Here is a 217,088-nt window from a genome sequence, read left to right as displayed (position 1 = left end):
ATGACCGTTTACTTTTTTTGCTATTTTTAAAAACCTAAGGCCACTAGTACTTTTAGGTCTTTTACGGTGCAGTGAATACAAAATTTAAAAAAATTCTCAAAAATTCATTTTCATCTGTATGTAAAATTATTTCATATTTTTCTACACCTGATTCATCCCTCAGTTTGGGAAAGTATGTTCAGTTGATACTGTAATTTTTGTCCAATCACACTGTTTAGATACATTTACCTAAGTAAGGTACACAAAAGAGCAACCTAAATTCTGGAATGCAAATACTACCGTGCCACCTAGTGGTGGGCTGCATTTTGTAAAATGATGCATCAACCTTTTGTTTACAATGGATTGATTTATATTAGTTGATACTAGTTTTCGTGGATTGTGGAAAAATGTAATTTGTTAGATATCTGATTTCCTTGATTTGCCAAAGGATCCACCCAACCCTTTATTAAAGATTACACTTTGTTGATCATTCAAAATTGTAATTCACATATACCCACAATATCCAGGAAAATTGGTACCCAATGAATATTAAGGAGTCCAGAGTAGTTTGTAAAGCTTTATTGACTTTGAAGACTTTAGTGAATAAAAGAAGATTTGGGGTATATATCTTGACACAGCATCCCAACAACACAAGAAGACATCTAGACGTATATACATGGTCTTCAACAAATAGACACATGCCTATGAAGATTTATATCACCCCATATCTAGAATAGTAAAATTTAATAAAAAAAATTGGCCATCAACATCAAATAATGATACAAAATTAATTTCTGAATTGAAACTTTGCTAAAAGAATATGCATGCACAATAATAGAAATATGGTGTCAGTAACTGTACAAGAAAACTGCTAGAGTTTCTGTAAGTTATTTCACAAAAAGACAAAATGATACAGATAATATAAGCAAAGATAAACCTAAAGATAAATGATTCAATATAACTTTTCCCGATGAGAGGAGACTTATCGATCAGATGTTGTTTTTGTGATTTATAATCACATTTTACTTGGAGGGATAAATGATTGGACACTGATTAGAGAACGTGACCACAGATTTGCTCACAATTTGAGTAATGGACATGATTTAGAGATGTGTCAATTTAAGTCTAACATATAATTAGAAGGTTGCTTATGTCAAGGAAAAGTCATAAGAGAAGATAGACATTAACACTTACCCTCACCAAACTTATATTATAGGTTCATAACAGCAATGTCTTGGAGGAGTTTGAAAATCAGTGTCAATAAATTACTTTTGAAAGAGTTATTATAACTTATACCCCTTGGATTATTGCATAGGTGACGCCCTCATATGTATAATTTTGGCAGAATTATATAAAACTTGAAGATGGGTTTATATCAGCAATGTCTCTGACGAGTTTAAACATCAGTGCTGATATAAAAAAAAATGATAGAGTAAAATAATAATGGAAATCATATTGCATTGCTCAGAAGCCTTCAATTCTCTACAATATAAACCCTTATAGAACAAAAAAAAATGCCAGTTTTAGTTATTGCCATAGTACATTTGAAAGATGAAATTTGTGCAACACGGAGACATTGAAATGCGGTTTATTTTGAAAATTTTTTGGCAATAATACCAAGAAAATATTCTTATTTCTATAATGTTCAGTTAATCAAGATCTTCAGATAAGTAAATACGGCATAAATTTTAATAAAGTTTCCATATGTCAAATGTCCATTGTCCTTGACCTAATTTTCTTGGTTCAGTGACTACTTGAAAAAAGTGAAGATTTTTTGTTATATTAGTTTTTCGCTTATAAGTATTATATAACTTTGTTAGTATGTGTGTGCCTTGCAAGGTACTCCTGCCTGTCAGACAGTATTCAATTGGACTCGACCTCATTTCATGGATCAGTGAACAATGATAAGTTTCCAAGCTCAAGTCTACATCTCAGATACATTAAGCAATAGGTCTACTATATTTGGTGTATGGAATGATTATAAATTGTACATGTCATCTGACCTTGACCTCATTTTCATGGTTCAGTGCTTAATGTTCTGTTTTTTGTGTATTGGTCGATTTTTCTAATACTGTTTGCAATAATTAAACTATATTTGGTGTGCAGAAATATTGTCAGTTTGGCAGGTTTCATTTAACCTTCAACTCTTTTTCAAATTTAATTGCTCAAAGTTAAGTTGAAGTGTTTTGTATGGCAAGCCGTTTTACTATTTATTCGAATTTCAAGATATCTCCTATTAGATATAAGATATCTTATATAATTTCATTTTTATAAGATATTTCATATATTATATAAGACATCTTTAATGTTATATAAGACATCTCATAAAGTTTATATGATATCTTATATACTTTATAAGATATCTTCTAAAGTTTATAAGATATCTTCTAAAGTTTATAAGATATCTTCTAAAGTTTATAAGATATCTTATAAAGTATATGAGATATCTTATAATCAATTTTTATATAAGATATCTTGTAATCAATTTTTATATAAGATATATAATATAATTTATAAGATATCTTATATAGTTTATAAGATATCTCATATAGTTTATAAGATATCTTATATAGTTTATGAGATATCTTATAAAGACAATTATATAAGATATCTGATAAACTATATAAGATATCTTATAAACTTATACAATATATAAGATATCTCCTAAAATTTATAAGACATCTTAGAAAGTATATGAGATATCTTATAAACAATTTTTATATAAGATATCTTATATAATTTATAAGATATCTTATATAGTTTATAAAATATCTTATATATTTTGCCTACACTCAGTAATGACACTTATATTATACATATTATATTGTTCCTCATTAATGTTTCAGTTAGTCATAAAATTCTCTGTGAACAGACTTTTGATAAGTTTTCATTTAGGTACTTACTCCTAACCCTACTAACATCCTCAAAATGCAATACGGAATTTGCCACTGGACCTTAAGCTAGTAACAATCAATCAGTATTTTGGAAACCTACTGCATCATATCAATGATATTTCATGGATAAGTCAGTCATAAATATACTGCAGTCGATCAATGATATTTCATAAATAAATCGATAGTCAGAAACCTTCCGCAGTATATCAATTATATTTAACAGATAAGTCAGACACTTGTTAAGTCTGTGGTATATCTATGATATGTCATATAAGAAAGTCAGAAACTTATTATAGCATATTAAAGATATTGCACAGATAAGTTGTTACTCAGAAAAGAACATTTACTGTAACAGTAGTAAATCAAAGATATTTCACAAATTAGGCGTTATATACAAATTGGCTGCAGTATATCAACGATTTTTCACAAATTGGATGTTATTAAAAAAATAACTGCAGTATATCTACGATATTTCACAATATGGGCGATATTCAGAAATAGACTGCCGTATATCAACGATATTTCTCAAACTGGGCGTTAGTCAGAAATTGATTGCAGTATATCAACAATATTTCACAAATTGGGTGTTATTTAAAAGATAACTGCAGTATATCAACGATATTTCACAAAATCGGCGTTAGTCAGAAATTGACTGAACTATTTTAACGATATTTCACAAATTGGGTGTTAGCCAGAATTGACTGCAGTATATCAACGATATTACACAAATTGGGCGTTATTCAGAAATTGATTGCAGTATATCAACGATATTTCTCAAATTGGGCGTTAGTCAGAAATTGATTGCAGTATATCAACGATATTTCTCAAATTGGGCGTTAGTCAGAAATTGATTGCAGTATATCAACGATATTTCACAAATTGGGCGTTAGTCAGAAATTGACTGCAGTATATAAATGATACTTCACACATCGTGTCGTTAGCAAGGAACCTATTGCAGTATTATAAATTCAATGATTTCACAGATAAGTCTTCAACCGATAACATATAATTATTGCAGTATCAACAATGCTTCTCTGATGAGTCGTTAGTCAGAAACATGCTGCGGTATATCTACGATATTGTACACATGAGTCGTTAGTTAGGAACTTATTACAACTAATCAACGATAGTTTTCAGATAATTCAAAAGTCAGAAACCTATTGCAGTTTATTAATGGTACTTATATTACACAGGTTAATCGTAACTTCGTCAGGACGTTAGCTATTGCAGTAATTCAATGATTTCACAGATAAGTCTTAAACGCGACTACTTAGTATATATCCATACAAACATCGATAAATAGACACCCCATACCATACCCCTCTCAGCAAAAACTGTTGTGATGCTTATTCTTGTCCAATTTTAATTGTAAAATTGTGATTTATCGCTACAACTTTTATGACCGTTTCATTTATTCAGAAAATCGGTCTCCGTTCTAGGTTTGATGGTTGAAAAACCCGTTGTGCATTAAATCATATTTTAGCCTAATAGGCACCACTTAAAATTTTATCAACATTTAACATGTAAAATATAATATATGATGATGGATAAGGGGACAATTAACGAATATAAAATTGATATATAGTACTTTTGTTTTACATTCAATTGCTCTGAATCATTGTCATTCATTGCTATCACGTCAAGTTTGGACTACATTGTTCATATGCCTTCAACCCCTCGGGATATAAATGTGCATTTCTTATTTAATAAATAAAAATTAAATATGCGGAAGCTTTAAAGAAACACTTCTCGTAATTGATCAAATACTTGGTAAAAATTCTGTCAAAATTCAAAAACTTAAAGACTTCAGATTGCATTGCATAATTAGGTCTTTTATGACTCACGACAGACAGCGTCATATACTAGTTGATACAATTTCCTGGTGCTATGTTAATGGAAGGAACATATGTTATGCATATTAGGAATAACAGAAATACATTTGTACAAGAACATTTTTGACAGTACAACAAACTTTAAACCACACTTAACATCAACAACGGACTCCTTTGAAAACATATACGTAATGCACACAAAGATGAATAGCAGCAAACAACGCATATCACAGATAGTCCGAATCCAAGAAAAAAATGAAATTTAAAAATGTTTCATAACTCATTTAGGACATCCTGGAACATTTCAGGACCCCCACAATTCGATTTTAGGATTGCCTCTAATACAATAACTTTGAATATATCCTCGTCTCATATTTCAGTGAATCATATAAAAGGATATTGTATGAAACCATTCATGCTTAATACTGATGATAGCATAAGAACTCGTAACATAAAAAAGAAAAGTGAACAGATAGTCGTTACTTTGTTTCCGTTGACAGCAAAACGACAATTTGGAAAATTTACAACTTTGCAACATGCTGCCTTGATTAAATTTCGGGCCTTACAAAACATTAGATATTTTCACAGAGTAAGTGCAATATTGATGATAAATATTTTTCTCACGTCGATCAAGAAATATAAAAATACCACAAACAATACAGAAGTTACATAATTGCACAGAATTGAAAATTTTGTGACGGAATTGTTTTTTGTTGTTGTACACGTGTATTCATAAACAGACGTAAGCGAATTTGTTACCGAATAGTACTTCTTTAGCTCAGTAGGTTATAGCGCTGACATCAAACACAGAGGACCCGAGTTCGAGTCCCAGAGGTGACAAGGTGATTTTCGATTAAGAATCATGCTCGCCATTTACACTTTTAGAAGAGTGAAGTTCACTTGTAGACCAGGTTAACTTTGGTGTCTTATATAGTATTTAAGGATTGCTCAATATCAAATTATGAATACAAATAAGACAAAACGATATTTTATTCCCTTTATACCAATTGTTCAGTAGAGTAAATAATAAATTATGTCTGTGCCCATGTACATTTGACACCTTGAGGTAACATAAATACGGATTCATCTAGTGGTCCACTTTCAACAGACAAAAACTCAAACAATTCGGTTTCGACATACATCCTGCAAAAAAAAGAAGATAATAAATTGTATTCTCTGAGAGGATACATTGAGGCACGGAAGTGTATACATATCAAAAACAACTCAATTCCATTTAGTTTTAAGACCCAGAACTCGAGACAATGGTGAGACATCATTAATTTCTCGACATTTTTTAACAACCCTTAAGAATGTTTATAAATCCTAATTTGAAAAGAAATATTATCACTTACTTATACGGCAGACCTGACTCAGTGTGGAAGAAATAGTCCAATGTAAAGAGGAAGTATTCTGCTTTCCAATGGTCAAATGTTGTAACGTTATCACGTGCCTGTCTTACAAACTGTATTCCTGGTAACAGAGGATTTGGAGGAAATATTTTAGGAATCTTCCTGTTAACAAAAGATATATGACCATCAAATCATTTTCATAAATACGAGTTAATGTGGATGACTGGAATGTGTGTTTAAAGGGAAATAGCACATGTGTTATACATACGTTTATGTAAAAATTAAAAAAGTATCATTTATTAAAAAAAACTATTATTACAATAGGCCGAGTGTAGATCTTTATTTCAAAAGTTCCGACAAACAAACTAATGAACAAAACAAAACAACATGCATATCAAAACGTCCAAGCTTCTATGCATTTTATGTTGAATGAAATCACAATCGGAAGTATCTTTGCCGATACTTGAATGTATAAAGGCGTAATTTCTTTCAGCAGTAGATTAAATACTCTGAGCATGGTTTAAGCAACTGTAAGTTCCCTTTATATGTCATAATTTGGATAGTTGAAATTGTAACAAGCGTTATTATGTAAAAGTTTGGGTCTGAGTATATTAAATGATCTACATGTATAGATTAGACCGTTTGTTATCCCGTTCAAATGTTTTTACACTAGTAATTTTGGGGCACTTTATAGCTTGTTGTTCGGTGTGAGCCAATGCTCTGTGTTGAAGGCCGTACCTTGACCTATAATGGTTTACTTTTATAAATTGTTATTTGGATGGAGAGTTGTCTCATTGGCACTCATAACACATCTTCCTACATCTATGTACTCAGTTATTGTATAGTACATATGGTGGTTGTATTATATAACATTATCAGTACATACATAGCTGTACACTGGACATATGGAGGGTCTGGAGCAGGAAATATATTAAACTGAAGTCCTTGGCTATAGTGGTACAGATACATGTACAATGGTTCACCAAGTTTATCACAGGCATAATCGTCATCTGTGTCCAGAAGATAGGTCGTATTTGATTCTGGAAGATGGATTACAATAATACAAAGTTTATCTCCGTAAAAGAACAGATAAAAAATCTGTTGAAGTTTTTTTTAAAGTGCTTCGTTTGTCTTCAACTTATCTAAATCTTTATTTATCTATATAATTATGTTTTTATCTTGCAAAGCTGTCGCCTGAATGGAAAACGCTTATACACATATGAAAAAAAAATGTATGAAGAACTACGACATCAGAAAGGAAACACATTATCATATATATCTAAACTCAATATCAATAAATATTCGGATATGATATATCTGCGCGTTGCGTTTGTACGAGTTTTTGTTACGATTGCACGACAAAACGTTTTACGTTTTTATCGGTTAACCGCTTTTTAGTGGTTAGCCCAATATTTAATGTTGGTTAGTCGCTTTTTTCTTTATCGATTAACCTTTTGATTTTTATGCGTTATTAAAAAGTTACGGTTAACCGATAGAAAAAGTGTTTAACCGCTAAAAAATACCAATTGATCACAATTTTAAGGTGAATAACCGATAAAAATACCCCTTAAACCACACTTTACACCATAATCAGCAGCCTAATGAAGGAATGGAAACAATCATGACATCGCAAGAATGGAATGAAATATTTTTTATATGCATTTGAAAATTATTCTTTCTTTAATGTTTCCTTTCTGTTTGATAGATTTTGAACGAAAAACGTGTATTATTTTTTTATTTTGATAAATTACCAGAAGGGACACCATAACTGTCAAGCCTCATCCATTCGTTGTGACTATCAACATACCATCCAGTGGTTAGAAACTCACGTGTTGACTCGAAACGTACGCATGCCTGAAATAAGGAAAACACATATTGCTAAAAATAAGAATAAGAAAAAAGTTGCAATGCGTCAAAACAAAAACCAGTGAAAAGGAAAACAGATGAACAGTTAATAAGAAAACCTCACAAAAATGGGGATAAATAAGAAAAGGCAATTTAATAATGTTTCCTCTTTTTGAGACCCCCTTTTATATTTCTTGATTTCACAATGAATTTGATACCTTGTAGACCTCCGGCCATTCTGGAACGTTCGGAGACCAATAGTCAGAAGCTGTGCATACGTGTAATATCAATACACAACTTATCCATCGAATGTCCATAATTGTTTATGTTTATATTTACTTTATCTTGTCTGTACTTTGTACAATACTCATCATACAATTCATTACGTATCTATATAAAATATTTTTGTCGTTACCAATACATACTACCTTGATTTTAGGATTTTTATTTTTATTTTTGCAACAAAAATTAACCTTTTGTATTTAGAAAACTGAAATTAAGACCCTCCATGCGAAGTTGACCTTAGAGGAATAAGGCTATTTTCGGTCCTTTGTTTACCATATTCAATTGATCCTAAAGTTTCTACGTATTTACCCAACTCTGATTTTCAAATGTTCCTAGGGTTGAGATTTTCAGGTAATTTTAAACCTAGAAAAGCGTTTATGACGCACGAAATTTGTCGTGTTGCAAATTCTTTTAACATTATCATACAAATGAAGCAGAAGGATATGGTATGCCAGTAATCTTCTCTTTGAAATTAAAGGCCACAGAGATATATAAAAGAGTATCAACTACACTACTGAAACTGTCGGCTTACTCTTCAGACGCATGTGAGTTCACCATCGCATTTTTTTTTTGTAGGATTCATGTTGCTCAACCATATATTTTCATGGTCTGTTTTGTAAACCTTTGAATGCCGTTAAGTATAATGACTTTGTTTTTTTCTGTGACTTGCAGTTTGATTTTCCCTCAAAGTATATTCGCCCTTTTAAAGTTAAAAAAGGGTTTCTTGGGTTTTGCGTGTCCACAGGTGGGATCACCTTAGTTTCTTTGAGTGTTTGATATATTTTTCACTATTTCATACGAATTTGTCTCTAGCAAATCAATCTAAAAACTCTTTTCCCGTTAAATATATATAAAAAAATGATTCATTCGGAAACATATAAAATGTTGATAAATAGAGATGTGGGATAAATGTAAATGAAACATCAACCAAACAACGAAAACAAAACCAAAAGGAACCATAGTATTAAACAATGGATTGGTGTTTGTACATAATGAAAAATTCTAAATCGTACCAAATATATAAAAAAAAATGTGTATGAATTAAACAGAAACAAGCAAAAACTGACTTCGGGACAGGCACTTGGACATGCGTTCGGTGAAACTAGTCTTAGTAGACTCCCAATCTCGATAAGTTGTTTAGAAAAAGGACCATAAAAAAACATACAATAAAATCAGTATACGAAAAGCACTTACTGATCTTTTGCTTCAATATATTGTATATTTAGGCGTTGATGTACTAATAGTAAAGTCAGTCAGACGAATTTATCATTGATAAAATGTAGTTGTTCTTGTTAACAGAGTTACTGTTTATTGTCTACATTGCATGTGTAGGCTCACAATTTCCTGTTTACTGCTTGCATTGCTTGTACAAGTAACAATTCGGAAACTAGCACTACGCCTGCTGAACATTAATCCGTATCACGTAAATAATTTATAATTAATGAATTTGTGTACATTCATTGAAAAGTTATGTACCAGGTACAGACTAAAATGACAAATAAAGAGATAGGTCTACACCATTCATGACACGTTTCAGGGAAAAAAGGCCAACAAATTAATGTTCGTCTTGTTAACATAAATGTTACGAACATACACACTTAGATATGTAAGGATGCGTGGGTTTTTCTGATTACTTCAGAATGTGTAATAAATAGTAAAAAAAAAAGTAGGAAATTGTCTAATTTTAGTAATTTCACACATGACCTTTTTATTGACATCGATGATGAGTATGCATGTCTGAAATTTGTTTACGGAATTCAAAAAGTATATAAACAATGGTTCGACTTTCTTAGGACATAACTTCAACAGCATTCAAGCTACACTTCTACTATAGAACCAAAACTTGTGTCTATATCTACCGTAAAGATGAAAGTAGCATTTGTTGTATGTTGTCTCTTTGCTGTTGTTTACTATTGCAATGGATCCTGTTGGGTGATACCTCCTACTTCAGGTAAGGATATTTATCATAAATGATTATTTTACAATCCGGTATTAAAGTCGCCTCATTGAATAAGACAAAATAACAACGAGTGATAATCTGCCTATATCACTCTTTACTAAGATATTGTACTAAAACTGGATTATTTGAACAAAATGCATGCTATCTAAACATTCATATTTTCTGTAAATGTTTACACAGTACAATTTGACTCGTTGCTAAAAGGTTACCTCTGGTTTTGTTTTCCAAATGAAACAAAAAATATAATAAAACTTGATACCTTATCAAAATACTATATGTTGATTAAAAAGAAGAGACAGTAGTTACTATTGACAACGATGATACTGACCAGTATTTCATGTTAAATTAGGATTTTATGTCGACAGAAATATCTATTGATCTGTTTCCAAAATTTATAAATTTTGTATTTCAGGTCAGAATAACATTTATGACACATGTTTCTTTGCTGGCGAAATAATATATCCCGGTTCTACAATTACAAGGAACTGTATGAGTTGTTTCTGTGGACATTCCAGTGGTGGATATCTCAAATGTTGCACGTAAGTAAAATCTAATCCATGAAATGTTCAATTTAAAATCGCCTGGTCTGGTACATTTTACCATAAGGACTTTTCAATATAAATCATAACTAATTTCGGTCCTTTAATTGCAAGAAATCTATAGGTTGCTGCTTTGTATATCCTAGATTCCTTTATGTCACCTCCGTCACTAAACGTATATATATGAATTGTTAGAACCTGATCACTCACTGATCTCTCTGTTCTTTTTAATAAGACTTAATTTTAAAAGTTATTGAAATAAGTTACACATTTAATATAATTGTTTTCTTGCCACTTATAATAGAAATATCAACATTTCTTAATTTCCAGCTTTCATACGAGAATCTAATGTAGAAATCATGACATTTTATTATAAGAAAGTATTCTTTTTTTCTTCAGGTTTATAACCAGGGTCTTGTGATTCGTAAATTTAATTTGCTCATTTTTTTACATACTAAGACTTAAAAAGAATATGTAGGTCATGTAGGTGAATACTTCAACTGAAAAAAAAAAAAAAACCCCACTTCCCAACGTGGTCTTTTTAATTATCGCCTCACAATGTTCTAATATGTACACCATTTAATTTCAGAGTTGGGAATAAAGTTAAAAAAATCCCTGATGACTGTAAAAAGATAGTGTCTCCCGATGGTTGTTATGAACACGTTGTTAAAGCATCAGACGAGAGCAGCAGTTGTGAATATGGAGTTTCTATGGTAGGACGATGATAAAGATCTATGATGATGAAATCCAAACTTCTCAGGGATAACATTGGAAACAAGTAGCCGAGCCGAGATATCGGTCACGTGAATGTCACCAGTGACGTTACCAGTGGTGCCGTTTCCAGTTAGTCTTTTTTTCTACAAATATATTTATTCGTACATATTTATGTTGTTCTCTTTATATTTATATAGATAGATAGAATGTGTGGTATGTATGTACACCAACAAGACAGCACCCTCTCAAAAAATATAACCAAAATGCAGCAAACGGTCCACGTCAGTAGACAGACATCTGTATATGTCAATATCAAAATTACAAAAAAAAGTCTTGTTGAAATAATTTCAACAGACTATTAAAGAATTGTCATTAACACAAAATCATTCAAAAAAAGAAAAAAAAAACTATTTAGAATATGGCAACAGATAACTACTGACGAGAAAACCCTCACTTGGAACAGTCAGTGGGGACTGGAAAATAAACACGTTGTAGGGTTCGACATACTCTTTTGAGAACTAAAAAGAGAATAGTGTACCAGGGGGATAAAAATTCCTATTCAGAAGAAAAACGGACAACACAATGGTAAAACGAACAAAAATAAAATGAACGGACAAAAGAGTTCATAAAAATAGCTAAGGAATTAGTAACTCGATACCCAGTGGCGGATCCAGAAATTTTCGTTATGGTAGGGGGGCACTGACTGCCAAAGAGGGGGCCCGCTCCAGTCATGCTTCAATGATTCTCTATATAATCAATCAATGAAAAAAACTCCACCTCTGATACCAGGGTTAAACTCTGAAGATTAAGGAAATCTTCATAATGGCAAGTAAAAATCATTTCATAATGGGAATGGTGTGGGAAAGATGATACTAATTTGTCGACGATAACAGGAACATACCTTTCTGTTCAGCAACAATCCTCTCGCAGCAAACGCTTTGGAATGTCATATTAACTCGGAGAGGAATTAACAATCAATCAATCAATCAATCAATCAATCATTCAATCAATCAATCAATCAATCAACCAATCAACCAATCAACCTGCACTGTCAATTTCTAAATCAAGATATGTGAAGCAAATTTAACTCTATCTGTGATATCCGTTTTCAATGTCAACAGGGTAGTTACATTTAATGTAACAAAGTCAACACATTTTGAATAATTCAGTTAGAGGACACCATATACATGGCGGCACATGCTGTTAAAGGACAATGATAGCTTCTTTTGAAACGTCTTGAGAAGGCCCTGTGTCAACAGCAAGCGAGTAAAGTAACAAGTCAGATAGCCGGTCGATTCTCATCTAATTACCAGTTTTCTGTAGTCCTCTTCATCAAACAAATTTCATTGGTTGCTCTGTTTTATTTGTTCTTCGGTTGTTGTTTTAAGCACAAATTATACGGGTTTTTTTTTCTTTTGAATTGTTCCGTGCACATTTAGTTACCGCGTATGTCGAGGCCTTTGATATATTACAATTCGTTGTAGGTTTGGGTTGGATTTTGTTCATTGTTGAAGGACGTATAGTGACCTATAGTTGTTGAAATCATCGTCCTTTGGTCTCTAATAGATAGTTATCTCATCAGCAATCATATTATCATATCTCATTTTCTTTTATAAAAGTAAGTGTGTTACTTGTTGGCAATCCAACCACAATCATCTTATGGTATCAGTTTCGGAGATTCGTTTGTTTGAATCGGGTTGCTTCCTCAAAATATGACTTGTCCGTATTAAAAGAAGACATTTTTATATAGATAAGACCGTTTGTTTTCCCGTTTGAATGGTTTTACACTAGTAATTTTTGGTGTCCTGTATAACTTGCTGTTCGGTGTGAGCCAAAGTTCCGTGTTGAAGGCCGAACTTTGACCTATAATGGTTAATTTTAAAAATTGTCGACATGGATGGAAAGTTGTCTCATTGGCACTCATACCACATCTTCTTATATCTATATCTGTACCTACGTACGTCGGTCCATTTTGTTCACGAAACAAACTTGCTAGATTAATTCTTTCAAGTTGTCTTTCAGTTTTGAATGAGGAAAATCTGTGTAAAGAGTAGAGCAGCGAACTTTTTTTTATAGTATTGTTGAACTCCCCCTTTTAAGCAGCAGGACAAAAATAGGCACATAAAATAATACTCTATAAAAATCAGAAAAATAAAGTACTAGTACTTGAATCCTTCATGCTCGAATGGTCATTAGCCTGTAGTTTTTTGTTGTTGTTTTTTAAATCTCTTTAAGCATTAATTTTAAAGGACATGCATACGCATTCTGATAAAATGAAGTTTAAGTATATAAAATGTATGACTTGGATCTAAACCATGGAGTTAAATACTGCTTAAGCAACTTTTCAATCTTTGTTCTCGGCTTATGTTTCATTGAGATATCGAAATAACTGTCCAGATAGACAGCAGCAACTTAAATAATTAAATCAATTCTGCCAACAGAGAGAAAGAGAGAGAAAAGTTCAAAAGACCAAATTTTCTTCTTTGGTTGGTCCTAATATTTGACGTCTTCAAAAAAAATATTTAAGAAGAGCTATCAACTATAACAACATACTTTGTAACCATTCATGGGGCTGAAGGGAAAACAATTTTTTTTAAGATATAACATGGTTAGGTAAATACATACTATATAAAAAAAACCCACTTAACAATTAAAACTTTTAAAAAGTTTTCAAGTTTTAGTTTTTTAATTTTTCATCAAAGTTCGATTTATTTTTTCTTATTGAAGTTTCTATAAATTTATCTATAAATTTTATTTAAATGTTAGGCAAAAATGTCACCAAAGGGCAATAACTCTAATAAACAGTCTACTGACGATTTCAACCATGCAGACTTATTTGTAGAACTTGACTTACTATCTTTTTTGCATTTTAAAGTTATCTCTATCTATTATAGTTTTCAAGATAATAGGAAAGAAAAAAAATGGCAAAATTTGTCATTTAAGGGCAATAACTCTTATAAGAAGTCGTTTGACAGTTTTGAGGTATTTGGATAATTGGTAAAGCTCAACATTTTGTCGGACCCCAAATTTAGTACATTCGATATGAATCTTTCTATCATATGCCTCAACAGAGAAGAAAAGCATTTTAATATGGAAGAATCAACACTCTGAAGATTTTTGCTTTATTCGATTTTCCATATTTATAACGGTTTTCAAAATAATAAACAAAACTTGCGTTTTATCCTTTTGTTCTTTTTTTTTCGCCTTGTTGGACATCTTGGTTTGCAGGTGGGGACACATTTTAGACTTCAAATTCGAACATCGACATTTAGAGTATTTTTAGTAATCTTCCATCTGCATTTAGGACTTTACTGTCTTCACTCCGTAATGAATAAATAATTGCTCATTGCCATTTTTTGGCAAATTTTCTCCTTCCTTTGAATATTTTAAAAACGACCATTATTTTTTGTATCTTATGCTGAGAGATGGGTAAACTGCGTGATCATAGAAAGGTAAATTCATAACCAAAAGGATGTTTGAACTCTATAAATTATTGTAAAATGAAAGCAGAGTTCAAGACCTATTGTTATTTTTCCTGTTTTTTGTTTAAAACTTAGACCTTATTAATGATATTCAAAATCCTGATTGCACATTGGTCATGTTTAGAGTCGGGGCAGATATAAGTATCAATATGAAAGATTCATTCTATCGACAAAGTTTATTTAACAGACATGACAGATAGACGGACGCCAAATTGGCCGCCAATTTGGCGTCCGTCTATCTGTCATGTCTGTTAAATAAACTTTGTCGAGGCTATAACAAATAATACTAAATTATGAGGAGTAAAACAGGTATATCAGGGAGAACGCATATTAATTGAAAGTTGTTAGAGCTACAATTTTTGGAATATAATTCATCAAAGGGGGCTAAGATGTAACGGCCTACTTTCATCAATAGTGTAGTGATTTGAAAAAAAATAATTAAGTAAAGGGAGTTCCAAACCATGGGAGCACCCCCCTTTAAACGTCTTGATACATCAATTAATGCTTTCGATTTATTAATACGTTTTGTGCTTATTATACGTACGGTCCCTTATTTTGTAATTATTATCATTATAAATAAATAAATTAGTGCATAAATAAATAATCTTTATTTCAAGAGGATGATCCCATTAGTTAAAACTAATCTTTCTGAGAGTCCTCAAAATAATAATAACATATTTATAAGTACATACAGTTTTATAATGATATATTACACCAGAGACATATAATACAATTATATGTTTCTGATTACACACAATATACAATTGTTTCCCAATAACAGAGACATATATGTGTATATATGTCTCTGCCAATAATAATGAAAAAGCATATTAATTTGCACAATATTATTATTATTATTATTATTATTATTATTATTATTATTATTATTATTATTATTATTATTATTATTATTATTATTATTATTATTATTATTATTATTTATTATTATTATTATTATTATTATTATTATTTACAATATTATTATCAGAGACATATAATACAATTGTATTATATGTCTCTGTTATTATTATTGACACGTGTTTTGCTTGATAAACATTAATTTGTTATAATATAAGAATTTTTAATGAATCCAAAATATTTATTACATGGAACTTTTTAACCCGGAACAAAAGTCGTTTACACGTTGTACCGGGGAAAATGTGACACGCCTATTTTTTTACACCAAAGTCACGTGACGTCGCCATTTTGTGTTTACGATAGCAAGTTCCATGTTTCGATAAAGAAACAAAATCTTGTATTTAAAAACCCGAAGGCAAATTAGAGCCATTTCCCAAATAAAGAGAGACATATGCTTTTAAACAAAATGTGGAAGATACGAGAACTCACAGATAAAGTGTAAGTTATGCGCTAAACACGAAAAGCCGGTTTGTACTGTAGTCTACAGTGTCAGTGTAGATGTTGACACTGTTGACAAAACGATTCAAGTTTACAAACATTTTAAAGTTTTATCCCTTAAATTTTCCCGAAAAAAATAGGCATTTCGTTTCCTCGTTCTCTCAGCAAATTATACTGAAACCTACACACTCTAGTCTTGTTTGTTTATTTGAAGAGAATCTCAGTAAGTGAGTAATTCTTGTCAAACCTCTGAAACATATTGAAGATGCAATTCTGGACATAATTCCACATTCTAATATGACATACTTCTTTCACTTTGTAAACAAATTTATACCATTACCTTGATAACATTCTCGTTATATCTATAACTAGCGCAGACTCAGAAATATACATTATAATGGATGTTACAAAATGCCTCCCAAATACACATGTAAACTACTGTAGTCTGACATCGTAGTCTAACACCGGCAGTGTTCTAGGATTCCCATTACCCGTTACCCGGGGTAAGTGGATTAGGACAACGGGTAAGTCATTTTTTAGCCTTTGTCACCCGGTGGTAAGTCAATTATCAAGTTCGGGGAAGCCGAAAAACTCTTGAAATTTCCCGGTCCTCTTCAATTTTCCCATATCTGCTTTTTATTTTTATTAAATCACGAGAAAAAACTTTGATAAAAGATCGAAGATTTTGTCGATGTCTATCGGCGCTTTTATTCAAGCACTCGTTTACTAGGTGTAATCAAGCGCAAAAGAGACCACATTCTTCTCCTATCATTCTAAAAGTCGGTCACGGTGTCGGTAAAATCGGAAAATCCGGATTGATAACTGGTGCTTAAATCGGGACATAAACGATTTTTTTTCTTGTCATCGGAGGAAAATAAACTTACAGTTGCATTTATTATAGCTCTTAATAAATGACATAGTAATAACTATAACATATTTGTCAAATTTAGTAAGAAATCGTTTTTTTTGCGCCGTCCGCATTGGTTGGCGGATTTAACTTTTAGATGTGGGTAAGTAATTTTTTTATTGATCTTACCCGTGGTAAGTCAAGGTGCCAAAAAAATCCTAGAACACTGACCGGTCATCTTGTTGATTCGTTCAGTATTTGTGTTCGGACTAATCACACTGGGAAACTACACATTGACATCACTATGCTACTACATGAGCGTCCAAAATTAATGCAGAATACATTTTTTTACTCTTATGAATAAAAAAATATTTCTAAAGATATGTTTTCATTGTAATTCTAAATTATTGCTAAAAAATGCCAATTTTCTAATGGCCGTTTCAAACCTGACTTTCAAATGCCAAAAAACATTTCAGAACTTCACAAAACTGCACTTCCAACCTCCATTGCTTTTTGTACATTCCATTCAGCGTCATCAATCTTGTGGCAGACAACACAGGTCAAGCAAATTGAATTATTGTAAATTTCAAAATGACAACGTCTTACTGTACGTCTTACACAATTTTCCTTGACAAAAACCCATCCAAAAAAAAAAAAATGAGGTTTCCTGTTGAATAAACCCCCAAATTATTGCAAACTATTTCAAAGCAATATCACCATGATCACACAAACAAATAATATAATTGCCTTAGACTGAAAAAAATCACCTATTGGACAATACATGTAGAGCAATTTGATTGGGTAGAACAATTTAATACATCACATGATTTTGACGCCATTGGAATTTGAATGTAAACAGACAAGGTCACCAGGTTCCGTATGGAACAGCATCATACATTGAGTGACTGAGAAACAATTATGAGTAACCAAGCTTGACAATACATGGTAATAAAAAATCAAACCTAAGTCTACAGAAAAAGTAAGAAAAAAATGTCCATAGGTGAATGACTTACCAACATAGCTGGATACTGGAACCTATTTGCCAAAACACTATGCCAATTTTATGTTTGGAAAATTGCAATTATAAAAAGACAACAGAACTTTTATTCTTATTCCGTTGCATAACAAATAGAATTAATGCACAGGGAAATCTACAAATTCCAAATAAAATAAAATTCTGCAAAAGTCCATTACTGTTTTCGGCGCATTAAAATCGTTTCAAAACATGACGTCATACAAATGAAAACCCTAAAGCTGACGGTTTTTCCATTTTATGGACCATTGAAATTCGTAAAATATTGCGTTAAACATATTAAATGCATTTTTGTGGTAGGTTTTGTTTTGCTTTCTATTCTATTGCATTTTCTTATACATGTTATATGAACTGATTTCAGCTAGTCAACAGGTCGTTTCTAGTTACAGAATGTCTACTTTAGATTTGACGGTAGCTTACGAGAAAAACATGTGAATTAAAAATGGCAATTGTTTGGTTTGAAAATTTAAAGAATTAAAACCATTTTTCTAGTTATTAACGAAATAATTTATGTAAGCTACATATTTATTAGGATCTAACAGGGAGTACAAATGGACAGCCCTACGCATGGGGCATACAAACTCTCGCTTCAGTTTTTCAATGACTGATCTTTGAGTGTTAGCAAGAGATATAATTAACGAATATTACAGCCCAGGCCATGTGTTAATTTATAACAACAACAATACTTTATTTTAAGAGGGTTACACAGACTGACAGTTAGCTATATAAGTAATCTTCCCTGAGGCCCTCATCATGAAAAATCAAACAAAATGCAAACATATACATTGCATACATTAGTATAAAAAGTCAACTATGATAATAATGTTCAATACAACTTAATAAAATGTGATGAAAAAATAAAAATGATGACATAATCAGTTTTTAATATTATTTATACAGCTAGGTTGATTTCAATAAATAATCTGTTATTTTGTATTTGAAAGAATTAACATTTGTAATATTTCTTAACGGTATTGGAAATTATTCCACAAGAATGGTCCAGAATACATAAAAGATTTTTTGAACAATTCTGTTTTTGGTTTAGGGAGTATGAGGTTTCCTTGAACAGCATTTCTCAAGGGGTATGGATTTCTGTCTGAAACATAATGAAACTTGTTAGTAAGATATGATGGGGCATCATTTTTAATACACTTAAAAGTCATTACAAGCTTGTGATATTTTATTCTCTGTTCAACTGTCATCCAGTTTAAGTGTTTGAATAAGGGCGCAGAAATCTATGGCTTCCATGAATTATTTCGTAATCGGATAATGACAGGTAAATAAGTCCTTGGTTAAAAATTAGTTCAACAAAACTATTTGTTGACTTTGAATTGCTAAACTTGTACTATTTAACAATTAAAAAAGCAGACATGAAAACGGTTTAAGACATGGGCTTTCACATTGCAACGGTCTCACTATTGTTTATTTAATATTTTCAAAAAATAAATCTAAACACATGATAGAAAATCATCTGAGTATACTAAGCCTGCTAAGGGTCCATAAGAAATATAGTAAAATGGCAATTGAAAATTATAAATTATAAAAAAAAACATTTTAAGCCCAACCTAGGGGCATTATGTTTTTCTGTCTGCGTCTCTCGTCAATCTGTCTGGTTTTAGGTTAAAATTTTTTTGGTCAAGGTAGTTTTGATGAAGTTATAGTTCAATCAACTTGAAATTTAGTACACATGTTCCCCTATGATATGAGTCTCTCAGAAAAATGTATGTCATGTACAATGTATTTTTATATTGACCTTTTTAGTCTGGTGAAAAAACGAGATAATGTCATCTTTTAATTTGGTTTTGAATCTTTGATATATGAATCGTGTCGACTGTACATAAATATTGATTAATTTTTCTATAAACTATGTTCTATTACCATTGAAATCTACATTTATGACAGCAGTACTAGTCTGTGCCAAACTCACAATTTGCTGTAAATTCAGAAATTATTGTGTGCATTTTTTATTGCCATTTAAATTGTCACTTTAGTCTAAAATGGATTGTAATTTTGTGACATTGAGAAAAATCCTGTTTAATAATATTCCTGTTCATATTAAACATGTTTCAAAATGTGAGTTTAAATTATTGCAATTGTAAATCTGTCCCATTTTTGGCAATATTAAAAACATCCCAATTATTTATGAATTTACAGTAAATAGAGTTGACAAAACAACAAAAAATGTATCGAAAGGTCATATCATGCCCTTCATTAATAAGAATAACTACACGTACATTTGTACTACTGTATTAGCTGTAACCCGATTCAATCTCCTTTTCCATAGATACATTTGTACATTATAAAGACTTGTGATTTCATGTATTAAATTTGAATATACAATAGAACTATATGTACATTAAATCAAAGCCTCGAATCAAGAAGACCTTATCAACCAATTTATGAATCGAATCAATTTCAGAGTATAAATAATTTATCGATTCAAGCCTCCAGTTTTGAAGAAGCCAGCATCTTTTTTGTAAGGATCATTAAAACTCTTTTCATTGTCATTTCAAATAAAGATAATAGAAACCATTCTGTTCTGACATCCCATCAACGTTCTTATGAGTTCTGTGACCCTTGCTAAACAGCACCAGTGTGAACTTGTATGTTTAATATTCTGGTTTATTTTTTTACAGCACAAATGTTGTGATGAACTACTCTGAAGTTGAGACCAAAGTTAGAGAAGCCACAAATGATGATGCCTGGGGTCCACACGGCTCACTGATGAATGAAATAGCCAGATTCACATTTACATATGAACATTTTCCTGAAGTGGTGGGAATGTTATGGAAAAGAATGTTACAAGATAACAAAAAGAACTGGAGAAGGACATATAAAGTAATTTTACAGTTTGTTTTAAAATTTAAATATTTTATTGAATATTATCAGTTCTCATATAAGAAAATCTGAAACCAAAGTGATTAAATAAATGAAAGACTTTTTTTAGTTGTGTAAATGTACAAATGTATATCCATGCAACTTCTTACATTCAATGTGAAAAAAGTCACCATTATTTATTTAAATGCATAAAAATCAATAAATACAACTAAAAAAAGTTAATTAAAACAATTTAAAAAAAACAATTTAAGAGGACTTCTTAGATAGATTGATTGCTGACTGTTTAATGTCAAGTGGTAAATATTTATGCATATTCTTTACAACAAATGACTTACCGCAAATACACTACAAGTTACAAAAGCAGACCATAATAAAGCTGCGACAAAATTTCAAATTGTGAAGCATTTTGAGGGTGACGAAATATTCTATGGTCGTCTCAACTTGATTGCTTTTCTCACTTTTGTCGTACAGGCTCAAGCGAGAAAATCAATCTCGTTGAGATGACCAACGATAATCTATAATTACATATATGTTGATATACCAATATAGATGGGTCATGTGTTAGACACATAAATGTTTACTGTACATTTTTTTTGTACATGTATTAAAATAATAATTATATAAACACAGTATTCCTGATATTAATTTGATTATCTCCCCTGTATGTATTCCTGATATTAATTTGATTATCTCCCCTGTATGTATTCCTGATATTAATTTGATTATCTCCCTTTCAGTCATTGTTGTTGTTAAATTACTTGATAAGAAATGGATCTGAAAGAGTAGTAACAAGTTCACGAGAACATTTATATGATCTGAGAGGATTGGAAAACTACACATTTACAGATGAACATGGCAAAGATCAAGGCATTAATGGTATATTTACTCAATGATTGAAATATATTGAGGGGGGGATTGTTGTATGTGTTTTAATAGGTGAGATTATCAAGTGTAGTATAAATTGACTGATGAGCATTTCAAGGATCTGAGCAAATATTTTTCCAGTTGGTGAAGCATTAAGGTTTATTGAAATTATTCCTTGAATGCCAACAACCTTTGATCCACCGGCAATTTACCTGTAAAATTATGTTGGCATTGGAGGAATAGGTGTAAGTAGTTATCACAACAAAAGTGCATGCTTATCAAAACAATCCTACTAATTAAAACAGATAGGTAAATTACAGTAGCTAAATCTAGTTCATATATAAAAAAGAAGATGTGGTATGATTGCCAATGAGACAACTATCCACAAAAGACCAAAATGACACAGTTATTAACAACTATAGGTCACCGTACGGCCTTCAACAATGAGCAAAGCCCATACCGCATAGTCAGCTTTAAAAGGCCCCGATAAGACAATGTAAAACAATTCAAAAGACAAAACTTACGGCCTTATTTATGTAAAAAAATGAATGAAAAACAAATATGTAACACATGAACAAACAACAACCACTGAATTACAGGCTCCTGACTTGGGACAGGCACATACATAAATAATGTGGCAGGGTTAAACATGTTAGCGGGATCCCAACCCTCCCCCTAACCTGGGACAGTGGTACAACAGTACAACATAAGAACGAACTATAAAAATCAGTTAAAAAAGTCTTAACTCATCAGATGGACAAAAATACAAGTGAACGTGGGCGGGTACTTATACATCCCGACACAAAAAGACACAATGAACAGATCTGAGAGTACTCGCAGTTATCTGACAGCTACTTCAAAGCCACTAACAACTAATAAAAAAATCATGCATCTAAGACTAAACATGTTTGTCACGATGTTGATAGTCATTTTTTGCTGTTTATACTGCTTGAACAAATATGGCATGATTCTCTCAAATGAATGAACGAAACTTTGAAAAGTGTCGCATCAAACAGTCAACATGTAAATATTGTCAGGAATTTCAGTTTGCACAAGTTCTACTATAGACTCTTTGGACTTTGATGTTTCTTTTCAATACTTCTATAGTTGAGTGAGCTGTAATATGCTCCCATATATGACTTGAAGGAATTTCTTGAAACTTTGTATCTCGTGTTAGATTACTGTTTTATTATGTGAAGTTGTTTTTTAATACTTTGAAGAGTTGTGGAAGATATTTTCATACTTCCATAAAATTGAATTAATTCTTTAATAAAATGTTTCCTTTAGTTCATATTAACTGATAAGATATTCAAACAGATATGGAATATTATTAATCTGTAATATATTTTCTTTGTAGCTTGAAATAATTGTATTTAACTAAAATGTTTTTAATATTTCTAATGTGTCTCAAGTTTATAAACATTTCCATTCCAAAAATATCATTTTTTTAAATAGAAAGAATTAGAAATGTTTGGATTTTTTTTAACTCTTTAAAACTAATAACAATTTGAACCACAAAAATCTACTAGTTTTCTATAAAAAAAAAGTGATAAAATGTCGCAGTTTCCATCAAGTAAGCTAATTATCTTTAACAGTTAAATATTTATAAAAACATTTAAATAGTTCTAAAAACACCTATTGTTATTATATAAACATCTATTGAAATATTTTTGTTGGCATTCAAGGAATGGTGTCTTCCCGATTGTCCCACTTTTTGAAATTACAGGTAAAAAGGTAATGAAATTTTGTGATGTCCCAAACCAGGAGCCTGTAAGTCAGTGGTTGTCGTTTGTTGCCGTGTAACATATTTGTTTTTCGTTCAATATTTTGTACATGAATTATGCCATTAGTTTTCTCGTTTAACATTAGTCTTTTTGGGGCCTTTTGTAGCTATGTGGTATGGGAGATGCTCGTTGTTGAAGGCCGTATGGTGACCTATAGTTGTTAATTTCTGTGTCATTTGCTTTCTTTGGGAGAGATGTCTCATTGACAATCATACCACATCTTCTTATTTCTTATGGAAGTCTGGCTCTTCTTTATAATTGGTGAAGAGTCCTGTTAACTGCAAAAACAATGGGAAAATTGGAAAAAGAATCTTTAATAGTGATTCTTGGAAAGGCTGATCTGGAAAAATTCTAGACAGCAGCAAATTTAGAGAAAATAGATATGGGTACAAGAAATGATTTTACCAGAAGCATGTGCATCCCATATAAAAAAAATCTTTCAAATTTCTCAAATATGTATTTTTTCAATCCATTATAACAAAGAAGTTGAAATAATAAGATTAGTGTTCTAAAAAAAGAGAAAATTCCAAAATTGACAAATTGACAAATTGACAGAATGGTCAATTTGACACAAAACAGCAATAAAATTTTAGAAAACTTTCTTATATTAACACCTACTTCTATTTTTTTTTTTAAAGTTAGATCTATTCAGATTGGTCCATTCTATCTTTATTGAAAGTATGAAAAAAAATGAAGTTTAATTGTGAAACTGTGATTTTTTTCATGATAATAGCCCAAAAATGGATAACATTTGATGAAAACTGAGAAAATCATCAGAATTGGGTACTTTCAAATGGCTGTAGCAAAAATAAGTGCACCACCATATGATTTTTGTCACCAATTATTTTTCTAGAGTCATATATAAACCCAAAAATCAGGTTCAGAAAAAAAGTTTAATTCAAGACCTTAAAAGATATTATTTGATAAATCAGAAATATTATATTTTTTTAATCAAAAGTGTATCAATCTAATGATTTAAAAAACATTTTTTTATACTTTTATAAAATTAATATTAAATGTGCAATAATTAATTCTTGTTTATTTAGCAAAACAAACAACAGTTACCTTGTTTATCTAAGAACATTTTACTACATAAAATTATGTGGGACAATCAGAACTTTTCATGTGGGACAATCAGAACTCTAAAATTTTAAAAAGTGGGACAATCGGGAATAAACCCAAGGAATAGGTAACATATAAAATGTTGGCATTCGAGGAAGACACCAGCATTAGATATTTGATTCATGACCAGTTTGGTTTTAATCAATTAGTGAATATCATATGAATATTTTATAAAGTTCAGGTTTATTTCTGAGTGGTGAATCAAATCAGGAATTGAAATGAAATGAGCCTATGGGTCATGTGCATTTTAGGAAAGGAATCATTTGACAATTTTTGAACGTGTAGTGGTTTGTAGAAACAATTACTCTATCTTGTTTATTCACATTTAAACATTTTGTATTGCATACAAATTTCTAGTTTTGAAAACAGTTCTATGAAATTCTTCACTTGATATTAACGTAGACATTACAGTGTTCCAGCTAGGATTTGAAAGTAGAGGGGCGCGTTTTTAAAAAGGGCACTTTAGCGCGTTCTCACTGAAAAAAATCAAATACTTTATGTTACCACATAAAGACATAGTTTTAGCAAGCATGTAGCTAAGTTAAATAGCTATTATATACAAGTTTAAAAATCATTTATTTAGAACATATAACATGTATAAGTTAAAATCAAACTGATAGCAATAATAGACATTACTATATTCATTTCTCTTTCAGAACAATATATTTTTTCAAAGAAGAGTTCAAATTCAAATAAATAAACTTTTCTTTTTGAAGAAGGTTGTCACACATTGATCAAGATTTTGTTCAAATTTAGTTTCCTCACAGTTTAATTTTACCGTTAATATTTTTGTTAATGTCTCTGTTTTCAAGTTTGCCCTAGCTACCTGTGACTTGTCTTTATCAATTTGACCTGAGAGAATATTATCTCCACCTCTGCTGTACTGAGTGGTTGTACATTGTACATGTCATATTGCAACACTGAATAGTTTTGCAACAAGAGGGTACATAGATAATAGGTTTTTATCCTAATGACAAGGTGAATGAAATAGCTCTAGCAGACTAGATAAGGAACGATCTGTAAGTTCTGCTGATGACACAAGAGCTATAAAGTCCTGTTATTGAATGGGGAGAGTTTCAGGGTCCATGTCAAATGTATTTGCCAGAGCTTCTATCTCTGTATAACCATACATTGTTTCACTGTTGTCTGTTCAATTTAACAAGCATCTCCGTATATTTCATGTTGAGCGTATCTAATAAAATCAATAAGTTTGTCAAAACGGATTTCAATCACAGGCACTTGTTCATTGGAAGACCCCTATCAACGTATATTTACGGAAATATACATTGATAGGGGGTCTTCAATGAATAGAAACAAGTGCCTGTGATTTCAATAAGAAAATTGATACAAAAATCGGACTTTCGAGAGCTCCGTAATCGGCACAATAATAAATTGATTCAATTTTGTAAGTTTATTATCAATTCAACAAGCATCTCCGTTTACTTCATGTTGAGCGTATTTAATAATATCAATATTAAAGTTAGTCAAAACGGATTTCAATTTAAGAAAAAATGATATAAAAATCGGACTTTTGAGTGCTCCGTAATCGGCGGAATTTACAACAGAAGAACAATTGCGATATCTGATAGAAACCTTTCTTCTTCTCGATTTTTCATAAAGGTAAAGAATTAAATATTTGTTTTACTGTTGATGGTCATTATTCTTGAAAAAAAGATGTAATAGACTGGCAAGTCTTTGATATTTTCTTCTTGTCATTTCCGAGTTGGTCAATTTTTCTTTTTTTCGTCGGCATTTTGCGTGTTGACCTATTGGAATGATTCTTTTTAAATGAACGTTATTTTACAAATAACAAATACAATAGAAATGAACACCGTTCTGCCGTTCACATTTATTTTATAAATTCTATTTTGCATCGTCAGGTGTTAAGATAATCAATTCATTTAACTTCGATGTTTGGTGCTTCAGGGCATAGGGATTAGACAGGGTCGTAAATTTCACCTGATTAAGTAATTGACTCTAATCAAATAGGTGATTATATACAGGTAACAAGTGTCAACAATTTTAATCTGTTGTCTTAATGAAGTGTGTGTATAAAGACCTCAGCAAAATGGCGACGATATGAGGAAAAAAGATCGTTTTTTAAACTTTTTTTCAAAAAGGCACAGAGGGGCGCAGGGGCGCTTAAAAAAGGCAGAGGGGCGCAAAATTTCGGGGGCGGGGCGCGGCGCCCCGCCATTTCATGCTAGCTGGAACACTGCATTAGCATGATTAACTGTTTGATATACACTTTTATACAACAGCTCATACAGATTAACACTTTGCTGATGACTTTCCTGATAATGAAGGCATAATAAACACTGCATGTACATGTACTAATTATTTCTTAATTTTTAAAACTACATGTTAATAATTTTCATATTTAAAAAATTTCAGTGAGACAAAAAGTAAAAGATCTGATAGATTTCATCCAGGATGATGAAAGATTGAGAGAAGAGAGACGAAAAGCAAAGAAAAATAAAGATAAATTTGTTGGATTGTCTGGTGAAAGTAGTGGAGACTTTAGATATAGTAAGTTTTAACAGCAGAAAGATTGTACCAGTCAGGGCTAACCCTGGTCCTCTAGTCCTGGGCTCATACAAATATTTCTGGACTCATTATTTACAAAACTGGCGAGTCCAGAGATACGCCAAGATTGTTAAATGTTGTATCAACTAAGCACATTTATGTGTATCAAAAGAGACTGAAATAATATATTATGTAGCAAATTCAAAACAACATATGATAGAAATTTCATTTGTTCTCTTTAAAATTACATCTATAAATTCGCCAAACCAAAATGAAAGATGAAACATTAAACAAGTCACAAGAATTACAACACTGGCAAATTTGGCTACAAGAAAAAACTATTATATAATAAAGGATATTAGAAAAATATTTAGGATGTTAGAACATGTTAGATTTTTATGCCCCACCTACACTAGTAGACGGGCATTATGTTTTCTGGTCTGTTCGTTCCGCTTCAGATAAAAGTTTTTGGACAAGGTAGTTTTTGATGAAGTTCAAGTCCAATCAACTTGAAAATTAGTACACATATTTCCTATGATATGATCTTTCGAAATTTAATGCCAAATTAGAGTTTTGACCCCAATTTCATGGTCCATTGAGTGTAATACTATTAGTCTATGTTAAATTGATATTTTTTTTAAAAATTGTACAGTATTTACCTTTATTTCAACCAAAGAAATACTTTGCATAAATAAAGTTTAATCGTTTCCAAAGCTACAGTGAAAATTTCACACTACATTTCATTGCATATAAGAAAGTAACCATCACCTAATGTAAACAATTCAATTTTTTACACTGTTATTTACTGGTTACCTGCTTTGGTAACTATGTAACGTAACCTAAACTTTCCAAAATATTTTATAAGACCATCAAATAAAAAAAGAATGATGCTTTCAGACACCCAACATACATGTTTGTGACTCAGAAAAATTGAAGTGCATTGAAATGCAGGGTTAATTTTCTACAACTGTCAAATTCAAGGGAATATTTTTTTATACCCCCGCTTTAAAAAAGGGGGGGTATACTGTTTTACCTCTGTCTGTCAGTCCGTCCGTCAGTCAGTCCGTCCCATGAAACTTTCGTCACATTTTTCTCAGGAACTACACATCCACCCTTTCTGTAATTTGGTATCAACATTTATATATGTCAGCCATACCGTGTGATGCGTTTTCAGATTCATCACTTGACAACTTCCTGTTTACCGAACACTTGTCTGATTTTACACATGATAGCCAAGTTGAAAATTTTCGTCACATTTTTCTCAGGAACTACAATACAAGGATTTCTGAAATTTGGTTTCAGGATTTATATAAGTCAGCTATACCGTGTGATGCGTTTTCAGATTCATCACTCGACAACTTCCTGTTTACCGAACACTTACATATTTTTACACTATTAATATTATCCACTTGCGGCGGGGGTATCATCAGTGAGCAGTAGCTCGCAGTTTCACTTGTTTAGACCTACTTTCGTATACAACATGATGTCACTTACCATGATTTGGTGGTGTTACACCTAAACTTGATCACAGAAAATGATAGTGCAAATTTCAGGTTTAAAGTTCTTGGTTAAAGTTTTTGGTCAAGGTAGTTTTTGATGAAGTTGAAGTCCAATCAACTTGAATCTTAGTATACATGTTCCCTATGATATGATCTTTCTTATTTTAATGCCAAATTAGAGTTTTTTCCCAAATTTCATGGTCCACTAAACATAGAAAATGATAGTGCGAGTGGGGCATCGGTGTACTATGGACACATTCTTGTTTAAATCAGACATTATGAAGCATGAAATTAAACAAGTTGTACATTGTAAAGTTTTAAAAAAAAAAATGGATATTGTCTTTATCTGTGTTATCTCCTTTTACTTTCCTAAGGTGACAGATATGAAGAAAAACCAAAAAGGAAAGATCAAGATGGTAGTATGGATGAAATAGATGACTTTGATACAGGACGTAAGAGTATAACAGAGGAAGCTGTAGATAAAGTCAAAGGCCTGTGGAATAAAGTTCAAGGCAGACATGGGCCAGATGATATCGTAGATTATAGGTATAGTTACACTGTATTTTTTTTTCTTCTATTTCCAGGTACTTTCTCTCTTTCTATCAGTATAATAATAGCTTTTGATGTGACAAATTCTTCACCAGTTATTATGGACTTTTGTATTAGGTACCTGTAAATATAGCTCTGACTGAGTGTTTTTCAACAAGATAGTCTTCCATGTGGCTAAAAAAGTCAGGTCAAATGTATTATCATACCATGTATTAAGACCAGGTTAAGACAGAAATCATTAAACCTCATATCATTTCTCATTTCAATTGCAAAGAAGTTCTAATCTTTATCTCATAGCAGTTATTCATTTTTTTGCTTGTAAATTCAAATAATGTAATATAAGCACATATATATATATATATATGGCACAATTTGGAACTGTTTTATAGATCATTGATCATTTTCATAATCCAGGTTTGATTCTGTAACAAATGTTCTAGTGATAGACAGAAACTATATAAGGGAAACAACATTCCCTAGAGACTGATACTATATAAGGGAAACATCATCCCCTAGCCCTAAAAAAAAGGAAGAACATAAGACATTAGAAAGTGCATGAGATGGTTTCAAGTTCAGACAGTTCAAAAATCAATATGTAAACTCTATATATTTTTATGCCCCACCTATGATAGTAGAGGGGCATTATGTTTTCTGGTCTGTGGCTCTGTTCGTCCGTTCGTCCGTCTGTTCATTCGTTCGTCCCACTTCAGGTTAAAGTTTTTGGTCAAGGTAGTTTTTGATGAAGCTGAAGTCCAACCAATTTTAAACATAGTACACTTGTTGCTTATGATATGATCTTTCTAATTTTAAAGCCAAATTAGACTTTTGACCCCAATTTCACGGTCCACTGAACATAGAAAATGAAAGTGGGATTTTCAGGTTAAAGTTTTTGGTCAAGGTAGTTTTTGATGAAATTGAAGTCCAATCAACTTGAAACTTAGTACATATGTGTTCTATAGTATAATCTTTCTAATTTTAATTCCAAATTAGATAATTACCCAATTTCGAGGTCCATGGAACATTGAAAAGGATAGTGCGAGTGGGACATCCGTGTACTTTGGACACACTCTTGTTTATGTATATTTTTTTAATTTTTTTTCTACATATTTGAGAATTAAAAGAATCAAAATGTAAAGGCTCTCCACTTATTTATTATTGATTAAAGTAAAGGAAAAAAATCTCAATAAATCCATTTAATTATCGTACTTTTTAAAATGATCATTAAGGAGATGTTACACTTTCATCATTTGTGACTAACACCATAGGCATGCTTCTAAGACTCATGATACTAACCCCATTATTATCATGCCATGTATATTCTTTAAAACAATAGACCTATATTTTAGTGCAAGCAGGTCACAAGATAGTAAAAACAGCCAACCTGATTTTAGGTGAGGAAATATTTGTATATTTTGAATGCAGAAAATTTGGCATGTCCTAAATGGAAGAAGTTTGCATATTCAGTAGTTTTAAAATTAATAAATAGAATTATATATTTTTTTGTTTGAGTTTGTGTTGATAATGTTGTTTTGTTTTGAAAATTGAATTGTTTTTGCAGATTTTGAGATTGGCACTTTTGAGTTGGTTATTTTAATTATAAAATTATATAAATCTTATTTTCTAAAATCATGGAATGTTTTTTTTAAAGATTTTTGGTTTCTAGATATTACAGAATGAGTATATTTTGTTTCTTTATGATTTTTTTGGTCATGAAATAAGTTTGAACATAGAAATATATATTTCCTGTATAGTCCCATTTGTTATCTCCCTTTGACAGAAAAAAATGTGCATATTATTTCAGTTGGTGTTCAAATATAGTTTACCAGCCTGCAGGGGAAGATGTCAAGGCGTAAATATCACATTCTGCATGTTGTCATTTTTATTTTCACATCAATATTTTGTATTTTGCCTGATTATTTAAAACAAGCAAATTATTTTTATTATATACCTGCTTTTGTAATTGCTTTTCAGTCTATCATCATTCGATTTTTTTTTTTATCATTATCCATAGAAATAAAAACTTTTAATCTAAAAAGTTGCTTTTATCAGATAGTTCTAATTTTCATTTTTTATTCAAATAGTGCAAAATCAGTTTTCCCTCTCTAATTTTTCCTCCATTACCCTAGGTAAGGAAATACCCCCAAGCATTAAGTAAAGAGATATTTGCTCTAATATTCAAAGTCTGTCATACTGCCTTCACATTTCTTGTCCTAGGCTTATCCTACATTGATGGAATTTTCTTATTTCTTTACTGGTATTGTGAATGCTTTTATTTAAATATGAATTTTTAACTAGATCTTTTTAGGTAAAAATCAGCTATTAATTTGGGGATGTTATTTACATGTAGCGAAATTTAAAATCAATTGAAATTTCTAATTGTTTGTATAAATAGGTTCTGTGTTATGTCTTGTTGTTGCTTTTGTTGTTGTAAAATGATAATTTTTTCTGCAGAGTTTTCTTTCTTATTCTCCGCTTAAATCTCTCAATCATTCATCTCAAATTTTGTATATATGTTTTGGTATTTTTTTTACATTTTTCAAAAGCTATGTCATTTCTTCATATTACATACAAGATTTGTAAAAGTTGTATAAGAATTATAAACATTTTCTGGTGTTAGTTTACAAATTTTTTTTTATCTATGCCAAATATAAACACAAATATACATACATTTTTATATAGTGAAATCTGTTATACACTTTATATATATTATGTATACTTTTGTTTTGGCCCATAAAGTATGGCTTATGTTGTGTGTTGCATTTATTACAGAGCATGCCGCAAACTGTTATATTTTAATGATAAAAATATTTTGAGATAAAAGGAAGAATTTGATAATTACCATTATCAAGCCAGAATTTACTTACAGGTTTCAATATGAGTTATAATTTGATACCCCTTGATATCATCCAAGTTATTTAATTTCAATAGTAATAATAAAGTACAATGGTATAGATGTATAGCATCACCTGTGTCAACTTTGAAAAGTAATTTCTCTGTACCAATAAACTATCTGAAATAATTCCTCAGGGGCATAAAAGTTGAAATTCTCCCTTAATTTTAAACAAAATTTTCTTAACAATTTTTTTTTCTTAAAAAGTATTAGATAGATTTTTATAAAAAAGTAGACCTAAGAGTAAGAATTTTTATAAAAAAGTAGACCTAGCGTAAGAATTTTTATAAAAAAGTAGACCTAGCGTAAGAATTTTTATAAAAAAGTAGACCTAGCGTAAGAATTTTATAAAAAAGTAGACCAAGGGTAAGAATTTTTATAAAAAAAGTAGACCTAGCGTAAGAATTTTTACAAAAAAGGAGACCTAGCATAAGAATTTTTATAAAAAAGTAGACCTAGCGTAAGAATTTTTATAAAAAAAGTAGACCTAGCATAAGAATTTTTATAAAAAAGGAAACCTAGCGTTTGAATTTTTATAAAAAAAGTAGACCTAGCATAAGAATTTTTATAAAAAAGGAGACCTAGCGTTAGAATTTTTATAAAAAAGTAGACCTAGGATAAGAAAGTAGACCTAGCATAAGAATTTTTATAAAAAAAAAAAGACCTAGCGTTATAGACATGGATTACTTAATAAAATTTCTAAGATGATTAATGATCAAATATAGAAATGGTAATATTGTCTGGTATTCGAAAAACACTTCCTCTGAAATAACTTGAACAATAGACCTTACCTTGATAAGAATCTGTAGCAATACATACTTTAAAGAAATAAATGAAACAATTTTATAAAAAAAAAAAAAATACAGCAATATTCATTAAAAAAATTACGATAAGTTTCTAGACACAGTTATATTCATTAAAAATGATTGGAGTCTCTAAGGCCAAAAAAAATATATATGTCTGTTTACAGTTACCCGACCGACCCTAATTTTAGCCCTGACCCTAAGCCATTTTATTTCTGTAAAGTGAAAAATTAATAGAACTTGTGTCAAAAGCGAAGTAAGGGTTACCAATGAATTGAATCAATTGCCTGATACATCCCGATGTTCACAATCAGCGAATATAACAGCTGTTTGAAGGAAACTCGCAACTCGTGTTATGAAATAAAAACTTTGCCACCATTTTTTCCAACCAATAACCAAGGAAAATAATCCAATCATTAAAAATACAGGTAAACTCTGGACAACTCGGACCACGGCAAGACTAACAGCACAACTCAAAATCATGGTGCAAAAATAAAATGGAAATACTGACCTACCTACCCTATTTTTTTTGATGATGTAACCTTAAACAAACATATATTTTTATACGACCGCAAAATTTGAAAAATTTTTCGTCGTATATTGCTATCACGTTGGCGTCATCGTCTGCGTCGTCGTCGTCGTCGTCGTCGTCGTCGCCCGAATACTTTTAGTTTTCGCACTCTAACTTTAGTAAAAGTGAATGGAAATCTATGAAATTTTAACACAAGGTTTATGACCACAAAAGGAAGGTTGGTATTGATTTTGGGAGTTTTGGTCCCAACAGTTTAGGAATTAGGGGCCAAAAAGGGACCCACATAAGCATTTTTCTTGGTTTTCGCACCATAACGTTAGTATAAGTAAATAGAAATCTATGAAATTTAAACACAAGGTTTATGACCATAAAAGGAAGGTTGGTATTGATTTTGGGAGTTTTGGTCCCAACAGAATAAGGGGCCCAAAGGGTCCAAAATTAAACTTTGTTTGATTTCATCAAAATTGAATAATTGGGGTTCTTTGATATGCGGAATCTAACTGTCATGACTGTGTATGTAGATTCTTAACTTTTGGTCCCGTTTTCAAATTGGTCTACATTAAGGTCCAAAGGGTCCAAAATTAAACTTAGTTTGATTTTGACAAAAAATGAATCAGTTAGGTTCTTTGATATGCTGAATCTAAAAATGTACTTAGATTCTTGATTATTGGCCCAGTTTTCAAGTTGGTCCAAATCGGGGTCCAAAATTAAACTTTGTTTGATTTCATCAAAAATTGAATAAATGGGGTTCTTTGATATACCAAATCTAACTGTGTATGCAGATTCTTCATTTTTGGTCCTGTTTTCAAATTGGTCTACACTAAAGTCCAAAGGGTCCAAAATTAAACTTAGTCTGATTTTAACAAAAATTGAAATCTTGGGGTTCTTTGATATGCTGAATCCAAAAATGTACTTAGATTTTTTATTATGGGCCCAGTTTTCAAGTTGGTCCAAATCAGGATCTAAAATTATTATATTAAGTACATGTATTGTGCAATAGCAAGTCTTTTCAATTGCACAGTATTGCGCAATGGCAAGAAATATCTAATTGCACAATATTGTGAAATAGCAAATTTGTTTTTAATTAGAGTTATCTTTCTTTGTCCAGAATAGTAAGCAAGAAATATCTAATTGCAAAATATTGTGCAATAGCAAGATTTTTTATACGACCGCAAAATTTGAAAAATTTTTCGTCGTATATTGCTATCACGTTGGCGTCTGCGTCGTCGTCGTCATCCGGCGTCCGAATACTTTTAGTTTTCGCACTCTAACTTTAGTAAAAGTGAATGGAAATCTATGAAATTTTAACACAAGGTTTATGACCACAAAAGGAAGGTTGGTATTGATTTTGGGAGTTTTGGTCCCAACATTTTAGGAATTAGGGGCCAAAAAGGGCCCAAATAAGCATTTTCTTGGTTTTCGCACTATAACTTTAGTTTAAGTTAATAGAAATCTATGAAATTTTGACACAAGGTTTATGACCACAAAAGAACGGTTGGGATTGATTTTGGGAGTTTAGGTTTCAACAGTTTAGGAATTAGGGGCCAAAAAAGGGCCCAAATAAGCATTATTCTTGGTTTTTGCACAATAACTTTAGTTTAAGTAAATAGAAATCAATGAAATTTAAACACAATGTTAATGACTACAAAAGGAAGGTTGGTATTGATTTTGGGAGTTTAGGTCCCAACAGTTTAGGAATTAGGGGCCAAAAAGGGACCCAAATAAGCATTTTTCTTGGTTTTCGCACCATAACGTTAGTATAAGTAAATAGAAATCTATGAAATTTAAACACAAGGTTTATGACCATAAAAGGAAGGTTGGTATTGATTTTGGGAGTTTTGGTCCCAACAGAATAAGGGGCCCAAAGGGTCCAAAATTAAACTTTGTTTGATTTCATCAAAATTGAATAATTGGGGTTTTTTGATATGTCGAATCTAACTGTCATGACTGTGTATGTAGATTCTTAACTTTTGGTCCCGTTTTCAAATTGGTCTACATTAAGGTCCAAAGGGTCCAAAATTAAACTTAGTTTGATTTTGACAAAAAATGAATCAGTTAGGTTCTTTGATATGCTGAATCTAAAAATGTACTTAGATTCTTGATTATTGGCCCAGTTTTCAAGTTGGTCCAAATCGGGGTCCAAAATTAAACTTTGTTTGATTTCATCAAAAATTGAATAAATGGGGTTCTTTGATATACCAAATCTAACTGTGTATGTAGATTCTTCATTTTTGGTCCTGTTTTCAAATTGGTCTACACTAAAGTCCAAAGGGTCCAAAATTAAACTTAGTCTGATTTCAACAAAAATTGAAATCTTGGGGTTCTTTGATATGCTGAATCCAAAAATGTACTTAGATTTTTTATTATGGGCCCAGTTTTCAAGTTGGTCCAAATCAGGATCTAAAATTATTATATTAAGTGTTGTGCAATAGCAAGTCTTTTCAATTGCACAGTATTGCGCAATGGCAAGAAATATCTAATTGCACAATATTGTGAAATAGCAAATTTTTTTTTAATTAGAGTTATCTTTCTTTGTCCAGAATAGTAAGCAAGAAATATCTAATTGCAAAATATTGTGCAATAGCAAGATTTTTTTTTAATTGGAGTTATCTTTCTTTGTCCAGAATCAACTTAAATCTTTGTTATATACAATATACAATGTATATTCACTTTTTACTACCAACTGATAAATTATAATAAATAACATTCAGTGATAACAAGCAGTTTTTTTTACATCTTAATATTTTATGATGTATTTAAATGAGTAGTTATTGTTGCAAACTCCATTAGAAATTTTAATTGAGATTAGTTTTGGAATAAGGGAAAGGGGGATGTGATTAAAAAAATTGGGTTCAATTTTTCTCATTTGAAATTTCATAAATAAAAAAGAAAATTTCTTCAAACATTTTTATGCCCCACCTACGATAGTAGAGGGGCATTATGTTTTCTGGTCTGTGCGTCCGTCCGTCCGTCTGTCCGTTCGTTCGTCCGTCCGTCTGTCCCGCTTCAGGTTAAAGTTTTTGGTCAAGGTAGTTTTTGATGAAGTTTAAGTCCAATCGACTTCAAACTTAGTACACATGTCCCCTATGATATGATCTTTCTAATTTTAATGCCAAATTAGAGTTTTTACCCCAATTTTACGGTCCACTGAACATGGAAAATGATAGTGCGAGTGGGGCATTCGTGTACTGAGGACACATTCTTGTTTTGAGAGGATTAATATTCAACAGCATAGTGAATTGCTCTAAGAGAAAACAAAAATTTTAAGTTCATTAGAACACATTCATTCTGTGTCAGAAACCTATGCTGTGTCAACTATTTAATCACAATCCAAATTTAGAGCTGAATCCAGCTTGAATGTTGTGTCCATACTTGCCCCAACCGTTCAGGGTTCAACCTCTGCGGTCGTATAAAGCTACGCCCTGCGGAGCATCTGGTTTTTAATTGGAGTTATCTTTCTTTGTCCAGAATCAACTTAAATCTTTGTTATATACAATATACAATGTATATTCACTTTTTACTACCAACTGATAAATTAAAATAATCTTTACCATTCAGTGATAACAAGCAGTTTTTTTACATCTTAATATTTTATGATGTATTTAAATGAGTAGTTATTGTTGCAAACTCCATTAGAAATTTTAATTGAGATTAGTTTTGGAATAAGGGAAAGGGGGATGTGATTAAAAAAATTGGGTTCAATTTTTCTCATTTGAAATTTCATAAATAAAGAAGAAAATTTCTTCAAACATTTTTTTGAGAGGATTAATATTCAACAGCATAGTGAATTGCTCTAAGAGAAAACAAAAATTTTAAGTTCATTAGAACACATTCATTCTGTGTCAGAAACCTATGCTGTGTCAACTATTTAATCACAATCCAAATTTAGAGCTGAATCCAGCTTGAATGTTGTGTCCATACTTGCCCCAACCGTTCAGGGTTCAACCTCTGCGGTCGTATAAAGCTACGCCCTGCGGAGCATCTGGTTTTGGCTTATATTAAGATTGAATCAGTATTGTTGATACCAGGTGAGCAAAAAGTCTTGTTGAGACTGCTTAAAAAAAGTATTCCAAAATATCAAACGTACAGTTTTACTGATGATATTTTCATTTCTTATCCCAAGTTGAATTCAGTGTTCTCCCATGGGCTTTTAAGCATCATGGTAATGGGATGCTATATTTCTGAATGTGATGCTATCTGAATTGGTTTTCTTTTAATTGATGTTATGGGTGAGAGACTATAATTTTTAAAGACAAAATGGTATTTCAAATTTCTCTGTGTACCATGATGATAAATCAAATATAGTTTATGCAAGTCTACCTCAGAGCATGATACTGTGGAATCAATTATTCGTTAGATACCAATTTTCAATGGTTTCATGGGTACAGATGAACCACGAATGTAAATGTTTTACAAAATACAAATTTCTATTAGGTTAAATGCAGACTTTGTCACAACCACGAAATCACAAATCCACGAACTGGCAAGTTTTCCGCAATTCACGAAAATTGGTACCAACGAAAATAAGTGAATCCATAGAACCAGTGGCACCAATGTGTATAAATTAATGATACTGAATGAAATAATTTGTTTGTCTTTACAGTGATGACATGGATAATAGATATGATGATGGTAATAAATCAGATAGATTAGACTTCAAAGACGAGGAGGAGTACACATCTATAGAAAGATCACACACAACACATACAGAAAAAATTGTAAGACGATCACAATCTGCTAAAAAATTAGATCTAGGAGCTGCAGCTTCATATGGGAAAAATAAAAATCCTGATACAATTGTAAGTAATGTATAATTCTTTCATGATTGCTTATACATGTATCTGTTTTGATACAAAATTAGATGTGTCAGAAGAGAAAAGTTCATCTTTTCTATTTAAACAGAGTCTAAACAACAATATCACAGCCCTAATATGCTTCAGTTTAATTTGCTTTTTCTGATATACTGCATGGTCAGTATAAACTTTCTAAAAAAAAAAAGAACTAGCAAATACAATGATTTTTAGGCAGTTAAGCTGCCTTATGCGAGCAAGCACCCTAGATTTGTGGTCTTCCCAATAAATGCTGATATACGTGCCATTGTTATTATCTAGCTGGATGTTATGTTATTTATAACTAATTGGACAGTTTATTCATACTTTTAACTCAGGATTACAAAAAATATGACCAGAAAACCTTAAATGATCGTTGAATCACCCAAAAGTTTTGAAGTTGCACATAAGAAGTAGAGAACATTAGGAATCCTTATGTAGTTTATTATCCCCCAAGCTTTTGGCTAAGATGTCAAAGAACAAATGTATGAAATATTTAATCGCTGAAAATCTCTGAAGACAAGTAGTTTAGATTTCCCAAATGGCAAAAGTCATAGGAATATTGTTTGTCTTCAATACGTAGTCAACTACGTCAGTAGTCTATTAAAATAAGTTCAACTGTTCATGCTGTTGGCGGCAATTTTAAATTAGAAGACGAAATTTTGGTATCTTTACAATTTGGAGGCAGGGGACCTGGGTTCAAATAAGCGGTGAACCTTCCACTTTTGCAGTCAGACTTTTGACTTGGTTACTAGCTACGCCCGACATGCCCGACGGACTTTCCACTTGAAAGAAAATAAACAAATAACTTTGCAAACCTTGTTTCCAAAGTCTCCTAATAAACAATCTCAAAACTTATTTTCATCATCATTATTCATGACAGTGATGTTCATTTTGTTCAACCGCTAGCTTTATACAGAAAATCCTCGACAAATAATGTGTATATTCGAGTAAAATCGTATCTGACAAAAAACAACATTGAAAACAAAATGGTAGCCACGAGAAGACAATTACAATATCCGATCTGATTCCGGAAGCGGATGCATGATATATGTAAAAGAAAGAAAAAGCAAAAAAAATATTTTGTACAGAAACTAAAAATTACTTTTTGACAAATTTTCAAAATTCAATACAGTGTGACAGCTGGGAACAGTATATCTAACAATATATATGTTCCTTGTGACAGTATTAATTTTCTTTATCAGTGATAAATGTTGTAAATGCATGTTAGATGCTTTTAAAGTGTATATATATTACTGCAGTTTCAATTGGTATTTTTTTCTTAATTTTGATGGGTCAGTTCGAAGTTTTTACTTTATTTTCACAAATAGTGCAACTAGATTATATGATACCTGAATGTAAGAAAATCATATGATATATAGGTGGAGTCCTTTGGGCCACTCTACCCCTCCTGTTTGATAACTTTGAAACGGATTAGATCCCCAACCCTCAACCATATACATTCATGTATGGGACTATATAACTAACCAATGAAATATAGGGGGAGTCCCTAGGGTCACCCCACCCCATTATGTTTTAGAACTTTGAGACAGTCGAGATCCCAACCCCTAAACCATATATATTCATGTATGGGACAATATAATAAATCAGATGAAATATAGGGGGAGTCCCTGGTGATCACCTGACCCCTGTTGTTTGAGAACTTGTAAACTTCGAGACCCCCACCCCTAAACCATATATATTCATGTATGGGACAATATAACAAATCATATGAAATATAGGCAGAGTTCGTGGGGCCACTCAAATCAAATGAATTATAGGGGGAGTCAGTAGGGTCACTGTACACCCTCCTGTTTGAGAACTTGGAAACAGTTGAGATCCTAACCCCTTAACCATATATACTCATGTATGGGACTATATAACAAATCAAATGAAACATGGGGGGGGGGGGGGGGGGGAGAGTCCCTGCGGTCACCCCATCCCTCCTGTTTGCGAACTTGGAAACAGTTGAGATTCCCACCTCTAAATTAAATGAAATATAGGGGAGTCCCTGCGGTCACCCTACCCCTCCTGTTTGAGAACTTGGAAACAGTCGAGATCCCCACCTTTAAATTAAACCTTATATATTCATTTATGGGACAAAAGAAGTAATCAAATGAAATGTAGGGAGAGTCCTTAGGGTCACCCTACCCCCGCGCATTTGAAAACTTGATAACATTAGAGATCCCCACCCCTACACCGTATATATTCATGTATGGGACAATATAAAAAATTATGACACAGGAAGGGGTAGAGTGGCCCCACGAACTCTGCCTATATTTCATATGATTTGTTATATTGTCCCATACATGATTTACAAATTAAATATAGGGGTAGTCCCTAGGATCACCCCACCCCCTCATGTATGTGTTTCGAGAACTTGTAAAAGACTGAGATACCAACTCCTAAAGTAAACCATATTCATTCCTGTTTGTCATTTCAAAAAGATTGAATGACATACAAGGTCAATCTCATAGGCGTCACTGGTGTCACATATGCATATCACTTTGCTAGACCTAACCAATGTGTACTAGACTTTGCCCAATGTCAGGCGACCATGGGAATGAATAATCATAGGAGTTTTGTTTGGGAGACTTTGTAACAGCATTATGTTACAATTATTTCTTGTTTATTATAACATTTTATTGTTGGAAAAAAATGAGTAGGTTTAAAGAATTTACCTTAATTATATTTTGAATTATTTCTGGTCCTATAAAAAATTTTCATCTTAATATGGCTCATTTCAAAGAAAACTTTTTTCAAGCCCAAGAATGTTTGACCAACTGTTTTATAATTACCTAGATATAGGAAGATGTGGTGTGAGTGCCAATGAAACAACTCTCCATCCAAATAACAATTTATACAAGTAAACCATTATAGGTCTTCAACACGGAGCCTTGGCTCACACCGAACAACAAGCTATAAAGGGCCCCAAAATTTTATTCCAAACTTAGACATCATGGACTTGGGGTGAAGGTTGGGATAATTTACATTTACTATGGGCAGGTCAGTCAGACCTCACCAATGATCCCTGTAGTAGTAAACATTTGTCTGATTTGTGTCTCATAACTTTTGTACGGTAGGCTTTGTTACAGGCGTACTACAAAATTAAATGATCAACCAATAACAAATTTTCTATAGGCTTGTATACAGACTTTGGCAAAAAAACACAAAATTAAATAACCACAAAAATGTAATTTTTCCTTGATCCATGAAAATAAATGAATCCACAGTATGTTTTTTGTGATGAATTATTCACCACATATTTTATATTTTCAGTCACAGTCCAGTAGTAATGCACCAGATTTAATATCAGGATTTGATGAATTTAAAAGTGCCAATGATTTTGATCCCAGAGCCACAAATACAACAGCAGGTATGAGGACAATATCTATATTGATGATGGCAATGTGACATTTATTTTAATATAGCTCGATCAAAATGTTATGTAGGATAGCTATACCACAGTTAGTAACATTGTTTTTGATTGGATGACAAACAGGGCTATCAGTTAAACCACAGTTAGTATCATTGCTTTTGATTGGATGACAAAAATCAGTTTCAACTATAGTTTTTTTTCAGAATGATTGAAATTTTTAAGATCTGTTTTTTTTCATAACTGCTAAATCAGTTAAATATAATAATACTGCAAGTTGTATGTATGGTTTTTACAGTTTTATTCTACTTTGTAAAACTAGTTATGATATGCTATGTATGTGTTTTACCTTTTATTTACATACAACTATTTTTTATTTACAGTTTCATCAACATCAAATGGTTTTGCTGATTTCTCACAGTTTCAAGGTGCCACATCACCTAAAAGGTAAAATTGAAGAAATTAATACACTTGTTAACACTAATTTATTTGTTGAATTTGTTTTTAATTATTTTTTGAAAATAAGGTAGAATAGTAATAGCTTGTGCTGAACTCTGAATTAAGGGTTCTACCTGACCAAAAAAATTGATTTATGGTACAAGTATATTGGTGCATTACATTTGTTAAAATTTTCCAAAAGATTAGATTCACCAGTAGTACAAAATTAAACTGTCTCTCTAAAAAAAAAAACCAATACACTCCTGTAAAATTGGACTGAAAAGAATGTTAAAGTTGATTTGAATTGGTAGTCACAAGTCAATTTTGTCAATGAGGACACCAAACTGATGGCATTTTGAACAGACTGAGGAAAAAAAAGATAGAAATGAAATCAAAATAAGGGTAAATAAATTAACAAGAGTGAGCTTGCTGCAATACTGATTATGTGAATGTTTTGATAGTCAGCATCCTTTCTAAAACTTAGTCTTTTTGTTTCAGTTCTGAAGGTTTTGCAGATTTCCAACAGTTTAGCGCTGCATCATCTGGTCCAACCCAAGCAGCACCAAATTCTGAATTGTTTGATGTATTCTCTAGTAGTGGCACATCATCGCCTGCTATGCAACCGTCCAATAATCCCATCCAACCAATGAACAATATGGCCCCCATGATGTCAATGTCATCTCAGCCAATGATGTCATCTCAGCCTATGATGTCATCACAGCCAGTGGGAATGATGAATCAGCCAGGAATGGGACAAATGTCTCAACCAATGGGAATGAACCAGCCAATCATGTCAACACAGGCACCCATGGGAAACATGAACCAGCCAATGCCAAACATGGGTCAACAACCAATGAACAATCCAAACATGGTATTGTATAGTTTAATTTGTTTTTCTTAACATGAACTATGTTTATCAAAGATACAAAATTATAGGAGTGACATACTCTTTGGAAGTAGGGTCTATGATGGTTTTAAAAATTTATGAAACTTGAAGTACAGCACAATTTTACCCTTGTCTGTCTGTACGTCCATACGTCTCAATTTTTTTTTCATTCTCTAAATTTATTTTGCCTGAACCAAATGTTATGAAACAATGCTTATTACTACAAAACACAGATCGATTTTGGTTCCGTCACTTTTAACATTCTAGAGTTATTCGCTTTTACAAAGGAACTTTTTTCCATTCTCTTACTTTAGTTTGTCTCAATGTTATGAAAGTGTTATGAAATATATACACAATGCTTATTTCCACAAAATTCAGATTAAGTTACTATCTTGGTGGTGTCACTTGAACAGCTTTATCCCATTATAATGTTATATGCAATGATCACATTTCCCATTTATTTATATACAGTGAAACCTGGGTAAACTGAACCCTGATAACTGTATTTCAGATTAAACCGAACAATTTTCAAAGTCCCACAAAATTTCCCTATCAATTAACGTTAATCTAACCTGAAAAAAAAAACAAAACCCTATCAACCAATTCCAAACGCTTTTTGAAGGCTATTAGTAAATAGTATCTAAAAATTACCTGTCAAAATTGATCGATAGCAATCAAAACAAAAATGTTTTTAAAATTATTTGCATGATTTAATTGAAAACAAACACAGGATGACAGAGTATCCCCGAGGGTATTTGAGGTTTGATAAACTAGTGATTTGTTTCTACAAACTAATTAGCATGTGTGTGTGTATGTATTCAGTGATCAAATGATTTGTTTGTAAAGAAACGTTAAACTGGTCAGCTGCCCTATCGACGAAAAGGACAAGAATGGCATTTTCCCTTTGATCAATTAAATGCACGTTACTGAAATATATATGGTCACAAATTCGTAACTGCCATTTAGTTGCTAAACTGATTAATTAGATAATAGTTTTAAAGCGTGTCACTTGATTACAAAATTCTTGCCACACAAGGTAAATGACTTTCAATTATATTTACGGGATGCCGGATTCCCTTTAGAGGCCCTATACATATATGTATATATATATTCTGATGCTCCTGCAGACTTCCGCTAGCTATTTGTCAACGATTAAGGCTGAGAATAAACTGGACCCCTCAGTGTTCTCTCCATGCCGTTTAAGCGTCGCGGTACCGCGACGCTATATTTTTTCACCGTGATGCTATAATAATTCCCGCGATGCTATAATTATTCCCGCGACGCTATAATTTTTTTGAAGATGCTATTTTACTTGTCCTCAATTTTGAACTTTCATCTATTATCGATTATGATCATAAAAATTATATCACCTTTAATTGTAATCCCTTTAAGTCGGACACTAAAGGCAATTAAGAGATTAAATAGCCAGGTTTTGATTGCCCTCAGGGTGATAACTGTTTGGATGCGAATATGCCAAGCTGACACTTGTGACATGACTAATACCACGTGTCTGCATTCACCAATTTCGACATGAAAATTGCAATTACAAAAACAATTCGAAATCTGTTTTGTATTACGAAATTTCGAAGATTAAAACGATTTTTTTTTAAAAGTTCGTTTATTTGTACAACTCTCCAAAAAATACTTTCTTTCTCTTCCGGTAATACGAGAGCGAGAATTTTTGTTTTGAGCTAAAATAAATTTTATACTTCTGTAAAAAGTGATCATAATTGGCTTAAGTTTATGTTTAATTCATTTAATACATTAAAAGCGTCTTATTTTATTCACAATCTCTTGTCAAACAATGTTTATTCTCGGACTCATTTTCGTAAATTTTCTACGGCTACCATTGCACATTTTTGTGTAAACTACGGATCGGAACCGGACCAGATATGACAAAAATCTGCATTTTCACGATATTGACAACAGACAGACGGTAGACAGAAAAAATATACCAATAGAGAAAACTACGCATTAATAGACTATTTGTTAGATAACTTTGTTGAAAATACGTATCATTTTGATGTAAAGATAAGAAACAACAGGGGCTAATTCATTCAGTGCCATGAAACAATGAATTTCATAAACATGATAAAAAAAAGTTTTTAAATTGATATTTTTTTTTGCTACTTTTGCTACTTTATCTTTACTTAATATAATATAAAAAAATAGTTAATTTTGTGTACTAGATATTTAGTTTTGTATATATACAGGTTGCACTATAACGAACCATTCATTCATTTGACTTATTGTTGGGTAACTGAAAGCACATATTTATTTTTATTTGGCACAAGAGGAAAAAAATAATTCTGTAACTATAAATGAATAAAGAAAACATAAACTGAAACAACTGTTTTTGTTGTTATAGTTTAATTGTATTCTCAGTTATGAATTGAACAATATAAACTAAAACATATAAAGGAAATAGAGCATCAACGCGACGCGACAAATGACATTAAAAAAAAAAAAAACATTTTTTTTTACGCAAAAAATTTCTGGGGAGAACACTGCCCCTGCACTTGTTTCGCTCTAATCTTGTGAGAACTCACATGTTCAGATAATTGAAAATGACGATCTCCATTCAACGACAGAATCGTCTTTTGACATTGACTGATAATCTGAATTGGTCAGTGAATTAACAGATTAGAAAATAATCATAAAAAGCAAAATCGCTCCACGTCGGACATCATTGACTGATTAATACCTTTACACAACGAGGAGCGTGATTGACGGAGCAGCGTTTGAGTTATAAGAAAAAAGGAACAAAAAGTTTATCTTTATCTACCTAGATTTTACATTTACATCTAATTATCATGAAATAAATTGTCGTCTGTTGTGTCACCTATTGCCCTTTTCAGTAAGTGCCAAAATTATTTTGGTGTCGACTTCCATTTACCTCTTCAATCTGAACACCTGTGAAAACCGAACTAAACGGAAAGACCTGTGGTGTTGGGTTTGGACAGGTTTCACTGTATATGATTGACACATAAATTAAATTGTATAATGTATTTGTTGCTATAAATGGTATTAATTTTGTTCTTAATACATTAACCATTTGACTAATTGCTTACAGATTGTATGAATGTCAATACATATATACTTTGTATGAAATGTATAGAACTTTTTAATCATTCAATATTTTGTGTTTTATTTTTTAGATGGGAATGATGAGTCCAGGTATGATGGGCATGAACCAAATGGGAATGAACCAACAGGTTAGTTTGACCATAGGTCACATTGTGCACTGAGTGTTCTCTGTGACATGTGCTTTTTGTATTGGTGTTCATGTACTGTACCGGTAATTTGATTTTTTGTATACAGTGTTCTTTGTGAGATGAGTTTCATGTTTTGTATTTTAAATGTACTGTCATTTTGATCTGTATTTGATCTCAATAGCTCATTAAAGGTCATTTATGAAATTGAAACAAATTCTGGGTTTATTTTCTTTCGAATTGAGATCTGAATTACACCAAATTGAATGCAAGGTAAAAGTCTGAGTCAGTGTTTTCCCACCATATTTTAAAAACGAAATAGCTATAAAAGGAGATCCATAACCTATCAATATTCTTAGCTTATTTTGTTTCTTACCTTTTGCCCTTCTCACTTATAGTATCAATTTTAAATTCTTGTTTTTATGCCCCACCTACGATAGTAGAGGTGCATTATGTTTTCTGGTCTGTGCCTCCGTTCGTCCGTCCGTCCGTCCGTCCGTCTGTGCCTCTGTTCGTCCGTCTGCTTCAGGTTAAAGTTTTTGGTCAAGGTAGTTTTTGAAGAAGTTGAAGTCCAATCAACTTGAAACTTAGTACACTTGTTCCCCATGATATGATCTTTCTAATTTTAATGCCAAATTATAGTTTTGACCCCAATTTCATGGTCCACTGAACATAGAAAATGATAGTGCGAAGTTCAGGTTAAAGTTTTTGGTCAAGGTAGTTTTTGATGAAGTTAAAGTTACATCAACTTGAAACTTAGTACACATGTTCCCCATGATATGATCTTTCTAATTTTAATTCCAAATTAAAGTTTTGACCCCAATTTCACGGTCCACTGAACATAGAAAATGATAGTGCGAGTGGGGCATTCATGTACTATGGACACATTCTTGTTTTTCTTTCCATTTTCACCAAAATACATCCTTAAGATATGACATACAACAACTACTTTTGTATGGTTGCAGGGAATGTTTCCACAGCAAGGCATGATGGGACAGAATGTTGGCATGAGTTATACCCCTTTGCAACCAGGACAATCTAATATGGTAAGTTATACATCAATTCCTACTGGTTGATTTTGTACTCAGATCAGTTAGTTTGAAAAAAAGTTATTATTAATCTTCCATTATCTCCCCTGTGGTCAATCTAACTGTTGTTGTACAACTGGTATCACTTCACTCATTTCTTTATAAAATGTTCAAGAGGCTTATTTTTACGCTCTTATTTCATCTTAGTTAGTTTATTTCTTATTATTCTTAAAAAACACATAGTTTACATGGCTATTTTTGAAGTATTTGTGTTGGAAGGCACCTATTATTAATAATAAAGGTGTAGAACTTCAACTTTCTCCTATCAGAAAAGATAATAATGAATTAGATTTTGAATAAAATTTATATGGGTAGTTGTCAGTCTTAGGTAAAACATGTTTTCCAACCCACCTCACATTAAATTGAAGAATAAGTTTTGGTGGTATATATAATGTAGGATAAGAAAATAAATGAATAAATATAATTCAGAAGAAGCCAGATGAACCAATTAAGGTAGGCATGACACCAGTTATTACATGATTAAGAAACATATACAGCAAAAATATAAAATGCATACCCTCTGTCTCGTGTACATGGCTACCATTGTAATGTCTTGTCGCTGTACCAATCAAGAAACAAAATATGTATTCTGCTAGCATACAGAACCTGGTCTTATATATGTATATAACATGATCATGTGAGAGAGCTTTAGTAATGTTAACTGGAAAATGTACTTTCTGATAAGAAGATTGTAGTTTAGTTGGCTTGCACAAGAAGTTGTGAAATTAGCTTTGTGTAACTTATGTTGCTTTGTATCCATGTTAACACTTTCTGTTCCTCTAGTTTGTCAAAATCCCTGTAGATATATCTGTATTGTCAGTTATTGCATGTTGTTTTACATAATGTATATATACAATCTTATACTATAGAGATATGGTTACAATACTTATATTTTTATCAGTTTCCTGAAATGATGTTACTTAAAAATAGTTGAATATTATGAAATTTTATTATTCACCTTTAATTTGAACTATATCAAATTTCATAGTATTATCTGTCAAATTTTTAACTGATATTTACAGATCAAGTTCAAGGTCAATTTTTCTAACCTGGAAGTTTACCAGTTAATTACCTCTATTTGGTAAATTCTTAGTTGAACTCTAAGACATAATTAAGTCATGAACCAACTTTGAAACACAGTTGTCTTTCTTACTTTGTGATATAATTTTAGCTGAAAAAACAGCATAGAAAAAATGTTAAGCTTTTTTTTTTTGACTCTCTGCACTCGCCAAACAATTTATTGGCTTGTCCCTCATATCAAAATCCTCCCTTGGTGCTTAAAATCCTCTTTGATAAAATAGCTCCTTTTTGAGTGGAGGTCTTTTGCACTTCTGCTGTTTTGTTATTGTATATGTACTAGGAAACAGTGAACTCTGTAAATATTTTGGGAGAAATTCTTGAATATTTTAATATAAATAAAAAAGTAATGAAAAACTTGTCAGACCATTTTTATCGAGCCTTCAACTTAAGTTGAAAAAGCGAGACATAGCAATCCTACATTCTGTCGTCGTCGGTGTCGTAGGCGGCGGTGTCCACAAATATTCACTCTGGTTAAAGTTTTTGAAATTTTAGTAACTTTCTTAAACTATTCTGGATTTCTACCAAACTTACACAGAAGCTTGTTTATGATCATAAGATAGTATCCAGAAGTAAATTTTGTAAAAATAAAATTCCACTTTTTCCTTATTTTACTTATAAATGGATTTAGTTTTTCTGCCGGGTAACATTACATTCACTCTGGGGTTAAAGTTTTTAAAATTTAAATAACTTTCTTAAACTATCCTGGGTTTGTACCAAACTTGGACAGAAGCTTGTTTATGATCATAAGATAGTATCCAGAAGTAAATTTTGTAAAAAAAGAATTTATTTTTTCCGTATTTTAATTTTAAATGGACTTAGATTTTCTGCCAGGAAACAACATATTCACTCGTGGTTGAGTTTTTAAAATTTAATAACTTTCTTATACTATTTTGGATTTGTACCAAACTTCGACAGAAGCTTGTTGATGACCAAAAGCTAATGAAGTATTCAGAAGTAAATTTTGTTAAAATTTCGTACCTGTGTATCTGTATTGTACTTATAAAAAGACTTAATTTTTCTTCCAGTTAACATTACATACAGTCTGCAGTTAAAGTTTTTATACGACCGCAAATTTTGAAAAAATTTTCGTCGTATATTGCTATCACGTTGGCGTCGGCGTCGGCGTCGTCGTCGTCCGGCGTCCGAATACTTTTAGTTTTCGCACTCTAACTTTAGTAAAAGTGAATGGAAATCTATGAAATTTTAACACAAGGTTTATGACCACAAAAGGAAGGTTGGTATTGATTTTGGGAGTTTTGGTCCCAACATTTTAGGAATTAGGGGCCAAAAAGGGCCCAAATAAGCATTTTCTTGGTTTTCGCACTATAACTTTAGTTTAAGTTAATAGAAATCTATGAAATTTTGACACAAGGTTTATGACCACAAAAGAACAGCTGGGATTGATTTTGGGAGTTTTGGTCTCAACAGTTTAGGAATTAGGGGCCAAAAAAGGGCCCAAATAAGCATTATTCTTGGTTTTCGCACAATAACATTAGTTTAAGTAAATAGAAATCAATGAAATTTAAACACAATGTTAATGACTACAAAAGGAAGGTTGGTATTGATTTTGGGAGTTTAGGTCCCAACAGTTTAGGAATTAGGGGCCAAAAAGGGACCCAAATAAGCATTTTTCTTGGTTTTCGCACCATAACGTTAGTATAAGTAAATAGAAATCTATGAAATTTAAACACAAGGTTTATGACCATAAAAGAAAGGTTGGGTTTGATTTTGGGAGTTTTGGTCCCAACATAATAAGGGGCCCAAAGGGTCCAAAATTAAACTTTTGTTTGATTTCATCAAAATTGAATAATTGGGGTTCTTTGATATGCTGAATCTAACTGTCATGACTGTGTATGTAGATTCTTAACTTTTGGTCCCGTTTTCAAATTGGTCTACATTAAGGTCCAAAGGGTCCAAAATTAAACTTAGTTTGATTTTGACAAAAAATGAATCAGTTAGGTTCTTTGATATGCTGAATCTAAAAATGTACTTAGATTCTTGATTATTGGCCCAGTTTTCAAGTTGGTCCAAATCGGGGTCCAAAATTAAACTTTGTTTGATTTCATCAAAAATTGAATAAATGGGGTTCTTTGATATACCAAATCTAACTGTGTATGTAGATTCTTCATTTTTGGTCCTGTTTTCAAATTGGTCTACACTAAAGTCCAAAGGGTCCAAAATTAAACTTAGTCTGATTTTAACAAAAATTGAAATCTTGAAGTTCTTTGATATGCTGAATCCAAAAATGTACTTAGATTTTTTATTATGGGCCCAGTTTTCAAGTTGGTCCAAATCAGGATCTAAAATTATTATATTAAGTATTGTGCAATAGCAAGTCTTTTCAATTGCACAGTATTGCGCAATGGCAAGAAATATCTAATTGCACAATATTGTGAAATATCAAATTTTTTTTTAATTAGAGTTATCTTTCTTTGTCCAGAATCAACTTAAATCTTTGTTATATACAATATACAATGTATATTCACTTTTTACTACCAACTGATAAATTAAAATAATCTTTACCATTCAGTGATAACAAGCAGTTTTTTTACATCTTAATATTTTATGATGTATTTAAATGAGTAGTTATTGTTGCAAACTCCATTAGAAATTTTAATTGAGATTAGTTTTGGAATAAGGGAAAGGGGGATGTGATTAAAAAAATTGGGTTCAATTTTTCTCATTTGAAATTTCATAGATAAAAAAGAAAATTTCTTCAAACATTTTTTTGAGAGGATTAATATTCAACAGCATAGTGAATTGCTCTAAGAGAAACAAAAATTTTAAGTTCATTAGAACACATTCATTCTGTGTCAGAAACCTATGCTGTGTCAACTATTTAATCACAATCCAAATTTAGAGCTGAATCCAGCTTGAATGTTGTGTCCATACTTGCCCTAACCGTTCAGGGTTCAACCTCTGCGGTCGTATAAAGCTACGCCCTGCGGAGCATCTGGTTAAAACATTTATTAGATTCCAAAACTATCCTGAATTTTTACCAAACTTGGACAGAAGCTAGCTTTTTACAATCAAAAGGTAGTATAAAGAAGAATATTTTTATTGATTTTTTCCTTATTTTTGTTGACCCTGCGATTAACAGCAAAAGTAGGCGGGACATTGGGTTCCGTGGAACCCTTAAGAATTTTTTCTGCATGAAATTTTTAAATTTGTAAAATTATTTGTTAAACAACAAGAAACAGTAACTATTACTGTAAATTCTGAAATTATTACGATTTTTTAATTATTGCGAAAATGCAACAGTGTTATAATTGCAATAATTTAGATTCAGATTTTGAAATTTTTTGTATGAATTTAACAGGATTTTTCGCAATATCTCAAAAATTAAAATTGCATTTAAGTCAAAATCGCAATGATAAGTGCACACAATAATTTCGGAATTTACAGTAAAAAACATCAAAAGGCTCTATAAATCATACAGAATTCACTGTATAAATTATATGTTATTATGCTTCTGCTTTAGTTATCTACCTCTTGATATGTATATACCTATATCATTACTGGTTACCTATTGATATTTATATACCTATAGCAATACTGATTACCTGGTTACCTCTCTTGATATTTATATACCTATAGCATTACTGGTTACCTATTGATATTTATATACCTATAGCAATACTGGTTACCTGGTTACCTCTCTATTGATATTTATATACCTATAGCATTACTGGTTACCTATTGATATTTATATACCTATAGCAATACTGGTTACCTTCACAGGTAGTATATATATTGATTTCAAATATTAACTTAGATCTCACAGCTTTTTTAAAAAAAGTTATGTTTTCTTTCTGTTTGAATTTTTGTTATGCTGACTTGAAATCAAAATTGTAAAACTTTCTACCTGTTGCATGTGTTTGCTTAAATTTCAACATGATTATTTCTTAAAGAGAATGATATTGTATTGTTCTAGAATTTAAAAAAATGTTATTATAATTTTTCTGAAAAAGTTATAGATGATTTCTGAATTTTTCTTCATACAAATGTTCAGAGATATAAAAGATGAAGATTCGGTCAAAATCAAAAAGTTCCAAATAAATTTAGAGACTATTATCTTCACATCATGTGTTATTTTGATTTCAATACACAGGCTTTCACTTTCAGTGTGTTTTAGTTTTTTACAAATTATTCCTAGTTAACTTTGATGTTGTTTTAGCAGACGACAGTTTCTAAGGAAGAAACTGTAACTAGCACTGAGGTCAAGGTTTGTTACTGTTTTTCTCTCTAAGCATGGTGAAGGACAGTTTTTCATCGCTCATCACAAAACTTCCGAACAGTATTCTATACAAAATTCATATAAGTTCATAAGGAAATATTGAAAGATATTTCATTCATACAAAATTTTTAAAAATTAATTATATTTAAAAAGATGATGAGCGATGAAAGAAAATAATTTAAAGGTTCAGTGGCAAAGTTTTTGCTGACCAGTATTTGTTTCTTGTCTCGCTTGACAGAGTTTCCTTCAAATTTGTCTAGCTGTATTTGTGTTCAACTTTGGAAATTCCATTATCATATATAGATACCCTTGAATGCAAATACTTTGCCAAACTGTACAATGGGATAAGAATTAAGTTATGTGTTAAAGAGAAAAATATGTTCCATTATATTCAGTTGATTATTAGCTTAGCTTTTCCACCTCTTTCCATAATTTTACCTTTAATATATGCATGGATTCCTCCCTGTCATGTGATAAATGAGAAAAGGAGTAGAATATGTCTTATAACCAAAGTCATACTTACATTTTCAATTTTGTGTAAGTCAGTTGTAAAAATATATAATGGTGATTAAGTGTAAAAATTTGGAGTAAATCTCTGTACTAAATAGACTCAGGTAAATCTAATATTATTTTGAGACCTATATGTTTTTTTAATAGTGGAAAAAATGAGAGAAGTTTATGCATAAATAGAAATGACTCAGTTTATGGTATAGCAGAAAGTGTTGACTATGATGTTTTACTCATGTTTACAAGATTTTTGATAGTTCTACAAATGCTTAAACCAGGAGGTCACTAAAATATACCATCTATTTCTTTCTTTGTAAACAAAGATATTTTCAAACAGTTATTCTTTCGTATTCTTGAGTAGTAAACAATCTAAGTGATAAAGGTTTACTTTTCTGAGCCAGATTCCTTAAATGTATGCATTACTTTTCAAGTACACTATGTTTATGAATCTTGTAGAATTAGAAAGCACATGTTATTATGATGTTGAAAAGTCATGAGAATTGTTTCTTTTCTCAATTTGACCAAGCTTTTGTTTTTGAAAACAGAATTCAAGAGAGTGAATTGACGCTTGAGTAAATACCTTATATATCCTAAAGAACCCTTGCAGCTAACACTGCATATTTATATATGTAAAGTAAACAAACATAATTTCAGGCAAGCATGAAAAATAGGCGATGTTTCAGAAACTAACAACAGGTTCTTGCATGGACAAAAATGGAATGAAGGGATTACTGATAAAACATTAAATATTTCGAACATGCAAATTATGTTTAGATTGTTGTGTAATGGATAAATGTCTATTTTAATTCAGATAATGAAAAAATCTTTTTTCAATAAAAATTGAAATACAGATATGGGATGTAATGGAGCAAAAAAAATCAAATCAGTCTAATACATTTCAATTAGCCAGAAAATCACATCTTGCACTGTGAATGGTGCTCAACACGTATTGATGATTTTAATATTTGACATTTTATTTATTTTAGAAGAACTTGAATACTTGGTCTGGTGAAGGTAGTAAGGTGAATATTGACTTAGATGCCCTGAGTCCTGCTAGTAAATATCAAAGCAAACAACATCAACCATCAATGAACCAACTACAGACTGGGCAACCCCAACCTGGTAAGTCAATATACTACAGACTGGGCAACCCCAACCTGGTAAGTCAATATACTACAGACTCACTGGGCAACCCCAACCTGGTAAGTCAATATACTATAGACTGGGCAACCCCAACCTGGTAAGTCAATATACTACAGACTGGGCAACCCCAACCTGGTAAGTCAATATACTATAGACTGGGCAACCCCAACCTGGTAAGTCAATATACTACAGACTGGGCAACCCCAACCTGGTAAGTCAATATACTACAGACTGGGCAACCCCAACCTGGTAAGTCAATATACTACAGGCTGGGCAACCCCAACCTGGTAAGTCAATATACTACAGACTCGCTGGGCAACCCCAACCTGGTAAGTCAATATACTATAGACTGGGCAACCCCAACCTGGTAAGCCAATATACTACAGACTGGGCAACCCCAACCTGGTAAGTCAATATACTACAGACTGGGCAACCCCAACCTGGTAAGTCAATATACTACAGACTGGGCAACCCCAACCTGGTAAGTCAATATAATCCATCCATTAGGTATCAGTTACAACAATAGATGGAACAACAATAACCTTTTTAACCCTGTATGCACCACCATCATGAAGCAAATACAATATGAACAAGTCATCAACAAAAAGTAAAAATCACAAAAATACTGAACTCTGAGAAAAATTCAAAACGGAAAGTCCCTAATCAAATGGCAAAATCAAATGATAAAACACATCAAACAAATGGACCTCAACCTTCTATTTAGTTTACATTCACACTCTTCCAATGACTAATTACTTCCACAATGCATAGTATAACCTCAAACTTGACAACAGGAGGAAACATATACAATCAACCACTAAACTAAGCACAACATAGAACAAAAACAACCAAGAACCTATAATATTTTGTTTTAGGTGTCAATCTAGTTTTTGCCACCAATTTATTAATCAATCTAATGAGTGCATTCCAACTCTTCCCTCCGAAACAACTTGTTTCTTAAATATCTCTTGCAGCAATGGAAGATAGGACAACTAGGAAACACCTTCAGTAAACTAAATTACAGTAACAACACAGCAATAAATCATGTTTCAATAGTGATTACAACAAGAACTAATTGATTACAACTGGAATAACAATAAAACATGATTCATTAGTGATAACAACAAGAACAATAAATAATAAAAAAGGAGTTCCGCAGAAAGTAATATACTAATAAATTCCATCAAGGAGTCAGTTACATCACTAAGAATTATCAAGATTATCTTGTTGTCTTTTATAGGAATGGGTATGATGGGAAATCAAGGAATGGTAGGAAATCAAGGCATGATGGGAATTAATCAAGGAATGGCTGGTATGTCTATGAACCAACAGCCACAAGGAAATATGATGGGACAACCAAGACCTATGATGACTGGAAATATGGGTAGGTGTAAACAAACATATTTTTGTTCTTCATTATGAATTACATAAATTGGTTGTTGAACTGTTACAAAGACTGTTTAACAGCAAATTTGAAAATAATCACTTTAAGAGATATTTAGTTATCAATTATAAAGCTAATTTGATAATGCTTGTAAATTTCAATGTGATATAAATAATGTCCTAACTGTCATTCAAATGTTAAAGACTATTATATTATCTATGGGTACCCCTCTTATTAAAAACACTTAACAGTCTTTCAAAAGTGAATGCAGTATACATGATATCTACTGACAAACAAAATATGGCAAGTGTTTTACCATGGATGGCTTTATGGATTTGTTTCATGCATATGTATGCAACATTATGAAAACTTTACAATACACTAGATTCCAATTTAATTTTTTTTGCTTGAACTGCCAAGGTTGACTTCGGGTCATTTGTGGAAAAGTCGTTGAACATTGTGACTTAAAGACAATTGCTTTGTGACATTTTTTTAGGGTAAAAGCACCAATTGGAAGATCATGTTTTGAAACTCTTTTTACAAATTTTTTTATGAGTACTGGTATATTTTGGTGTGGACTTTTATAGATACTTTTTGCATGTAATTAGAATAGAATTTAATAACTTTGTTATTTTTACAGGCATAAGGTAAAAGATACAACTCAGAAAATTTTGACCCAGCCAAGCTTTTTAAAACATTCATTTAGGTGTTTCAGTGTGCTTTTCTTAAACTTCCTTTCTCAAGCTAGAAAACTTTTTTTGCATTTTCATTACTAGTGTTTTTTTGCTAGATTCAAGTTTTGTTTTTAAGTGTTGTTTGGTGGCTGTTACATGGACATTTACAACGTTCATGTTCTATTTATAGGTATGATGTAACAGAATTCATAATTACTGGCTAGGAGGACTATAGCAAGTTTACTGTCTCCCAATACACCAATTGTTTCCTAACTTGAGGCGGAGGGGAATAGTCTCAGTGGTGGGGGACAGAAAACTTGCCTTTGTCTGAAAAGCCAGTAAAAGTTCAAACTTGGAAATGAAAGTTTACACAAAAAATACATTATTAAATATAGATATATAGCATGTAAATTTGCATGACCATATAGGATATAAATACACTTCTTAGTATTTTGGCGCATGTACAGTGGATCTTTGGGGTTAGGACTAGGAATAGGGTTATAAAAAGAAGTTCCATCAGCAGTCCTTTTCCATGCACAAATTAAATGATTAAATGTCATCAGTTTGTTACTTTTTAATTTCCATCATAGGAATTTTATTATTGTGAAATTTAGTGCAATGTTAACTTTTGAAATAGCTATTATCAATGAATAATTTTAGTACTTCTAGGAAAATAGAGACATTGATGGCTATATTAGGTACATAATTTACAAACAGACAGGCTACTTGTAGTATCTTGTTGGTTTAAAAAAATTATGGGCAAAAGAAATGGCTTTTCCCAGTAGTAGTAAATTTGACTAAAATCTAGTAGTTAAATTTGAGTATGTTAAAATGATTACATGGATTTGTTTGCCAATGATTCAAACCACCCAAGTGGAATTCATTATTGAATCATTTGATGTTTATATAATCTTAGATATTTATGATGCAGACTCCACTATGTACCAGTAAGATGAACAATACTGGACTTAGTTTCTTGTTTTGTGTGGCATACTTAAGCTTAATTCCAATGTGACAGCAAAACAAATGATTGATCTGTAGTTGCTATTAAGACTAAATGTTGTACAAACCCTGCTGAAATAAGACAAAAGATATCATACCCAAAAGTCATTCATAATCAAAATGTAATGGTTACCTAATTACCTGAAGAGAGTTATTGAATAAATTTTTTTTTTTTTTTTAAATATTTGTAGTTTAGCTACTTCTCTATTTTTTATGACTTTGGTTTATTTAAAGACATAAGATTATATAGATTAATTTAAAAAAATACAAATCTGGTATATAGTGTAGAACATTACAGATTTCAGTGAAAAAAAATACTTTATACATGTATGCCTTATCACTGTATATTCATAAACGCAGCAGTAGTGAGTGCCATGATTTATAGTATACTAATCTTTTACAGGTATGATGCCTAACATGGGAATGATGGGTAATATGTCAACAACAACGATGGGTAGAATGAACATGACGGCTAACGTGTCAGCAAACGCTGCATTCCAAAAGAAGACGGATCAAGCTTTTAGTGCATTCGGAAGCTTTAAATAAACTTAATGTGAAAATTGAATCCTATCCTAACTGTTATATCTAACTGTTTTCAGTGACCTACACTCAGGTGTCAATCAAATTGGTTCTTTTATCTCATTGGACTGGTTCCAACATTATGATTTTTAATTGTCCATGAAAATTTCATTGTCCATCTACTAAATGTTTTTGTAAACTTCTGAATATTGTTAGTGACAATTTGGGCATTATAGATCATTATGGACCATTTCTAGATTGTAACTTGGTTGTTGTCACATATTTTTGTTTAATGTTGAAACTGGCTGAATTGTTTTCTGTTATGATCAGCTGATTTCTCCTACTGTGGAATTATTAATATTTTTGTGTTACCAATTTTCATGGAATTCATTGGTTTTGGTAAATAAAAAAATTCAACTGATCAACAAAGTTTAAATATTTTACAGTTATTTAACAAAAATTGGCAACACTGGTGATTATCCTCCAAAGTAATTTTTTTCCTCCATCCTCAAAAATTGGTAGCCATGGAAATAATTTAATCCACAGCATCTATTTGTGTTATTAAGTATAGCTTTTAGTTGTTGAATAGAAAGAAAAAAAGAATATGTAAAAGGCCAGGATAATGGATAATAATCAAACACACTTCAAGAAGCTTTAACCTTCAGTAAAAGTACCAAGAATTACAGATTTACTTTAAACAAGTTATGAATTATGCAAATTAAATTTTAGTTCTTAAAAACTTGGTTTCCTGAAAGTAGTGTTAACTCTATTCCTTCCCATTGATTTACATAAAAACTTGTCATGAAATCTGAAGATGCAGAAGCAAATTTGTGAAACAGATCTTAAAGTCAATTAAATTTATGTCATCGCTAATCATTATTTTGTATTATCGTGATTTTAAATCTGTTAACTCTATGGTTTCATGCCTCATTATGAATTTTAATGAATTTTATTTTGACTAAAATGAAATGAAATTATTTTTTTTCAGCTATGTAGTAATTTTGATTACGTAACATTCCTATATCTTTGATTTAATTACTTTTTCACATGTAATGAGATTTGCAATGTTAGAATTATATTGTTAAATCAACATTTGAAATTTCTTAAAACAGATATAAATATTCATTTAAAGAACAGTTCCTGGGTTAAGAAATATAATTTCATATTTTTTTGCAAGAGTTTTGGTTTCAGCTGTACATTAGATAATTTTATGCTTTTCTATAAAAGTGCTATATTTATTGTTGATTTCTGCAACAGTTTGGGATCTTCTGATAGCAGTTAGAGATGTATTCATGTAATGCTTTTCACGTAGAAGTACTGAGTTTGTTTTAGGGAAATTTCAGATTTGAACTTAGAAAAATGGTTTCATTTGTTCATTTGATTAGAAATCCTGCTTCTTTATAGAATTTATAGGAAATATTAGCTGAAGGGTTTCAGAAATAAAATTTGCAGAACTTTTATTTTGCGAAATGCAATATTGTTACTAATCGATTGGACTGATGACTTTTGTCATTTTACTTTCGTGGTACCAATTATAGCAGACTCTGGTCAGCAGTTTTCAAACCTTACATTCCATCTTAAAATCGCCAATTTTTAACAGATTTTTGAATCAATATGTTCAATCAATTTGTTGTTCAATTGCCTAAAGTTTAAGAGAAATCATTAGAAAACACATCAAATGGGCATAATAGTTACTAATCTACATTTATTCACATCACTTCTGGAAAACGGAAACAAATTTTACATAAGTACATTGGCATTGTCTTTATAATTTGTATCATGTGTATTTCGATTAAAAATTGCACCTTATAAGAGCACCAACTGCATCTTTGAACATTCTTGTCATTAAGGAATTTGTTTTTAGTATAAATTCTATAGTTTTCACAGTTCCATTATTTATATACTACTTAAATTTGACTGTGATAAAATGAATTTATTTTGGAATTTGAATAGGCCTGAACACTGAAAGTGTGTAGGGTGCAATGGCATGGTCTTTCTGTCACAAAAATAGGTGAAAATATAGGAATTTGTTACATGTGAAATTACACTTATTTTGTGTAAACCTTGTTAAGAATTCCTCAGTATTAAGCCTAACTATGTTGGTGGAGGATAATTCATATTAAGTTCAGTATTTGGTTGAATAAGTGCTGTTTATGTATAGAATAAATTATTTTTGAAATTTTTAAGTTTATTTAAATTATATTTGATGCATGTATTTATTGTTGGTGGATATAAAACAGATTGAACAAACTTTTCTGTGAAAGGTTTAAGATAAATAACCTGACCTTATCTGCATTCAGATGGCTTTGTATATCAGTATTCAGTAACACATGTGAAGTGAGCTGTTATTGAATTTTTACTACACCGGTTGAAAAGAAATAACATTCCAATATAAAGGGAAACAATCCATTCATTATCTGTGTATCATTTATAATGTCTCTCAGTAAAACAGAACTTTGCCATCAATATTGTTCATCTAAGAAGAAGAATATAATGTTTTATTAGGAAATTTAAAGATTAATGCTATCTGAATCTTTTGGAAACTGCATATATTCTTAATTTCCCTGTTCTTTTATTATATAAATGTTTTCCTTGCTCATAATTTATATTATATATCCTGCAATATTATTTGTCGTGCCCTCTTTAAACTGATTTAATTTCTCATGAATTTCAGCAAATTCAGTTTATATTTGTATTCAGTAGATTTTCAGTTAATTGAACATTTTCCGTTTATTAATCTCCATCAAAATTAAAGCTATCAAGGAATCTTTTTATGATTATTTTAAAAAAATCATTATTTGTTATTCTTTCTTTATCATCTAAGAAGTTATTGTATATTATAGGAAAAATATTTGTTATTTTTATGAAGAAAATTGAAAAGTATATATAGAGGTTTTGTTTTTGTTTTATGTAATTTTTAACACCTCCATAAATTATGGCTTTGAATTTTTCTGCAGTATTCTGAACAAAGAAATAAATTAAAAAAATATTAGCGTGTGAAACTAATCTGATAATATATATATATTTCAAATGAGGGTTTTTTTCTTGAATATTCTCTTACTGATATGAATACAAAAAATGTTTGTTCTACTCAGCTACTATTCAGTTTGTAAGGATTTCAATTTTAGTATGTGCTTGGTTAAAGACCAAAAAAAATCTAAAAGGAGTAATATATTCTTTGTAAAACATCATATTAAATCTGTGATTAGGTGTAGTTGTTATATTTTGTATATATCTGTTTAAATGGAATTGTTGTGTAAAAGGTACGAGTGAATGATCAACGAAAAAATAAATAAAAGTTGAATATTGTATTCAAATGTGTGTTTTAATTAAGATAACTATCATTTCTCTGTATCCAACTGAATTTTAATGAAACAAGCACATTACAAATGATTAAAGAAGGATCACAAGAAACCACAGGATGAAAATGTAAATGACTTTATGTCACAGTATGACCTTCAACAATGAGCAAATCACAAATTATATAATAAATGATAGAAGGCACCAGCCATTATGACAAAATTTGGTACAATTCAATTGGAAAACCAATGCTAAAACAAATAAAGCAGCCAGTCTTGAATGATCACCACTCTTGTTACTGCTCAATCCTCAACAAGCTTATCATGCTTATGACAGGTTAAACCACACATCAATGAAATAATTTGTAAAAGTCAGTGGTAGATAGCTTGACTCATCAGAGCAACAATTAGATGATAAAAACAAAAATCCCCCCCCCCCCCAAAAAAAAAAAAAAACCCCACAAAGTACTGATCTTTAACTAGTACTCACTGTTATGAAAGCTATTTCAAACCCCAATTTTATTCACCAGTCCAAGATAAACCCTGGTTTTCCCAGACTTAAATTGCAAAAGGTACAGAACTGATAGATTTTTTGTAAAGACATCAGAAACAGTCTGGAAAAAGTATGACCTGGTGCATGTGCAAAAATATAGATATCGAGAGAATGAAGGACTATTAGTGTTCATTACTAAATTTGTATAGTATACAGAAATACTTATTTGATAATGTTTTTATTTATTAAAAACAAAATCACTTTTAGTACTTATTAAGACAATGTTCCAAGTATTAATAAGAAAAAGTTCATTCGAAAGTATATTCAGCTGTTAATATTACACTCACACACAGGATACATGTATCAGATGTTAATTTACCTTGCTTTGTACTAGACTGAAGTCCTATATCACAAGGTTATAGTCAACAAGGAGACATGTCACTCAAAGAATATCAGTCTTTTTTCTAAATGACATAGCTTAATAGTCAAGTAGCAAAGACCTATTTATATGACTCAACTGGCCATTAATAGACTTTGCCTAGCATTGACATATCTCTTTATGTTTTTCAATTATACTAAAAATGTGTGACCCATTTTGGATATTCCCCTGTTAAAATATAGAAATTATTCAAAAAATTGTGATGAATAACTTTTGCAACAACAGTTTGTCAACCATTGGTTCCAGTAGGTATTGTAACTGCAACAAAAAATATCAAATATTGTTGATAAACCTTGTTATTAAAAAAAAAAAAAAAAAAAAAAAAAAAGACGCTTCCAGCCTTTGTTTTAATTTGTCTGCCAGTCTGCCATACTGATGGACAAACGGTCATTTGAAACATTTCTTTAAACACATTGTCGCATGACCAATTACACAAATATCCAGTGTGTGGCCACAACAAAAAAAATATTAAAAATGAAAAAACTTCAGTGCAAATGAACTGTAATATATACATTGTGTACTTTAGAAAATGTATTTGTTAAATCGAAAAATAGCACTGTGTAAATCAAGAGCATGTAACTAGTAAGGACCTGGCAGAGTGTTGCCAATTTAGTGCGTATTAGCCACTCAGGGGACAATTTACACCGAAATCAAGCAATATAAAGTGAAGTTAGATGCTAAGTAGTTATCAAGTTATCAGGTCAATTGATATTAACGAGAACCTGGGACTATCATTCTACCTTCCATTCTTTATTCCAGAAACAGTATTTGTCTCTGTTTCACTTCATGTCAATCGAACTTGTTTGCTGCAATGTGAGGGATATGTTCAGTTGTGCATTTGAACCTGTTTACTATTGTATTTTAGTAGTCTTAAGTTTGAGTTAACCATTTAAACGATTTATATTATATCATCATGTAGGAGAGAACATTTATAACGCTAAATAGACAACAAAACATAGACTAGTTTTTCAGTAAATCTTTTCTTGAAAAGGTCCTCTTAAAAATCTCATTTTCTTGTCTATTACGTAAGTCTTAAAACAGAGAATTTGGAGTCATTGGTAATGCAAGTGAATCATTTCATTGATTGATTGAGTGTTACCAAATTGTTTTTTTTTTGTCGAGCCTGCGACTTCTGTCGGCGGGGATCAGGCGTCAGTGGACACGTCGGCATTAACTAACTTCTTTAAAGCTTTATATTTTAGGAGGTGGACGACTTGGATGCTTTATACTTTGTTTATAAATGTCTTATGTTATGTTATATGTCCATTGTCCTTGACTTCATTTACATAGTTTATGCGCATAACTTGCAATGTCTTTGTGCCTGTCAGACAATTTTCATCCGACCTCGACCACATTTCATGAATTAGTGAACAAGGTTAAGTTTTCGTTGTCAATTCCATATCTCAGATACTGTAATTCTACAATTTTTTGGTGTATGGAATGATTGTACGTTGTATATGTCATGGTGGTAGGTGTCATCCGACCTAGACATGATTTTCATGTTTCATTGATTTAAGATAATTTTTTGTGTTTTTTCGTCTTTTCTAATACTATATGCATTAGTTCAACTTTATTTGGTATATGGAAATATTTCACGGTGTACATGTCAGTCTGGCAAGTTTTATTTGACATTGACCTCATTTCCACGGTTTATTACTCAGTGTTAATTTTTTTTTGTCTGTTTAAACTATGAGTAGTTAGTCAACTATATTTGGTGTTTGGAATGACTGTAAGGTGCATATGTCTGTTAGGTACATGTAGGTGTCATTTAACCTTGACCTCTCTTTCATGGTTCATTGGTCAATGGAGAGTTTTCATGGTTTATTTGTTTCTTATAAGCAATTGGTCAACTAATTATTATGTATATGTCGTGTACAAGTTGCGATTTTGTACAGGTTATAACATGTACAAAAATATTGTACATGTTATAACTTGTATAATGCAAAAACACAAGTTATAACATGTACAAAAGTACCTCGTACATGTTATTGCTTAAAAATGGTTTTAACTTGTACAAAACCGTAAAATAAGGATATGTTTATATTATCGCAACAGATGTTATTGACCTCAATAACATTTTCATAAAGTTTTTATTATTCCTTCATGTTAGTGTGTTTTGTCCTTTTTTGATACAGTTAATGTCCAGGGGTCTGTATTACGAAGCATTCCTAAGACTTGTCATAAGATATATCTTAGGACATGTCTTATGATCCTCTTAGGCAGCAACCATTTGATTTTCTGGGGGGGCTATGGTTTTTTTTGGAAAAAAAAGTTTGTTTCCAGTTTTTGGAGAAAAAAATAATTTTTGATTCTGAGAAAAAAAAATTGTTTGTTTCACCCTCAGCTGCCACTATATGTAATGCTAAAATTGAAAGAAAAAAATTGTTTTCGACTTGTCGCGAAAAAAATAGATTGTTTTTCGCCGCAGGCGAAAAAAAAAGTTTGCACAGAAAAAAAAACCATAGCCCCCCCCAGAAAATCAAATGGTTGCTGCCTTATGACTATCTATGGACATATCTTTATTTGATGAATTATAATTGTGAGTTTCCAATTTGAGGGCAATAGTAAAATACTTTCATTCTAGTTAATTGACACTAAAAGACATAAGAGGATAGCCATGACAGATGTGTCTACAAATAAAATTGGGAATGGAAATGGGGTATATGTCTAAACGACAACAACCAGCCCATGGAGCAGACGACATCCAAAGGACACAAATACATGCTTTCAAAGTAGAGGATATATATTTAAAACATGAAAATGACATCTGCCTCATGCAATGATCTTATTATTACTATACTATATATAAAAATATTAATTTTCGCGAACCATTTAGGTCACGGAAATTCCAAAATATGGCATCAGTAAGGAGAGTTGTGCAAATAATGTGAATACACAGAACCCCCATCCAAATTATCTTTAGCTAAAAGTATTCATCATTTTCTATTTTATATGTACTAACAACATTCCATTTTTCTATAATTTCGATTAAAATATTCCAAAATCTGAGTTAAAAAAAGTCAAATGCCCAAAATAAACATTGTCTGATTGGTTGAAGTACTGTGGCGTCAATGATAAGCATAGCAAGCCTCGATGTAAAGCACACGCTTCACATGAATAAGGAGAGTTTTACAAATAATGTGAATACACAGATCCTCCATCCTATTTATATTTTGCTGAAAATGTTGCAATGTTCATCATTTCTGTTTTGATTCTGCTAACAACATTCCATTTTTTCTTTAATTCCGATTTATATATGTGGAACCCGCAATAAAAATAGATGGCCTCAATGATTTAAACGCAACGCAAAAAATTCCGTTGACCCTGAATTCAACGGATCGATAATAGCATCATCACCATCAACAAAATGTTTACCGTTATCTTTGTGAAATTTCAGTTATATAGTTCTTTAATTAGAGAAATTTTGGTAAGTATTACTTATTAATGTTAAGGTTCTACTGATGTGCTCCTCTAGACCTTTTTGACGGTCCGTTTTATCCCATTTATCTCAATATTATCTCCGATGACAGTAATGTCAACCCGACCTATTCGTGTCAAAAGTGAAAATCGCATCGATTTATTGAACTAATTTCTTCTTAAACTGTGCATGCATTGTTTCTGTATTATATGATAACCAATCACATTCACGTTGCATGTTTGCATGAAAATGGTCATGTATTAGTGAATTGTAAGGGCGATGCAACTTGAGGTCAGTGCGCGATCACGTGACATTATTATTTGTAAACAAATTTAAAACATGCTCCCCGCGTAACACGTGTCTGAATTATCCTTTCAAAGTGTTATGAATCTTTCAATCACTATTTTATGAAATATTTCTAGGTTTGCATATCAGTAGTCAAAGTGAATTAAACGTAGTTCTTAGTTGTGTTTTTTTTATATAGAATTAGAAGGTAAATCTACATAACATGCATATTAAGGGGGTCTCATTGGGATGGGGGGGGGGGGGGAGGGGGTGGTGTTCTGATCCCAGATCCCACTTACTGTTTTGTCAGATTCCCATATCCCGCTTACACTATGTACATGAGCAATTTTCATTTTTTTGTCATTTCCGGGGTCCTGCAGAACCCCATTTCCCGTTTTCACGACAGACCTCATTTCCCGTTTTCATGACACAATAATTTGACTTTCACGTTTCACGCTTGCGAAAAATTGTCAATATTGGTCACGCTTAGACCCAATGAGAACCACACACTAGTCAGTATTTAACTTCACCCAAAAAGATGACTCAACTTCCCTCTATATTTAAAACCTGCATACTAATTTAAATAGCATTTGCTCCCCTTGAACACTATTTGGCCCCTTCCGTGTCATTTCCCTTTAAATTTGCTGAAAAGTCATACTTTAATAAGTCCATTTACAGTAACGGCTAATATTTGATTTTACCATCTTAATTTCAATTTTCATATTGAACACATTTGACCATTCAATATGAGTTCCCATGTATTTTTGTCATATATGAAGGAGGTTTTAGGTCATGTTTTCCTAAACACCTTATTGCTATTTGTCTGTCTGGATTGTTAAAACCACAAAATCAAATATTGATGAATATGCAAGTTTTCAACAATCCCGGAACATTAACAAAGATGTGTGTGAGAGGGTGAAAATTACCCTTCTGATGTACTGATATTTTTAGCACCCCAAGTGAGAATCTAACTCAGGACTTTCAGCACTGTAGCCATCGGTCTTAACCACAAGATCACGAACTCACATTTGATGAACTAATTTCTTCTATATTAACTGTACGTGCATAAATTCTGTATTATTTGATAACCAATCACATTCACGTTGCATGTTTGCATGATAATGGGTTCTGTATGAGTGAACTGTAGTGTATTGCAAAATTAATGCAAATTGTGACGTCAGTGCGCCTTCACGTGACATAATTATTTGTAACCAAACCGGCTTCTCATGTAATGTAACGGTTTATTTCGTCCTCTGTGATATTTTATCCTGAGGATAATTTGTCCCGGTAATTTTTTTCCAGGCATGGTATTTCATTTCACAGGTTGATTTTTCCCAGAGGAGTGAAAATCTATCAGATTTCTGTGTTATGCGGATAGTATGTACGGGTATATATTTGCCGTATTATATTTCACAGAACCGTGTGAAAAAGAGTCCCATTAACTACTATGTAAGTTACTCTTAATCAATATATACTTGACTATAATTATAAAATGTTTACAAAGGTAAGCAACTGTCTAGGGCCAGGTAAGGGAGGGGAAAAATTAGTATTAGTACTATTTCGCAGAACGATAAACAGATGCATAGACAGACCAAGGGGGTGGGGGAAATTTAGCTTATGACATATATGTAAGAAATCATTGAAGCTTGATGGGAGTGGGCAACCCTCTGGTCCATCAGAGCCCCCACACCTTTTTGAAAAGTTCTGGATCTGCCACTGAGATTTGCAGGTTTTCTTAGTAAAGATACCTTAAAATATCACAAACTGTGTGCTTTCCAGACCATAGTTTACATTTTTTTTCATATTTTGCCGTGTCAAAATAACCTAAATTTAAAGGACAGTATATAGACCCAAAAATGGTATATCACATTCTACACATCAAGATTTTAGCAGGAAAGACTGCCATTGGAGTTTTTAACCATTGTGACTTTTTAATTTGATCTACTCCACTAATTAAAGTCATTGAAGTAGAATATTTAATGTAGGTTTGTCCACATTTTGGTATATATTAATACATGTTTAGAAATAATGTTGAGCCTGTTCCTAGATGCCTGTTATAGACTTCAATATTTATTGTTTATTGAAAATAAATGGAATCAATTCTTTCAGAAAAGTTTAATTCTATGGAAATGTATCCCCCCTTTTATAAGTTGAAAAGGCTACATAGAGGTCAATATACAGTCTCCAACAGAAAACCAAAAAAGGAAAAATAAAGTGAATTTTGGAGAATTATTAAATGTACATGCATTTGAAATATTTAAGATATATTGTTTCAATTTTTTTAGTTCTAGGTTCCACATAACTACCATTTTAGAAAACGATTTCAATGCTAAGTCTATTAGAGGGATATTTGATTTTCATTGGTTGTAAATATGGAATCTTATTCAGTGGCAAAGGAAATAGACACTGACAAGTCTTAGATAACATTTTATATAGTTTTGAATTTTTCTTCGTCAGTTGACTAAAATTAGATGGAGGTGTGTTCTAATTTCCAACAGAGGAGCAATCAACCTATATCAATATGTGCATGAAGCAAATTGATAGTTGCTAGATACTGAATGATTATATCCACAATAAAGGTTTAACCTGTGCATATATACTTAAAACAAGATAAAAAAAGTCATGTCTTTTTCAGGACTTCTGAATCCAATCATGTAGTATGGAATGTTATTGAGATATGGTTTGGGTGGATGGATGATCATGAAGGACCTGTAGTACAAAGTATATCACTGGATTTAGCTCTTTGTCTAAGTGTATTATTAAAGTACTTTGCTTTGAGCTCAGTTCATTGTTATGCAATTCATTCTTTGTGAAATTAAGATTTGACAGACAACTCTAATGGACAAGGATTTGTCAAAGTAGTATCATCTCTATGTACAATGTAAGTATTCAGGAGATAAAAGCATTCTATTTTGATTTGAACCATACATTTTATAAAAAAAAGTGGGAACAAATTTACCGGACAATGCTACTCCCACTACTAGCAATATGATGCTAGGTTGTTTTAATACATCTGTATTGCCTGCTGATGACTCGGCCCTGAGTGTAAACGGTCCTTCAATTAGGAGGGGAAAAAATTATAAGGCCTATCCAGTCTAAGGGAGCTACCATTTGATTTTTATGGGGGAGCTAGGATGAAATTTGAAAAAAAAGGCAGGACAGGATTTTGAGTAAAAAAAAAAAGCAGGATGAGTAACTTGGCAAAAAAAAAAAAGGCAGGATGACAATTGTTGTAAAAAAGTCAGGATAAGCTAAGAAAAAAAGAGGCAGGACCGAATAGACTGAAAAATAAAAAGGCAGGACAGAGATTACAACTAAAAAAAAAGGCAGGACAAAATTTTTCATCCTAGCCCCCCCCCCCCCCCCCCCCCCATAAAAATCAAATGGTAGCTCCCTAATCGATTTCTAAAACTATACTTCATTGCACATGTTCAACATTTTTATACAACCACAAAAAATTTGGGGTCGTAAATTGGTATCCTGTCCGAAAGATGGTTTCTGGATAATAACTTTATTATAAGTCAACAGAAATCAACAAAATTATAACACAACGTTTATAACCACAAAAGGAAGCTTGGGATTGATTTTGGGGGTTATGGTCCCTAAGGTTTAGGAATAAGGGGTACAAAGGTGCCCAAAACAAGCTTTAATCTAGTGTCGGCTTAAAAAGTTGTGTATAAGTATTTCAATTGTTCTGAAATTGTACCACAATGTTTAATACCAAAAGTAGAAGATTTGGATATATTGTGTGGGTTATGGGACAAACAGTCTAATAATTACGGACCAAAAACAAACATTTTTGTAAATTCAAGACCCTTAATTGGAGTTTGTCCAGAATGGTTCTTGAATTACCTAATACCAATGCTTTATGAAATCTTCTTTGAAAATTGGAGTTATCCTTCTTTGTTCAGTCAACTTAAATCAATTATACAATATACAATGCAATATTCACTTTATTACCAACTGATAAATTAAAGCAGTCATTAATAACCATTCAGTGATTGCAAGCACTTTCTAGGGTATGCCCTTTTACAAATGGAAAAATTATACATTTTTTTAGTTTCTGATCTCTTAACTGAAGTTTGTCTCCTCTAAATGTTTCTCATTTCAGAAATTATAAAGAAAATTTCTTTAGATATTTTTGTTTGAAAGGATTAATATTCAGCAGCATAGTGAATTGCTCCTAACACAAAAGCAAAACAAATATTTAAGTTCATTAGACCACATTCATTCTGTGTCAGAAACCTAAGCTGTGTCATCTATTTAATCACAATTCATACTCAGAGCTGTTTCCAGCTTGAATGTTGTGTCAATACCAACCCCAACTGTTCAGGCTTCGACCTCTGCAGTCGTATAAAGCTGGGCTCTGCGGAGCATCTGGTCCATTCATTTGTTTATTTTTCAATTTGTGTGAATTAACATAGTTACAGTAAATGCTAATTACTGCACTTTCATACCACAACAAATATTGTATTGGTACATGTATCACTCAAATGTGTATCCATATAACAAAAAAAATGAAAAGGAATAATTTTGCATTACCTTTTGAATACTATGACTTTTTAGATATGTAGACATATTAAGACTCATTAGTAGATGTTGATAATATTGGCTTAAAATGCTTGAAATTCTATCAGATTACTTTTGGAGCAGTTATGAGTTTTGAAATTAGAAAGATCATATCATATGCAACAAGTGTAGTAAGTTTCAAGTTGATTGGAATTCAGCTTCATCAAAAACTACTTTGACCAAAAACTTCAACCTGAAACTCCCACTTCCATTTTCTATGTTCAATGGACCGTGAAATTGGGGTCAAAAGTCTAATTTGGCTTTAAAATTAGAAAGATCATATCATAATGAACATGTGTACTAAGTTTCGAGTTGATTGGACTTCAGCTTCATCAAAAACTACCTTGACCAAAAACTTTAACCTAAAGCGGGACAAACGAACGAACGGACCCACAGACCAGAAAACATAATGCCTATCTACTATTGTAGGTGGGGGCATAAAACATTTAATAAATAACACTCATAATGCTCAGATTGGTTGTCATCGTGCAACATAGTTAATAACACCATATAGAAAAAACATAGAACTCATTTTGTCATAAGACACTGTCAAACATCCATACATACTATCCACACTCATCTGTGTCCACACTTGTAGTTTATATAAAAAAAATAATTATAAATTTACATAAGTCATGCTGAAGGCCAAAAATGTTAAAGAGTAGATCCAAAGATATTGATAATGAAGCGTGGTCCAATGAAAACTATTTCAGTTCTCTCTTGCTTTTACAGAGTAAGCATATAAGACATTGTTGAAGTCTTTGCATGCTATAAAACGAGAGGGAGGAGTATTATTCAAAATTTTTAGGCATCGTTCTTAAAATTTTTGGAAGAATTTAGTTACTAGTATCTAATGTAATTGTCATTGAGAAAATGCAAGCTTTTAGTAAATAGTGTCACACTTATTTAAGCCATGATGGACTATATGAAACATACAATTACATGAAAACACATTTTGCCAACATAAGGTATGAAACATATATTTCTGAAACTTTGTGAGCATTGTCCTCTACAGAAAAAAGACACGTTCTGGCCTATTTATTTTTGTTCTTTATGCATTGGTGAATTTTTTACATTTTACTTCATTAAGATTTATCTTAAATTTTGTACAAGTTAAAACCTTTTTTTAAGCAATATTTTGTACAGGTTATAACCTGTATGAGGTACTTTTGTACATGTTATAACTTGTATTTTTGCATTATACAAGTTATAACATGTACAATATTTTTGTACATGTTATAACCTGTACAAAATCACAACTTGTACACGACATATACATTGATTGTAAGGTTAACATAACTCTTATTATTCCGTAGCTTTGTCTCAGCTGATTTTTTAAGATTTTGAACAAACCTATTCCTGGCAAAAAAAGTTTAAGCGTTTGATTGATATCCAATTCATTGACTCACGATATCTATGTACACATGCAAGTTGTTCTGAAGTCAAGTCATCATATCAGTAAGCAGTCTATCCGAATACTGTAAGGATTTGCGTTCCGTCGATAAATTTAGTTCTACAATAAAAATCAAATGTTCAAACTTGTCACACTATCCAATTGAATTGAAATAAATTATATTACATATACTTTACTGCAAAATTGTATCTTCTTACATCTACGCAGGAATTCCATAATACGTATACACAAAAAAAAAAGTCTAAACGCAACAGAATTAGTTCTGACAAGCTGGATTTATTTACAACACAATTCTGATTTTCCAGTTTATTTTTTAGTTTCCTTTGCAACTTGTTACAAAGTGATAATTCTCATTCGAAAAAAAAATGGTTTAGTTGCATTAACAATTGGGCAAGGTCATTTTAAATCAGGCGAAGTGTCTGAATATTGCAAGCTATCTTTGAAAAATTAAATTCTACACCAGTGCTATCAAGAACTTATTTGACAAAAACTGAAGACCTCGTGTTTCATCGGTAGTGATTGAGGGTTGCTTCATGTCTCTTTTCTCATATTATTTGACCAATTTGCTATTTTCATGTTATATTTTGTTCGTTTTGTTGCACACATTGAGTGTTTAAGTGTAACAGCAATACACAATGCAATAATGTAATGAAATGGCATTCAAAACAAGAGAGTGTGTTGCATTCAGGTTATTTTTTTCAATTTATACATTAAATATTTTTTTAAGTTACAATTCCTTTCAAAGTGGTATGAGAATTATATTAAACTGAAACTGTAACATATCGTTTGTGCCTTTAAAAAAGAAAAGAAAAAACTAGAAAAAAAAACTCCCAAGAATTGAAATGAGCTGAGTTTTTATACTGTGTAATGCATATAAAGATTATCCATACATACCGTTTAAAACGAAGTTCTTACAGACGAACAATATTAGAATATGAAATATTTTGTTCAAACATAATAGCAAAAAAATTCTGAGTATTATAGAATATATTCCCAAAATAATATAATTGTTGAATATGTTTTTAAAAGACAAATACCTTTTCAATAGGCCACTAAGTATTTCTTATTCTAAATCGAAATTAATTGCAATCATAGTTTTGCCTAACACGATGTTTGTTGTTTTTACAACGAACGAGGTGAGAATGACTTCCTACTCAAGCTTAAAATGCTTCAAGCCGAGTTCTGAATCGCAGAGTACAATATTTAATTACTACTAATTATAGACTATGACATTTTAGACTTTCTATATATATATAACCAAAAATTACAAAACAAAATATTCATATTTCTATTTTAGTTTCACGAAGTATCTACAAAGGTAATTTATGTTTTTTTTTTCTAACTTTAATCTGTTTTTTTCCCCATTTTTTAATGGTTTTAAAATTCTGATTTTGAGTTTTTCACTTTTCCTGTAAAACGTAATACACATCCCTTGAGTTTACAACTTTTTGTTAACTGCGTTCTATATCTGTCCCCCCCCCCCCATCTTTTCCATTGAAAGTTAGTAAACAATCGTTCTTTTGACGAAATATAATGAATTTACAAAATTTAAAAATCCTTAGAATTACATTTTTTCTTTAAAAAAGCATGACTTATACTGTTATACAATGTTGATTTAGACTAATATTCCGGTTGGGCAATTAGACCTATAGGGTTATAATTAATCATGAACCAAGCTAGTAAGCATTCGTACGCTTACATTGAAACTCGAAAAGGAAATTACTGTAACAAAGTTATACAAAACGTTTTATTTTTATTTTTAAAGAAACTGAGGTTTTAAATTCCTCAGAAAAAGTTGACCTTAGCTGAATTTTGCTATTTTTCTTTTAGGTATATATATCAAACTAGGATGACAAAAATAAAAATATTAAAGAACATGTAAAGTGTTGGAGTTTTCTTTCTGTCGAAATAATTTTAGTGATGAAAAGAACCAGACAAACAACATAATCATATTTAAAAAGAAGAAAAAAAAATTGTGGAACTTTTGATTGTAGATAAAAACATGTACATACAATTATTTTACTAGATAAATTCAAAATAAGACTATCAGTGTCAAAATTAAGAAAGAAACTGGCATTCCCACAAGACTTCTTTTTAAAACATTTTTATGACATGTAAATTTACTTGTAGAAATGATAAAACGGGTAAAAACATGTATTTTATGGCACGGGTACACTCTTATTGTTGCAAAACACGAATCCCTGATAAAATCGTCACTTAATTTGGTGTAAAACACAAAAACATATTGCTTCCAGAAACTGTCAAAACATGTCAGTATCCAATACATAGATTAACTTGTTCTGATCTTTATCTTTCCGGACATGATATATCTAAAAGAAATAATCAAAAGTTTTCATTATATTATTTGAACTTACAGATTAAACAATGTCTAGAAAATCACTATTTGGAAGAAAGAAATCTTTAGATTTTACAAGTACGTGTTTGCAGGATTCTGTAATCCAGGAGACAGCACTGAAAAGTTCTGTCGTACTGTGTGACGAAGATTCCGGACTGGGTATGGAAGAAACAATGCAGGTATGTATCTTTGTGTATGCTTTGTCTGGCTAAATATACGGGTATTTAAGGGATATGAAAGATCATAAAAAAGGTTTACACAGGGACTTCTAGCTTACTGCCAATTTTATTTAAAAGGAATATCTAAACCATTGCTTATATATTAGAAAGACAATTACTTTTAAAAGAATTGATTGAATGTTGATAAAAAGCGTTTTATTTAATTAATTAAAAACATACGAGAGCAACACGAACAAATAAAATTCATCATGAAAACTATGTACCATACATTATTTTTTTGATCTTATAATCCTGCTGAGAACTGTTTTTATTTGCGACAAAATTCCACAAAACATGATTTATTTCAAAACAAAATGTATATCAAATGCACCGGACCGAATGTTTTTAACTTTACATTCACAAATCGGTAGATCGTGAAAAACTTTATTGTAACTTGAGACAAGATGGCCAAATCCTGTAATATTATTTTGTGTTTCCTTTTCAGTCAACTGAGAGTCCATTTCTGTGCAGTAGTTTTGGAGGATTACTTACAATTTTTGACGAAGAAACACACGACACAAGCTTATCCGAGGTATGCATGTTTTGCCTTATTTCTCTTTAATTATGGATTTGTTTTTAAGGGATAACCGAACATTTCATACCAGAGAATAGCTTCTGTATGTGTTAATTTTAGCCAAATGAATGAATGGTTTAGTCAATAGTCTTAGTTGGTTTAAATGTATCAGGTTAAATTTAACAATTTCATTTCGACTGCATTTTCTTAAACGATGCAATTTCAAATATTTATCCCTGGTTCCGTATCATCGCTCAGTGGCTTCGAGGATGAACAGAGTGATGATAGTGTGCGAAATTTACTCGATAGTTCGATGGATTGATTGTTGGTTGCTCAACGTCAAGTTTATTCAAGTCCGACATTGAAAAGATATGAATTAACTATTATTAAGACGATGATGCTTACATATATAATATATTTTTTAATTAGTTACAAGGTAAACTGACGAAATTTAAAAGTGGAGAATCAAAACTAGCCAAGAGATCGTTATTTCACCAGAAACGCCTTCTCGACACAGACACTCCCAAACTGCCAAGCAAAAGACCATGTAGACCTAGACCTCAAAGAATTTTGAAGAAATCTTTATCGTTCGGGGTAAGAATCTGTTTCTATAACATTCTATTTTGAATGTATATAAAGTAGGAGAAGTATCAAAATAATGAAAGAATTTTAAATGTTTTCTGTTACTGTCATATGTCGATTTATTGAAAAGTTAATTAACCGGGATTAAAATAATTTCTTTTAGTGCAAGTGCTCTTAAAGTATTTGAGACTTCAATATTGCAAATAGTTTTCGAGACAAATATTTTACATGTGCTTATCGGAGACTGAATCAAAGTAGACTAACTATTGTATATGACCAGTGTTTCAACTTGTTTGTTCATCCTTTTTAATTTTTTAATTTGTAATAATTTTATTGAAGGACTCTCCCAAGAATAATGCCAATATATCAACTGAGGTTGTGAATAAATTGTTTGAAGTAGATCATCTTGTTGCTGACGGCAGCCGACCATATTGTTTACCCACAATCCACGGCAAAAACAAAGATTTGAAAAGTATTACACCCGAAACAGTGAGTAATTTGTATTCTAAATATATTTGGCTTGAGGGAATTGATTAAAAACAATAGCAAGTAATGTATCTTGAAACACAACATGGAAATAGACCAAGACAGTACAATTTAAAGCGTTCATTGATATCTTGAACAGTTTATCTATGCGAACATTGCTAGCTTATTCGCCACGATTTGGAGCCCTTGTAATTTCTAAGTTTTCACCTCTTCCTTATTTGTCTGTTTATTCCTGAACTAAGGATACTAAACATAACCCTAGAATACTACCTCGATCTTACGGTAGCTTATAGTTTAAAAACAAGTTGGCCAATAGATCTCACTTTAACTAAAAAAAAACCAAGTGAACCACAACTTAGGTCAAATGAAATAACAGATAAAAGACAAAAAATGAGGTCTATCTTCATTTTTTTTAGAGTTATCAATTTATTACTTTTCAAAATTTGTGTTAGTAACGGTAACTAGTTTTTATTTAATCTTATTCCTATAACCACTTTGGTATCGATACTATTTTATTTTTAAATTTGTTTATACCTTATATTTTCATCAAATATACTTTTATACAATTACACTTCATTATGTTAAATTTCCTATTTAGGTTGCCGATTTAGTATCAGGAAAGTTTGACGACAAAATTAGTAGCTACAAAATCATCGACTGCAGATATCCATTTGAATATGATGGCGGACATATTAAGGTATGGTGTAAACTCTTATCATTTCAAAGGCAAAAGTGAGAAACGTATAAACAGTTTTTGAAAACATAAATTATTAACATGAAAACATAAATTATTAACATGAAAACATTAAATATTAACCTGAAAGAGTCATAGCAACATGATATTTACCATTTCATTTCACGCTCTTACATTTTTGCGAACGACTGTAACTAGTCTCAGACCAACGCCGTTCGCCCTTCAGTAGACTTATAGTTCACATGTATTCTGTAGACTTTGTAATACTACTAGTTCGGATGTATTGTTCACAGATTAATATCAAACAACTATATATCTATGTTAAAAATAAAACATCCATCTCCCTTTTATATACCTAAAATAGAAACATGCAACTAAAATTATAAACGTGATTGCCATGATGTCTGAGCATACTCACTGAAAGACGGATTTATAAAAGTTTAAACTTGTTTCCGAATCCCATATTTGAATTTCATGTAATATTTTACTACTTTATTGTTGTCATTTTTCAAAATAAATACTGTCTTAAATAAGCATACAAGTGAAACGTAATTATCATTATAGGGCGCAGAAAATTTGTACACACAAGAAGCCGTTACAGCGCTATTGGAACAGAGAAATGTAGCAACGGACAGTTCTGAGGAAAAATCAAATGTTTTGATCTTTCACTGCGAATTCTCATCAGAGAGAGGACCAAAACTGTAAGTTTTATTTTACGTACCACAATATGTTTTATTTTTTAATTTCTTAAAATTACTAAATCTTCACAATTCCAAACTGAACGAGGAGTATATCGTTCTTATCATTTTGTAGACAGTTTGTTCATAATTTATTTTGCCGTTTTCAACATATTTATCCTTTTTTTTTTATAAATCATTGCATATTGACAAGAATCGTGAATTTTGTAGACCATATTCCTTTAAAAAAAAACTATATTAATCAGGCAAATTCCCTTTATCCCATTTATCATTTTGGCTTAAAAAGCTTATATTTTCTCATGTGTATTGCTAGACTATCTTGAACCAAATTAATGTAACTCTTTGGATAATGGCATAACAAAAACTACACATTTCAAAATAAATTGCAGGGGTAATGTTACAGGGAAGGATAAGAATTATTCCTCACTGGAGAATTGCTAATGACTAAATGAACTTTGAGACCAACATTTATCATTCCAAATAAACACATTTTTATTTAATTATGTTAGATGCTTAATGGTTTTATGTCTTATGTTACTGATGAAATACCTTGAAATATTATCAGAGACGGACCTTGTAAAGTAAATAAATGAGGAAACATAACCCGGAAGTCGGGGTGCGCCTCGTATTGAAAATAAAATATAGGTTTTTAAAGCCCAAATGATTCCAAATATACACAGCCGTAAAATTATTTTTGTCAGACGTGAAATCAAACCAGATGCGAATATTCTGCTCATTAGGCTATAAAATATAGATATATCTTTGGTGTAAAAATAAAACAGAGATAAAAAGGAATGAAGAGGGTGGGGAGGTAAAGTCGTCCACAGGTACTCTGTTATATACAATATAAACATAAGGAGATGTGGTATAATTGTCAATAAGACAACTATCCACCAAAAAGCTTATCAAATAAAAAACTATTATAAAGTATATTAACAACAAATTTACTCGAACGAACCTTCACAAGTTTTAAAAAATCCCTTTAAGAGAAATCTTGATAAGATCAAAGGAAAATTTGTGAAAATGTAGTTGGATTATAATTACTAGAAAACCAACCATCTTCGCCGAATACTAGTAATTGGCTCTTTATAAACTTTAGAAACATCTAGATTGTCTTCTTGTTGAAGCCGTACACAATGTATAACTATATATACAGGGTCGTATAAGTTCCTTTAATTACATAGAAAAAGTTTAAGTATCAAAACCAAATTAAATCAGTGTTCGTAAAGATATCATAAAACATTAAACCTTTGCTAAAAACAGAACCCACATTTCTTGAACTTACACAACGCATAACCAGCAAAAGGAACTGGTTTTGTCCCTTTTATCAAGGACTATACATTAGTTCTCAATTAACCTAAATAAGAATGACACAGTGACATGATTAAATTTCAAAGTAAAACTTAAAATACAGAACATGAAAGATTATGCACGAACATCTATTACACAACAAAACAACAACTTCATTTGTCAGAAACGATCTTTGGGCGATTTTCATGAAAACAGTATAATAAAAAAAGATTATACAAGCAAGTTGTAAGCTCAGATGAAATCATTTTCAGTGCAGTCTAAGTTTGATCAAATCACATACTTTTATGGAAGTATCACTTTAACTATACAAATAGCAATGCATTGAAACCCGGTCCAGATTTGCCCATAGAAGATTATCCCTATATGTACATGTTAAGTGTGAACCAAGGCTCCGTGTTGAAGACCGTACTTTGACCTATAATGGTCTACTTTTACAAATTGTAACTTGAATTGAGAGTTGTCTTATTTGCGCTAATGCCACATCTTCTTATATCTATGCATTTGAATTTTATTACTAGTCTTATCTACTTTTCAGATGCAGGTTTTTAAGAAATAAAGACCGAGAAATAAATGCTGAGAACTATCCACATTTGACGTATCCAGAAGTATATCTTCTTGAAGGTGGTTACAAAGCTTTCTATCCAGATCACATGGTAAGATCACTTAAACAGTTTTACTTCTTAGTATTGATATAGGTCAATAATAATATGAAATAAAATTAAGGATAGAAACGAGAAATGTGTCAAAGAGACAAAAAGAGCAGAAAATAGCCGAAAGCTACCATAAACTAGACCCCTGTTGTGTTCACTTATCGCTACACTAACTTTAGATTGAATGGCGGACCAGTTTACAGGACACCATGGGTAATCAACATAGCAAGATAATCCTGCTTTAGCTGGCCCCTAAACAAAATGTGTTCTGCTATAATAAAAAAAAAAAAAATGAACTAAAATTTAAAATCAAACAAGACTAACCAAAGCCAGAGGCTGTTTACTGGGGACAGTCGCAAAAATGCAGCGGGGTTAATTTTTTTTGTGAGAGTTAAACCCTCCCCTTATATCTCTAGCCAATGTAGAAAAAACAAACACGCAGCAAAGTACATAATCTTTTTCGAATCTGCTTTTTGAACTTGTGCAGATGACTTATATCTTAAAATATCTAATTACTGCCTTCCAGACACCCACAAGGAAGTAAAGATGATGACCAATCTATTATTTATCTACATCTATTACAGAATATGCGTAGAGAGTACTTTATAACATTGTAATATCTGGAATTTCTATTTACTTTTTATCTTTAACTGTGCTCAGTGTGTAATTGTCTTGACACATATTCCTCCCTTGGGTACTAATTCTATTCTAGAGCAATAACGTATACGAGTTTCTTTAATATAACGTGGAATAATGTCACTGTCCTATTGTAAAGGAAACGTTAATTAGTCCAACGATTTGGAGAAAGAAGCTTTAATTTTTCTGATTTTTCTACTGACAAGGGAAAGAATTGAACAACTCATTTTGAAACTGTAATTTTTGTCAGTTGGTAAATACATTTTCACTTTGAAAGTAAAAAGTGTCTACAAACATTTTCCAAAACAAATATCTTTTTCCAACATGTAAATTATGGTGCTGTTTGAAACAATGACACACCGTAGACGATGTCACCACACCAATTAAGAATAAGACGCAAAAAGTAAATTAAAGGACTCTGAACACAAAATTAGACGCATGCTATTTACATATTATGTTTACTTTGAGTAAAATACCTGCTAGAAATAAAAGTGTTACAGTGTTCAACATGCTAGAATTCTAAGTTACGTGATTCAAGAGCTTTATGTTCAAAATTTAAATACTTTACTGGATGTAACTTTTTCGAATGAGCATGATTGCATGTATTCTCGAACTCATGTGTTGTGGTTATCGCACAAAATTATGCTATATGTTGGAGTCGAGTGTATTTATGATTCAAAAACCATTTCACTGTATTTTTTCAACGAATGAATAAGCTCAGTTGTTCATTTAAGCACCTTTTATTTGAGCCGGTTCTTTAATCTTCACCTTTTTTTTTTACAGATTTTGTGCGAACCAATGAGCTACAAATCAATGTTTCACAAAGATCACACTGAAGATGTACGTCACTTCCGGTCTAAGTCCAAATCCTGGACAGCTGGTGAAAAGAAGAAACATTTGAACAGAATACTATTCTGATCTCAAAGTTCATCTGATACAACAAGATAGTGCTTAATATAAACTGAAATCCATTTAATTTATTTGTAATGTATTTTTCTTGTAGGATTAATTTGTCTGAAGTTGAATATTTATTATTTTGTGTTTGTATGTAATTTATTATGTATTGTTCAAATACTGTAATGTAGCTTTCTTCAATAAAGTTTGATTAATAAGACGTTAGTTTTTAAGACAGATTAGGTTGGTGCTTAGAATCATTTTAATTAGTAACCTCTTAGCAGACTGTGGTTTATTATAAAATACTCAATCTTAAAGCTTAATTAGATTTTGTAAGGCAAATCACTCAAAGGAAATTCCCAGGAAAATGTAAAGAATCGCTAAAATAGAGTAGATTAATTGCATGTCAAATCATTATGGATTCAAGATCAGAGCTCTTCATAATCTGGTGCTTCGAGATGTTAATGACATTACAGAAGGGTAAAACACTAATCTTACAACAAACCTGAAACAGCTTTGTTATGAAAATGCTCTGTTCAAAATAGATTTATATAAAGACATTGCACTGTTACTTAACAAAAAGAAGGTCATTAGATCTGACATACGAGATTAAAAATCAAAAATAGACTTTTAAATTTATTCTACGTGCCTCCTCATTACTTGATGTAAATTAATTAACTTAATTTGTCAGAATAACACGAAAGACCTATAATGGTTTACTTTTACAAATTGTGACTTAAATGGAGAGTTGTCTCCTTGGCACTCATACCACATCTTCCTATATCCATTCACATGTAGGGGAGGATCTGCTTTGACTTCCGGATAACCTGTGATCTCCCCATTCATGTTGCTCAATTTTTTTTTATGTTGTGCTGCTTGTATACTGTTGGTTGTCTGTTGGTCGTTTTGGTTTTTGGCCAGAGTGTTGTCTGATTGTTGGCAAATTATGGTTTTGAATATCCCTTTGGTATTTTCAGTCTCTCTGTTTAAACGATATTGCACTATTGATGCTTTTGCGTGTACAACAATGATTCCTGTCTTATTATATGCCAATGGACCGTTCAAAGGGTGTTGCTGATTAAAGAATCATCAAAACTAGCCTTGACGACGTATGAATAATTAAACTATGAACAAATTGAGAAAAGTTTAATACTTTAAGATTTCCCATGCAAGTGTAGATTGAGATTTTATTACGGTTAATTGGCACAAATGTAACATGGGTTTTCAAAGAACCAATTGACGCATAACATTGTCTTTCTTCCAACTGAAAAAGCACACAAAATCTTCCTGTTTTTCTTTTTGTTCATAGCAAGGCTTAGCAACAAGACCGTTTGCATGTAGGAATTAATATTGAAAATTCACATTGCACATATGCAAGACGTTCGGATCTTCAGGGTATAGCTTGCATTCAGTTCATCTCACTTTAGTGTTATCGCAGGAAGTCGTATTTGTAAAATCTGTTCTTATGATGTAATCATCTTCATTTGACCTTGGAACTTAGGACATCGAGCTTACCTGTAAAACTTAATATTCCAGAAACACTAGTTGTACAAATCTCACAAAACGTAGAATGGTAAAATTTCTTAGTTTACTATAGAATTAAACATCAAAAAGAAATTTATTGGTTTATAAACGTGACCAATTAACTCACAAACAAATTAAAGTCTTGACAACACAACTGAACTGAATGAAGACCGAACTATGAGCATTCTAGACAAAATACAAAGATAAAGAAGGCCAGAAAAAAAACCATAGAAACATACAACACCATAACCAACAGAAAGTACAAATATACAAGTAACAGTCAACAATAAACATAAAGAAAGTCTTTAACTGAGCAACACAAAACCCAAAACAAATTTGGGGTGTATTCAGGTGTTCCGGAATAATCAGAAGTTCCTTCTAAACTAGTAAAGCACATTTTGTTAACCGTGTTGAAATGCATACATGCCAATCATATATGCTGATGAGGTTTCGAGTAATAGAAATATACTATAAATTGTATCGTATAGTCATTGTTGTTGTAGGTCTTATTCCTGATTGAAACAGTTTGACAGTGTAGATTCGCATGGTAGGTGACGCATGCATACTAGCAGGATACGCCGGTCTTGTTTCTTCTGAGTTCATGCGATTCCCTCATTTTGTGTTTGTCATACATTGATGTGTATCTTATTGATATGTTTTACTAAATTTGAAAATCGGTAAACTACTATTGCCTAAGTTCATCATAATTGGAATAAGAATTATCGATATCTAGTTAAAATTGTCTTTGCCAAAAAAAGATCTAAACACACTTCGTGCAGAATTAACAAGAATGTGTCCATAGTACACGGATGCCCCACTCCCACTATCATTTTCTATGTTCAGTGGACCGTGAAATTGGGGTAAAAACTTTAATTTGGAATTAAAATTAGAAAGATCATATCATAGGGAACATGAGTACTAAGATTCAAGTTGATGTAACTTTAACTTCATCAAAAACTACCTTGACCAAAAACTTTAACCTGAACTTTGCACTATCATTTTCTATGTTCAGTGGACCATGAAATTGGGGTCAAAACTATAATTTGGCATTAAAATTAGAAAGATCATATCATGGGGAACATGTGTATTAAGTTTCAAGTTGATTGGACTTCAGCTCCATCAAATACTACCTCGACCAAAAACTTTAACCGGACGGACGAACGGAGGCACAGACCAGAAAACATAATGCCCCTCTACTATCGTAGGTGGGGTATAAAAATCTTTGGGGGACTTTCAAAAATGCAAAATCCTTGTAAAAATGAATTGTAGTGAAGAGAATGACAACATTAATCAATAGTTCTTATGATAATACCATTCAAAATTTCATGAAGGGTGCAACACAAAGAACAGGATACGCCTACCTTCCAAAGCACCTGATTTTACCCCTGACTTTTTTGGGAAATTTTGCTCTTTATTTAAAATACTATGTGTTTTTTCATAGAATGTTGTTTGTCAGTTCTTTTTTGCCATAGTGTTGTCAGTTTCTTCTCTTCTTTTTAACGAGTTTTGAAATCCCTTTCGATACGTTCAGACTTCGTTTATGGGAAGATAACAGTCACAAGTGCACGTTGTTGAGCTAATAATCCCACATTCACCTATCCTACTCATACAAACTGCTTGATAATTGGTTATTTTTCGAACTTTTTATCGGTCATATACAGGAAGACATTTGATTACAAAGGCTTTAAGCCACGTTAATGCCACCTACATTATTATGATCTTTTTCAGCGAATGTCAGTCTGTCCTCCTAGGACTGAGACACCTCGACGTGATCCCGGTCTTGAATTGTCAACATCTTTAACTGGCACACTACTTCCCCTGTTTTATAAAGATTGTGATTGCTTCATCAATTAATAATTTTATCCAGCATCGTATAATCATTGCGTTGTCCCATTCCAGCTGGTTGAAACAGTTTGACTGAGTAAAGATCCATGTAAAGATGAAATAAATGATAAAATATAGTGAGTAGAAAGACTGTATTAATCAGAAGTCATGATAAAACTCATCATTAAAATTTCACGAAGGGTGCCACACGGAAACAGGATATACCTACCTTCTGGAGCACCTGATGTTATCCCAGGTTTTTGTTGGGGTACATTTTGTACATTATATAAAGTTCTGTATGTAGTATTTTGTAGACTGTTGTTTGTCATGTTTTTTTTAACATAGTGTTGTCAGTTTCTTTTCTGCTCAATAGTTTTGAAATCCCTTTCGGTACGTACAGACTTCGTTTATGCAAAGATAACACGTTTAGATATTTGGATGATATTTTAGCTCTCAATAATGACGACTTCAGTATGTATACTAAAGACATTTATCCTGTTGAACTTACTTTAAATAAAGCTAATACTAACAATGACCACTGCCCTTTCCTCGATCTTGATATATATATCATTAACGGAAAGCTTAATACTAAAATTTATGATAAAAGAGATGATTTCTCATTTCCTATCGTTAATTATCCATTTTTAGATGGTGACGTTCCCTTGTCACCATCTTACGGTGTTTATATATCTCAACTTGTACGATTCGCTCGTATATGTACCAATGTTTCAGATTTTAACGAGATTTTATGTATTACTGAAAAATCATTACACCAGGGTTTTCGATATCACAAACTAGTCAAAACATTTACTAAATTTTATCATCGGTATAAGGACATAATTCGTAAATATAGCTCAACATGCAGACTTCTTATACGTTCAGGTATTTCTCATCCAATATTTTATGGAAATATTCTTTATAGAGCACAAAAATGTCAGTATTCATCTCAGAAGCTAACAAAACCTTTAAATAGACTTATTAAGAAGGGATATAGTTACGATACTGTTGTCAAGTCATTAAAGATTGCATATTTTGGCGTTAATATTGATTCACTTATAGGGTCTTTGCATCGGAACTAAACACATTTATTATTAATAAACCAGTTGTTGGCATGACACGGGTTATGTTCTTCTCATATATGTTATGATGGTATGATACTAAACCCCTCACGGGGAGGATTGTGCCTGATATTCATATGATGAAGACATAATTTTTCAATCAGTTTAATTGAAGTCCGGAGCTGACATGTCAGTTAACTGCTAGTAGTCTGATGTTATTTATGTATTATTGTCATTTTGTTTATTTTCTTTGGTTACATCTTCTGACATCAGACTCGGACTTCTCTTGAGCTGAATTTTAATGTGCGTATTGTTATGCGTTTACTTTTCTGCATTGGCTAGAGGTATAGGGGAGGGTTGAGATCTCACAAACATGTTTAACCCCGCCGCATTTTTGCGCCTGTCCCAAGTCAGGAGCCTCTGGCCTTTGTTAGTCTTGTATTATTTTAACTTTTAGTTTCTTGTGTACAATTTGGAGTTTAGTATGGTGTTCATTATCACTGAACCAGTATATATTTGTTTAGGGGCCAGCTGAAGGACGGCTCCGGGTGCGATAATTTCTCGATGCATTGGAGACCTGTTGGTGACCTTCTGCTGTTGTCTGTTCTATGGTTGGGTTGTTGTCTCTTTGGCAAATTCCCCATTTCCATTCTCAATTTTATAACAGCAACAAGTGCACGTTATAATGCTAATTACCCCACATTCGGCCATCCTACTCATGAAAACTGCTAAATAAATGGTTACTTCTTGTACTTTTTTATCGGTCATGTACGGGAAGACATTTTATTACAAAGGCTTTAAGCTACGCTAATGCCACCTACATGTTTTGTTTTTGTTTTTTTTTCATCTTTTTCAGCGAATGTCAGTCTGTCCTCCTAGGGCTGAGACACCTCGACGTGATGTCGGTCTTGAATTGTCAACATCTTTAACTGGCATACTACTTCCCCTGATTTATAAAGATTGTGATTATATTCCACTATCTGGTCCATCAATTATTCATTTTATCCAGGGAATGAAAACGACGATGATTATAGGAGATAATATGTTGTATACTAAATCAAGTCCATGGTCAGCTCTAACGACATAACTTGTCAATAATATGTGATTGTATGATTTTGCTTCATCCTCATTTCCAATCACAGAAGAATCAGCATTGCAATCAAGTTCAATAAACGTCCACGGTAAAGTTAAATCAAATCATAATTAGATATATACTCTCCAATTTGAGTCCTCATAGTAAAATTAAAGATCTTAACGTGACAATATCGTTTTGTTTTTTCCAACATGTATCTAATTACTGTAAAACTGATTTGAGTGTAATTACAGTGATCCTATCATATATCAATTTACTACTGAGAGGACAGAAAATTGTAAGGCTTTTATTGATGTCTTGAAATTCTATAGCCCCTTGAGGATTGTTCCGTCTCGTTACATCATGCAAAACGTATAAAGGAAGAAGGACTGAAACAATTGTTGTGATTTAAAGATCAATATCAGAAGAGTTTTTTTTCGAAAGTACTTTTTGTTTGGACATGTTGTTTGGAGACATCTTACTTTAATCGTTCTGCACTGATATCACATAACATGTAAGTAATTTGAACTTGTAGGCATTTTTGTATGTTTTCATTTCTAGGAACCCTGTTCAGTGTTGACTATAGTGTTTGACTTATCTTTATTTTATTTTAGAAAGATTTTGTAATGTTATTTATTGAGTGGGTCAAGTGATTAATACTTGACCTGGTGACTTTGATGAATTTGTATTACACCCTATTCAAAACCACTGCTATTTGATGTTTCATTATTTAGGCATCGCTACATATAACTTACCATCCATTTGCTGACATGGTATACAATTTTGCTGTAAATTTACTGTTTATTGAATATTATCAATCGAAACACTGAGGTTTTCCTCACCAAGCATTAACAGTCACATTCTAGTGGTTTAACCTTTGGTTTTGGATGCTCTCATAAAACGCAAATTACACTTGATAAATCTTATTTGTTTGAAGCGCTGTTCTGGTTGTACCTTCAACGGGAAATCTCAAAACCAAATACTTGCATTGGTTTTAAATGAAGTGGTTTATTGTTTTCTATTTTGAATTGTTTTTCATTTGCATGTCGGCGCCTTTATAGTCGACTATAAAGCATGAGTTTTTTCTCATTGTTAATAGCCATAAGGTGATCTACAATGGCATGCTTACATTCACGTCAATTGAAGTCTTGTTGACAGTTGTCTCATTGTCTCACTATTCCACATACTAAACTTAAAGCTCGACTGAAATAACTCGTCAGCTTATGTTTCTTTAACAAAACGGGCACTGGACGTTTTAAATATCTAGTTTTGGGCTGGAATTCAGCTTACTTTGTGAAAAATCATACGTCATAAGTCAAGGAAATATATACCGACGAAGATATCTCTGCCATGCTGGACTTTTTAATTGACAACATATTTGTTGAATTTGGAGGTTTGGTCTTCCAACAGACTATTGGAATCCCAATGGGTACCAATTGCGCTCCTCTACTTGCAGATTTGTTTTTATATTCCTATGAAGCAAAATTTATCCAAGGGCTTGTACAGAAAGGAGAATAGAAATAAGCCCAGTCTTTTAATTTCACCTTTCGGTATATTGATGATGTACTGTCTCTTAATAATAATAGATTCAGTGATCACTTAAATTTAAATTAAAGATACTACCGACACAGATAAATCTGCTTCATATTTAGACTTTTTTCTCGAAATAACTACTGATGGTAGGTTGAATACCAAAATTTATGACAAACGCGATGATTTTAATTTTCCTATAGTCAACTTTCCATTTTCTGTGTAGCAACATCCCAGCGGCACCAGCATATGGAGTATATGTGTCTCAATTGATACGTTACTCTACAGCTAGCTCAAAGTACGATAAATTTGTTGGACGAGGAATGCTGCTTTCTCAAAAGTTGCTAAGACAGGGCTATGAATCAATCAAATTAAGGTCATCACTTAAGAAATTTTACGGTCGCCATCATGAGCTGATTGGCCATTATGACAAAAGTGTGTCAGAAATCATATCTGATATTCTTCCTCATAATAACCTTCCATCATTACCGAACTGAACAAGTGAAACTGCGAGCTACTGCTCACTGATGATACCCCCGCCGCAAGTGGATAATATTAATAGTGTAAAAATATGCAAGTGTTCGGTAAACAGGAAGTTGTCGAGTGATGAATCTGAAAACGCATCACACGGTATAGCTGAATTATAAAAATCCTGAAACCAAATTTCAGAAATCCTTGTATTGAAGTTCCTGAGAAAAATATGACGAAAATTTTTAACTTGGTTATCATGTGTAAAATCATACAAGTGTTCGGTAAACAGGAAGTAGTCGAGTGATGAATCTGAAAACGCATCACACAGTATAGCTGACTTATATAAATCCTGAAACCAAATTTCAGAAATCCTTGTATTGTAGTTCCTGAGAAAAATGTGACGAAAATTTTCAACTTGGCTATCATGTGTAAAATCAGACAAGTGTTCGGTAAACAGGAAGTTGTCAAGTGATGAATCTGAAAACGCATCACACGGTATGGCTGACATATATAAATGTTGATACCAAATTACAGAAAGGGTGGATGTGTAGTTCCTGAGAAAAATGTGACGAAAGTTTCATGGGACGGACTGATGGACGGACGGACTGATGGACGGACTGACAGACAGAGGTAAAACAGTATACCCCCCCTTTTTTAAAGCGGGGGTATAACAAAGAAATAACGCGACGGGTGCCGTATACGGTGCAGGAAATGCTTACCCTTCCGGAGTACCTGATTTCACTCCCGGTTTTTAGTGGAGTTCGTGTTGTTTCTTAATCATTATTTATAACTGTTAATGTATATGTCCTTTGGTTTAGTGAGCCTTTGTTTACTCCTTGGTTTTCATTGTTATTGTCTTGGAATCATAACACAACACATGCCCGTATTTTTAGACTATGTATACTTTTGTTTACTGTCTTTTTTAACAATATTTAATCAATGTAATTTAAACATATGGTAACAATTACTCCAATTACTTCTACTTCTTTGCTGGAAACGATTTCCGTCAACCCCTGGAACATTGTTTAATTGGATTTGTCTTTTAATAATTTCCTTTAGGAAAATTGATTTGTTTTAAATTTTCGTGTAAAGTTTAATTATTCATAACTTTTCAATTCTTAGTCATTTAAATTATTTGTACACATTGATTTTTACAAATCTATATATGTACATATATGTAATATTTACACTGACATCAGAAATGTGTTTCATGCAGAGGTGAAAATGTTTTAAAGAGCAATTCATATATGATTGTTGTAATTTGATTTCGGGTGTTTCTGCTATGAGATTGTTCCAATCTCTGAATCGCCTCCGAAAGAATGAAAATTTAAAACCATCTTTCTTGCATTGTATTTGTCTGCAAGTTTTGTGTAGTTTCAACTGGCCTTAATTATATTGCGTTCCAATGAAATAGGAAAAAATATGCAGATATGATTGCCAATGAGACAACTATCCAACAGAGACCAAATTACGTGGTCTGTATCTGTCATCATTTGCAAAGGTGTATGCAGTTGAATGATTAAAATTGACATATCCCATTTCCATGGAGATATTTTGGTGTCGTCTGGTCATTTACGGTCTATTGTCTTCGAAACTTATCAATAGTTTAAACGTTACAATTTATGTTCTATTTAGGTCAGTTTATTTTGAACCACTTAATATCTGTATTGTAGCTGTATAATAATCGGACCATCTCTTTTCTATGGAGATAGGCACCATCAGTCATGATCCATTACCTTTGAAACTTTTGCTGGTGGACGTTTCGTCCCCGAGGGTATCACCAGCCCAGTAGTCAGCACTTCGGTGTTGACATGAATATCAATTATTTGATCATTTTTATAAATTTTCTGTTACAAAACTTTGAATTTTTTGACAAACTAAGGATTTTCTTACCCCAGGAATAGATTACTTTAGCCGTATTTGGCACAACTTTTGGGACTTTTGGGTCCTCAATGCTCTTCAACTTTGTACTTGTTTGGCTTTACAACTAGTTTGATCTGAGCGTCACTGATGAGGGTTATGTAGACGAAGCGCGCGTCTGGCGTAATAAATTATAATCCTGGTACCTTTGATAACTATTAACATGTTTGAATTTGTTATTAAGTCAATTTTTGAACTAATATAGCGTAAATATGAGGACGGGGTATGATTATTATACAGCGTCGCCATCGGCCGGAGTGCATGAGTAAGTATTTGGATGGCAATAGTCTTTAACTATATCAACGGTACCTAATTTTCTGTATCCGATGCGCATTTCGACAATACATTCAGGGATGCTCGTAACCAAAATATGTTTATAAAAAAAATATGAATAGTTTTTAATCAAAAATGACAAAATAGTGTAGCTTAAGTCGGGCAAGGAATCACAGCTTTGCGTGAGGCAAATATAATTCCTTGATTTAATATAATTTCCTAAATTTTGTGACAGCAATATTCGAAGTACTGACTACAAGGCTGACGATACCATCGGGGACTAATAGTCCACCAGCAGAGGTATCGACCAATCAGTGGTAATACCATTAAAATTGATCTAGACAAGCTAGATAAAAGTAACCTTGATCAGTAGTGTCGCAGTTTTTTCACCTTGTTTTGTTTAATTGATGTTTGAAATCGGTGTTGAAAAACAATTCTTTCTGTAACGCACAAATCTTAAACTGCTTTAACATTATTTCATGTATTCTATGTTATAGAAAACTACAATTCCCCAGAACATGTCTCTCTATTAATATTATTCTTGTCAAAGTAAGACAACTAGCTTATCTCTTTCGTGAATATTTATTATAACCAATTATATTGAGTGAAATGAGGCAAGAATGAAAAAAAAGAAAGAAAAATGGAATCATAAATTCAATTACGAGCTGATATAATAACTCATTGTATTCGTATCTTGATAAGATTTCTTGATACTGAATGCCAAAATTATCTTGTTCTCACTGATATTGTAATCGGAAAATAGCGAAACAAGTTAACTTGTCCTCAAGGAATTCTTCAGTTTCATTCTTATTAAGCTCAGAAAAGAGTTGAAAAATGTTGCATCAAGTTATGTGTTTTCTGCAGTAATGCAATTACTTTGATATTTGAATAAACTTGATTAATTTGATTTGCTCGTGTTCATTCTAAACAAATTACCACAAAAGACAGTATACGATGGCGTCCTAAGAAAATACAATGTTAGAACAAAATCATTAATTTGCACTCTTCTTGCAGTATTCAATGTAATATTTTCACAAACATTTTGCACTTCAACAAATTATGCAAATGTCAACCAGGATGTTAGTAAGCGTAAATAAGTACAGATTTAAACTTGTTTTCTAAAAAATATCGGTAGTTCTTAATTAGCTCCAACATCGACGGTTGTACAAGATTGTGTCACCTCATACACACGTGAGCCGGTAAACAGTCTTTACGGTATATGGGTGCTGCTGAACGGTGACATATAACTACTGATTTTTTTAAATGCGAAAAATCACTGTGTGGGATGTATGAATACGCAGCAACCACCGTTCGGAAGGCATCATTAATGTATGCATAAAGAGTTCGCCGCTCCCTGTAAGTTTAAGAACCGGTGCTACAGTTTTTAGACGAGTCTGTAGGTTTTCCATTTCAGGTCATCATTTCTGTCCCTACATAATCATCCTCGAACAATCCTATTCTTTATTCCCGTCGCTCTATCTAGCAGAATGTGCATATAAGATATGCGAAACAATTCCCCATGTTTATTGCTAAACAATAGAGCAATTTTGATATTCAATATGGATGACATCTAGCTATTTTGATTTTGAAAGACGGTTTGTTATTTTTGTAATTAAGTCTATTGACATATATTTCGTACATATATATGACGAAAGGAAATAAAAAATCCATTAAGGAGTTTTTAAAGACTCGGTCGAATATGACAAGGGCGTTAAATTCATACTACTACAAGGAAATGATGGCATGGTAGACAGAGGAAGACATTCTCTTTATACTGAAGTCACCGATGCGACCGGACGTGGCTGCGTATTTATACATCCAGAACAATAGAATGGACGACCCTTTTAAAAGGGAGTTAACAGCTGAAGATGATAACGTTTAAATGGCCATACCGAGTCAAGCATTCGGTTCCTGTTGATTGTATGACATCTAAATATATATTTTCTTTTCTTTTTCACTTGAGTCACCGCCTCACCTTTGGTTCCTGTTGATTGCATGACATCTAAATGCATTTGTTCCTTTGAGGGTTTGATTTAGAAATACTGCATTGTTTACCCTACCTTATGTCATCATTGTTAATGGAAACTATTTGCATCGAAACTTTAAGAAAGAAAGTTCTAGTAAAACATGTTTATAACACCATTAATTTAACCCCATAGTAAGAAAATAAATGCAAGATGTCGATGTGGGTGCGATGTAAACGTATTCATTTATAGTAATTTTGATCACTCATGCCTAAAAATAAACTGATTTTATAGATTCAAATCGGTTTTTTGTGAATTATTGTGACCATATGCGTGTTGCATTTCCTTAATACGCCTGTAAATTCAATTGTATATTTAATAGACGCAAATAATTTGAACCCAGTGTGAATTAAAGATCGTCAGCTGTAGCAACCAAATTAATTCTTTCGTGTCCCAGAGTGCAAAATTAGCACTTAATAAATGTCAGACCCAGCAGGTCATCTGATTTCGTAATCGTATCAAGTTATACAACGTAACTCATTTTCCCGACCGCTGTATAATGTTGTGTTGACTGTTTGAAATAGTTCACCGCTTCTGAATGTTATATTTTGGGCATCAATGCTTACACAAGATTTGCTAGAAAGGTAACTGTTGTAAATGCACTGTTGACTGTTTGAAATAGTTCGCTGTTGCAGAATTTTATGCATTCTAAGCACTCAAGCGTACATTAAAATATCGTGATATGCTAACAAAGTCACTCACATTGGGAAATCAACCAATGAAGTGACGTAATTTTTAAATTCAGGTACGATCAATGAGATCAGCTATATATTGCTTTAGATTCTAAAACGCCAAATGAATGTCCATCAATCAAAATCAGGACCATTGCCATTGATATTCTGCAATGACTTGTTTTTGCATATATATTTATAAATGCTATAGCTGATAGAAATTCTGTTATGAAAAGATTTGTGAAATCTATGTTGTAATTAATAGATGTATGTAAACCATTTTATCTTTTGCCATTCAAAATTTTACTTTCGAAAACGGATGTTACAGCATTTTAAGTGCCCCAAACAAAATCTGAACATATCATAAGCATCTATACTATTAAATAAAGGCAACAGTAGTATACCGCTGTTCGAAATTCATAAATCGATAGAGAAAATCTGTAATGGCAATGTTAATTAAAACATTAAAATGAAAACATTACATGACAGGACTACAATACAAATAAATGGGAGAACAAATATGACAGAGAAACAAACGATTAATAGCCAACAAAAGGTACTTTGTTAAAATTTTAATACGCCAGACGTGTGTCACGTCCACACAAGACTAATCAGCGACAGAACAAGTACAAAGCTGAAAGGCATCGAGGACCAAAAGTTTAAAAAGTCTCGACCAACACGGCCAAGGTTATTCACATGGGACAACAACATCCTTTAATATTTTTTAGAATTTAGAATAAAACATACCTTTGCAAAGAGTAAATTTTATAAAATGACTATACAATGGATAAACATGATAAAACTGAAGTGGTGACTAGCCACAGAACAAAAACGGATAAAATAAAAGTGACGTCACATTTGAATTAAAAAACGAGTTCCCAAAAGTTAAGAAAGAATTTAGATGAAGTTCAAGATTAGATTTGTATGACTTATCTAATGCTTATTATTAACAGTGAAAATTACAATACTAATATTATCAAATTGTAGTAGCAGTAAGACAACCAATTGTATTATCTAGCTATGTCGGTGTTCCTCTGAATCAAACTGTAAACCAAGTATATAGTGTAAATTTCGTTGATCCAGACTAAAATCTATCAAAAGAACTGGATGATCAATTATCTTTACCATAACTCACGAATACAACAGAAAAAAATAATAAGACGTATAACTTTAAACGTTAAGACATTCGACAAAATCCGATGACAATAACAAATATAACATCAAAACTAAATAAATGAATTTGCCAATTCGGATGGAAAAGTACCATGCCACGTCTAATATCAAAGCGAATTCACACTCAGCAAAACAGTCACAATCGGGAAAAAGTCACATTCGGTAATAAGAAGATGAGACGACCTCATTTTGTGTGTCGCGTCTCTTGGGTCCACAATAAATTAATCATCCTGCCTCTGTGTCCTATAAGTACCATGCATAGTCGAATTTGTCGTCCACTTTTATGATCATTTAGTTTGGGTTATTTTTGTAGAAAAACGAAAATATGTCTCCGATACTACGATTATACTACTATACTATATAGAGACTCTATATAATATAGCAGTGATCGCCATGGAACAGAAAACGTAGAATTAATAGTTACTGTAATAGCAAATACACTTTATTTATAATATATATACGTATGTTCATAGAATACAGAAACGCGAAAATAATGGAATATAACAGAAAAAAAAAAAAAAAAAACGGAATTCCAGACATAATATATTTTACTAAAATTAATCCTACAACAGTTGTATCTATGATGAGTTAATTTACATACTCCAAACAAAGCTTAAAATGCCCGCGATTTCGCGGTTGTGTTCTAGTATTGTTTTATACAAAAATCCTCGGAGGACGATTGGTATAAGTAGTCCAACAATTGTATAACTAGCCTGTCAAAACTGAAGTTGATAGTTCGAATCTTAATTTATCTGCCAAACAATGTTCGGTAAAAAAATGCGATCACCATAAGTGAACAGGAATGAGAAATTCAGACGACAACAAGAGAGTTTAACGACAAAATTGAATTTTTATCAATAAAGAACTATGATCAAGCGAAATACACGTTGATCAGTAGATAAAAATCCCAGGGTGGAAGTAAATTGACAGGGGAAAAATCAATCCAATGGGGGAAATTAATAGACAGGGGTGAAACCAGTCGACAGAAGGAAATCAATCGACAGTGGGAAACAAATCGACAGGGGGCAATCAATCGACGGGGAAAACATCAATCGACATAGGAAAAAAATCAATTGACAGGGAGAAAATAAATCGACAGGGGAAACAATCAATCGACAGGGGAAACATAAATCGACAGGGATAATATCAACCGACTGGAGAAAAAATCAATATCGACAGGTAAAAATATAAAACAGATTAGAATTTGCAATTTATTATTTGTACTTCAGGTTAGTGAAAAGCTAAATTGATATTACATAAGAATGGTCAAATACGAAAGCATTGCCAAACTAGAAAACAGAATATACAAGCTAAATAGAATAACATATAAAAAGTCACAAAGCCTTCAGGAAGATAGAATAAAGTGAAATTATACTTATTGTCTCTCTACTTAAACAAATATAACTCTCCCTGTTCTCTCCAAAATAAAGCTTAATTTTCGTATTTATGTCAAAATTTTGTTGCATAAAATTACGCTTTCTTCATTAAAACTGTTTACCAATTGATAACTGTCATTTGCTATCCACGAGGACAAAAGACTCAAATACTACATTTACAAAACTTTTTGAGATACATGTATATATGTAACAGTGAATTTGAAAAAAAAAAATGAGATTTTTTGTAAAATCTCTGAAAGTATGGCTAACCGTTATCAAAGGTACCAGGATTATAATTTAATACGCCAGACGCGCGTTTCGTCTACATAAGACTCATCAGTGACGCTCATATTAAAACAGTTAAAAAGCCAAACATATACAAACTTGAAGAGCATTGAGGACCCAAAATTCCAAAACGTTGTGCCAAATACGGCTAAGGTCATCTACTCCTGGGGGTAAGAAAATCCTTAGTTTTTCGATAAATTCAAAGTTTTTTAAAACAGGAAATTTATAAAAATGACCATATAATATTGATATTCATGTCAACACCGAAGTGCTGACTACTGGGCTGGTGATACCCTCGGGGACGAAACGTCCACCAGCAGTGGCATCGACCCAGTGGTGTAAATAGTTATCAAAGGTACCAGGATTATAATTTAATACGCCAGACGCGCGTTTCGTCTACATAAGACTCATCAGTAGTGACGCTCATATTAAAACAGCTAAAAAGCCAAACATATTCAAAATTGAAGAGCATTGAGGACCCAAAATTCCAAAACGTTGTGCCAATACGCCTAAGGTCATCTACTCCTGGGGGTAAGAAAATCCTTAGTTTTTTTAAACCATTTTTCGAAAAATTTACACACTGAGAATTAAAAAAAACTAAAATAACACACTGAGAATTGAGAATTACACTCTGAGATTTCATACAAACGCATTGAGATTACAAAAAAATAGAATTACACACTGAGAATTGCAAATTACATAATGAGATTTCAAAAAGACACACTGAGATGAAATAAACTAAAAAACAACCAGTGAGAATTTGAAATTCCACACTGAGAATTTAAAATAACACACTGAGATTTGTGCGAACTTTTTATGCGCACAAATTTAATTAGCATACTTAATCTTAATCTATTACAAGCTTAGAACAACTAGGGGACATAACTTGTTAGTCCTTCAATTTGGCGCTAAATGTTTAATAACATTAAAAATACAACATATAGAAAAAATACGTTATTAATGACCAATAAAACAAGAAAAATACCCACTTACTCTCATTACAAAATGTAAAAAACTTTATTAAAATTTTAAGAAAACATTGGAACAAGCTGCAAAAATACAAACAATGCAGTGAAATTTCCCCCAAAGTGCCTATTACAGCATATGTAAGTAACAAATTATAAAAGATTACCTTGCGAAATCATGGTAACAGTTGAAAGACTTTTGAAAATGGACCATGCTTAAACATTTTTAAGCAAAAAATCCAGATATATGGTTAGTATTAACTGAATTATAGGCAATAATCTTATGAATATGAGTTAGCAAAAAAAGTTGTTAAATTTATTACGAATGTTGGTTGTAGGAACCGCATTCATTATAATGACAAGAGTTCGGGAGACCAAGATATTTATCTGTTGAATTATTCATCTCATGCATATTCTTTAGTAATATGCATATTAATCTCAGTGTGTATTTTTGAAATCTCAAACTTTGTACTTTTTTGGCTTTTTAACTATTTTGATCTGAGCGTCACTGATGAGTCTTTTAAAGTAGACGAAACGCACGTCTGGCGTAGTAAATTATAATCTTGGTACCTTTGATAACTATAAGTGATTTTTACAACAATCATTTAATATTCCAGGGATTTTACAAAATCCCTTCTTTTACAAATTCTCTATACCATATATATTCAAGTGATATATATTTAATTGAGACAACTGTCTGTTTAACCAACTGTCCTGTCAACAATTGCAATCACCTGCACCTCGGCTAAAGCTAAGTTTGTCATGTCTTTCTTCTGTATCCTGACGTAACGGCCATTTATTATCGGATTGCATTCAAAGGCCAGGTGGTATCCTATCTTGGCAGGTCCAATATAAAATTTACAACGCGTCATTAGATTATGTGATGGACCTGCAGTTATATCCATCTGACGGATTAGTTCACCTGCAACATAAATCCATGAACTTATTGTTGATTAAAAAATAAATTTGAGATTAACAAATCTCCAAATTGATCTTTTAGGTGTCCAAACTTAAGCTTTTTAATATCAAATGCAATTGACTTTATAATGTTTAGAAAGGATAAAATTGAGAATGGAAATGGGGAATGTGTCAAAGAGACAACAACCCGCCCAAATAAAAAACAACAGCAGAGGGTCACCAACAGGTCTTCAATGTAGCGAGAAATTCCCGCACCCGGAGGCGTCCTTCAGCTGGCCCCTAAACAAATATATACTAGTCCAGTGATAATGAATATATAATAAAGGAGCAAAGATTGGCGTCCAGGAATATATTCTGGACGGAAATGCGCAACATAAGAAAAAATGGTCTGCTTTTAAGCTTCAATAAGTGTTTCGGTTTTTGTACATCTTTGGCTTTCAAATAATTGGCTTTGAGCATCCCTGATGAAAGTAAATCCAGAAAAATGCTTTGAACGCACAACTTTATAAAATACATAACGTATTGTTTTCATTTTTTTACAAGATATCTTATTTTTTGAATAACACAATACTATTCCAAAATCTTCCTTTGTTATATTATTACATCTGATTAATGACAAGTCAATGAATACATTTATGTTGAAATTATTTTTACTTCCTTTTTAGCTTTATGCATTATGAATCATTAATATTCATATGTGTCAAAGCTCGGTCTCAACACTGGCAATTATTGCACATAAAAATTATACTTTATAAACGCATATAAGGAAGTGTACTTTCTTAATCAATCAAACAGCTTACCACAACAATCTCTCCTTGCAAATATTTCTATCTGCCTAATGTTGTAATCACGACCAAGGTCAACCATCCAGTATGGCGACTGTTCTGTAGTGGTGTGCGAAAACGTGCTTATGTTTCCGTCATTAGCATATCTAGCCCAATGATTTCCATGTAGCGAACTTTGAGTGGCTGCCTTTCCTTCTGCCACCTCTTGCAACATTTGTACATCAGAAGTGTCTGGAAGGAGTAAAATATGTGTAATGTAATTGGCTAATGACCTTGACAATTAAAATTCATTTTAATGCATCAACAATAATATGCAGATAAATCGTACACCATTCGATAGCATATCTTCTGCAATACGTTATTATACTAAATATACATTCACATCTACATTGTGATGTTTATTGCAGTAATTATCAATTAGGTCAATCATTGTAACTGATTATATGCTCTTTAGTTTATTGGCCCATATAATTTTGAAATACAAATTATCTAATATTCTATTGTCTTCTACTCTGTTCTAGAAGGAAACAGAGCAAGACTGTACGCATTAACAACTTCTGAGATGGAAGTTAGAGCACTTGTATAAGCCCCTTCCATTCTTTGCAATTCAAACGAGTTGCGGTCAACGGCGGGATAACAGAGTGCTAAACCGTTAACACATCATTCAGATAGCGCACTCCTCTAAACATAGCCAAAGTTGACTCACTTGGAGATTAAATAAACAATTACCATTCATTTTACAATATTATACAAATATAGCCTTTGTATGAAGTCGATGCAAGGATATATTGACCTGAAAGAAATATATTGACTGAGGACGAAGTCCGAGGTCGATATACTTCTTTGGGTCGATATATCCTGTATTGACCTCTTACAAAGGCTATGTTTGTTATATTATTAATTTCCGACCATATTTGTATCATAATCGTCATTTGATTTTGTTGGAATTTTATAGGTATTATATTGTCTACTTGACAATAACAAAATATTAGTTGTTATTTCAATTGCTTTTTTTTGGTTTGTTTGTCATCTTATGTATTTGAAGATTTTTTTCGTCAAATAATCGATCACTTATATCATTTGTTTCAAAACGTTTAAGATCGTTTAACAATATCCTGAAATTCATTACATGACGTCACAAATATATCGGTTTTTAGATACATATTCTAAAAAGAACCGTGCAGTATGCTTTTTTGCTGTGCAATATACTTTTTGCTATGCAATATGCTTTTGCTGTCCGCCATTATCTCTCTACCTTCGAAAATATAGTTTAACATGTGAATATCCCTAAACGAATCAAATTTGTTAAAATATACGAATTAATAATATTAAATATTACAAGAGGGATTCCTACTTTGGCTGGGAATATATCCATAGGGGTCAATACTTTGATGATTGAAAATAATACGACTGACACAAAATCCGTAGAAAGAAATAGAACATCCTATTATAGAAGATAAGACATTGTGATTTAAAAGTTTTCTTTTTTTCTAGAAGGAGAAAAATGTTTACGAATAAAACTTTGACTTCTATTGCAATCTTCAAAATTAACATCTAAAATTTCTACGACATAACTGTGGTATATGCATCCCGATTTTTACTAATGTTTTGACCCAAATGAAGGTAAAATCTCAATGATGATAATTTAAAATGAAACAAATGTGGATTTCTATAATTACCTCTATCTAAATTTGCCAAAATTTGCTGCAAAATGGCAGTATTTGTGTTTATCTGTTGCTTCAAGATGGCTGTATTCGTGTTTATTAGCGTCGTCAGGTTTTCACATGTAATTGGTCCTATGGCATTTGCATCCAGTGTAAAAATGCGTGAAAGAAAAACTAAGAACATCAAGATACTCATTTTGTGTTGCATTTCAAAAGTGAATGATTCTCCCGACTTTAAAAATGTCCTTCAGACCTTAGCGCCTATGTTCATCACGTGTTAATTGTTAAGTATCACAGGTTAAAACTTGATGGACACATAGTGAAAAAAATATATAAAAACAATTTTCAAGTTCCGAATCATGTTTTGATTTTCGATTACTAAATTTGTGCACAAAGCAAAACATACAAAATGCGCAATATAATCGAAATTAAGTTAAAAGTTTTACCACAAAAAATCCTGATAACACGTGACGAAACCAAAAACAACGAAACAATATTTAAATTGGTTTTAGGTCACCCTGAGACCATCAACCTCAAAAAAGAGATCCGACATCAATCCCAAAATCCCTTAATATTTGATAATTGGTGGTAATTAAATTTACAATATTCTTAATGCCTCAGTCGATTTTGTATTTGACATAGTATATTACAGTACTCTAAAGTACAGATCTTAAAGTACTGGCAGTTACTGAAAAAGAAAAAAAAAAAGAAAAAAATACTGAACTAGAAAGGTTGATAATCCATCAAAGACAAATTTCAGTGATGAAGCACTAGCTTCTTGGTTGAGAACACAGTTCATCAGCAGTGCTTACTTGCCAGTGCTAGAAAATAAAAAGTATTTCGCCATTTAAACGCTTTTCTAAATTTACCTTCATCAGGAACGAGAAAAACGATGAATGCCAAGGATGTAAAAAAAATGAATGACCACACTATTTAATATGCGGATAAGAAAACCAGAAAGCAATTTCAGCACTTGTAATTAACTGTCAACAGCACATGGCTATTTTGGTATTTTTGTCATGTGATACAGTTATATCTATGATCATTGCCAGATACAAAGCGCCAAGAGGTAAGCAAACATAAATTTACCCTTAAATTACTTTTAAAATGGTGTTATTTTTCTATAAAATTTTTCGTACGCTTTTTACAAAAAATAAACATGCTTAATTGTATTGAGTGTAGATGACAGACCAAAATTGTTTGTTTGTAAAAATTAGATGGAAAATGTGTGTAAATAAAAGTGTTGTATTCTATATGTTTATAGTTCAAATTTCCAATTTAACTAACTGGTGGTGTTTAACAACCTTGACTGACTGGTAAGCCCTCGCACAGTCGGGTTCCAATAATAACGTTCTGACAGCAACCACCATACTTTTTCCTCAAGTATATATACTTGGACAAATAGCCTTATCATGTTTCGCATTGGTTGCGTGATCTCAGAGCAATTTCAAGTAAAGACCTTTGATACTTTTAGAGATGTTTCTACTGCTGACAAGAGAATGGTTTTAACACTTAACATAAACTTTTACATTCATTTGGATGATATTTTTTTCTAATTCAAAAGCGGAAATGAAAGTCCCATTATTCAATGCAATAATGTACGTCTGTTCAAATAAACAGCGACCTTTTCAAAGACGACCGCAGTAATATTTTTTTTTTCTAAGTAAAGTTTAATTCCGTCACCGAAAAAAAAACAATTTGCGAAGAAATGATTTTAGTGATATAATTTGTATTATCGTTAGAACTTTGTAGAATAGATGTCATTCAAACAGTTTGAAAAGATATACAAATTTTTTAACGATTAATTCAATTCTTAACCGTATCGGTAGAAGCAATTTTATTTTCTACTTAGTAGTCCACAATCCTGTTAAATTCTAAAGGTTATTGTCGCTTTGGATATATAACTAAAGGGATGAAGGGATGTGACATGCTGAATTAAATACTAAAACAATTCAAATAATAAAGAGACCCCTGTTTTATTTCTGATGCTTGAAAGTGGACTTCAAATAAGGATAGTTATGATGAATAACAAATATACAGAGCTATTTGACCATAAAAGAAATATTTTTAACAAGGGATAACTTACCATCTTGCATGCATGTATAATGATTAAACCCTGAAATAAAAACACAATTTATTGTATATACTAGCAATAATTCAAATTTGTTTCATAACCTTAAACGGTTTACATGATATTTTATCAAGTACCAAGTCAATAATATGACATTTGTTAATTCGTTTGATGTGTTTGAGCTTTTGATTTTGCCATTTGATTACCTGCTTTCCGTTTTGAATTTTCATTTTATTCAGCTACTTCTTGAAGATTCATTTTAAATACATCAATGTTCCTAAATGAGATTGTGAATAATTAAAAGGTATGTTAATTTGGCATTTAATCATACATTTATCTCTTTCTTCTTGAAAATAAAACAATGGACATTTTTTCGCTTTCTACATTACGCACTTTTTCTTGGTTTTATTTCAAGAGAATCGGCTGCAATTAAGAAAAATCAGTAGGTTGTTGATTTTCAGTTCTCGAATAATTTCATTTTCAATGCATAATACAACTGAAAACACCCCCAGAAAATTACACACTACAAAAAGGAGAGAAACTACGTGCGTCGAAAGGGGAAACATCTCTCCCATACAATTATCAACCGTCATGCGAATCGAGAATAACATGTAGCGATATGATTGGACTTTCTAATTTTATACAGTATCATTTTCATTTACCGATAATGGTTCGCTGCCACTGTTGGTGCATTTTAGTTTAAACAACATTTTATTTTTCAAAAGTGCACGAAATACAATTATACAATAAAAATACTGGGGTTTGGAAACAAGAAAAACTCATATAAATCCGTCTCCCTTTAAAAAATATGACAAAATTAGGAACATAGTATAAGAAACTCGTATAGTATAATTTTCAATTCACATAACATGTTTACTCTGTGGTTTGCCTGTTACTCAGAAGTCAGTTTGATCGAAAAAAGTGATCAACTCATTTTTTTTTATAATTCTTACATGAAGCTGAGAAATATGTAAATGTTTCGAAAATAACGTAATATTAAATAAAAGTTTCAACATTTAAATCGACATAAAAAAATTGTTTATGGACCAAATCTCCCTGTTCTAAAATAAATCTTTGTACAACTTTAAACATATTTTCGTTTTCCTCAAATTGTTAGTCCTAGAGGGTATCATCAGGTCAGTTGTCAGTGCTTCGGTAGGGACAACATTCACATGTAATTTTTGGGCCCTTTATAGGTTGCTGTTCGGTGAGAGCAAAGGCTCTGTTTTGAAGATAGTACTTTGACCAATTATGGTTTATTTTTACAAATTGTAAATTGGACGAGAGCGTTGTCTCTTTTGCACTCATACCACATTTTCTTATATCTATAATATATTTATCTAACATTCCTGGTTTATATAAATTTAGTAAACCCTCAAGTAAACCTTATAAAGTGTCTTCTTGAATTTAGAAATTACAAAGAAACCAAGGTTCCAACTACCTCCACCAAAGTTAACTTCAGATGGAAAGTTGTAATTCATTTTTAGGTTCTTTTACATCCCTGGCATTGGAATGCTTTGGTTTCAGTTTCGATGGGAACGCATTGAATTTTGAAGTTTTATTTTCATGACTATTTTTAATTTGATATGTAAGACTGCAAGCCATCTTGTATGCTGTATGAATAAAACCGTTGTTAACCACACGTTTATAAGAAAAGTAGCTGTAGAATGTAATCTACATTGTGTATATAAGATACAAAATTATTATAAATGTAGAAACTGTTCACCACCAAAATTAGACCTAAAATGTATTCGTTCTGTAAATATCGACTCTAAAGGTGTCAGACAAATATAAAATGTAAGACCTGCACGGAGATTGCATTTGTAGTATGTGAAGGTCTTAGAGACATACATGTTCTAAGTCTGGAACTTACAGTTGTAGTTTTGAACACCATTCCCTGATCGGGGTTATTTATGTTTTTACATGTTATTATCTAAAAGTGGGACAAAAGATACCAGAGGGATAGTCAAACTCATAGCGAGTATCCTATTAGATCTTCTTAAATTCATGCAAAACTGCAAAAGTTTTTTATACTTTAAATTTTACAACTGTGTGTTACAACTGTGTTTTTTTCAGATGTGTGTTTTCTCAAAAGACTTATCAATTAATCTCTTATCTTCAATTTCAGCAAACAAAATAGTTACATCTAATCTATATTTTAATCCCGCATTTTCCCTTTTTAGGCAATGCACTCAGTTAGTCAAAAACTTTTTATTGCATCTTTCACACATACATTTTTGGATTTTTTATGTTGCCAGATATCTCAAGAACCACAATCCGCTCTTTTTTTGCAAATAAAAGTGCCTTTGTTGGTGTACTGTATTTGGTATTGTCATAAAGATCACAGTTGCTTTTTTTCAACTAATAAAAAAAAATCAGGACCCAAAAGAGAAAAAATAAAAAGGCAGGACAATGACTACAACATTTTTTTTTGATATCCTAGCCCTAACACCCTCCTCCCATAATAAAATTAATGGTACCAATTTTTTTGCACCAGATGCGCATTTCGACAATACATGTCTCTTCAGTGATGCTCGTGGCCAAAATATTTGAAATCCAAAGCGTATATAAAAGATGAAGAGCTATAATCCAAAAGGTCCAAAAAGTGAAGCCAAATCCGTGAAAACATATGGTAGCTTCATTGAGAGAGGATTAAGATATAATTAATGTTGAACTGCAATTATTTGATACACTAAACACAAAATGGATACATGTCTAAACCTAAGCTTTATGCTTTTAGAACACGTTTACTATCTGTTGGTATCTCTTACTTATTTTGAACAGACAGTGATGTTGATATATTCTAACGTTTTATATTTATATTGGACTAGCCACCTCTGAGTTTACCTTTGAGTTCAGTATTTTTGCTTATAATTTTTTCAGTATTCAAAACCACATAATTTGGAGTGTTTCCTCCCGCCTTCCTCACACACATTTCAACTTTCATTCAAGGTTACAATTCAACCTGTTCAAAAGAGGGACGAAAGATACCAAAGGGACAGTCAAACTCACAAATCTATAACAAACTGACAACGCCATGGCTAAAAATGAAAAAGACAAACAAACAACAGCACACACGACACAACATAGAAATAAAGAATAAACAACACGAACCCCACCAAAAAACTAGGGGTGATCTCAGGTGCTCCGGAAGGGTAAGCAGATCCTGCTCCACATGTGGCACCCGTCGTGTTGTTTATGTGATATCAAATCCGGTAAATAGTCTAATTCGGTAGGTCACATTCATGAAAGGGAAGGGGATTGTAGTTACGACGTAAGGAACATATCCGATATCATTTGTGAAACGGTTATTCCATAACGGTCAACCAACTCGTGATGGCGTCCGTAAAATTTACGAAGGGATGATTTCAACTTCACCATTTGGAACTCTTGGTTTAATAGCTTTCTTGTGAGCAGCAACCCTCTGTCAAGAAAATAATGATAGGAAATGCAAGCACGGGAATATCGAAACAACCTTCTGAGTTTTTATTCATGTTTTCGATATAAAAGCATTTAAATTTTCTGCGAGAAAGTTTCGATATAACATTTGTTCTGTATCGAAACTCCAAATTTGAAAGTAGTATTTCAATGCTACTTCTCCTTCTCAAGGGCGGCCAACAAGTTTTAATCAGTGTTTGTGTAGAAACAATTTTTGAAGAGAAAAAAAACCCTGAGTTTGTATACCTACAATTAAAAAATATCCAAATGGCAATATTCTGTCCCCCACTTGATGTGAATGCTGAGTTTCCTTAAAAATATTACTAAATTCTGTCTACAACATCACTTCTATTATTTACTCTTTTTTTCGGATATGAGACTGATCGACCACCAAACTTCAAATACAAAACAAAAAGTCAATTCTCATTTAAAAATACGGAAATAAAACACCAAAATTTTTAATGACACAAGCAAGCCGATAATACCTTACATAATTGCTAAACAGTCTTTTAGACTTCAAACATGTCAAAACAAACTCTCTCTCTTTCTGTCCCTCTTTGTATCTGTCTCTCTTAAATTTGATTCTCTTGTATAATGTTTAAAGTGAATATAACTTTACGTCGTATACTGTATCACATTTTTAATTTTGTACTTGTTTTGGCTTTCAAAATGTTTGATCTGAGCGTCACTGATGAGTCTTATGTAGACTAAACGCGCGTCTGGCGTATAAGATTATAAGCCTGGTACCTTTGGTAACTATTTTAATGTTAAAAAAATTACATACAAATTTCTTATTAATATGATCATCTATGTTTTTAAGTATTAGTCTCAGGAGTATGAGATCTAATGAGGTATTAATAGCATGTTCGAACGTTATTAAGGAAATTTTAATAGTGTTAAGTAAAGACTTATTTTAGTTAGGATTTAGAATCGTGTTAACTTTGTAATAATAGTATACTGCTCTCTAAACAGTAATTTGATTTGTAATATAGGACACAGCATACCTTTTCTTGTGTTCTTAAAACAAGAATATAAAAATCTTAATGGTTTGGCTTCCAGCTGATACTTTACGATGGTGATATAGAGAAAACCTAATAATCTACAGTCATTTTCACTAGATCAATATAACTCGTGATGGACTCTAAGTTCCCCAAGGTATCAAGTAATTGGTGTTTTGGCGCTGACATAACTCAAGGATTCATAAAGGTAATTAAGGATCGATAACCTTTAGTTCTGTTTTGTTTTCATGCATCAAAATCATGTGTTTCCCGCTCTCAAAATCAGTCGAAAATTATAAAACATATGCCTTCCATTTGCATTACCCAGTTTGGGATGATAAAGTCTTTGATTTAAATACAATTCAACACCACATGTGTTAATCCCGGTTTTGGTGAAGATTATGGTTTCAAATCTTCATTTTTCTGTTTTTGTCTTCTTGTCTGTTTTCTTTTGGTCATTATATTGTATGTCTTTATTAAGCATGATATCGGACTGAACATTGTTTAGTTTATTCAAATTTTGTGCAGAATGAGCACAACGCACATCGGTGCAACGGAATTATGATAAATGCAATATTGTTTTTTTGAAATCTGAGCTAAATGAAGCACTTGATAAATGGAGTAGTTTTATAATTCCACCATTCTTGTTTTGTCTTGCTTCCTGCTGTATTTATTTACCAAAAATAGAAACAAAGTGATATTTCGTGCAATGTCGATTTCATATCACGTCAATCATTCTTAAGGCCACACAAATTTGATTCCTTGTTCGACGGACCCGCCCGCACCTATTTTTTTTTTAAACAGATTTTTTTTAATTTTTTTATATTGTCGCTTCCCGCATCCGGAAATGTAATCATGTCCATTTCCCGCACCGTTTTTTTTGTAAATATTATAAAAAGATCTCATTTTTTGTTTTTAAAATCACAGTCTAACCTGTATATAACGATTTTAAACATAAAAGCACCCCATCACACTGTGTAAATATATGTGAGAATATTTGTTTCATCATGAAACCTGTTTATCCAAAGTGAGAGTGCTCTGATATAAATTTATAACAGCGGAAATACCTGTAAAGAACAAAAAATTGGTTTCTTTCCCCCTTACTTATATTCCCTATCAAACAATTTCGTTATTAGAATAAAGTACAAAGAACTTCTGAAGGATTTGCCTTCAACTGCAATTATATTGTATGCTGGCGAAACAAAACTATCCATAGCCGCTTCATGTTTATGCACCTGTCCTGATTGATTCGGGGGCCTGTCGTTCAGCAGTTATCGTTTGTTGATGTTGTTCATTGGTATTTTCCCGTTTGGATATATAGATTAGATCGTTGGTTTTCCTGTTCGAATTGTGTACGCTAATAATTTTGGGGTCCTTTATAGCTTGCTGTTTGGTCTGTATCAAAGCCCTGTGTAAAAGGCCGTACTTTGACCTGTGTTTGTTATTATCAGGTTGAGAACAACCCTCCCTCAGACAAGGGGTCATTTTACTGATGTAGAAAAGAAAATATAATTACCAAGGATCTGTACAGTTCTTATATACAAAACCTTTGAAAACTTAGAATTTTGTACTCAAAAAGAGGAGAATTACTTTTTCTAAAAAAGGGGTTCACTTATTTTTAATAATATTAAACTATTAAAGTAAATGTGTTATAAACATGGTTAAAGTCCAGGTTTATTACAAAATTTTTGGACATGTTTTGACCATTTAATACCAGATAGATATATAGTTCTTTGAGAAAATATGAGCCCTTTTGTACAAACAAATATATTATAACTTATATTGATCCCTCATAAAACATGTAAAAGGGATATTTATAACATTAAGGGGTTGCCCCAAAACTGATAATGACTTGGATGGAGAATTGTCTCATTGTTAGTCACACATACATAGACCAGATTTAATTATTTCTTGGTGAACAGGGAAAAATACTTCAGAAATTAAAGAAATGTCAAAGTAGAAGTGATAAATCAAGTTTTAATATTGTCAAAACCTACTATTTTATGTTTACAAAAAAAAATTATAATCGCTCGCCTTTACTTTTCAAGCTTCGCCTCAAAAATTTTCAAATTAAATATTTTTTTATTAAAATTTTCAAATCGCTCGCTCGCCCCAAATTTTGGAGTCCAAAAATCCGTAGAACAAGAAATTAAAATGGTGTGGCCTAACAATCTGTGGTTCGTTTTGTTAGGGAAGTAAGCTTTTCTTTTTGTGTTTATACATTTTTATAACGTTATAACTATAAATGTAGTAAATTTTAGCTGATGTTTATTAACAAGGTTACATCAAGTGTCAGAAATATTTCAATATTTTTGTATTCGACACGAAAACTATTAAAGGCTAAAATACTAAAAAGTAAAGTCACAAAAATACTGAACTCCGAGGAAAATTGAAAACGTTCCTGATCTAATGACAAAATCAGATGACAAAACACATCAAACGAATGGCCAACAACTGTCAATCAAATTTCCATCCTGGTATCTATGATGAGTTTATAGAAAACGTCGCCTTTCACCAGTTTATATCTACAGATAGTTGATATTTTTCTGACATTGACCTAATATTGTATATGTACGCATTTGACAATCAAACAGGAAAACAAATATAATGAACAAGAAACGTACATTACGAACGAAGGAAACAAAGATGACAGCTAAATGGAAAAGTCAATATGTAAGAGAAAACAAAGCATTTGTCTTGATTTTCACGTCAGAAAGCAGTCAATAACTGTTCCTTCTAAATTCATACACTTGAAAGGTCACTGGCAATTAGCTAAATGGTTTGGACTGTTACATAACTTTGATTTATGTTCCAATACATCAGCCTGTAATGTATTTGATTTTTTGTGGTTTCATTATTCCTAATGATATGGTTAAATATAAAGCCTGATTTTAAGAATAACGTTGTCCCAAACCAGCCAATTATTTAAAGTATCAGAAAAATGACGATTATTTGAAGATTTGTATTTATTTTTTTTTATTGAATGAAATTATAATGCTCTTCAACTTCGTACTTTCTTTGGCCCCTTTTTAACTTTTTTTTATTCGTAGACAAAACGGCAAATACAAAACTGCAATCCTGGCATCTACGATGAGTTAATTGACTCATTGTTGATGACCGTATGATTACATCTACAGGGTTTTTCGGGCTATACATGATCTGATTGCGGTATTATTGATAGAATGAAATTCAAAACAGTGTAGCTGTGGCCATTGATTGACACATTAAAATCATTCATTGACTGGGACAATTTAGGTGAACGTTTGTATGTAACGACCAATGCTCACTATGTTCTTTTTAAAGACACTTAAACTATGGGGTCACCAAAGGTTCTCAACACCTAAATAAAGTAATTTGAAAAATTAATCAGAAATAAAACGATATTTTGATTTATATCAATTATATAAATCAAAACACAAAGGTTATTCCTGATTAATTTTTCGAATTATTTTATCATTAAAGGCGTTAATAAACCTTTGGTGACCCCACAGTTTAAATGTCTATCGTAGGTACGTCGTGAACAGTGGTCGTTACAGACAAACGTTCACGTAAATTGTCCCAGTCAATGGATGATTTTAATGTGTCAATCAATGGCCACAGCTACACTGTTTTGGATTTCATTCTAATTTGCTAAAATATCATGTACTCATATTAAAGAAAAAAATATTTAAATGTTTAAAGATATTCCCAAAACTATGCACAACAGTATTTTCGAGTCCTTTCCAATAGCATTATTTATCCAATCAATAGCCAGCTCAAGTACCAACTACTTTTAACGATAAACCCAGCAAACATATCTTTGTTTAAGAAAAAAACCTGATAAGTGATGATGCACTTATTCTAATTCTCATATATATTCTAAAAATGCAATTATTGTTTTCTTGCAGAATGCATGTTTAAATGAATATTATAAGTAAGTCTATACCCATAGTTATCATATCTATATTTTATTGAGATACAAATCCAATATATCATGAAAAACCCCTTAATATTTTGCCGTCATCAAGCATTAATGACAAATATATTTTCCAATTGTCTACAAATTTATCAAAGAGAAAATAGGATGCATAAAGCCAATCTGATGAGAAAATACGATGGAAGTCAATTCTCCTTAGACAGCTTAGCTATACTCGCCACAATGACCCATGATCAAACTGTCGGGTTAATTCATGTTGTCTCTCATCAGCTGAAGACCTTAATGTATAATTTGTTTGTTTTATCACGATTCCTCACAACTAATAAGAGAAATATGAATTTGAATTGTGTATTTATGAAATGTCCAGGGTATTTAATGCTAAAGTATTTTTTTACCACGTGACAAACTGTTTGTCTGTTGAGCAAAGAGATAGGCAAATGTTTATTGTATTTCTGTATACATTTTGTTTTGTCTAGAAGAATGGATAAGAAGTTATTATATTTAAAGTTAAATAATTTCCTATAGCTGCAATACGATTTTTCTATATTTTAGAATCAGCTGCTGCAATACGATTTTTCTATATTTTAGAATTAGCTATCAAATAAATATTTTACCAAAATTCAAAAAAAGGAAAAGGAAATGTCATACATAAATGTTTTTTTAAAAGAAATTTAAAGGTCAGAATAAACCATTTAAAAAGTTATAAAAGTACCAGGATTATAATTTAATACGCCAGACGCGCGTTTCGTCTAAATAAGACTCATCAGTGACGCTCAGATCAAAATGGTTATAAAGCCAAACAAGTACAATGTTGAAGAGCTATTTGGGTTTACTATCAACCAAATATACGATTCATGTTTTTGTAAGAAGTAAGTTACAAGAAAATGGCGTCGATGTTCTCAAACGGCCTAAAGCTGCTTTTTTACGTTTATCACTGATAGTGTTATTGTCAAAACTGTTCGAAATTTAGGGTCCTCAATGCTCGTCAACTTATTACTTTATTTGTTGTTTTTTTTTTTTTATTTTCTGATTTGATTCTTTTGTAGACGAAACGCGAGTCCGGCGTATGCAATTTTAAGAATAATGTTTTAGAGTTATTTAAAACACCACTGGGTCGGTTCTTATGCTGTTGAAGTTTCTTCCGAGCGGGTATCTCGAGCCCAGTAGTCAGATTTCAGTGTTGTGAAGAATTATCTTGGATTTGTACAGAACTTTAATTTTTTCGTACTACTAAGAACTTCTACCAATGAATAAATTAACTCAGCTGTATTTTGCAAACCTTTTAGAATTTTGGGTTCTCAATGCAATTCAATTTTTTCTTTTTATAACCGTTTTGATTTTTTTGATTCGAGCGTCACTATTGAGTCTTTTATAAACGATACGGTTGTCTTGCGTACAAAATATTTAGCATACTAATACCACTACTTTTACTACTACTTTTTACATGTATTATTTTGTGTACAAGAATTTACAATCTATAGTTACTAGTATTATGTTTGTGTTTGTTGTGCAAATGATCAAAAACTTAAAAAATATATTGATAAATAAAATGAGGAGCGGGGATATGGCGCCAAGATTGGCATGTACATATCCCAAGGAGCTGTTTTATTATCTTTATGTTCAAATGTCATTTAGACAATTTGGTATCCCCATCTTAGTAGTTGCATCACACGATCAATTGGAAGATACATATGTTTCAAATTAGATATATTTCAATTATGTATTGAAATTTGTTCATATCACTACCAAACAGACAATTGATATTTCTTTGAAATGTTTAATTAATGTTTACAACTAATTTAAAACAGATTTTTGCTAAACAGATCATGTTTTCTTAACCAATATCGAATATCAGCCTCTGTCATCTATAAAAATAGAAGCAGAGCATGACTCATCATTTGTCATCTTTATCATTTGACAAGAAAACAGTTTTTTAGCATGACGCCATGGTTAAATCATGGTGTCATATTAGTTGAAAAACGTAATAACACTTATACAAATTAATTTGAAAACTGAAAATAAACTCATCATAAATACCAGGATTGTACGCCAAAAGCGAGTTTTGTCTGCAAATGACCTATCAGATAAGCGCGAATCAAGAAAGCAAATAAGGCCAACCTAAGTTGGAGAGTATGGAGGACCAAAAAAATCACTAAATGTTTGGTCAAATAATAAGATAACATATTTGTGGGGTTGAAATCCCTGAATATTTATAATCATGACCATATCAATGATAATTCATGTCAACACAGAAGTGCTTACTACTGGGCGGGTGATACGATTTATAACTTACATAATTAGGAACATTTTTGTGACAACTGAACTTTTCTCTTCACTTGGCGTCCTTCGTCGACTGTCGTCTGTTAACTTTTACAAAAATCTTCTCCTCTGAAACTACTGGACCAATTTGAAATTTAAAACTTCTTCCTTATTGGTTTTCACTTTTTTCTTTCATTTACGTCACCACGTAAAAATCTAATTCCCAGCGTCAGTAAAATTTTAACTAAATAAAGGAATAATTAGTTTATAGTCTGAAATCTTGCAGAAAATGTCTTTTTCGTGACTATAATAATTAGTTCCTGTCGGTATATGTTGCTGATATACTAAATAAATTTTATTTCCATATATCAAACTTTAGTGCCAAAGGCCTTAATGTTATTAACACTGTTTCGTCTGACAGAGAACAACAATTTGTAATTAGCTGGTAAATTAATTGGAAATATCACTTTTAAATTACTGGTCGAGAAAACAAGTGTTTTCCTTCCAATTAATGCATACCAAATAACAAGACCACGCGAAAAGCAATCTTAGTTCGGGTAAAAAGATGCAATGACCAAAAACAGAACATTAATGTCATCATAACCATTTCATAGGATTCAGACTGTATAATCAATGTTTTTACAACATACATATGTTTTCGTTTTTTATTTATTAATTTTCCCTCTGCAAGCGCTTCCGACGTTTATTAATTAATAAAGTGTTATTTTCATTTTCTAGCTCTAAGTTAATACCACTTCTGGTAGGCTGCTAGTCCCAGATATAAGTAGTACGATACTGACATGGTTTATAACATACTTTTCACCTAATTTTTTAAGTTCTTATGGAATTCCCATTTTTTTAATGAAATAATCATAGAGTTCTGTATGTTTGTTATACTTTGTTCAGCAGTATAAGAAGCTGAGGTTTTGACTAATTTACACAAAGCCGACCTCAGAGGGAGAATGATGGTTCTTTAAGTCTCATGTTCGCATAACTCTTTCTGCAACATGCAGAAAGTATTTATTGAAACTCTTTCCTATTCTTAGTTTAAAAGTAGACACAATATTTTAAAATTGTCGCATATTTGATACACGATAATAGTCAACATCCGTTGCTGTTACAAAAGGGTTATTATCAAGGAAGAAGTTCTTTAACGTGTATAGCCTGTAAAATCATGGAACACATAATTACCAGCAACATCATGGCTCACTTGGACAAACATAATATCCTAAATTCTATGCAGCATGGGTTCCGCAAAAAATTATCATGCGAAACTCAACTCATCGAGTTAATAGATGATATCACACAAAACCTGGACGAAGGAAAGCAAACTGATTGCTTAATAATGGACTTCTCCAAGGCTTTTGACAAAGTAAGCCATTCACTACTGATCCATAAACTAAGGCAATACGGGATTGATGGAAAAACCAATAGATGGATCCAGAGTTTCCAAAGTGGTAGACAACAGTCAGTAGTGGTTGAAGTTGTAAGCTCTGGCTTCATTGATGTAGAATCAGGTGTAACACAAGGTTCAGTCCTTGGACCAGCACTCTTCCTCTACTACATTAATGATATGCCAGAGTGGGTTCGATCTAGAACACGATTGTTTGCCGACGACACAATCATTTATCTTACAATAACATCAGATTCAGATACCACAACACTGCAAGAGGACCTGAACAAATTATCAGACTGGGATGAATGAAGTTCAACGCTGAAAAATGCAATTTCATGACCATCAGCAAGAAAAGAAATCCAACTTGAATAAAAAAAAGATTATATCCTTCATGGCCATGTTCTGGAGAGAGTATCGGATGCAAAATATCTTGGAGTTACCATCAGCTCAGATTTAAATTGGAGTACCCATGTACATAACATCTGCCAAAAAGCAAATAAAACTATTTTAAAAAGAAATCTAAACATCAACAACACACGTGACAACTGAAAGAAAATGCATACAAGTCATTAGTAAGACCAACACTAGAATATGCAAGCGCAGTCTGGTGCCCCCATCAACAAAATAACAAGAACAAAATTGAGATGGTACAACGCAGAGGGCTAGGTATGTTACCAACAAATACCGTAACAAATCATCAGTAGACGCCATGATAAAGCAACTCGAGTGGCAACAATAAGAAGAGAGGAGATCAACAACAAGGATGTGCATGATGTACAAAATTACTAATTGCCTAGTTAATATAGATGCAACATCTAGGCTTATTCCAACAAGCCGAGCATGAAGAACAACTCGGACTGGATGTTTTCAGGTTCCTCTTTGTAGAACTGATATAAGAAAAATGTCATTCTATCCAAAATCAAAACGGGAATGGAATGCCTTACCACTTTTCACTACCACCGCCCCGAGTCTTGAATGCTCCAAGGCTCGGTTAACAAAATAGACAAAAAACACTTGTTTTTAAAGAGCACCTGTATATAGGATTTTAACAGTTATAAAATTCAAATATAATTAGATTTTCTTTGGACTTTCATACATAGTGAAAAATAACTATTAGAATCCTGACTTGTTAGGCATTAAGAAAATTGTGAACTAAACCTGGTTTTGAGTGATAAAGAAAACTGAACCGGAATCATTAAGAAGATGAAATAAACGCTATCGACCGTGAAACGTTAAACAAAATCCATTCAAGAATGGGATAAAAAACATAGAGACACAGTTTTCATTCGGAATCGTTTTTTATTCTTTGGTTTGGTTTCTAAGGGAATAGATCCTAATGGTACTATGCACTGAAGGAACCTCATTACTTTTTGATAAGACACAGCATTAGATCACATCCATCAATCTGCCTAATGACTCGTGAATTGGAAAGTTGGACACTGACCACAAAAGGAAAATTGAACAGAAGGGTGTTATTACGTAAAATTAGTTAATCATGTATGGAATTCTTCCTTAGGATAAGTTCAATACACGCAAAATGTAAACAATCATGTCAGTCAAGACTCATATTGTTTGTCAACTAGTCAGATGAAAATCTGAAGTGACAAGATATTGCCCTGGTCTTCTTTACATTTAATTATTTGATAGAAAAGCATACATTTAAGATTTGAAGCGTGCTACAGTAAAGGTTTTAGGTATAAAGTGTAACATTTATTTAGGTTTAAAAAATTAACCACTACACACAAGCGATTAAAAAATCATTACTAAATTTAAAGTAAAACATTTACGTTACAACATTGCCGAACATTTTCATTACCAAGATAACCTTTGAAAGCCATATATCTTGATTTGTCAATCGACCTCTTTACAAGTACCGGCATTGAGCGGGTATTCATAGATTACCTTAACTGTATTTGGCAAAACTTTTAGGAATTTTGGTCCTCAGTGCTCTTCAATTTCGTACTTTATTTAGACTTTTTAACATTTTTTTGATTCGAGCGTCACTGATGAGTCTTTTGTAGACGAAACGCGCGTCTGGCGTATATACTAAATTTAGTCCTGGTATCTATGATGAGTTTATTCAAAGGTCAAAATCAAATACAAACAAGATAGTGATATTTCTTAAATTTAGGGAATAGTAAAGCAAAGAATAGTAGTAATTTTGTTGAAATGTTTGATAAAGAAGTCAAATCAATCGTTTTATATATAAAGGTTTCAAGTTGAACAGAGATCAAATTAAAGCCAATGATTTTGAAAATTTAACGAACAACAGCTATTTTTGTCCATCTTCGATTTGAGGTCAGTTGTATTTCCATTGTTATAAGTAACATTGGTTTGTATGCAATTAGTTGAAGTAATTATTTCAATCATTGTGTAACAATAAAAAGACGATTTGGCATTGAGCCCTTATAAATAAAGGCGACTTTGCTCGCTGACGTCACGAAAAAAAAAAGGATTTGTTTAAAAATAAAACCCAGAAAAAAAAGGTTTTGAATAAATGTTTTATTCATTAATTTGATGTAAGCATAAACTTATTTCAGAAGAGAGACTTCCTCTCTCTCCATGAACAATGATTACTGTGTCCTTTTGACTTTCTCTACCGCCATAATAAAGTAAAAAAGCCCCAATACAAAATGTATGTACTGGTTTTACCCAAAAAATAAGTTCATGAGAAATTTGATTCAGAAAATAAAGATGATTTTACTTACTAAACTTGACGGATCTTGACTTCTGATCGGACTTGATTATATCTGATAGGATATTAAATATGATTGATAAACTATATCAATGCATTTTGAACTTAACCAGAAGTTAGATCTTCTGACTAACAGATATCTTGTCGGTATTCAGGCTTTCTTTACCGCCATAATAAAGTAAAAAGGTCACTGCAATTGTCATTAAACAGACAAAGCAAACAAATGACTATGCGATATGGGCTTTGCTCATTGTTGAAGGCCGTACGGTGACCTATAGTTGTTAATGTCTGTTTCATTTTGGTCTTTTGTGGATAGTTGTCTCATTGGAAATTATACCACATCTTCTTTTTTATATTGAAATAATAAAAAAATGTACAAAAGTATAAACATATCTATGAATCATATATGAATAGTTGTATAAAAAATAATTGTACTTGACAGCACATCTTAATATAACGTGTCATTATGGAGTTTTATACGATTTCAAGAAAGTAACAGAAGTGCAGCTAATTTGTACTTTAAGGCTATTAAAACGCACCAAGTTAATCTTGCATGATTGTAAATAGATATATATCGTCACATTCCACTGGGATAACCTATAAACATTTGTCACGTATCTCCGCATTTTGTTGTACGGCTTGTATCTAACCAGCAAGGGAGAAGAAATACATACTATGTTATACATATATATTAACTTATAAACTACAATATTTGACAAGACTATTGATAAGTGAGGTAAATACGGAACCCAAAGGAATGTATAAAAATAAAATACTTCTATTAAGCTTCACCACCTATCTTCATATAATCTATTTTCCACATACTTGTAAATTATTTCTGACGCCGTGGAAACATTGTTTTGTGTTGTATTAATCGCGTTATTACCCATCTATTGAAACCACTAGCACACGAGATCAACATCGTGCTTAAAATTTCAAAATAACAGATGGAAATACAGTCATTTAACTGTTTCAACACAATTTTTGTATGATGTTCCAATGTTAGTTGATTTACAATACAATTTATATACTTACTAAACAGAATAAATATTAACTAAGCTAAGATGAATAATCAAATGGTTTTTGTTTATATCGTTTTTTCCCTTTTATTATTATAAATTGTTTCTGCTAAAACAATTTTCTACAAATTACCAAGCTTCCTAGTAGATGACCAATAACATCTCCAACTACTAACAAATATGTATTGATACTTTTGTTTGATTATTGTATCTTTCTATTATCTTTTTGTCCAGACAATTGTAATTCTAGGCAGGAATTTATTGTAGGTTATTTATTAGACATCATTATTTGACGGACATTTCAGAAAGGAAGCAGACAAATATAGTTTGGTTAATGGCAAAGTATATCCTTCCGTCTGATATTGCTCCAATTCAGACGCTGACTGACTTGTTTTTGTCTCTGGCTTATGAATTAAGACACTCATTTTGGTTCCTTTTAAGTCTATTGGTAGGTTAGGGTCGTGTACATTGTTTTCATTGCATTTTTATTCTTGTATCTGTAAATAATATAGAAATCGTTTGTTAACTAAGTAACATTTATGACTGTTTTCCATATAGATATATTCATAATAATATAAACACTGGAATATATGAATGTAAATTTATCAAGAAAATAGGTAATTGATTCATTTAAGACACGTTAATCCAAGGCAGTTGAATAATTCTATGCAAAAAGATAGCAGGCAAAAAGAACAAAATATTAATGCAGGCTTTCAAATATTGATATCACTTTAATTCAGGCCAAGATAAAAAATATTTGTGAATACAGTGCTGAATATTGAAAATGAAATTTAAGGTCCTTAATGCTCTTCAACTTTGTTCATTTATTTTGTCTTTCCAAATGATTAGATTCCACAGTTACTGATTGGTCTTTGATGACGAAACGCGCATTTAGCATACACTGTTGAAATCCTCCAAGTTTTCAAGTTGTGTCCATATATATACATTTTGTGCATACCAGAAAAAATTATACATTTTAATCTAATCTAATGCGAAAATAGTGTCAAGGACATTAAATCAGATTTGCGTATAATGTGTTTAATTTGAAATAACAATTTTTTTTATATATATAATGAACATAACGTGATCATTTGAATCCTAAACTTGAAATCGGAATCATACTAGTAATACTGAATACTGAACATGGCATTAAATTAAATTTTTACTGCGAGATATCTAAAAGAATACAGATGTATGTACTGGTTTAACTTGAAATAAAGATCAAGAGGAATTGTATTTAGAAAATAAAAATGACTTTTTACATACTAAACTTGACGTCTTATCGGACTTGATTATATCTGATAGGATATTAAATATGATTAATGAACTAAATCGATGCATATTGAACTTAACCAGAAGTTTGATCGTTTGAAGAAATAAAAGATAACTTAATTTAAAATCAAGTAGGACGTTTGCTTTCTCCGGTGAATAAAAAATCCGAATTAGTGTTCGTTGACCGAAATTTAATCACAAAGCCACAACTTAATTTGAAGGAAATGGGATACTAAACTGATGAAACATCGAATTTCAGTCAATGTGAAGGCATGAGTTTTAAAACAATTATGCATGATACATACCGAAAAAAAATTAAGATTTTGAACATAAATAGATATCTTTTGACTCGGTATCTGAGTTGTGCTAACTAGATTGTCAAGTTGTTAAATTTTTGTATATTGGACATGATGAATTCAAGAATACATACATAATTTACCATCTGAAATTGAAAATCCACCAGAAGAATGCTGGAAAGCTGTTACGGCCAATGAAATATATATTTTATCCAATAAAAAAAACCCTGAGAAATGATAAAAGAATGTACTAAAATATCAAAGACTGCACTCGAATCCATTAGAAGCGCACCAACCAAGAAAGATGTTTAGTTGTAAAGAAAACTTATTAAGAGAATTTGTTTTAAAATAAATATAACGTTTATAGATCTTCTATATTTGTGTTTCCTTGATAAATGATAAGCTATTTTAAAATATATTCATAAAAATTTAATAAATAAAAAAAATGGGAACATTTATAGGAGTTTCCTAAATAGAAGTAAATATGGATAGCGCATAAACGTTTGTTCTTCGATTGGACAGTTTCTGAAAGAGTCTTTAATCTCAGGTTTAAAGTTGATATCTGTTACTTAAATGTCTGTAATATTTGCTTAATATTAGGTGTAGTTTTACGTGGTATTGAAATATACGAACCTTCTACGAGAGATTTTACGGACATCAATTATGAACTATTATGCATTCAAATCCTTGACAATACAGCAAGGCAGAAATCATTCGATTTTTAAAAGAACAAGGTATTTGTTCAAACTGAGACCATTCAAAGGCTATGAACGACGAAAAGTATTAAAAATCTACATTTCAGTTATGTTGGAGAAGAAGTTGGCAATATCAGTATTTAGTTCAAATATAATCTTAAATCAATCCTAATTCTATCTTATTCATTCAAATGTGACGTCATTGTTCATTTTTTGATGATCTGTTTTACAAATTCAAATGACGTCATGTTTTTGTCTTTTTTTACAATTTCAAATATGACGTCACTTGGCGTTCAGGTTTAAACCTATTCGGATTTGTCTACATTTTGTGTTACAAATGTCTGGTTATGTAATGTATTTCAGTTGTTTCCTGTAATTAGTTAATACTTCAGTCTTATCATGTACATCTTTTGTATATAATTTTATAAATTTACTGTTTCCAAAAGTATAAATTATTCTAAATAATAGGGATGTTCTGGTAACTAACAGAAAACCCTGGCCGTTTTTGGCACAACTTTTTTGATCTTTTGGTCCTCGATGATGTTCGACTTTGTGCTTGTTTCGGCTTTCAAACTTTTGTATCTGGGCGTCACTAGTAGATCTTGTGTAGACAAAATGCACTTCTGGCGTATTAAAATTTTGAACTTATTGACTTTTGTTGGCTGTTGTTTGTGTGTTTCTTTGTCGATTGGTCTCCAATTTATTTATATTGTAGTCCTGTGGTGTTGAGTTGTCATTTTAATGTTATATTTCAAATGGCTATAAAAGAGGGAGGTTTGGCATGCCACAAAACCAGGTTAACCCCACCATTTTTTCCTGTTAAAAATGTCCTGTTCCAAGTCAGGAATATGGCCATTGTTATATTATAGTTCGTTTCTGTGTGTGTTACATTTTAACGTTGCGTCGTTTGTTTTCTCTTATTTTTGAGTGTAAATTCACATTGCGATAAGACGTGTCACGGTACTTGTCTATCCCAAATTCACGTATTTGGTTTTGATGTTATATTTGTTATTCTCGGGGATTTTTTTCTGATGCTTGGTCCGTTTCTGTGTGTGTTACATTGTAGTGTTGTGTCGTTGTTCTCTTATATTTAATACGTTTTCCTCAGTTTTAGTTTCTTACCCCGATTTTGTTTTTTGTCCATGGATTTATGAGTTTGAACAGTGGTATACTACTGTTGCCTTTATTTATTCGACATCAACAACATTATAGACTATCTTAAAAAAATATAACCATCAAACTTTTAACTTTGAATCTAATTTTTTTCAACTAAGAATACTACTCCCGGGCTTTCGAAAATTTGACCATACACATTTAAAATTAAACTAGAAATACGCATACTGGAAGTCATCATACAAATTATTATGAAATTGGATTTATGACTACCTCTTTTTTATACACGAAAATGCATTAGGATTGATTGTAATGTTCAAACAGTTGGTTTGCCTACTTTTTTATGCTAAATTGTCGTTATGTATGTTTTCAGTGGCATTCCAGTTTGTAGGAATTGTTTTTCTATCTTTATGTTCAAAGTGTCATGACGAACAAGTAAATACAAGCAGAAATGTTAATGGTTTGTTCAATTTACCGAAAAGATGCAATCATATACAGATAGGAGACCAGTTGAACATAGAGAAACACATAAAGATAATAAAAGGTTTGAATTTACTGAGCTATTAAATTGGTAGCACCTATATCATTCTAAAATTCTTTCTATAAATAAGTATGTTATATTGGTAAAAAAGTGTTATTCTTTAACCTCAAACAAATAAGTCTTGATAAATTTCAAAACAATAATCGTGGGATGTTAGAGTTATATAAATGTCAAAAATGCCATTTAAGGGACCTAAAATTTAATTTTCATGAAGCAATTTTATTCTATGCATGTATAAGCAGCATTACAGTTGCATTCCTGATTTGAGTTTGAATGTTAAAATCCTATTTCTCCTTTTTTAATAAATTTAATATGATTTGTTTTCTTCGAATGGGTATTGGTTATTTCCACTCTTATATAGTTTTCTGATTGACAATTACATAAAACGGAACATAGTAAAATTAGAGCAATTACTTTGTTAAGAGTGAATAGTACAAATGAGAAAATTTTATGAAGATATTAACGGTCTTACATCTTAAGTAGACTTGGAATTGCCCATAAAAATGGTAATTGTATAGTAATCTGTTCTTATGCAAATGTTTTGAGGATAGAGATCGAGACAAAACCGAATGTCTAATGTGATAAATATGACAATGAACTTGCTTTTTACACAAGATCACATGATCAGAAGATACCGCTGACAACTCTCGTGCTATAAGAAGATTTAAATAAACGAGATAGTAGTTGTTATGCCGAATATGTACTGGTAATAAAAGCTGAAGAGTTCTTATTAAGAAATCGGAATCTTAATTGCTTTTTGTTTAATTAATTAAAACAAGACTGTATTTGCATTACATTGTAATTGCACTGTTGAATTAGTAGAAGATTCAGTATAATGAAGAGTACCAGAGGGACTGAAGAAAGTCAGCAGACCAGTTAAATGAAATTGAGCAAATTATAATGAAAGAAAATTAAACAATTTGAGTGCATTTCTAAATTAAATACTGAAACAAGTGTTGAGGCAATGAATACAAAAATGATATATTGAAGAACAATAACTATAGAGAGAATTTATTACCTTAAAATAGATTTTCATGGAATTTTTACATCTCATTAAGAGAGCCATAGTTCAAGCTAAGAGTATTCAAGAACTATTCCTTTTAACTTAAACTGTAAAAGCGGTCTTTTCGAATCTTCAACAGAGCAATAAAAGTCGGCTAAATGTTAAGTATGACTATTGTTGGTTCGTTTTTGGTAAAACATTTACTCGTTTATGGAGATAAAGTATATTATTATACTATTTCAGATGTATTCATGTTCAGCCATAAATCACAATTTATGGTTATCCTTTTAAATTCTTACAGTCTTACATTTTTTTCGATACGTAAGGCACATTGTTTTATCGTCTTCAATTAATTCTTTTGGATGTGTACAGAGTAGTATTGTAGTCTCGAAAATATAATTTATTTGTAACTTTAAATTGGATTTGATCTAGCTGTCAATAATTGCGATTATTATTAGATCGTTACTAGTCTATTTTGTTTGTTTTGTTCATCGTTGCAATATAATGAATCAAGACCTTTTCAACCGATGTTATTACAGGTTGCTCTTATTTTTTGCTGTTACAGTGCTATCACAACTAAGAAGAGCTTTGAACACTTCTTAATATGTTAAACACCGTGTATTAAGAAAGCAATATCTCTTGCACGTACGTAAAACACCCTTGTAGATTTCATAAAAGAGCAGGATAATGCCACTACAAGACAGCAAGGGAAATGGATTTATATAAGTTGCAATAGCTTGTTCTGTAATCCACTAGAATTAAAAATGTTTAAGTAAAAAAAAACAAAAAAAAACAAAAAAACACTGCGTTAATATTCGTTTGCCTGTCCCAAATCCGAAGCATATAATTCAGTGGTTGTATAGGTTACTGTGTTATTTTTGTTTTATTTACTTAATACTTTGAGCATAAATATAGCCGCCGGTTTTATCTTTAAACCTGGGAATGTTAATTTTGCCAATAACGATCTTTCTCACAATATATGAAAACGAGTTATTAGGGTTTTAAGAGCAACAGCCTGACAAACAAAATATGTGCAGTTGCAAAGCTAATTAATTCAAATATTGATTGAAATTTTTAAGATTTATGATAATTGTATAATTGTGATAAACGTCCATCATAATGTTTTGTTGGAAAAAATGAAATTCGTACTGTATCTAATAGTCTTCCGACTGTAAAGTCTTATATAGGTTTTTAAAATGACATTTAAAATATAATAAAAAAATGCTTCAATGAATATTGTACACAATCGTAAAGCAGAGGTGACAAATGCAATAAAGTATTCGTCTCGTCGTGTCTTGTCGTGTTAAAAAAAAAATGATAAACAACTGTGCCTCGTGTGTTCAAATTATCATCACAGACTTTTTGTTTTCTGACATAAACTTGCATTAGAAGACACAATTTCCACTCAAAGAAATTAAAAAAAGAAGAATGATGGCAATGAAAATAAATTTATCGCTTAATAAGAGTTTTTGAACTTTGTATTTTCTCACGTTTACACAGTTTATTCATTTGGCTGTCAAATTTTCTTTTATTTAAAAAAAACCTGGTATCGCGTACACTAAAATCTATATCACATATTATTTTATTTCTAACAGAATTGTTGTGCCCTCTGTTTGATATTCGAGACTTTATTATGTATTATTTTTTCGCATTTTCATCTACTTGAATTGATAGTCAAACATAACACATCATAGCCCTACACAAACATACTCAATGGGACCCTGAGGGTTTTATTAGACATAATGTTGAAACAGTTTATGTTTTAGACTTTTGAAACTATTTGTCTGAAGTGTACTTGGATGAAGTATTTTTAAATAAGGAAAAAGGAATCCACAGTTTAATTTCTAGGGCGAATTATATTATTTCATTTTATTTTAATTCTCCTGTGTTTGATATTCGGTAATTTTTATAATATATTTTCTTTCATTATTTAAGCTACTTGGATATATCTAAAACATCTCATCATAGACCTACAAATAATCCTACTTATGTTTTATCTGAGGTAGTTTATCTTTTTTTTTTTTTTTATATAAAAACCAACTAATATAATGCGATTTTAAGGATCGTTGATAAGAATCGTTGTTTTCCTCTTATAGTTGATGTGTTTACCTCAGTTTAAATTTGTAACCCGGAGTTGTTTTCTCTCAAATGATTTATGAATTTTGAACAGTGGTATACTACTGTTGCATTTATTCAAGAATCAAAGCTTAGATAACATAATTCTAAAATGATCACGTAGAATTTCAGAATTTTCCAAATACTATTGTTTTCTATTATGATTAGATTCTGTTTATACATTTACACTGAGGGGTTTTCAGTGTGTTGTTTCATTGTCAGATGTTAGTTTAATGAATAAAGCCGAGGGCTTGCAATTATTAACAACATTTTTAACCGAGACATATCTGTCTTTTTCACAAACAAGTTGTTCATTACTCCATACTAGATGGTGCTGTATAATAATATGATTATTTCCATTTTTTCTTTGCTAAAAAATCTTGGCTAACAAAGTTATCATCATAAAAAAATAACCATGAACTAAATAAGCCGTAACATAAACTATTTACATTGAAGACGATGAAGGTCCTAATAATGATTACGGAAAGTCATTTAAGGATACAATAACATCATGTAAATGTGAACGGACACTCTTCACATCAGTGTGAATATAAATCACAGGGAACAGGCAATAATTCAGATTTGATAAAACTCACTATTGATTGTCAGAACGGTCAGGAACATTACATCCTTTGACATTGCATCAAATTATTGTTTTCAGATGATTTTTTTTGTCTTTGTATCTGATAAGGCAAACGAATCCCGTCACTTTTGATTAAGAGTATGAGCTTTTCTTAGGAAATTGCTGTACAGTGATATTATACAACGAGTATGTTTGAGTGAAGTCTTCTTGGTAATAAAGAAGATGGAGATGGAAAAACAAATCAATTATAGTTATGTTGTTTGTGTTGTTTCTGTATTGTGTTTATGCAATGCAATCAAATTTGTAGTTCAAAAGACTATTTCAGTTTAAATTATATAACTTTTAGATGAAAACGGTCGATTGAATAAACGACTACTCACGAATATATAATTATGTTAAGATAGAGAGTTTTACAACAGTTCATCTATTGCAAACAAACAAATTTAATAATAATAACAACATGTTTCATATAAAATTCATATACCATCACGAATATGACAGCTATTTCCAAATGACTGCATCTATTGATAAGTTACAGTTTTCCCGATGAGTAAGCTATTGAAATAGAATGATCCTTATATTTCATTAGAAATAAGCTTTTCTGAATTTTTATCATTTGATAATAAAAAATATACTCATCTGTAGAGACAGCTATAAACAAAATCGTTCGCTCACTGATTGAATGTACATAAATAAAATATAATGTTACAACGAACTCTACTGATAACAACAAAGTAAGACAGTTTTTTCCAAAAATTCCTAATATAATTTAGACTGAAGACATTAAGCAGAATATCGTACGATTAAAACAATTCGAAATAACGATATAAAACGAAGCGAGTGCAAAAGTTGCATTCATTAGCAATACATGTTTATAGTTACGGAGAGCATTAAAATAATATTGATATATCAAACATTCTTTAGTATGAAATCAAAGTAGAGGTGGTATTATTATAAATAAGACACAATTCACCATAGATAAAAGTGTAGAAAAAGCATGAAACAACATCGTTGCACCAATGCTTATGCTGGTTCATATTCTGGACGCCAATCTTTGCTCCTTTATTGTATTATTTTAATTTTAGTTTCTTGTGTACAATTTGGAAATTAGTATGGTGTTCATTATCACTGGACTAGTATATATTTGTTTAGGGGCCAGCTGAAGGACGCCTCCGGGTGCGGGTATTTCTCGCTATATTGAAGACCTGTTGGTGACCCTCTGCTGTTGTTTTTTATTTGGGCGGGTTGTTGTCTCTTTGACACATTCCCCATTTCCATTCTCAATTTTATTACAAGAATTTATCACCAGTGAATCAACACAGGCAAAATCCCAGAGGACTGGTAAAATGCTAACATTGTACAAATGTTAAAAAAAGTTTTTCGTTCAATACCATCTAACTACAGGCCAGTGTTATTACCATCTATGGCACCAAAAGGACTTGAACACATTATATTATCACAAATTATGGACAATTTATTTGGACGATCAATATATCCTCAATGAAAATCAACATGGTCTAGAGCAAAAAATGCGCAAACATCTGATGACATACGACGACATCACCAAGTGACTGAACAACAATAGTTTATTCGACGTACTAATGATAGACGTTGCAAAAAATTTCGACACAGTTGCTCACACAAGGCTATTAGAGAAGTTACAATATAATTGCATTGGTAGAACAGAACAACCAGAACATGGATTGACACATTCCTCAGCAACAGGATACAAAAAGTAGTTATAGGAATATTCCATGTATTTCTTTGAAAGGGTTCTCAATGGATCTGTACTTTGACACACATTATTCCATATGTTCATCAATGACATCGCAGACAATCTTCATTTCAAGAACAATCATCATATCAGGTATATGGAACCAAATACCACCACCTGTGATAGCCATCCCTGGTTTGGACGCATTTAAGGTGGCAGTCAAGGGAGTATACTGTACTTCCACATAATTGTACAGTGTAAATACGTGTATTTTGTGACGTTTTTAGGCTCTGTTACGTGCGTGTGTAGGTTGTCCTTAGTGATGTGTCTGTTTTTAGATGTTACTAAATAACCAAATCGAAATTGAAGTTGAAGACGAGGATCTAAATAACAATAAGACCATGATCATCATTCATCAATTAGCAAAACATATAGAGTAAACTATAAAAGGATCCGAAATGTAGAGTCTGAAGAATATATCCATCATTGGTAAACATATCACATCTCCTTATCTAAACTTTCAAGAACCTTAAACGTTTGACACTGCAAGTGAATCAAATACAATGAACATTGATCCTATCCCTGTCTACTTTAATTGAACATTTGATGACACAAACTTTTGTCTTGAAACATTTTACACAGGACAATAGGAAACATAATGGAATTGGTAATCCGTAGTGTTAGTTTTTACGACGTTTAAAAGTTTCCCTTTAAAGTATCAAACCTTTGATAACTTGTCATAATGTACATAATAAACACTTATTTGACCTTTAAATATCTTTACCGATGAAAAACACCGTCATAAAACTTTTCATAACATTTTTAATTGATAGCCATTCATTACTGTTTTATTCAAGAAATCTTTCTGTAAAACTCTGTTACCAATATAAAATATGAGGACAACGAACTGGTTGGAACTGGTTGAGACAAGTCATTATGATGTTTAAACATATTCAATTATAGTGGATTGGGAAACAAGTTTTGCAACCCTTTCCACTTTGCGGGTGCGAGTGCTGCCTTGTAGCGGCATTAGCCTGCTCTTTTTCGAAATCTACAAGGGTGTTTTTAATGTGCAAGAGATATGACTCTCTCTTAACACGGGTCAGCCATTTAGCCGACGGACTATCATCGTTTCCTCAAGACCATACTCGCAAATGGTGTCAAGGGAGCGTAGAAAATTCAGTCCCTGAAATTTTCATCGCAGACGGGAATCGAACCAGGAACCTTTGTGTTAGTAGTCTGATGCACTAACCACTACACCACGGCGGCTCATTATCAAGTTGCTTAATTTGCTATAAGAATTTGGAAAATGGGGATTAATATCAATCAAATAATCTAAGTACACCATATCAAGTGAGTGTTAATTTCAAATTAGATATCATTTTACGTTTTTCCATGTTAACCACTTATATTTCATCTAACAGAGCACATTGTTTTTAGGAATAACAACTATTTGATATATTCGAGGCTAAATCAAACGATAACATGACACACCGATGGTTGTAACTAAAATCAATTAGACATCAAATGGTCTCCGAAATATCAGAAACCATTGCATTCCTATACATCATTACAACACCAGTGTATCTAAACATTCACTGTGACGTCTATACCGTTCCCATGACAACAATGTCTCGTATATCCTTTCTTGTAGACATCATATTTCATTTTAATTTTGGTACATGCCTATTTTTAGTTCTTTTACTCGAATTATGAAACATCTAGAAAACCAATGCTTAATAAAACGATCTATATACATAACGACGTATTTTGAAAGTCTAGTTACTTTGCATCACTTTTAACATGCATGTCTGTTTCTATGGACATTAATAAAGAGAAAATAAAATTATTACTTTCTCGGGCTTTTTGAAGATGAATTCCAAAATATACACGATTTGCATAAATGGACCGCAAAATTGAAATTAAAACGAGTTGATATATTTGGTATAAATTGAAGAAAGCTTAGCGTTTGTTTAATATACTTGATAAATTTATTGACTGATATATAAAGTTCTTCCTTTGAATAACCGAAATATAGTTTTTGCTTCATTGATCACTTATGTTCTTCCTAATGTAAAAGTCAGTTCAATTTGCTTCAACATTTTGTGTTTATTATGTTTGACAAATGGTTAAACCTATGTTGAGTTTATCCAAATAATGAGGGGGTTTCATTGTAATCATATGGCCAAACGACTTGTACCGCCATCATAATCAATCTTCAGAAGACGTACAAGGCCAGCTCGACTGCTAATGATCTTATTAAGGTTAATGAAGTTGACAAGACCCTATATTGAATACTGATGTTCATATCAAGCTTGGTATAAAATAATAATCAGACGAAATGAGACATTGCGATGCTATTACAACCTGTTAAACTCCTGTAAAACTATTGATCTTAGTCTTTGATTAATGCAAAGATTGTTGCATGTTATAATATTATTAATGGACTGGTTGCATGAGTACTTTACACAAGACACAGGTCAATTTTCCATCTTCGACATGTCCATTATTACCTTCGCAAAACCTAACTTTACAATTAACAGAGTTATCATGCTCACACAGTGGTAAAGTATATAAGATATAAACATGCAAAGACGGCACTAAATCTAGACAAATTTTGCTTTATTGTAGGGGAAGGATATTAACCTCAAGGTAGAACAGTTGTTTATAGATATAGATATAATCAGTGAAGGTAAGTACAAGATTAAAGCCGATTATGTATCATAGATACCAGGATCAAAATTTTATATTTACGCCAGACGCGCGTTTCGTCTAAAAAAGACTCATCAGTGACACTAAAATGTTTAAAAGGCTAAATAAATTTCTATTATATTTGTTTTTTTTTTGTTTTATAGTCAATCATGTTTTATTGATAGTTTTCACATTTCTTAGTGGATACATCAAATACCAGTACCTTATCCCGGCCTCATTAACCGTTAGTAGTATATAATAAATTTTGTGAGTACTTGTTAGTTTATATATTTTTTCTATTTTATCAATTTCCTATTTATAAGCTCATTGAGTTAATTAATTTGACCGACTTAATCTTGTTATAAAATGTGATGTTCCATAATTTATCAGCTTTTTAAATGTTTAAGATTTTTGTTTTGTTTTATAAGGTCTCCTTCGTTTTAAAAAGCTTTGAATTTTCAATGCTGATATTGCGGCCTCAAGTAGTTTTATTGTCGAAATGCCCATCTTGTGCCAAAAATTGGTACCATTAATGTAATCATAAGATCAAACATACAGTTTGATGAAGACATACTCTTTCAATCGGTTTAATTGATGTTTTGAGCTGGTATGTTAGTAACGGCTAGAAGTCCTTTGATAATTTATGCACCATTGTCGTTTTGCATAGTGTTTTCTGTGACCTATTCTGACATCGAACTTGGACTTCTTTTGAACTTAGTTTGAATGTGAGTATTGATGTGTGATTGTTTATTCTACATTAACTAGCGGTACAGAGGGGGTTGAGATTTCACTTAACATGTAAAGCCTTAATAAGCACCACTTTTTTTTTAATTTATGGTCCTGGATACTTTTCAAATTTATACCTGTTTGATTTCTAAATATTTTAATCTGAGCTTCACTGATGAGTCTTATGAAGACGAAACGCGCGTCTGGCGTATCAAATTACACTACTGGATCGATGTTGGGTCAATGCCACTGCTAGTGGACGTTTTGTACCTGAGGGTTTTACCAGCCCCGAAGTCAGCACTTCGTTTTGACATGAATATCAATTATAAGGTCATTTTTATAAAATTACTGTTTGCCAAAGAATGAATTAATATGAAATTCTAAGGACTTTTTTTTACCTAGCATAGATTATCTTGACTTTCTAACTTATTTGATCTGAGCGTCACATATGAGTCTTATGGTAGACGAAACGCGCGTCTGGCGTATCAAATTATAAGCCTGGTACCTTTAAGAATTATTAACCCCGCCGCATGTTTGTGCCTGCCCTCAGGGAGGAGTCTCTGGCCTTTGTTATACTATGTTTTTTTTTACATTTCTATTTTAGTTCTTTATATAAATTCTCATTCTTAATTTTATAGTTTTTTTACAGTTTAAAAAAACGTTATCATCATGACGGAGATCATGACAAACTTTAAAGAGTTTCATTTGAAATGAAGAAATTTTGCCACTAATGTCCCTATATGAATACATGAAGCACTGAAATATGTTTCACAAAAACAGAAAAAACTTCTACAGTTAGAAGCCAAGCTAATAAAGACGTAAAGGAAAATTCTCCATAAAATTGTACGAATTGTAATACTTTGTATGAAAAGAGGATATTAGTGAAGATTTAAAATTTTGGCATTGAAAGTTAAATGGAAGATTGTTGACCTTTGACCTTCACAAGTGAATCAAAGACAGGAACGGTAAAACATCGACAAGAACTAAATATAGATAATTATATAAGTAACTGTAGATGTTTCTGTTATTGTTACATGTTCAACGAAAACCTACAAGTACGGATTATTTCATTTCAATATTTCCCTTTATTTCAAAGACTGCACTAGAGAACTACACGCATATTTTGTAAATAAGAGTATCTTCGTAACTTCATTTTGGTACAGATGTCCGAACTTGTAAATGTTAGGTATTGAAAAATTTGAATACAAATCGACTAACTTATTTACCTAATACGAATCTAAATATTACTAAAAAAAAGTTAAATATCTTAGATTTACAACCCCAAACAAATATTACACTGATATATATTTAACTTAATGTATTTCAAAGTAAAATTTCCACATATGTTGTTGTTGTATGTTTTTTTCTTTCAATTTAGAAAAGAGTGAAGCAATAATACGTTTTTCGAAAGCTGTTTAATCAATCAGCTGTGATTTTTAAAATAACCGAAGTTCTTGTTTCCGATTGACCTCTCGTGTTTCTGTTGATTCATTTCTATTCGTGGGATATCATTTTTCCTTAAGATGTTCTTGTATCGATTACACAAGAATTTAAATGTACAATGAATTTGTAATGTCCTACAGATTTCTCAGAAAATTTGTAAAAACCACGTTATTAAATATCTACAAATATACAATCGCATTTCAATTCAGATTTTTTTTACCCACGTGTGACAATAAATTCACGAGAGATTTCGGAAGCAAATTGTTGAATTTTGAGATAAAGGAAGCCATAGAATTATATATAAATAATCTACCGGTCGAGAATGTTAATCTTAATTCTCCTTATTGACAAGTCAACTGAAGTTCAAGAAACAAACAATAGAAATAAAGGTGAATAGGCCCAACAACACCAATTCACAAAGTCTTTATAAATAATGTCTATAGCTAGTTATATACACATTATATAAGAAAGTGCTAAGATAATACAATATAACAAGACACACGAAAAAGTGATTGTGTAAAGTTATTTACCTTCCCAATAGACATTTTCAATAACTGTATCTATGACTTACACCCATAACACAATTTAAATATAAGGGATCGTCATGAATAGAGACATGATCAGAAAGTATATGAATATTTCCAGTGGCATACTTAACACATCTTGTACTCGCAACGATGTTTTTCTTGTTTTCTTCGCAAATCTTTTTTAATTAGATTTACTTTTAAATTTAAATCGATTAGGAAGAAATGAAAGATTTTTAGTTATTTATCCTTTTAAATGACGAGCTTCTAGCTTTCTTTGTGAAATCAGGAAATGAAACAACGTAATTTCAGTAGCTAAGGTTTCTTTGAATAATGTTTTACGTCTATTGACGAGGACGGTAAATTTATACAATTTCTTTTAATTTGACCTTAAATATTCCTCAATAACATATCAATTGCTTAATATCTTAATTTTGTATTTGGCGAAATAACAGCTCTATTTTCTAAAACGTTGCTTCAAATTGTTTATCCAGATATCGGTGAGCTGAGGTTTTCTAAATGATATGGGTACATTGTGTATCTCATAACACAGTTTTCTAAAAAACAATTGGGTGGGTCATTTAAAATTATCGGATCAAAGTGAATGAAAGGGAAAAGCTCGGAACACCTCAATAAGCGATACTATACGTAGCAAATATACCAAACATTATCTTCAACCAGCTTTGGTTTTCTCGTTTGAAATTGAATATGAATGTGTAAAACCCCTGAATGGTTTTATCTTTCATACAACCCCTCTAATCTACAGATAAACCGTAAATCCAATCAATTGGTGTTGACAGTTATTATTAAAAAAACGTTTCTTTTTTGTTATTAGGAATTTTCAAGAGCTATCATCACCAACTAAATATACAAATACAAATATACCTATTGAGTTTTTATCAACTTGTGTTATTTTGTGTCCAAAACAGAGTTATCAGATAGATAGATACTTTATTCTCTAAAAACTAGATACAAGTTAACAGAGAAACATACAATATAAATACATTTTGTTTATCAGAACATAACAGGGAAACCTAACTCTGTTGATAATCCCGGTCTCGCTCCTTTTGGAGATCAAGCAATGCATTTAAATCTTTTTTCTTAATTAGTATTTTTTCAATTGATTTATTAGACTTAAACGTCGGTAAACTATTGTTGCATCTTATTAAATCTTATCAGATGAAAGGGAGAAGGCATTTCAAGCTTAAAAATATTAAAAAATACCATTAACACATGCATGTCGATTAAACTTCAATAGACCATTCTAAAAAAAAAATAAAAAAAAAAAGATATCGAGCAGTACGTATTTTCGAATTTTCTTATTCTTCCTTCTCAAATAATACATGAATTTATAAAACAGTTCACATTGAATTGTTTCATCCATCTAGTAAATTAATGCTATATTAAATTCACATGCGGATTCCTGTTTCACGATTCCAGAAATCAGCAGTTTTGTGTTGACATGACATGCTATTGACATTTCACTACTGTTTTAGAAAATGTTGAATTATATGAAACTCTTTGGCTTTGCTTTTCCAAGGAACAGATTGCTGTATTTTGGCACATCTTGTCGGAACGTTTTGCTTTTAAGCTAATCAACTTCGTATAATAGTTCGCCTTTTAACTGGTTAGATTTGAACACAATGAGTTTTTAGACTTTGCGCGCGTCTAGGTAACAATATTATAAGCCTGGTACCTTTGATCGTTCACAACCACTGCTGCTGTTCTCTTCGTAGCCAAGAGTATCATTGATATGTTCATGTTCTCTAAATTAACTGTTTATCTTCAATTATATGATTTTAAATATTAAGATGTGCGAGACAATCGTCTGTTCGTAACACAAATGTTGACACCCTTCTACTGATGTTTACAGCATTAAACATTAAGGGGAACCGTGGGTTATTTATATGGGTTAAAACTATTGACTTCAACATCTATGAGACATGCTATTCTTTATATAAAATATTTCTTTTGATCGTCAATTTCTAAAAAAATTATTTTCGAAGATTAGTGATTATTTAAAAAATTGTCAAACATGTTCAGTAAACAAATTATCTTTAATATTTTTTATAAGTTGAATATTATGGATTATTTTGAAGGAAAAAATATAACTTTCACAAAAATTGAATGACCGTTGCTCATTAGTATTGTTGTGAATTTAAAAAATAAATAAATAAAGTACTGGGTATATTATAAAAATATTCGTGATCAAAATTAACAGACATCGCAGAAACGTATAACGCCCTTGTAAATAGAAGACAAGGCATGCAAACATTTTTCAAGGACTCTGCTAGTTATTTATAAAAACAATCGCTATTTATTTGAGACGACAACGTACATTTAACATAAATCGTATCGTTTTTAGCCATAGATGCAGACAGCTATTGTATATGTCTATTATTAAATGCTTGACACGTTTCTAGAAGGACGCTATATACTGATTATAAGTTCACAAGAAAAACGGCCTTATCAATGACGAAAACAAAAAAAGAAGTTATATACTGAATGCATGGTATATATTATAATGTCCTTCAATGTGTTAAAAGTAGTTTATATGTTAGTGTTGTGTAAAATCAGATTAAAGGTCAGAATGACAAACCAAGTCTATAGTACCAACCTCTTTGTAATTCTTTTTTGGCTGGCTGTCTATGTGTTTTTACCGTATATGTAAGAAGCCGCAATAGAAAAAAAAAAATAATCCAACTAAAATCGAATGATATGCAGCAAACCTTATATTAACTCATAAATACTTACGAAAATAGTTATCATGTTTTGAAGAAACTGGTTTTGTTTTGATGAAAACAGTTTTGGTTGAATCCTTCATCTTTGGTTTACCATCTTACAGTTACTGAAATCACGATTTTTGTTCGTAGCTTAATATAGTGTTTTGTAAGTTCAATGATATTAAATCTAACTTTCCTGTTAACAAAACTTTGAATTTTCGAAAAACTAAGGATTTTCTTATTCCAGGCATTGATTACCTTAGCCGTATTTGGCACAACTTTTTGGAATTTTGGATCCTCAATGCTCTTCAACTTTGTACATGTTTGGCTTTATCAATATTTCGATTTGAGCGTCACTGATGAGTCTTATGTAGACGAAACGCGCGTCTGGCGTACTAAATTATAATCCTGGTACCTTTGATAACTATATATTATAATGTCCTTCTATGTGTTAAAAGTAGGTTATATGTTAGTGTTGTGTAAAATCCGATTAAAGGCCAGAATGACAAACCAAGTCTATAGTACCAACCTCTTTTTAATTCTTTTTTTGGCTGGCTGTCTATGTGATTTGACCGTATATGTAAGAAGCCGCAATAGAAAAAAAAATAATCCAACTAAAATCGAATGATATGCAGCAAACCTTACATTAACTCATAAATGTTTACGAAAAAAGTTTTGAAGAAAACTGGTTTTGTTTTGATGAAAACAGTTTTGGTTGAATCCTTCATCTTTGGTTTACCATCTTACAGTTACTAAAATCATGATTTTTGTTCGTAGCTTAATATAGTGTTTTATAAGTTCAATGGTATTAAATCTAACTTTCCTGTTTACAAAACTTTGAATTTTTCGAAAAACTAAGGATTTTCTTATTCCAGGCATTGATTACCTTAGCCGTATTTGGCACAACTTTTTGGATTTTTGGATCCTCAATGCTCTTCAACTTTGTACATGTTTGGCTTTATCAGTATTTCGATTTGAGCGTCACTGATGAGTCTTATGTAGACGAAACGCGCGTCTGGCGTACTAAATTATAATCCTGGTACCTTTGATAACTATATATTATAATGTCCTTCTATGTGTTAAAAGTAGGTTATATGTTAGTGTTGTGTAAAATCCGATTAAAGGCCAGAATGACAAACCAAGTCTATAGTATCAACCTCTTTTTAATTCTTTTTTGGCTGGCTGTCTATGTGATTTGACCGTATATATAAGAAGCCGCAATAGAAAAAAAAATAATCAAACTAAAATCGAATGATATGCAGCAAACCTTACATTACCTCATAAATGTTTACGAAAATAGTTATCCTGTTTTGAAGAAAACTGGTTTTGTTTTGATGAAAACAGTTTTGGTTGAGTCCTTCATCTTTGGTTTACCATCTTACAGTTACTGAAAACATGATTTTAGTTCGTAGCTTAATATAGTGTTTTGTAAGTTCAGTGATATTAAATCTAACTTTCCTGTTTACAAAACTTTGAATTGTTCGAAAAACTAAGGATTTTCTTATTCCAGGCATTAATTACCTTAGCCGTATTTGGCACAACTTTTTGGAATTTAGGATCCTCAATGCTCTTCAACTTTGTACATCTTTGGCTTTATCAATATTTCGATTTGAGCGTCACTGATGAGTCTTATGTGGACGAGACGCGCGTCTGGCGTACTAGATTATAATCCTGGTACTTCTGATAACTATTTGCAACCTATTCAGGCATCAGAGAACAAAGCCATACCAAAATAAATAAAAAAACATCAGAGGAAAACATATGGGTTTCAATATTAGATTAATGTCAATACAATATGACAAGCTCTGAATCGTCCGAGTCAAGGATAGCTGTATATGTTTAACAGAAACTTCATTAATACCATATTGGCCACAGAATAATATAAACAGTTGGATAAAACTTATATCATTAGAAGCATAACTATACTAGCATGACCATTTAACAAAACAAAACTAAAAGATACGAAGGACAAGTCATTTACATTAAGAGTTTGACTAAATGATATCAATATTACAAAATGTATACGAGACGTTACTGTCAACACGTGCATACTGGAGACAAAAGGGTCAACGGATCACCCAGTGATTATTTGATTTATTGATATTTTTGCTCAACGCCGACTCATAACAGAAGGTTATATCGCGACTATCAACGGGTCACCAAGAAGAGCTACCATCAATTGGGATGGGATTAAACATAGCAGTATTTTGTGAAATTCTTTTAAATTTTTCCGTTGATTATTTCAGAAAATATTTGGAAACTTAAGTGCAATCTCCCTAAGATAGATATAACCGTATTGAATAATCTTGGGTAGGCATTGTCTTTAAGTTCCTTTTGGTCATATAACTCCCAACATTTCTTCGTATTTACACATGTTTTGCTTTCACTGGTTGGGTCGTCCTGATGAAGGTAAATCCAGGCATTCACACATACGAAATGTATAAAGGGTTTTCTCCCTTCAATTTCTTAACATAATATAGCACACTTGTGTAGGTATACAAGTAGTGTATCACTGACATGTTTGCATGATCACATGCTGTAGTCGTTTAAAAAACATCGATGAAAGTTTTTATAAGTGCATTAAACGACATAATAGAAAGAATTTAACTCAATCTGTTTTCATCATTTGCTTCTTATTGACATAGAGATTACGTTGAAGAATAAACTTGTGAGTAAAACATCAAGCTGGTCAATTATTGATGACTATTTGTATTAGTTGTTGAAAAAAAAATGATGGAGTAAAAATATTTAAAATACTTTATACAAAATAAAATTTACAAAACTAAATCCTGTACACAACATAAATTATATAAACATAATATTCGTTACCAATATTGGTGATAGTTCAGAGATACGATATAAAATTCAATATTAAATCTGAAAAAAAAGTTGACCGAGATCTTTTTAAATTATGAATTAAGTGTTTGGTAAATAATCCTGATCATCAACGAGTTTTAATAAATAAGCCTTCCATGCTATCAATAAAAGTTCGTTTATACCATGCAAAGTCATGATAATAATGGATACTTTAATTTATGAATGCAACATTGTCTTTACCTTGACGTTATTGATAAATCGGAAGCACCTTAACATTAAAAGTAATTATTCTTTGCAAAAGTTTTGTTGTGCAATCAATTTATTACATGACGTTAAATCACTTTTTGTCGTTAATTGTTCTTTACCGGAAGTCCATTACCGGCCATTTGCAAAGGGGCAAAGCCAAAAGATTGGAATACTTTAAAGTTGTCTCCATTATAGTTGTTTATTAATTAGTGGAGCGTGATGAAGTCCAATTTTCTGTTGAGTGTGGAAAATATAAAAGAAGAAATCTATAATGAAAACGCTGACAATAACTTGTGTCAAAAAGAAAAAAAATCATGTGACGTGTAAAAATATGTTGTGGGTGGTAAATTGAAATCTGACGACTAAAAAATAGAAATTAAAGTGATTAATTGAAAAACGTACTCATTATCTGTATGAAATTTGTCTAGCCATTATATTTGACCATACAAGCGTAATAACCATCGATAGAAAATAAAATATGTAGAGAAATTATTGATAAAGGATGACATAAGTCTTTTATTTGAATCGGTACCATATTGTAGTGTCTTGTCATGTATTTATTTAATTTTGAACTAGGAGTTGTACATATGAATAGGTATGTAACTCGACATCATTCACGATCTTTTATTGTACCCCTATTTGTTTACATTTTTATCTCTTAAGTCTGTTTGTTTTGTTCATGCATCATTGTCAATATAATGGAATTTGATGTGACTGTCATACAAGTGAGATGTTTATCTAGCTTTAAAACCTGGTTCATTCCACCATTTTCTACATGAGAAAATGCCTGTACCAAGCCAGGACTGTAACAGTTGTTATTCATTCGATTGATGTGTTTGAGCGGAGTTCAGTATTTTTGTGATTTAACTTTTTACACTCAATAAAATTATAAGAAGTCACTCAATTCTTGAATATTGAACACGGAACTTGTGTTCAATTAAATTAGGACATGCAACTATATAGCAAAAAGAAATTAAGTATAATATATTGTCCATTAAACACATTACACTGTTATTAGTCAACATGAACACACCACCAACCTGACATAACTAGGTTGCGAGTGGGAGTAAGCAGTTCATAGCTCGACATACGACACTCAACTGTTTACTCCTGGACTTTAAAAACCAAGAATGCCATGAACAAGAACCCGTGCGAGACCATCATATGTAGCCAATGTCGTTTAACAACCCATTCTATTAGTTTAAATGAGATAAAAGGAGGGGGATTGTAACACAAGAAACGAAACTCATTCAGTGGACAAACGATGAAATAGCGTTTCCTTAGTGTCAACATAACATGTTATATTGTGACACAACCCTATATCATTTCCGCGATTATAATATCACAGGCTGTTTACTTGTCATTTGTAGGAAGCTATATGTTTTGAATTTACCTCATAGTTCGGTATTTTTGTGGTTTTTCCTTTTTGCTAGTGAAGCACGAACAGCATAATGACCCAGATAAGAGCACATAATTTTACCACACCCTCATTTATTAAACGTGTTGTTTTCAATTTTTTACATCACTGGGTCGATACCTCTGTTTGTGGACTATCAGTCCCCGAGGGTATCTTCAGCTCAGTAGTCAGTACTTCGGTGCTGACATGATTTAACAAACTTTACTAAAATTGTCCATTTATAAATTTTGAAATTATAAAGAAAACAAAGGTTTTTTTAACTCCCTTAGGCAAAGTTGGCTTTAGATGACTTTGGCTATTTATTTTATGTATTTTTGACATATAGCTCTTCAACGGTTTCTGTACTTATACATCTTCGGATTTCAAATGTTTGGCTTTGAACGTTCCTGATTAAGGTAAATCAAGAAAAGCGCCTCGGACGCAAGAAATTATTACACGTGTTGTTTTCAATTTTTTATGATCGGCTCGTTGTGTTCATATTTTCGTTTTTTGTTTAGTCTTTTGGAAATCAGTTAATGTTTTTTCTTAAAATGTCCTGTACCAAGTCATGAATATAACAGTTGTTATACAAAAGTCCGTTGTAATGCATGTTTGTGCTCGTTTTTGAAGCAGTTTCCGTTGATTTCGTTTTATAGTACGTGTTTCCCTCAGATTTGGTTTGTGGCCCGGATTTTTATCAGACAAACTGATTTAAGACTATTGAAAAGCGTTTACTACTGTTGCCTTTATTTTCCAACTACTGTTGTCTCGTCTCTTCTTATATGTGTGAATGTTTTAACAACGGATATAACTTCTGGGTTAGTTTTTTTATCCCTTTTTTTAATTTCATTTTTTTTTATCACAGAAAGATGCTGTTTACTCATTTCATTCAATCATAACACATCCTTCTGCCTTTATCATTATATGCAAGTTTTAATTTCATAGATCCTTCCGCTTGTCGTAATAATACGTGGCGCTTTGTTGTAATTCCCTGTTTTATTTGTAACCTTGTATATTCTTGTACAAGTGCCCTGGTTTTGACAGTCTTAATCAACACCGGAAAAATCTTTATTTCCGTTAATTTCTCCATAGAATTTTCTCCTGAAACAATTTAATTATTTAGAATTCAAAATTAGACAGTCTTTCAAATCTCACAGTATTAGCTTTAAGACATTTATAGAAATTTACAATTGAGGATACGATTATAAAATCCGATTCCTTTCTCAGTGATTTTAATGTTTTGTCTTCAAAATTCAAGGTTTAGAATAAGTCATTTCAAAATGTCACATATCAAAGTGTTTTAATCGACGACTTTTGTCTTGGCCAAATTAAAAAATACGAGCTTAGAAGCTTAGACAACTTCAGTGTAAACACCAATTATAAATGACTTCTTCTTTAAAAATTTATTCATTCAGAATTTATTGCAGTTGAATAAATGAATTAAGAGAAAGAAAATTCAAGTAAAATTGAATTTACTGCTCAGTAAATGACGCTTTATCTTCCAGAGCGACGTTAAGACAAAATTACTTTAAATTACATCAAATTGTAACAATAAGGAATTAAGTCTTAGATTGATTGACAGTCCGACTTCAGATGATGTATTATTATGCAAAGTAGAATTTTATTGCTTTTGAAAGTTTTATGGTGCGTTGGAGACTGGAATCCTATTTACTACACAGTACGTTCATTGTGTAGGAGTTAGTGTGCAATGATAGTCCAAATATATATTGTAGACTGAGTTTTTTCCATGTTTTCGCGTCTCTACATCGAAAATTAAACAAAAGTGAGGTTACTACTGGTTTATCCTGAAGTAAACTTACTATTGTACAAATATCAGGTATAATTAATAAAATAATATTATGTACAAATAGTTATCAAAAGTACCAGGATTATAATTCAGTACGCCAGACGCGCGTTTCGTCTACATAAGACTCATCAGTGACGCTCATATCAAAATAGTTATAAAGCCAAACAATACAAAGTTGAAGAGCATAGAGGATCCAAAATTCCAAAAAGTTGTGCCAAATACGGCTAAGGTAATCTATTCCTGGGACAAGAAAATCCTTAGTTTTTCGAAAAATTCAAAGTTTTGTATCAGGAAATTTATAAAAATGATCACATTATTGATATTCATGTCAACACCGAAGTGCTGACTGCTGGGCTGGTGATACCCTCGGGGACGAAACGTCCACCAGCAGTGGCATCGACCCAGTGGTGTAAATAGTTATCAAAAGTACCAGGATTATAATTTAGTAGGCCAGACGCGAGTCTCCTGTACCCGCTTCCATGTTGAGCAAGCAGTTATATGGATATTTCTTTCTGGATAACAGTTCATTTTAGGATCCTCTTAGCGGATCACGTTTCAGTTATTTCAACTATGTCGATTCCTTTAAAAAATCAAAGGCAATGATTTTGATTTAAACAAATACTGCTGAAGTACCAGGCTTCAATTGCAGAATGAAAATAATATATGTACATTGTCGGAAAAGTAAATAAAGGCAACAGTAGTATACCGCTGTAAAACGTTTTTGTTAGAAGTTTGGTACGAGCCTGGCTTTTCGTCCTATTTCGTACCAAGTACCAGTTTCTTAAGCTCGTACAAATCAATTTTATAATTTTCGAAAATTACATATATTGTACATTTATCTTTTTTTAAATTTGGGCGTCAAGGTTTCGTCTTTTGTAGACGAAACGATCGTCTAACGTACACAATTATAAGCCAGGTATATTTCATGAGTTTTCTTTTACATCAAATAATAGTAACATCTCGATCTATCTAGACCATGCGTTGTGTTGGTGATTGTCTGTTTTGTTTCAAATTAGTTCATTTTCTTCAAGATGAATCTGTTATAAGTGTGTTCTGTTGTACTTTACACTATTTGGGTAGTTCTTGTTATTTTGAATGTATTATTTTTATTATGAGTTTAGGTTTGTATTCGTTTTGATGATGAAGACTCATTTTCAAACATAAATATCTTTTTTTCAAAAAAAATACAGTGTCTGCTTGGTTATAGTTAAAAATGGTCGAAACTCAATAATTTTATGCGGATTGCGCAGAATTACGCTAAAAGGGAGAGTATGGTTTTTAATGAATATTAAAAAGTACGGACATATGCATAGCAAAATTTTTTAAACATCTCTTGAAATTTTTTTCAAGAATGACAAAAGAATTTTATCATATACAGTAAATAACACCTGCAATATATTTCCAATCATTTGTGAAGTTTCAAGGATCTTGTTTGAACATTGTAATCAGAGTTGATTGCATAAGTTAAATATCTTTATTTCCAACACAACACTCAACCTACTTTACCGATCTCACAATATTAAAAGCTGGTTTTAGACATCGTCCAACCTGGATGTAATGCCTACACAAGGCATGAGATTAAAATTATTCCTTGAACTTTTATAGATATTACCAGCGTAATAACATCTTCCTAATGCCGATATCATCTATAATGTACAGTGGACTAATTGGTGTCAGTCATTCTTTTTCCAACGAGCTTTTTAATCTATTGGGGATTATCATGTATGTTGTCTTTTATCAAGTGACCGGTGTTTGACACAACTCCTACTCATTGAATTTTATATGATCATTTATTTTCAAATGTAATTTGCCGTATACCACAGAAGACTTACAATTAACCAAATGCAAGCAAGGATCGACACTATATACATGCAGTGTTTCCAAATTAAATCAATCCATAGAGAAGAAAGACAAGTGTATGGGCTATCCATGACACAAAATCTTTACGCATGCACAGCAAAAACATACTAAAGCAAAGGGACAGTTTTATTATTTCCTTTCTTCGGGTTAAGGCACTGTGAGGAATTCATCAAGGAGCAGACAAAAATCTCACATCCCTGCAAGTTTAAGATTGACATTAGTGCCGGCTTGATATGAATTCTTTGCTAAAACAATTTGGATACACCTTGTATGATGTAATACTGTCTCGGTCTAAAGAGAGTTTTATTCTGTCAGAAGTAAAACATTTACATTGGTTTCAAATATGAAACGGCAATCAAGCACATACATATTAACAGGAACTTAAAAAGAAAATTACTAGAACTGCCTACATCAGCATTTTACCCCTTGTGTATTTATTTTGACCTTGCCTCGACTGTTGATGTAGATTAAGCATATAACCTCCAAACACCAAACGCTAAACGAAATTACCATATTTGCACTACAAAGACTGAACGACAATTGCCAACAAAACAAATGATAGCTTAATAGTACTTGAATTTAAGTGTATTTGTTTAAAGTGCTAGTTTAACCTAGATGTCCTGACTGGCACTTATAGTTTTTTCTCTTGTCTCTTTAATTATTTACATTACGGAGACAAATACGATATAATTAAATGAGCATTTTATCTTTTCGTGTCTTTACATGTGTAATTCCTGACAATTTGTTCTTTCACAATTATGTAACAGTCTACATCGTTATTAAATTCAGTAATGTCTAAAATATATTGAATATTGATGTTCAACATTCAGCCGATTTTTTTTCCCAAACATAAGAATGTGCTAAGAAATTGACTTCTGGTCTTCGTATGCTGCGACAATTAACAAATAAAACAAGCAATTTGCATAAAGACGTAGTATTTTCCTGTTATTTTACAGAACATGAACATATATTTAAGTACATAGTAGCTGTATTGGTTGTTGTTTCCCCAGTGATAAGTAGTTCATGCACATTAAAGACGAGAACACATAAACAATTACTTCAATACTTATTAGGTCTTTCCACTTTTCGTGGAAAGACCTTTTGTTTTTCTTCTGATTATTTTTTTTCTTCTGCCGTCTGAGATGCTTTTTTGTTTTACAACATATCGAATGGATTTTTTGGCCAATGATGTTGTACAGTAATGGGGGTTTCAAAACTCACCCTGTGTGACCGAACACTTTTTCTTGTTATCGCTATATCTCTAAAACCGTAAATGATTTTAGAAAACTGTTTTCACCAAATTGTTCGTCTACTCTTGAGAATGATTTGATTTATTTTGACTGGAGTGATCAGAAGACATCTTATGGGAGTTACTTCCCTTTGAAAATTTAAGATATGCGATTTGTTGGATAAATTCATACGTTATAAGTCGTAGAGGCCTACAGTCTTTTGATATGAAGTCCTTGGTCCATTTGAAGAAAATTGAGGTCAAGGTCAAAGGTCAAGGTCATGGTCTAAATTTGAATTTTGCTTGTTATCGTTATTCCACAGAAACTGTGACAGTAAATGATATGATGTGTTTGCCAAATGACTGTTTACAATAAGGCGCAACTTCAACCTATTTCAGTCAAAGTGTTTTGGTTAACCCTTATAGGAGTTTTCTCCCCTTATGTATTTCAAATCAGTATTTATCCACAACCATACAAGTGATTGACCTGGGGTCTTTTGATTTGAGATCGCTGACCTATGACCTTGAAATTAAGGTCAAGGGTCAATTTGACGTTCTAGATTTTGACCTTTGCTAAAAGTTCTTTCTGGTTCTTTACATTAACAAGGAGTGACATTTTCTAACATCGTTTTTTAAATTTCATTCTTATTATCGAGGTGGAAAGACCTTCAATTGTTCTCTGAAGAATTGGTTTTTAATTTCTATAACGCTCTTTATAAAAGGAAATATTTTATCTATAGTAGGTATCATTAATAATGTAACTTATGTTGCAATTTTTAAAAGAATAAACAATATTTGCAGCAGTCATCAATTGCCTATATAACAGATCTTTTGAACAAAGCAATTTGATAAAAAAAATCGTACGGAAAAACCAAAATTATTACGTAATCTTATAAAGAGCTTAGATCATCAAAATTATCTTTCGGATAAAGTATAATGTTTTATTTTAAATACATGTTTTTGTCAAACTCATATATTGAAAATAAACTGACAACACTATTGCTAAAAAAGAAAAACAGACAAATAATAGTACACAAGATGCAACATAGAAAACTAATGGCTAAGCAACACGAACCCCTCCAAAGACTGCTGCTCCGGAAGGGACAGCAGATCCTGCTCAACATGTGGGTCAATATTTAGGTTACAATTTTGAAGCGAAGAACAAATACCTATATTTAACAAACAATTGTAATAAATATAAAGTAAAAAAAATAGAGATTCTTAAAGGGGCATTAATTGTAAAAAGTATTCAGCGATTTGAATTAAATCTAATTTAAAATTAAGAATATACTAAAACATATATCCATTTAAAAAAAAAAAAAAATAAATAAACAGTTCACTATGCATGGCCCCAATAATATGTATCCCCATTTCGCTTGTACCTTAGCCTAGACGACATATAATAAACACATCGAGGTGACCCGATAAAAATGTATTTTATAAAGATAAAAAGATAGAGAACACGTGTTATTGAATTTTTCTAGGTCTGTTTGATTTCATGAAGTAGGTTTAAAAAATACGTTTTTCATCAGTGTTTCGTAGATTGAAAAAAAATATCATATTTTATTATTTTTTGTATCTCGTAGCTTATGTTTCTTTTAACCAGCAACGGATGAAGCAACTTGTATGTTTGTATATCAGTCTATGCTGGATAACTGTTACATTGAGATGGAAAGTTCACAATTGGGAAGCTGAAATCATCTCTTTTGTCGTGAAATTTTGTTCTCAACCTACCCTCACTGTCAGTTTCTAGATGTAGGTCCAAATGTGATGTAACTGCATCTGGTGTATCCTAAATCTCAAGTTAGATGGAATATATGCGTAAAGCATAGTCACTAAATGTTTGTATCATTTTGTGAGAGGAAATCATCTATACAGCGAACAGGTATAGTTGTCATTTTCATATACACATATTTTCGCGTGGATTTGACAAACATGAAGTGAAAATTATCGGGTCTTGAGTTGTGAGGTTGAGCGTCTTAAGTCGAAGTAACAACTGAAGCTCTGTTTTAAGTGCATGCAATTCCCTTGTGTTTTTTTACATTCAAAACGGCTATACGAAATATGATGTAACGTTTACTTCTACGACATTAATTCAACATTATCAAAAACCTTTAAGAAATACCAACAAAAAGCTAATAAAACCTAAAAGGTACGGAGAGCCAAAACTGTCTTAAGTCAAGTAGGAATAGTTTTACTAAACTATCAATATTGATCAGTTTAGAAAACATTAAAGTTATTATTGAGAAACTTCTAACAACTCTGTAAGACAAATGTAAATTTTTATTCTTTGACGATTTTGCATATTTCAATTGAAAGGTGTAAGTTAGAATATTCTTGGTCATTTTAACTCTTGAGCGTCACTGATGAGTCTTTTGTAGACGAAACGTCCGTCTTGATTACATTTTGTTTCCTGGTACCGATGTTTATAGTTTATTTCATACCATTTGTTTTGACAAACACAATAATGAATTGATGGTCATTTTGAACAGATACATATGATTTTAAGATATACAGGTTCAATAAACCTCCAGCAATCGTCTTACGCAACATGTTATACTTTAATGAATTTGTTCCGGGCATATAAGAAAGTATATAGACATCTAGGGATATACTTATCCATCAAATTAAGACTCTTGATAAATCATTCGTACCATCATTAAAATGAACACTGCATATACCTTTTATATCGAAATCAGTTACGTCTCAAGAGCTGTGATGCAAGTAAATTACGTAAAAACAACACTTTAATACTGGTCTTCGAAGGAATGATTAAACTGTTTACAACACCAATAAGCCACCACTTCCGTGAGAGTAAATACCTCGATGACTAACACAAATATCCTTTAACATGAAGATGCTGAGTCTTCAATAAAACCACAACTGAATAAAACAATAAATAATGAAGAAAATTATAGACATTAGTAGACGATCCTCAATAAGCAAAGTGTCATAACAATATACATGTAATTTATTTAGGTTAACATTCGCGCCTAGGCTGATTATCTCCCTTGACATATACGGGTTTCAGAGTCCCTCTTGTCAGAGCCTAACAAAGGACAGAAAACCAGTCTCCATTAGCGTCCAGTTTTCAAAAAATAACAGACACCTTAGGAGTCCTTAATAATAAAAAATGTCAAACAAGAACGATAATAAGTGTTATCTTGAGATATGTAATTGCATTCGTTAACCTTGAAGTGTCGCCTCTTTTTCATTCTTTAGTTAATAGTTTGAAAAAAAATGTTTCCAAGATTGATATTAAAGTTGGATTTTTGATAATACATACAACTCATGTATATTATAAATAAAAAGATCCCATCTAATTGTTTACTTTTTACACAATTGTGACATTGGCACTCAAATCACATCTTCTTATTTCTATTTGAAGCTCTTTGCTGTATTTACATTCAGTTTGAATACTGACAGACAATTAAAAGCAATGAATGCATAAATACTAGAACATCTAAATTTTAAGATAAAAAAGTAACCCCAAAACAATAGCCAAACTTTCTCAGGTACACTTTTCCGTAGAGAGTGGAAATCTAGTATAATATTTTCTTAATTCATCAAAGGAGCTTTACGAAATATAATTTTATAAATGTCAGAACCGATGCACTGAATACTCGGCTGGGGATGGTGAGTGTCCGCAGTTACGTTTAGAGTAACAAGTTATAGAATGCTACAATTAAAGGGCATGTACCAAGTCAGGAATATGAATAAAGGCAACAGTAGTATACCGCTGTTCAAAACTCATAAATCCATGGACAAAAAACAAAATCGGGGTAACAAACTAAAACTGAGGTAAACGCATTAAACATAAGAGGAGAACAACCTTAAAATGTAACACACACACAGAAACGGACTAAGCATTAGACAAAATCCTATGAGAATAACAAATATAACATCAAATCCAAATACATGAATTTGGGATAGATAGACGGGTGCCGCATGTGGAGCAGGATCTGCTTACCCTTCCGGAGCACCTGATATCACCCCTAGTTTTTTGGTGGAGTTCATGTTGTTTATTCTTTAGTTTTCTATGTTGTGTCGTGTGTGCTGTTGTTTGTTTGTCTTTTTTCATTTTTAGCCATGGCGTTGTCAGTTTGTTTTGGATTTATGAGTTTGACTGTCCCTTTGGTATCTTTCGTCCCTCTTTTAAGTACCGTGACACGTCTTATAGTAATGTGAAAAAATAAGAGAAAACAAACGACACCACGGAAACACAACGTTAAAATGTAACACACACAGAAACGAACTATAATATAACAATGGCCATATTCCCGACTTGGTACAGGGCATTTTTAAAGAAAAAAAATGATGGGTTGAACCTGGTTTTGTGGCATGCCAAACCTCCAGTTGTTTCAATTCGTTTGATGTGTTTTATCATTTGATCTTTCCATTTGATTAGGGACTTTTCGTTTTGAATTTTCCTCGGAGTTCATTATTTTTGTGATTTTACTTTTTATATCTATTCAACTTAAGTACAAAAAATAAACACTCTAATTGTTGATATTCTAACGTTCCCTTTTAAAGTACGAGAGAATTTATAAAGCATTTTTCTCGAAAAATAACAAACAAAGATATCAAATAACGATTAACAACACCGAATTAATAAATTATAGCTTTCAATAAGCATTTTCTCATCAAAATACCAATACTAGTTCACGTTTACAGTTTCCCGTTTCCTTCGGGTGGACAATGGCTTTATTGTTTGCCCGCTTTAATAAACGCCAAAAAGAAATCTACATTTTGATTCGCCAATACTAAAACAGCGTGAAGGAAGAGCCTCGAACGCCTATATATATACCTAACGTTTAAGGGTATCCATCGATTTTTTGAAATTTTTTCCACAGAGTTTTAGATGTTCTATGACAGGCTACTGCCTGTAGACGATTTTACTCCGTAAATCTAAGGAAACAATTACATCATTTTCAAACAATAAAAGAAGACAATGACATATGCAGCATAGTAAGTTGTGACCGACCAACGACTTGTGTTGCTCAGTAATAATTCATCAAGCTAATAACATTTAGCAATAACAAGTTAAATGATGACCAAATGACTCCACAAGTCAAATCAGGACTTCTTAAATATTGACAATCTGATTAACTTGGATCAATTATAATATAGCAATTATTACAAAGGATTACCGTTGCTTCTGAATAGAAGGTTTGTGACAAGGATAACTGTAAGAATCGTCAATATTACATATTATATGTAATTTAGGGTTTATATTTTCTACAAGTGTTGACAGTTTCGCTGATCGATTTCTGTCAGAGAATTATTGATACGAAATATAATTGTATTCTTCACATACCATGCTTGTTCATTATGTTGATAATTGGCTGCTGGTTTCTGATTGGGTGTTTCCTATGAAGTAATTCACGCTGTCAATCTCCTTTATAATTCCAACTTAAATTATTTGTTACAGAACGTCGGACGCATCTGAGGTCCAATTTCAGGAGCACCTATATCGATATGATACCACACTGATCATTGTCAACAAATAAAGGTAAATAACTTTGCTAATTTATTCTTAGTTATATAGTTATTATTTTTTAAAGGACATTGTGGTAATTTGAAATGACTATACGAACTCTTGTGATGTGACATGGCATGTTTTATCATACTTGATCACGCTAACTCAATCATCTTTTTTTCTCTTGAGAAAACTAACATTAGTTCATCTTACAAATAATGCATCATACGTTTTCCAAGCAGTTCTTGTCCTGATCGTTTCATTTAGTTCTTTTCTTCGATGACAATCTGCAACAAATATATTATTTTTTAGTATTAGGTCTACATTTTAAACATTTCACAATTGAAACAAAAATCAAACACCAGAAGCTCTTGTCAAATAAAGTCTTAAAAAAGAATACTTTGAATGTTTAGGTTCTAACAGTATATTTTTTTGGTAATTTTTTTTTGAAACCAAAAGAGGGTTTAAAAAGTTTATTAAAAAATGTGTTTACCCTCAGTAGAAAACAATATACTTGAATTAGACTATTCCTGAAACATAAATCATCTATTAAAATCCAAGAATTTACCGATACAGTTTGACAAAGTGGTGGCTTTTTAAAAAATAAAAAGATTGTCAGATTTTCTAACAATGAATACATGTATCATTTTTTTCAACCGATTAAAAGTTATAGACAAGATATAAGACGAATCATATCCCCGATGTTAGCTTCATTAAACACTATTGCGCCTGTCTCAAGCCATTTATATGTTTTTGGAGTTTAGTATGACGTTCATGACTAGTACAAATTTTATTTAGGGGCCAGCTGAGGCGCACCTCTGTGTTCGAAATTTTCTCGCTTTGGCTGTTATCTGCTCTTTGACATATTCCCCATTTCAATTCTGAATTTTATAGAAAAATTACAAATAGTGTAAAGTCCTTTACACAAAATACTTTCTGCTTTCCATTCTCTTATGCTCGCATAGTAATCTAAATCTACATTTCTATGAAAGATGAAGTCATATGTATGCTTCTATTACACATTTTCGTCACCTGACTTACTTGGATTTCTTTGCTGTTTTCTGTTTTCAAGAATTTTTTGGACCATTTTTTCTTGTTAATTGTATTTTGCAATGTGCTGTTTGCTGTTAGGTAAAAACGTCGGTTTGGTCTGGTGTTTTTTTTTCTTCTGATTGTATCTACTGTGGGTCTATCAAGACAAATATTTAACGATTAAATTAATTCCCCCTTTATATCCTCATTGAAATCAAACGGTTGCTCAATGCAGTGCATTCTATGGAGACATTAACTACCTTTTTATTACTCTATTTTGCTATTTTATATTAACAATTAAACTACTAATCTACTTTTAATTCTGCAACTTGATGAAATTTTGATGCAAATGTAGAAAAACAATATTCATAATGCAAGTGTCTGATTGAAATATGATAGCTTTTAAACGTTCAGCTTTGAGTGACATAATATGATCTTTTTTCATTTGTAATGTGATGATTCCATTTACAACGTTTTCTCTTTTCAATAATTTGTGTTAAATTGTTGCTCGCTTTAATATCTATTGGTTTCATGTTTCTTTTAGTCTGTACAGAAGTAAAATAATGATTTTTTTAAAAATAATTTGGTATTCATTACTTTATGTATCTGTCTTCTCTCCGACCTTGGGACTCATGCCTTAGGACTAACAGATGAATGTTGATACCCAAAAACACAATTCATGCATATTTGACTCTTTATCATGGGTTTATGTATCACAACCAATAAGAAACGTTTGACTTCCTTTTCTTCGTTCGTTTACTAAAAGCTTAAATCTTAATAAAACCAATGGGTGAGCAGGATTAAAGTATGGCCACCATCATTCATACGATAACCAGTTCTTAATGCCTCACACTTTAACGTAAATAAACTCATACCGTGATTAAATTTTGTATTTACGCCAGACGCGCGTTTCGTCTACCAAAGACTCACCAGTGACGCTCGAATCCAAAAAGTAAATAAGTCCAAATAAAGTACAAAGTTGAAGAGCATTGAGGACCATAATTCCTAAAAGTTTTGCCACATACGGCTAAGGTTGAAGAAGCAGCTGTTGATAAGACAAAAGGAAACTATTGGATTAAATGCTACAGCTTACGTGCGAGTTTTATTTCGGCTCAACTACAGTCATTGGAGTAAATAAGTTTTCTCTATCGTTATTGTAGTGGCCTTCTATACAGACTGTATACCATATCGGATAGTACACGTATTGTATAAAGACGATTCGCTGTTTCGGAAACTAAATGACTGTCGGCAATTTCATTACGTAACCCAAAATGAAAATAACGTCATGTGATATGACGATTTCCAATTTTTATGGATGATTTACCCAAATATCAGCTTTGATGTACGCGTTTGAAAATATTGCACAAAAACCATAAGATTTCGAAAGTTGAAACGGCAAACTTGCAATCAATAATCTAATAGAGGATACCGAACAAACTATGTTAAACATGGAAATCGAGAGGACAAGACATAATAGAATGAAATCGTAAAAATGTATGGACTCCACCACCCTTAATAAAAAAAGTTGTCTTTTAGTACGCACGTTTTAAATGTTTAAATGCTTTGAAAGTCTCGGTTTAACTATGTCCCTTTGAAGATCAGTTTGTTTAGTTGTCAGATATGTTTTTTTTCATTAGTATTTTATTATATATACTCCACTACTTTGCTACATAATCTTACATATCCGAAATTGTCTTTTTTCATAAATTCTCTTTCTATATTGCGGATGTGTTTTGCTACTTTTACAAATACCAATTATAAATTAAACTTTTTTATTTATAGCTTATTTACCCAACAAAACATAACTTGACAGATATTTTCTGTATAACTTGTAGATAAATAGACGAAAATATTAATTAATTCATTTTGCTTTTTTCTTTTCTTGTTTTGTTTGTGTCATTGATTATTGCAATGTACGTTATATCGGTATTAGAGAGTAAAGTGTTCCTATTAATTTTTTCGAAATTTGCGAATGTTAGAAAAAAAGGGAGATTTAAGATTAAGATCCTCTTTTCTCGTATATGACCTACCGAATCAGACTTCACCGGATTTGTATTTACATGAGTGATACAACGGAATCACATGTGGAGCAAAATCAGCTTCTCCTTCGGAAGCAAATGATTTCCCCTTGACTTTATTGTGTTGGTTGTCCAATGTTTAGTTTTCTATTTCGTCCGTTTGACTGTGAGGGATGTACAAGTACGCAGCCACATCCGGTTAGAACAGGAAAGCTAAATTCGATGCCTCGTGAAGAGAGAGAGAGGGAGTTTCAGGCTCTGTAAAAACTCTTTAACGAATCAGTATGTAAATCAGTCTCTTTGATTTGTTTTTAACATGAACCATACGGCGGACATCACATCCGGAGACATGAGTTTACCCATAATTTAATGGGCTTTTAGTTGTTCAATCTTTAGTTCTATGTCGTCCGTTTGGCAGTGGGGAGTATACAAGTGCACATCCACGTCCCGCTAGAATATGGAAGTTACATCCGATGCCTCATGATGAAAGAGTGTTGCACTCTGAGAACGTTAATATCCCTTGTAACAACTCCTTAAAGGGTCTATGTGAATCAGACTTTTCACCGAATTTTTCTTTACATGAGTAACATGGCGGATGTCAAATGTGGAGCAAAATCTGCTTCTCCTTCGAAGCACATAAGTTCACCTTGGGTTAAAGTGAGGTTTTTGTTGCCAAATCTTTAATTTTCTATGTCGTCCGTTTGACATTGCGGGATGTACAAGTATGCAGCCACGTCCGACCAGAATGGGGAAGTTGATAACCTTTATAACAACTCTTTGAGGTTTCCGTATGTGACCTGTTTCAAGGCAACTGTTCTGTTGCTATCCAATTCATCCCCATTTTGCCGTTGCAGTCTAAATTTCCCCTTGATAACAGGACCTACCTTTTGTATTTACTGTTAGTGTGTTCTTGTCACTAAACGTTATGCAACCAACAATCAATTTTTGAAGACTATTGTTTTATCCCTTGATTGTATATCTGTTGTTAGGTTGCTGTTTGATTGACGTTTTATTCACATCTCCTTTTACTCATATATATATATAGCAGATAATGAGATAGTTTTTGAGTGTAAATTCAGAATATATATAGTTACAAATTACATTGTATAATTTCTACAAGCATCGACTTCTTATTGTGTTATGAGGGTTACTGCATTACGTGAAAATAGTTGCTCATACAATGTTACTAAATAGATGTTTTTTTTTTCGGAAAGAGGATTTTATTTGAATTATTCTTCCAGATATCAGCGTTAGCTAGTTTAAGACATGCGTACTTACCTAAGTAAACTGCAGTGTGACAGCAATCCAAACGTCACAAAAACTTAAAGGGGGTTGTTTGTTTTGTTAGTATGTTTATTTGAGTTAGATTGCATAGATGCATGTGCATCATAATCTGCTTACCCTTCCGGAGCACCTGCTATCACCCCAAGTTTTTGGTGGGGTTCGTGTTGCTTAGTCATTAGTTTTCTATGTTTTGTCTTCTGCATTATTATTTGTCTGCTTTTCTTTTACTTTATAACATGACTTAGTCAGTTTATTTGGTATCTTTCGTCCCCCTTTTTTAAAATTGTTTTCACAACCAAAATTAAGATATTATCTCCTGCAGACTATCGTATTTCTCCAGTCATCTTTTGTGTCATCGTCTGAATGTTCAGTCGTTTTTCATCATATAAAAACTAGACGCAAAGAGAAACTTATAACTTAAACTAATACAATTGGCCATTTTGAACCTACAGGCAGGCGATTGTCTATGCTCTATTTTGAAGTCCTCAATGTCAGCTCGATATGCAGATAAGCAATAACAGGACTGTCCCTTGATTATGATTGTAATCATGTACACTATTTACCATTAACTAACGTTACACACTTCATTTGATTTATAACGGTATGTAATGGAATTTTCTGCCTTTATAAGTTTTGAATCAATTCATATTCACAGCTTTTAAACATGTTTATCTATTTTATTCTATACTTTATAAAACAGTCTTTTTTTATATTTGAGGAAAATTGTTTACTGTCTTATTGATATATGCTAACAAGATTCAAACTTCAAAAACATAATTGAATTCGTGTTGTCTTATATATGAAATTCCTACACGAATCGCCCTTTTCAGTTCCTTGACATACACACATAGTCATAAAATAAACACAGAAAATCACTTTCAAATCAGTGAAGCAAGTAACAAAATGTTCATTAGCATTCTGCATAATTTATTGTCTCAGTTTTAAATGTTGTTTTCAATTTCAATTTGATTCTAATCGAATTGAAAATCTGGTTTTGAATGGGGACATAAAACTACATAATGTAAGAGTATGTGCAGTCTAGTCGTTTTGACTTTTCTTAGTTCACATTTAACATGCATTCCTCCTCTAGACGTATTAAAAAAAATAACTCAAATGATACCATTAGTGTATAAACCTTTTGCCAGTAGCCGAACATTGTAAATATTGTTCTTTTCTTTGGTGCTAGTTCAACGCATATAAAGTCAAAACGTTCTTGTTATCCTAATTTTTTTCCAAGCTCATTTTCTCAAAGTTAGTTTGCTTTGTATAATTAATTCAGAAGTGGAATAGGATCTAATTGAACACCATAACATCATCGTAAATTGAAGCAAGCATAAAGATCTATAACGAAAATCCAACATACAACCAAGATGTTGAAGAAACTGTAGAAAACAGTCGTGCTCGTGAATATAAATACATTTAATGTCATGCTTTAATCAACATAACACTTAAATAACAGAAAATCACAACTTTTTGCCACATTAATTTATTTGATTGTTGTTTCTTCACGCTCTGAAAGAATTTAAATTAATTATGCATGCTAGTTATATCAAATTGATCTTAACAGTATGGGAATTTGAAATACCCATCAGGTACCAAATTTCAATGAAAGATAAACAATGCGACAAGGATAGTAAATAGAATGTATAAATGTCCCACGCAACAAGTGTAAACAATAAAAAAGAATCAAAGAGAACGTTTCATAACAGTAATTATTATGTTTATTATCTTTTTTCTTTAATGTCTAATGGAAGTACAGCAATTAAATGTGACTGCTATCAAAGAAATAGATTATGAATAGGTATAGCATTATTAAGGCTTGGTCTATTATGGTTCAGTCTTGTTCGAGTATGGTTCAGACTTCGGTCGAATATGGTTCTTATCCTTAAAAAAAATTGTTAAGAACTTGTCGAGTGCATGCTCAGGCTGTTTAGTATTGTTCAGATAACAATCGAGTAATGTCCAGTAAAACTCAAACCAATTATATTTAAAATAAAACCAGTCGAACACAGAAAGTACCCATTACTGATTTGTTGTGTATAAAATGAGATGATACAAAAGGGGTAGTCCAAATAACAACGTATACGAGTTTAAAATAGATAAGACTATAACACTTCACTGAAAGCACAAAAAACAATATTCTATACTTATAAAATAAGTTGGGGTGTGATTGTCAATGAGACAACTCTTCACAAGAGATCAAATGACACAGAAATGAACAACAACGGGTCATCTAACGACCTTCAACAGTGAGCATACTATACCGCATAGTCAGCTATAATTTACCCCGAAATGACAAATGTAAAACAATTCAAACGAGAAATCTAATGGCCTTCATAAACCAAAAGATGAACGAAAATCAAATATGTAACTATCAGATGAATACTCGTAGAGATACACCTAACAAAAACACAGAGTGGACGTGGCCGGGTACTTTCTTTCCACCATAATACCTTCAGCATTTTTAAAAAGAAACTTTTATCCTTTCTTGTCACGATATGTAACGGTAAACTATGATGAAAGATAGGCAGCTAGGTCATCTATTAATGTTTTCCCATCACTTTTTGTCTGATTCAATTATTAACGGTATATTGGTAAACTTACAAATTTGCATCCAACGAGAGTGTTGTCCTAAGATAGTAATTTTATTTGACCGAATAATTCAATTTTCCGTCATCAAGCTTACACTCTAAGAAAAAAAGACTTTTGCAAATCAACTAAAAAATATCTTAAGATTGTTAAGTCGTTCATGAAAAGTCTTTAATCGCTCACTCAGATATATCTACAAGAGCCTGTCAATCAATAAAGCAATATAAGTTATTTACTACTCTTGATAGATATGAATAATAAGTTAGTAAGTGAACCACAGAAAAGATTATTTTGTTTTTATATCTTCTTTCTTTAAGTAGTATTTAATGATGTGTGATGATAGAAACTGATGTGAAGTCTATCTTTATTCAAAACATCTAACCTCCATATGTAAAACACCAACAGAGTGACCTGATAGCCAACTGAAATAATGCTTTTCCTAAAAAAACAAACAAACAAAAACCCAATAACCTCTAATGTGGATAGATTAGAAGGAAATGTCGGGTATGGGCCCAAGGGACAAAAACCTACATTACACTGTAAACTCTTAACTCAAATAAAAATTGAGACTGGAAATGACGAATGTGTCGAAGGGACAACCAAAGAGCAGAAAACAGCCCAAGGTCACCAATGGGTCTACAAAACAGCGAGAGAATCCCGCAGCAGTCAACATTGTTTTATAATCTTCATCACTATATTAAAAGTAAAAAAAAAAAAAAATTAAATGAATATGTGAACAAGGAAACCGAAAAGGCAGACAGACACAGCACAAAAGCAAAAATTAAAGACAAAATTACAAAAATTCAACACAGCACAACAACGGGATGTATAAGTACCGAACCACGCCTAATGGACATTACCAAAAATGGACTCAACTGTAAAGTCATTTTTACAGAGACATAGAAAAGAATATTTACTATAAAACGATTGTGTATTTTTTGTTAAGTTGATATGGAATATTTATCAACAAGGTCTTGGTATATTTTGATGAACTTTTTTCGAATCATTAAAAAAGTGCATCTATCCCTGAATATTTCGCATTTAGACTTCATCAAAAATAGCATTTCTCGTTAGCATTGGTCAACATTGACATTTCCCATGTAACTGTATCGTTTGCCTTTTAGAACGCACTGTGACGTCACAATATATAATACGAATTGATCTAGTCCAAATAATTATGACGTCTGGCAAGGCTATTTTAATTTTTTTCTGGGACGCCTTCCTACAAATTAAAATAGCTTGCCAGACGTCATAATTATTTGGACTAGAATTGATCTATTAAACCGTATTGTTGGGAAAATGCTATTAACAGAAAGTAGTAAGATGAGAAGCAACACCATGCATGTACCTCGACTGATTTTTGTTGATTTATGACACCTTTTATATACTCTATTTGAAGAAAATTTGAAACATTGGTAAATTTTAAATCATTATAAGCCTATAAACGCTTTATATTACGGATTAAAAAGTATTGCAATGTGCATTGTATTTATCCAGGTGTGTTAATAAGTCGTTATCCTAAGGCTATTTTTTTCTTATTTTTTCTGTAGACTTAGCTTTCATTTTTTATTACCATGCATTGTCAAGCTTGGTAATTCATAATTGTTTCTTCGTAAGTCAATGTACGATGCTGTCCCATACTGAACCTTCTGACCTTGTTTGTTTACAATAAAATTTCAATGGCGTCAAAATCACGTGATGTCAATTCGTTCTACCCAATCAAATTGCTCTACTGTCAATTAGGGGATTTTTCAGTCTACGGCAATTACGTTATTTCTTTGTGGGATATTGCTTTAAAATAGTTTGCAATAATTTTGGGTTTTATTCAACAGGAAACCTCATTCTTTTGTCATCCCTTTCGACATCAATGGAATTTTGTATGAATATTTACCTACAGTCATGATAGTCAGAATATCGATGTTTTTATAATGAATACAAAAAAAAAAAAATCTATGAAAAATAAATGTAAATTGTTTTTTATTAACCTTCTCTATATTCCTGTACAAAATTATGGCATGGACATCGTTTTTTCATATAGTTTTTCTTTCATTTTGGTGGGTTTTTTTTCGCGGGAAAATCGCGAAAGACGTGAGGAGCATGGCATTTTAAAATCCCTAAAAATATGATTTGCTTGACCTGTATTGCCTACCACAAGACTGATGACGCTGAATGGAATGTACACAAAGCAATGGAGGCCGGAAGTGGGATTTTGTGAAGTTCTAGAATGTTTTTAGACATTCGGAAGTCGGGATTGAAACAGGCATTAGGAAATTGGCATTTTTTAGCAATAATTGAGAACAACAATGAAAACTTACCTTTAGAAATGTTTTTTTATTCAAAAGTGCAGAAAAAACGTATTCTGCACTGTTTTTCTACGTCGGAAGTAGCGTAGTGACGTCAATGCGTATTTTCCCCGTGTGTTAAGTTCAAACACAAATACCCAACGAACTGAAAAGATGACCGATTTTAGACTACTATATAGTAAATGTAATATCAGTATTTAGTTCTATTATAATCATAAATCAACCCTAATTCTATCTTATTTTTGAGACATAGTTTTTCAAATATGACGTCATTTTTGTGCTCTTTCAGAAAATAGTTTTTCAAATGTGACGTCATTTTTGTGCTCTTTCAGAAATTCAAATGTGACGTAATTTTTGCGCCTTTTCACCACTTCGTATGTGACGTCATTTTTATGACTTTTTTCGTTGAGGCTTGGACTTAGTCGGGTGTGTCTATTTTCTGTATTTTTTGGTCTTTGTATTATGTATTCGGGTTTGTTTTCTTTAATTAGTTAAGACTTCAGTTTTATCATGTATATATTTTATATTCATTTGATAAAATTAACTGTTTGCAATAGCATAAATTGTTTGTAAATAATAAGAATGTTCTTATCACAAGCAGAAAACCCTAGCCGTATTTGGCACAATCTTTATCAACTTTTGATCCTCAGTGCTGTACAATTTTGTATCCTTTTTTGACTTTCGAACTTTTATATAAGGGCGTCACTGGTAAGTCTTGTGTGGACGAGGCGCGTTTTTGGCGTATTGAATTTTAAACCTGATGCCTTTTGTTATCTATTATTCATGTGTTTCTTTGCCTAAAACGTTCTCCTATTTATTTGTATTGTAGTCCTGTAATAATATGATGTCATTTTAATGTTACATTTAACATTGCCATTAAAGTGCGAGGTTTGGCATGCCACAAAACCAGGTTCAACCCATCATTTTTTTCTTTAAAAATGTCCTGTACCAAGTCAGGAAAATGGCTATTGTTATATCATAGTTCGTTTCTGTGTGTGTAACATTTTTATGTTGTGTCGTTTGTTTTCTCTTATATTTTAGTGTGAATTCACATTACTATGAGACGTGTCACGGTACTTTTCTATTCCAAATTCATGTATTTGGTTTTGATGTTATATTTGTTATTCTCATCGGATTTTGTCTAATGCTTAGTCCGTTTATGTGTGTGTTACATTTTAATGGTTTGTCGTTGTTCTCCTCTTATATTTAATGCGTTTCCCTCAGTTTTGGTTTGTTATCCCGATTTTGTTTTTTGTCCATAGATTTACGAGTTTTGAACAGCGGTATACTACTGTTGCCTTTGTTTATCCCCAATTGGAACCTCAAAAACGTCATCATAACACCGGTTACTATGTGACGTAGTCAAAAGCTATACAGAACACTAAGGAATGTCAGAGGCTTACAGAGGGAAAATAATGACGTGCCTCAGTTAATTATACATTTTTAATACATAATCACCCAATTTCATTTTAATTCTTAAATTTAATGTTAAAATTATTACATTGATAAAATTATGTTCACAGCAAATTAGAAAATCCTTCACGCCGAACATATCAGGTTGGGTTTTTCAATATATGTGTTGTATTAATAAAACAGCCACACATACATACAATAATATATAAAAACTTTATTGAAACTACTCTTTAACGAAAAAAAAAATGTCAATATAAAAAAGGTGCATTTAAATGGATTTCTCAAAATATTTAATAAACAATAAACTGGTAATAAATATACATGCTGCATTGTGAATGTTCAACAAATACCTGCACTGGAAAATAACATTAAGTCAGGGGTAATCCGTAATATATGTGTAATTCAGGTCTCAGACAGGGTATTTACTGTGACATTCCCGGCTTGGGGCTTCGGCTCAGGGGATATAAACTCTAAGCCGGGAATGTCACAGTATATACCCTATATCACCGAAGTCTTGAAGTGAAATTCTAGGTTCTGACATTTTTTATCATCTTAATCACATTTCATGTAGAAAAGGGTGAATTAAACCTGGTTTCAAAGCTAGCTAAATCTTTCACTTGTATGACTTGCATTTCGGTGTTGACATGAAAATCAATTATATGGTCAATTTATTAATTTACTTTTTGAAAAAATATGAATTATTCGAAAAACTACGGATTTCTTTCACTTTGTACGTGTTTTGCTTTCTAACTATTTTGATCTGAGCGTCACTGATGAGTTTAGTTGTACACGAACCGTGTGTCTGATGTATTTAATTATTCGACTGGTACCTTTGATATCTATTGTACGACAGTCTCATCAACTTCCGGTATATTGACAACTATGTGTGAACAAAACAAATAGATGAAATAGGTAAAATGTCAAAAAGAGAAGTACAGCAGTCAACATTGTGAATAATCTTAATCACTATAAAAGCAAACAAATATGTAACAAAAGAAGCTAAAAATGATGCATATACCATATTAGCAAGCATTAAAGACAAGAATACACAAATCTATTGTAGTGCAATAACACAATGACGGGTGGTATAAAAACAGAGGCACGTCATATCTTTACCAAAGAAACATAAACGGGCATATTGACAAAGCACATTAAAAAAAAAAATAAAAGACAAGAAAGTAAATATTTACAATAGCACAATAACGGGATGTACTGATCCACGCCATATGTATAAAAGTAAAACCAAATGGGATATAGGAAAAACTCGTTAATAAAACTGAGAGACAAGAATACGAGAATTATTATAGAATAATAACACAATGACGGGATGTACAAGTACCGAGCCACGCTAAATACATATCAATAAAAATAGACTAAATTCAGACTAAATTGTAAAAGTAATATTCCTAAATAATAATAAGAGAATAGTATAACACGTTATTAAGATGATTAACAACTTTAGTACCCAGAATCTAACTTCATGACCATCGTGTATTCTTTGTGGAGTTGATACGGAATACTAACCAGCAAGGTCTTGATATCTTTCGATGAACGTTTTTATAGAAAAATGACGAGACGTTCTGTGACATACCCCTGGTTCATCAACCTTCTGATAATATGCTTTGTCTATATGCCTTTTTGTTTTTTGTTGTTGACATATTGGTTGGTTTTGAAAATGATTAAAGACTATAACACGATGTTGACTGCTGTACCCCTATTTTTGACATGTTTATTTATTTTGCCTGCTACCTGTAGTTGTGTTCACACATTGTTGTATGAAATTCTATAAATGACATTGTCATATGAGGTGTAAACATGCATGTGCATGTATACTGGGGCAATATTGATCATTCCTTTCACTGATACTAAGAATACTTCGACAAAATTTTACAATGAGTTTTGTATAATTTCAACTATCGGCAAAACGGAGGTTGCTACATGACAGATATGGAAAATGCAGACCAAATATTCAGAGGCCAGAAACTTTTTTTTGAACAATGTGTTGTTAAAATTCAAGATATCGGCTAACAGGAAGTGGCTTCATGGTAAACGTAAAAATTGCTTACTTGTTTCCAATCAATATCATAAAGCAGAAGACAAAATGTTAAATCCTTCCCTTTCATTAAAGCCAAGGAAATTTCAAATCTCCGCCTTTTGCAACGCAGGATAAATTATCACAATGATATTAGTACACATAGGAGCCATTTCATAAATTAAAAAACAATGTTTTTATAATTCAAGTAAACATTGTTTATTTGTTAAACAAATGATAATAACGTTTATACTGATACAGAGGGAAATTAAAAAAACGAGCGTTTTATTTGGACCCCGGTTTTCCTACAGGGCTTAAACTGCTTTTCTTTTGGAGTAATTGTATATTTTTCTGAGCTGCTTGATGTTTTTCTCTTTCTTTGTTTTCTGTTCACTTAATATTTTCTTTTTTAGCTATTACTTTCTGTACTCTTTTTGCTGAATACTTAGTCATGCAAAACTTTCAGAATCACCTTCATCTGATAGGGCTCCAATACGTCGAATCCCGACCACAAAATAATTTAAGAAGCTCCTTTCTTGTAATCTATGTACCAAACTTTATATTTTTGAGTCTTGGATTGTTTACCTAGTTTAATATCGTTTAACGAGACAAATTGAGATATGATTTTTTTAAACCATGCGACACAGTCTTGACCAATCATACCACATTATTTTCAAAGAAAAATATACAAAACATAATCATTTTTATCTTTAAGTTTTGGTCTTTTTAATGTCAACTTCAAGAAGTTTTATAATTTAATATTCTTTCTAGCTTTTAATACAGCCGAGTAAAATATGATTTGAATAAATAATCGTACAAACGACTGTCTTCAAAAAGCTTTTTAGCTTTTACAAATCAATCAATTGGTTTTATGCTTCTTGATTTAATTTGTTTTATATTTCACAGTAAAATGAACACAAATGCCGTCTTATCAATATTTTCTGATATGCGTAGTCCCTTATTGCTTATTCTACAAACTACTCACTAGATTATCTAAGATAACACATTTTGTTCCCAAAGGAATAGTAAATTGATCAAATTTGTCAGAAAAAGGTAGAATTTAAACTGACAGTTTTAGTAATAAATTCACGTGGAAGAAACTCCATTTGCAAAATATTTTATTTTAATCTTTTACGATTATAGCCTTGATGAGATGCTTTACTTTGAAGTGCATAAGACTTAATGCTGTTTGAAAACACATTTATATTTATTATTTACCACTCAGTGTTGCAATTCCTGGTTCGTATGAGTTGATCGATTGCCGTCATTTTTGATAATGATTTCACTTTAATTTGTTCATCACCATAAAACTGATTCCAGACTTATGGTTTCTCAAGACAAGGAAATAGCTCTACAATTTTGTTATATCGATGTGTTCTACATTGTAATAACTGACATTTCTTAAAGTTCAAATTTAATTTTTCATTACAAGGAACAAATCTGAAGATGATATTCCTTATTTCTAACGACATAGACTGTTACCGAACATAATGTCAAGATATTTTCCTTTATTTTTGCACTTGAATAGAATTGGCTATGTTCCATAAATGATCCAAAGTGTGTTTTATATTTTGCATATTTTTATGGCATTTATTTGGTTTGTATCGTTTTATAAATAAGTTGTGGTATGAGTGCCAATGAAAAAACTCTCCATCCAAGTCACAATGCATTAAAAGGTAACAATTTTAGGTCTAAGTACGATCTTTTCTTCAACATGGAGGCATGGACTCATACCGAACATCAAGCTTTAAAGGGCTCCGATATGACTAGTCTAAAACCATTCAAACTCAAAAACCAACGGTTTGATCTATATAAAAAACGAGAAACACATATGAACCTTACCAACAAACAACCACTAAGCAACTGACATACGAAAGATGCATCGAAATCAAGCGGATTTAAACGTTTTAAATTATCAATTATACCAGCTTATCTCACCTGAAATCTGTCTCTGTTCACTGACAAGTTTCTCTCCCTTTTCCCCGTCTATGTAATAAATCTCTCGGCAAACAACGTCAATTATTTAAAGAGAAAGTTTTGAGATTGACTGAATTAATCAACTGACAAGGTTAACAAGAAAGATTTATTTTAGTCTATCGATTTCTCGTGTGAACATACATTGTAAACCATTAATCATGTATCACCATACCAGTGAGAAATGGAGCCTAATATGCAAGTGAAAAAATTAAATGATAATTAAATTTTGGTTGTTAATATCCGGTTTATAAAATCGTGCTATGATTATAAAACAAAATGTGCAACTCCCTCGGGCAATTTTATTCATAGATAATTTTACTTTTGTTTTTTTACAATCTGCAACGTTTTATTACTTCGTTGGGTTTTTTCGAACACTGTTGGTCTCGATCTTACCTTATGATATTCAACACAGAATCACATGTTGAGCGCACGAAAATGACACCATGCAGTTTTATTTTATCGTTTATCTCGTTCTTACGTTTACCTAGTTCTAATATTTGGTATTAATGTTATTGTATGAAAATGGATACAGTTCAACAAGTTAATGTACGTTATCTGCATTCCCAATAAAAAAAAAATGTGAACATTCAAAAGAAAAAGTTAACACCGTAAAAAGTTGAAGACAGTGCATTATCAAGAAAGAACTGTCAAGCGTGACTTGTTATCTCAATACCACCAGAGAGCACATAGTGGTATAATAAAACTGAAAAGAAAACCAATGTATCCACATCAAGAAGCTAAACAACAGTTCAATAATCAATATTTCTGCATTAGCAATGCATGATTACTAAAATATTAACAGATACTGTAGATGATAAAGGACAAGGTTCACTTATGGCACAAAAATGGCCTAAAATATCAAGGATATAAAAAGGTACTTTTAAATTAGTTAGTTTTAGGTATTCTTAAAGGCCAAACTAGTTATTTGGCTTCACTGTATTTATAAATTCTTATTTGCCCATCTCTAGGATATGGAAAGTCCTATTCATACAATTGTATGTTTTGTCACGTCCTGCTTTGATTTATTACTTCAATTATTGTCATTTCCGGCACATTGATCTATATCTATATAAATTCCTTCATGCAACAACAACTATATTGATATGAAATAGCAATTACATTTAATTTGTCTGTTTGCATTTTAGTTTCACAGCGAGTTTTTATTTCTTTTGGAAAAGTAAAACCTATCATTTTAAACATAAATACATTTGTATATATGAATGTAGAGGAACGAATATATTTGAATTATTCGCGATTTAGATTTTCGAGTTTACATATTTGTGTGAACTTTGAATGGCAAAGTTGTCTGTAAATACAGGGACAATTAAGCATAATTTTTATAATTAGTTTTATAATATGAACTTTCTAGTTTCAATTTTATTCCAATGACAGCTTCAAATATTTTATAAATAGTTTGTTACATTTTTTTGTATTAAAGAGTGAAATATATTTCATCAAATAAACTTGGATTTTGCTGTAATCATTTGCCCTTCCTTTTGAATGACATTGTATTTATTGTTAATCCTATCCAATTCTCTGACCGTATTCTACACACATAAAATCTCCAATTCCATGGTCAACGTTATTTATTATACCGGTTTCTTAACTTGATAATACGAACGCATAGTTTGTTGGAAATTGACATCACGCTGGATACAGAAATCAATTGACCTTAAACCAGTTGACAATTGACTGATTCTCTGATTTGTGTCAGCCATGCATGCTATAATATGGCATATTTAAGATAATAATTATTGATTTATATCAGTGCTATGCTGCTTTCCCTCTGATAACTGTCAAAAATAACAATCATTCAAACTTCGTACTTAAAGGAAACAGGAAATTAATGTCGCTTTTTAATTAGCCCATCAAATTTAATTGAAGGAGTTTATAGAGGAGATAGGTGGTGACATTCTGTTTTATTGTGTTATTTTTTCATTCTCTTTAATATGATTGTCAATAACATTTGTACGACTAGAATATCGACAAAACTTGTATCCGCAAACCACGTCAAAAACATACATTTATAGCTATGATAGGAATCGTTTTAATATATTTGGCCTTTTAATTTTTTGTTTTTGTTCGGGCGCAAATGATGAGTCTTTGAACGACAAAATTATTTCATGTCTATCTGTGCGAATTTCAAACGTGCAATTTTACACTAGTACTCAAAACCCTCCTTCCTTGATGGGTGCATTTTACATAGACAAATAAAATCGTATAATAGAATCAAAATGAGGATGTTAATTTGATGTGTGCTTCTTCGTTACATTTGTTGTTTTTATAGTGATTAATATGATAACACAATGTTGACTGCTGTACCCCTATTTTTGACATTTTTAACTATTGTGTCTGTTTGTTTTGTTCACGCATCGGTGACAATATAAGGGAATTTGATACGACTGTCATACAAGTGAGAGGTTTAGCTAGCTATAAAACCAGGTTCAATCCACCATTTTTTACATTTGAAAATGCCTGTACCAAGTCAGGAATATGACAGTTCTTGTCCATTCGTTTTTGATGCGTTTTGTTATTTGATTTTGCCATGTGATTATGGACTTTCCGAATTGATTTTCCTCCGAGTTCAGTATTTTTGTGATTTTACTTTTTGCCCACAAATATAATCCTGGTATCAATGATGAGTTTATTGACTTTGTGAATAATTTATGATTGTCAACATCAAACAGTAATTATTCAATGTTTCATACTTCATTTTGTCTTACACCAACCAAGATAGAGTTTGAACTGCTCGTCCACAAGGTTAATCGTCCACAGAAAACATGTAACCATACTAAACAGTCACATTATTCTCACTCCGAACATACAAGGTTTGTTATTCTTTTTTTCGCGATCTAGTCTGACAAGCAGCGGTTATCTGGAAGCGAGCATCAAATTTATGGAAATTATAAAGTTTGATAATGGCTGCAGTTAGATTTTGTTAGGATTATTAGATGTAAATTTCAAGGAAAAATCAAAGTAAAATAATTTTAGGAAAAACAAATCTCATCAATTGAGTAATAAGGTTTTGCAATCGTTTTTATCTTGAAATATTCACCAATTATAACAGCTGGTAATCAAATACGGTCTTTCAATTTTACTAAAAAAGGAGGCCCCCATGTGGACATTTAGTTTTACATCATACATGTACATGATATTATAAAAGTAACAAAAACAAATACTGGTGTATTTTACCTCTATTTTCCCCCATTTAATTGTGTTTTTTTGTGTAACTGATTCCGAAATTTAATTTTAAAAGCAAACAACCACGGCTTTAGCCAAAATAAGTCAGATCTGATATAGTGCTTTCGGGTATCAATTAAAAAGGAACTATATTTAAAAGTGATTGTCAAGACTGATTTAGCGCTATAAAACCAGGTTTAATCCATCATTTTTCTACATTTGAAAATGTCTGTACCAAGTCAGGAATATGACAGTTGTTGTCCATTCGTTTAATATGTTTTATCATTTGATTTTACTGTTTGATTATGGACTATCCGTTTGGAATTTTCCTCGGGAGTTCAGTATTTTTGTGATTTTTTCTTGTGATAAAACATATTTCGATGGAAAGAAATGATTCAAGTCGAGTTTGCTTGGGAGTTTCAGGAAGGATTTATAAATACATGTTACGAACACCAAATGTTGTTTATAATTGATAAAAAAAGGACATATGGTTTGATTTCCAGTGAGACAAATATTCATAAAGACCGAAAGCAGAGACAATAAAAATTTAAGGTTACCGTTACCTCTAAGTGTTATATTTACAATGTAAACTGAGGCGTTAGCGTAAATTTTCGGTAAAGTGAAAAATGAGTTTATTTGGATTATTTCATATTTCTGTTTGAGAAATGGCAGTTGTTGCCTTATAGTTCGTTTATTTGTGTGTTGCATTGTCGTTTGTTTTTTGTTGCACTTCAGTGTTTCTGTTGTTTCGTTGTTTTCCTCTTATAGGTGACGTGTTTCCCTCAGGTTTAGTTGGTAACCAGGATTTGTTTTCTCTAATCGATTTATGACGTTCAGACAGCGGTATAGTACTGTTACCTTTATTTAATGTTTTTGCTCTTTTGCTTTCGGCCTCATATGTGTTTAATTGTTTCTATGGTATATTCATTTAATAGAAATGTGTGCTTTGAACACGTGTTCTTTTACTCTGGTGAATATTAACGATCTGATTAGCTTAGCCACTTCAAAATAAATTTTACAAGTGTTCTTAACACTCCCCAAATTAAAGGGGAAGTATTTTGTTAATCTAGAGTAGGGGTCTGAAGTTTGGATCCCCCTATGTTTTTTTTCTTCAACTAAACATCGACGTAAAATATTCTCTGAACCTCTTATATGCAGGTCGAACCACCAACATCATCCTCTATATGATTGGTGTCTGGAAGTATAAATTGACTACATATTTTTTCAAATGTACGAAATGAAATCAACAAAACTTATCTGGATTGACCAAGTCTTTTGTTTTCTTAAGCGTTAATACAAGCAATACACGTTATGGATTTTCGTAAAGTAATTTTGTTCTTGATGTTGTTTCACTTTTATTAAGCTTGTATGGCTACAGCATGATAAAATTGATCTCCTTTATCAATTAAAACAAAAATCCCTTAAAAAATCGAATTAATAAGATTGTTTTCAATCTTTGTTCATGTTTTGTTGTTTTGTAATACTATATAACTGCGTAATGATTTTCGTGTAGTTAAAATAATCTAAACCCCATTGACTTGAACTTAATATTACAAAATCTCTGTATTCCGCCATGTTAGGCTAGTGGTAATTTATTGTAATAGAGGTAACATGCAGCTTTATACGCAGTTTTATTTCCTTTGACCTGGTCGATTATAAGAGAAGAAAACAATGATTAGTGTAGACATTAATCATTCTTGATGGATGTAATCCTCGCTCAATTGGTTTTTGCTTTAATTTGGAACATAGACTTAAAGAAGGTGTTTGGAAGATTATTTTCTTAAGTCTTGTTTAACCATAAAACTTTAAAGGGATTATATTGACTCTCATTAGGGGTGATCTTTATGTATAATAGAACGGAACTTATCAATAAGATGAAAACCAGCTCTAATGGAATCAAACTTATACATACAAATAAAAAATGGAGAAACACTGCCCATCAAAGAGTTAAACTAACCTTACATTTCTTCTCTCTTTTTATGCAGGTCTTAGCTTTAACGTTCATTTCAATTATAAAATGAATGTTAACAAAACTTTGAATTTTTGAAATACTAAGGCTTTTTAACCTCAGGAATAGATTACCTTATCTGTATTTGTCAAAACTTTTAGGAACTTTTGGTCTTAATGCTCTTCAACTTCGTACTTTATTTGGCCTTTTTGACATTTTTTTATTCGAGCGTCACCGATGCGTCTTTTGTATAAGAAACGCGCGTCTGGCGTAAATATAAAGTTTCAATCCTGGTATCTATGATGAGTTTATTTCTGATTGTTTAGCAATTTAAAAACTGTACTCTACTAATCGTCGAGAAGAAATTGAATGCAAAGAAGTAAAATATATTGTTCGAACGATTTTTCATTCAATCTGTGCAACATTTGTTTGCCTCTTTTACCTCTTCCTTTATGAGACAAAAGCTAATATCCTATGAAGTGCAAAGTAAATACAATAATGTGAAGTATAACCTGAAGTTAATACAAAAACACATCAAAATAGACATGTCAAAACAATTGTGTCTACACATAAGAAGAATAACAGTAGATGACATTTTTGAAGTCTAATTCCAATTGAAATATTTTTCTTGCTTGTTCAATGAAAAATATATCTAGTCACTTAACGTATTATACAAAATTTGTAATGCCTATATGTTCCAGCTCAGTATATTAATGCCAGAAGTCAATGCATACTTAGTTGGTCCTAATGATGAGAGGAAGTTATTCGAGTCTATTGCAGATATAAACATTAATAACTACCTTACATTTTACTAATATAAGAAATAATGCCTATTTAATGTTGATTTTATCTTAACTGAATTATTTAAATAAAAGCCTACTTTCACACTCGTTATAATGTGTTTTAACTTTCATTCTTTTGACATATTCCAAATATTTGAACGATGTTATAATTAAAAAATCGTTGGCACTAGTACACCGGGATGCAAAAAACTACAATTTTCGAACTGTAAAAATGACAACACATACAGAAGTGAAAAAAAATATATACCAAAACCAAATAAGGAAAATCAAGCAGATGAAAAAACAAGACACCAACTAAGTGCGTAACCGACAGAAAAATAAACAAAACACATTGTGTTATCCATTTGTTTGATGTGTTTGAGCTTTTAACCTGCCGTATGACTACGGACTCTCCGTTTTGAATTTTCCTCGAAGTTCGGTATTTTTGTTATCTTACTTTTTGATAAAACTTGATTGAACTGTTGAAACTTAAACCTAGACCTACGACCAGACACGACATTGAAAGTACCTCAAAAACATTGTGTTATTAAATTAGAAGAAATGTAGTATACACGGAAGAATAGAAGACTAGACTGACAAAGTGCATGTATGAAAAAAAGACATGAATAATTACACAATTAAAGTATATTCAAACGTCAATGCGACATAATTCCGGTGTTTTCTTTAATACACAAGACAGATAGAGTACACATAGGAATATTCAAATCAAATTACTTTAAAGGGAAACAGGAGATTATATCTGTACTTTACAGTTTTTGCAAAATACTCGATAGATCCAAAGTTAAAACAAGTTAAAATCAAGGCAAAATCGTTATTGAGAAAGTAATTGACGAATGCTGATCATTCTAAAGTCTAGACAGTTATATGTACAAAAGAAAAAAAGACAAAAAAAAAAAAAACAAAACAACAACAACAAACAAAAAACAATGACATTCAGATGGGTAGACAAACCAGTACATCTAATGCACAGAAAACAAACATTATACACCAACAAAACTGAATAGAAAATTGCAACCTACCAAATCATGAAAAGAAAATGCAACAGTAAAAAGAGCACATTAAAAAACTACTTAAAGCTGTAAAAAATATGTTCTTTTATTTAGTTTATGTAATACTGTGTTCAAAAAAATGTGTACCAGTTTTATTCATATGAATAAATCTACAAACACAAGATGACATGAAAAATCATGAAGTAACCATTTATTCTTAGGATATTCTAAAGCCTGGAGAAAACCACTCCATGGAAAGCTCTAGGACACTTTTCTTTCAATAATCTGAACAAAACCAGTATATCTATGCAAAAAAATATTACATAACAATATATCTAATGAAAATCATCATCAAAATTGATAAAAGCAAGAAACACAACACTTCCAAACAACACATTCATAGACAAATATTAATTATTTATTGTTGGATTTACCATGTCTTGGCTAAACGTCTTTTGTATATCAGCTCATATAGATAATGTTGTCATGTGTCTGTGACATCATCAATGATTTACTCATTAAAAAATGGAATTTAAGTAAAATTAAAAGGAATGATTGTAATATTTTTTATGACTATTCGAAGTAACATAAAAAATGTGGTTCACACTTTTAAATAACACGCCACGCAGGTTAGTCAGTGTGCACGACATTTTAATGTAATTTCTTTATAGACATAAAAAAAGTTTTATAGTCTTTCCTTAAATAAAGCCAATTACTTGATACTGGATAAATGAAAATTAATACGTCTGCAAAATGTTTGCTGTTTTTGAAAAACAAATATAGCCTATCCTTTTCACACTTGTTGACTCCAACAATTCTGTTAAGGCTAAATGCTTTTCAAATAGATGTTTTTACAAAACAACTTTTTCTGTTTGATAACAAAGATATGTTCCTTCAGCCAAGTTGACGTTTGATACAAAAGAACGTGCAATTTTCGAGATAAAGAATATAATATTGATCTCATTATACATAAAAATGTTTTCCTTATACAACTTCCTAAACTAACCGCCTACAGGAAATTAAGTCACAAAATTGTATTATATCTCATAGTTGGAGGCATAGCTCAAATTACCCCCATTAAAATTATTCGGTTTCAGTTTCGTGGAAATTATTTCCCCCTATTTCCGAGTTATTACTTTGCGTTTATTTTATGGGATTTCATTTCGGTCTTTTCTCCCAAAACATGATTTAAGAGAAAAAGCATGGTCTATAATTGGTTAAAGTCAGACAGATGATTTAGAGGGAATCAACTTTTTTCTTTTAACGATCCTTGTGCTATTACGATAATGATAAGACAATACCCTAAAACCGTAAAGTAATCCAAACTGAATTAAAACATTCCGACGTCTTGTTTTCACTTTAATACGTAGCGAAGTTAAATATGATGTTATTATTTAAGAAAATTTCTAAGGCTATGCAACTTTCTAATGAACTACATTAAAACTTTTATTATCGAAGAAAACAATGAGAGTTATTTTAGTGTGAATTATACGTATTTCCTCAATACCCTTCATAAGGTCTCCGTCGAGACAAAATATTTGAGTGTTGTTTTTACAGAACTAGGTCAGCTAGTAGACTATCAGTTGTTCCCTTGGGTATTGTCAGCTTTTGTGTCAATATTTCGGTACTGACATGGTGGTGGTTGTGGTGGGGGGTCGATGGTAATATTGTACAGTGAATAGATTGGAAGTATGAGGCAACAGTAGTTTAGCGATATTCGTCATCTGTAAATATAACAATAATAAAAAGATCACAGGGAATCATATGAAAACCAAAACTAACATACATTTTTACATAAATAAGACCGTTATATTTTTCGTCTGAATTGTGTTACATTGTCATTTCGGTGCCTTTTATAGCTGACTATGCGGGGTGGGCTTTGTTCATTGTTGTAGACTGTACAGTGACCTATATTTGTTAATTTCTGTGTCGTTTGGTATCTTGTTGAGAGTTGTCTCATTGGCAATCATACCACAGCTTCTTTTGTTTTTATATATAAACGTGTCATATGTTTAAGTTTAAATCTAAGTTTCAATACATTAACAACCATTTGAAACTAAAAACATTCAATTTAAATAGTTCTAGAGAAAATATAGTATACTTTAGAATTATTTATTCTCCGAAATTAATGTACAAATATAAATATTGTACTTAGTACTAAAATTCATCTTACTTAGCTTATGAACATCAACAGGCCCATACATCCTACATCGAACGAATCATGACAGCGAATAAATGGTTAGACGGTAACTTTTTGATTTGTAAAATAGAACGTTTTGTTTAAAAGAATTTAAAGTATTGCCATGGTAAAATTTCTTAAAATATATATAAAAAAAAGAATTAAGATAATAAACATTTTTTTAACTGGTTAATGCGGGGTTCACACATTGCCGATTATTGCTCGCGTTCGAGATCAGCCAGCGAAAGGACACGAAAAGTGAAAAAGTCGGAGTACTATCCTCAATTATCTGGAATGTCCTATCATTGTCTGAACGCAGTCTTTCAAGTTCGTAACAGATTCCTACGGGTCGGGAATGGTCTAGTTCGGCGAAGCACCCCGACAGTTAGGTGCGTCCCGTAGCATTCGGCAAAACTCAGCCGATTTTGTTAAGTCGGATTACAAGCGTGACTATGTCGTGACAGATTCTGCTGTATCGGATAAAAATCCTGTCCTGTGGAACGGGAATGATATGGAGAAATTTTTCATTGCTGTTTTTCTTCCGATTGAGTCCAGATTGCATCCAGATCTTGTCGATTGCGAACTGTCATTGCCGAAACTGTTCCGGAACAGTCCCGTTATTAATACGAAATTCGTAAATGATACCCACGTCAGAGTCCCGACAATTACAGAATACAATACGACCTAGACCAGACAAAGCCGTTTGTAATGCGATATAGCGGACCATGATAGGATCACGTTCCGACAGTAACTAATCCTCCCGACTATGTCGACAGTTTTCGAACGGATAACTTTCGTCAGTGTCGGTTCACTCTCTGGTCACTGTCTGATCTCTTTCGGATTACATTCGGTAGAATCGGGACGCAGTCGTGACAGACTCGGTCGAGTTTTACCATGCGAAAGATACAAATTGGATTAGAAGGGAATGAGAACGGGATTATCGGGACAAATTCGCTTGGAAACGGTTGAATATCGACGCTTCCTGAACAATATCTTATTGTTGTCGTGATGAAAAATTTTTTTTTACAAATTTTAATTAAAGTTGGAATTTCCATCCACGATTCACAAGAAATTGATTTGACTTTTGCCAAATTTTAATTGGAAATGGTCCTGTCAAGGACGGCAGTAAAAATCGTGAACGTGTGAGCCCAGCTTAAGTCATCCATAATACAGTAATATCATCTTTAAATTTTGAAGTTCATTGAACCACCCGTTTGAATAAGGAAATAAACCACCAACATAAATATAGTAATTGAAACCATGCTGTTTTTTTAGAACTCTGTTATAGTTCAGCATGAAGTTCAGAAAATAATTTTAGTATAAAAGTTACAGTTCATTTACTGTTTTTTATTTCCCAAAAAATCCCATTTACCGCAACTTCACTTCAGTTTATTTATCTCTAGGATAGGATTATAAAACTATTAATTTTGTGATTTTCTGTTTGGCTATCAAACTCTTTTGATCTGTGTGTCACTGTCGAGTCTTATGTAAACGATTATAAGCCTGATACCTTCGATAACTATTTACACCACTGGGTGATGTCACTGCTGGTGGTAAATTCGTCCCCGAGAGTATCATCAGCCCAGCAGTCAGCAATTCGTTTTTGTCATGAATATCAAATGTATGGTCATTTTTATAAATTTACTGTTTGCAAAATAATGAATTACAAATGTATATATTTTTTCTTTAAATGTCCGGTACAAAGTCAGAACAATGGCAGTAGTAATCATAATATAGTTAGTTTCTGTGCGTGTTGCATTGTCATTTCTTTTTTGGTTGCACTTCAGTGTTTCTGTTGTTTCGGTTGTGGTTTGTAACCCGATTTTTTCTTCTCTCAATCGATTTATGACTTTCGAACAGCGGTATATTTCTGTTGCCCTTATTTAGGAACGGGAAAAGCCAAAAACAAATAATAATAAAAAATAAAGCCAAGGATGTATTAAACCAAAGACATGTGAATAGCTATATGACAAAATAAGTAAATAAAAAAATAACCGTCAAATTCATATAGGTCAACTTGTCCTGCGGGAGATAATTACCTAGTCTATAAATTTCATTAGGCCATCAGAGCCATGGATTAAGTTGATTATTGCAAAGTGTATATCATTTAGATAATAAACAAACTTTATGATGAGGAAAGTTTCTATTTCACATCAGTAACTGAAATTTGAAGGTAAGTGTTTTATAAATAATAAAGGGCATTGGTTTGATGTAAGTGAAACGTTCATTTTGGTATTTTCGATATTTAATATTGAATTGTATTCAATTCATTCTGTTTGATTGAAATAAATGATACACATGTTTATTTTATATTACAGAGATAACTTATATCCGATGGTCAAATAGCTTCTTTCCACGGAACCAAAATGTCAAAGACGTATACATATTTCGGAGGAGTTCCTCCAAATTTAACAGACATATTTATTGAATCAATGCCATCTACGGAAACGCCTATTCAATCGTCATCCACATCGATACCATCCTCTTTAGAAGTTTTTAGAGTTCAATATGCGGCTATGCACGGATATGTCAGCGCTTTTGTTTGTGTCTTTGGGATAGTAGCTAATCTTGCTAATATTGTGGTTTTAACGAGAAAAAATATGATAACGTCGACTAACTTGATTCTTACATGGCTGGCAGTTACAGATTCATTAAAGATGGCTGATTATCTAATGTTTGCAATAGAATTTTACATATTGAAAGATTCAAATCTTCCATATTTAGCAGTAAGGAATATCCATTCTGTCCGATTTCTATTATTTCATGCAAGTTTTGCATTGGTTTGTCACAATATTGCAATATGGCTTACAATATCTCTGGCAACCTTCCGGTTTTTGTATATATGGTTTCCGAACAGGGGAATGGTGTGGTGTTCATTAGAACGAACTAAAATAATGGTTGCGCTTGTGTACATTATTGTTATTGTAATCTGCATACCAAATTATATGATGAATTTTATTGGACCCCTTCCTACTCCGGCCAATTTCACGGGAAATACAACAGAGGAGATTTGGACTGTGCATATGGTCAAGGAAGGGAATGCCTTACACACAATTAATTTCTATATTCAGGCAATAATGATCAAGCTAGTGCCATGTGTAATGCTGTCAATTTTGACTTTTCTTCTTATTTATGCTATGCACAAAGCATACAAAAAACGACTTGCCCTTATGAACCAGGGTAAGAAAGAAGAATCAGATCGACACCATGAACATAATCGAACAACAGGAATGTTGCTGGCAATAGTTGTGTTGTTTTTAATAACGGAGCTTCCTCAAGGCATTTTGAGTTTACTGATTATATTTATACCAGAGTTACAAAACACCGTTTACAACCAAATCGGAGATGTCCTTGACATTGTAGCTTTGTGTAATAATGCCATCAATTTCGTATTATACTGCAGTATGAGCAAACAATTCCGAGATACATTCGTCCGAATATTTTGTAAATGCTGTCCAATCGGAAAACCGAATCTGTCTCGACTTAAACTAATCACTAACAAAAAAAATGGACATACGAACTACGAAACGAATTCAAAAGCAACTTATGTATAGAAATTGAATACTTTTTCTAACTTAGAAGAATGCCAAAAACGTAGTTCTCTGTGATATGTATTAATATAGGATTAGATGTGTTCATTCTGTGTTTCCATGAATTTTTTGCACATGTTGTAATGCTACATCAAAGAAGTGAATTCAATGATATAATCCTGCAACATTAGCAACATTATTCAAAAGAATGATAATTAGTGTTAAACATAGCAATACATATGAATTCGACTGAATGCGAACCATATTTGAATTGTCTTTAACAAAATATGCCCAATACCCTGCAATAGAAGTACAGCAATAAACGGTGTTCCTGTTTACCAGGGAATGTTCCGAAATATTTAGACAGTGTTTAGAATTTATAGAAGCAAGAAAAAAACCAATATGAATCTTTCATGGTTAATTCATATTAAAATTCCGATAATTATTTTCCAGTTTTCTACACAATTTTATGCTAATGATATCACATGCAGCTATCGTTTTTGCAAGATAACACAGATTATGGGAAACAAACTTTCTCTCTCAGATTTTTCGTATGCATCACGTTGACGGAAAAATATTCTACGAGACTAATTGAGTAGTAAAATGTCTAACAAGCCACTAACTTCCTTAAGTAAATGATTTCTATTTTAATGAAAGAGAAAAACACCACAACAATCTGACTTGAAACTTAATTACAGAGGATTGCGCCTTAATGAATGTTTTCATCACAAACAACAAACACATTTTTTGGAAAAAAAGTAAATGAAATGTAAAGATGGAACACACAGTCAGTTTCAAAAGATTTTCGTTTCCTGTACTTTAATTCAATATACCTATATAGTACTATACTAAGACATTTTCAAAACTGAATCGATTTCTAAACAAAGTAAAATCCGTGTCTGATACACAGTAACAGGCTGGTTTTACTAGGACAGAAACATATAGTACTTGGTTTTAAAATATATCAATTTAAATGAGACTGAACCAGGAAATGTTATATGATTTCAATAAACTCATCATAGATACCAGGACTAAATTTAGTATATACGCCAGACGCGCGTTTCGTCTACAAAAGATTCATTGGTGACGCTCGAATCCAAAAAAGTTAAAAAAGGTCAAATAAAGTACGAAGTTGAATAGCATTGGGAACCAAAATTCCTAAAAGTTTTGCCAAATACAGGTAAGGTAATCTATGCCTGAGGTAGAAAAGCCTTAGTATTCCAAAAATTCAAAAATTTGTAAACAGTAAATTTATAATTATAACCATATCAATGAAAATTCATGTCAGCACAAAAAGTGCTCTTAGCTTGCTAATTTTAAGTTTTGAATTGTTACAATCTTCATGTGTTAAAGTTAAAATATACGAACTATATTGAAGACCCATTGGTGGCCTTTGGTTGTTTTCTGCTCTTTGGTCAGGGTGTTGTCTCTTTGACACATTCCGGATTTCGATTCTCAATTAAAACTAAGTTTGTGATTGGCTTTTTGATTAACTGCAAAGCCTTTGAACTGATGCTGCTTACCAACTTACATTTCAATACCAAATTTAAAGGGCAATCTTGTTATAAATAAAAGCAAACAAACACGTGTTCACTAACCAAACACTATACACCGAAACTGAATGAAAAATGCAGTGTTATCGTCTTAGGAATAGATTTGATTAATTATATAAATAGAAAGGACATTTTGAAAACTAAAATCGAAATTTCGAAAAAGTAATCATTCCGGTCTTACGTTAAGATACAAATTTTGCATAACGGTTGATACAATTACAGTTTGATTTTTTGGAATAAAACACATACACCTGGAAAATATGTCTTATTTATTACGGAATCTGCTGCTTAGCAAAAAACTATTTATTCAGATCATGGTTCATTGTACAAGTATGTACGAATATCTTTTATGAATAAATCGCTTAATCTCATCTGTTTGGTTATAAGTGCACAAAGAAAAGAACAAAATTGGCCATCTGATATATATTTGCCTCATATCTTGACTTACATCTAGAAATTGACAACAAAGGTAGTTTGAAAACAACGTTTTACGACAAAGAGATGAGTTTAGCTTTCCAATTGGAAACATTCCATTTCTATTTAGCAAAATTCAAGCAGCGCCTTCATACGAAGTGTTTATATCGCAAACGATACGATATTCCTGGGCTTGTATTTCCTATCAATATATTTTCTTCATACAGGGTTGCTGCTAGCAAGGAAGCTATTAAATCCAGAGTTCCAAATGTTGTATTTGAAATCATACCTTCGTAAATTTTACGGACGCCATCACGAGTTGGTTGACCTTTATGGAATATCCATTTTACAGATGATAGCAAATATGTTCCTTATGTCGTAACTACAATCCCGTTCCCCTTTTCACGAATGTGACCTACCAAATTAGACTATTTACCAGGTTTGTATTAAGATGAGCAACAGGACGAATGTCGCATGTTGAGCAGGATCTGTTTACCCTTCCGGAGCAATAGCTGAGTTCGCCCTAGTATTTGGCGGGGTTCGTGATATTTGTCTATTGGTCTATTTTTTAGCCATGGCATTGTCAGTTGATTTTCGATCCATGAGTTTGAGTACCCCTCTAGTATCTTTCGTCCCTATCTTCTAGAAAGGCTATAAATAAAAAAAAACAAATATTAACATTAAAGACCCAAAATACTGAAATGTTGTCCAAATGGTGGAAAAATCCAATTCTATGATTCTAAGGTTTTATGAACAGGAAATTTACTGAAAAGGACAATAAAAGTAATATTTAATGTCAGCATGGGAATGATACTCTCGAGAACGAAATATCCACTAGCGCTGACATCGAGCCAGATAAATTATAAAAAAGGGGACTAAACAATAGTACTCAAAAAGAACAACTTCAAGTCCAATCAAGTATGAAGATGACGAACACTTAAAACCCAAGTTTCAAAAAGCTGTACCAGATCTGTATGAGGTCATCCACGGAAGACAATATTGTGAAACATAAAAGATGCGTCATTTTTCTTCTTATTTCTCAAATATAACACAAACAGATACTGTCATTGAATATATATACTTTCAAGATTTCTTCCTATGTTTTTCTTGGGAATGGCGACTACAGAAATAATTGCATTTTCGTATACGCAAATTTGCGTCGTAAGAAAAATGTGAATGTGTTATTAAATCAGAAGTGCAAATTTATTGAACACGGTAACTTTTAGAAATATTTATTATAGGAATAGGATAGATATGACAAAAAAACACTGAGCTGACAGCACAAGTCAAGAAATGTTGCTATATTTGAAATATTGAAGAATGACTAGACAAAACACAGCAAAAAAAAAAAGAAAAAAAAAAGAAAAGATGAACTAGCATAGGAGCGAAAGCGGCTGTGTCAACAGGCTTAGCATCTCCTGCTGTACATGCATCACCTCTTATGAATCCGCAATCAGTCAAAATGTCACAATCGGGAAAAAGACACAGTCAGTAAAATCACGAATCGGATCTATGACCGCAACAAAATGCGTTAGCGTATAGACACCGACACATCGTATCGCTAAATCAATTTTCATAATGGTGATCGTTACACTTATGAACAGTCGATTTCAATTGTTCGTCTTCGTAACTCTGTCAAAACCGTTTTGTTGTGATCACATTCCTGTGAATGAAGTCTGTACAGCTTGAACATGTATAAGCGTAAAGTATTGACTTAGATATATAACCGTCATAAATTTGAGTAGATGGTATGTTACTGCTAACAAATTAAACAGACCTTCTACTATCGACAGTATCATTGATCTCGCGTTCACTGTATATGAGATGTACTGTAGTCCTCATTGAAATATAGGTTTTTGAAGGACAGTTCATAGTTCAACGTATCTGAAAAGGAAATAAAAGAACTTCGCAAAAAAAAAATACCCACATAAAAGCTGAACTCGGAGGAAATGAAGAAGAAAAATCCTTAATCAAATGGCAAAATAAAGCTCAAACACATCAAACGAATGGATAACAGCTGTCATATACCTGACTTGGAACAGACATTTTCTTATGTAAAAAAATAGTGGAGTAAACCTGGTTTCAAAGCTAGCTAAACCTCTAACTTGTATGACAGTCGTAAGTAAGAGTTTATAAACAAGAGACACTACATAAACAAACAAAAAAATACTGCAGTTGAAATAATATGTAGTTTATTTGTTTTATAAATGAAATATACTAATTTACCAAGATCGGTATGCATCTGCATAGATTGAGAAATGGTTTAAAAATAAATATATACATGGACTGAAAATAATAACTGTTTTATAAACATGTATCGAAATAACATTCAATAAAAAAACCTCACATGTGAATATCTACTGGTTTGCATTTAAAGTGGAGGAGGGACGAAAGGTACCAGAGGAACAGTCAAATTCATAAATCGAAAATATACTGACAAAGCAATGGCTAACAAGTGAAACTGCGAGCTACTGCTCACTGATGATACCCCCGCCGCAAGTGGATAATATTAATAGTGTAAAAATATGCAAGTGTTCGGTAAACAGGAAGTTGTTGAGTGATGAATCTGAAAACGCATCACACGGTATAGCTGACTTATAAAAATCCTGAAACCAAATTTCAGAAATCCTTGTATTGTAGTTCCTGAGAAAAATGTGACGAAAATATTTAGCTTGGTTATCATGTGTAAAATCATACAAGTGTTCGGTAAACAGGAAGTAGTCGAGTGATGAATCTGAAAACGCATCACACGGTATAGCTGACTTATATAAATCTTGAAACCAAATTTCAGAAATCCTTGTATTGTAGTTCCTGAGAAAAATGTGACGAAAATTTTCAACTTGGCTATCATGTGTAAAATCATACAAGTGTTCGGTAAACAGGAAGTTGTCGAGTGATGAATCTGAAAACGCATCACACGGTATAGCTGACTTATATAAATCCTGAAACCAAATTTCAGAAATCCTTGTATTGTAGTTCCTGAGAAAAATGTGACGAAAATTTTCAACTTGGCTATCATGTGTAACATCAGACAAGTGTTCGGTAAACAGGAAGTTGTCAAGTGATGAATCTGAAAACGCATCACACGGTATGGCTGACATATATAAATGTTGATACCAAATTACAGAAAGGGTGGATATGTAGTTCCTGAGAAAAATGTGACGAAAGTTTCATAGGACGGACTGACTGACGGACTGACGGACGGACTGACGGACGGACTGACGGACGGACTGACAGACAGAGGTAAAACAGTATACCCCCCTTTTTTAAAGCGGGGGTATAAAAATGAAAAAGACAAACAATAGTATACATGACACAACATAGAAAACTAAAGAATATGCAACACGAACCCCACCAAAAACTAGGGGTGATCTCAGGTTCTACGAAAGGGTAAGCAGATCCTGCTCCACATTTGGCGCCCGTCGTGTTGCTTATGTGATAACAAATCCGGTAAATAGTCTAATTCGGTAGGTCACATTCATGAAGGGGAGGGATTGTAGTTATGACGTAAGGAACATATCCGATATCATTTGTGAAACGGTTATTCCATAACAGCCAACCAGCTCGTGATGGCATCCATAAAATACTTGTGTTTCACTTTTTGTAGTATTCAATTAAACTGTGTTTGCAAAATATTCATTAAATTTACTTCTTTTACTAACTTTTAGAAAACATTTCGTAAAACATCAGTTGAATGAGGACCCAAAAACTATTTATATATTCGAAACATATAAATTTTCTAAAATTTATGTAAACAACCTTAATACAGATTTTTAAAATAGTGATGATTATTCTATCTTTTTAGCATTCGATAGAATATGAAAAAAAGAAGATGTGGCATGATTGCCAATTAAATACTTTCCATAAGATACCAAAACGACACTTATATTAATACTATAGATCACCATACGGCATTCATTTTAAAATGAGTTAAACCCAATGACCAATATCGAATAGTCAGCTATTGATGGTACCGAAATAACAAAGGGTAAACAAACCAAACACGAATACAGAAGTTCATTTGAGCTAAAAAAAAAAAAAAAAAAAAACACCAAAAAAAAAAGAAAAAAAAGCACGTGCCTAAGTCAGTATGAATATCTTCACATTAATGTTAAGTTCTTTCTGAATATTTTACCCTGCCCTATGTTCTCGACCGAGTCCCAAGTCAGACATCTTGTCAATATTTGTGTTCTTTGTGTATCTTGACGATTATTTTATGTCATGTTAGTAGTTTGATATTAACAGCAGGTCTCTTTTGGTAATGCCATTTTTGTAAGGCCACCCTTTTACTGTTCTATATCAACGTCTCCAGGTCTAATGGTCTGTTTTGTGTTATAGGGATGCCATCTCATTGATGTATCATCAACATCTAATTTAATATAAAAAATATGATGTTGTACGATTTCCAATAAGAGAACTCTTCACAAGAGACCACATGATACAGAAATTAACAACTATTGGCCATTTTTCGGCATTCAACAACGAGCAAATACCATACCGCATAGTCAGCTATAAAAGGCTCCAAAATGACAAATATACAACATTCAAACGAGAAAACGAACGGCCTAATTTATGTACAAAATAATGAACGAAAAACAAATATGTAACTAAGCAACAAACAACAACAACTGAATTACAAGCTACCGACTTAAACAGACACATGCTGAATGTGGTCGAGTTAAAACATGTTAGCGGTCGCCCCTTTACCTTGCACAGTGGTGTTACAGTACAACATAAAAACAAACTCTAAAAATCAGTTGAAAAATGCTTAACTGTTGGAAATATATCTAACAAAACACAGAGTGGACGTGGCCGGGAACTTGTACATCACCCCAAAAAAATACACTGATACAGTTCTGAGAGTACTCGCAGTTCCTGACAGCTACTCCAAAGCCGACAACAACTGATAAACAAATCATGCATCTAAGACTAAATTATCAGTACACTTCCGACATCCAATGAATTTAGTGTAAATGATGTTTATCTACATTCATACGCGTACAAACAGTTTTAAAAAATCTAATACATTCTTTACCTTTATTTCAAAAAATTGCATAAAAACAGAATTTTGCAGTTTATTATTGTCTACCTAATCTAATTAAATTCATCTTCTTAATGAGAAAATTAGGAAGTGTATTTCTTACAACCATCTTTACATTTGGTATCAATATTTATAGTTTTTAAATGATCAATTATGTATTCCAACTTATCTGAAAATGTCTATTCGAAATAGAGTTATGCGCAATACAATGCAATTTTTTCGTGTTAACGTGCTCGTGTGATATTCCTTAAAAGTGTCAGCAATAAAATCGTGGATTCAACCAGTAATACAAACACAAGTTAAATTAGATGTTTTTCTAAGATAACTGACTTCTTTCAATTCGACAATATGAACTGACTAGTCGATGTTAATCGTTTATTTGTGTTTAAAAGAGTTTTGATTGTAATGGTTTCTGATACATGAGTTTTTATTGCTTATTCACACACACATGTATTAGTCTGCAAGATCAAACACAATTGATTGCTAATTTTACAGCAGACTGAAACATGCACATCCGCTATTTAGGGGAAATTATAATCAAACCTCAAAAGTATATGCAAATACCAAGATTGCAAAGCACTTCTGAAAAATCCACAACATCGCTATATAGTCATATGGTAATACACAGTTTCGAATAGAAATATGTCAATTTATGTAGAAAAAACGAATTTACACTTATGAAAAAGAGAACGGGACACACCTTTGCGTGCAACATTATGTATATTATTTTCACTACCATATAAGCAGGAAATGTCCATTTTTAAGTGCTTTTATAGGAACATTTCATTACAGTTCTGTCATTAATGTCAGAATAATCCAAATAAAAAACTAACAAAGAGACAATTTGTCATTAAAGAATATGTTTTTTTCAAAGTGGCTAGGCGTCTAAGCTTTAATAAAGTTGAAAGGATTGTTTTCCATATGAATGAAGAATGATGAATGCTTACTCTTACTTTAAGTAAGCCGTGCGTTAGCCACAATACATAATCTAGAAAAACAAATAAAATCGCAGAAATAAAGTATTGTTTTAACTGAAAAAATATATTATGAATATACATGAGCCACAGTCGCTTACATCAATGAAAATTGAGTATCGGAAGTACTTTATCGTGCCGTTCTATATTCAGTATTTCCATCCACTAATGATTGATAACAAAGTACGAAGCGAGTACAAATTATTTTAAAATAATGTTTTTTTTCAACAAAACGAATTTTTAAAAACAAAAGGAACAAACAAAAACACATAGTGTGCCTTATGTTAAATTAACGAATCATGTTAACGTCATTCAACTCGTTAAAAGACGTCGGTTAAGTAATGTTTTTATTTCTTGAGACTTTGCAACAGGATTTTAAATATACAAATATTATAAAATGGTATTAAAAAAATAATTTGAAGAACTACAGCCAACGACATGACCAATAGAACATAGAAATAAAACAATACCAAAAACCAACAAAAACTGCGTACACTATTTTACACGTTACACTATATAAAATTGTTTACTCGTATATAAAAAAGAAGATGTGGTATGTTTGTTGCTTTATATGTCGATTTGAAAGAATAGAGAGCTATTTATCAGATTTCATTTAAATTCATTTACAACTATCAACCAAACTTAGCTGATTTAGTCGAAAAGAGGATATAGATTTCTTAAAAAAAAGTGTATTCTCTCTGTTCAATATCATGCTCGTCAACAATTGTTGTCTTTAGTCAAACTTCAATATGTGTCCATTTAAAAAAGCTGGTGCTGATTGATAATCTTTGATAGAGAGGCAAAAGTTACCAGAAGGACATTCGAACACATAAATCACACATAAACTGACAACACCATGGCTTAAAAAGAAAAAGTCAAACAACAGTACACAAAACACGACATAGAAAACGAAGACTAAGCAAAACGAATCCCATCAACAACTAAAAGTGATACCAGGTGCTCCAGAAAGTCTCTGTTTAATCTATTTACAATTTGTTCTGTGCTCCCGCACTTTGATGCATATTTAAAAAATTGTTTTGTTGAAGACTGTATGTGGACTTCTAGACGGCTTTTTTAATTTTTTTGAAACTTTGGGTTGATGTTTAATTGATGTAGACCGCACAAAGTCCTACATATATTTATTATATATCAGGTCAACATAATTCTACACAGGATAAAGGTAATAATTATGGGAGACATATATCGATCAACAATACTACTATTCAAATCAGTTGAAAAAACGTCCATTTACAAACAAAAAATATCAATAAAACAATAAAAAATTAAATGCATTTAATGCTAATAAAATTTGAAATTTCGAAATACATTTGTTGTACTGATTTAAAATACATTATTTGTTTCTACTTTGAATTTTAAAGTTTATCTAAAATATATTTTATAAAGTCTGGCGTAAATATAAAATTTCAATCCTGGTATCTTTAATGAGTTTATTTAGAAACAAATCCAAACGACAGAAAGGGAAATGTAAATGCACACAAAATAATAATGAAGCTCTTTATTACAGAAAAACAATAATATGTCAGTATTTTTTTGGAAAGTTTAACAGTTAAAGAATTACGAAAAAGAATCCTGAACTTGAAAAATAATTATTCCAATAAAATCGGATCAGGAAGTATAACCGCAGAGAAAATTGAAATAATTGTCAATCATTATGGTGTCATTTTAGTTGATTTGTCAACTTAGAATTTTAATATTCTTTCATTATTTCCGTCTTGGGTCTGATATTACTTTTTAATTCACAATTTGTTCAACTGGAACCGCTAATTTGTAATTGAACGCTGTTGTCCATTCTTTTTCTAGAGAATAGAAACAGGTGTAGTGTAAAGCTTTGGGTATTGTCTCATAATCATGAAATAATAAGTATGTAAATTTTTGTATTACACGATTTATTAGGTCTTTCCACTTTTCGTGGAAAGACCTTTTGTTTTTCTTCTGATTATTTTTTCTTCTTCTGCCGTCTGAGATGCTTTTTTGTCTTACAACATATCGAATGGACTTTTTGGGCAATGATGCTGTACAGTAATGGGGGTTTCAAAACTCACCCTGTGTGACCAAACACTTATTCTTATGGGAGTTATCTCCCCACGTCCCCTTTTTCTTGTTATCGCTATAACTCTAAAACCGTAGAGAATGATTTGGTTTATTTTGACTTGAGTGATCGAAAGACATCTTATGGGAGTTATTTACCTTTGACAATTTAAGATTGGCGATTTGTTGGATAAATTCATACGTTATAAGTCGTTGAGGCCTAGAGTCTTTTGATATGAAGTCCTTGGTCCATTTGAAGGAAATTGAGGTCAAGGTCAAAGGTCAAGGTCATGTTTTAAATTTTGAGTTTTGCTTGTTATCGTTATTCTACAGAAACTGTGACAGTAAATGATATGACGTGTTTGCCAAATAACTGTTTACAATAAGGCACAACTTCAACCTATTTTAGTCAGTGTTTTGGTTAACCCTTATAGGAGTTTTCTCCCCTTATGTATTTCAAATCAGTATTTCTCCACAACCATATAAGTGATTGACCTTGAGTCTTTCGATTTGAGTTCAATGACCTATGAACTTGAAATTGAAATCAAGGTCGAAAGTCATGTTATAAATTTTGAATTTTGCTTGTTATCGTTATTCAAAAGAAACTGTAACAGTTAATGATATGATTTGTTTGCCAAATTACTGTTTACAAAAAGGCGCAACTTCAACCTATTGGGTCGAAGTGTTTTGGTTAACCCTTATAGAAGTTTTCTCCCCTTATGTATTTGAAGTCAGTATTTCTCCACAACCATACAAGTGATTGACCTGGGGTCTTTTAATTTGAGATCACTGACCTATGACCTTGAAATTGAGGTCAAGGTCAAAGGTCAATTTGACGTTCTAGATTTTGACCTATGCTAACATTATTTTCTGTTCATAATAAAACAATTAAGTCTTCGACATATACATATTAATCTTATTCTTTTTATATCAATGTGAAGAACCAAATTACATCAACAGGGAATGACATTTTCTAACATCGTTTTTTAAGTTTCTCTTTTATTATCGAGGTGGAAAGACCTTCAATTGTTCTCTGAAGAATTGGTTTTTAATTTGTTTTACAGTTTGATTTAGAAGAAAGATAGACATATCTAGATGAAATAATTAATTGTATAATTACTAACACAATGCTATATTATTGTTGTAAAATACATCAAACACTATAATAACTAATCTAATCTTGAATTATATTATTTTTAAAAAAATTACTTGTAACGTCATTTTTGTGGTGTTGATTTCGTCGTGTGACGTTCATGGTTCTGTTGTCTGTTGTGCTACTTTTGTGTGCTCTTCTATGTTGTTTTACGTGTTCGTATTTATTATGTGGTTAGCATGTTGAAATGTACTATTGTATTGTTTATTTATGTATTTCTCTGTCCTGAATGTTCTTGCATTCCTGTGCGGGAGGTTTGGCTAGCCACATAACCATGTTTAACCCACTTTTTTTCATAAAATGACCTGTACTAAGTCAGGAAAATGGCAGTTGTTATCTTATAGTTCGTTTCTGGTGTTTCTTTGTTTTCCCTTTATGAGTTTATGTGTTTCCCTTGGTTTTAGATTGTAATCCGGATTGGGTTTCTCTCAATGGATTTATGACTTCCGAACAGCAGTGTTCTACTGTTGCCTTTGTTTATTTACAATATAGAAAATTAAGAATTACGGGTATGAGCACATAATCTAATAACGCATTTGAAAACTAATTGCTTAAAATGATTTGGTTTAAGCGTTCATAAAATGCTAAATCAAAAAAATTATAAAATAAATTTATCCCTAAAACTAGCACCAAGTCGATACCTCTGATAGATGACTCTTTTAGCCATCGTAGCTATCAATGTATGGATGTTGATATTAGTATATGGTTACAGTTCATAGCATATTTCTTTAAATTATCCGTTGATAAATTAAGCAATCACTTTCAAACTAAGATACAACCCATATTGGTTTAGGTTATGCGTTTTAAGTCAATTTAAGTCATATTGCTCGTACATTTCTTCGATTCATACATTTCAGGCAAATGTTTCTGATGAAGTTAAAGTCAAACAGAGTTACGGAATCTTCAAATCAGTAATCTGTGTTTCTGCACTCCCATCGTTTATAACATTAATTTCTAAAATAACACGTTGATAAATTACGAAATCACTAAGGTTCCAACTCCTTCAGGAAAAAATGTCCTTTTAAGAACTCGGCTACATTTGTTTTGTTTTTTGGTGTTTGCTGATGTGAAGATATCAGAACTTTTAAGATTTTGTACTCTTAGCTAGTTGACAAAAAATGAACCAGTTTGTGCCCTTAATTGCTTATTATATTATGTATTTCGGTTGTTGAATCTTGTAAAATTAATAACCAATGAAAAAGTCGTTTTTGTAATATGCTGCATTCATTTTTTATTAACATTTTACCAGAAGTCTCATTTTTGCACATAAACAAGGAAGGCAGACACTAGGATTGAAGTTTATCAATGTTGTAGTTATAAATTGCAAACTCATATTTTACAAATTAGTATTTATTGTATAACATGCGTCGCCTATCTTAAAAGGTTTTGAGTAAATATCAATTCAAATATCTACTAAAACAATAATTTACAAGGTGTTATCTACACATTTTTAAAACAAAATAATAAATTACAAGAAACCTAATGGAAGTGGAGTGTATATTTGGTCAATACATAAGTAATCAATACATTTGATTCCATTACGCCGACAGTACAGATGGTGATGAAGCAGATATGTGAACTAAAAGAACGTAAAAATCGAGAATTTACATTATATTAAAATACGCTTATGTATATATGCATGAAAATAAATAAAATGAGAAGAAATAAGCATCTTGCACTGTAATAACACTGAACGATAACAAATTAAGGCAATAATAGTATACTGCTGTTCAAAGTCATAAATCTCTTGAGAGAAAAAAATCCGGATTGTAAAATAAAACCGAGGTAAACACATCAACCATAAGAGGAAAACAATGAAACATCAGAAACATGGAAGTGCAACAAAAAAACAAACGTCAATGCAACACAAATAACCATAATAGAAATAAGAATAACCTTAAAAAACAGAAATCAATGCAAAAGAACGGTATCTTTCGTCTCTCTTTCAAAATGTTTCACATATGTCAACACTAAACATGGCTTAACAAGCTTGGATTACATACTTGCTGAAATAAATTTATTACACAGCTTTTTCGTATAGCTGACTATCTGGAAATTACACATTCAGTTGAATAACTAGTTTATTTCAGCTAAACTCTTCCAATCATCAATAAAACTTTCACTACCAAGTTAAAGATCTGGAACCTCCTTCACTCTAATGGATACTCAAATTATATATCGTTGTTAATTTTTTGGCATGGCATTGTCTCTTAACATTTATTTTGGACATAAGTATCATTAAAACATCTACTCGCCATTTGATTAGGGACTTTCCGTTTTGAATTTTCCTCCGGATTTAGTATTTTTGTGATTTTACTTTTTATCAATAATTATACATATTTTAAAAAAACTCGTCAAACTATCTTTGACATAGTCCTATTCATCATACTCTACACAAACACTGGGGATTTAAATCAACAGTATAATGAAACAAATATTGTGTATCATATGTCTCTAAAAAGCTGTCAATGAACTGTTCTGTTTTAATGTCTTGTATAGAACTTAACTAGCATAGATATTTTGCAGTCCATCTAAAGGTTCACTTAAAAACATCCCTATAATTTACGCATGCACTAGCTCTGTATGTACCAGGATAAGGCTTTAATTTTTCAGGTGTTTTATTATCCTTATCAGTTCTGGCAAAAGTGATAACTTTAACCCTTTTAGGAATTGGTTTTATAGTCATAGTTCTTTAACTGTCCCACTGGTGCATGTATTTTTTGTCTTTTCTATTGTATAAAGAGCCCCTACATGTGCACAAAATCCTACGTCTCCTGCTTTGCAGTTACAAACTCCTGATAGTTTACACTGGTCTTAGTTTAATAGGATATATTAATGGAACCCAATTAGAAAAATTATTGTTAATGGCAAGAACAACAGCAATATATGTGAATGTCAGTATGAAGGGTCTGGCTTGCTAGATCTTCTTTATTGACGTGTGTGAAGGAACTCCGACTAACATACACATTAGAAGCGGACAATAAGGGTAGGCGCACAGTTCGTTCCCATATAAGGCTGACAATTTGTAAAATAAAGCCTACCTCAAAAATCAACAAATATGTTTCAAGAAACTCCAGCATATACTGATCATTTGTTTCTCTGTAAAGCAGGCCTAGGTTTTACAAACTCCTGATAGTATACACTGGTCTTAGTTTAATAGGATATATTAATGGAACCCAATTAGAAAAATTATTGTTAATGGCAAGAACAACAGCAATATATGTGAATGTCAGTATGAAGGGTCTGGCTTGCTAGATCTTCTTTATTGACGTGTGTGAAGGAACTCCGACTAACATACACATTAGAAGCGGACAATAAGGGTAGGCGCACAGTTCGTTCCCATATAAGGCTGACAATTTGTAAAATAAAGCCTACCTCCAAAATCAACAAATATGTTTCAAGAAACTCCAGCATATACTGATCATTTGTTTCTCTGTAAAGCAGGCCTAGGTTTTACAAACTCCTGATAGTATACACTGGTCTTAGTTTAATAGGATATATTAATGGAACCCAATTAGAAAAATTATTGTTAATGGCAAGAACAACAGCAATATATGTGAATGTCAGTATGAAGGGTCTGGCTTGCTAGATCTTCTTTATTGACGTGTGTGAAGGAACTCCGACTAACATACACATTAGAAGCGGACAATAAGGGTAGGCGCACAGATCGTTCCTATATAAGGCTGACAATTTGTAAAATAAAGCCTACCTCCAAAATCAACAAATATGTTTCAAGAAACTCCAGCATATACTGATCATTTGTTTCTCTGTAAAGCAGGCCTAGGTTTTACATGTTTGTTAAATTTTGAAAAAATATGCCGTATGGTAACCCAAAGCAATAATTTTTTTAGCGTATTCTTGCATTTTTTTTAATTAAAAAAAGCAAATAAGAAAATGAAATAAATAAATAATAATAACAGAAATAACTGACAATAACTTTATTTTTTTTATTGGATTTAGATTTGATATAATAGTTTTTGCAGTTTACAGATGTTCTTATATCACAAATCAATCAATAAAATACAAGTTAGGTTGAAAAAAAAATTAAAAGTAATCATATGAACCCCAAAAGCAGCAATATCTTATGCGTCGACAGTATAAGCGTTTGATGGTTTGCATACATTACTCACCATGTGAATCCCCAATTAGTCATTATTGAAATTGGACATGCTATATTAAAGCAGAGATGGCCGTTGAGTCATAAGAAATTAAAAAAAAAAACATGGCATGTTTTAATATTCTACGATTATGTCATCTTTGATATAATTTTCTATTTAATTGATTTGAGTTACCGTTCTTTGAACCTGGTCATAGCTTTATCCGATTCTTTACACACAGTATAAAAAATAAGATGTGATATGATTGCCAATGATACAAGTCTGCACAAGAGACCAATTGACACAGGAATTACCAGTTTTTTGTCACCAACAATGAGCAAAGCCCAAAGTGCAAAGTCAGGTATAAAAGAACCCGAAATCTCAAATGTAAAACAATCAAACGAGAAAACTAACGGCCGTATTATTGTACAAAAAATGAACGAAAAAAAATGAAACACACCAGCAAGCGACAACCACGGAATTGCAAGCTCCTGATTTGGGACAGGCACATACATACAGAATGTGGTTGGGTTAAACCTATTAGTGGGATCCCAACCCTCTTCCTTACCGGGGACAGTGGTGAAATTTAAAAAAAATTGTAAAAAATACAAACAAATTATTAACATCCGTTGAAAAAGGCTTAACTAATTAGATGGATACAAATATAAATACATATAACTAAAACACGTGGACGTGACTGGGTACCTGTTCAACTCAACAACAAAAAGACACGAAGTACAGATCTGTGAGTACTCATAGTTATTGACAGCTACTTGTAGTTGAAGGTCAATAAAACTAATATACAAATCATGCATTTAAGACTAAATTGTCAATCAGTACACATCCAATATTCAATGGATTTAGTATAAAGACGCCATAAACAGTCAGAAAATACATGGTCTTTTTTACAATTTTATTTACATACAGTTAACTTCAGTATTAAGGGATTTCGACGCTAAACAAGGTTATTCGCAAGGTTAAATTATATCAGGTTCAGCATACAGTATTTTGTTATAAAACAAATTTACTTTACCCCATGTGATGAATAATTTAGAACACTATAATCCTACAAATATAAAACGGAGTATCAGATGAAAAATAGGAATTTTGGATGAACATTGATGAAACAACTTTATGCATATTACCTTCACAATAACGCGAAGGAGCCACGATTGGTTTAAATCAAATGATAAAAGTCATCATTTAAAAATAAAAATATATAGCTACTTGTGTGACTAAATCAAACAGAGTAAAAGTGAACGTCAACTCAGAACACAGAGATTGTCCACTTGATAATCAAGATTAAGCTATACAATATCGCTGTTTTGTGTATTTTACTTTTGAACGTTTATTTTGATAATTTTCATATCGGGCTACTTGATCGCTGAAGACCATCTTTCGATTAGATATTAGATGAAAAAACAATCTTTTCTTGAGATATACCATCGATATGCTATTAATATTAATGAATGATTGAATTACATAAATAATTAAAAGGATTAGCGCTCGTTACTAAATTATAAAGCGTGTACACTTATACAATTGAAAGAAACGCGTTTCAACTGAAATAAAAGTAATTATGTCAATTCCTTTAATCGATTTTCTTGACTGATCTAACACGATTTTGAAAAACAGAAATATCTGACACAACATGATTAACACTTTTCAATAATGACTTATTAATAATGTAGCGGTTAAGAATCAATTTCCCGGAAATATATGCCCCAACGTTACATTTTCATTAAAAAACAAATGCCATAAGTGTGCTCCTATCGCAATGCGAAACCTACATTTTATTTTCTATATTATGACAGCTAATTTATTTTTAGTTGTTGTCTAATTAGCATAAACCATATTTAGTCTAACTTCGTTATTCAATTTAAAAAAAATCCATATAATATGGCATACCATAAAACAAAGCGTGACGTAAATTGTAACCATCATTAGTTCCTTTGTTTTCGGTTTTACATGTAGACCGTGACACTTTGATTTGCCAATATTTATTCTATAAGAGGGACATGCAATTTAATTAGAAAACTTTTTGCACATTTTGCTGTCGAATTTACCGTATACTGAGGAAGTATGTAGTTTATAAATATATTAATCCGAAAAATACAACAGACAATTGGATTATTTAGCAAAACAGATATAGAAGTTCATCTTAAAAAAAAACATAAAAAAAAAACAAAAAAAAAAATATTAATAAAATAAGTCTAGCAAAAAACACTTGACAAAGACAAAAGAAACGAAATAAAATGAAATAACATTTTATGATTTACTTCAAAAATGCAAGTCAATATAATGTTTGTTACTCAAAAAAGGAATTTAAAGGCAACATATGTAGACAGTAAACACAATTTACTGACCTCTGGCAGTAATAGATATAACGCATAATTTACCAAAAACTAGCTAGTTTCATGGTTTTGTGTTTGATAATTATTAGGTGAAAAACAAAACTACTATTATTGAAAAAAGTACAAAGAGACTGTTGTATATATCTCAAGGTATTTTGAAAGGAAATTAAACCAAAATGAATAAGTTCTGCAATCTAGCTATAGTTAATGCATTAAATACCTTCTTTAACCTGAGAGAAACTGTAAACAGATATAACCGCATGTCCTTTTGATTGAAGGTTTTAAACTGAATAACGTTGACCCATAAGAAAAAACTGAAACAAGCATTGCATGTTTTACATATTTATGCAATAATTTTCTTCCAAATAAATTATATGTGTTATCATTCTTTGAACATGTCTTTAGCATTTTATTGATTGCACAAATATTTCTGATATTATAAACTGTTTTCCTTGCATGCAGCGAAAGTACATACAACGGGATTTTTTTTATCAATCATAGTCCACACTGCACATGTTAGAGTGAGGATCAAATGAATATGGGATATTCTTCACTGAAACAAACATAAGATGACTTTAAGTTACCTACCTTAAATTCACAGTTAAGATCACAATATGTCTGAAATAATCAAAGTCTACAATTTAAACCAAAAATGTATAGCTACGAGAATGATACCAACTTTACTTTAAAGTTTGGCTTTGAGCGTTCCTGATGAAGGTAAATCCAGAAAAGCGCTTCGGACGAAATAAATTATTAAACGGGTTGTTTTTTTACTAAAAAGTAGTGAATCAAAATCAGAAATAATGATCTCTCAAATGACAATTAAGGTTAAATCATACAATGTCAATCAAAATTGCAACAGTAACTGATAATAAACAATGTCGTGATTTACAGTTAAGAAAACCAAAAACAAAAATATAAAACATTGAGGATAACGAGCAAACACTGCAGCGAGAGAGCATAAAAACATAGTTGACCTAGCTTAAAGGAAACAATCAAACACCGTCAAAAGTTAACTTAATTAGGGACCGCATAATTAGTTTCCGCACAATTACATAATTTACAACAAAATGTATTACAAGTATTTCAATAATTGTTATACCACAGGACTAACTATTTGGTTGGTTACTTTGTCGGGAGTGAAATGAAACGATAAAATCATGAAAAGGTTCAAAGAATGGTAACTCTTATCATTTTCTTAGCAAAAAAATATTACATAAAATGTTAAAACTTGACATGTGTTTATTAACGTGTTATTATGACTCAAATGACATTTCTATTTTAACCCCTTTATTGAAAATATGAAGGATTTTAATTTTCAAAATTCTTTATTTGAATGTTATATGCAATGCATATTCTGATTTGCTGAACTTTTCTGTGTGCATTTTGTTTTCTGTATTATTTTTATATAAACACATCTACAATGTATTTATTTTAAAGTAATACTAGAACACACCCGCGAAATCGCGGGCATACATGTATACAGCTTGTGAACTGTTATGGGAGGATTGCGTGTAAAAGATATTATGTATGGAGAATTTCATAAAAGGTATCAAAAGCCCTCTCCCTTTTTCCAAAGTCTGATATTTGTTTCCTTTCTGTTAAATTCAATTTTTTTCGTGTTTCTGGCCACAGCTCACAATTATTCTTCTCCTTTGCTACAATGCATCTTTTGGTAAAGGTCAAATTGAATTAAAAATTTGCATCGCTTCCAACATGAAATAAATGTAACTGCTTATATATAGACTATTATTAGCCTAATAAAATATGCTTTTAGGACAATCCATCAGTGCTTTTTTCTTTTGAGAGCCTTATCAACATCCCATGATAGGATATGAATGCTGTATAAATGACTAAGACCGACTACGGCTAATTTGAGGGGTGGTCGGAGGGGTCCTGAACCCGAAATCTCTGACTTAAAAACATGAAATTCCGAGATGCAGAATTTAAAGAAATTCATATCCCGAAATCCCGAAATCAAAAAATATATTCCCGGATCCCGTAAGGATCAATCCCCAAATCCCGACGTCCCGATAAAGGTCCTGACTCCCTCCAATCTCTACCCTACTTTAATTTTTGCCAAATCACTTCTTTCAATTTCAACAATAAATTTGTATGCCCCATTTATGGCCATTATGTTTTCTAGTCTGTGCATCCGTGCGTTCGTTCGCTCGTTCGTTTGTTCGTTCGTTCGTTCGTTCGTTTGTTTGTTCGTTCGTTTGTTCGTTCGTTCGTTCCGTCTGTCCCACTTCAGGTTAAAGTTTTTGGTCGAGGTAGTTTTTGATGAAGTTGAAGTCCAATCAACTCGAAACTTAGTAAATGTAGTGCCGAGGTGGCATCCGTGTACTATGGACATATTTTTGATACCACATGTTTTACTTATTTTAATATATAAACTGGTATGACCCCTTGAATAGTAAATATTTCAAAGAAAATAGTAGACAAAATACAAAGTCTCTATGTATTAAAGTAGTATAATCGTAGTTAACAGGTAGATAAACGCGAAAAAGTCTCTATATATTAAAAAAGTATAATCGTAGTTTACATATAGATAAACGCGAAAAATGATTGTCCTCTCTACGAGATATAATAGTTGTGGTTTTTCCGATCTAATCACCATGATATAGAGAACGTTCTGATTGGCTTATTTATTCTTTTTATTTTTTTGTTATCTATCATACGATTGGTTTTACTTGTGCATGTTTCAAACCGGAAGTCTTATCTATGACTAAAAAGTAGTCTGATGACGGAATCAATATCGGGATTCCTTTTTTGTCAAATTTTTCTCCAAAAATAACTCAATCTGAATAATCATGCATAAGAATGGATGACAAATGCGGCTATGCATGTTACCTATAGAACATAGAGGCATGATGATTAATTTATCAAGGACAGAAGAGAAGCGACACACAAAATGAGGTCTTCTCGTTTAATAGTATAGATTTGACACGGCAAATGCATGTTTTGTCGAGGTAGGACTCACCAGTTTAGCCTGAATCAAAAATCGGCCAAAGGGAAAGGAAAATAAAACATAACAGAAAAAGTTATAGATGGAGCAACACGCATTCAATAAAACAAAACTGGGATGAGCTCATGCGCAGCCAAAATGTTCTTGTTTAGTTAGGGACTCCGTTGTTTTACTGTAAGAAATAATAATACAAGATAAAAGATTGGATATAAAGAATTGGATGATTTTGTACTTTTTGTATACCAAGTTCATCATTTTATCTGGCACAGATATAGAATATACATTCTACAAACAAACTGAAACCATGCGTTTTCATATCTGCTGTTTTGTATTTTTAGCTGTTCTCCAAAAACATTGTTAAGATTCATGTAACTAGTTATAACTTCTTTGCCAGAAATAAATTGAACAATGAAATGACGCTAAGAGAAGACGGATGGAAAGATTTTTTGCAACAAATAAATATAAAGATAATTGAAGCTAATGTTTATACCATCGGGCGATAAGTTTTGTTTAATAAAAAAATGTGTTTAGGTTTTGCACTTTGAATAAAAGTTATCATACGCATAATGATCTAATCACATTCAAAGATTGAATATGTTACACAAAGTTTTAAGTCATAAACTTAAACTTGCAGAATATCTACCAGCTGATCACATAAACATAAATGGCAATATTATGTTAAGCAGGTAATTACAATTTGAAAGAGTTTTAAATGATGATATTTTGAGCTGAAGAATCTTCATCTTTTCTGTCATAACATTTCACTTAACTCTTCTACTGAAAGTTGTGAAAAATGTTTAATAATATTGAAATGCTATTTGAGAAAATACGATGAGATGTTATGTGTCAGTGAGGAATCCTCACAATTATAACATTTACTTTAATGTTTTTAATCACGGTCGTACACTGTTTATTATGATACTAAACTTAAGATTTTTTTAATACTCTACAGTACATTCCTCATTATAAAATGTAAGATCTCTTTTTCATCAGCTTATTAAACAGAGGTTTTTTGTATTAAAATATTGTCTTAGATCGAGGAAACTTTATGTTATTAGATTAAGATAATAAACAAATCGAAGTAGAATGCACAAGAATTTTGGAATTTTTCTTCACCAACATATATTTTGAGTGTTGTTGGATTGTTATTCGTTTGTTCAAAGGGTGTGATATCGGCTTATGTCAAAACATTACTGAAAGATATTTTACTTTCAGATTTATCATAGAGTTAAATGCATTTGGTTAGAAATTGTTGATGCGTAAACCGGGGCGATTACTCACAAACTGCTCTGAAGATTATCTTTTTATGAACAGGGGTATATGATATTTTTGATTAACAAAATGCTAAAGCAGTTCTTTGATAAAGAATATCTGAAAAATAGCAATTCAAGTTTAACTTTGGTAAACAATTATTGATTATGTCATAGTATCTTTGTTTCTCAACCAAGTATACCAATTTAATTCTAAGATAGTATCGCTGCTCTTTTATTTTATTTTCTCCTATTTTGACATTTTTATCAAATGAGAACCGTACGGCTTGTGAGATGCAGACACATTCGGTCTCAACCCGTTTCGATTTCCTGCTATTCCCATGGTTTTCTCTATCTGGAATCTTATATTCTCTGCGGTTGCATGAGGTTTAAACATCAATAAACTACATGTACATTAAAGTGATAAGAAACTTCAAATTAAAAAAAATAATGCATATGTTTTTTTTATAACTGAGTGGATAGTTTTCATTATAAAATTTATGTACATATACTTTTTTTGAAGAAAATTCTTTAATTTATTCATATTTAGAAGAAGTTTACTTTTTTAATTGCTTCCTTCCAGGAACCAATTCCCCCGACATATTTTCCGTATGCAAAGTGACCTCAGTGTGACCCATCTCGTAAAAAGCGGTGATCGCAATACGCATGGATGTCCTTAAAATAAACTATTATCCGAATTTACATGTTAAACACGTGCTCAATTTCCATGCGTTTTTCTCGATTTTTTGTCGATTGTTGGCAAACAGGTGACAATCGTAAAACTTCGGCTTTAAAACACGAACTTTAATTACCTGCCATATTTTCACAACAACACTGACCGATTGAAAAAAAAATGACGATTATACGAAATGTACACGAAAAAAAATGAGAAATTCGTGCACAGAAGACTAAGTTTATTATGTTTGTATGCATTGGTTCAAGAATTGGAAGAACATTATTTTTCACCGGTCACTCGTTTCATATGACTTTAACTGTTTCCAATTATTTTCTAGACTTATCACTGAATTTGTACTAACCATGCACTGCACGACGGCCGCCACTAGTTGTCATGATCGTCTTTTTCTGGAGCACCTGAGATTACTGTAGTCTTTGGTGGGGTTGTAGTTAGTATATTTGTCTTCGGTTAGAGGACTTTTTTTTACCTTTTTGTCCTAACCGTTTTTGCACTTTTTATAATGCTACAATTTGTCGACAATTTTTTAGTTCATGAGCTTTTAATGAAACTGTGCTTAATCAGTAACGTTTGGCTAAAATAGTTTACTAAAATGCAGTTTGAATTCTTCTCTCACAAACTGATCAACTGGTAAAACATTTTAACATATTTTGCTATAGTGTAAGATTGTTAGTAAGAGGTGAGTGCTGTGAAATAAAAGGCATACTTACCATCCAACTCTTGATAGTTGATGTCTGTCATGAAATTTAAACAAAAAAAATGACTTACTATAATATGAGTCACTGATTTAGAATGTCTAACTTTGGAATGAAAACTTCTGTCATAAACAGAATTTAAAAAAATAAATAGTTCAAATTAATGTTTTGGTAATCTGTTTTAGCCATTGCTAATGTGATACCCCTTAGTTAACTGGATAAGCACAGTATTGAAACTGAGGTTGATCACCATAGACAATATTGGTTATCCCGTAAAGGTTATTTGTTTTTTTTTTGTTTTCTTAAAGTTTACATTTATAGTTTTCTTAACTTTTAGGCACAGGAACAGTTGGTGAAGGCTATTCTAAAAATGCGTGCTGATCTCTTGCAAATTAGAATCATGTATTTTGTTACTATCTGTCGCTGCTGGTGGTCCATCAGGTAATGCCATGATTGACTAAAAATAGACAGGGATTAACACAATTTTATGTCATTACGTGTCGAAAAAATATTCACCACACCTCGGTTCAAATGAAAAACGGCAAAGGGTAATCAAATGTTCTCTAATAGTTGCACCATCGGGTTGGTGATCGCAATTAATAAAAGATAAACCGCGCAAGTGATCTCATAATCAAGGAAATTAGGGCAGTATTATTTTATAAGTTGGGAAGGAAAGAAGCGTTCAACAAAGTCATCTAACTTTTAATCTATTTCACAGATGATAGAAGATATTTCCAAATGTCTAATTTATAATCGATTCCCTTTCCCCCCGAATGGGACCTACTAAATAAAAATAAAGGAAAAACTTGACAAGAAATGGAACAACGTTGGTTCTCATAGGGATATCGATTGAAACGGTATGGATTTCGCCTATCCTAATGGTTGGTTTTGAGCTTTACTAATACAAATTTTATTCAGAAACACGTGTGGTATTAGATATGAATTCAGAAAGGTCTGAAACCAGGTTCAATCCACCATCTTCTACTAAGAAAATGCCTGTACCAAGTCAGGAATATGACAGTTGTTATCTATTCGTTTGATGTGTTTGAGCTTTTTTTTTTTTGGTGATTTTACTTTTAAATGCTTGTCTGGCCTTTTGAATTTCATACGATTTCGATTGTACATCTACATGATATTTTGTATCTTAAAGTATATTATATTTTGTTATTCAAGTAAAAACGATGTACTCGTTTGATCTGTAGCTAGCTTGATCGTAAATTGTTATGATTTTCTAAATAAAACAAAACATTCGAAAAAAAAATCTTTTCGTACATTTTCCTGTTTTAATCATACGTTTAGCATCTGTTTGCAATCTTCATCTTTTGGTCAAACTAGGACTGTGAAGAGAAACCAGTACTGTTTTGAGCGATATTATTTATAATTTTGCATTGATGTCACTTATCAAGTGTCAAGTATTTTTTAAAAAGTTAGTCTAAGTCAAGTATGTCATAATTAAGGCAAAGGTACTCTAAATTAAAGTTTGAAAGAGAGGGAAATTAATATTAGCATAGTACTGTATTAGAGATTCCCCAGTCGGAAAATATTGTCAATACCTTAATCAATCATATGTCATAGCGTCACAAAGCAATATTAGAAATAAAACAGAACACTATACAATGGTATTAAATTCTTTGTCTGAAAGACACAATGCATCTGTTCTTTAAACAAAATGATATTCATCTAAAAAAATGTTTATCATTGACTTCTTTTGATTGCCTGTCAATCATCACCGTAATATATGTCAATTCAATTAATTCCGGCGGACGAATGACAAGTATTTTGTACTCGAGTAAGGTTATGTATTGTTTGGTACATTGTGGTGTCAAGATATATACAGCATCAAAGAACATGGTCTACAATAATGGCTAACTCTATTGACCTAAAGAGCATTCATGTATTGAAATTTGTACTGAATAGCCAAGTGACTACTCTATGTGATTAACTTTATATATTAAATCTATACCTAACAAAGTCTTCCTGAAATTTTATGCGGGTTATTTGAAGTGATTCGAACGAAAACAAAACAAACAATCAATGAAGAAAAATATATTTCTCAATAAAACACAATTCAAAAAGCAAAAGTATTTTTTTTTAGATTCATGAATAAAATGGATACATTGAGTAAACATTATTTGTATTGCGAGCTTTCATGTATAAATATATAATAAAAAATACCAATGTTCCTACATTTGTAAGCCCGTTTATAAATCTGTGTGTTTCATTATTGTCATAAGATATTGATAAGTTCATAATTATACATTACCTGTTTAGAATGCTTTGAATTTTTCAAAATACTAAAGATATTCAACCTCAGAAATAGATAACCGTATTTGTGTTTTTTGTAAAACCTTTTTGGAATTTGGGCTAAATGCTCTTTACCTTTTTTTTTACTAATCTATCAGGTATCTGTGATGAGTTGTATTTCATAGAAATAATACACATTTGTTGTAGGAATAAAATGCTTATTGTAGAAATCTTGATATCTAACCTACGTTATGTCTATACGTTACATGATAAGTCTTATTCGCTACTGTATTATCAGATTTTCTCTAGGAAAGGAGATAACTTTTAATCCCTAACGTATGTCATGTTGATTCTTATCTCCTTGTGTGTTTATCACTATTATGAGAATACCTTAAAGGGCTTCAATCATTGGTTTCGATTGGTATTTTCTTTTATTTTCTTTTTTCTTAGGTGTTAAATTATTTCCTAGACTTTGGATGGATTCTATCTTTGGATCATCTTCCAAAGATCGTTCAACTTGTCAAGAAAGGGTTAAAACAAACCTGTTAACCATTTTTGTAATGTTAGCGATTTATGATCAAACAACTCATGAGCGCGTGTGTAAATTAATTGTTTTCTGTTTTTATGAAGTTTGCATTATACAACCTGTTTTACGGTCTTCCCTTTACAATAGCAAATAATAAACATATGGTGATATTTAATTTCATCATTGTTTTCTAGAACAAATGAAGAAAAAAGACGTCAATATCCGTTTTACAATATTTGTTTACCAACATTAAGTACAAGAAGGGTAATTTGATTGAAAGACTAAGTGTTATACAAACTGATTCAGAATATCTATTTTAATTGGTAAATATACAATATTAGGTCAATGTCAGAAAACTATGAACTTTTTTGTATGAGGCTGAGAAACTGGGGAAGGGCGAGGTTTTTACACAACCAGTTGCAGTATAAAAGTAATTACATGACTATAGATGATATAAAATGCAGTTAAGAAATGTTACGTCTTTTTGTAACCTTAAAAATTAGGTTAAGAATAATTTGGATAATGCTTTCGTTAAATGCACTATTTTTTCACATATTGAGTTAATGGCCGTACTTTGACTCATTATAGTATACTTTTTACTTATTGTGACTTGTATGGAGAGTTGCCTAATAATATTTAAAGTGTTAGATTTCCTTGTGATGTCGATAATGTACTCTCTTTTTCCGTCATTTGCTTCCACAGAAATCTTTACACAAATTATATTTAGTTTGTTTATGTTGTGTTTGGTGTACGGACGGTTTTTTATTTGGTCTTTTTATATTTTTGATGTTGCCGGTTTATTTTCCCTATTATGAATTCGAAAGTCCCTTGGACCTGATATATCATTGATATGGTCACAATGATAAATTAACTTTTAGCAAAACTTTTAATTTTTGAAATACTAAGTCTTTTCTACCTCAGGAATAGATTACCTAAGCTGTATTTGGCAAAACGCTTAGGAATATTTGGTTCTCAATTCTCTTCAACTCCGTACTTTATTAGGCCTTGAACCTTTTTTTAATCAAGCGTCAATGATGAGTCTATGTTGACGAAACGTGCGTCTGGAACAAATATAAAATTTCAATCCTTGTATCTATGATGACTTTCTTTTGGTATCTTCCGCCTTTTTGTTATTTTCTGATTCGACAGTGTCTATCTTAACATCAACCGACATTTCTAACGTTTATAAACATTTCTTTCTTTTTACTCTGGTGGATAGTCGTCTCATTGACAATCATACCACATCTTTTTTGTTTTATATGTTTTTGTTTATTTTAAACCATTTTTACTGTTGATAAATCAAATACTGTTAAAATCAGACATTTAGCTTACAGTCAATCAGGTGGTGTTCTGTCAAATTCATAAAAAATAAGACAGTATAAAATACCGTACTCAAAAGAAAATTCAAAACGGAAAGTCATATATCAAATGTCGAAATCAAAGGCTCAAACACATCACACGAATGGAAAACAAATGTCTTATTCCTAACTTGGTATAGGTATTTCCTTATGCAGCACATGGTAGATTAAACCTGGTTGTATAGCTAGCTTAACCTCTCACTTGTATAACAATCGCACGATTTCTTATAATTGAAAATACAACTTTTAATGTTTCAGACTTGAAGTTACACCTTTTAAACATTCTTAGAATAAACAGTATAGTGTGCGGTGATGTTTGTTGTCGTGTATCTCGTTATGTTTGTATGTTGTTTACGTTATTGTACAGTGGATGTTGTTAGTTACTTTGTTGTTTGTACTGAAAAGTGATTATGGTGATTTTTGTTATTGTTTTACATCGTAGAGTTCTTGTTTGATTCACAACAATTAATGAGCGTCGCTGAATTAACGGAAGTTCAGCGAACATAAACGTGACACTAAACTTCGAAACATACAAACTAATTAAAAGAAAAACATGACCTACAAAGACCAGAGGCTCCTGACTTGGGACAGGTTCATAAATGCAACGGGGTTTTAAATATTTTGAAATCTCCACTATCACCTAAACCTTTAGCTTGTAGAATAAACAGACACAGAATTACGCACATTGAAACTCAATTTTTAAAAAGAAGCGAGGCCGATGTTTTAATAGGTTACCAAAAAAATAAGCAAATGAATTTTATAAGCATTATAAGCAGCAGATGGTGAAATGACTTTTATTACATATTTTGAGACATTGTTAATGATATCCTAAGAGTTGTTTCTTGATTAAGCCTGTCATAAAACTGCATGCACGTATTACGTACTTAACAATAGGTTAAAATCATATTTCATTTCTCTTTTACATTTTACATCAGTATTTTATCTATAACTTTATACTGTAAAATTATGTTTTGAGATTTTTAGATGTAAAATAACAATTTAATTTGACATCTGACAAGATTTACAACTTCTTTAAACCTTGAAATTAGTATAGGCAATTTTAAGTGTTGCACTGTTTCAAAGTAGAATCTTGAGGCAGATAACAATTTGTATATGGATCAAGAACTTATTTTTTTTTGAAAATGAGAAGATGGAAACATTTTTCAACCGGAGACAAAGTGTTGAAGTTAGCATTTATAGGTATGAAACGGCATTCAATAATAAGTAAAACTCATACTGCATAGCAAGCTATTGAAAATTCCGACATGACACATGTCTGATTTGTTCAACAGTATACGATTGATCGACAGCATAAATATGTGGACATTACCGTAAAAAAAGCAAATTTAGAAATAAGGTGAGGTGGTTTGATTGACAATAAAACAACTATCTACCACAGATCAGATAAAGAGATGAAAATTGTCGAATCAGACGAAAATTCATTCAAAAACAATTGCTGAAAGAAATTGAGTCAATAATCGGCCTCCAACGGTACGCAGACACTATTCACTTAACCAAACGATTATGTAATAATAAGTATACTGAAGAATTAAATTATGCTAATTTATATATATTTTATTTCGATATAATTTGAGGCCATTGATCAATTTTTATAAAAACATTATTTGGATTTAAAAATAGTTTGCCCTAGAGCATTACAGAAGAGACGTTTATTGTCGAAATGCATGACTTCTCAAATATTGGTATCATTAAACATAATGTAACTTTTTGTTTTAGTCGTAATAGCCATTAACGTTTAATGTTTTAAGCAGCAGATGGCGCAATGACTTTTTATTACATATTTAGACATTGTAAATGATATCTCCAAAGAGCTTATTTCTTGATAAAGTCTGTCATAAAAACTGTATGCGTCTGCAATATAATTTACACAATTTTACGATCATGTTGATTTTTTTTCCATATTTTACAATCTTGTTTCATATAAAATTCTATCATGTTTAGTGTATGGGTTTTAATTGACAACGAGAAAGATTTATAACTTGTTTTTAACCATGGTGTTATACCAATTAAAAGTGTTACACTAGTTTAAAGTAGCACAACACAATGATTTCTCTGATTAACAAAATAAAGCACATTGAACGAGATAATATGTTACTTTATATTTTAGAGATTGGTCTTTTTCTTTTTAGTCATGGCGTTTTCAGTTTATTTTCGTTGTTTGGTATCATTCGCTTCTATTTCGCAGTAGAATTTTTGTTTTTCGATTTTGTTTTATATACTGTTATATTTTGAAGATATTTTATGTTTCAGTTGATCATTACATTATCTGTCTATGAAGAAATAACATAAAAAATTTGGTGCACACTGAATAACGCGCGTAGCGGGTTATTTAACAGGGTGCACCAAATTTATTATGTTATTTCGAATAGACGGAAAAAATATTACAGTCATTTCTTATAATTTAATTCTAAATTCCATTTTAAACCGTAGAAAACCACGAAAAAACGTTGATGACGTCACGGTCACATGATTAAATTATGTCTATGGGCTCATAACAAAATAACGTCAGCCAATCAGAAGACGCGTCACATCCAAAATTAAATTATTAACGGATAACCGTTCAGATAACATTACTGAATGTTTATATTTTACGTAATGTTTTATCCGGGTTGCGATGATTCACATAATGTATTTCAGACAGTCTAAGTTTTCAAAAAGCTAATTGACTATGCATATGATAACACATTCTACATACGCCATAGTCGCTGACTGTTTTCTCTTTGTTTAGTGGTATCTTGAAATGTCGAATACATTTTACAGTGCCTATCAAAGTTCTGTCATTAACAACAAGTTCCTTGAAGGAAACATAAAGTAATCAATGACTACAGATACGTCACCAAACCCGATTCCAACTTTATTATTAGAATATTAAATGGCGTACAGAAGAAAGTTCAATCATTCACGTAAGAAACAGGACATAGACCAAAAGTAAGTCCCCCCCAAAAAATCGGTATTATGCAATGTGTGTTCTTTTGTAGAAATATTTTCATGAACATATTATATTCACAGATTTGAATGCCCCTTGGATTCTTTCATATTGTTCGTAGGCTTTGATGATCAATGTAATGCAATAGAATGAATCATAATTAATTCTTTGAAATTGTTTTTGTGGTCCAGGTTTTTAATGTAATATGAATTCGGACATTGTAATCAATTCATTCGAACATAGCTGAAAAAAAGCTTGTAATAAGTTTTTAAACCAGTGAAGTGAATAACGATTGATTAGTTTATTTAATAAATGCGCATACGTTTAAAAAATGTGTCAGTTGTCAAGGTTATTTCAAATTAAAGAAAAAAAAAATTCTATCAGAAATATCAGAAATTAAAATTGCACTCATTTTGCACGTAAGCTCATATTCTACGATCGTATATTATGTAATGTTATCTGTTATGTTACTAATGAAAATAAATCATTAGGCATGGTCTTTTGCTAAGGTTGCATGTCTTGCATACAAATAAACTTGATTGAAATCAAATGGTTTAGATGCACTTGTTAGTATCTAATAAACTCGTTATGACAATAATCAACTGGCGCTTCTGTCACAAAAAAATAGAAAACTTTTTCTGAAGTTTTTATTTTTTCAGTGATTGTTGTATTTCAGATTTATCTGGATATTTTAAAGGATTTTCTATGATTATAATGTTATTTTACTCCGTTTTCATATGAATTCAAATCCGCTTTTTTGTTTGCACAGATCTATTTAAATAATAAAGATGATCACTATAAACAAGGAAAAAAGGACAAAGTTGAAGTGTCGCACGCTACTGGTGTTAACTTGTTAAATCATGGACAAGTCACATTCATCTTATTAATTTATGAACATTAAAATTGATATTCTAAAGTGTTATATATCATTTTAAACGTTTTCAATTTTTCTTTCAGAATAATGCAATGTTGCATACGAAACAGACTATTTTCATTAAGTAAAACTCAATAAAATGTTTATTCTTTAATATAATTTCCTTGTCCCCTTTTTCGTTTTATGAAATTCTTCCAAACGATATAAATGTTTGTCTAGAACAAGCACGTCATAATTGGGCGATGACATAATGTTGATTTTTTTCTTCTAAAAAATACGGGGAAAAAGGTATCAAATATGATACATATTGTGTGTCCCATGCAAGAAAGTTTCCCGTTATTTTAATACCCGAGCAATCCCCATGTCGAAAGTAAAAAGTTCTTATACTAATATTTTGTACACACCTCAGGTAATAATCAGGAATTTTTTAAACAAATTCTTTCCATTCGAGTTTGATAGCAATGTCTGACATTTTGTCCCCTTCAAAACCAATTAAACGTAGGGTTACGTTTTTCAGTTTTTTTATGATGTTTATTTAAGAAAGTGCCATTCGCTACATAAAATAATATATAAGGGATAAAAGTAAAATACATTATTTTATATGTTGATACATGTACTACATTCCCATAAATTTAATCTAATATACGATATATCAGATAAAAGAACAATACATTATTTTGTTTTTTGATACTACATTCCTATAAATTTAATCTAATATACGATATATCAGATAAAACTACAATTTGCGATACAATGCATGTTTCCACATTCGGTTTGATGTTATTTAATAAAATACACAGAACGTTCCGTCTAATTGTCATTATTGCGGTTTTCACAGACGAATTGTAATATGGCTATTTTGTGTTGTTGCTTGATAAGAAAACTTAAAAATTTATGTTTTATTTTAAAGTTCTACCGATTCATTTTTATAGAGGGGGAGGGATTTCCTCCTGGAACTGAAGTGTTTTCCGGACTTAATTATGATCGACAGTCAAATCCGCTACAATACAAACTAATAGAAAAATAAACCAGCTATAATAATTGTTGTCGCTGATATCCCTTATATATTTGTGCAGACCGCAATGGCACTGCCATGCTGTATATGCCGCAGTCCTTTCGCCTTGATATTCAGGAATGTAAAAATGATTGTATAGCTTGGAATTTTGGATCTTCAATGCTCTTCAACTTCGTACTGGTTTGGCTTTATAACTATTTTGATTTGAGCGTCACTGATGAGTCCTATGTAGACGAAACGCGCGTCTGGTGTATGATATTAAAATGCTGGTACCTTTGGTAACTATTATAAAAAAGACATCGATTGCTTTTATAAGAAAAATGTCTATAAAAAAAATGGATTCAATTCAATTCACTTTTTGATTTTTAACTTGTTAATAGAACTAAAGCTTAACATCTTTTAACTAAGAAAACATGAATCTAAAGATGTTTAGAAAAAAATTTAAATCATTTAAAAATTATTGTAGAAAGCCATCTGAACAACATGCATTCCAACGTTTTTCTTTTGACTTACGTTTTTGAGTGTGTTACACCAGTATCGTCCGACGTTTCATTGTTAAATAAAAATTGAAATATAACTACAGTTATCAACCTTTTTCTTTTTTTATTTAACCAGATGTTTTGAACATAGTGTTATGTAGATATAATGTTAAGTAATCTGATTATGAGATTTATGAGTTTGTTAATGCATCGAATGTTCTAATAAGACAGTATGAATCAGTTAGAACATGTATCTTAGGTAACAATCTGACAAAGTATTGGTGATGATTTGCATTTTTCGTGGTTATCATGCTGTAAATCTCTGAGAATTGAATGGGGATCACATCTGATAATATTTATTACTTCCTACAGGCAGACTTATTTTCCAAAATGGTAGAATTAAAAGGTTGAATAATACAGATAAACATCGCCAAACATTACTTAAAATAAATTTTTAAGTTCTATATAGTATTTATATCAACATTTTCTACATAAATCCAGAAAGTCACAGTTATGACAGCTTTCATGATAGCTTCATTGAACCTAGATTGAATTCTACTCTGAATTATTACTTTGTACTGTAAAAATGTACCCATTTGTTTATCTTAGAATTAATGAGATATTTTAAGTCTTCTGCAGTTTACATGAAAAGAATTGCAGCTAGGTCTTGACCTGAAATAGTATAAACCCCAATCGGCAAAATATTTTCCTTATACGTATCACATTCACTAAAATTAGCAGAATATTTTTTGATGATATTAAACATGTTAAAAACGATTAAGCTAATCAATCTTGAGTTATTTACTTTTTATGCTTGATGGTCTATCATTGACACCTTGTGAAAACATATATATTGTGACAGCAGTATTCTAAATAGTGGCTTATTCCAGGGAACAAGATATAGTATAACAGGTTATGGAATATGTATCGTTTCGTCTTCGAACTCTTTCATAACTTGTTCTGAAAAGCAGTACTTAAATCTTATAAAGAAATCATTTTGATGAAAGTAACTATTTAAATGTTTGGTTTTAACATTACAACATATTCGAGTAATATTATTAGATTGGAATTATAATAGATAATGAGGTCTTGAATTTTTATATTTGCACTTCTAACTATATAACCTATTACAAGTAAAAATATCTTGTATGCTTTCATTTATTTTTAATCTCTTTATTTGAATAGTCTTCCACAAATCAAAAATTCATATTTATAATTTCTATGACTGTTATTTCTATCAATATCTAAGCGTTTTCATATACTTCCGTTTTCTAATCCATCTATCAGAATTTTGTATAAAATTACATGACATATTTACTTTTAATTCTGTCTTGATCTACTTTACCGACTAAAGGGTTGTATAGTGATTGACAGAGTTCAATTCTATAGTTAGGCTACAAGTACCTTATTTTATCTGATAAAGCAATAGACAAAATGATAGATGTAAAGGGAAAAAATAATGACTTTAAGAAAATTGCAAAAAATTTGAAACCGGTTATTTTCATCTGGAAGAAGATACGAAGTAAATTTAATAAAGAGAAATCTTCGATCGGATGAGTTAATAATGTCTCTCTGTTTGAGAATTTATATTAGTTTTATTTCTATATTATATAATTCTTTGATGCCAAAGGTTAAACATTTCGTCCTTGGAATTTTATTTCGTAACATCGTTGTTAAACATCATGTCTTAATCCAAGCAAATTATTGGATTTTAAACTTGCAGTATTTTTTAACAATTAAACTCTTTTAATTAAGCGACTTTTTCTTGATTTTCAATCCACTATTAAGCGGATATTACAAATGGACTTCAGAAAAGCTACACTTTTATGTTGATGTTTTTATTTCTACATAGAGTGATCATAAGATTTGTCACATCAGTCAAATTGGTAAAAAGTAATATAACAAATTTCTAAACGTAAAATCTCTTAACAAATGATAAAATCAAAAGCTCAACCACATCAAACGAACAGAAAATAACTGTCATATTCCTAACGTGGTACAGACACATTCTTAGGTGAAAAAAGGTGGGTAAAACTTTGCTGTATAACTATATTAAACTCTTACATGTATAACAGTCGTAAAAAATTCTATAATATTGATAACAATGTGTGATTAGACTTTCGTATTCGGTTGAGTATTTTTCGCAATTATTTAGTTGTAAAAAAAAACCAACATCATTCACCGCATTGAAATGATTAACAATCAATTGGATTATGCTAGCTTTTTATACGTGATTACATTAATTGACGGTTCAAACAAAATTCAAATTGGGGAACTACACCAGATTTAGCATTTTTTCTTATTAATACAGATCTCATATACCAATAACTTTTGATATTTACCAAATGATTCAATGTTAATTATTTTTACATTTTAAGCAAATTTGGTTAAAACTTATATACTATACATGTACAAATTTAATTAGTCTTATCAAACCAATCTGTATCTAGTCATCATACAAAAAATCATAAAAATCTGTCATGTAAATAAAACAATATAGTTTCATAATATATTATAGTAATTGCAATCTTGTGATAAAAAAAAGTGTTTATTTTAGTTTTTGCGATTTCCAATGATTTGAAAAACTTACAAGTTGCAGAGTGAATGAACTGCCACGACAGTGCAGTGAATCTTTATAATCATCTACACATTTTTTTTGTTTCAATGATTTCGAATTATTCAACCTTACATAAGTCAAAGAAATCACCGCAATCATCGGCAATAATACGCTTCCTTTGAAGTCTCGCACAACATAACGACAGTTTATTGAGGACGTGAACTTGTTAAAAAGTTATCTGACAATCTAATTCCAATTAAATTAAGAAAAAAACATTTCATCCAGTTCATAGAGTATAACGACACAACTAAGTATGTGATTATACTCTTAATATAACTCACACTCATACCATTTTATATGTTAAATAAACGACATTTGTATTTAAAATCAGTATTCTCGACATTTTGTCTTAACCAGCACCAACACTGTGAAAACAGCGCGACAAATTATTACTTAGTACTGCAAGTCTACAAAAAAATTTAAACCAAATGTTATAAATTACATGCGTTCGAATTATCTTTATTTTGAACGCTTGTGGACGAATAGTTGACAGCCAAGGATGTATTAGGACCGAAGACGTTGAAGCTTTTAACCAAAAAGGACAAAAAATTTCAAATCAATATAATGCCAACTTTGCCTGTACAAGTGCTGTTTGATGGTTTTGTATACCGTCTTTAAGGCAGACATTCATTGTAATCTTTTAGTTCTAATCTGGCTTAGAACGTAATTCTATAAATACTAAAAACAGGTTTGAAGTATTTCAGGAAACATTTGTTGAAATTGCAACCAACTTTAAACATTTTTACTTTAAGAACTTATGCCAACAAATGCTTAGCTTAGATTAAGGAAGCAACAGCATGGGATTCAGATACGGTATACGATGCTTTAAATCAAAGTATACAGTGGATATTTATAATTCCACTGAGCGTGTTATTCACATGAATACGTATCAGGATAGTCCGACATTTATTTTCGTAAACATTTAACGTACTATAGTAAGACAGAAGTTTTGAATAAAGATATGGCTTTTTCTGAACGCATATATTCCTTTTAGCTACCGCTTTAGTTAAATAACTAACAGTCACAAATAACAGAGGGACGAAAGATACCTGAGGGAAAATCAAACTCATAAATCGAAAACAAACTAAACTGTATATTTTGTAGATTTAACATTGTTCGGATACATTCATGTCAAAAATTTAGACCTACAATTTCAATTCTATATACAAATTATTTTCCATATATTTGAAAAGAAACAATTTTGATTGGTGATTGTATTTATCAATACATGGAGATGTCGGGTATTTACCAATGACACGATCAACCAACGCAACACGTCAACGTGTCAGAATTCTAAGAACTATTGGTTAATTCCTTGTTCGTACGCACAAAGCAAGAATAACTGTTCGCAAATAACCTCACAAGATTAAACGAATTCCTATTTTTTAGACTTTAAAATTAACATAAAATTTCTTTTCTCCACAACAATAGTTCTGAGATGATACTAACGACAACCACTGACAAGGTTCCATAACTTTGGATGAGTAGATATATACTACCGTTCATATTTCACTTAAAAAAAAGAATATTGTTAAAAAAGGGGACGAAAGATACCAGAGGAACAGACAAACTCATAACGCCATCGCTTAAAATGAAAAAGACAAACAGACAAATAATAGTACACAAGAAACACCATAGCAAACTAAAGACTGAGCAACATGAACCCCACCAAAAAGTTGGGGGATCTCAGGTGCTCCGGAAGGGTAAGCAGATCATGTGGCCCACGTCGTGATGTTCATCGTATTAAAAACCCGGTAAATAGTCTAATTCGGTAAGTCGCATTCATGAAAAGGAAAGGGGATTGTAGTAACGACGTAAGAAACATATCCGATATCATCTGTGAAACGGTTATTTGACCAACTAGTGATGGCGTCCGTAAAATTTACAAAGGGATGATTTCAACCTTACTATTTACGACTTTTGGTTTAATAGCTTTATTGTGAGCAGCAAGCCTATATCAAAGAAATCATGATAGGAAATACAACCGCGGGAATACCATCATATACTTGATATAATCGTGCTATAAGTGAGGTTCCAAATGATACATATCTGTAAGTGTACAATACATGTCATATATGTATACGTCTTTGGGTGCGGGATTTTCTCACCGTGTTGCTGATCAATTGTTGGCCTTCGGCTGTTATCTGGACTTAAGTCGGGTTTGTGTCTCTTTGACCAATTCCCCATTTCCATTCTCCATGATATATACCTTGTTGTTTGGCTAATTTTTTAAAAGCGATGTAATACAATAAAAATTCTTATGAAGTCATCAATCTAAATAACGATTTCTCTATCATCAGTATAAAAAAAATCAGGTTTAAGTGATAGAATAGAAACAAAAACCTTCAGCTAATCTTTTCACAAACTGACATCCAATCAAAAGTTTTGAAATGCATTCTGTGTACTTTTGTCAGCTTGAAATAGATTGCATTCGATTGTTCCCTTGAGGAGAAACATCTCAGTAATCTAATTTGAATCTCATTCAATACTCTAGCAGCAGCCATACTGCAGGTCAATTCAATTATGTTTGTAATAATTAGATTAAACAATATTATATAGGGAATTATGTTGACATTTCTGTTTTTAAACATTTGATTTGAAAAAAAATGCGGAGAAATAAAATTATTAAATCGATTTTGCAGCACCGCTGGATCTATATTGTATTCATTTGCTGTTGGAATGTGGTTTTTAACGAGTATTAACCGCAATATAATCAGTTTTTATTTCATTTTAGTAGATTGGATATGTTTGGCAGCTCTGTACAATCAATCATATTTACTATGCTAATCGAAAATTATCTTACATCAGTAAATCTAAAAAAAGAAAATGGAAAAAATTATCCAACTACAAGGAAATCTCAAAACGGAAAGACTTTTTATCAAATGGCAAACTCAAAAGCCAAAACACATCAAAAAAATGGAAAGCAACTGTCGCATTCCTCTCACTTCTATAACAGTTGCATAAAATTTCATTATATTGACTAAAATATGTGAGCAAAACGAACAGGCATAATACGTAAACTGTCAAAATTAAGAGTTGACCAGTGTACATTATATTATAATCCCAATCACTATAAAAAAAATCACTGTTTCAAAATATAAACACTGCATAGACATTGTTCATATGTAAACAAGGCGTAATGTATAAATACCATGCCACGCCAAAGATTTGTTACCAACAGATAAACTCAATATTTAGGTCAAAATACACAAATACTAGAAACTAGTATCTCAATTGTTTGTAAAACAATTGAAAGATCTTTCCCGTAAAAGTGATGTTTTCGTAATGTATTTTGTACGACCTTTCGTTTGATTTACGACAAGCATACCTTCTGAAACTTTTCGCCTTTTACACTTAATGACCCATCAGCTTACATATTAGAGATTGGAAATATGATATATGTGATGTAGACTTGATGATCTTTCATTGTATATGGGACAACACGTTCTAGGAAGTTTGATAATTGCAATGAATAACCCCATCCAACTCATGTTTGGAGGACAGGAATTTGATATTTGAAATGTAAACGATAAGACCTTTCATGTGATATACAATTACCTTATCTTAAATGAAAATTTATTTTTTGCACTCAATGACCCAACCAATTTTTTGGGGACGTCAATTTGATATTTGAAATGTACGCTTTATGGACTTTCATTTGATATGCGACAACCCAAACAACTGAGAAGTTTGATTTGTTGCACAAAATGACCTCATTCTTTCCACTGGGAAGAGAAAGGGGTTTGAAATTTTCATTTTTGAGTAGAGCTCATTAAGACCTTCAATTTGATATATCAAATGACCCCGTTCGGCAAAGTGCCAAAAATGATGCAATATCAATTATATAAAAAAAGTAAAATCACAAAAATACTGAGCTCAAAGGAAAATCAATTCGAAAAGTCTATAATCACATGGCAAAATCAAATAACAAAACGCATCAAAAATAAATGGACAAGAACTTATGAAACTTAAAAAGTCAATGCAGAACATGAAAATTTCAAATCAACTTTTTGGGTATATTTTTCATAAAATGTTTTTGGTATTTGGTCAAACATATAA

The 217,088-nt window shown here is 31.7% G+C and overlaps 4 protein-coding genes and 3 long non-coding RNA genes across 28 annotated transcripts; 4 read left to right on the top strand and 3 right to left on the bottom strand.

Annotated features, from left to right (window-relative positions):
• Positions 1-6,954: 6,954 nt before the first annotated feature.
• LOC143072014 (uncharacterized) lies at positions 6,955-8,257 on the bottom strand. Its single transcript, XR_012977016.1, has 3 exons — positions 8,118-8,257; positions 7,806-7,908; positions 6,955-7,094 (listed from the first exon to the last, which is right to left on the bottom strand). It is a non-coding gene; the product is annotated as an uncharacterized LOC143072014 (long non-coding RNA).
• Positions 8,258-9,890: 1,633 nt separating this feature from the next.
• On the top strand, positions 9,891-11,566 carry LOC143072013 (uncharacterized). Its single transcript, XM_076246779.1, has 3 exons — positions 9,891-10,135; positions 10,557-10,683; positions 11,273-11,566. Exons 1-3 carry the CDS (start codon positions 10,051-10,053, stop codon positions 11,406-11,408), a joined length of 348 nt encoding a protein of 115 aa, XP_076102894.1. The 5' UTR covers positions 9,891-10,050; the 3' UTR covers positions 11,409-11,566.
• Positions 11,567-16,065: 4,499 nt separating this feature from the next.
• LOC143072010 (uncharacterized) lies at positions 16,066-61,208 on the top strand. 21 transcript variants are annotated; one of them, XM_076246759.1, is made up of 18 exons: positions 16,066-16,235; positions 20,752-20,953; positions 21,691-21,829; positions 27,118-27,252; positions 29,123-29,294; positions 30,644-30,688; positions 31,099-31,146; positions 38,126-38,321; positions 41,631-41,727; positions 42,111-42,174; positions 42,664-43,036; positions 46,210-46,266; positions 47,229-47,309; positions 52,152-52,172; positions 52,609-52,656; positions 54,162-54,297; positions 55,559-55,702; positions 57,782-61,208. In XM_076246759.1, the coding sequence occupies exons 1-18, from the start codon at positions 16,189-16,191 to the stop codon at positions 57,922-57,924; spliced, it is 2,148 nt and encodes a 715-aa protein (XP_076102874.1). In that variant the 5' UTR covers positions 16,066-16,188; the 3' UTR covers positions 57,925-61,208. The 21 variants fall into 21 exon arrangements, with proteins under 21 accessions (XP_076102874.1, XP_076102876.1, XP_076102873.1 ...); XM_076246761.1 differs by lacking the exon at positions 52,152-52,172 and adding an exon at positions 47,784-47,804 and having other exon boundaries at positions 52,612-52,656; XM_076246758.1 differs by lacking the exon at positions 52,152-52,172 and adding an exon at positions 47,784-47,804.
• LOC143072012 (uncharacterized) lies at positions 51,860-52,270 on the bottom strand. Its single transcript, XR_012977015.1, has 3 exons — positions 52,146-52,270; positions 52,060-52,108; positions 51,860-51,975 (listed from the first exon to the last, which is right to left on the bottom strand). It is a non-coding gene; the product is annotated as an uncharacterized LOC143072012 (long non-coding RNA).
• Positions 61,209-73,047: 11,839 nt separating the features above from the next.
• Positions 73,048-80,976, top strand: LOC143070572 (M-phase inducer phosphatase-like). Its single transcript, XM_076244815.1, has 9 exons — positions 73,048-73,132; positions 74,192-74,349; positions 74,834-74,920; positions 75,332-75,496; positions 75,824-75,973; positions 76,569-76,667; positions 77,229-77,365; positions 79,209-79,326; positions 80,743-80,976. The coding sequence occupies exons 2-9, from the start codon at positions 74,200-74,202 to the stop codon at positions 80,875-80,877; spliced, it is 1,041 nt and encodes a 346-aa protein (XP_076100930.1). The 5' UTR covers positions 73,048-73,132; positions 74,192-74,199; the 3' UTR covers positions 80,878-80,976.
• A 5,678-nt stretch (positions 80,977-86,654) lies between these two features.
• Positions 86,655-179,651, top strand: LOC143072009 (G-protein coupled receptor dmsr-1-like). 2 transcript variants are annotated; one of them, XM_076246754.1, is made up of 4 exons: positions 86,655-86,845; positions 130,142-130,202; positions 150,403-150,483; positions 176,516-179,651. In XM_076246754.1, exon 4 carries the CDS (start codon positions 176,564-176,566, stop codon positions 177,749-177,751), a length of 1,188 nt encoding a protein of 395 aa, XP_076102869.1. In that variant the 5' UTR covers positions 86,655-86,845; positions 130,142-130,202; positions 150,403-150,483; positions 176,516-176,563; the 3' UTR covers positions 177,752-179,651. The 2 variants fall into 2 exon arrangements, with proteins under 2 accessions (XP_076102869.1, XP_076102870.1); XM_076246755.1 differs by lacking the exon at positions 130,142-130,202.
• On the bottom strand, positions 97,640-100,707 carry LOC143072008 (uncharacterized). The gene is made up of 3 exons (XR_012977014.1): positions 100,402-100,707; positions 98,738-98,953; positions 97,640-97,941 (listed from the first exon to the last, which is right to left on the bottom strand). It is a non-coding gene; the product is annotated as an uncharacterized LOC143072008 (long non-coding RNA).
• Positions 179,652-217,088: the final 37,437 nt, after the last annotated feature.

Source organism: Mytilus galloprovincialis, chromosome 4 (assembly GCF_965363235.1).
Source record: "Mytilus galloprovincialis chromosome 4, xbMytGall1.hap1.1, whole genome shotgun sequence".
In the NCBI taxonomy this organism is placed as follows: domain Eukaryota; kingdom Metazoa; phylum Mollusca; class Bivalvia; order Mytilida; family Mytilidae; genus Mytilus; species Mytilus galloprovincialis.
The sequence above is the reverse complement of the archived record's forward strand: the minus strand, read 5'-3'. Positions and strand labels throughout refer to the sequence as shown.

Bases quoted from the DNA above. Each gene is read 5' to 3' on its own strand.
- LOC143070572 (XM_076244815.1), top strand. From the start codon at position 74,200: ATGTCTAGAAAATCACTATTTGGAAGAAAGAAATCTTTAGATTTTACA. The intron at 74,350-74,833 runs GTATGTATCTTT...TTTCCTTTTCAG, and splicing joins GTATGGAAGAAACAATGCAG to TCAACTGAGAGTCCATTTCT. The intron at 77,366-79,208 runs GTAAGTTTTATT...TCTACTTTTCAG, and splicing joins TCAGAGAGAGGACCAAAACT to ATGCAGGTTTTTAAGAAATA.
- LOC143072009 (XM_076246755.1), top strand. From the start codon at position 176,564: ATGTCAAAGACGTATACATATTTCGGAGGAGTTCCTCCAAATTTAACA.
- LOC143072013 (XM_076246779.1), top strand. From the start codon at position 10,051: ATGAAAGTAGCATTTGTTGTATGTTGTCTCTTTGCTGTTGTTTACTAT. The intron at 10,136-10,556 runs GTAAGGATATTT...TTTGTATTTCAG, and splicing joins GGTGATACCTCCTACTTCAG to GTCAGAATAACATTTATGAC. The intron at 10,684-11,272 runs GTAAGTAAAATC...ATTTAATTTCAG, and splicing joins GGATATCTCAAATGTTGCAC to AGTTGGGAATAAAGTTAAAA.
- LOC143072010 (XM_076246756.1), top strand. From the start codon at position 16,189: ATGCTTTTAAACAAAATGTGGAAGATACGAGAACTCACAGATAAAGT. The intron at 27,253-29,122 runs GTAAGTTTTAAC...TACTTTCCTAAG, and splicing joins TAGTGGAGACTTTAGATATA to GTGACAGATATGAAGAAAAA. The intron at 47,310-47,780 runs GTAAGTTATACA...AATATAATTCAG, and splicing joins AACCAGGACAATCTAATATG to AAGAAGCCAGATGAACCAAT.